Source organism: Vicugna pacos, chromosome 15, assembly GCF_048564905.1.
Source record: "Vicugna pacos chromosome 15, VicPac4, whole genome shotgun sequence".
Classification (NCBI taxonomy): domain Eukaryota; kingdom Metazoa; phylum Chordata; class Mammalia; order Artiodactyla; family Camelidae; genus Vicugna; species Vicugna pacos.
Window position 1 is genome coordinate 43,829,321 of NC_133001.1, and position 248,309 is coordinate 44,077,629.

Below are 248,309 nucleotides of genomic sequence, written 5' to 3' on the forward strand. Positions count from 1 at the left end.
TGTGACTCTTCCCAATTCTTTCTGCTTTCTTTAAGCTTGCCGTTTACTCAACATCCGTGTCATGCCCACAGCAAAATATCTCCCTTGCTCCTTACTAACTTCATTACATTCTTCTCCATCTGGTCTCCACCCGCCCTTTATGTTTTGCTCAGAGCTGATGCTCCAGGGCTGTGAGCAGCTTCTAATGACCATCCTTTATTTCAACCCAGCACCAATGAATGTATATTTACGGGTTCTGAATAAAGTTTGTCTGAAGGAAAGTTTCTATTAAGAAAATTTTAAACAGCATTGCCTGGAGGATCAACTATCTCTCTTTGGATAGAGCTGACCTCACCAGTGCCCTAGAGCACTCTTCTCTAGGGCATTGATGCTCAGTTGTTCTTTTATCCACATCTTCTTACCTACAAACATGCTCAAAGTTGTACACACTAAAAAACACTTTCCCTTGACCCTACCAACCCATTCAGGTTGCTCCCCCCACCTCTCTTCTCCCTACCACCAAACATAATGAAAAAGTTATCCAAGTTTGTCCTCACCCTGTGTCCCTGCTCTCTGTTCCTTCCAGTCTGGCTTTTGCTCCAGCCTCAACTCATTTTGAGACCTCCCGCCCCCTAACCCCCTGCTCCATCTCAGTCGACACTAGTCATCCAAGCCCTCAGGACCGTGTTCCCTCCTTTCCCTCTGGTCTGCCAGTTTTCTCGGTCATTCGCTTCTCCTCCTTCGATGCCTACACATGGTTCCCTAAGTTTCTGCCCCCAGCTCTCTTCTTGGACACGTCTACCTCTCCACAGCTGGTTCTCAAATCTAGCCCTGACTGCTCTAACAAGCTCACACCTAATGTCCACCTGCTTGTTGGACATGGTCACTTGCATTTAAGTCACCGCATCCTGGGCTAGACCCTTTGCTTTCCCTCCCTGCTCCAGCCCATTCCACCTGGTTTCCTGTCTCTGTTGTCAGCATCCCCAGTACTGTCTCCCAGGCTTTAAGCCCTGGAGTTATTCATGACTTCTTCCTCCTGCCAACACAAGTCAGTCACCAAATCCCACCAGTCCTGTTCCTGCAGGTCCCTCACCCCATCTTTTCCCTTTGGTCGAGCTGCTGAAACCCCAGTCCAATCAAGCTCCCACCATCCCTCCCTTGCCTAGCTGCTTGCTTCTTGTCTTCCCTTCTCTGAATCTCCACGCTCCTGTCACTGTGCATTATTCTAAAGCACAGCCAGGCAGACCATGCACGGTAAGGCCCCTCCTGGATGCAACCTCTCTTCCCACTAGATCTCCCACTGTCCTCGCTGTGTGTCCCCTGTCCAGCTTAACCGGACTGCTCACCACTGCCTCAGTGCCCCAGGGCTTTCGCATCTTTGCCTTTTGGCTTCCACTAGCTACTCAGTCTGAAATGCCTTCCCCAGTTATCATCTCCAACAATACCCATCCTTTAAGACCCAGTACATGTGATCCTTCTGGCTGGACATGATCTTTTCCTCTTCCTGACTTTGGTAGCATTGGTTTCCTGACTTTTAAATACTCTGCCTTGCAGCATAATTCTCTCTGTCTGTCTGTCTCTCTCTTCCTCCTACCTAAGAATGGGATTACAAAGTCAAAGGATAAACATTTTTATGACTCCAGATTCTTATTCCCATACTGCTTTCCAAAGAGTTGTGGCGAGTTACAGATAATAGTATTTCAGTGCTACCATAGACCATTTGATTGCTAATACTGTCTCAGATCAACACATATTTAACTGCTTATTATGTGGGAGGCATTTGCATATTTATTTATGCATTAGAATCTCATCCTGGAGCCTTAGACTTTCAGAGCTGGAGGACATCTGCTCATTTTACAAATGAAGACATGAGACCCAGAGGAATTAGGTGCAGCGTTCATGGGTGCAGAGTTTGAAAACACTAGCACGTCACATACAGTAAGCCTGAATCTGAGGGCCTCCGGTCCTCTGCGCTTTCCACCCAGCCCAGCTGGTGCAGTTTGGGTGTTTGTTTATTTCCCGTGACTGCTCAGCAGAGATGTGACAGCATGTCTGTCCTCTGGCCACCACTTCCCTGACAGTCTCTTCCATGGTGTGCATTTGGGCAGTAGAAGTGGGGAGGCTCTGGACCTTTAAGATCCCACGGCTAAGCCAAGACCTGTGTTGACTAGTGAAAGATTTACAGGTGCTGTTTTCTGAAAGGGGCTCCTTCCCTCCCTCTTGGAGTATTTCCTGCAGACTGTGGCATGTTGAGCATGAAGTGGCCTGCCATGCCTTGTCCCCCGCCCTCCATCCATGCCTTGCTTACTCTCCCTCTTTCTCTTGCGGTGCCGGGAGGAACCTTGCCCAGGCTCTCTATGTGCTCACCCTCTCTGAGCTTCAAGTACAAGCTTCTCCAAGAAGGCTTTTTTCAATTTTCCTGTGTACGAGTTATCTATTGCTACCTAACAAAGTCATCCTGAAACTTTTTACTTAAACAGTATAATTTCCCACAATTCTCTGGACTGGCTGAGTGGTCGTCTGCTGGTCTGGCCAGAAAGGCTTCACTCAGCATGGGGTAGGCAGGGCTGATGGTCTGAGACATCCAGCAGCTGTTGGCTAACATCTGGGCACTTTGGTTCTCCCTCGTGTGGCCAGACCGGTCTCCTTCCATGGCAGTCTCAGGGCAATGTTTTAGCATGCAAGTGCTCATCCAGCCTCTAGTTGTCCATGTGAGCCACTGTCCCATTGGCCAGAGCAAACCACAAGGCCGAGCTCAGAGTCCACGGGAGAAGAAGATGCACGTGGGATGTACATGGGGAGGCATGATGCATTGCATTGGGTCATCACTCCAACAACGTAGACAATTCTCCCTCTATCACAAATGCTTCATGTCCCTCCCACAGGCAAAACACCCTCACCCCTCCCAGGGCCCTCGAATCTCATCCATCATGATCCCAGGCTCACAGTGCAGGGCCTCGTGACCTGAATCGGGTTGAGTGGTGCGAGGGGCTCCTCAGGTGTGGTTCCTCAGATGGTTCATCTTGATCCAAGGATTGGTGAAGTGAAACGATAAAGCACCCCCTTCTCTCTCTATACCCAACACACGAGGGTGGCGTGTTGAACAGCTGTGTGGGGCAATGACCTTGGGATTCTTAAAAGCTCCCTTTTCAAGTGGGGTACAGCTCAGTGGTAGAGCGTGTGCTTAGCAGGCACGAGGTCCTGAGTCTAATCCCCTGTACCACCATTAAAAAAATATAATAATTTTTTAAAACCCCTTTTCCTAAGTGAGAGGGTCTACCAGGCACCACCTTAAATTTTCCTAAGGTCTTAACAAAGAGTTACAGCCTTGAGCTTAATTTATCTTCACTCTGAAACCATATCTTATTCTGAGATTCTTTTGTCGGGCAGACAGACTAGAAAAATGAAACATTAATTTTGGAACCTAGCACACACCCGACCTTCCGTGTTCTTCTAAATTCTACTTGCAAACTGCACAGTTCCTCCTTCCCTCACCTTATGGTTAAAGCTGCTAAAAAAGACAATTTACACCTTTAACATTCTGCCTGGAGATTTCCTGAGCCAGAGTCACAAGTTCATTAAGTATGTTTTCCATCTTTCAAGTTCCTGCAGGTGACAGTGCGCAGGACTGCTTTCACTCCTGTCATTGTTTCACGGCTGTGAGACACAGGTGGCTGTCTTTCCAGCCTCCGAAGTGCCCCCCAAACCTCTGGCCTGCGCTGCGGCCTCCTTGCCTCCCTGCCTGCCTCCGTTTGCCACGCAGTCTGGAGCCAGTGCCGCACGCCGTGTGTTTTTGTTCCAGCGCCACTTCCTTCTGGGTATTGTTTTCTGTATACTACCTATTCCTGAGTAAAAATCACCCCAAATCTTTAAAAATATTAATGCATTATTTCTCTCAATTCTGCAGGACAGCTGAGAGGCTCCTCTGCAGGTGTCACCAGGGCCCCCTCATGTGGCTGCACTTTCACTATAAGGTCAACTGGACTAGAATGACCAAGATGGCCTCACTCACATGCCCAGGAAGAGGTGCAGGCCAACAGCTGGGGTGCCTCGGTTTTCCTCCACATGGCCTCTCATCTCCCATCAGGCTACATTTGCTTCCTTCTATGGTGCTCACAGGGCAATGTTCCAAGAGCGCAGCCTTCAAGTGCAAGGATCATCAAGCCTTTGGTTGCGTGATAAGTGCCATTGTCCCACTGGCCAGTGCAAGTCTCACAGCCTAGTTAGTCAGTGTGGGAGGGGAAGACACAAGAGCATGTGTACCGTGAGGCATGATTCACTAGGGACCACTGCTTAAGGTCCACCACACACCATGGGGACCAGCATTTACAGTCTACCACACCGTGGGGGCTTTCACTTCCGGGCCACCAAACCATGCCTTTAGACTGAATGAGTCTCTCCTTTGGGCTCTTTCAGCACTTTGAACCTTTATCAAAATACCCTTAATGTAGTTTCTCTTGAAACATAGTCATTTCCATATAATTCACTTGCCATCTGCAAGCTGCTTGAAGCAGAGAATGCCAGGTCTGTTTTCCATCTCACTTTCCATTTCACAGCCCAGCACAGCAAGGGTTCAGCCAGTACGAGCTGCTAGGGACAGAGTCCCAGCAACACAGCCCAGGGCACGGTGGTTTGTGTAGGGCTGGCAAGGGCTTCCTCCTTGATGTTTCTCACCGAGGACCTAAAGAACTGCACGGGTTCTGAATCCCCTCCAGTCTGTGACTTTTCCAGTTTTCTGTAAAGTCATGAAAGGATGTTGACAGGTGGGAAGGTGTTAGTCTTAATATCAAGAAAAGTCTTTTCTGTCATAATCACACTCAGCACCTGCACCCCAGGCAGGTGCAGACCCTCTGAGGCCCAACCCAAACCCGAGGCCTCCCTCTCATCACTCAAGGCTCTTAATCATCCTGTGTTCTGACCATGAGTCCCAGGTTTGAGGAACTTGAGATCTATTTGAGAAAACAGAATGGGCCCATACGAAACAACCCAAACTACTCACTAAGCAACTTGTCCATATGTGCAAAAATCCGTGCACTACACCTGGGCCTGAACTTGAAGGGGATACAACATAGAAGTGGTCAGAATAGAGTGAAGTTCAGTCTAAGGAAGGAGTCTCCTTAGAGAAGGTGAAGGTTGAGTTGGACCTTGAAACAGGATGCGGACAGACCTTGATGGAGACAGTGAAGGTATGAAATCAAATGAATGAGGTAAGACATTAGCATCTGACGCGTGGAGAGAGTAAGCAGACCGTGGAGGCAGGAAAAGAAGCAGGTTGGGGAATAAATGAGGTGATAGATGTGCCTTTCAAAACCCGAGCAAATCAAATCCAACTGTTTGTTCCCAGTGGGTCGCCTGGGTACCTGAGGGTGCCTCTGTGGATGAAGTTTGATTTTGGATATTCCCTCACCTTACACTGAAGTGGTTTTGCAGTTGAAACAATTGAAGAGCTGGTGCTGCCAATTTAAGAGAGAAGTAAAGGCGGTGTGATGGCTGCCCCGGGGGGCGCAGAGCTCTGTGCAGCAGTGCTGGGGAATTGCCAGCAGGGAGGGTGCTACTGGGTTCCCCCGTGTTCCACATGATTTGCTGCAGCTCTGGTGGCCCCTCCAGTTCCAACTGGGTGATATTTTTCCCTTTTGCCATTTGGGCTCATTGCTCCTGCATTTTCGTAAAAGATGGAAAAATACCAACGTGAGGTAGAGGAGGAATTTTCTAGGCATATGGTGTTTCTGATCTATCCTGGAAGCACCTTTAATACGACATGAGATGGAGCCACAGAGGCCCCTGAGTAGGTCCAAGAAGCACTCAGTGGTGCTGATCCAGGCCCTAAAGGAATTCCTTATGGGGAACAAGAAAAGGCCCTGGACTGCTCCTGAGCGCTGAGATGCTGAGATGAGGAACATAACTGAGCAGAAGACTTAACCCCAGAACAGGGACTTCGGCACGTGTTGAGAAGCACAAAAAGATGGAATAGCTCAGCCTGAGCGACAAGAAAGTGCTTTTCTGTTCCTGGGGGCTGTGGGCCTCCCGCATCCTTCTCTCTGGCTCTGAGGAGGGACACAGAAGTGGGGACCGCATAGCTCTCTTGTCTTTCCTTCCTCACATGAACACACGGAGCCGAGAAACTTCCATTTCCAAAGCCCAAAGCTGCCTGGTACCTTCTGGAATGTAAAGCAGCTCAGCCTCCCTCTCCCCTCAGCACCCGGGCAGATTGGATGGTGTTCAAGCACGTGTGGGCACCAGCGAGCGGGCAGAAGTGCCTTCTTCCTTCCAGCCTAGCTTGTTGGCCAGTGTCCTTTGCACTCTTCCTACAACCAGAACCTCTTTGAATAATTAACTTTAACCAGTGGAGAAGCTCAGTGGTTCTCCACTTCAGCTACGCCTTATATCGCTTGGGGGCACTTTAAAAAAATTCAGTTCATTCAGGGTGGGTCCCAGATGTTGGAATTTTTTTCAAAAGCACACCGGGTGATTGGCCTGCAGCCAGATTGAGAACAGCCGAAATTATTAATCTTGACCCAGTTTAGAAAGTTTAGTCAACACAGAATTTGTTGATCTTTGGGGGTATCTGAAAGTATCACATAAATAATGAACTAGCAAACCCTAGGAGATTTTGGAGACTGTGGCCTCTGGCTTGCCTTCTTGGGGTAATTCTTCTCTTTTTTTTTTTTCACTTTTTAGTATTTTAAAAAATTTTTTTCAATTGAAATATAGTTGATTTATAATGTGTCAGTTTCTGATGTGCAGCACAGTAATTCAGTCATATGTATATATTCTTTTTCATTAAAGGTTATTACAAGCTATTGAATATAGCTCCCTATGCCACACAGTAGGTCCTTGTTGTTTATCTATTCTGTCTATACTAGTTCGTATCTGCTAAACTCTTGGGGTCATTTTTAAAAAAAATTTTTAACTGAGTTATAGTCTTGGGGTTATTCTTGAGGATCTTTTGGGGGATCATTTAGCCTCTGGCCTCCTAAGCTTTCCACACTATGACAGAATAGATCACGCCTGCCATCACAAGCCCACAGAAAATACCATCATGGACTGTCCAGTCCAGTGCAATCTTCATCGTGACACCAAAGCACAGTTTTGTGGAAGAGCAGTACTGCTGTCCACGATACTAATCGTAGAAGGTTTCATTCATAAAGGTTTTCCATACAGGTAGTCACAGACTCTCAGAATCCACAAGATGCTAGGGAGCGTGGGAGAGTCCTGTCCCAGCACTGCCCCTCTTCCTGGTCATCCTATCCCCAGCCAGGGCCTCCCAACTTGTGTTCTGCGTCACCATCATGCCGTGTGGATAAGACTGAGAACCAATGACTCAGCTTCTGGAGGGAAGGATTTACACATTGCTATTCACTGTGCAAAATAGCAATTCCCTATTTATTTCTTCCAAATCTTCCTCTTTCAATCACCACTAGCTGCTTTTAGTGCTGGCATTCTAAGATTTGGTGACTGTATGTGGGTTCCAACTACGCACATCCTAGGCACATCACGTCTAAGCTCTCACCATCCTCTGAAGGCCAGGGTTTGGTTTTTACTCGTCGTTATGTAAAGGACATGTTTTCTGCTTGCCGTTTTAATTATTCTCTCCGGGCCTCTTTCCAGTCCTGTTATATCATCTGTAAGTGCCAGAGAACAGAATGACACACATTATGGTGTCAATTTACTATAATTTGATACAAGGATGGGATTGTGATATTTTGTTCCCAGTATTCTTATCTGCATGTTATTGGGAGTTTTGGCTGGGGGCTGGGGGGCAGGAGAGTAGACCCATGACTTCAGGGAGTGGTTTCAGGTTCATTAAATTATTTTCTTTGAGTCATTATTACCTTCCTGTTGCCCACATGACACTCAGCCGGCAGGTGCCTGCCCTCCTACGCAGCTCTTTACATCCTGCTGCAGCTTTATTTCTGCCACTGTCAGATCGCTACCTGGCCAAACCTGGTGTTGCAAATGACCTTGGAGGTTCTGTGGCGTACCTCTGCCCCAGATCATTTATAATCATGGAAATTAAGACTTGAATGTTTGACTGCAGAATGAAAATGTGACAGGTTCTATTACAGATTTTTTAAAAGTACTTTTTCCAGTTTTCAAAGAGGTACATGTTCATTTCAGGTATTTTGAAAATATAAACAAAGAAAATGAAAATCACTCCTAATCCTACCACTCAGAGATCATCTCTGCTAATATTTTGATTTATAATCTTCCATTCTTTTATTTAGGGAGCGCAACACACACACACACACACACACACACTCACAAACTCTTTCCCATTATCTTTTAAAAATATGATATTTGATATACACAAAAATACATTAACATCACACACATACACACACGCACCAAGAAATAAAACATCACGAATAATTGACAATAACATCACTTACCGAAGTGCTCTCTCAGCCCACTGTTTCCTCCCACAGGGTAACTATTTCCTTGAAGTTGGGATTTATTATTTCCTTGCTTTATAAAAGTAATTTTACAAATTGTTTGGCTTTACTTGATTCTAAGCATAAAAGTGGGGCTCGTACTATACTCCTATGTCTCCTGCTTTTTTTACTTAAAAAATACGTTGGTTCACTTTATCCATGTTGTTGATGGAGATACAGTTTTTTTCCTTTTCGCTGCTGTTTAATATTTCCATTGTGGAGATATACACTATTTACTCCTCCTTTTCTTGCTGGACAGTTGGCTTGTTCTTAGCAGTTTGCCAATATAACTAGTGCTTGTACTTGTCTCTTGATGCAATGTCGAGAGAGTCTTTGGGGTGAAATTGTTGGATATAAAGTATGCAGCGTTCACCTTTATGAGGCATTGCCAAAACAGATGCACCGATTTACATTCCCAACATTGATGCAGAAGAGTTCCCATCTGATCGACCTCCTGTCTGACATTTGGAATTGTCAGGCTTTAAAACTTCTGCCTTTCTAGTAGGTGTATAACACTGAGCATTAATTTGCATTTTCCTGAATACAAATGAAATTGAGGACCTTTTCATATGTTTACTTGCCATGTGTGTTTGCTCTTCTGGAAGATATCTGCTTATATTTTTGCCCCTTTTTCTATTGGGTTGTTTGTCTCTCGTGCATATTTTTAAGCAAAATTTGAATCCTATGATACATACTGTCTTGTACTTTTCCACGACATGAAACATTCTTTCACATCGTGATTTTAATGGCTGTGGCATGTTCTATCTCATGGACATCTCATAGTTTCATTAATCACTGTATTTGTTTTGTACTTTGCTTTTATAACTGAATAACAGACCCTGGCAATTACTTCATGTCAGTTTATAAAGATAGTCTTTTTTTTATCCCCCCCAACTCGTAAAGGTATTCTTGATTGCTCCCCAGTAGCTGATTGTTTATAAGTCCCACAGTTTACTCAACCAGTATTCTGTGTCTGGACATTTAGGTAGTTTCCAATATCCTGCAAATACAATTAATGGTACAATGAAGAAGCTTACATATGTAAGCTACATATTATTTTTGGAGTTATTTTTAGAGTAAATTCCTAGAAATGAAAGTGCTAGGTTGAAAGGTAAGTGTCCCAATTGTTTCATTAGATATTGCCAAGTACTGCTCCATATGAGCTGTACTATTTTTAATTCCCCCTAGTAATACTTGTTTTCTGTAATCTCACCAACAGAGTAAGGCTGTGGATAGCTGTCCAGTTGTCCCAACACCACTCATTAAAAAATCCTTCTTTGCTGCAGCCATTGACTGTTAATCATGTACGGGGTTGATTTCTGTACCTTCCATTCAGTTACACCTGTCTGCCTATTCCTGTGTCAGAACCATGCTGTTTTCACTCAAGAGACTCTGTGTTATGTTTTAATATTTGCTGGGACTAGTCACCTCTCATACATCTTCATTTTTAGTGTTTTACTAGCTATTCTTGAGTGCTTATTTTCCCACATGAAGTTTGGTATCAATTTGTCTAGCTACATAAAAACTTGTTTGTATTTTTGGGGGAAACATGTTAAATCTATAAATTAACATAAGAACTGTCATCTTGATGATATTGAGATATTTTAACCAAAACCAAGGGATTGTCTTTTTCAAGTATATTTTTGTGTCTTTCAAGATGGTTTTATAGCTCTCTTTTTTCGAAGAACCAGATTTACTGAGACATAATCCACTTTCAATCCATCTATTTAAAGTGTACACTTTAGTGGTTTTTAGTACATTCACAGAGTGTGTAACTTTCACCACAATCAACTTCAGAACATTTTCATCAACTCAAAAGTAACCCCATACCCATTAGCAGTTCTTTCCCAATCCCTCAACACCCTAGCCCCTGGCAACCACTATTCTACTGTCTATTTCTATAGACCTACCTATTCTGGACATTTCATGTATAGAATCATGTAATATGTGGTCTTCTGTGACTGGCTACTTTCACTTGCCATAATGTTTTCCAGGTTCATCCATGTTATAACATGTACTCCATTCTTTTTTATTGCTAAATAATATTCCACCATATGGATGGATTTACCACATTTTGTTTATCCATACATTGGCTGATGGAGTTCAGGGTTGTTTTCACTTTTTGCCTATTAGGAATAAGACCTGATGAACATGTGTGTGTAGGTTTTTGTGTGGGTATATACCTAGAAGTAGAATTGTAGGGTTATATGATAACTTCATGTCTAACATTTTGAAGAACTGCCAAGCTGTTTTCTGGAGCAATTGTTCCTACCATTTGCATTCCTACCAGAAAGCATCAAGGTTCCGGTTTCTCCACACCCTCACCAAAACTTGTTACTGCCTGTGACTTTGATTATAGCCATCCTAGTCGGGGTGAAACAGTATCTCATTGTGTCCTTGGTTTACATTCCACTAAGAGTAATCATGTTGAGCATCTTCACATGTGCTTATTGGCCATCTATACATTTTCTTTGAAGAAATGTCTGCTCAAATCCTTTCCCCATTTTTCACTTGAGTTATTTGTTTTATAATTGTTGTGTGGTTTATATATCCTGGGTTATATGTCCCTTATCATATATATTATTTAGAAGTATTTTCTCCCATTCTGTAGATTGTCTTTGCACTGTTTCATGGTGTCCTTTGACACACAAAAGCCTTTTATTTTGAGAAAGTCCAGTTTATCTATTGTACCTTTTGTCATTTGTTCTTGTGGTGGTGTATCTAAGAAGGCTTTGCAAAACCCAAGGTAATACAGATTTACACTTCTGTTTTCTTCTAAGGGCTTTATAGTTTTAGCTTTTACGTTTAGGTTGTTGAAGTCCTAACCATTACCACAGAATGTGACCATATTTGCAGATAAAGTCTTTAAAGAGATAACTAAGTTAAAATGAGGTCCTTAGGGTGGGCCCTACTCTAATATGACTGGTGTCCTTATAAGAGGAGATTAGGACACAGACACAGCACAAAGGGAAGACCATGTGAAGACACAGGGAGAAGGCGACTATCTACAAGCCAAGGAGAGAGGCCTCTGAAGAAATCAACCCTGCTGACTGTGCAAACGCAAGGCTGTTCTTGAACCTCTAGCCTCCAGAATTCTGGGGAGACAAGCTTCTGTTCTCTAGGCCAGTCTGTGGTACTTTGTTATGGTAGTTCTACCAAATTAATACATAAAACCCACTTGGCCACAGTATGATTATATTCTTAAATCATATGGGCCTTGTGCTTTTTTTGAAAGAAATAACTTTCTTTCTTTTCCTCTAGTATAGGAGTGGCAAACTGCAACCCATGGCCAGATCTAGCTTGCTGCCTAGTTTTGTAAATCCAGTTTATTCCGGACATAGCCACACCCACCTATTTGCATATTATTTATGGCTGCTTTTGTGCTGGCTGGCAGGGTTGAATAGTTAAGTCTGCAAACTCAAAATATTTACTCTCTGGTTCTTTAGAAAAAACTTGCTGACCCCTGCTCTAGTAGCTACTTAGTATGGGCTTATGTGCATAGTATTTTTTGAGTTCTTGCATTTAAAAAATATTTTTCTTTCTTTTTTTTATATAGCTTTTGATGCTTAAAAAACAGCATGGATGGATGGATATAAAATCCTTAGCTTGCATCTTCTTTCCTTGAGTTTTTAGAAAATGCTGAAACTGCTGCATCACTGTTGCCTTCCTTTGCTCTTGAGAAGTCTGATGCCAAATACCTGGTTACTAGATTCTGTAACAACTACCTACCCTAAAAGGAACGGCTGAAGTAAGAACCTTTTAGATTGTAATTTTACAATCCTTGGGGTCAGGATTTCAGGTAGGATTTGGCTGGATGATTCTTCTGTTCCACGTGGCTTCAACTGCGGCTCCTCAGTGGTATTCAGCTGGTAACTGGACTGATAGAGAAAATGCATGATGACTTCACTCGTATCAGCTGGAATCAGGTAGGCCCCTCTTACTGTCCATGTAGGCGCAGATGCTCTCCCCAGGGAGTTAGATATTTTATATAGTGGCTCAGGGCTTTAAAGGCAAGTGTTCCCTTGTGGACCCAGGTGGATTCTTCAAGACTCTTCTGACCTAGCTTTGGAAGTTCATAACATTACACATTCTGTTGGTCAGGCAATTCACTTAGGCCAGCCTGGATCAAAAGAAGAGATAAAGAATTTACAGCCAGAAACAGACTCACAGACATGGAAAACAAACTTATGGTTACCAAGGGGGACAGGGGATGGGCAAGGATAAATTGGGAGTTCAAGATTTGCAGATACTAACTACTATATATAAAATAGATAAACAACAAGTTTCTATTGTATAGCACAGGGAACTATATTCAATATCTTGTAGTAACCTACAATGAAAAAGAATATGAAAACAAATATATATATATGTATATATGACTGAAACTATGCTGTACATCAGAAATTGACACATTGAAAACTGACTATACTTACATTTAAAAAAATTAAAAATTAAAAAAAAGAATTTACAGCCATCTTTAATGTACTGCAGCCTAGTTTTCTTACCCTTTTAAATAATTTGAGCTTTTTGCATGGAGGTCTTGAAGATTTATTATTATTATTCCCAATAGTTTTAAGAGGCTAGCTATCAGAATTGGTCATTCTGGGGTCATTTCCCCCAGTACTTGTGAGCCCTTTCATTTTGTAGGTTTATATTTTCTTTTTTCCAGCAAGTTTCTTAGATTAGAGTTTTAACATATGTGAAACTTCAGCTCCATATATGCTGGACATTCTTTGCTTGTATTCAAGTGACATTACAAAGAGAGAAAGAAACCATGACCGAGAGCAGTGCAGGGATGTGATGGGGACAGAAGCTACACAGCCATGGGTTGGGGAGGGAGAAGGTGTTGAGTTGACAGAGATGAGTGTAAACTACCTTCAAGACATTTGTGAAGGAAAAGGCAGGGAGAGAGTAGTAACCAGAACACAATCTAGAGTGACAGAGTGGTTTCTTCCTTTTTCTTTAGAACAGGAAAAGCTTGAATATGAATAGAAAATGAAGGAAAAGGACAAGGAGGTAAAATAAATGGATAACTTTGGGAGTGATGGAGGGGAGGATGATTGAGATATGTTTGAAAGAAGTTTTCTGAGGATGTGAGAGGTGGTGAAATACAGAACCAAGGTGGAGAAATGCTAATAAGAGTTTATTTAAGGTGGTTATTCCCAGAATTGCCAGCCCACACACTGAAATTACTGTGGTTTCAATCAATAGGGCTAACACAGCAAGCAATATTCACAAATTTATTTTACATCATTTACACATCTTTTCTCCAAAGGACAAGATCAATGTTTTATCCTTTCAATGCCTCCCATGTAGCTGGTCCTCAAGTTGTAAGTGAATAAACAAAATGTCTCTAACCTGGGTTCCGAATATCTTAACATATTCAAAACATAGTTACGACTCTGCATCCAAGTGAAAAGTCTTCTGAGCAGGCAAAATGTCACAAAAATCCATGTGTGATAGGCGATGTCAATTTTTTTTTTTGAGGAACCTGTTTACTCTCACTTAACAAAGTAGGTTACCAGCATTTCCTTCACTATAGGAGTTTAAAATTGGAAAATGAGAGGAGGAGGAAGAGGATGTTCTAAAGGGAGGCAGGCGGGCAGACAGCAGGAGATGGCACTATCTGCCTTACCATAAGTCGCCAAAAGGCAATGAAAAACCAGATTCAAAGCATACAGGCCTGGACTCTCTTAGCTTAGGGATTTACATCCTTCGCTAAGATATCAAAAATCCTTAAAGGAAACTGCTGTGTTGAGCCTTAAATAATGTTGAGAAAAATTATCCTTCCAGTCGTTAAAAAAAAGCTTTGCTGTTCCTCATTTGGCATCATCTCCTGTTTCACACAGTTTGGAAAGGATTCTATCAAAAACGGATATTAAGACAAAAAAGCTGATGCTGAGATGGTAAACCTTGGCTACTCTCTATTCCTTTGCCCAAGCTGTTTACCTAACCTTTGATGCCCTCTCTTTTTTTTTCTCCTAGAACTTCTCTCTTTTTCCTCCTTGCTGGCGGAACACAAATGCCACCTTTTCCAGGAACCCCTCCGCATCGTCCAAGCGGAAGTAATCTCTTCCTCTTATGCCCTCCACAGCATCTCACTATGGCTTGGCTTTGCATGGGTCACCAGACCTGGCTGTTTACACGGCTGCTTTTCCACTAAGTTATGTGCTCCTCGAGACCAGAGACCGTGACCGTGACGGTGTACCCACACAGCACCTGGTACAGCGCTACAGCGCTAGGCATGGAGTCGGTGCTCAGCAAACAGCTGCTGAGTTGAATTGATTTGGAAAAAGCACTCAGGGCAGGGTCTTGTGCTCGAGGAGCGCATGAATGATTCACGGGGGTGGTTCTTTGCATTCTTCACCTTGTAGTCACGTCGCGTCGAGCATCCAGCTGGCGGGGCACATACCTGTGGAGTTGAAGCGCACCTCCGCCGGCCGCCGCTGCCTCGCGGGAGGAGCCAGCAGGGGGCAAATTCCACCCCCCCCCTCCTCGCCGGGAAGCCTGAGGGCGAGCTGGGGCGGCGGGTCTCGCCCGGCCGCGGGGGGCGGGGCTCGAGGGGAACTCGGCCCACTGGCCCGCCCCCTCCTCGGCGCGGCGGAAGCCCTGCCCCAAGCCGCGCGCTCGCGCAGGCGGCGCGTGCCCGCCTCCCGCCCTGCGCCCTCGCGCCCTCGCGCCGGGGGCGGGCTCGCTGCGCGTGCCGGGCGGGGAAGCGGCGCGAGCCGGGCGCCTGAGAACGTTCGCCGCGGGGGCGGCTCCGGGGCCTGAGCGGGCGCCGCCGCCGCCTCAGCCGCGGGGGCCGGGCCGGAGGAGGCGGAGGAGGCTGCGGCCGCCGGAGACCTTCTCAACGCCCCCCAGCTCCGGCCGGGAAGTGAGTACGGCAGGGATCTGCGGCGGCGGCCGCCGCAGTCTGCAAGAGAGGAGCGCGGTGCCGGAGCCTCGCGCCCGCTAGGAGCGAGAAGTCCGCACAGCCCCCGCACCTCGGGAGCCTGCGGGGTCGCAGGGCAGGGAGCGGGGAGACGGCGCGCGGGGAGCCGGGGCCGCTGCACCGCCCGCGCTGTGCGCGGAGACGGCGCCGCGCTCCCGGCCTTGGAGGGGCGAGCGGAGGGGATGGAGCGGAGACCCGGGCCGGCGTTGCCGGGCTCTGAGCCCGGGGCTGGGAAGGGGGCTCCGAGGTCCCCGGCGCACTGTGGCCGCCAGGCGGGGAGCCGGGGTGCAGGCGCCGGGCTGATGCTGCTGGAGCCCGGCTCGCTGGGAAGAGGCTCTGCGTTAGGTGTTGAAGGGGGCGAAGGAGGCAGGTCCTGGCAGAGGGCAGGTGAGGCAGGCAGGCCCTGGCAGAGGGAAGGGAATTCATATCATCCCAAAACACTATTTCCCGAGACGCCTAGCATTGAACCTGTGCACTGAGGTCACCCTTTAAAGGAAAGTGTCCTGAGAGGAGGGAGGATGTAGCTAACAAATGCTTGCTGTTAAATTCCTGTGCCAGGCCTTGGGATTAGGAAGACCTTCCAGCATTCTCAGCAGACGTTTATTGATTAGCTCTCGTGGGTAGAAAGCCGTGGTCAGCACTGGGGCCACAAAATTGTGTAAAACGCAACTATCATTTGCTATTTAGGTGCTGACAATTTGGTTATGAAGTTACGCCTATAAAATACAAAGCAGCATTGAATTTTGTCTCATCCCTTAATTACTTTAGGTCTCTTTTTCCGAGTAATGGGAAATTGGAGCCATTAAATTGCTTGGTTTGGGGATTAAAGCAGGAGGGTCAAAGAAGCTCGTGGGAGGAATTTGGAAGAGTTTTGAAAGCACTTCTGTGTAACATTTAAAGGAAGAGAAAGAAAAAAAAAAAAGAAAGAAAAGAGAAAGGAACAGGAGGTTGGAAAGAGGTAAGAAGTTCCCTTCCTTGCCACGTAGAATGAAGCTCCATGACCATTAACTGCTAAATCCTCAATGACACGAACAGTGCCTGACCCACAGCAGGCACTGAATACCTACCTATTGCATGAGTGAATGAACCGAGCATAGAACCATGCTCTATTTACACCTAGCACTGTTGATCAATCTGGTGTTAGGGATGGCTGATGGACTTCCCTTGTTCCTCAGGTTTTGTTTTGTTTGTTTGTTTGTTTGTTTTTGCCATGTAAGGTAACCCAGGTTCTTGGGTCTGGGCATTTAAAGCAGTGGCTAAGGTGATGGAGTGGTGGTATCTGGTGGCCTGGCTGCCGCCTTCACATCTTTATTGCCTGTTGGCGGCCAGGAGCCTACTCCTTGGGCCTTTGCTTCAAATCATCCCATTCTAGCCCTTCTCTTTTGTATCACTTGAGGATGGAGAGTTCTAGAGAACATTCTTTCATTTTCATCCTGATTCTTGGATCTTAGATCTGTAGTGAGAGGATAAATCTCAGCTCTTCTGTAAGGGCGGGGATTCTGCCTTTTCTCTGCCGTGCTTGGATTTCTGGGCTCCCTAGCTCCAGGCTGCTGTTTCAGGTGCCTGGGTTGCAGTGCCTGTTGGGTTACTTTGTCTGCCAAATCAAAACTTGACCTTTTATGAGTTCTGGGAGGATTTTTATCATACATAAGTGGAATTACCTTTGAAGGGGGTTGTGTAGTCAAGGTAGTGCTGGCAGGAGTTTTGAGTGTCCAGTATGCTTGAGAGACAAAATTTCTACTTCATTAGAAGGTTAGACTTAGAACCAATCAAATGCCAAGTTACCATTTATTTTATGTGTTTAATATAAATCTCTCAGGACCTATATTTCCTTGTATAAAAATAAAATGTTAATTCAAATTTGGCATTGTGTAGTAAGCCTTGAAGAACTAAGTTTATTTCTCTTTAGTTTTAGGGCTGTGTACTTGAGAGTGCAGCTAGCAGCTGTCTGCTAGTTCTTCTTTTGGAATGCCTAGGTCCTATAATTTTGTATGCCTTGTTCCAGATTTTCTCTGTGATATTATGTTTTTTTTAATTTATGAATTTAATTTATATTTGTTTCTTTTGAGGGGGAGGGGAGAGGTAATTAGGCATTTGTTTATTTATTTTTTAATGGAGTTACTGGGGATTGAACCCAGGACCCCATGCATGCTAAGCACACACTCTACCACTGAGCTGTACCCTCCCCTCTTATATTTATTTCTAAATCAACTTTATTGGTGTATGGTTTTCACGTCATAAAACGCACAGATGTCCCATGCAGAGTTGGATGAGTTTGAAAAATGTATATACAGAGCTTCCTACTCTTATGGTGGGGTTACATCAGATAAACCCATTGTAAGTTGAAAGTGTAGTACGTTGAAAATGCATCTTAGCCTAGCCTACCTTAAACATGCTCAGAATACTTACATTAGCCTCCAGTTGGGCAGAAGCATCTAACACAATGCCTATTTTATGATAAAGTGTTGAATGTCTCACGTAATTTATTGAATGCTGTACTGTAAGTGAAAAGCAGAATGGTTGTATGAGTACAGAATGGTTGTGAGTATCTCAGTTGTTTACTTGTGATCCAAACCATTGTAAGTTACAGACTGTCTATACTTTGTACCTACCATCCCAATCAAGATACAGAAATTTACATCATCCCAGAAACTCCCTCAAGCTGGTTTGCAGTCAGTACTCTTATCCTCTCTCATTTTATTTATTTCTAATTACATAGGCATAACTGTGGCCTCTAGTGCAGGAGGTGTGCTGCCCAACTTTAGGGGATACCAGTCGCATTGGAGTCCCTGTGAATGGCTGCTCCTGGGGTTGTTGCGGGCACAGCCTGTGGCTGCGTACTGCAGCTCTGCAGATGGCTCATGAATGCACACTCTTAGAAAATACTCAGACAGTAAAGACAGAATGAAAGCCGCTGACCTACTCCCTTCTCCGCCGAAACTGGAGTTATCAGTTTGTTGGGATTCTTCCAGATCTTTCTCTATACATTTTCATCTATATATAGATAATACAGAAAAAACTAGGGTTTTCCTCCACACCCGCAGTAATGACATGAAACTGTACACATTGGTCTGCAACTTTTTTTCTAGCAGGGCATCTGTGATCTTTCCATGATGGCACATAAAGATCTGCCTGATTCTTCTTGACTGCTACACAATCCCTTATGCAGTATGTATTGTACTGTAGTTTATTTACCCTCTCCTCATTAATGGCCCTTAAAGCTGTTTGCCATTTTACACACTGCTGCAGTGAGTGGAAAGTAGAATTGCTGGGTCAAAGGGGTGCACTTTTAAATTAATTGATGGAGACTTAACCACATTGCTACTTGTGGATCTAGTTCATTTGTTTTTAAATGCTGAGTAGTGTTCAGTTGTAGACTTACATCACTGTTTATGTATCCTTCACTCACTGACAGACAGTTAGGTTACTTTGAATATTAATTCATTGATGGATTTATATGTTGCCAAAGCATCCTGCCACTCTGAGGCTTGCCTTTTCCCTTTGTTAACAATGGCTTTGGTCGTATACACATTTAAAAGTTTAATGTTATACTTACGAAAAAAATTTCCATTAAATTAAAAAAAATGGTTTCTGTGTCTCTGGTTTAAGTAAATTTTCTCTGCCCCAGGGTATGAATTATATATATATCTGTATTTTCTTCTAAAAATTTTTAAAAAGTTTTGCTTTCTGTGTAGAACTTCTATATGGTATAATGAAGAGAAACGATTTTTTTTTCATTTTGGATAACCAGTTTTAAAGTACTTTTTCTCAACTCTTTTTTTTTTTAGTGTGCTAAAATACCCATAACATACAGTATACTATTTTAACCATTTTTAATTGTACAGTTCGGTGGCGTTAAGTACACTTACATTGTTGAACAACCATCACTATCCATCTCCAGAACATTTTTATCTTTCTCAGCTGAAACTCTGTACCCATTAAACATTAACTCCCCATTCTTTCTTCCCCACCAGGCCCTGGCAGCCACCATTCTGCTTTCTGTCTCTGTGAGTTTGACTACTCTTAGTTACCTCATATAAGCGGAATCATACAATATTTGTCCTTTTGTGTCTGGCACATTTCACTTAGCGTGTCTTCAGAGTTCGTCTATATTGTAGCATGTGTCAGGATTTCCTTAATTTTTAGGGATGAATATTATACTGTTGCATGTATATATCATATTTGTTTATTCAGTCATCCGTCAGCAGACACTTGGGTTGCCTCTACCTTTTTTGCTACTGTGAATAATGCTGCTATGAACATGGGTGTGCAAATACTGTTCAAGTCCCTGCATTCAACTCTCTTGTATGCATACCCAGAAGTGGAACTGTCCTTGATAATTAAAAAAAATTATATACATAAATGCATATGATCAAAATGAGTGGATAGTACAGAGAGTTCCTATATACCCTCTTTTCCTTATGTGCACTTTCTCATTATTGACGTCTTGCATTAGTTACAACTGATGAATATGTATTGATACGTTATTAACTTAAGTTCATTGTTTACATTAAGCTTCACTGTTTGTGTTGTACAGTTCTGTGGGTTTTGACAAATGCAAAATGTTATCATATGACATTTCATGTAATGTCATTGCAGTATCATACAGAATAATTTCATTGCCCTAGAATCCCTTGTATTCCACCCATTCATTCCTCCCTCCCTCCTACTGAGCTCCTGGTAACCACTGATCATTTTACTACATCTGTAATTTTTCCTTTTCCTGAATGTCACTTAGTTTGGATCATACAGTATTGGAGCCTTTCAGACTGGTTTCTTTCACTTAGCATTATGCCTTTAAGTTTCCTCTGTGTCCTTTCTTGACTTGATAGCTCATTTCTTTTCATTACTGAATAATATTTTATTGTGTAAAAGTACTACAGCTTGTTTATCCATTCATCTGTTGGAAGATACCTTGGTTACTTCTAGTTTTTGGCAGTTATGAATAAAGCTTCTATAAATATTCATGTGCAGGTTTTTGTGTGGACATAAGTTTTCCACTCTCTTGGGTAAATACCTAGGAGCTTGATTGCTGGGTCGTATGGTAAGAGTATGTGTAGCTTTGTAAGAAACTGCTTGTCTTCCAAAGTGGCTGTCAAATTTTACATTCCCAATAATTAAAAATATATATATCCTGCCACTCTAAATGTACTTTAAAAAAGTCTTTGTTAGACTGTTGTGTAAAATTACACATCTGGTATAAATTTATGTTCTAATTGTTGCTTTTGTTGGCTGTCGTTCTTAGCCTTACATTTCTTTATGTGTTTTTTGAAATTTTGATTTACAGACTCATTTGAGGGTGAGTACTTTTGATTTTGTTTCTCTTACTTCTGTGCTCACCTTCTCTGTGTGGTGACATTTCAGGTGCTTCCACTGACTTCCTGAACTCTAGTCAAGAAATCAGATATGATAATGGTGGGTCAGGGTCTCGCTCTTTGAGGAAGTGGGGCTATTTTAGATCCACTGAGAGTATGTGAATGTTTTGGTTCAATTCTTGGTCATGAGGCTGGGTTTTTATCTTCTCACTTTTCTAAGCCCAGAGCACCAGGTAAACTGCAGTTCTAGGCAGAGACTGGCAGCAGTACTTTTTAGCTTCCTTTTAGCTCCAACCTCATCCTTGGCTTTAAGCAGTGGGTCTGGCTCAGATGTCCCGTTTCTCTACCTCCTTCACTTTGTGTCACTGTCGCCCTACAGGAAGTATCCACCTGCTTCTAGACCCAGAGTCCAGCAAGCTTGTAGCTTCCATCCTGCTCAAAGCTTTGTGTATCTGTTCTGTTTCTGATCCAAGTAGACGGTTATGTTGTTTTTGAGCCTTCTTAGTAGCTTAAAAATGTGTTTTAAACTATTTTATCTATTCCTGTGTATTTGGAGCAGAGGGGATGCATCAGAGTGTTTACTTACAGAGCTACCTTGACCAGACTTAATTGACCAGCCTTCTTTCTAAACTTTATCCCACTTATCTTGTTTTCTGTGTTATTGCAACGCTTAGACTCTCCAGTGCAAAAGTTGAATAGCAGTGATGATAAGGGGCATTTAAATCTTTTTCCTGAGTGGGAAGCTTCCAGTGTTCCACTATTAGATATGATACTTACTGAAGGTTTCTGGTAGATGTCTTTGTCAAGTTCAGGAAGTTTTCTTCTGTTCTTGGTTTGTCTTTTTATTGTGTGTTGAATTTTATTGAGACATTTGTTGAGGCTTTTTTGGCATTTGTTGAAATTATCATTGTTTTCCATTTAGTATGTTAAGAGCAGGGCAGACCTTTCTGAGTTGTAGATAACTGAGAGAACAGATATACTGTATATGATTTACTTGTTAATACATTTTTAACAACAAAAAAATAAACTTTTAAAGAGAACACATTTTCGTCTTGAGTTTTTGTATATTAACAACACTATAAACTGTATATTATAACATTATAAGCTATGTATTACAGCATTTCAGCAATAATCCTGTTTGGACTAAATATTCTTGTAACTCAGCTTCATTGTAATCAAATAGGGCTCAGTAAATAAAATTTTTTTTTGGTAAATTTTGGGACTCTATAAGGACTTTTTCAGCCCCTAACGATTCCAGCTTCTTCCTGGCTTCTTTTTCTAGACTCTTTACTGCCTGCCCCCTTTTATCTCTACTTGCTCTGTCTCCTTTTGCCAGAGACTTTCTTTTGCAAGTAACAGTGACTTATTTATTGTGATGCTACTTACTGTGTGTCAGGGAATTTTCATAGATCATGGCTACACTTTAGTCTTTACCAAGTGTGGAGGCGAGGTGTGGTATCACAGTGTATGGGTGAGGAAATTGAGCACAGAGGAGTTAAAAACCTGTTCAGGGCTACACAGCTAATCAGCTGTGGAGGTGGTATTTGAACCCAGGTCCAATCTCACAGCCCATGTTCTTTCCACATGCTGTCTCTAAACAAGACTGTTTCATGTTCCAAGTTCAAATTGGATTTTGCCTTTTGGCTTACCCACATAATTCCTGAGCACGGTGATATGACCACTATGTGTTTCCAATAAGATTTCTGTGAAAGACTTGCTCTTCATAAGATACTTCACTGTTTTTTGCCAGTCTGACGTTTCACATGTTCTTGAACAGTTTCTTATAATGACTAAACCTTTCATAACTGCACAAACAAAAATAGAATGATTTGATTTAGGTTGGAACACATTTAATTGGTCTTATTTTCCTCCCAACTAATTCCAAAGTCATTTGAAAAAGTAATTAATAGTAATTCTTATATATCTTTCTAAAAAAACTTTTTAGGGACAAGCTTAGCTATAAAAATAACTAACAAGGATACCTTTTTTTTCTGAAATATGACTATGACAACTACAGTTTTGTGTGTCATTTCAAGACTGTACCCTTTCTGGTTCTTAACTTTTAATGTTTCCTTATTAGGTAAGTAGTTTAGTATCTTTGCTTAGAACTGAAATTTTCTCCTTATGAACTAAGCAGCCTATGGCAGGTTTTTGGAAAAACTCTGAGGTTTGTCTTTAGCAGACTAGAGGCATCTGTTTCTCCTTTTTGTGTCTTCCTTTCCCCCAGTTTTCTTATATTTTATTCTTTGATTCCTTGGGAACACTGCATTTCTACCTCTTTACCTCCTTTCATTGTATTAAAACCCTTTCTCTATGCCAAATTTAAAATGTTGCAAATGATTGATAACAAAGTATTTACTCTTCTTCCAACTTTATATTTTTATACTTTTAAATCAGAAGAAATGTAAATTAAGAGAAAGGAGCCTTGCCAATAGAATTCCAATCTAGGCTTCATCCAAGAGAGTAGTTACATAATAATGTCAGTAATAGTAGCTAACATTTATTAGGCTCTTATTTTGTGCCAGGCATTGTGCTAAATGCTTTACATCATTTATTTAACAGCTGCCATAACCCTGTGGGGTTATATTTGCTATTCAGAGCACTGGGTAGTTATGGAGTGCAGTCATGAATAAAAAAGTTCCTTTTTATTGGAACTTAGAGACTGTTTTCAAATTTGTTAAAAAAAAAAGTCAATCTCTATGGTTTTACAAAGTTTGCTTTTTCTGTCATTTTTTTTTTAATCTGAAAGAGAAGAGGAAAGAAGTATTAGAGGAAGGATAGTCGAGAATTTTCCTGAAATAAGCAGGGAAGTTAGTTCTCTCGAGGGAAGTTTGATTAGTTACAGCTAAGGACTTATTAGTGACAATCTCAGTCACCTCTGACTCCTTAATGAAGGGAGCATCCAGAGAAAAACTGACAGGAGTTTGCTGGGAGACAGTGAACTTGAACAAGTCGTTTTGATACCTAGATGCTTTGAAGTAACTGAGACCTGGAAGTTAAGACATGAACAGAAAGATTCAAGGGGAGTGATGCATACTTAACACTTAGGTGCAGTGCAGGGACTTTCTGGAACATTTCTAGAACCTGCTCTTCTTTCCTTTAGTCTTGACTGTGGGATTTACTTAACTTCTGCCTGCAGACTGAGTCTAGCTCTGGAATACATTGCTTCCCTGACAGGACGAACGAGGGTCCAGACGTTTTGTTGCACTAGCCTCCGGACCCCATTTAGCTGTGGCCTAGGGTCTGCTCCAGCGCCACGGTTTGGGGACTTGTGTTCTTTCCTCAGTCCTGGAGTCCCCGTGTTTGCCCTGGAGGGGGCGATGTGGTACAGTGGAAAGAGAGTAGGCTTTATTGTCAAATTGGTGGCCTGACTCCACAAATTACTAGCTTTAACTTTGGGCCAAGTTAACTACCAATTAGGCTCTGAATTTCCTCGTCTGATCCTACCCTTCGTATCGCTCATTTGCTCCTCAAGCCTAGCACAGTCTCATCTTTTCATTCTAGTTTTTGTTTTTTTTTTTAAAGAGTAATGGTTTCTAAAGTGGGAGGCATGCAGGTTGATCTTCTATGCCAGGTATAACAGGAAAAAAAAAAGGCAATTAGCTTTACCAATATTTAATCCATAGGTTGACAGTTGACTCCATCTGTATGTCTGATGATATGTACCCGGTGTGGAGAGCTGGGTACCCTGAGAGGGGGACCGTGGGGACACCACAACCTGGAGGCACTGACAGCCTGAGCCTCCTTATTTGTTTGCTTACATCCTATTTGGACATATTACAGTTAACTCTGCCTGGTTTAGTGGTCTTTCAGATTATATTATCTGACTGGCATGAAATGAACCTTGCTGAGTGAATGGACAAAGGGCTTGAAAAGATTCCTGCAAAGAAACTGCAGATTGAAGTTTCAGATTTAACTGATGATTGAAGTGATAACACGAGGACCCATGAACAGCAGGAAACAAGCCGAGCTGATACTTCTACTTATGTTATGAACCTGTTGTCAGTCAGATGCAAAGTACAAAATAGTAATAATCTAAGCAGATTGAAGGGGAATCATTAAAAAAGAAACCTTACATTTTTAAAAATACTATTTGGTATATAAGTTTATATATACCATTGAGTGTATTGTTCTTAAGCTTAATGACAGTACAAGGCTAATATCAGTTGAGACTTTTTTTTTTAAACTTTTTTTATTGAGTAATAGTCATTTTACAATGTTGTGTCAAATTCCAGTGTAGAGCACAATTTTTCAGTTATACGTGAACATACATATATTCATTGTCAAACATTTTTTTTTTGCTGCAAGCTACCACAAGATATTATATATATTTCCCTGTGCTATACAGTATAATCTTGTTTATCTATTCTACATTTTGAAATCTCAGTCTGTCCCTTCCCACCCCCTGCCCCCTTGGCAACCACAAGTTTATATTCTATATCTATGAGTCTCTTTCTGTTTTGCATTTATGTTTTTTTATTTTTTAGATTCCACATAAGAGCGATCTCATATGGTATTTTTCTTTCTCTTTCTGGCTTACTTCACTTAGAATGACATTCTCCAGGAACATCCATGTTGCTGCAAATGGCATTATGTTGTCAGTTTTATGGCTGAATAGTATTCCATTGTATAAATATACCACATCTTCTTTATCCAGTCATCTGTTGGTGGACATTTAGGCTGTTTCCATGTCTTGGCTATTGTAAATGGTGCTGCTGTGAACATTGGGGTGCAGGTGTCATTTTGAAGTAGGATTCCTTCTGGATAGATGCCCAGGAGTGGGATTCCTGGGTCATATGGTAAGTCTATTCCTAGTCTTTTGAGGAATCTCCATACTGTTTTCCACAGTGGCTGCACCAAACTGCATTCCCACCAGCAGTGTAGGAGGGTTCCCTTTTCTCCACAGCCTCTCCAGCATTTGTCATTTGTGGACTTTTGCATAATGGCCATTCTGGCTGGTGTGAGGTGATACTTCATTGTAGTTTTGATTTGCATTTCTCTGATATTTAGTGATACTGAGCATTTTTTCATGTGCCTATTGATCATTTGTATTTCTTCCTTGGAGAATTGCTTGTTTAGGTCTTTTGCCCATTTTTGGATGGGGTTGTTTGTTTTTCTCTTATTAAGTCATATGAGCTGCTTATATATTCTGGAAATCAAGCCGTTGTTGGTTTTAATTGCAAAAATTTTCTCCCATTCCATAGGTTGTCGTTTTGTTTTATTTATGGTTTCCTTTGCTGTGCAGAAGCTTGTAAGTTTAATTAGGTCCCATTTGTTTATTCTTGCTTTTATTTCTATTGCTTGGGTAGACAGTCCTAGGGGAACATTTTTGAGATGTATGTCAGATAATGTTTTGCCTATATTTTCTTCTAGGAGGTTTATTGTATCTTGTTTTATGTTTAAGTCTTTGATCCATTTTGAGTTTATTTTTGTGTATGGTGTAAGGGAGTGTTCTAGCTAGTTGAGATATTTTAAAACTAAGCATTCAGAATATGAAGATAAACTTATTGAGCTTTTTTCAGTGATGGTTATAGTCATGTGTAAATTAATAATCTTAAAATTTTATTTACCTAATGATACATTTTTAGACGTTTATTTGGAGATTTCCTGCTTTAGAGGTAAAAGATTAAAAGCCATAAATCTTTGTTCTTCCTGTTTTAGTAAAACTGGCTGAAATAATATATAGACAAATTAAGAGTTTTAGTTTGGTGACGAACTATAATGTATCCTTCGTTAGCGAATGCTGTTCCGGTACTCATAGAACACATCACTGAGGATTTGACATAAGTATTATATCAAATTATGGAGTGTGTGAGCATTCCTGTACATTTGGATAAAAGTTCAGAGCTTATGGTTTTGGTATAGTCCATTTTAGTAATGAAATGTGTGGAGACCTGCCTCTTTAACCCCCAAACCACTAAAAGGAAAGGTTTACCAGGGAATATACTCAAATGACTTAAAATTTTACTGTGAAATAGGCATATAAAGCATAAAGAATAATACAATGTACCTAGAACCCAGCCTAGTAAACACATCATCACTAATAGAGTTGGTATCCCTCTGCAGTCACATTATTCTGCTTCCATCTCCAGAGGAATTAGCTTTTTTCAGTTTGGTGATGCATGTTTTATGTGCATGTATAAAGAATTTGTATTTTGTCATTATTGGGTGGATTTTTCTAGAAAGGTCAATTAGAGCTAGTCGGCTGATGGTGTTGTTTTGTCCTTCCATATTCATCTTGACTTTCTACTTGTGTTGATCATAGAGGAGTGTTGAAGTCTCCAAGTCTAAGTGTGGATTTAAGGGAGAGGGTATAGCTCAGTGGTAGAGCACATGCTTAGCATACATGAGGTCTTGGATTCAATCCCCAGTAAGTACTTCCTCTAAAAATAAATAAATAGACCCAACCCCCCCAACCCTCCCCCAAAATAAAAAAATTAGAAAAAAAAAGTGTGGATTTGTCTTTCTCCTTTCAGTTCTATCAATTTTTGCTTAGTGTATTTTGAGGCACTGTGATTACGTATGTAGATGTTTAGGATTGTTGTCTTTTTAGGGAATTCTGTATGTTACAGGCCCAACAATGTAATTTATAAATATTATTTTATCTGTATTGTATTAAAAAACAATTGCTCTTTAAATCAATTAAGGGAATAAAGGAAAGAAATATGTAATTGTACTGTCTTAAAAAAACTTTATTTTTCAGAACATTTTTAGATTCACTGAAAAATTGAATAATAATAGAGAGTTCCTATGTGCATCCCATACCCTGTTCCCTCTGTTACTAACATTTTACATCAGTATGGTTCATTTGTTGCCGTTAATGAACTAATGATGATACATTATTATTAACTAAAACCCTCACTTTATTCAGATGTCCTTAGTGTTTACCTAATGGCCTTTTTCTGTTCCAGAATCCCATCCAGAATACCACATCACATTTAGTTGTCATGTTTCCTTAGATTTCTCTCGGGTATGTCAGTTTGTCAGGCTTTTCTGAGAAAGCTTTTGATGAAACTTGACAGTTTTAAGGCATATTGGTCAGGCATTTTGTAGATTTTCCCTCAATTGAGATTTGCCGGATGTTTTCCTCATGATTAGATTGGGTTCATAGGTTTTTGGGAGGAAGCCCACAGAGGTAAAATGCTATTTCATCACATTGTGTCAAGGGTACTGCTGTCAACATGGTTTATTAGGGCTGATGTTGCACTGGATCACCTGGCTGAGGTAGTGTTTATCAGGTTTCTCCACTGTCAAGTTATTTCCCTTTCCCCCTTCACCTCTTTGGAAGAAAGTCCAACTGTGCACAGCTCACGCATAAGGAGTGGGGAATTATGTTCCCGCCTTCTTCAGGGCAGAGTATCTATATAAATTATTTGGAATTTTTCTGTACAGGATATTTATAGATTTTTCATTTATTAATTTATTCAGTCATTGTTATCAGAATCAATTTAAGGATGTTTAATACTATTTTATTTTGTTGCTGAAATTTTTCCCACTTTGGCCATTGGGCGCTCTTTCAGTTGGTCTCTATGTCCCTTTGGTATACACCTATCATATTTTTTTTTCTCCCAGGATGTCTTCACTTTCTATGTTATAAGATGCTCCAGGCTCATCTTGTATACTTCTTGCCTCAGGCATTTCTCAGAGAAGCCCTGGTTCCTTTTATTGGAGAATTATATTATAAACAAAAATTCGGGCACTAGATGTGCTCATTGCTATTGGGATATTGTTGTTTCTAGTCTCTCTTAGTTGGCAGAGCAAGGACGTGTCTATGTGTATGCTAATATGCTCATACGTACTAACGCTTTTATGTGTAACTATCCATGTATCTATACTAAGTTAACCATGAATTATACTGATGTCTCCAGTGGTAATCTATTCCATTACCACCTGGATCATTCTAGCGTCTCACCTTGCTTATCTGTAACCTCACATTCCACCACCTGCCATTTGTTTACTTAATTGTTCAATTATGCATATGTGCGTAGCAATATCAGAATTGTTAACCCATAACCTGTGGAAAACTAGAGTACAGTACTCACGTATATTTTATTTTACCTTTAGACTTACAGCGTCCATTCACTTCCAGAGTTACTTAGGTCTCTATACTTCGCCTCCCTACCCCCACCGTTCAGTGGGGTTGTTTCATATATTTATAATTCAGTTAGATTGTTTTCTCATATTCTGCATTGTATCCTGGGATCCTCTGACTTCCTAAAGGATTTTTTAAAAATTTGCATGCATTAAGGTTCACTCTGTGTTGTAAATTTCTTTTGGTTTTCACAAATGCGTAGTGTCGGTACCCAACATTACAGGATCATATGGAAGTTTTATCACCCTAAAAATTCACCTGTGCTTCCCCTGTTCATTCCTCTTCCCTTCTTCCCAAATCTGGCAGTCACTGATCATTTTACCATTTGTATAATTTTGTTTTTCCTGGAAGGTCATAAAATTGGAATCATACAGTATGTAGCCTTTTCAGACTGGCTTTTCCACTTAGCAATATGCATTTAAGCTTCATGTCTTTTCATGGCTTAATAACTTATTTATTATTGCTGAACAATATTCCATTTATGAAAAGAGCAGTTTGTTTATCCATTCACCTACTGAAGGGCATCTTGGTTGCTTTCAGTATTTGGTAGTTGTGAATAAAGCTGGTGTAAACATTTGGGTCAGCTTTGTGTTAATATACATTTTCCACTCAGCTGGGTAAATACCTAGTGCAGTTGCTGAGTTGCATGGTAAGACTATGATTAGTTTTGTTAGAGACTGCAAAACTGTCTACCAGCAAGGCTGTGTGTTCCTACTAGCAGGATGAGAGTTCCTGTTGCTCCACATTCTTGTCAGAATTTACTATTGACAGTTTATGGATTTTAGCCATTCTGATAGGTGTACAGTGGTATCTCATTGTTGTTTTACTTTGTAATTTCCTAATGACAAAAGATGTTGAACATCTTTTCATATGCTTACCTTCTGTATATCTTCTTTGGTGAGGTGTCTGTTCAGATTTTGATCATTTTTTATATTGGACTGTTTTCTTATTGTTGAGTTGTAAGAGTTCTTTTCATAATTTGGATGCAAGTTCTTCATCAGGTATGTGTTTTGAAAATATTTCTTTCACTCTGGGGCTTTACTTTTCATTCTTTCAACAGTATCTTTTGAAGAGCAGTTAACTTTGGTAAGATCCAACTCATCAATTTTTCCTTTCATGGATTGTGCTTTTGGTATCATTCATTCAGTTTGGCAGTGGGCTTATGTCATTAAATAACCTTTTCTAGGAACCTAACAGTTTCAACTCCTATCAGATGGAAGAAACTTCACTTAAATTCTCAGAGTTAGGACCCTGGTTTCCTTTCATTTTGTACACTGAAGCTATATTCTGGTTCTTTTTTTTTAAATTTTGCTTTAAAGATATTTATTGTTGCATTGTTCATATAGTAATAGATAGTTGGAAATAATTGCCAACAGTCAAGGCTTGGGTGAATGTGATAAAATTCCATTCCATCATTCAAAATTATGGCTTTGATATAGAAAGGTATTCAAATATATTGTTTAAAGTTTTCCCCCAGCTTTGTTGAGGTCTACTGACAAATAAAATGGTATGTATTTAAATTGTACAACATGATGATTTGATAATTGTATACATTGTGAAATGATTACTACAATTAAGTTAATTACCTCACACAGTTACCTTTTTTGTGTGTGCGGTGGTGGTTTAAGATCTACTCTCTTAGCAAATTTCAGGTATACACTGGAGTATTATCAACTACAGGCACCATGCTCCACATTTGATCCTCAGAACTTATTCACCATATAACTGAAAGTTTGTACCTCTGACCAACATCTCCCCATTCCCCCCACTCCCCAGACTCTGGCAACTACTAATCTACTTTGCTTCTATGATGAGTTTGACTTTTTGTTTTTGTATTATTAGATTCCACATATGAGTGAGATTATATAGTATTTGTCTTTCTCTGTCTGGCTTATTTCACTTTGTGCTCTGTGTTTTGTTTTGTTTTTTAATCGAGTGGAATGAAGCTCCTGAGTAGGGTGATTTGAATCCAGTGAAGATCAGACATGTTTGAATGGATGTATCTGGTGGATTTCTCTGAGTATCCACAGGATGAACTCAGGAAGAAGAGGTTGCAGAGCCCTGAGATCACGGTGTCATAGAATTTTATTTGTGCATTTATGCGGACAAAGATTTTGGCATTTGAAATGGGGGAAAAAAGGGTGGATGTGAGAGTGATTATGAGGAAGGAAGTGGCAGTGTTTGAAATCAGGGTTAGTATGTGAAGTGAATGATAAGGAGGTGTTGGTTACCTCTGGATTATGGGACTAAGAAAAGGCAAAGTGCCAGGAATCCAAGTGGAAGGAAAAAGAGAGATGTGTTTACACTCCTGGAAGTGTTTATCTTGAAGGTTATATCAGGAAGAAGGATTTATAATCAGGTGTGGTGATAGGATTAGATCCTTGTCGAGTGTGGACTATTAAAATCATGATTACAAAGATGGAGGTATCCATATAGAGCACGAGGATGGAGTCACACTAAGGCCAAGGGAAATCATTTATAGAAATCTTAGTTAATGTGTACCCCATAAATTTGGATTTTATGAAATCTGAACTTTAAGCGTGGTTGAAATGAAAAGACTTAATATTTAGTTTGAGTTCTACCAGAAGCTGACTCTCAGACAAGAACTTCAGTGCAAATGTTTTGTTTTGGAGGTTATCCCGGCAAATACCAGCAGGGGACAGAGAAGTGAGATAGGGAAGGAAGTCAGCAAATAAAGGGTTTGTTATCAAGCAAGTTACCACCGCGGGTAACTGAGCTTATTCCCACCGGGGAGCTCTAGGAGCCAATGTAAAACGTGTCCTCAGAGTTACAACCCTTGACAGGCCAAGACAGAGTATTTATGTATCACCCACATCAATCATTGGTCGAAACTGTTTCCGGGGAATGGTAAACCTGTAGTATTTCAGGCCTGTCATGCAAGGAGCAAAATGGACTTCAGAGATCAGAGAAAGCTGGATTCTCTGTTTAAAAAACACAAAAAAGCAGATGCTGTCAGTCTAGTATAGAAGGACTCAGTAAAGGTTGGGATACATAGGAAGGGGAGCACCCTATTAACTCTTTATACCCTGCTGTGTGGTTCTAGCATCTCCGATTCATTTTCTATAGGTCACCAACGCCCTCCCCGCAATCGGTTTAAGTGAGCCAATCCAGCAGCACATTTGGACTGGTACCAGGTGTCCTTTTCAGAACATTAAATCCTGGGTCATGGGATGAGTGCCGCCATATCAACAAGCTTTTTCTTACCGACCTTACATCTGCCCCCCAAGTTCAGCATCTCAAGATCCATTCCCAGATATGTTCTCCCAGTTCCTGCCGGTGTGTATTGACAGGTCCAGCAGCCATTTTGATGAATCATCCCTTTTCCATCCAAAGCGAGGACGTTGCCTCCCTATTCTGATGATGCCAAGACTTGACCCTAGTTGTTAGCCTAGAAGCAGTGAGGAGGGCAGGGACAGATCCTGGGGAGGGTCAGCATCTTTTGAGACATGCATCTCAGATGAGGCCTTTGCACAGTCTTTAGGCAGAGGAGACTGCCCTTGTAGCAAGGGCAAGGGAGCCATTTCTTCTAGCCCATAGGGTTCAGGAGAATCTTGGCAGAACTGTGAACTCAATCTTCTTTGTAATTTGCTGACTTACTTTCTTTCTTTCTTTCTTTCTTTCTTTCTTTCTTTCTTTCTTTTTTTTTTTTACTTTTATTTGCATTTATTTTTTGCTGAATTTATTCTTGGACAATAAGTTTTTGTTTCCTCAGTTTATTCTGGGATATCTTTTTCTTCTGTGCAACCTCCTCTTCTGGTTTAGGAACAATCTGCTCTTTTTCAGTAAGGATCGTCTCAGTGTGGCAGGGAGAGCTCTTTCAATGTGGCAGGGAGAGCTCATGTAAGGGTTGATCTGACCATGAGCTCCGTAAGTCCTGCACCGCATCTTGGGAGCTTTGTTCACCTGGATGTGCTCAATGACCAGTGAATCTACATCTAAGCCCTTAAATTCTGCATTACTTTCTGCATTTTTGAGCATGTGCGGTAAAAATTCAGCCCTCTTTTTGGGCCATCGACTCTGTGTCCACCCCACTGTTTTGCCTGGGCACACCTACCAGCTCCACTGTAACGACAGAACGGCACACACTACTTCTGTAAAGTGACAGCCTTCAGGTACTTGGTGGCTTTTCAGATATGCATACCCTTAATGGCCTGGGCAGCTTCACGAGTGTTCTTAAAGTGAACACGAAGATCTGAACCTCTCATTTGCATGATTTTGTGGGCTTTTCTGGGTCAAGTGAATAGCGAACCATTTTTAGAGGTCACCTCAGGCTGCCTACTGGAAAAAGCTGCTGACTTTCATAATCAGAATTTGAGCCTGATTTTTAACACAATCTGCTCTCAAGTTTTGGGAGCTGAGGGTTCCTTAAGATGCTGCCATAGAGGTCTTCTGGCTGTCATGCCATGCTCTGAGTTGGTACTTGGTTGATTTAAGCCTTGACATTTTCTTTCTGTTGTGCATCAATCTTACTTAACAAAAGCTCAAACATTTAATTGTCTTTAAAATTTCTGATGCCCCCCCCCCCAAAATGCTAAAGCTATTGCATAAGCCGTCTTCTCCTACCCATATCCCTTTACTCGCTCCACCACATCAGGAGTCTTAGTAGTATCAGTGCAGCAGCATGCCAGGGGCTCTCACCAAGCCACTTACTACAGGCGCTGGAATCCTTGTCATCTGGTTAGTGAGTGATCCACTTAGAGAGTTCATTTTGAAGGTCTGTTTTACAGGATCAAATCTGTCTTATTTTGCATTACCCTAGAAGCAAATGGGCTACAAGCACTCAAGTGCAAGTTTTAATTTTAATGTTTAATTTTTATTTTTTAAGATGGCCCTAGGAAATACTTCTACTAAGAAGAATGGAGAAGTAAGACAAAGAAGAGAAACTAGCTGATAAAGGGTTTCTTATCAGGCATCATGAGTAAGCGAAGTTAATTCTAATGGGGCGCTCAGAAAGCCAGTGGAAAACATTGCTTCAGAGTTATTCCCTCTGATGGGTAAAGGAGCTGGAGTATTTATGTTAACTTCCATGAGTGGGAGGGCTGCTATCCAGGGATGTTAATTCTCTGGTACTTCTGGACTGCCCTGCAGGTGTCAAAGCAGTCTTCAGGAGCCAGAAAAAGCCCTTAGGTAAAGAAATGCAGATGCTGGCCACTGGCAGCTGATCATTCATGCATCAAAGTGGTAATATGGGTGAGAGAATAAAGGCAGGGCATCAACAGGTTCTGCCACACCTGCTAAGTCAGCAAATAAGGTCAGTGTTGCTACTGTTGAGTAACAAGCTTTTCTTCTATGTTGGTTTGGTTTTGAGTGTTTTAAAAAATAAATACATTTTTCTGGATACTGGTCCTGTGTCAGACATGTGATTTCCAGATACTTTTCTCTCAGTGTGTAGCTTGTCTTTTCATTTCTTATTGCTTTCTTCCATAGAACAAAATTATTTAATTTTGGTGACATTCAATTTATTACTATTATTTTCTTCTATGGCTTGCACTTTTGGTGTGATGTACGAGACCATGAAGATTTTTCTCCCATGTTTTCTTCTAAAGCTTCTATACTTATATATTTTACATTTACACCTATCTTCCATTTTGAATTAAGTTTTGTATATGATGTGAGGCATAAGTGAAAGTTCATCCTTTGACATGAATAACTATGTTTTTCCAACACCAAGGCTATCCTTTCTTCATTGAATTTCTTTTGCACCTTAAAAAATCAAATGGTAATATTTGTGTGGCTCTCTGGTCTCTGTTCTGTTTCATTGATCTGTGTACCTGTGTCTGCCAATATCATGCTGCCTTGATTACTGTAGCTTTTTAGTAATTTTTAAAATTTAGTATGTGGCTTGAACTTTATCCCTCCTTTTCAAAATTATCTTTTCTATTCCTTTAGCCTATGCATATAAAATTCAGAATCTATATTTACAAAAAAACTCTGCTAGGATTTTGATTAGATGATATGCCTTTCTTTTTGTTTAGGTTTTTAAAAAAATTATGTCATCAGTGTTTTATAGTTCTAGTTTATAGATCCTGTACTTATTTTGTTAGTGTATACCTAAGAGTCTTGTTTTTATTACAGATGTTGTAAGTGCTATTTTGAAAATACTGTTTTTATAACTGACTCACTATGCTGTACACCAGAAGTTAACACAACATTGTAAACCAACTATACTTAAATAAAAATTTAAAAAAAATTCAATTTCTAATTGTGTAATGCTATTATATAGAACTGTGGTTAAATTTTGTGTTTTTGCATTGTTTCCTGCAACATTGTTAAACTCACTTTTTAGTTCTAGGATCTTTTTTTTGTATGTTATTTTGGATTTTCTGCAAAAATAGTGTTGTTGTCTGCAAACAGGTATAATTTGATTTTTTCCTTCCCAATCTGTTTTCCTTTTGTTTCTTTTCTTCTTATTTCACTGGCTAAGACAACCCATATAATGTTGAATATAAGTGGTAAGGGTGGGCATCCTTGCCTCGTTGCCAGTCTTAGGGGAAAAGCATTCAGTTTTTTACCACTAAGCGTGACATTAGCTGCAGGCTTTCTTGTGGGTGCTCTTTATCAAGTAGAGGAAGTTTTTATTTTTAGTTTGTTGAGTTTATCATCATGAACAGACATTGTATTTTGTCATGTGTACTTTAGCATCTGCTATGATCACGTGTATCTTTAGACTGTTAATATGTTGGATTATATTGATTAATTTTCAAATATTGAATTGGCCTTTTATTCCTGTGATAAACCCCAGTTGCTTCTGGGGTTTTTATATATTACTGGCTTCAATTTACAGTATTTTGTTGAGGATTTTTTGTGTCTGTGTTCACAAGGGATATTGTTTATTTGCCTTTGTACCGTCTTTGTCTAGTTTTGGTATCAGGAATTACTGGCTGTTTTAAATGAATTGGAATGTATTCTTTTATATTTTCTGGTAGAGACTGTGGAATTGGTGTTATTTCTTCTAACATCTTTTATATTGCTGTTCTTTCATTTGTCATTCAGGTTTCCTTCTGGAATCATTACTTTTCTTTCTGAAGAACTTCATTTAGCAGTTCTTTCAGAGCATGTCTGCTGGTTACAAATTCTATTTTTCTAAATTTCTGGAGTATTTATTCTCTTAGTATAGTATTGTGGGTTGAGTCTTTTCTTTTAGTACTGTAAAAGTATTGTTTCACCATATTTTGTCCTCCATAATTTCTGATGAGAAATCCAAAGAAGACAATATCATTATTCCTCTTTAGCAGGAGTTGGCCAACTATGGCCTGTGGGTTGATCGCCTATTTGTTTTCTAAATAAAGTTTTAACAAGGCCACACCCATTTGTCTACATACATAGCTGCTCTCATGCTGCAGTGGCACTGTTGAGTAATTGTGACAGAGACCATTTGGCCTGCAAACCCAAAATATTTACTGTTTGACTCTGTAAGAAAAGATGTGCTGATCCCTGACCTATGGGGGTAATGTGTTCTTTTATTCTGGCTTCTTTCAGGAGTATTTCTTTGTCTTTAGTTTTCAACAGTTTGATTACGATGTATCCATTATGATGGATTTCTTTGGCTTTTAACTTGTTTGAGGTTTTCTCACTTTCTTGAATTTGTAGGTACATGTCTTTCACCAAATTTGGTGAGTTTTCAGCCATTATGTCTTTATGTATCGGCTTAGCACCACTCACCACACTCTTTTCTCCTGGAATCCTGATGGCATGATGAATGTTAGACCTTTTGTTTTTATCTACCAAATCCCTGAGACATTATTCCTTAAAGAATTTTTTTCTATTGTTCAGATTGGATAATTTCTGTCTGATCTGTCTTATTGTGCAGTTTTCTCTGTCATCTCCATTCTACTATTGAATCCATCCAGTGAATGCCACCCCACCTTGGTTATTGTATATTTCAGTCCTAACATTTGGTTCCTCTTGATATCTTTTGTTTGTCTGCTAACAGTGTTTTGACATTTGTTTCTAGAGTGTTTGTGATTGCTTATTTGAGCATTTTTATAATTGCTGCTTTCAAGTCTCTTTCAGATTACTGAAGTCTGTTACAGATTACAGATCTTTGTCATCTTGTCAGTGGCAAGTGTTGATTTTCTTTTCCATTGTGAGTGAAGATTTTTCTTAGTTCTTTGTTCGCCATATAATTTTGTATCATTTCTTGGACATTTAGAACATTATGGCTGTGGTTCTAATGTCAGTTCAATTTTCAAGTCCTTTTCAGTGCTATTCAGATCTGTACCATGTGTGTGCCACCAGTGGTCAGTCTGGGACCCAGGTGGAGGTCTTCCTGCAAGCTCACTTTTCAGAGTTGTTGGTGTGCTAATTAAGATCAGATTCCCTGAATGTGCGGGTTGGAGAAGATCCTAGTGTTTCACAGACAGATATCTGGGGTTGCTGCCCTGAGCTTCTCCTGCTCAGATACCTCTCTGATACTTTCTGGCTACTCTGGGCTCCCCTTTTCCGTCCTCTGGCCAAAAACTGCCCACTTCTGCAATTGCACCACAGTGGCATAAAGACAGAGAGAGAAAAAAACTGTCACCGGGGCCCTGCTTAGAGCTGCAGCTGACTGAACAGAGGTGAAGTTTCCTTTTCTTTGCATTTTTGATGCTGGTAGCTCCCCAGGCCAGCTGCTTTTGTTGATACTGCCACTGCCTTCACCACAGGATGGCCTCTTGGCTGGAGTGGGAGAAAATGAAGAAAAAAGAGAAAGAGAGAAAAATAGACCTGGAAAGTTTTTCCCACTCTCTCCAGGTGGGTTTTAGTCTTCTTTCATCTCTTCAGGCCAGAACTAGAGTTTCTCCTGGATTTCTCTGTGTGAGTACCACAGTGCTACGTTCAGGGGTTCAGGCCAAGGGATGCAAGAAGGAAAAAATGTAAACTCACTGCCTGTGCAGTGGTCTTTGCGTCCTGTGTTCTTTCCCAAGCCAACCTGCTGATACTTACTTTTCAGACTGCAGCTATCTCCAGCATACATGCTGTGCAGGTTTATAGTTGTATTTGGTGGGAGAGTAAGGTTGGTATGTGCTTACTACTCTTTACTGAGGTCTAGAACATCCCAGGGGTGGGCTTTTATACCTTTTATTAGTCACTGGCTATAGCTGCTTGATGACTCCTATAGGGAGCGAGTTACTTGCTGGGCATTTCTTGGTAAGGGAGTGTTCAATCAGCTGAAGGCCGTTTTCCAAAGAAGAGTACATCTTTGACAAGTTAGCAGCCAGCACTCACAGCAGCTGGGGCATCTGTAAAGCTCAGGTCAGCTAAGGGTATCTGAGCAGGGCACGAACAGCATCTACTGTGTTATAATACTGTTTCCTTACGTGCTTTGACTTACATGCCTTGAGAATCTTTTCCTAAGTTGGACTCACCTGCTTCGTTCTTTTTATCTGTGAACTACACTATTTCATTGTATGGCTGTACCATGTTATTTAAGCAGTTTCATATTGGATTTCTCCTTCTTTTCTTTTCTCTTTCCACCACTCCCCTCTACTTCCTTCCAATTCCCCCCTCTCCAACTCACCCCTGCCCTTCCTTCTTTCCCCTCCCTCTTTCCTTTCTCTTTCCCTTTTTTAACAAATAAATAGTATGCATGTTGCTATTTGACTGAAGTATTGTGCTGTACACTAGAAACTGACATAACATTGTAAAATGACTGTTCAATAAAATATATTTAAAAAATAAATATTTGTAGGAAGTGTGAAAAAAACCCATGTATTTACTGGGCCAAAGGTAGTATACATTTAAACTTTTGGTAAATATTGCCAAATTGCCCTCTAAAATGCTTGTCAGTTGACATTCACTAACAGTCTGTGAGAGTGTCTGCTTCTCCATTACCTCCAAGGAAATACAGTTAAACATTGTACAATTCTTCTAAGTGCGGTTGACACTTGAACGATATGGGGGTTAGGGATGCTGACACTGTGCACAGTTGAAAATCTTCGTATAACTTTTGAATCCCCCAAAACTTTACTACTAAACCCTTCTGTTGACCAGAAGTCTTATCGATAAGTCAACTAACACTTATTTTGTATGTTACAGGTATTATATACTGTATTCTTGCAATAAAGTAAGCTAGAGAGAAGAAAACAGTAGTAGTGATAATAATAATTATAATTATAATAATAGGAATAGCGGCTACCATTTGTCCTGTGCTTACCTAAGGTCAGGCACTGTCTAAATGAATTACTGTTTTTAATCCTCTCATAAGCTACATGAAGGTGGTGACTGTCTCTTTTATTCACTGCAATGTTTCCAGTACATCTAGGAGTGCCTGTCACATAAGAACGCCTCAGTAAGTATTTGTTAAATGAAGGGTAGTGAAGCATATGTGATTCTTATGCCATTTCAGCAATGAGGAATGAATCTTAGAGTGATTAAAGCAAATTGTCCAGGCTAAACTTCCGGTAATGGAACTGAAACTCAAACCCTGGTGGGATGTGGGATAATTGTCATTTTGACAGTGGAGTAACCTAACTGCAGCCAGGCATGGGTAGTAGTGCAATATTGATTACTGTCGCTTTAGGTTGGGTTGACTTATTTTTTCTTAAAAGGACCAGATGTTGACTGTTTTAGACTTTGCATGCCAGATGCTCTCTGTTGCAGCTGCTCAGCTCTGCCGTTGTAGCATGAAAGCATCCATAGACAATATGTAAATGAGTAGGTGTGGCTGTGTTCCAGTAAGTCTGTGTTTGCAAGAACAGGTGGCAGGCCAGATCTGGTCCAGGGAACTCTAGTTTCTCTAGTTTGCTTTAGGTGATCTCTTGCGTCCAATGTCACAGTAATCACACATGCAGATGTGGGCTTTGAAGTGGCTTTGGCATTCCTTGTTGCTTGGTGGTCATCCAGATGATCCACAATATGTTTCTAGTAATTTTTTTCAACATTAATCTGGAAATAAAGACAAAATTTAGAAAACTACCGTGAAGAACTTAGGGATCTCCAGGAATTCTTAGATCTTACTTTCAGAAAAAAAGTGATATAAAGAAATAGCAAAAGTAAGGGGGTAAGGTATAGTTCAAATGGTAGGGCACACGGTTAACATGCACAAGGTCCAGGATTCAATCCCCAGTACCACCTCTAAAAATAAATAAATAAACCAAATACCACCCCCCCCCAAAAAAACTAAGAAAAAAATAATGAAAGTAGAAAAAGGATATAATAAATGATATATATTATAAAGGACATTGTAATTCTCTTGTTGTAATCTGTGTTTTGCATTTAAATTTTGCATTAATCTAGTGAGAGACCAAGACTAGGGGGAGGGAGCAGACTTTTGAATATTTTCTTTTCTTTGTAACTGCAGGTAGCAGCTCTGTTTTTTCTCTAGGACCTAGATTTTTTTCAGTAGATTTGTGCTGTTTCTGGCTGCTTTTTCTTTGTCTTATTTTCTTTCTGTTTAAAACTTTTTCCTCTTGGGGGCAGATTGTTAAAAAAATCATGTGGAGCACAAAGGAGTTTTAGTGCAATGAAATTATTCTGTATGATACTATAGTGGTGGCTACATGTCATTATGCTTTTGTCAAAACTCATAGAATGTACAACATCAAGAGTGGGCCCTAATGTATACTGTGGACTTTGGTTGATAATAATGTGTCCATGTTGGTTCATCGATTGTACCAAATATGCCACACTGATGAGGGATGTTGAGGGTAGGGGAGTATATATGTGTGGGTGGGGAGGGCTATGTGCCTACTCTGTATTTTCTGCTCAATTCTGCTGTGAACCTGAAACTGTTCTAAAAAATTAAGTCTATTAATTAAAAAAAGAAAAAAGAAACCATTATGTATGTTAAAGCCTATTTGATAACATTTTAAAATGATCTAAGGGCCAGTCTTAGTGATAAAAATATTAATTGCAGAATGTTAAGATATATATTTACATTCTTAATTTTCTTTAGGATATATCTATCTATAAACTTCTGGCAGGCAGTTTGCTTTAATGGATATGTAATTTGTGTAGTCATCACTTAATTTGTGATTCTAACATATTTGAGAATATGTTAGATAAATCACTCCATGATTATAGCAGTTTAATCTGCTTAGGGAAATCATTTAGCTTATGCTATTGTCTAGATATTTTTCTTCACAAAGTAAGGCAAAGTTTGGCTGAAATTGCCATGAATTTTGCATCAGTAGGGTCCATGCAATGGACCAGCTTTTTAGGCATAGAGATTTGAAAATATGCATGTAGAAGCAACAGTTATGAAAGAAGTTTAATGAATGGGTTGGGATTCCACTGTATTGCTTCTGAGTTGTATGTCCTTGAGCAAGTTAGTGTTCTTTCCTAGGCATCTGTTTCCCAGTCTGTAAAATGGGAATAATAATAATAATAATAATAATAAAATAATAAATACCAGCACCCAGGGTTGTTGGGACAATTAAATGAGATAATGCATGGAAACAAAATGACTGGCATAGCCTAAATCATGGGACAAAAAAATTATGTTTAGGAGTTGTTTGAGTTTGTGGATGAATACTTTTTTGTTTAATACTGTGTAATATAAAAATAAAAGATTTTATTTATATTTTACATATAAGCTAATTATCCTTATGTGTTTTTGTAGCTCTTCATTATAATTATTTTAAATTTATATTTAGTGACATGTTTATCTATGTAAAACAGTAGGTATATGGGAAACTGTGTCTCAGCTAATCTAGGACTCTGCAGAGAAAATAAAGTTAGCAATAAGACATTATTTTCAGCAAAGGAAGCAAGTGTACGAGCTCATTTAAGTATTGACTCTGATATTTCAAAAGCTATCAGATAGAGGGACCACAGTTTTTATCTTTTTCTATATTGGGCTTCCACTTTATTTTTGCTGCTACCCTCTTAATGTGTGCTTATACAACTTAATTTCTTCTTCACAATAGCATGATAAGCACTTGGTTGAATTGTCAAATTATACAGTGGTTTATTGTATCCTTTTTTGTCTCTAGGATGATTGAGGAAAGTGGGAACAAGCGGAAGACCATGGCAGAGAAGAGGCAGCTGTTCATAGAAATGCGTGAGTCTTGAGTGCTTCTAGAAATCCTTATTTGTATGTGTGGGAATAGCTTTTTTTTCCTCTCCCTTATCAAGTCGTAGCTTTAATCAATTAGAAGTTTTATGTTACAAGCTTCAGAAAGGGAAGAATGGGGGTTAAAGAATCGTGGAGTTGGAGAACCCCCAAGACAGAGCATGTATTTTAACTGAATTGACTTGAACTTCTTTCTTAAGCAAGATCATAAATAATAAAGCAGAAATGTTAACCTAAATTATCTGTGGGTTAAAGGCTTGCCTGTCAATTTAAACCTCTTGCTGTAGCTCCATTGTTACCATGAGCCTGCAGGTGGTGATAAATAATTAACGAATTATATAAATTACCTCCCACTAGATAAAGGTTCTAAGGTAGAGATGACTAAGTGTTAGCACAACACTTACAGCTGTAGGAAAAATTAAAAGCATGAATGTGTACTTTGGTATATTACTTTACTGTATACACTTTAAAATCTGTTAAAACTTCTTATATATTTCTTATCTATTCTTATGTATTCCTATATTCTTACGTAATCTTATATATTTCTTACATAAAATTCAAGCAAAAAAAAAAGATGGCTGGGAGGAATAGGGTAGTTCCCAGTGTTTGGAGGGTTGGTTTGGTCTGCAGTTACTTGTCGATGTGACCGTGACTGCATGGCCTTGACCAATGCACTGACACTTGGTGGACCTCAAATTCCTTAACCATGAAATGGGGTTATTGGTCTGTGCCAGTGATTGTGAAGCCTTTTAAGAGCATTGCGCTTTTTTTTTTTTTCCCAATGAGAGCTTACAAGGACCTTCAAAATGAGTGTTGTAAGATTGGTGCTGCTTGGTGAAGCCAGAGGAGGGAGGTGGGAGTCAGCTTGAGATACCCCTGAGGTAGCTGCAGAATTCTAGAATTCTGCATATCATGGAGTGAAAATCAGCAGGTCAGACCCTTTCAACTATCAAGATTTTCTAAATTGTTAGAGTCTTAGTAATGGGAAGGCAGAGTTTGACTCAACTCAGATCTGTGTTGTCTTGTCAGGCAGGGCCTAGATAATTGTCTGTTAAAGATGGCAGAAAAAGAAATTTTTGGCTTAGGCAGTTAGTCTGGGTGATCTTTACCGACTTTCCTAGTTCTGAGTCTCTCATTGCTAGTCATCTAAGCTGGACACCTTGGAGTCACTTCTCTCCACCTCACCCTCCTCCACCAAAGAAATCACAAAGCGCAGCTGAGTTTTCCCCCGTGAGTCCTTTTTTTTTTTCAATTTTATTTATTTATTTATTATTATTATTATTTTATTGAAGTATAGTCAATTTATGTTGTCAATTTCTGATGTATAGCGTAATAGTTCAGTAATACATGTACATACATATATTTGTTTTCATATCGTTTTCAGTATAGGTTACTACAAGACATTGAATATAGTTCCCTGTGCTATACAATATAAACTTGTTGTTTATTCACTTTATGTATAAATGTTAGTATCTGCAGCTCTCGTGAGTCTTAAATCGGTCTGTTCCTCATACTATAATGGCTTTGAATCCAGGCTCTGTAGTCAGACTGCCTGGGTTTGCATCTTGGCTCCCTCACTGGCTTACAATTTTCTCATCCATAAATAGGACCTACTGCATAGAATTATTGTGAAGATTAAATGAGATAATGGGACTAAAGCACTTCACGCCATGCTTGACCCGGAACCGTAGGTATTTAATGTGGTTTTAGCTGTGTTTATAATTAATATATATATATTTTTAATCATTTTTACTTTTCTAAACGGAAGCAGTCAGTTTCTGATCCCTTCCTTCAGTCTTGACACTCAAGTTGGTGATCTCTGATGCTACCAGACTGAACTATATAAACCTTAGGTTATTTCCTCCTTAAATCCCTTCTGTTGCTCCTCATCACTGTCCTGAGGAAGCCCAAGCTCCTGAGATGCCCAATGAGGCCATTTTGGACTCTTCCTTGGCTCACAAGTTTCTGATTTCCATCACTCACCATCTGTGTTGTTTCCAGCAGTCCTGGCCTGGCTTTCCCCCAGAGAGGTGGTGGTTTTCCTCTCTCTGTGCTGTTGTGTATGGGGTTGCCTCCGCCTTCATCTGGCTTGTTGCTCCTGCCTACCCTTCAGGACTCAGCATAGGGTCATCTTTTCGTTTAGTTTTTAACACATTTACTGAGAATCTGTTATGTTCCAGGCACCATTCTAGGTGCTGGCGTTATAGGGGAGAACAAAACGCAGTCCCTGACTTCTCTCCCACAGCTTACATTTTAAGGGGAAACTGACAAAAACAGAAACCAAATAAACTGTAATTCTTGATACTAAGAATTACAGAGGGTAGGTACACTTACATGGGCATATGAGAGAGCGTGGTAGGGTAGGTATTTGAAGTAGAAATTGGGTATTCTGCAAAGAACTGAGTTTACTCTTTAGTGAATGCTATCACTGATGCATAAACTTTGTATAAGTTACCATTCTCTGTAACAAACTCAAGAATATGATGTTTGGTGGAGGTGGCTTCCTGAGTCTCCTCCATTTCTTCACAGAAAGAATTGCGCTGGTACCAGTGGTACCTGCTGTTGGAAGCCCCACTCTCATTGTCAACATCACCCCAAGTCTCCAGCATAATTACCTTGTAAGAATGCAAAAGTCACCTTTTGCCAGCCTTATTACTTGGCCCTGTCATCTGGGTGTTGGGTTGATTGTAGTATGTCAGTTTTGAATCTAATGGTCTTTCTTCACTCTTTTATTAATCTTAATGGTTAGTTTATAGACTTCTACTTAGGTAGGTAACTACATGTATATCTTTTTTTTTAAGACTTTATTTTTTTTAGAGCAGTTTTAAGTTCATAGCAAAATTAAGAGCTGTCTCTTAATTTTGCCCCCCTGCCCTGACGTACGCATAGCCTCCCTCACTGTCAACCCTCGCCCGCCAGAGTGGAACATCTCTTACAATTGATGGACCTACACTGACACATCATTAGTGATGAAATTGGTTCATTCTTTCTTTGCTTAGTATTTTATCTTCTAGACTCTAAGCATCACAAGAGTAAGAATCACATGTATTTATCATGGTAGCTCCAGCAACTCAATAAATATTTATTAAAGGAAGAGGAGAATAAATTACATAGAAAATTTGATAGTTTATAATTTTTACTTAATATAAAATTACTAAGAAAAATGAAAGGTGATCATTTCTCAACTCTGGTGCTAAAGTAAAAGCTGTCTAGATGAGTCTATAAAATATTTGACACCAGGCCTTTGTGCTCACAGGTTCTGGTTTTATTTTTCCTTCCCCAAAATGTCACTTTTATTGTATTTCTCAAGGAACTTTTGGCTTTATTGGTCCTCTCCATTATATGTTTTTCTAAATATTCCACGAATGCTTGAAAGTAATGTGTATGTTCTTTGCATTATTATCTCAGTCAAGCTTGTTATATGTTTTATTAAAATCTTTTTTGTTCTTACTGATTTGACTGGTTGATCTTAATTATTAAAAGATGTTAAAAATCTCTGCTTTGATGGTGGATTTTAAATTTTCCCCCTATAGTTTTGTCAGTGTTTTGAAGCTTTTGTTCTTAGTGTATATATATTAAAATGTTATGCCTTCCTAGGAAGTTGGATCTGTTGTCATTATATGGGTACCTGTTTTTCTAGTAATGCTTTTTTTTTTTTTGCTGTGAAGTCTAGTTTAAAAAAAATATTGTATGTATGTATTTATTTTAATAAAGATTCTGGGGATTGAACCCAGGACCTCATGCATGCTAAGCATGTGCTCTGCCACTGAGCTGTTACCCTTCCCACTGTGAGTCTGTTTTTGTGTTATATTAATATAACTATACCAGCTTTCTTTTGGTTACATGCTTAGTACAGTATATCTGTTCATTCTTTAAAAAAATTTTCTGTATCCTTATGTTTTATGTATATCTCCTGTAAACAGCATAAGTTAGTTTATTTAGAAAACAAAACAAAACTGACCATTGTGACAGTTTTGGCTTTTTCACTGAAGGATTTATTCTGTTTAACTTTTTTTTATGAATACTGATATATTTTATTTCTTCCGTTTTATTTTGTGCTTCAATTTTGTCCTTTCTCTGTTTTTCCTCCTTCCTTGACTTCTCTCAAATGAGTTGAGCTTCCTTCCATTTGTTCTACTTTTCCTCCTCTACTTAGTTGTGAGTTATATTATGTTCTTTTTCTTTTCTTTTTGTGGTTACCCCAGAAATTTTAATGTCAATTAAAATGAAGTCCAGATCCTATCAATAAATATAACTTTGTTCAAAGTAATACAGGAATATTAGAATATTTTAGAGCACCTCTTTTATGAAATATATGCTGTCTTTTGTATTATGTTTTGAACTCCATGAATTAGACTTTATTTTGTATAATCAATTTTTGTCTTATCCAGCCTATTTGGTTATCACTTTCTTTGCTTGCCATTATTTACAAAAATTTAAATCTAAATTTTGGTGGAGCTAGGCATGTGTCTCTACCATTTCCTTTTGTGGAATTTTTAAACTTTTTTTCCTACTTCATCCACTGATGGAGTCACCCTTCAGTGGTTGTACCTTCCTCTCTGCTGGGACCTCTGGCTTCACCTCTGGTCCCTAGGGTTTTTAATTGTACCACCAAGAAAAAAATGAGGAAGTCATTCATGTTCATTTTTGTTGCTTATTCAGACTAATTTTTTTTTGAAAAAAATTTTTTTCCTCATTAGAAGTGCTTGTAAAAATTTTCAGACAATTCAGAAATGTTACTCTACTTACTTTTATTAGATTTATAATTTTTTCTCCCCTTTCTCCCCTTTCTCCTTCCCTTCTCGCCATTTCCCCAGTTAGATTCCTTTTTCAACAAAGTATATTTTCTTTGTTGTACCTCCCATTGGTCTGCTGAACACCTCCACCAAATCCTGTGGCTTCCTAGAACATGGTTTGGAATGCTCTGCCCTACCTGAAGAAGGCTAAAAGCATCAGCATGTTTACCCAGGAAACAGAGCTGGCTTCCCCATTGTTTTTATCACCTTCCCCTATTAGCTTTTCCTTGCTAGTGTCCACAGTTGTATGGTTTGTCTAACCTTTTGTATTTATTTACTCTTTATATTTTTAGGAAAAAGGAGATCAGAGTCTTTTATACCAGGCAACTGAGAACTTCCTAATTTTCAGTTATTTATTCTAACAAATACTTAGTTGCTAGTTTTATTACATCCTACTTTGTGGCATATATTAATGAATAATACAACAGTAAATGGGTCTTTGCCTTCATGGAGCTTAGTTTCCATGAAATGGAAACAAGGAATGATAGGGCAGTGGGAGCCATGATAGGGGAAGCATGGGAGGTCAAGGCAGGGGTCTGGGAGGAAGTGTCTTGGCTGAGTCAGCCCAATGATGTGGTGAGGGGAGGGCTGGGGCACTATCACAAAGGCCCAGAGGTGGGAAGGCGTGTCATATTTGGGTAATTGTATGCAGTCCAGACTGATTGGAGTTGGGTGTGCGGTAAAATTTGAGAGGTGCATGAACCAAACCTTTAAGTTGTGTTGGGTAGTCTTGTGTTTTCCAAAACTAGCTTGCTTTATATGACTCTCTAGGGACATTTGTTAAGAATGAGGATTGCAGATTCTTCCCCTGGAGATTTTGATACAAGCTTCTGATACAAACAGATAACAATAAAACTCTTACATTTGACTCTTTTTTCTTGGGATTTGGTTATACTATAGAACATTCATATCCTAGTCTCATGAACAAGGAGAGCCATAATGTACAAAGAAGGGTTAATCCTTTCTTCATTTCCCTGTCTTTCTCCTGTATCTCTTGAGTACCCAGTGTCTCCATATTGTCCCCTGTCTGTTCAGGAATTTCACTGGGCTTTCTAACTGGGGCCAGTGTTCTGCTTGGATATTTAGTTAGGACTCTGTACCATTTTTGATGAGCTTGAAACATTGTCTGACATTAGAATTAAAATGACATTTTACTGTATTTCTTATAATGAAATACTCTTGAAATGAATGATAATGAAAAGTAATTATTTTTAAGTCCAGAATTCCCAAAGGGATAATCTGATCATTTCAGTTTTTTTGCTGGGGGCTTTTCTATTTTGTATGTGCCAAACTACCATATTTTCTGATCAGGAAATCAATATGATACTTACCTAGGGGAAGTATTAAAAAATTGAAGGCTACAATTAGGCAATCTATGAGGACTCTCCTTTTGGAAATCAGTAAAGGTGACTGCTCCAGAAGGAGGAGAACCTCTGGGAGGTTTGAGTACCTGATTGGTTGAATGTTGCTACAATAAGATTTTAATAAAGTTCTAAGGTTATTGATTATGTCTTAACTTCTAGGAATTATTTTTGGATTTGGACTGCAACTAGATTTTAAAAAAATGGTATTATGGCCAGGACTTCCTAGAATTTCTGAATCCTATACCATCCCACTGTTATCTCTACCTCTTCCCCATTGGGTTTAGAGTGATACGTTTTTATAAGCATCAGTTGCAGAGGAAAGCAGAGTGATAACTTGATTCTTACTAGTTCCTGATACTTCAGTGTAGAGATTTCTGGCAGACTGGGCTGAAGCATATGGAGTTTCCTGCTTCCCTAAACTAGTTAGCTTTGGACTTGGGTGATATCGGCTCTGTTTCATCTTTTGCAGTACCCAAATCTGACTCTAACTGCACTGGAGAAAAAGTCTGAAGAGAGTGAGTTACAACAGATGCACTGACTTTTTCCTGCACTTTTACTTCTTCACTAGCAAACGTGGCCTAATAAATGCCTTGCAATCTCGTCAATGAGATTAATAGTCTATCTGTTTGGTCAGTTGGGGATGGAATTTTCCTTTCCTAGCTGTTCACATTAGTTTTCTCAGTGTTTCTCATAAAAATATTTCATAAAAATAAATATTTAGACATTAAAATTACCTGCAGTAGTTTAATAACAGGTTACTTATTAAGTGCCCTTGAACATTTGTCAGTATTCTTTTTTAAAACCATTGGTTTGGTTTAATTTTTGAATAATTAATATTTAATGATTCGAATTTAAAATATTTAGGCTGAGACAGTAATATATTAAGAAATAAATGAGTAAAAGAAAATCATACTGAATAAATTTAATAGAAGAAGTATAACACTTATACTCTGAAAACTGTAAAACATTGTTGGAAGAAATTAAGGAAGACCTAAATAAATGGAAAGATATCCTGTAAGATACCAGAAAAATTTATCATTAAGATGGCAGTGTTCCCTAAATTGATCCACAGACTCAACGCAATCCCCATAGAAGATGGCTTCTTTACAGAAATGGATGGGCTGATTCTAAAATTCATATGGAAATTCACAGGACCCAAGATAGCCAAAACAGTCTCAAAAGAGAAGAACAAAGTTGGAAGACTCACATTTCCGAATTTGAGAACTACGGAGCTAGAGTAATCCAGATTAAGTGGTACTGGCATAAGGACAGACATAGAATCAATGGGATAGAATTGAAAGTTCAGAATTAAACCCATACATCTTTGTTCACTTGATTTTTCACAAGGAGGCCAAGACCATTTAATGAAGAAAGCATAGTCTTTTGAAGAAATGGTGCTGAAACAAGTGAATATCCATATGTGAAAGAATGAATTTGAGCCTCTGCCTCACACCACATAATAAATTAACTAAAAAGTATATCATAGACCTAAATGTAAGAGCTAAAACTATAAAACTCTTAGAGGAAAACATAAGTATAAATCTTCATGAACTTATATGAGGCAACCCTTCTTGGGTATGACACCAAAAGCACAAGTGACAAAAGAACAAATAGATATATTGGAACAAAATTAAAAACTTTTGTGCTTTCATGCAAACAACCAAGAAATTGAAATGACTACTCACAGAATGAGTGAAAAAATTTGCAAATCATATATCTCATAAGGGACTGTATCTACAACATATAAAGAACTCTTACAACTCAATAATGAAGAGATAAAAGCCCAATTAAAAAATGGGCAAAGTGACTCATAAAGGGAAGTGGTTTCCTTTTGGGATAATGAAAATGTTCTAAAATCAGTTGTGGTGATGGTTATACAATTCTGTAAAGACCATTAAATTGAATACTTTGAATGGGTGAATTACATGTGAATTAAATTTCAAAAAAGCTTCTTATATTAAAAAAAGTAGGACTATATATATATATATATAAGGATAGAAGCTTTGTGAGAACTGGATGATGGAGGAAATAATTTCAATCGTGACATCAAGGTAAAGGTTGAAGTGAGATTAAGAGAAACCTTTGCTTCACTTTTTGGTCAATAAATATTACTTTCACCAAAAACCTGGAAAAATCCTTCCTTTTAAAAAAAAATTCTGTGAAATAAGCAGAAATAGAGATGACTATAAATATTGATAGAAGATAATTCATGCTAGTTCACTTTCTCTTTATTGAGTCAAAAGTTGCTGCCAGATCTTACAAAGGCAGCATAGATGAAGTGAAAAACATTGGAGGCCAAAGTTCCCTGAAGTGACCTTAAAATTCAAGGAGAATTTTATAGCAAATTTTGACGTGAAAACAACGTTTGATTTGTAGGCTCATGTAATTTAGGCTTTGTTGTAGTTACTGTGGTTATATATCAGTTATCCCCAAAGAGTCATTTTTTTTGTTTATGAATTTTTGGGGTCTAAAATTAGAACAACATCCAGTGCTGATGTCTTTGCTGCATAATATCTGAGGTCTCAGGTGGAAGACTCGAGGTCTCAGGGCTGGATCACTAGAGGCCTTGCTTACTGACAAGTGTGACGGTTGCTGATGACTTTGGCTGATAGACTCAGTTCCTCCGCACGTCAGCATCTCAGTTCCTCCGCACGTCAGCATCTCTGTGTGCTCTCTCCACATCAGCTAGTTTGGACTTCTTCCCAACAGTGGTCCCTGGGCTCCAACGGCAAGCATCCTGAGAGTGAGAGCAGGGGCAGCCTGCCCCACCTTTCATCACCTGTCTTCAGGAGTTGTGCAGGGTTGCGTCTGCCACACTCTGTTCACTGAGACAGTCAGAACAGCCTCAGATGCAAGTGGGGGGCGTATTCTTTAGTTCTTGATGGGGAGGGGCAGTGTACTAGACGCACATAGTGTACTGGTCTGGAAATACCACTGTGGCCATTTTTTTGAAAAATACAGGCTACCACACACCATAAGGGGACCTTAGTGATCAACTACTCCAGTTCCCTCATTTTACAGATGAGGACACTGAAGCTGAGAAGAGATGCATAATGTGGCCACAATCTTGGCAGGTTGGTGGGCAAACTAGGGCTGGAATTTAGCTTTCCTAACTCTAGGCTAGGGTCTTTCCTACTATACCAGTTTGCTTCACTTTGCTGAGTATACAGTTCCTTCACTGAAGTCATGAGCGGTCCTCCCCTCAGAGTTTTCTTAGGCTGGCAGCCAGGATGATGTAGGCAAAACTACTGGCAGAGTGCTTGGCATGGAGAAGGCACACAGAAAGTGTTTCTTAACCCTTCCTCCCCTCTTTGTGTTTCATCCAAAGAAGGCCTTGTTGACATGCTGTCTATTGGCATGACTGTGCTAACACAGTGGAGTAGAAGCACTTTGCCAGCACGTAGAAATTAAATGGTAGATCTAGATGATGATTTTTTACTTGTCCTTTTTCAGGTGCTCAGAATTTTGATGTCATACGATTATCAACGTACAGAACAGCTTGCAAATTACGATTTGTACAAAAACGATGCAACCGTAAGTCATTATTTCTACTCATTTCTGTGATAGCTGAATAAAGCTCTTGATGGTATAAAAGATTTTAATATCTTTTAGTCATCTTATAATGTTAATTGAATTATTTTTGTCTTTAGTATTTATCAGAATATAAGCTTTGAAATGGAGAGAACTTGTTTTATTCTGGGTGTCCCTCAAAATATTTAAGAAACTCAATAATGTAACTAGTTTTGAGTCTGGTATAGTATTCTCTCAATGGGAGAATTGATTTCTCCTTGTCACCGTTTTTAATTAAAAGTTTTATACAAAATTAATACAACTTATCAGCTTCTAGAGGAAAAGAAAAACTAACATTTTGATAAAGGTATAAAAAATTAACTTTATTAAAGTTAATATAACACATCAGCCTTTTCTATAAGCAATTGCTTCCACAGTTGCTACATATAAAATAAGTAAATAAAATATATGTATATATGTGTTTGTATAGACACACGCATATAAAATCTCTCTTAATTTGTGTGCAGATGAACTAACTTAGACTGAATTATTGTGCTTTTTCATATACGGGTATGTGTGTATTTTAATGAAAAACTGTTTTGTGTAATGTCAAAGGACACTTGCCTTGGAATGGGAAAACCTCAGTTTTACCATTTATTATAAACACGTGACCTTGGGCAAGTCACTTCTGATCTAAATACTTCTACACTACATTAAGTCCTACTCAAAAATCCTAGGTTAAAATTCTCCCGAAGAGTTTACTTCAGTTAGGCTGAAGTCGTGTTTCTTCTCTGGTTTGCCAAAGCAGTGTTTTTCAAATTACGGACTGTGACCCATTAATGTTTCCTGAAATCCTTTTGGTAGGCTGTAACCGAATGTACAGCATATAATAGAGAAAATGAAAAAAAAAAAAGAATGTAGCTTAATGTGGTAAGGTATTTTGTGAAACGTGTGTGTGTGTTGATTTAAATATATTTCTGTGGGTTGTGGTAAAAACATTTGAAAACCGCTGTCCTAGAGCAACTACCATTTTTATAATTCTTCCTGTAATTATTCTTGGAACATAGAATAATGGGTTGAGCCAGGCTATAAAGTAAAAGAGGCATTGTTCTCGAAGTTTTATTTTGTTACATGTGTTTCCTCAATTCACCTGAAATTTTTTTATGGGTGTAGAGAGTATGAGTAGGAGTCAAATTTCAATTTTTTCCGTATGTATGTTCAATTGTCCCTATACTGTTTATTGAAAAGATCATTCTTTTTCTTTGTTGCTAAAAACATCTTTTCCTCATATTCATTAGGAGAAATGTACAAGAATGTTCATACTGTGTCCATATGTAAGATCTGCTTTTGGACTCATTGTTCCATTGATCTGTTTGTCTATCCTTATACCAATAATCACTGTTACAGCTTTATAATAAGTTCTTGTTATCAGGTAGATCACATCTTCCTACTTTGTTCTGTTTTTCTTTTTAAGATTATCTGGGACATTCTTGGCTTTTTTACTTTTATTTTCATACAGATTTTAGAATCTGCTTATAATTTGTGCTAAAAACAAACAAAGTAAAACAAAGAACCATGCTATTTTTCCTTCTTCATTTCTTTTTTAAAGTGTAATTTATATGTAGTAAAATTTACCCTTTTAATGTATTCCCCTGCGGGATTTTTTTGGAACTACGCTGAATCTGTGGATCAAGTTGGGAAGAATAAACATATTTCCAATATTGAGATTTCATCCTGTGTACATGGTATATCCCTCTGTTTATTTAGTTCTTTAATTTCTGCTGATTATATTTATAGATTTTTTTGGTAGAGATGTACATCCTTTATTGGATTTATTCCTAAGTCTTTGATGATTTATGATCCTAGTATAAATTGTGTTTTAAAATTTTATTATCTGTTACTGATATAAAGAAATACAGGGACTTTCATATCTTGTCTCGTATCTAGCAGTCATTCTAGACCCAAATGTTAATTTTAGTGATGATATGTGTAGAATCTGTGAATTTTCAATGTGTATAATTTTGTTATTTCTGAATAATGACAGTTACCTTTCTTTATTTCCGGTACTTGTACTAATAATTAATGCATATTTATGTTGATTAGGATCTGATGATCCTATAAAAAGGATTTCATTTTGATAATGCTTTCTGATTTAATTTCATTTTGATCAGAGAGCATGGTTTGTATGATTTCAATCCTTAGAGATTTGTTGAGATTACCTTTATGACTTGGGATAAGGTCAATTTTTATACTTGTTCTTTGTACCCGTCACAGTAAAGCATGTTTTCTAATCATTAGGGGCAAGACTTCATATAGTGTCCATTATGCTTTGTTAGTCACAGAGTTTAATTGTCTATGACTGTACTTATCTTTTTGTATGTTTGCTCTGTCACTTGCTAAGAGAGGTGTGTTACTGTCTCCCACAAAGTTTGAGAATTTGTCTCTTTGAGGTTCTGTTACATTTTGCATTGTGTGTTTTTGACACTGTTCTAGCGGAGGCAAAATTTTACCTCTGCCCTCTCAGGGTCTCCAGCTGGGCCTGGGAATTAAATTGGCATAAGACAGATTAACAGGAGAAAAGCATACAGATTTTACATGTACATGGGAGCTCACATAGGAAAATGAAGACTCAAAGAAATGAACAGGCCCAGGTGCTTGTGTACTAAGCTGAACAAAGAGTAGTGATTATGGAAAAGTAACTAAAATATATCAAGAGACTAAAGATAAGAGTTATTTTAACAAAGTCTGTGCAGATTTCTCTTAGCCTCAATTCATTGTCTCTGGTGATGAGGACGTTTCTTTCCTCCTGGAATAGGGAGGACATTTTTCACAAGGGACATTTATTTCCAGCTTTTGGGAAGAAAAGGGGAGATCAGAGTGCTCTTCTTGGCATGTGCTGTTTTGCAGGTGTCTTTAGCTCAAACTAATCCTTATGCCAGAGTGGCATATTTTAGGGGGACATATTCTGCTATCTTTCACTATTTATTAGATGTAAATAAATGTAAAGTTCTTCTATCTTTCTGCTGGATTAAAACTTTTAGATTGCTGACAGTTTATTTTCTATGTGTTCTAGTCCATCTTGTTGATATCTGGAACATGATTGAAGCCTTCCGAGACAATGGCCTTAATACACTGGACCATACCACTGAGATAAGTGTGTCCCGCCTCGAGACCGTCATCTCATCCATCTACTACCAGCTGAACAAGCGCCTTCCTTCTACTCACCAAATCAGCGTGGAGCAGTCCATCAGCCTCCTCCTCAACTTCATGATTGCTGCATATGACAGGCTAGTACCTCACCTGCTTACTCCATTTTAAGAATGTTTATCTCCGAGTCATCCCTCTTCTGTACTGCCTTGCCAAGGGTTGTCAACTTAGAATCACAGTTAAAAAGGAAATGAATCAGTGTTAAGTCCCTTCTGAAGGCTGGTTAGATGCCAGAATGACTTACTGTCCTGGGGTATGTCACATTTTAACCCGTGTAATATTAGGGAGATTCACAACACTTGAGACACATTGTTTGGTAAAATTGTAGTTACCTTAGTCAAGCTGTTCTCTTCCAGTGAAATATAGCTGAGTTGTACATTTGATTATGAGGGTTTCTGTTTGACTTTTAAAGCTAACTTTTCTTTATTATGTAACAGCAATTGCCCCTGGACTATAGTAACTTGTTTTCTCTTTATTTATGTTTAGGGTTCTATTTTAATTTTTCTCCATGTAGAACATTTTTCTTCTAAACCTTACAATGATAGAAGAAAACTAAACATACTCCTAATTAAAACAGAAATGAGTTGCTATATTTGTATTTAGGAGAATTAAGTTGGGTATGATTAAAAAAACACAAAATAAATGGTAAATGATGGAAGCACAGAGGTTAATGCTTATATTCTGGGAACCGTGGGTTCAGGTTTCTGATCCTTGCTGTACTGTACCGTCTGATTTGGATGGATTAATTCTCGCCGCTTCATTTTTCTCTCTGTGCAAAATGAGTTCATATATTTGTAGAATGCTAATACTTTATAATATTGAGGATTCTGTGAATTAATGGTAAAACCATAGAAGTGCCAAGGCCAAGTAACAACATAGGCACTTACTAAATTCACAACACTTTTATAAGATGTTATCAAATTAGATATTCCATCCATTTACTAAAAATTATTTAAAGAAATCTGAATTTTTAAAACAAGAGTGTACATGAGACATAAGTTCTAGAATTCTAATACCACTTTTTAGCAATTTAAATTAATCCAGGAGGTTAATTTTATACTATCCAAGGAATGACTCTTCTGATCCCAAAAACCTCAGTAAAAACTGTCATTCTGTGGTCAGTAAACAGTACCTTATCCTGACACTGACTCACTTGAGTAAGTCAGTTCAGGGTCAACACAACACAAATTAACTTAAACAATTTAAAAAAAATTTTTATGGGGGGAGGTAATTAGGTGTATTTATTTATTTTTGTAATGGAGGTACTGGGGATTGAACCCAGGACCTCATGCACGCTAGGCATGCAGTATACCACTGAGCTCTCCCCTCTCCCCTAAGAAACAATATTTTTAAAGTCAGAAATAAAAATTGTCTTACAGCCTAAAAATAAGGCAGAGATTATAAATTTTGATTCCATGCTAAATAAGTACTATGGCTAAAGAAGGGAGAAGAAGGGAGAGTGAAGAGATAGCAGAGGGAGAATGGAAAGACCAGATGAAAGAGGAGAGGGTGAGAAGCGTCCTGGGACACATTCAGAGAAAACTAGACACGTTCAAAGACAAAGGAAAGGAAGAAATGGACAGTAAATCAGGTGAAGACAGATCAGTAGAAGGGCACCCTAAAGAGAACTAGGGAAAACAAAAAGAGATGAAAGAGTTAAGAAGAGTGAGGACTACAGTATGGCAGTGGTGAGCTTGGTAATTCTCAAGTCATGTGCTGCCTAAAACCTTGAACATGGGCATCAGAATAAATCATCACATCTTTACTAACCTTGAAATCGTTCTATGGTAAGAGCTTATTTTGGAGGTTTTTTTAGGTTATATTATTTTTTTTTATGGTAAAAGCTTATTTAGTTAGCTCCCCAGAAATTTGAAATTGGCTTTCACGTACTGGGAAAAATAAAGGATCTAGTTATCAGAATTTTATTTTTTGAAAATCAGGGCATTTTGTTGTTAAATACTTCAAAAAGTAGTAATCCCATCGTGGATAGGCCACTTTGTTACTTAGGCTGGCGAGTCCCTTTGATGTGTAGAATTTCTGTTATTTTAATTGATGTTCTCAGGCTTTTGTATTTCATAATTTCTCAAAGTTAAAATTTGGATGCAACAATTACTTAATTATTGAATTCCTTTGCCTCCAAATTCATAGTCGGATTTTTGGCCAGGTTGTTTCTGTTTATTCTAATAGATTATAAGATGTTAAAACAACCACCAGAAACAAATAGGGTCTAAGACTTTCTCCCTGAAGTGTGTATTTTCTTAGGATTTTTGTTTCAGTACTTAGGATTTGAAATATTTCACACTTGACAATTAAAAACATTGAAAAGTACAAAGAATACTATTATAAACATCTGTGTATAGGACTTCAATGAAAGCTATAAGGAATAGCCAAAACATTCTGATGGCCTCATTTTTCCCCTCTATCAGATCCTCACTGCTACAGTATTGGTAGTTACATGGTCTGATCTGAGGGTACAGCAGGTGATACTTTAACCAACATTATATATAATTTTTTTTTTGAATAACAGATACTCAAATTCCCAGCATGAGGGATAGGAAACCTTCCTTATTCTTCCTCAGTTGAGCTGGCTTAGTAATTTAGATTTGTGATTTATAAACCTCCTTTCTGTTTCCATCCTCTGCATTAGTTCGATGTCTTCAGTTGTAAGCAATAGAAAGCCTACTCCGATGGACTTTTACAGTGAGAGGAATGTAGGCTCACATAACGGAGGAGCCAGAGGCAGGCCAGCCCGGGATCTTGGTTCCATCAGCGCCCTGGCTTCATTTCTTTATAGTGGTCTTGGCTTTGCCTTCCTCTTATATCAGTTTCATCTTTAAAGCTGACTTCAGAAAATGCCTGCTGGCAGCTACTGAGTGCTTCCTTTTTCAAGTCTGGGTAGGGGGAAAGAGCCAGTTTTCCTTCAGCACCAAACAGATGTACCTGAACCTCCAGAAATGTGCATTTGGGCCATGTATGTGGGTTACGCTTTTTAGCAGAAACCAAGGATTTGTGCGTCTAGAGCAGAGGATAGTTTAATTCTCACCTTCACTGCATGTTGCCTCATACTGGGGATGATTAAACTCAGTATGAAGGTGATGACTACAGTGTTCACCCCTAAACTCCTTGCAATACGTCATAAACTTGTGGTTCCCTTTCTTGCTAAATGGCCCTACTGTCCATCCAGTTTCTTAAACCTGAAACCTGAGAATCATTTATAAGTCTTCCTTCTCAGTCAGCCCCCACAAGTTGTCAGTTATCAAGTTCTTTCATTTCTACCTCTGAAATAGCCTTCAGATCTGTGTACTTCTCTCCATCCTCACTGCTACCATCCCAGACCACCAGCATCAGCTTTTGCCTGGACTACTGCTGTAGCTTCTAACTGGTCTTCTTAGTATATACTCTTCTTCCCTTGTTCATTCTTAGAAGTTAGTAACATCTACCTACCCAGAAACGTGAATGTTGACAATAATTTACATTTATCTCTTCTAACCTATCCTATTGACCTGCACCTAACTAATTTGAACCCTATTCTGATTTTGGTTATCATTTCCTTGCTTCTTAGAAAAACATTTTTCCACATATACAGACATAAACAAAGTATTATTTGATTTTAATTATTTGTACAATTATAAGAAGAGTGCTGTGCCAAACCTGCTATTATCTGACTTACTTGTTTCACCCAGTAGTATATTTTAAAGATTCATGTTGCCTGTAGCTGTAGTTGAGTTATTTTCACTGCTGTATAACATTCTGTTGTGTTTCTATGCCATTCTGGTTTTTTCCTGATTTTTGCTCTAAGAAACAACACTGCTTGGAATATTCTTACGTGTGTGTCCTAGTACATATATACAAATGTTTCTCTTAGTTCTAAACTGAGGAATAGAATTGCTGAACTGTGAGGTATATGAAAGTTCAGCTTTAGAACTGAACTGAGATTTAGAAAATATCAAATTATTTTTCCATGTAGTACCAGTGCATAAGATCTTTTTGATCCACAGTGTGTAAGCCTTAGAATTGTCAGACTTTGTAGTTTTTGCTAAATGACCTCTCAGTGTCTTGATTTGCATTTTCTTGATTACTGAGTTTCTTCTTGTGTTTGTTGGCCGTATATATTACTTCTGTGAAATGCCTCTTTGTGTCTTTTGCCCATTATTCTAGTGTGATGTTTTTTTCTTTTTGTATTGATTTGTAGTTCTTCATACATATAATCTAGATAATCCTTTCTTGATTGTGTCTTGTATGTATATTCTCCCAATTGATTTTTTAGTTTTCTTAAATATCTTTTTCTTAAAATATTTTTTCCACTCCTCCAACCTCCTTTCTTGAAATATTATTAATGAAAAATTTCAAATATATACAAACATGGGAAGAATATTGTAATAACACTCAATGTGCCTGTAACTCAGCTTCAGTAATTATCAATACAGGGCCAGTGTTACTTCATCTATATCCCCAGGCTCTCTGCCTCCCCTTTCCCCACTTTCTTGGCTTATTTTGAGGCAGATCTCACGTATCATTATTATTTCACATGTCAATATTCCAGTGCATCTGTATCTCTAAAAGATGGGGCTCCTTTAAAAATTTATTATCATAATGCCATTATCTCACCTAAAAATTAATAAATATTTATTAATATCTTAAAATATCCATTTCACTAATTCTTTATAAATTTTTTAATGTTTTGTTTAATTTGAGATTCAAGTAAGGTCCATGCATTGCAGTTGATTGATATTCCCTTAAGATTCTTTTCATCTGTAGCTGTTCCCTTCATTTCTCTCTTTTTGTGCTAGAGATTGCAGTATGCATTCTTGATTTTTCAAAGTCTGATATTAATTGGTACCATTACTCTCTTTCTAGGCAATGCAAAGACTGCTGTGTTTCTATACCATTTTGGTTTCAGGACACTTTAATTTTTACCTCCTCTTTTATGTCATTGAGATTGTGTATTTTTATTTCATATATATTTAAAACCAAGCAGTCCTTATTAATTTTTATATAGTTAAACATTTATTTATAGGTAAGTCTATGGTAAACTAACTGATAATTTGCTGTATAATAAAATAATGTTTGCTTAACTTTAAATACATTAATTTTGTTGTTTTTTCGTCCTCTCCTGCACTTTCAAGATTCCATCAGAAATTATTTTCTTTCTGCCTGAAGAACACCTTTTGTTATTTCCTTTCTGCAAGTCAGACTGTGACACATTCTCTTCATTTTTGTATGGATATTTCACCTTCACACTTCAAGAATATTTTCATTTGGTATATGGTATTTTTGGTTGACAGTGGTTAAACCTTTCAACATTTTAAGAATATTGTTCCAGTATTTTTTTTTTAGCTTCCATTATTACTCAATCAATGGTGGATGTAATTTTAGCTTCTTTGATGGTAATCTGTCAGTTTCCTCTGGCAACTTTTAAGATTTTCTTCTTCTCTTCCTTATCCTCCTCCTTCTTAATTTTCAGCCAAGATGCCAAATATGTCATTTTATGTCATTTTGTCTCTTATTCCTTAAATATAATCAGCATAGTTATAAGATCTGTGCTTATATTCCATTATCTGGATTCTCTGTGATTCTTTTTGTATTATTTGCTGTTCCTGTTTCTCATTCATGTTGTCTTATTTCCCTTTTGCCTTGTTACCTTTTATAATGTGAGAAACATTGCAAAGTTATTTTTAATTTTTATTATGTACCAGACATTATATTGCAGAATTATTTGCAGAAATACTTTGAGGCCTAGGATAATGTTTTCTTACAGAGAGGATTTGTGTTCTTTTGCCAGTTATTTGGAGACCTTAACAGTCCAGAATGCCCTGAGTTCAGTCTGTGATATGGCGCATGTGAGGACCTGTTTTACTTCCTCACACTAGTGCTTTTAGGTGCAGCCTTTGCATTCTCAACCCACAGTAATGGGAGCCAGAGTAGGCAGTTTCATCTGGATTCAGTGTTCCACGTCTCTCTTCTAGCCCCTTAATGCTGTCAAAGAGTTACTGTTCTGTATTTCAGCCTTTCTGGTTCCCCCTCTGAAATCTGAAAATCACTTGCATGGAAAAAGTGGTTTCAGCCATTGCACTCACCTCCTTGGGCATCTAGCTCCCCTGCATTAGGTAATTCAATTGTTAGTCCTCGTTTGCATTCAGGGAGATAAAAATTTTTTTCCCCATCTTTTCTGCTTTTGCTCAGAGGAAGAGATGATCAGAATTAACTGGTCTGCCATTACCTATTATTTCTCCAAAGATTTCCTCTGTTTTTGTTAATTTTTTCTCTTTTTTTGGAAGGTTGTCATATTTACTTCCTCTATCCCCTGATGTTTCTCATAATATGGATCAATTCTTTAACTTTCTCTGCTTTCTTTCAGTAGAGTTTATCAACCTGCATTTCTACTCATTAATTTCTTCTTCATTTAGAGTCGTTCTACTGTTTGTCCCATCTATTATGTTACTTTTTAGGTGTTATATTTTTCACACTTAGTATAGCTAAAATTTTTTTTTCATGATATATGGTTCTTATTTCATAACGCTGTCTCCTTTTTTTTTAGTTTGACTTTTATTTTTTAATATTTTTATTGAAATATAATTGACATATAACATATTAGTTTCAGGTGTACAATATAATGATTCAATATTTGTATATATTGTGGAATGATCACCATAATAAGTCTAGCTAACATCCGTCACTGTACATAGTTACAGCATTTTTTTTCTTGTGATGTAAACATATAAAATTTCTCTTAAGAACTTTTAAATATGCAATACAGTATTTTTAACTATGGTTACCGTGCTGTACATTACATCCCCAGGACTTATTTATTGTATAACTGAAAGTTTGTACATTTTGACCCCCTTAACCCAGTTCACTCACTCTCCACCCCCTACTTCTGGCAGCCACCAATCTGTGTATCTATGAACTAGGGATTTCTTTCTTTCTCTTTCTTTCTTTCTTTTTTTCAAGATTACACATATAAGTGAGATCATATTTGTCTTTTTCTGTCTGACTTATTTCAGTTAGCATACTGCCCTCAAAATCCATGTTTTGTTGCAAATGGCTACATTTCCTTCTTTTTTTGTAGCTGAATGTTTCATTTTACACACACACACACACACACACACACACATTTTCTTTACCTGTTCATACATTGATAGACACTTAGATCGTTTCCATGTCTTGGCTGTTGTAAATAATGGTGCATTGAACGGAGGGTGGAGGGGGTGGAGAATCTTTTTGAGTTAGTGTTTTCATATTCTTTGGATAAATACCTGGAAGTGGAATTTCTCGATCATTTGATAGTTCTATTTCTAACTTTCTGAAGAACTTCCATACTGTTTTCCATGGTGGCTGCACCAGTTTACATTCCTACCAACAGTGTACAAAAGTTCCCTTTTCTCCACATCCTCACCAGCGCTTGTTACTTACTGTGTTTTTTTGATAATAGCCATCATAACAGATGTGAGGTGATAGCCCATTGTGGTTTTGAATTGTATTTCCCTAAAGATGTCTATTTTCATATGTCTCTTTAATGTATTTATCACGTTGATTTTTAAGTTCCCGGTCCATTTGTTCTAATACTTACGCTTTTGAAACTGGTGTAAGTTGTCCTGTTTTTTAACATTCGTGTTTTAAGGTAGTTGTACCCCTGGGTCCGAGGGGTGGTCTTGGCTTGGATGTTTGTAGTGGATGTGGGCAAAATGTGGACGTGGAGTTGGAGTGTCCACTTGCATATGTGATTCTTTGAAGTATGGTTATTGGAAGTGGGAGGAAAAGGGGACTGGGCTCTCCCCACGTGGGAGTGTGTAGTGTCTCAGAGTCCTCAATCTGAATTTGACTTTCCAGGCCATTATGAAGGCATGTTAATCATTGAACAGAGATAGGACAGATTTTAATTAATAACCTTTTAGCTTGATTGGTAAGTTTAATATTTAGATGTATGTATAGAGCCTCCTTTCGTAATCTTGCTGCTGTAGGGGCAGGTCTGGTGCCAGCTGTTGGTTGGGCCATAGTGATTTCTGACAAAAGATGTATTTTCTAGAAGACTTACCTCATTTTGAACTGCTGTTCTAAACTTCTTATATTTTAATCCTTTTTATGTTTTAAGCCATTCTTCTTGGATCATTATTGTATTCTGTTTTCCAGAAAGACAAATGTTCTATAATGAGTTCCTGACTTTATCTGACTATTTTCTCTCCCATTTTTTTCATCAGGATTTGTTTTGAAAAGGAGTCTGTGGCCTTCACCAAAAATGTTGGTTCAGAGGTATAGTGAAATTCCACCTCAAATGGAACAAACCTATAAAAAATCATGTATCTAATGAAACTAGGCTTGGATAAAGTCGTCAAAATATAACATATCAATGAAAGGCCCAGGGGTATTGTTTACCATCGAAAATAACAGTAGAAAACACTCTTGCTAATTTGAATAATCAGAAGATTCCTTTAGGGTAAAGACTTTTATATATCTAACTTATGATGATTTTTATATTGAAAAAATTCCTGTGTAGTTTGGAAGTATGGCTGAGAACTATTTTAAAGTCTTTTTTTAGCAGTTTAATTTGGATATATTTAAAAGTTTCCATAGTTCCCTTTTAATGCTGGATGTGGAAAATGAAGCAATATGAAAAAACAAATCAAAACCAAACTAGTTCACTTTAAATAAAAGCAAATGTATTTCTTAAATTCTGAATGTGCCTGGCTAGCATATTATGGAATGGACATTGCTAAAAAAGCTAATGTTAGGTTACTGTCTTCCTCATTAGTGATTTTTAAACAAAACTATAATTTCCTAGGAGGGACAAACATTTCATGTATTTATGTACAGTATTTACGAATACCCCTGCTTGTTCTTTGATGGATTCAAGATGACAGGAAACGGCCAAATAAAAAGAGAAGAGAACTAGTGCTGAGTGGGAAGTTTTTGATGCCCTGGATAGTAGCACATTTAACTTGTAGAAGGATGTGATCAGAACTCTTCTAGGAAATTTCCAGGGGATGGTGGGTACTGAACTAGGGGTTTTGAATGTTTTAAGGAGGCGAAATCCTAAGGGGAAACCTATTGCAGAATAGAGAAGAAAAGCTACTGTGGTGGAGGAGGATACAGGATGCCGCTGTCGTGTGCACTGATGTCGTGTGGAGGGTGTGATGCCTGATGTGACACCACCAATGCCAGTCTGAGCGCTTGAAGTTCGCTTAGTATTCTTCCCATCACTTACTTACTCTTTGTTTTGTAGCTTTTCTTTTCTCCCAAGAAAACTCATCCATTTGTACTAATTTTCAAAGAGGAATCTGTCTGATTTCAGGATATGCAAACCTGCAAAGAGTTTGACCATTAGCTAATATTTCAGAAAAAAATTTTTTGATTATTATTTTGGTCTTATTTTATTGTTTCCTTTTTATAATTTTTTTTTTAAAGAGCAAGACGAATACTTTTTCTGAGTGTTGATTTCTCCTTGCCTTGATTTTTCTCTGAAAATGAGGAGAGAGGAAGTAACAGAGACTTCTCCAGTCCATTCAGTACTCATCTCCAAAGTAATCTGATTAAGACATTGTTTTCATCATGTAACTTCCCACTCAGAAACCTTCAAAGACTACCTGTGGTTTCTGAATGAAGTTGGTACTCCTCAGGTCCAGATGGTATCAGGCAGTCCTTAAATCCATGTTCACCCCAAACTCTAATTAAACTACTTGAGGCACTTTTTAGTTTTTCCAATGTGGCATGCTCATTTCTTCTCTCCATGCATTTTGGTTTGTCTCCCGTCCCGCACCCCATCCCCACCCCGTCTGCAGTCAAGTTTTTACCTACCCTGTAGGCTTCCTTATTGTCACCAATCCCATTTTCATCCCTATGATGATCTGGAGTACTTGTCTGTATCATTATTTTTACCTTCAATTATATAATACTCCGAACTGCTTCCTAATTATACAAAAATAAGATCCTTATTTCAGTTAAGTCCTTGAGAGCAGAGATTCTACCTTGTATTTCTTTGATACCTCAACAGATACAGTGCTGGGTTCTTAATAAATATTTGTAAGATTGAAATGAAAATTAGGAGGCATTGTGATTGTGATAAATTTGAGTAATATTCTATGTTGATTTTGCTTGAGTAAGTTATTTGACATTTGCCAAGTGGATTCTTGATTTGCTGTTGACTGTTACATAATCTGTTCACTGTGAAGTTTTGTAAATTAAGATTGATTGGAAAAATATGAATTTTTGAAAATCAAGGAGATTTTACTAAATCTAATTACTAAAGAGCATTTAGAAATGCTCTTATTATGTGTGGTATTTGGACTGGTAATAGTGTTTCTGAAGTAGAAGTCTATTTTTATGTGATAAGTACTAATTTATGGTTGGCAGCGTTTACAGTTGTTTGCCAAAGATGTAGAAACAACTTTTTTTTTTTAAGTAAAAAACGCTCCCTGTAGTCTTGTTTTCAGAAATATTAATTTGAATAGCAAGCTCTTATTAGATAGATAGTGGAAAGCTATAAACACCATCCAGATTAGGTTAAATATCCCAAAATAGGCAGAATTTGAGACTTTACTAAATTGAAATGAGCAAATTCCCATCCAGAGGTCACAGGTGAGGATTGCAGAGACGTCTGAAGGTGCCTGCATGTTACAACATAACAGTGTTTTTTACAGGGTGACTCACTGTCTGCTTAGCTTGGCACAGAGCTAATCACGGTATTTTCTCAGTGTTGGATCTTAAGAACTCTTTTTAGAAGTCGTGAGCACGGTTTATTGTCGACTGTGAAATGGTAGGTCTGTGAAGATGAATCACACAGAAAAGTCTGGGAAGGAGAATCGTGTTGCTTGTTGAGGGAGGGTGCTCCCCGGAGAGATTCTGTGGGGATGGGGTTAAAGTAACAAGTTTCCTCTCTCCAGTCATCCTCAACAAATGTTACCTGTTTGTCCATTTATTCATTTTAGTATCTCTCTGCAGGGGTTAACTATCACTGTTAATTGTATTATATTTAAGAATTGACCTACTAATCAGCCCTCCAGCTAGGCCAGATTTTAAGAGAATCACATTTTTTTGTGATGAAACCAGGTTAAATATCCTTCCAAATCTTGTTTGAAGAGAACTGATTCTGCTATGAACTTGGAGTTGACTTTGGAAGTACTGAAGACAGGGATGTTGGTGTGGTTATCTATACCATGGCCAGGGGAAGCTGACTACTCAGTTTTAAATGTAGCTTGACCAGGGTATATGGATTAAATTCAGATGTCTGGTGGGAAGGATCAAGAAGAAATTTCTCTGAGAAGAAGGAATCAATTAGATAAAGGACAGAATCCTAGGGTCTTAGGCTGCAATAGGCTGAGACTGCAGTTTCTCTTCACTGCCTCTAATCTCAGAGGAAGAATGCAGAGCTCTAAGGAAACAGGAGAAAAGTGAAAGGGACACGTTCCCTTCGCTGCGTTTAGGGGACGTTATAGGAAGTTGTAGTTAGGCTTAGAGTAGACTGAGGGATTGCAATGCCAAGAAAAGCATTCAGAGCAAAGGCGTAAATGCTTTGGCCTACAAAGCAAGTTTGGCCTACAAAGCAAGTAGTTGAGAGAAGGAAGCTAAGTTTTTTTCTTTTGGAAGAAAAATAAAAATAACATGACTTAAGGAAGTAAGAATTGTGACAACACCCCTTCACTAATTTTATTATTTCTTTATGCTGTTATACTTGGATTTTTATATCAGTATCTTTATGAAGTATTTATAAATATCTTTAAATATATCATTTGTTAACTTGTTTATATTAATATTTCCTTTTGAAGGGTGAATAAACCTTTTGATAATTGAAACTGTGAACCTAAAGTTATAAGTGATGGTAAGCATTGTATGTAGGGAAGATGAGCTCATAATTATGGCCTGAGCCCACTCCCCTGTTCTCAGAATGCAGTTACATACATATAATTAGGTTCTTAAATATAAAGGCTCACTAAGCACCATTTCCAAATCTCTCCTGCCTGCAAATTCATCCCCCTCATATTTACTGTGATCCTTAATCTCAGATACCTCTCCTTTTCCCCATGCCTAAATTGCCCTCAGCCTGACATGTTTTCCTGTTATCCTGTTGAGTTACACATTTACACTTAGACGCATATCCCCTCACCTTCAATAAAGCAGGCAGAGCTAAGCATACATACATTTGCACACTAAGAAGGGCATGCAGGCAGAGAGGAGAGAAGATCCACGGTTGGTTGGGAGGGAGATTGGGGAGATTGCTGTGTGGCTGTTGTGAATGGGGGAACAGTTGGAAAGTAGGTATGAGAGGTGATGAGTTAATAGTTATCAGTAATGTGTGGAGTTGGGGAGTTAATGCACTATTCTGTTAATGCAGCTACAGACTGCTTGATCTGAGACTAGTAATAATCTTAATAAGTGGAAAAGGATACAGGTGTTTTAGTGCTGATCCAGGCCAATTGAAAAGTACAGTTGCTACTCTGTATTTGAACAGAAGACTTTCTGAATCTAGAACTATGATTTGCAACAGAGTTGAGTTAAAGAATATTTGAATAAGGGATATGAAGTGTTGTAAATATTAGTGTTTCTAAAGCATTTGAAGACAAGGGGAAATTGCTGTTTAAAATTTTCAGGAGTGATAGACCCATTAAGTCATGCTGTATGGCATTTATTGATGAATACTCTCTTCTATAGCAGGGTTGATTCTGACCTGGGCCTCTTGCCAGTGTGCTGGGCTCTGCCACACTCCCCTGTAAGTCTGCACAGATGGCATTAGTTCCTTCTTTGCCGCAAGGAATAGATACTATTTTGTCTCTTTGAAGAAAGAACATTCCATTTGGAGCCAGAAAGAGTTACACACAGTATGATTAATTCTCTTTGATCTTTCATTATGTTCTTTGATTCATCGTTGCCTGCAAAATAAAAGCTGAAGTCTTTGTGTTGCATTCAAAGCTCTGTGTTGGTAGTTCTCAGCTCTGGATGCATATTAAAATAACATGAGGAACTTTTTAAAAGAGCAGGGCGGGAGGGGATGTTTAGCAATATGAATGGTATCTTTAATCTTGTACCTTATTGAGAGTTGTATGGATTTAAAACTTTAAGGAAATTTAAATAATCATCTTGTTGATTTTTACAGAAATATCCTATTGTGAATTGGGGGTTGCATTGAATCACAACAGGATTTTGTTCAGTTTAGGAAGAACTGACATTTTAACAATATTGAGTCTTTGATTTTATGAATATGGTGTGTCTCTACATTTTCTTTTTCTTTCATCAGTATTTTGTAGTTTTCAGTGTGCAAATCTTGAACATGTGTTTTTAAAAATTTTTTTATGTTTTTCATATTTTGGGAGCTACGGTATTTCCAGTTATCTTTTGCTAATTTGTAGAAGTAAGTTGAATTTTGTATAGTGACCATGTATTCTGTAACCTTGCTAAAGTCCCTATTATAGTGTTTTGGTAGGTTCTACAGATTTTTTTAGTAGGTTCTTTGGGATTTTCTACACAGATGATCATATTGTCGGGAGTAGACACAGTTTTATCTTTTAATTTTCAATCTGTATGCATTTATTTCTTTTTCTTGCTTTATTGCACCAGCTGGGTTCTCCAATGTGATACTGAGTTCTAGTGGTGAGAGCAATCATCCTTGACTTGTTCTTGATCTGAGAGGAAAAGCGCTTAGCCTTTCATCATTAAGTATGATGTTAGCTGTTTTTTGTTTTTGTTTTTTTTAAAGATGTTCATTATCAAACTGAGGAAGTTCCTTTCTTTTCCTGGTTTTCTGAGAGTATCAAAAGTAGATGTTGAATTTTGTCATCTGCATCTATTCAGATAATCACGTGGCTTTTTTGGGGGTCTGTTAATATGGTAATTGTATTGATTGGTTTTCAGTGTCAAACTAGTGTTACTGGGATAAAGCCCTCTGGGTTGTGATTTTTTAAAAAATTTTATTGTATTGTTTAATTTTGGTGAGGGGTGGAGGTAATTAGGTGTATTTATTTTCAGAGGAGATACTAGGGATTGAACCCAGGACCTCATGCATGCTAAGCATGTTCTTTACCACTTGAACTATATCCTCCCCTCTAGGTTGTGGTTTTTAAATCATTTTTATATATTGCTACATTTGATTTGCTCACATTTTGTTGAAGGTTTTGTCTCTCTATTCATGACGGACACCGACTTGTTATTTTCTTTTGTTGTAATGTATTTATGTGTTTTTGGTGTCAGAATAATGCTGGCCTCACAAAAGAATTGGGAAGTGTTCCTTCCTTTTTTACTCCCTGAAAGAGAGTAGAAATGCAATTATTTTTTCTTTTAAGTGTGTAGAATTCTCCAGAACAGTTCTCTGAGGAGCTTTCTTTTTTTGGAAGGCTTAAAAATACAGATTCAGTTTCCATCATGGACATGGGCCTCTTCAGGTTGCCTGTTTCCTCTTGAATGAGCTTTCATAGTTTGTGTTTTTCAGGGCTTAGTTTGTTTGTCCATTTCATCCAGGTTGTTGAATTTATGGACATAAGGTTTTTGGAACATTTCCTGATTATTTCTGTAATGTTTAGAGAACTTGTGGTGATACCCTTCTTTCATTCTTGATATTGGTAATTTGTGTCTTTTTTTCTTAGTCAGTCTGGCTAGAGGTTTATCAATATTACTGGTGTATTCAAAGAACCAGCTTTTGGTTTCATTAATTTTCTGTATTGTTTTTCTGTTTTCAATTTCATTGATTTCTGCTCTTACTCATTTTTTTCCCCTTTTGCTTGTTTTGGGTTTAATTTGCTGTCCTTTTTCGAAGTGCCTTCAGTTAGAAGCTTAGATTATTGGCTTGAGAACCTTCCCTTCTTCCCTTCTAGTATAAACGCTTAATATGAATAAAATGGAAAGTGCCCACCCTTCCGTTGCTTTCCTTTGGCTGCCTGCTTTCCACCCTGGATGCAACCAATGTTATTTTGTCAGTATCCTTTCAGACAGTTTATAAAATACAGATATATGAGAATATTATTTTTACTCTCTCCTTTTTAGCATAATTGCTAGATTGCATTCTATTTTACCCCATGCTTTGCTTTTTTTTTTTTTTGAACCTAGTAATCTGTCTTGGATACTTGGATATAATTCTTTATCTTTTATGTTTTTTCATTCTTTATTATGATAGCCAGTCTTCTATTAATAAACATCTAAAGATGGGGCCTTGGTCTTGAGATTTTTAATGTTTTTATTCTTTTTATGCATTTTATTACAGAAATTTTATTGTGGAACATTTTATGCATTGCAGTTTGTTTATCTTAAATGTTTTTTAACATGTATTTTTCCCTGTCATCATTCTCCCCCTTAAACCAGGAGCTTTGTCGAATAACCCTCACTTTCTCAGGATTCATTTTTTTAAAACAGTTTTTATTCAGAAAAAGAAAATACCTACAGAAAAATAGCTAGAACAAAGTACAGTTTAATGAATTATTATCAAGCAAATACCCATGTAAATACACAGAGGCCAAGAAATAGAGTGCTGTCAGCACCCCAGATGCCCCTCGTGTTGTCCTTGCTGTCTTACAACTTCTCTCTCTTCCCCCAGAGGCAATCAGTATCCTGATTTCTATGGAAATCTCTTCTAACATTAATTTTTACTTTCCCCAGTGGAATTTCATTGGCATTCTTGCATCATGAAGTCTGTGTTTGCAAAAAATGTCTTGAGGAAGTTTACCTTAAAAAATGTTGTTAGCTGTGCAGCAAGGCCTAACTCTTCTGTTGGCGGGCACATGTTCTTCGTTCTTGCTCTACTGGTCGTCAGGCTTACTGGCCCTTGCTCAGGGCTTCTGGAATGTTTTTTCCTGTTGCTTCATTTTTCTGGGCCACTTTGCTTCAGGATGGAAGCTGCGTCCATCAGAGTTCTTAGGTGTAAGCAATAGGATCCATCTCTGGCTAATTTATTAAAAGGCAACCCCTTGGCTCTCTGAGAACCTTGGGAAAGTAGGCTTGAAGACCACACCACCAAGAACAGAGCTCAAAATCATACCCCAAAACTGGTCTTGGGGTGCACCTCTTCTACCAAGCTGAGCATAGATTCTGCTGCTTGTGCCCCAGACACCACTGACGCTGGGCGGTGGGCGCTGCTGCAAGAATCCCTGCTCTCAGGACACTGGATGTAACTGCTCCTGTTCCATCCTTGCCAGGTGGATTCTTTGGAGTTCTTGCTTCTACCAGTTAATTGTTTTCTATTTGTAGGCTAGAGTGGGTGCATCTTATTGGTGGAGCTTGTGTTATGTGCCACTGTCATAGTTTCAAAGAAAAATGAGAAAGCAAATATCTTTTTTTTTCCCTTTCTTCCTACTTTGATAGTGGAAAGTGTACTTGTCGCATAAGGTAGGGTGTGCTTAAATGTAGACTCAGCATTTGGGTGGTTGGTGACCGAACAGAAATACCCACTGTAAAAGTTCTCTGTCAGTCTTAGAAACCCATTATTTTGAAGGTAGTTGAGGCTCTTTGTAGCCACTCATGTTGCTCATATAATGCAATGAATATTTAGCGTAGGAATATTCCTTACCATTTCTAGGTGCCATATTGCCAGGTACTACATAAGACATGGAGCAGAATCTGTATTTCTGAAAAACTATATATTTAAAAAAACCCATTCTAATTTGAGCTAGTTTTAGGGATTCCTGTTTCATGAATAAACTTAATGAGATGTGATCGTTAAAAATTAGACTGTTACAGACATTGGTATCTCCTGGCAACATTTTCACTGAGAATTTTCTGGCTTATTGACCATTTGCCTTTTTCACTTGTGATCTTATTATATCCAAAAGGTTTGGAAAATAGGAGACACTTTATTAGGACCATTGGTAAATATAAATAGGATGACATTTGCTTTTCAAAACCAAGATGATATAGTTCTCATTATTGCAAAGATATTTTACTCTAAGTTACTATGAAACTTTTTAAGGACAAGCTTTCTAAAATTAACACAAGCCCATTGTTAATTTACACATATGACTTTAAAAACCAGCCAGTGACGTTTTCATCTTCTCTGAGACCAGGGCGTAGTTGAATGGCTGGAGCAGTGGCCATGGTGCAGAGGATGGGGTGGGGGGGCCTTGCTCGTGTTGCCTTGGCTCTGCAGGTGGTGTACAGCAATAATGTGGGTAGTTCATTTATGTTCTACGTTTCATCTTTCTAGTTCCTGAAGAAGAATTAATATTACTGTCCCTTTCCCTTCACTTTTCTCACAGTTGTGGTATAAGATCTGACACTGATGTCTCAGATGGGACAGACGAGCTTCTTAGAATCAACACATGGTGACATAAAAGTTGTTACAGTAAAAGCAAAGATGAATGTACTATAAAACTTTATAGCAGTATGCATCCTGTCGCTTTAATACATAACAGTAAGCTGTTATGATGCTATCCTGATGGAAGGACACATTTCTGAAATATTATTCAAACCAGATGGTGCCTCAGATTTGAATATATAAACACCTCAGCTGTGGATTTAATGGACCAAGTTGGTAGGAAGTTTATTTCAGGTTTATCCATTTGGACTTTGCCTACAAAGCCAATAGAGGTTGCTTTACAGGGTGTTTCTAAGCTCCTTTCCAAATGAAACAGGTTAGTTTAAACACTGTTCACATAGCATAGGTGAAGCTTTAATTCTATAAAGAAAAAAAAAATCCAAGGTTTCTAAATGTGGTAACATTGTAACATAAGGGTAGGAATCAGTATACTGGTTGCTTGATATTTAGTGATACGTTTAATTGCTTTTGTGGTTCCAGATAGCAATTATTTCTAATATAATTTATTTTGCAGTGAGGGCCGAGGCAAGTTGACGGTATTTTCAGTTAAAGCTATGTTAGCAACCATGTGTGGTGGAAAAATGCTGGACAAATTGAGATGTAAGTATTTTTGTATTATTTGAAAGATTTTATTTTCAAATTAGGACTTGTAAACACTTTAAAATGAATGTTTTCAGAATTTTGGATAATGGTCTATTGAATTAGCTTTTTTATTACCACATCACTCACTTTGCAGCAACTGGCTTAGAGTATGTGAATTATGCCACCTACTGTTCAGAGGGAAATGTTGGTTGAATTGATTTGTTAGTGTTTCTTTTTTTAGTTTAAAGCAAGAAAACTCTGAGAAGATTCAGAATATAATGTTGACAATTAAAAGATCTTCCCACATTATTAAAAATTTTGCTTGAAGATGATTATGTTGAGCACTTTTAGTTGGAAAATAAATGTCATTACTTTCACTGGGCTTGGTCAAGTTTAGCCCTTTTCTTAATCACGCCATGCTTTATCAGGTGGTATTTCTTGTGATTAAACTGTTTTTTTAGTACCTTAAGGTCAAGTGTAATTATTTAGAAATTGACAGCCTATTTATTCAGTTATCTTTCCTTAATTGTTTTTCTTCCTGTTGGCCATTTTGGGATTTTACTGTTCAGTAGATAGTATTAGAGGGTGGTTAGATGAAATCAAAGGAGATAAAATTCATAATTATTTAGGTTTCCTGCTTATCATTTTCATTTATTCAGTCACTAGATAGTCCATCCCTGCCTACGCTATACCAAGCATTGTGCTAGGTGCTTTACATTTATTTTCTCACTGATCCTTAAAATTTCTTTGAGTGGCAGGTGGTATTTTCTCTGTTTTATGGGTGAGTTAACTGAGGGGGGAAAGCTGGAATTTCAACTCAGGTTGTAGCTTCAGAGCCCTGTTCTAAGCTACTGTGTTGTACTCCACTATGCTTGTCCTGTAGTGGGAGGCACAGCTGTGATCAAAGTGCCATACTTTACAAGTAGCCATGGAGCGAGAAACTGTGGCAGATCTCAGGGATGTGAGAGTGAAGCTGTGGGCTTTAATGAGGTATTGAGATACCCTGTGAGTTGATTGTTGAAGAAACTGGGTCATCTGTCCTGTAGTGTTTCTCATGCACTGGATTTCAATGATTGCATCCTCGTGATGTTCCTCTGTGCCCTACATTTTTTGTTTTAATTGAAAGATATAGAGGCTTCATCAGATTCAAGTACAAGTTTTTAGGCAAGATTGCTTCATAGGTGTGTTTGTTTTCTGTACTTTTACTTAAAGTTGGAAAGCTAGATGGCTCACTAGATATGGATTTAGATATCTGAAGAAAGGTCTTAGGTAATATTTGGTCAGTGTCGTCTGGGTATGTCATTTAAAATCAGCTGCAACGTAAAACCAATTTTTGGTAGAAAAAAATTACAGTTTTATGTGAATACTATTCTGAGCTTTTTTCACATGGTATCTCAAAATATTATTCTTTTGGACTGCAATTTCTTAATATTTTCTTAATCCTAGCATGGTATTTTTCTGAGGAAGATAATGTAATACAGATGATTATATTTCATTCAAACACAAAGAAAAAGAAAATTGGGATTGTGTTGTTTTTTTTTTAACAATGATGATCCCAGATAAAGAAATATGCATTGCCATTTTTATTAATACTGGCGAAACTGGTTGAAAATAGAAAATTGATTGTGTAACTGCATATGCTAGATGAGTTCTGTGCTTCATAAGTTTCCATGATTAAATTTGCTAAATTTACATAAAACTGGTATCTGGCACATAGTAAGTGCCAAAATTTTGCCAAATATTAATTATTGATTGAGAACTAAAATTACTGTAATTCTCTGTTGTAACTATTAGTGAAAAAGTTTAAATACTGGTTCTATGTGAAGTATTGAAGGGATCCAAGTGATAGCAGGTGTTTCTTTTTGTTGTTATTTTTTAATGTGGCTTTTGAACTTCTTAGAGGAACACAAGTGACCAGTATTCAGTGGCACAAAAGTACACATGCCTCAGCAAATGTGACACATCATTGTGTTCTCAACACCAGATCATTGCACATCGTGTATGGATTAATGAAATACAAGCCACACTAGGTCGCTAATTACCATGTTTATGTTATTCTGATGGATTTAAAATCTGGTTTCTTTATCTTCTTCATATTGAAAATTATGGTTCCTTTACCATCTGTAGCTCTGTTACAGTATTTTTATTGTACCGTAATTATCTTGGCTGGAGAATGCTTAACGTAAGTAAAAATTTCAGGTATTGAAGCCTGTCTCCACTTTTTAATTTTAATCATCCAGGGTGGAAACCTCTTTAAATGTGGTCTGTGCCTCTGACCATAATTTAAACTTTTTTATCCTTTAGGGATGTTCTCTGATGCATTTAGGGCTGATTGTGAGGCCCTGGTTTTTCCTCCTTCTCATATTTCCAGACTGCTGTGCTGTTTCAGCTGTTGAACTTTTTGTTGATGGTGGTGGTGTGTGTGTCCGTGTCCTTTATTGCTGGTAAATGTGGTGGTATTATCTATGTACTAATCTCTAGAAATCTCCCTTTGCTTCTAATTTATTTTTAATATGCTACTGACAGAGAAAATATAACCAACCTTCTTAGTATTCTACTAAAGTTTGGACAGAAGTAATTACTCATATATTATGAGAGAAGCACTTACTTTCATAGTATGATTGTTAGTTTTGGCTATTGTGAGAATTCTTTTTTCCTTTGCTTTCTAGTTCACAGCTGTGTCCTCTTTAGTTGAGGTGGGTGAATAATTGTGTAGAAGAAGTTAGCTAACACTGTATTGTAACATCAAATGATATTTGACCATTTATTCACTTTTTCTACCTACTTACTCCCTCATCTTTGTTCTTTGTTTCTGCATCCTCCCACTGACCCCACTTCTCTTTACCTCTGTTAGTGTTCCCATTACATTAGGTTTTTCTAATTTATGGAATATGCCTTAGTGTTTCTACTTTTATGTTGATCTTTCTCCTTTTATCTCTTATTTTAGAATTTTTTGCTTTTTCTCCCCTTGCTCCCTTTTACTTGACCTGTTTTTGTTTGTTTGTTTGCCTTTTTTAGTGTCACAGTAGCGTTTAAAATAACTTAACCAATATTTGTGCTTTTAGTTTGAAACATTTCTTAATTAGATTTTCCAGGTCTCACTTAAGAGAGTTTCTGTCCCCAGGTGTTATTGATAGATAAGCGGTTAACTGTTGTGGCTGTTAGGGACTGTATCCTAGATTCAGAGGCAACTGAAACCAGGATTCTAGATATTAATGATTTATAATCAGAATACTGACTTTAATTATCAGTGTGATAAAACCTCAGTAATGTCAGGAACCCAAAAAATAAAGCCCACATTATTTGTTAAATCATACCTAATTATCAACTGATTTAACTATGTGATTTATTTGTCTAATTCTGCTGTTTTCTAAGAAACTTAATCTCTTATTCAAACCCCATCTGTCTGATAGTAAAAGATAGGAGCAGATGATTTGTGCAATTTATCTTTAAATCCTTTAGAAAACTGGTGCCACTATTTTGAAGGGCATTCTAACAGCGTGTGTCAGGGTGGCCTTGAGAATATTTATATCCAGTGACTCAGTCTGCTTCTTGAGGGTGTCCTGAGGAATAATCAGAGGTGTACCAGGTTTTATGTATGTTTGTTACAACATTTTTAATAACATGTGAAAACTTGAAACAGCGTTAGTGTCCAAAAGTGAGAGCTCAGTTAAACTTCGATATATCCACATGACTGAATATACTGCCTTAAAAAATAGGCTTCAGATCAAAATGCATAAATGTAATACAGTTTTATAAAAAATTATTATGCACATATAAAAAGAAAGAAATATATCAAAATGGTAGTGCTGTTAGGTATTTTTTTCTGGATTGTAGCATGAAAATGGTTTTATAATAATAATTTATATTACTTGTGTTTTCATGTGTTTTTGATAGGCTACACTTTGCGTAGTCAGAGGAAAGGTGACCTGAGGTGCTGTTTTTGCTCAGAACTGGCAGTTCTGACATTTCAGTTGTTTGCTTCCTTGGTATTTCATTAACAGACTATAGAGGGCCAACCTTTGAAGTCATAATTAAGCAGTTTCACCTGTTCAAAATTTAGCATCCTCTGTGTTATTTTTTAACTACCTGTCACTGCATATTATCCCGGCCATTTCTGTTAATCATCTTTTTGCTTCATTAGCTGGAAGTTTCTCTTTAATCTGAGTATTTGTCCACATTTACATTTCTCATATAACCAAAATGTTTTAGAACTGGAAGTAAGTAAGAGGTGAGTCCTCCATCTGCATTTTATGAAGAAGGGAGGGAGGCCTGGAGACTAGTGTTGGCTAGCTCCTGGCTGAGTTAACACTAGAAGCCCAAGGCAGGCTGACTCCCATCCTCCAGCCTCACTCTGACTTAATGAATGATGTAGGAATATTCATGAGTTTGAAAATAACATATACACTTGGATTTAGTTACATATAGGTATTTATGAACATGCAGATGTGTGTACACATGTTTTTGTGGGTTAGGCTGCTCAGTTGGTAGAAAGATGACAGGAGGAGATGAGTCATTGGCCAGAAAAGCTGACATATAGAAGAAAATGGCTTTTCATGTGTAGACTTGAGTCTTTATTGTAAACAGCCCTATCATCTTGCAGAAGTGTATGGTTGGTCAGGTGGGGACCAGAGAGGAATGGATAAATGTATAGATGCAATGAGTAAAACCAGGGTTGGGAGAGGGTACAGCTCAAGTGGTAGAGTGCATGCTTAGCATGCATGAAGTCCTGGGTTCAATTCCCAGTACCTCCTCTAAAAAAAATAAATAAAACTAATTAACCCCCCCAAACCCTCACCCCAAATTTTTTAAAATAATAAATAATAATAAAAAAACCCCCCAGGGTCATTATCACCAAGAGAAAAAAATATGTATGTGAAGATGGTAGAATAATAGCATTATTTTGCCATTACACAAAAGCCAGAATATTTTAAGAAGTGTATACACATGTGTCTTTAAGGGTTTGATTATGGATTTTTCACAGGAGAAAAGCCTATACTTTTATCTGGAAGTAACTAATGGGAAATTAGCATACCTTCTTTCAGAGGTATATAAATTGAAAAATTACTGGGGAAGTGAACCAGTCATCTGGGAAGTAATTTATTCCCTTAATGTCAGAAGGGTTTAGGGATTTAATTAGAGGACTAGTTACATTTTTTAGGTATTTTTATTAAATTTTATTGTCTTGTATTTGTTTCTTTGGTAAGATATTTTTTGTATGTATGTAGTGAATCACACTTAGATTCATTGTTACGCTTCATTTATGATAAAAAAGTTAACAATCACTTTTCAGTGTTTTTGTTACAGATAAGAGAAGCCTAATCTTAAAAAAAAATTGTTGTTTTAAATCAGTAACTCAGGAAGTAATGACTTCTAATAACTGTGCCTTCAGTTTTGGGGTCTAGCAGTATTTCTCTTAAAACCAACCAACAAACATGTTTCTGCTTGTTCTTTTACTACTTTAATATGGGCCTATTAATAGTTTAAATAGTAAATATAGTTTCTTTTTTCAAGAATTAAATTTTTTTTTACTACTTTGAATCTATTATATGATAAAGCAGCTAAGTATAGTTGAAACTAATACTCTTAGTCATCTCACTATCCAATCACTCCTTTTATTGCTCTGAAGTTAGATGTAGATTTGTTGGTGTGGATGTATACACTTACATTCATGTGAGTGGAAGCTATACACATGGTATTGATATACTTGGTAGCTGAAGTCTCCAGTCTTGAATATTCCTACCATTAGTGGCTACAAGGTAATAACTTGCTAGTTTATATCAGTTATGAAAACATTGAGTGGCCACAGAAAACTTGACTAGCAATTACTTAAAACCATTGGGATTTATTTTTCTCAAGTAAAAATAAGTCCAAAGGCTGGCAAGTTCAAGATTGGTACCATGACTTAGAGATGTCACCAAAGACTTGGGTTCTTTGTGTCTTCCTGCTTGCCATATGTCTTTCCTCCTTAAGATAATCAGTGACTGCTCTATGCCCATTTTAAGCAGAAAGAAGAAAGAGATGCCTCTATTAGGAAAACAAAAGCTTTACCACAAATTCACTCCAGAATTACAATGTGCAAAAGAGGCTGGGAAGTCATTTTTTAAGGGGAGCACATCAGCGTTCAGTTAGAGAGCGAGAATGGGAAAATAGATACAGAGCAGTGGGCACCTTGCAGTGCCCGCCACATCCCGTATTGACCCTTGGTTTTCACTTAGATTAAAAGGATGATTATTTTCCTTGTTATAAGAAGAACAGCCAGCTATTTGAAAATTAAGTTTTTATGCTCTTCCCTCCTTCAAAAGGCATCATTTATTCACATAATTCGTAATCGGTCTTCAAAGCTGTGTGTCTGCTGTCTTGAACTCTGTTCTAACTGCCTGCAGGATGGTTCCACTTGGAAATTTGCTGAATAGTTCAAATATACTTATGTTCAAAGCTAAGTATCTATCTTCAGTTTGGTTATTTCAGTCAGGGTTGTCAGCATTTTTTTGAGCTATATATTTAGAATAATCTTAATTTTTAAAATTCCTTTATTCCCTAATCTACTTTGCCATCAAGTGCAGTTTTCTTCAAGAAATTGAAGATGTCTTGGAACTGACACCCCACCTCCTCCCAAGTACTGTGACTCTTGTAATTCTGACTCTCACCTCCTTACTTGTGCATTATTTACAGGGTTTTCTAGCCGATGTCTCCAATCCTGTTCTTCCTCTTTTATTCATTTTGCCAGTCGTTAACAGTCTAATTTTCTTGAAACCTAGCTTTCAAAATATTTCTTCCCTACTTGAGCGTTTTTAAACAAAATTCAAAATGTTTCCTCTTTTAGCGTTTTCACTCATAGCATACTTTCTAAATTCAATCTTTATTTATCTTTACTTCTCAGCATAGTCTATCATAGTCAGAATGTTCTCAATGCACTGTTTCCTGCCTCCTACCACTGATAGTTATACCCTATAAATTCCTGCCACAGAGACTTTTTATCCCACTTAAAAAAAATTATAGTTGATTTACAGTATTATGTTGGTTTCAGCTATACGTTTCAGGTATACAACAGAAAATTGAATAATTATAGATTATATTCCACTTAAAGTTATTATAAATTATTGACTGTATTCCCTGTGCTGTACAATATGTCCTTGCAGCTTATTTATTTTATACATAGTAGTTTGTACCTCTTAATCTCCAACCCTCATCTTGCGTACCTCCCTTTCCTCTCTCCACTGGTAACGACTAGTTTGTTCTCTGTATCTGTGAGTCTGTTTCTGTTTTGTTGTATTCATTGTCCTTCTCATCTCTGGTTGTGCTCCCAAAGCCCTACTCTCAGCCTGTTTTGACCTCATCATTCCAGATCCTGTTTTTCAAGGCCAAGCTTCTAAATTTCTTTTTTGACAATTCCTGCCTCTGTGTGTGTGTGTGTGTGTGTGTGTGTGTGTGTGTGTGTGTGTTTTAGATCTATTCTACACTATATTTGAAGAAGTGTGGTGTAACGGAATTTCTTTGGAGTCAGATAAGTGTGGGTTTAAGTCTTGATTTACTCACTTACTAACTTTTTGACCTTAAGAAGGTTAACCTTTCCAAACTAGTTTCCTTATCTAAATTTTAAATGATTATGTACATACACATGTGCGTGCAAACACACACACACCTTTTTGTGACAGTAAAATGAGCTAATGTTTAGTGAAGTATAGTAGTACTTAGTATTGGAGATTACTACATGAAAACAAAACCCCAGGATAACAGTGTTTTAAACAAAGTTGAAGTTTATTTTTCTCTTATATAAAAGAAGTCCAGGAGTATATAGTCCAGGGGCTGGTATGGTAGCTTTATGTTCATCTGGAATCCAGACTTTCTATATCTTTTTTTTCTACCATTCTAGTGTATGATTTCTACATCAAAAATGAGATTGCCATATAGTCCAAGGTGGCTGCGGGAACTCCAGCAATCATAGCTGCATTACAAATAGCAAAAAGAGGAAGGAAAAAAGGGTGTATTCCCAGTGTAGTCAGCTTTCTTTAACCAGCTTTCCTGGAAGTCTCTCACAACCCTTCTGCTTATAGTCTTCCTGGCCAAATATCTAGTTGCCTGACCACAACTTACTAAAAGAAGGCCGCAAAATTTAACCTCTTACTTGGGTGCATTGATGCAGAAAATGAAATTGGTGTTCTACTACTAAGGAAGGAGATAAGAATATTGGGCAGCTGCAGGCAGACTCAGCCATAGTTACCCATTGTGGTGCCTGCTGGCAAATGGTGAGGTTTAACAAATACCTTGTTTCTCTTCTTTCTGTTCTATTTAGAGTCAGCTTAGGACTTACTTCTTCGTTGCTTCATAAGTATCTTATTTTTCCAGCTACACTGAATTTTTCTTGGGGGATAAGAACCATGTATCATACTTCTTTGCTGTATTTCAAAATATTTAGCAGAGTGCTTGGTACTTGGACCACTTAGTAAGAACATCTTACTTTCCACTAGGACTATACTTTTAGCCTCTTGTTAGATTTTTCCCACCTAATAGGTATTTAATATTTTTCCTTCAGCTACAACCTAGCAGCTGTCATGAGAGGAATGTACAGACGGTTTTATTTCTTTGGTAATTTCCTGTTTTCTAATGCTTAAAAGTTATACTATGGAGTTGATAATCTAAATTTTTTCTTTCTTTGATTAATGTATTTTAAATATTGGTTTAAAAAAATTTTTTTCTCTACACCTAGTGCTTTAGGATGAAATACCAGATTGAACCTAGAGAGTAATGCATATATGTACCTTGTATCTATCTATCACATATATATCTAATATACCTGTTCACTGTACATATATAGAATATGATTTTTCAAAATGCCATGTTTGGAAAGGCCTCAGGAAATTATTTTTTGTGCATATTTAACTCACTGATTTGTTTGTAAGAAAGCTGAATAGTTTGAAAAAAAGCTTAGGTTAATAATTGTCAAGTTGTTTTGAGCTCCTAGTTATTTTTCTTTTTCTCCCCAACTGGGTGAGAAGAGAGGAATAACTAACGGGAAACTGGAAACTCTGCAAAAAAATAAATAGTCGTATTTTTGGAAAGGTCTTTCCCATCTATGGGTCAGACTTTATGTAAAAACAGAATCTTATAGTAACAAAGTATCTGGTGATAGAAGAGTTTTTATGAGTTTTTAAAAATTCTTCTCTGGAACTTACTATATGGAATTTTTCTAATTTTAATTTTTAATTTTTTTTTGAGGGAGGCTGTCATTAGGTCTGTTTATTATTAGTTGTTCTTTTTTTTTAATGGAGGTACAGGGGTTTGAACCCAGGGCCTCGTGCATGCTAAGTATGTGCTCTACCACTTGAGCTATACCCTCCCCCCCAAATGGATTATTTTAAATAAACAAGTTATATGCTTCCTTGAGATTTATTTTCCTGTACAGAAATACATTACATCATTAATATATGAACATACAAATATAGTACAGTTTCTTTCATCCCCCATCACCAATGTGTAAATGTATTCATACACTCAAACATGTACATGTCTTATATAAATGCGTATGTAAATGTAAGTGAGAAAGACAGCTGCTACAAATTCTTCTTGGAACAAAGTGAGGTATAAATAAATAAAATAAAAGTTATATATCATTCAGTTAGGTACACTCAGAAAGAGTAGGGAGGTAGTCCTGTGTGGATGTTTATTGGATTTGAAGTTCAGGTAGACTTTTAAGTGGGTGGGGCAGAGGGGCCTCACCAGCAGAGTAACCACACAGCGAATGAAAATACCTGTTAACTAAAAATCGTATTAACTTTATGATGCTTTGTAATGATACTTTTGGACTGGTATACAAATGACATAGAGCTGTTTATTAAAAGTTGATTTTTTGTTTTTACAGTTTGACTTTATTTGGTTTTGTTCTCATAGATGTTTTCTCCCAGATGTCAGATTCCAATGGCTTAATGATATTTAGCAAGTTTGACCAGTTTCTGAAGGAAGTGCTGAAGCTCCCAACAGCTGTCTTTGAAGGGCCATCTTTTGGTTACACAGAGCACTCAGTCCGCACCTGTTTTCCACAGCAGGTAAGGACAGTTTTCTAGAATCTAGGACTTGAGGAGCTCCCATCCCCTCCTCCACCTTCTGTCAGATTTCACCAGATTGCTTCAGTCTAGGGATATAGGTCTAGAGCTGGGGAGGAAAAAGAGCTTTAAGTCAAGGGAGGGGATGTGGAAAAGATTGGGGATAAAAAAATTCACCTGAGGACTCTTTTTTGGGAGTGGGGAGGAGTCTTCTCTGAAAAAAGGATAACATTTGAAATATTTTAAATTACTAAACATTTCAAGAAAAAATATTTAGGATGAAGTGATTATATTACTGCCACTGGACATATATTCCTCTCCCTAATGAGTTTTTCAACTGTGAAATATCGCAATTTTGATATAAACCTCAGTACAATACTGGATCATTGTTTCCTGAGCACTGAAGACAAGGAACACTGTGCAGCTCTCAGCTGCCGGCTCAGAATCCCTCAATGTGCATTTTCTATGGAAGATAGAGTTGGTTTCCTTTTTATTTGTGGGTGTCCTTTTGTGGTCCTGCTCTAGAGGCTGGTGTGAGTGTATTCCTGAGATTAAAACTATACCTCCAAGGACTTAGAGCAGAGTGGATGCTGGCTGTAGCATTTGTTTTTTTTCGGGTAGAGATGAGATAAAGAAGCTTCACACTAGACTTAGAAAGTTTGAGAAAGCAGGGAATTAAGAAAAAAAAAAATCTATGTTAAAACTAATGGGTAGGGGGGCTGAGGGTACAGTTCAGTGCTTGGCGTGTGCAGGGTCCCGGGTTCAATCCTCAGTGCCTCTGTTAGAGGAAAAAGATTTTTAAAAAAATTTAAAACCTAGTGGGTAAAAAAAGATAAGCAGAAATAAATACACAAACATCTCATACAGCTCAATAACAAAAAAAAAGAACACGCACATATCCCTTTTTACATTTAAAATTAAGAACTCGTGTTTGTCTGAATTCAGACTTCCAAATAATATTTTACAGTTTGTCTAGAGATTACTCACCTTTAGCAGTGAAGGCGGAGCCCACAGTACGAGAGAGTTATTTTTAGTAACTTCTGAAGCGATGTTCTTCCCAAATTTGTACACACTTTGGCTGGTTGCTTTTGTGGAAATTTGTCTCTATACATTATTTTTTCTCTCAGCATAAATGGCAATATCAGCTTTTAGCAAATTAAAAGTATCTATGCTTCAATTATTCTAGTAGAGCATAGTTTGCATTTTCCCCCAAATAAACGTGCATTTTCGAAGGATTTGAGGCTGTCCAAACATATACTGGTCCACAAATGTGCTGCAGGTCTTAAAATGCCCTACAGAGATACAAGTGAGGATGAGTAGGATGAAGATACCACAACCATTTTTCATTTAGAACTCATCTCACTGCTGCTGCTTTATTAGTGCCATCACATCGACCGGCTGCCTCCACAGGGCTCTGGGGGAATCTTGTATGTGATGTTCGTGTGGCTTTTCACACAGATGCTTCCTGGAGGTCAGGCTAAAATTTGATCAAGTTCTGGAATGCTACTATTAAGTAAAGCAGTGTCAGGACGGGGAAGGGAACTTATACAAGGAAGTATCAGTGTAGAACATTTCACCAATGGATGATAATTCTGTGGTGCACTAAACCTAAAGTAATCTTTGATTGAATTGTAACGTGAGTACTAAAATGAGAATCTAAATTGGAGTGACAGTTTAAAATGTTAAAGAGGATTTAAAAAATTCCAATTGTTAATTCTATCTTCTAGAAGTTGGAATTCTTCTTCTAAGACTTCTGTCTAGGATTCTACATGTTACCTTTTTTGTGAGGCCTTTGAACTCACCACCTGATTGGTGCTTTTTACCTGCTTCAGATTCTTATTTAAACAATTCAGCCTTGTTTTGATAATATGCCAAATTTGGAAAAGTCGAAAAGCTTATTGCAAAAGAAATACAAGCTACTGATAGAATGACCAAAGAAGAAAAAAGAAAGAGAAAGACAGTTTGGACAAAGTTTCATGCAACAAGTTAAATTCAACAAATTTTGGGTTTTTTTCTTCTGAAAATGAGCTTTTCCCGTGCAGTTTGTTTTCCTGTGTATGTATTCCCTTGGTGTGCGTTAGCCTGTGCACCCTCAGTAGAGAGCGGTGTCGGTGTAAAGAGGGGTTTGCGTTGTTGGTTTATATGTAGTTTCCCCCAGCATGTTCGTGTTCTGGGCTGAAAAAGAAATGACCATAATTAAAGAGAAAGTATGACTATTTTAATAAAGAAGCTGAAAATCCTGCAGAAGGACCTTCCTTTAGTGAAATTGTTATTTCTCTTGGGAAAAACCTAGGAGCAGAATTGCTAGGTCATGGGTAGGTATCTGTTTAGGGTTATAAGAAAACACCAGGGCTTCTCCAAAGTGGCTTATATGAGATTTCTGGTTGCTCCAAATTTGACCAACATTTGGTGTCAGTCACTGAATTTTAACTATTCCGGTCGATGCATTCTGTTGAATTGACTTATAAATGCTTTTAATTTTTGATGTTTTTAAAGCTACTAAATTATAAATTACATAAATCCACATCCTTTATTGTGAAAAGTAGGCAAAAAATTTTTTCACATTAAACATACAAATTTAATAGCCTTGACTAATATTTTACATAATAAAGAAAGGTTCCATAATATAATTTTTGGTAGATGCATGCTATTCTATGGCATAAATATCGCATAGTTTATATAATCAATTTCCCATTTTTGGACTTTTAGGTTGTTTCCAACTTTTTGCTATTATGAACACCAATGCAATACATATTCTTGTAAATAAGCCTGCTGCCTGTCTTTATGAAAGGGAAACCTGAGTGAGTAGAGAGGAGAGTTAGGGAGAGGAAGTGAGAGAGGGAACAGGTGCATTTTTTCAATCAATGTTGCAGGAGATACGGTTGATAGTACTTTATGGGACACTGCGCCGCCATCTCTGTGGTTCACAGAGGGAGAGGGAAGTAGGGTAGAAAGGGATTATGTTATTGCCGATTTTCAAAATAGCAAGAATATTTCTTGCCTGGATATGTCCTTTGATTATACTTGGACTGACATATATTCTTCTGCTGTATGCCAAAGTAACTTTTCTTCCCACTGTATCTTTGAAATGAGACATTTTCTGGATGTTTGGACCTTGATTTCCAGAACATTGAATAAAATTTGGCAAAAATTGCCTGGCACATGAATACGTGTATTTGTGTATTTCATATGTATTCTAATTAAGCAGATTTTACAGCCTCTGTTAGCAGCCGCTCATTAGCATTATAATCTAGTGTGGGTTAGTACCATGTTTCATTGATTGGAAGACATTTTTCACACCTTAACATCTCTCAGGATACCTCGTATGGCCAGTGGCATCTTACCATTGCAGTTGGCTGGGCAGTGGTTATGATGGATTGTCACTTCCAAGTATGAACTTGGTCACAGCTGTTCCAGTTGTCACTTCAGCTGAATTATGTCCACTTTTGGTACTGTGTGTGGTGTCATTTCAAATGTTCTCAGAAAGGATGCACTCTGATTTAGCATTAAATAAAAAGTTATTGTAAACACAGAAAGCCATGGACATAACAGGGGATTAAGTTTAATATTAATGAGATACATATTGATTATTGGAGGAATTCCATATTTTCTTACAAAGCAACACCAAGTGCTTTCAGAACCTTTTTTTTTTTAAAGGAAAATATCCACAAATAGATGCGGCTGTATTATTTTTTTTACTGAGATGTGACCAAAATAATTTCTTGTCACTTGAAGCAGCACAACTGAACCTTGACGAAATTGCTAGATCCTTCTGAATAGATGAAAGGAATTTCAGTTCAAGAGGCTGGTGTGACGGATTCACATGTCACGAAGGATTACAGTTAATTAAGTCATTGAGTTAGTTTAATTGGCTGAGTGTTTTTCTTTCTTAGTGGTAGGAAAAAAATAATGGTGTATCTTATAAGTGGTGGTGTCTTAGGCTGGATGAAATACAGCGTATAAAATGGATTTTGTAATGAACAGGTCTATGGTAATGAAGTGTGTATCACTGGCATTCATTAGCTTGAACAAAATTGTAGAGACCTGGGAGGTCTTGTTTTGTTGAGGTTTTGTTCCTGTCGGGCCTGTGGAGGACAGTGTCTTACTAAATTCCTTAGGTAGGAATGACAAGTGGCTCCAAGATTGTTTTCTCTTTTTTTTAAAAAAAAAAAAGATTTTTGTTAGATAGCAGTGCTTACTGTGTAGATGCTATGGGAAAGGTCCTCCCCTCTGTTGTTACTCATGAGCTGAAAACAGGTTCTGATGAAATCAGCCCTGGTTCCCTGGCCCCGGGGCAGGGCTGAAGGCTGCTGGACGTGCAGTGTTGGGGGCCGCTGGCCCAGCTGCCTCTCTGGGGCTCACTGGTGGCACAGCCTAGCATGCGCTCCCTAGCTGAGAGCCACAGGGTTCACTAGTCTTCCGGGAAAGCAGGAAGCTTTTTTGCCAAAGAAACCCTCAGGACTCTGGTCTCATAGTCACTTTACTTACCAGCCAAATGGCATCTAAAGAAGAGGACGATGCCTGCTCAGAGACTGCTTTTGTTTCATTATTCCTTTTAATCATAAACAAATTTGAATTTAAGTCAACATTTTAAAAAACAGCTCTGTCAATGTCCTTAGTTTGCTTTTTAAAAAAGTTTGCTAACTTCTTGTTGCCTACTGGATGAGATTCTTAACCAGACGAGATGGTGCCTATCAATCCAACCCCCAACCTGTCTTTTCACCTTCATTCCTGATTCCCTCGGCACGCCATGGGTTCTTTTTAGATATTGCCCCAGTGCCACGGGGGCTGTACCATTCACATTCCCACCAGCAGCGTATATATAAAGCTGTCTCTTTCTCCACAGCCTTGCCAACAGCACGTGTTCTTACAGTTAGGAATTTTTGCCAGTCTGATAGATGAGAAACGTTTTGATTTGAAACTTCCCTTGTTTTGAGTAATGTGCATTTTGAGTGAGCGAAAATGCTACACTTCTTGTCTTTGTTTATGCGATTAGTTCTCACTGGAATGTCAGTAACCTTGGACCGTCTCTCTCTCCTCCATCAAAGGCCGCATATTTCAAAGCACAGCTGAAATATCTCCTCGACTTTGATGCTCTGAATCTTTCCATGTGGGATTAATTGCTTCGTCTTCGGCAGTCCCTGGCACGTTGCATCTAGCTCACTTGTGCCCTGAAGGGATGCACCTTGCTTTCCTTCATCTTTATGTCCCCGTAACTCAGCAGTATCTGGAAAATCGACACTTACTTGATATTTGTTGGATTAACTGAGTAATGGTTTTAAATCAAATGTGGCATGAGAAAGTATCTTGGCTTGAATTCTGATCACAAGCTTAAAGCTCACAGATGTACTAACATTTTTGTTTCCATTGATGATACTATACCATGATTTTCTCAAATGAAGCAATCTTTGCAATGAGGAAAATACAGAATTTCAGAATTTTTGAAGGGTTTTTCAATCTTTTAAAAAAAATCTATACTATGTAAAAGTATCTCTGGTAAAAAAGCACAGCAACACTACATTGTTGTGTCATTACAAAGTGCTCTCATCTTCAAAGTCCACAAGAAGTCTGTGATGTGGACAAATTCAGGGTCTAGTAATAATTGAAAGGCTGACCCATAGCGCTGTCCCTATAACCAGTTAATGTATGCCCCAAGTATTTCTGTAACTCTGCATAAAAGTTTATTTAGAAACATTTTAATCTGAAAGATTTTTAAAATGTTCTTTTTAAGTCTGTTAGCTAAATGTCATACACTGTTTAACTGATTATCAAGTAAGTGAGAGGGCAATGGATAAGAAACATTTACCTGTTGCCCATAAGGAAATAGGAATTTTTGGTGGAAATGATGAGATTGGAAACTGCAGCTATGATGATCTAATGCTGAATTATTTTACTTGTTTTCTCGTGTTATTTTAGTGATACTGGAGTTCTCATTTTTAAGACATGGTTCCTCCCCTCTTTTAAAACAGGAAAGTTGTAGCCAAGGTGGAGGGAGGGAAGTGAGAATGGCATCTAGACTAATAATTGTCAGTATTGAGGATGAGAATAACAGAGTGGGGAGGTAGGCGACAAATAGGAACACGATTTCTAAGAAAAATATGAGTGCATACAGAGATAAAAACAGCCTCAGTGTTTTATTGAGGAAGGCATAAATAAATCATGATGTTTTTGCTCAGTGGATCAAGCAGCTGTTAAAATGATTAGAAAAGAAGACCTTATAGCAAAACAATGAAATATTTAATACAGTATTAAGTAAAAAAAACAGGTTATAAATTTTTATCTACCCTATGTGCATAATTATATAGAAACATACGATTTGGAGGGAAATACAGAAAAATAAGAATTGTGGGAATGTGCATTATTTACAATTTTATTACAGTTTTTGTTGTAAATATTGTGTTATAAAAAATACAGAGAAACACAAAGAATGTGTTCAACTCAAGAGCAAAACCAAAAAAAAAAAACCCAAAAAGGTAGGAAAAAGAGCCAGCCTATCTTTCACGTAGTTATTTACTGAATCCTGGAATTTTAGAGCTGGCAGTTCTGTCCCACCAGTTCTCAAGCTGTCTGGTTTCAGGACATTTTTCTACCGCTCCCCCCCCCAAATATTTGAGGATCCCAGAGAGTTTTTGTTTATGTGGATTATATCTAACAATATTTCCATGTTAGAAACTAAAATTGATAAATTTTAAAAATATTTATTAAGTTCTTTAAAAAGAACAATGATAGACCTATTACACATTAAAATAATATATTTTTATGAAAAATGTGTGTTCAAAAGCAAAATAATTTAATAAGAATGCCATTGTTTTCTGTTTTTTGCAAATTTCTTTAATATTTGGCTCAAGGCAGCTCAATTCTCATATCCGCTTATCCATTCAGTCTGTCATGATATGTTGTTTTGGTTGAAGTATGGAAAGAAAATCTGGTCTCCCACAGCTGTGTAGTTGGAAAAGGGAGGAATATTTTAATAGCTTTTCCAGATGATTGTGGATATGCCATGTTGCCCCTGGAATCCCCCACTGTACACTCATGAGAGGATGAGATTTAAAAAGGCAAATAATGTCTTAGTATTATTATGAAAACAGTTTTGGCCTCATGGGCTCCCTGGAAGTGTTGTAGGAACCTGCCAGGGGGCCTCTGACCATACTTTTGAGAACCACTGCTCTGGCCCCACAGGGGTGAGAAAAGGGAAACCAGAATTTTAAATGATTTCCCCCAAATCACGTAGTTACAGGAAAACAGAGCGCTGGGATATGTATGGTTCTGGTTTCCGTTCCTCGTGCTTTTGGAGGACTTCAAATTACAGTGTGATCTTAGGACAACTTTTGGAAACTGATCATGAGTGTACTTATGAGGGAGTTCTGAGATATCAAATGTAAATGTTCCTTTTCATCTGAAAGATGAAAAATCTCCACAAAACTCCATGATAGGTGAATCAGAACTTTTTAGGGAAAGTAGCAATAGGATTGTAAGTGGATTTGTAAAAGTGTAATTTTTAACAAATAGAAGAAGATGCAGAAATATTAATTTAAACATTAAGTTTATAACAAATAGTATGTTTAATGTTTGTTAACCACCTCATACTAGCTAGAAAACTCCCTAGCATCTTCTTTCTCAATAATTTTAAGTAGACACTTTCAGTTTCATTTTGGCTTATTGTGGTTATTTGCATATCCATAACCAGAGGCGTTTTCCGTGTCTGGACCTCCACTCAGATGTTGGGTGACCTTCTGGTATTATTTCTAATGTTGTTCACCCATTTCTCCAAGATTCCAGTGAGATCGCAGAAACATTAATGACTTGGATGTCTGAGATGGAAAGCACTTTGAAAACTTTCTTTAGCCTGTTTGAGTAGGCATTTCTCAAACCACACCATCAATGCACAGCTATGTATTAAGGGCCTTTGGATGATAACTTTATACTGTTGTCACCCTCATTCAGCCCGCTTGCATACATGGCAGAACCTTCCCCTCCCTCCAATCAGTGCTGGCCTGGAGTCTCTGTCCTGGATCTGAGACTTTCCTTCAGATTTCTTCATCTTTTTTGAAGTTAAAATTGTAGAAGCTGCTTTCTTGCTCTCTCATCTCCTTTACCTCCCTTTTCTATTCCCTGCTTACCAGTTTCTTTTAAAGATTATTCTCAGTAAGAATGACTTCCAGTTTACAGACACTGGACTCAAGATTCTAACAGTTGCCAAAAAGATGCACAGAAGTAAGTCTGTGTTGGCCTCTGTTTGCATGATGGGAACCATTGTTGGGAAGATGTCATGGTGGATCAGAGGAGAAGCCTGGAGGCCACTGTCCTCCTGATTAAATACCACAATGCCTTTGCTCCTGACTTCCAATTTTTGTTGAATATTTTAGTGGTAAAAATCAAAGTTATTTTATAATCAACCAGTAATATCTTTGTTAGCTCGAACCAATTCTTAATCTCTTTTACCTTTTTTTCCCCCTGAAATAAAGTAGTTTTAAGTTTTATGGGGAAAGGCTGCATTTTTTTTAATACCCTGTTTTTCACTTCAAGAAAAGTGGTGGGACAGAGAACACAGTTACTTGGGAGAGTGAGATGAAATTCTGTGTGCCTTTTGGCTTTACCTGACTCCCAGCCCTACGCTGCCGTCCCTCCCAACCTTGAATGGTGGTCCCAGTGCCTGGGAAAGGCCTGCTTGCTGGGCTGCGCATCTCCTGTTCTCCTATGTTTCCCCTTTGAGTCCACTCTTGTTTTGGAATAAAGTTTGAAGTGGGGGCCTCAGTGTCCAGGTTTCAGTTACAAAACTGTCATGTCAAGTTGTGTGGCACTGCCTTTTCCTCCTTTTTCTTTTCATTTTAGAGCTGGAAGGTTATTTTGTGGGTTAGAGGAAATAAAAAGAAAATTCATTAGTTTGAAATATTGTTAAGGATTTGTTCTGTCAATATCCTATGACTTTTTCCTAGACTATTTTCTAATTTTCTGTGTTTCCGTGGAACATAATTATATCAGTGTTTCACATACCGTGGAAACTTACTATATGTTTGCTTAAAAAAGAGAAAGATGGAACAGAGAAATGCAGCCTAGCCAGGAGATGGTATACTGAAAGGAGTACTGTGGTGGGCATTTGAATACTTAAGTTATAATCTCATCCTTCTAATAACTATCTTTGTGACTTGGTCAAATTACTACCCTGGGCTTTAGTTTTCTCTTCTATAAAGTGGGAAGGTTGTTAAATGATATCTGAGTGTTTGCTCCTCACTTTAGTATTTATTCAGCAATTACTTCCTAGTGCCTGGGGTGCGCCCGGCAGTGTTAGGAATGCTAGAAATATGGCAGACAACCAGATGGCCAACGTTTTATAATCAATTGTGTGATGTCTGTTTCCCCGGCTGGATAACAAAAATAGTGATTTGAGGGACACCTGAGTTGTAGTCCTAATTCAACTAGGACCTTTACAAGCCATTTAAATGTGTTGTTCCTTCATTATCTCATCTGTAAAAGGAAGATAGTAATACTTAGCCTGTTTATCTTTTGCAGTTGTTTGAAGACTCAAAATAACGTACATGGAATTGCATCTGAATATAGCAGCAGTGTATAGGATAGTGTGTAGCAGTGTCTGTAGTAATGCAAAATATTGTTTGTTTTGCTGTAAAATTTCCCATGTAATTCATTCTCCCTTGGGAAAATTCTAAATTAACTTAATCTTGGAGTTCAGAGTGACTTGAAAAATATGGCGTATATTTGTTTTTTCTTCTCTTCACAGAAAAAGATAATGCTAAACATGTTTCTAGACACCATGATGGCCGATCCTCCTCCCCAGTGCCTTGTCTGGCTGCCTCTGATGCACAGGCTTGCCCATGTCGAGAACGGTAAGCAGAATTTGTATCATTCCTTAAGTTGTAGGAAGCCTATGAACGGACAGTATTTGTGATGTCCTTAGCTATTATCATTGGAAATTATAACTGCACTCCATCACTTGAACTTGTGGTTTTAGCTTTCAAAAGAGGAATATTTATTTCTCAAAAAGAAAAAAAAAAAAACGAGAGGGGACTTACTACTTAGGTAGGGTACCAAGAGGTAGTCATATCAGGTCATAAAACTTGGTGATTCAGACTCTAGGCTCTTCCCCCCGCCAAGATTCTAGATGGTGGTTTTCTGCTTGAACCCACCTTACTTAGCCATGACTTCTTTTTTGTTTGTTTGTTTGTTTGTTTTAATTTATAAAAACATAGCTCCAAAAATTTAGATATATTCAATTATCAACCATTAAAACTATACTTATTTTGAAATAGTTTAAAGGAAAATAGCTAAGATAGAATTGGGTCTTGGTTTTCACCCATATTCAGTTTTTTTCTTGACTGTTGAGTTACTATCAGTATCCTTCCCTGTAGTTTGACTTAAATCTTTGTTTCACTTAGAATTGAAATGGTACTTACCTCTTAGTAAGTTCTTGGGTTTTTCTGCTATTGCCATCAATTTTTCTCCTTGTTTAGGTTGAGTTCATTAAAAGAAAGGCCCTAGTTTTTCTCTGGAACCTCCCTTCTCTTAAGGTTCTTGCCTGTCTCTCCTTCCACGAAAGAGGAAGAGTGACATCTAGGCGACACTAGGAAGCAGAGGCCTCTTTTTTCATTTTGTAAGAATGAGGGAGCACTAACATGCTGTTTTTATTTTCTCCCCTCCTAGTCATGCCTTTTTTTTTAGTTTTTAAACTTCTCAGCCTTTTGCCCAATTATAGCTTTCGTTCACAAGTCCTTAGATTCAGGATTATTTCCTAAAGTTCTGGAATCTCTTAAATAGACTAAAACAAATAAATTTTTTTCCAAACAGGATTTTTAGGTGGAAATTTATGCTGTTATTACAGTGTTATTGGTTCTTTTGGAGGGTAGTACTTTTAAATGTTTTCATAAAGTCATTTTGTATCTGTTGTACCAAGTGGAGAGAATCTTGTTTGCTGAGATGTGTTGTTATCCACATGAACATTCTGTTGTGACTTTATATGTAGTATATTTATTGATTACATCCTTATGTGGTTAATGATATCATTTTTCTCAGAGATAGAAAAATAGGAAGTCATTGAAATATCTAGAAATAAAACATGTTAACTATCACACTAACATTTATTTACATATGTAAATTTTTATGCTGGGAAACAAATTTTGAAATTATGGCATTTCTAGGGGGTTTTTTTGTTTGGGCCTTTACTTCCTATGAAATGCATCGCTTGAATTGTACTGAAGTTATTATGGATAAGGACAAATATTTGTTTGCTTAAGCAAAACTTGCACTTTTTATATTGGTTTACTAATCCAAGTATATCGTAATTACGATAATTACCATGTGATGCATTCTTGCAAAAAGAATACTTTCACCAAAACCTGACCTTAGTCAGCACACTTGTTGATCCTGTCCTCATTCGGGTTCTCTGCTTTTCCACCTGGTCACCCATTATGCTGACTGATGTAAGCACTGGCTCTTGACTGGTGTAGAAGAGAAGAAAAACCACAATAGTCACAGATGTTCAACTAAAATAACCAGAATATATTTGATAATTTAATATTAATGTACATATATTACTTATATTAACCCAAATTATTATGCAGAATCATAAACACTGGCTGCATTGATGTTGGCTGCATCAATGTTAGCTCCAGACTGATTTGGGAGTAGGTCCTCGGGCAGGACTCTGCTAGATTATATAGTTTTAATTTGAAGCACAGACTCTTTCTAGCACTTTCTTTATTCCTTAGCATCATCCTGATGACAAAAAGTTTGAATTTCTTAGAAGTATGTCCTTTGGATTTCTCATTGCAGATTTTAGTTTTCTTTTATTCTTTAGTGATCTTGTTATGTTATTTTCCTCACCTAGCGCTTAGATTTTGTTGTTTGTTTTGAGTCTTGATTCTCTGGTTAATATACATTTTTGGAAGCTGACTAAAAATCCTTATACTTGTGGTAAGATTGCCTTTGTATACATAGTGCCAGCAAGAGTGTTCAAATGAAGATTCAAATACTATATCCCCCTTTCTTGTTGTCTTCTATTTCTTGTGTTCAGCATTGAATTGCCAGGGGGAACAATTACTCTATCAACATTTAAAATAATAAATAACCATCTGTAGTATACAGTTGTGTACTTATTGCCCATTTTTCACTCAATGAACTGAACTTTCAGGCCACAAGAGAATCCCAGTGACCTCTGTAACTCTTGACTGCTGCCTGGCAGCTTTTCATGAGCTGAAATGCTGTATGAGGTAGAAAAAAAGAGCAGCAGGCCACTGAGTTTCCCTTCCTTGGTTAGAATACCTTATTTTATGCTGATACTTGGAGCTCTTACTTAAAACTAGTATTTTAATATGGCTAGCTTGTTTTGTTTTGTTTTTTTACCAGTTACCATTTGTGCCCAGGTATTGTAATAGTATTTAATTTAGCAAACATTTGAAGGCCTTCAGTCCAAGGTTCTGTGTAAAAAAGCGCTTGCAGGTAACAGAGATACACAGCATTTTCATGAATATTGTGTCAGTGGCGGAAACAAATATGAGCACAATGATAGCTCCCTTAAAAAACAATAGGTCTGAGGGGGGCTGGGTAGAGCTCATGCTTAGCATGCATGGGGTCCTGGGTTCAATCCCCAGTATCTCCATTAAAATAAATAAATAAAATAAAATAAAATAGGCAAAAGTTAAAAAAAATTTTTTAAAGGTTTGGAAGAGAAATCCCTTACTTGTATGTTTACCTAAATTTTGAGAAATGAATTTCATTTTAAAGAAGGAAGTTGGCTGTTTTCTAAAGTGGATTATAATCTATTATAAATTGAAAATTTTGTTCTTACTGTCTTTTTATTCTAGTAAATGGCTGATCAGATTAGCTAAATATAAGATAGTTTCGATTCTTCAGTTCTAATTTTGTTTTCACTTTTGCTTTTATGTTAAATTTGGTTTTCTGCTGTATTGACTTTATTCTCCAAATGAAAATGATTTCTTTCTCCCTCTGGTCCCACCCCTTCTCCCTGGCCTCCATCTCTCCCGCCTTCTTTTCCTCCTCCAAGTCTTCCATCCTGTGGAGTGCTCCTATTGCCGGTGTGAGAGTATGATGGGTTTCCGGTACCGATGCCAGCAGTGCCACAACTACCAGCTCTGCCAAAATTGCTTTTGGCGTGGCCACGCCAGTGGCCCTCACAGCAACCAACACCAGATGAAGGAGCATTCCTCCTGGGTAACTGCTTTGTGTCTCAGTCTGTGTCCCTAATGGTCATCTGTTTCATCGGTAACAGCACTCGGGCCACATTCCCGAGAGATGTCTACTAAATAAGGGTGTGGTGTCACAACATGTTAACACTGACATTCATGATGGGGGTTGCAGATATGCTGTGCTTCATCACTTGATTTTAAAAACAGTTAAAAAAAATTTTTTTTAGTTTTATACAGTTTTTAAAGATTACTTTCCACTTACAGGTATTACAAAATATTGGGTCTCTTCCCCGTGTTGTACAATCCATCCTTGAGCTTGTCTTACAGCCAGTAGTTTGTACTTCCCATCCCCCCACCGGTTATTGCCCTGTTACTAGTTCTATCTGTGAGTCTGTAAAAGCAGTCTTTAAAATCCCAGGAGATGGAGATATTGTTACATTTGACATGGTCCCTTTTATTCAGTAAAATGCGATGTTACAGTGCTCCCTTTCCAAGTGAAAAAGTGTCTTTTAAAATTGTACAAGGGGTACCACCCCCTACCCCAAAAGACTTATTACTCTCTGAACTTTAAGGAAGATTTAAAGTTCTTTTTTTTCAAGCAAATTTTATTCATGCTTATAAGCTTTAAATGTTGCAAAGAAAGCTGCTGGAAATGAAGGAATTAAATTTTTGCCTCTCTGAAGTTGGGGAAATACTGTCTTTTACAATTTCCACACTGATGTCCTTACTTTCAAAAGTAACCTTTTAAATAACAATATTTGAGTGAAGGTCAATGTCTGATTTTTCTGTGGTGTTTATAAATCATGTAACAGGTTTAGCATCAATCATTTTTTTCTTCCCTTCTCTCAGTTTATTTCCAGAGTTTTAAATATGCCATACTTTTATTTCCAGTTGCTATGGCCTTGTTTCAAAACCTTTTCCTCTAGCTTTTGTTTGTTTGTTGGTTGGTTTACTATAAGAAATACATAGAGTCATAGGTATAATTCAGAATCTAGGTTCTTAAGCCTGATCATCCCACTGGATTTTAAGTATTAGAAAGCTTCAATAAGCAAGGTGGTTTTTTCTTTTTTTTTTCCCCCCTAGTTAACCTTTTTAAAACTCAACCAAGAAAAAAAGCAATAAATTCATAACAGGAATTAGCTAAAAACAAAAATCAAACTTTGATCAAAGTGTGTACTTCCTACATCTCTGACAATGTGTTAGACATAATTTTTAAAAACTGTTAGATAGGTGTTCAGTTACAGTTAAACCATAAAATTTTGTTAAAGTGAACATCCTATTCTGAGTCTTGTGTTGTAAATTCCAGTATCTTTTTTTTTGGTTGAAGAGTCATTATTTTAACTTTTTTAAACAAGCAAAGGAAAAAAAAAATAAAACCTAGTAGTTTTTCCTCTTTTTCATTGGCTAGAGAGAATTTATGGATATTAAAATTGTTACTTTTTCTTAAAGTACAAGTATCCCACTGTGTTAATTACTTGTTAATGTTTTTTAACTGTTGTTGTTTAGAGCCTAACTCTTTAGATTGAGACAGCTCTTTGCTCTATTACCTTTCACAATTGGATTCTCTGGCATGTGTCTACTGAACATTCTCATTCTAGATGTTGGGAGTAGGAAGATGAGGAACTTCCTTCTCACGTTAGTTTGAATTGGCTCATTTAACTAATATATAACCCTTATAGAAATGGGAATTTTTCATTTATTTAAAGACAAGTGACTGAATATTGCTTTATGATTTGCAAGGCTGTTTTTCATATACTGTGTTGAATTTTTGCATTGATCTGTAACGTACATAAAGGAAAGTATAGAAATCACAAGTGAGTTCTTTTATTTCTATTTGATCCTCACAACACTCTTGGAAAGTAAGTCTTATCTCCATTTATTGTTATTTTAATTTCAGCTTTGTTATTTTTTTCTAGTTTATTAATTTTTGTTATGGTAACTTAAGAGTTCAGGAAAAATCTAGTATTATCAGCATGCATAATTTTGATGCTGGTATTATAGATGTATCAATTCTGAATTTTGATGAGTATGTGCATTATGTATGGTAGATGCATGCTGGTAAGGTCTTTTAGGGGCATACGTGTGTGTGCATGGATTTAACTTGTTTTTAAGATCAGGACTCTGTGCAGTGCCCTTGTTCTTTGAGGAAGATATGAGTGAATTTTGAGGCTGATGGGGGTGAAGAACTTTCCACCTAATGAAAAAAATGTGTAATCCATTTAATAGTAATTTCTTTGAAAATTGCCCACCATATCTGTGCTAATATTTGAATGAATATTTCTCTGTGTTCACAATAGATGCATTTAGTGTGCATTTAACCAGTTGGTATGTGATTTTGCATTGTAGATTTGATATGTGTAGTGTTGGTATTTGGAAATTTATTTTGATTTTTCCAAAAGTTTCTGTTTAATGTTTCATCTAAGTAACCATGACTATAATTCATTATTCTTTTAGTCACCAATCCATTCATTTACCTTTATTATAGAAAAAAATTCCATACCTGTGATTATAGGAAAAAATACCTGTGATTCATTCTGTCCATTCATTATTTATTCAAAAGATATTTTTTGAGCACCTACTATGTCCCAGGCACTGTTAACAGGCATGTGAGGTATATCTATGAACAAATCAGACAAAGATTCCTGCCCTGATGGAGCTTAAATTTTAAGGGGTACTGAAGAGACCACTGGGGCTCACCAACATCTTATTTTCCTGTTCTTACTGGGCACACACCTCAACCTCATCTCTCAGCCCCACTGTATCCAGAAGGACCACGTGCATACCTCTTACCAGCAGAATGTGATCAGAGTGTTATGTGTCTTCCTAGAACCAGACAGGTAATAGCTGGGTGCCTTTTCTATCCTCTCTACCAGCTTAGTGGAGAGAATTTCATTAGGACACAAAGAAGGAGAAACCATAAAATGAAAGAAAACTTGGTCCTTGAGCAAGGGGCAGAGAACATCCTGCCAACCTGTGTGACTCTGAATGGGAACAAGGGAGAGACTCTGTGTTTAAGCTACTTAGGTTTTAGTTTTTGCCACACTGGTTGGTGCTGGGAGTGGTGTTCTCTTAAAACAAAACCTTAAAATTTGTTTCATTGGCTTAATAGTCAGACAGCACCCTGATGAGGGCACTGATACCAGAGATTGGAAAGACAGAAACCCAAGTTCCACAATGGTGACCAGTTTGGTAAATTTGTCATCTGTGGTAACTTGGAAGACCTACTTCATGCCGAGCGAACTCTAGGTCAAATGTTGGAAGAGATCAGAGAATATGTTGATTGTTATTGGTAAGGTATTGTAAGAAAGGGAGGAGCTTGGGAAAGTATTGGCTACTTTTCAAGCAAAAAAAAAAAAAGAAAAAAAAGAAGGTTCTGACAGTTGGGGCAGTGAAAGGAAAAATAGACTGTTTCTAGAAAGCAAGAGGTAAGAGTTGAGAAAGGCTTTGAGCAACAAAGACCTACTAAACTTTCTCAGCTGAAAAGAAGTGGCTCAGTCCTGTGGCAAAGATCAGATGAAGGTATGAGTTCTTGTTGGCTGCTCATCAGAATCACATTGCTCCCACCTACACTGCTTCTAATTTATTGGGTCCAGGGTACAGGAAAGTTTCTGAAAGTTCCCCCAAGTGACTCTGTTTTGCAGCCAAAGTTGGAAACCGCTGACCTATTGTTTCATATGGCCTCCAGGTGGCTTCCGTTAGTTGAAAGCAAAAAGGCATGGAGGCAAACACATAAATCAGGATTGAGAATTATGTTTGGGAAAGAACTTTGTGTGTGGTTACTGGCACATGGAACCGACTGGAAACAAATAGATCAAAGGCCCGTGAAGTTTTTGAGGGATATTGGCAACGAAACCATGAGCATGACTATTTGAGCTGTAAAACCACTTTTTAACTTGTCCTGGAAAGAGGTTGGTCATGAAGGTTTTAGAGCTCCTTCGGAGGGTATGCCAGAACCCTCCATGTGACCAAGAAGATGTTGGATGAGAAAGAACCTTCTGCTGACCCACTGTTGTATATTGGGACTGGGGAGGGTGGGTGCAGATAACTTGCCTTTTTAGTTCATAAGCTGCATCAGAAGGAGCTGTACGTCTTGATGGAGGAGACTGTGCCAGTGCCTGAGATCCTGGACTTGTAGTTAGATGCAATGACTGCGTGGGACTTCAGGTTTTCCATGGGGGAGGGGGAGGGGGTGGGAGAAGTTTGAGTGTGTTCTAGGCATAGGAAGAGGGCGCAAAATATATTTACTGGTTAGAAGTACTTGCCGACATCCATGTTTTCCTTTTCTTCCTGGACATATAACTAGATTAGGTAGCCCATCCTCCTTGCAGCCAGATGGGCCATGTGACGAGGTCTTACCAGTGGAATCTGTTTGGGAGTGATTGTGTTACTTCTGGATCAAGGCAGGTTAAAGCAGTTGTGTCTTCTCTATCCTCTCTCTCTTTGCCCTTCCCGCTCCCTGTGTACTTTGGCCCAAATGAAAGGATCTCCAAAGAGACTGACAGAGGCAGAGTGCATGGATGAACAGAGGCTGGGAACCTGAATTCATGGGTGAGAGCCCCTTTGCTAGTTTACACTGGACTCTCACGTGAGAAAGAAATCAGGAAAAGGAGTCAAGAGGAGGAGTGGGGAGAGTCTTACAGGCCTTGTTGAGAAAGTGAGATTTGAGCAAAGGCTTCGATGTCCTCCTGCAGGCGTTCTTAGTGGAGCAAGAGTGTGTCTGGGAACTCAGGGAACAGCAAAAGAGCCAGAGTAGGCAGACTGGAATGAGCCAGGGGGAGAGTTGGAGGAGAGGGAGTCAAAGAGTTAACAAGGGCCTTGCTGTCCATTGTAAGGACTTTGGCTTTTACTATGAGTTAAATGAGGAGTCTATAGAGTTTTGAGTAGAAAAATAGCTTGAGATGATTTATATTTTAAAGTGGTCATTCTGGATGCCATGTAAGGAGTAAACAGTGGAAAGAAAAGATACAAGGAGACCATTTCAGAGAGATGATTATAGCATTAAAACAAGATAGGATAGGATGTTAGCAGTAGGGGTGGTAAAAAGAGTTGAATTAGGATATATTTTATAGATCTGCCTTATGGGTTGGATGTGGCTTGTGAAAGGAAAAGGAGTCAAGGGAAACCCTAAGACTTTGCCCTAAGAAGCTAGATGGATGGAATTACCGTCAGCTGAGATGGGGAAGGTTAGGGATAAAGATCATTCAGCAGTGAGTTATTTAAATAAAGTATTCTTTTAAAAAGTATAATTTAGTAGAAAATTTGATCGACTCTGTGACTGAATTAACCACTTCAACAGAAATCCTCTGTTCAGGTCATGAGGCTGGAACAGTCGGCGGAAGCCCGCTGTGAGCAGCCTCAGACGTGGCAGGTGTGCTTTAGGAGAGAGCATCCCTAGAGGAAGCACCTGGAGAAAGTGTTCCTGGGGAGCAAGAGGGAAGCTGCAAGGCCTTGTCCGGCCTGGCTGAGAAATTACACAGGCGACATCTGCCGTGTGCTGTCGGTTACAGGCACTAAGGCTGGAGGGAAGGAGAGGGGCTTCCCCTCTTGATGCTGGGACGGCAGGGGCAGGGGGTGATGTCCCATTGCAGTGGAGCATGGGTGATGAGAGAGATCACTGCAGTTTTGTTTGGAAATTAGAGTCTGACACATAGAGCATAAAGCCTTACCATCTGAACGAGGACTTCCATTCAGCAACGGAGACCATCAAGTTTTTCTACTAAATCAGTGCAGTTCAGTGGTGTTACGTATATTCATTGTTGTGCAACCCTCACCACCATCCATCTCTGGGACTTTTTCATCTTCCCAAACTGAAATCTTTAACCCTTTCTTGATACACAAGGAGGGCTGGAAATAAACGATCTTACTCCCATTCCCTGCCCACCCCTTGCCTTATGTTCAGATCTCTGCTTATTCTGGCCTTCACTTTCCCAAGAGAAATTTGACCTATTCCCATGTGGTTACTCCATGGCAGGAAGTGTGTGTGCACGCACACAAAATACGCTTGTACCACAGTACAGTATGTTGGTAGAAGGCCTCCGGAGAGGTAGTTACGTAACTTAGTTGATAAGAAATTTCACCTTTCTTCCCAGCAGAGGGCAGACTCCGCCTCTGAGCAAAGTTACTTATCCTAGTCTTCAGAATCTATAGATGATGGTCTTTGGATTTGTTTAAAAATCTCTATTAATATTATTACTTGCTTTTTTGTTTTTGTTTTATTTTAGTAAATGTTAATGGGCACCTCACATATGTCCTGTGTAGGTGTTTGGGCATTAATGATATTAAACCACTTACTTTAAGGAGTCACACAAAACTATGTTGTTACAGATTTGGAACAGTTAAGACTGTTGACTTTGTCAGAAGCGATGTTGAACTTTCATGTGATCAGCATAACCTCTCCTCACATCTCTGGGGTTCTAAAAGATAATACGTGTTCATTGAGAAAAAGGTATGCTTCTTGGCCATGCTCCTACTCAGTTCTAAATAGTTACATGTCATAAGTAAACAAGTAACTTTGTACCTAGTGCAGAACTAGGCAGGAGGACTGGTTTTTTTAAAGGCATAAGCACCATCCCCACTTGTAGCAAGTTATAGCAGGAGGTAAATAATTCACACGAAGAAAATCCAAACAAAACCTCCCAAATCTAGTCCTTTGAGCCCGTGCCCCACGCTCCTCGTAGAAACTGCCAAGACTCACGCCCTGTGGCTCTTACCTGTTTTTATCGGTCAGTGTCACAGAAGCCATCTGGTCACTCTGTCTCACATGACACCCTCATTCCCTCCGTGATCTGTACTGCTTCCCAGCCTTCTCACAGCCCTGCACATCTCCAGGCCCTCGAGAACTGCTGCTCCTTAATCAACGAGCTGCCCTCACTTTTCCTACCTCTCTAAGCGTTTCTTTCACCCCCTTGTCTCAATAGCAGTTTGGCTTTCCGCTCGGCGCTCTGCTTCTCCCGCAGCTCTTTCGGGTGGTGGCTGCCTCTTCTCCCGCATCCTCATGAGTTTTTAGAGGTTGGGAGGTGAGATGATTGTTAGAGTGACCGTATCACTTATCATATAATCAGGACTCATTTCAGAGTAGAAGGGGACGCTGTTAATTGTGCAGGGACAAAGTGCCTAAACTGGGATTATCCTGGGTAAACTGCTTATGGTCGCTGTTTCAGTTTTCATTGCCTGCATAATAAATAACCACAAACTTAGCAGCTTAAAACAGTGGAAGTGTGTTATCTCGGTTTCTGTAGGTCAGAAGTCTAGCCAGTGGCATGGCCGGATTCTCTGCTCTGAGTCTCGCCAGGCTGGAATCAGGTGTCAGCTGAGGCTGTAGTTATCACCGGGGGCTTGGGGGTCCTCTTGCCATCTCACTGGTTGTTGGCAGAATTCATTTCTTTGCAGCTGTGGTGGTGAGAGCTGCCAGCCAAGGAAGACTCTCAGCTCCCAGGGGCCACCTGCACTTCCTTGCCATGTGGCCTCATAGGAAGTTTACAACATGAACATTTGCTTTCTTCCAGGCCAGCTAGAGTACATCTGACATCTTCTTCTGCAACCAGCCAGAAAATATACTTCTTTTAAAGGGCTTACCTGATTAGACCAGGCCCACCCAGGGTAATCTCCCTTTTACCATGTAACATAATGAGTGATAGCTTATCACATTCACACATTTCTCCTACATTCAAAGAGGAAAGGCTGATACAGGATGAGGATTACTGAGAGCCAGTTTAACATTCTGTGTACTGTATACTGGCCACCCTGGTCGTTTTCCTCCTGTCTTTCCACCTTGACACTTCTAGATCTTTACACCCTGAATCTCCTGGATTTAAAAAAAAAAAAAAAAGAGACAAACAAGATGTTGCTTTGAGGAGTGTGTCATTTTAGTTCCACCACCCTTCTTCTTTTTTGGTGCAGTTATCTCCTGACTTTTTGGTCATACTCCTTCACTCCTGGATGGACTGGTACCAGATTCATGGTCACCTCGTGTGATTTCAGTATCTGTATAGTCAAACTTCTTAAGACCCTGGCCACATGGTTGTTTGACTTCCTCAACTCTGACACTCTCCTCCTGCAGTGAACCTCAGACATCTGCTTCCTCAGTTATACCCTGGACCTTTTCACCACCTCCAACCACTCTACTCCCAAAATCACTGATTTAGACATCCTGTTCTCTGTTGATATCCCACTGTCACTCCAGCTAACTTTTCAACTACTCTAAGGTCATCCTTTAATCTCTTTCCAACCCTTAATCCATTGACCTGTGTCCTCTCTCTCTATCCATCAGTCCTCTCTTTTCTTCTCTGCTTACGATTTTAGATGTCGCCTTTTGTTCCTGTACCATGAACTCCATTGTCCTGTGACTTTTTTATTCCTGTCTCTGTCAACTAAATTTGTGGATGAACTAATTTACCTGCTTTCTGTAGTACTTCTGGAGAAATCCATACAATAGGACAGAGTAGTATTACCTTAAGATTCATGATCACCAACTTCATACTGACCCTCAGCACTGCAGTCCTGTTACATTTCTCAGAACACCTTGCTTTTCCATTCTTTGCAGTGGTCAGTTAAAGTCACATAGAAATAAAATCTCCATTCTTTTTAAAGAATCTATCCCCACTCTTCCCTCTCATTTAGCAGATGAACCCTTTTCTTACTACACAGAGAAAATAAAAGCCGTAACTTCCTGCTGCCCGCTTCACTAACTCATTTCTATGTTTATCCACCAAATTCTACTCAAGTACCTGCCACATAGCAGACACCGTTCTAGGTGTGGGGATAACTTAGAAAAGCCTAAGACAAAGTCTGTGCCTTCATGGAGCTTACATTCTAAAGAGGAGAGATGGATAAAAACATTTGAAAAACAAAAGCCCCAAAATAAATAAACAAAGAAGATATCAAATGACAATAAGTTCTGTATAGAAAAGTAAAATGTCACGATATGATAAAAAGATGACCGAATAGCTACTTAAAATACAGTGGTCAGCAAACTGCTGGCTTCACTCATGAAACCTACTAAACATTTAAAGAATTAATACAAGGCCTTTACACGTTTGCCAAAATAGCAGAGGATGGAACACTTCCTAATTCATTCTGTCAGGGCAGTGTTACCTTGATACCAAAACCAAACCAAAACAAAAAAAGGTTACCAAAAGAAAAGAAACTACAGACCAGTATTCCTTAGGAATATACACTCAAAAATCCTCAGTAAATTATTAGCAAACCAAATTCAACAACATATAAAAAGAATTATTTACACCAAGTATATGACCAAGTATATATTACCCCAAAATGCAAGGTTGGTTCAACATGTAAAAATCAATCAACATAATACCATATTATTGGAATAAAGACAAAAATACGTGGTCTTCACAATAAATGTGAAAAAGGAATTGGACAAAACCCAACATCCTTTTGTGATAAAAACCATGCAACAAACTAGGAATAGAAGGGAATTTCCTCAATCTGATAAACTTCTTCAACGTTTATGAAAAACCCACAGCTAACATTACACTTACTGGTGGAAGACTGAGAGCTTCCCCCCTGTAACATCAGGAGCAAGACAAGTGTGTCTCCTCTTGCAACTTCTACTTAACGTTGTACTGACTCGTTGTCAGCAAGAAATCAGGCGAGAAAAAGAAGTAAAATGCATCTATGTTGGAAATAAATAAAACCCTCTATTTGCAGACCACAAGATCTTGTATATAGAAAACCCTAAGGAATACACACACACACACAGACAACTATTAGAGGTAATAAACAAGTTTAGCAGGGTTGCAGGATGTAAGATCAATATACAAAAATTATTTTTATTTTTATTCTAGTAATAAAATGTAGGTAAGAAAATAATTTCATTTACAGTAGCACCCACAAGAACAGTATAGGAATATATTTAACCAAAGAGGTATAAGACTTACACATTGAAAACTGTAAAACATCTTTGAGAGAACTTTAAAAAGACCTAAGTAAGTAGAAAAACATATGGATTCATGGATTGAAAAACTTAATATTGTTAAGATGACAGTACTCCCCAGACTTATGTACAGATTCAATGCAATTCCTGTGAAAATGTCAGCTGCTTTTTGTATAACCCTATAAGCTGATCTTAAAATTCCTATGAAAATGCAAGGGACCCCAAGTAGCTAAAGCAGCCTCGAACAAGAACATTTTGAAGGACTCACACTTCCTGATTTCAAAACTTATGTCAAAGCAGCAGTAATAAAGTCTATGTAATATTTGCATGAGGATAGACATATAGGTTAACGGAGTAGAATTAAGAGTCTAAAATCAAGCTCTTACATTTATTGTCAGTAGAATTTCAGCAAGGGTTATGAGACCATTCGGTAGGTAAAGAATAGTCTTTTTTAAATACGGTGCTGGGAAAATTGGATATCCAGAGGCAAAAGAATGCAGCCAGACCCCAAATTTATACCATATAAAAAAATTAACTCAAAATGGATCAAAAACCTAAATATAAGAGGTAAAACTAAGAAACTTTAAAACAAAACATAGGTATAAATCTTCATGACCTCAGCCTATATATGACACCTTCTTAGATATGATACTGAAAATATAAGCTGCAGAAGAAAATGAATAACTTTTGGGCTTCATTGAAATTAAAAACTTTGGTGCTTCAAAGGATACCATCAAGAAAGTAAAAAGAACCCACGGAAAAAGAGAAAATACTTGAAAATCATGTATCTGACAAAACCTGGCTTCAGAATTTTAGAGAACTCTCACAGCTCAGCAGCAACAACAAGAGCAAAAACACCAAATAATCCGGCTTAAACATGAGCAGAGAGAAAGAGAATGGTGGTTACCAGGAACTGGGATAAGGGGGGAAGGAAAGTTGTTTAATCAGTACTGTAGAGTTTCAGATTTGCAAGATGCAAGAGTTCAGGAGATCTGTTTCACAACCATGTGAATATGCTTACCACTACTGAATTGTAGACTTGAAAATGATTAAGATGGTGAATTTTATGTCATTTTTTTTTACCACAATTAAAAAAAAAGTTTAGGGGGAAATGGGGGGAAATCCAAATAGAGATTTCTCCAAAGAGGATATACAAATGGCCAAAAATCATGTGAAAAGTTGCTCAGTATCAATTAATCATTAGCGAAATGGCTAATCAAAACCACGAGATGCCACTTCCCACCCACTAGTGCAGCTAAAATAAAGACTGACAAACGTTGAGAAAGTGAAGAAGCAGGAACCTAGGACACTGCTGATGGGAAAGTAGCTGCCACTTGAATGGCTGCCGGGGAAGCCAAGCCTCCAGGGAAAGCCAGGTTTCCTCACAGGGCAAGAAGGTGAAAGTAACCCTTAGAGAAGAGGATTCTGCCCCAGAGAAGGGGTTTTGTTGATAGCAGACTATGAAGACAAGGGGAGGGATTTGAGAGTGGAGGATTAGGGGGAGGAAGGGTCATGTGAGGCTGTGTGCAGAGCTGTCTGGGAATGAGAATCCAAGTGGAAGCCTTGGGTTTCTTATGAAATAGGCATAACCTGTGATAAAGGTTGTGCTGGAATTAGCCCCAGATAGTTTCCCAGATGGATCGTGGTGCTGCTGCCACTGTGAATGTTATTGGCAGAGGGTCTTACCAGGAGCTTGCGTAGTTCCGCATTCTCATCTTTTCGTCCTGTGAATGGTGGTATGAAGTCCTGGGGAAAAGTGCCCTGAAGTTCTGACAGTGGCTAAATTGGCTGCCTCATTGACCAAGCCCTCCCTCTGAAAGTATGAATTTCTTGGCCATCCAAGAGATAAATAAGCCAGAGGTATTCTGACAGCATTTATCAGCACTTTCAGTAGGTTGAGTGGGATGTTTTAAATATTGTTCTTTTCAGCATGTGAACATTACCCCCATTCTGCTGTGGTGTTTGGATGCACTATTTATTCTTAAACCCATTTACAGCTGCAGAAGTGCTGAGTTTGAAAGCAGAACATTTGAAATGGACCCAGCTGTTTAAAAAGATGGATGCTTATCAAAGAGAGTATTGGTATACAGTTTGTGAAACAATAAGGCATTTTTTTCAGCTAGCCTGATTATTTTTAGAGCAAAGAGATGACAGATTTTTTCCATTGCAGAAAAATGTGTGACTTAACCAAAACCAAGCAATTCTTCAAATGAGCGGTTTCCTCTAGCAGTCATCACTTACCCACAGCCCTTTCTCCAGCGTTGGATCTCTTTTGATTCTTACAGGTGGCCACCAGAGCTGCACTGGAGAATGCATAGCCTGCTTCCATGTGTAGAAAGAGTTAGAGGGATCTACATGACCCAGCAGTGTGACTTACTTGCCTGTTTCTACAAAAATTCAGATATATCAGTGATTATTGCCTGTATATATAGTACATTCTGAGATCTACAGATATAGGTTTATGGTAGAACTAAATACATGTAATAGACATGTATATTCATTACCTTTAAAAAAAACATTGTATTTATTGTTGTATTTAATTATTTTATTTTGATGGGAGGGAGGTAATTAGGTTTGTTTATTTTTAGTGGAGGTACTGGGGTTTGAACCCAGGACCTCGTGCATGCGAAGCACATGCTCTACCACTTGAGCTATACCCTCCCCCCATATTCATTACCTTTTATTTCTATTTAGCGACTACAGAATGTCCAGTTATGAAACTTCTGATTACTACCTACAATAAACCGGATGTTGGTTCCCTGGCATTCTCTCCTGAGCTGCTTTCTTATTCTTCTTTTTTTTTTTCTCAGTTGAAGTCTAGTTGATTTACAATATTATGTTAGTTTTAGGTGTACAACACTGTGATTCAGTGAGCTGTCTTTTCTTCTCTTGCAACACCCTCTCTGGGTGTTTCCACACAGTTCCAGGTTTTAGGTGACCTGCCCTGCAGTCCTTAATTGCAGCCCAGACTTCTGGTCCAGGTTAATACTCCTGTATTCAGTGGCCCTGTGGACATTTCCATCTTGAAGTCTCACTAGCTTTTCTGTCAATACATGGTTCTAATAATTTTTCAGTCAGTCTTCTTAGACTTCTAAGTAGATAACCAGATGAGGAGCTTTCTGCCCTGGTGGTTGCTCAATAAACATTTCCAGTTCCTGTTACGCTCCACGTCTGGAGAGTACTACTCTACGAAGTATCACGTGGTGGGCCTTGGTTTTCTGACCTTCCTGCTCTCTCTAACCTCCAGCCTCCCTTTCCTGGGACTCTGGCCGCCTGTGAATCTATTTCCACAGTACTCATGTGTTCTGCTCCTTTTTGTTTTAGCTTACTATACCCTTTGTTTGCCAAAACCTGAAGTGTCCGTCACACTTCTTCCTTATTCTTTCCTGCCATGCAGTCTGTTACTGCATTTGAGCCAGAGAACTATCTGTTCAGTGTATGTGAGAAGCACTTCTAAACCAGAGATGATTTATAACGCATTGGTTTCCTCTTATGGAGTAATGTTTTGAAAGCGTCTCCAGTTATGTCTTTGGTCAGGAACTTTTATTTATATCTTTCACTCACAGACAGCACTCGGACAGTATTGAACTATTTCCAGTTGCTTGTTCACCCATATTTTCTTACTTTTATGTCTTTTGAATGTGTTAGTCTAGCTGCCTCTGTTGCCTCCCCTCCCCATCCTCCCAAATTTCCCTTGCCAACTTCTGTATACCCTCTGAGAGTCAGCTCAGCTATTGCCTCTCCTCCTGATCCCCAAGCTGACTTACATCTCTTCATGCTGTTCTGTGGCACTCAGGTTACCTCTTTGAAGGCACTTACCATGCTACTGTTAATTATCTGTTCATTAGTATATTCTATTAGATCATAAGTCTTTAGTGTGTTACTAGGCCATTTACCCCCATGTTTGTTAAAGAACTTGTAAAGTTGGCATCTTGCACTTGTTCCAGTTTTTAAACTACTTTTGATCGTGGAAATGTTCATTTTATGTCTACTCAACTTGCAAAAAATATGACAGATTGATAATATTCAGTTTTGGCAAGAGTGTGGAGTAGATGACTCTAGAAGATTCTTGATAGAAGTGTGAATTGACAAAGTTGAAAAATTAAATTTTAAATGCATGTAATCTTTGACCCAGCAATTCTCTATTTCAATATAGGAAAGACCCTTGTACCAAGTATAGGTTTTTTAGTTAGGATTTTTGTATGAGGAGATGGCCAGAATCGCCAACAGTAGCAAAATGGTTAACTATGGTATATATGTAACTATAACTATGGAATTTATGGTGTGTGTGTGTGTGTATGTGTATGTGTATATGTATATGTGTGTATATATATATATGTGTATATATGTGTATATATATGTATCTGTAGCTGTGGAATTCTGTGTAACAGTCAAAAAAAGTGAAATAGATCTGTATGTACATATGTGGAAAGAGGTGCATAGTATATACCCATTTTCCTCCCTCCTAAGAGATAACCTCTGTTTTGAATTTAGTGCCTAGTATTTCCATTCATGTTTCTGTATTTTTATTACACATATGCATGTGACCATTAAAATATATAGCATTATTTCTCATGTTTTTAACTTCATCAGAAGAGCATCAGAGTACATGTATCCTCTTGCATCTTCTTTTATTCTCTTACACTTTGTAAAATGATCTCCATGTCTATATGGTTATTTTCAGTGCCATATAAAATTCAATTCTATTAATATACCACATTATTATTGGTATTGACATTCAACTTGTTCCTAATTTTCTATTTTCCTAACAAAGCTTTAGTGGACTTTCTGGCACAGGTCATCTTGTGCAGTCTGGTTTTTCTAGGGTATATTTTAATTTTAATTAAAAATTTTTTAATGGAGGTACTGGAAATTGAACCTAGGACCTCATGCATGCTAAACATGCTCTCTACTGCTGAGCTAGACCTGTGGAATTCCTGAGTCCAGAGGTTGTGCATTTCTTAGAGTTTGCTAAGTTGCTCTCCAAGGGGGCTTTACTACTTCATACTCCCACCAAAAGTGTGTGAGCCTTACTGTGTATTCACATCTTCATTTATACGGAATAGTTTACTTTTGATTCTCTTATCGAGCAACAGAACTCTTAACAAGTTGTGAAGATGGGAATATACACTGCCAGCTAAGGCTACTGAGAAAGGGAATTCTGTCCATGTCATCAAACTGATATTTCTTAGGGCAAACCAATACTCAGTGCAGCATTTTCCCCTGTCGTATATACTGTGAAGAGTGCCAACCCCCCCACAAAATGGGACGCTTTCCACCCAGGGTAGATTGATATCATAGCTCAATTAGCAGCCAAGTTTGGCCTTGAGCTCTGTTTTTGCTTACACACATTCGCAACTCTTTCAGTTATAACTTATTTATGCTTAATGTTGCAGTTGTTTGTATTTTAAAGGTACCTCTCCACCGCCAGGGTTGGTATGTGTGCAACCATAAATACTCTATTGGCTGTTGTGGCGTAGCTAGGAATGGCTGTCTACTGATGTTGAATTCCAACAAATCTGTATTCTTTTTTCTCCCCCCCGGAAAGGAAGCTAAAACTATTTGGTGCTCAATGGAACACACCGCTGTTCTTTAAACAGCTCCTACCTTAGATGTTGTTGAATCAGTTGAGATAGCAGTGGTTTGTATTTTGTGGCTTAAGAGGTTGTAATTTATAAGTATGTTTCAGAAGCTGTATGTGAACTAGTTACATATTACTCTACCTAGCTGCATTTTCTTAACTGTCAGAGAGCTCATACTCTCACATCTTGGAAGAGTAACAAAAATTATATGGATTCCTTTTCTCTCATGTATTAATCAGTCAAAATTATAGCTTTACAAATTAAGTTAAACTGGAGCTTAGCAATTATATATATATTTTTTTACTTTCTAAAGCAGTTATTCGGAAGCCTTTTAAAATAATATTTTATAAGATATATTATAGCATTTTCAAAATAAATTTTTAATAAACTTTAATAAACAAAATAAGAACTAGGAATTCCATTTCAGGGTGGGAGACTGAGGACATGCTGTCACCTTTCCATCCTGCCCCAGATGCTTAGAAATGATAGATCAGAATTTTAAAACTGATCTGAAAGAAAACTAGAGGGGAAGAAAAGAAGGGAAGCCCACAGCAGGTCCCAGATGTGAAGAACCCCTACAAAAAGTAGATGGAGTCAGTTTGCAAAAGAAAGTCTTGGTTGTAAACAAGGGCAGGAAAGCATTGTTGCTTAGGATAGGAATAACATCTAGAGTGTTCCTGCTCGGAAATAGTTGATGTGGGCAATTGAATGGGGCTCAGGGCAAATGGCAGAGTGACTCTGGTACTGTAGCATGGTGTTGGCGGTGTCTTGGGCAGATGTAGTGTATATAGGACCTTGGGCTGGAGAGAGAGAGCTGGGGTCCAGGTTCTTGGTGAATTCCTGGGGAATAGGGATCCCGTATTCATAAGACTAGCTACAAAGCTTTTCCATGAGGTGGTACCTTCTGTCCCTCCTTCACTCTCACTGAAAACACGTCCCACTTCTCCCCTTGAAGTAGGCAGTGCACACACAGTAGATGTCTTAACAGGGAGCCTTGACTAGGAAGATGAGCACTTCACTAAAAATCACCAGAAACAACCGTGCAGAGGAGATAGCAGAAGAGTTTATTTTGGATGTAGGATTAATAGATGAGCAGAACTAGATTGTAAAATATGAGTAGTTGAACTCTTGGAGAGATATGAGCAGTTATTTTATCTACCAAAGATAACTGTTGATCTGGAAATTAACATTTTGATTGTCAAAATAAGAAATTTATTAGATGGGCTGATGAATAGTGTCTGCAGCTTAAGAGCAGGTCTGTGCACTGGATACTAGAGCAGAGAAGTATTCCTAAGCCATCACAGAAGAATAGAGTAATGGAGAAAAAAAACTAAGGCCTGGAAGACAGACTGTGGAGTGCCATCTGATAACAGTTCTAGAAAGAGGCTAAAGAAAATGCAGGGAAATGATATTTAAAGAAGTAATAGATCCAGTTTCAAGATGATTGAACAAACACTCTCTCTTCCTCTTGCACCAAACCCATAGAGATGATAGAACATTAAGTTTGATTAATAAATTCCCTTTCAAGGTTGAAAGAAAAAGAATATTCTAGACCTGAAGCCATAAGATATCTTTAAGCAAAGGAGAAGTTACAGAAAGGAGCTGCTTACACTGCACATTTGAGGCCATCACTACTGCCGGGGCCCTGAAGCTACTCTGCTGATTTTGTCAGAACAGATTCAGCATGAGGCCCCCAGCCAAGAGGCCACTATTGGCTAAGATGGCATGTGAACAGTCCTGTGGGAGATGGTTGCATGACCATGAAAACCTAGAGGAAGCATAACACAATGAAATTCAAACAGCAAGACTACACTCTAGGGAACAGAACAGTCAGAAAGAAACTTTAAAAATAGGTCAATTTAATTTCCTTAGAGGACCAAGGATAGACTTTCATGCTTAATATAAGAGGTGGAGGTTATGAAACTATAAACAGTAATGAAAATGAAAAACGTATTTGTTGAACAAACCCATTTGGATGGGCTGCATAGCAGAGTGGGTACAGCTAAAGAACAGATTATTGAACTGAAAGATCAGGGCGAGAAATTCTGAAACTCAGCATCAAGAGATAAGAGTATGAAACAAAGGTCAAAGCATTAAGATTCATGTGGAAGTTCCAGTATTTCTCTAATAGGAGTTACAAGTAAAGAAAATTGACAAGAGACAATGTTTGAAGAAATCATGTATTAAAAATTTCCAAAACTGAAAAGGTATGAGCTGTTAGGTAGAAAGTCTCCTAACTGAAGAGGAATACATTTTAGTACGTATAACTGAATCACTGTGCTGCACACCAGAAACTACAACATTGTAACTCAGCTGTACTTCAATTAAAAAAACAGTTTAAAAAAAAGAATACATTTTAAAAAGAACACAAGTCAACACCTACGTAAGTCCTAGTGATAATGATGAAGCGGAATTCCTAGGAGACACAAGAGAGAAAAGAAGGATGATCTACCAAAGAATAAGAATCCAAATGACATTAGACAATCAGTGGTTTTAAGAAACAACAGCAGAATGTCTTCAAGGTGCTGAGAGAAAATAAATCTGAACTTAGAATTCTGTTCTCACCAAAGCTGCCTTTCAACATCATGGACACTACAATAACATTTTCAGAATTTAAAAACTTTGAAAGCCCTTTGCTGAAAGAACTATTTAAAGATACATGCAGTAAGAAAAAAAAAATGAAGCAAGAGGTAGTAATGGGATTTAAGACAAAAAAGGAAGCAGAGAAACCAGAAAAACAATGTTAAATCTAAATAAATACTGATTGTAAAATATATGACGATTTTTAGTAAGATGTAACCTGAATCAGCAAAAATAGCAACATGGAATTTGTGGCTAGATGGAGTGAAAAGGGGAATTAAAAACACACTAAAGATTTCAGGAGGAGGATAATATAATGTAATTAACTCTAACTTGTAAGAAAATATAATTTTAATTTTAAACATGCATTAAAAGTTTGAGTAACAACTGGAAGGATTAGATATAAAACTTCAAAACCATTAGAAAAAAAATGTAGCAAAAACAACTTTGACCAATCCAATAGAAGATGGGAAAATAGAAAATCATGGTAAAATAGAAAACATAAAATAAGTTGCTAGGAATACATTTAAACATACACAGCAGTAATTAAAGTAAATGAAAATGAATTAAACTTACCTACTAAAAATGTGAAAAACTCAAATTTAACAAAGTAACAAAAACCACATGCTATTTTAGAGATGGATACGAACAGTTGATGATTAAGGGATGAAAAAGGTAGTATAAAATATTAATATGAGACAAAACAAGGCAAACAACATTGGAAGGGGCAAAGATGGAGAATTTAAAATGCTAAAAATAGTTTATAAGAGTTGATATCAGTTGTGAGCCTGTTTGTCCTGCTCATGATAACACTGAGTGTATATATATGTGTGTGTGTATGTATATGTGTGTATGTATGTGTATGTGTGTGTGTGTGTATATATATATGTATACACAAACATATATATATATATCTGCCTGCAAAGCTTATTCCCCAAATGTCTACATGCCTCACTCCCTCACCTCCTTCTTCCTTTCCTCAGAATGGAGCCTTGCCTGAGCACATACAGTAAGATTAGAAATCAACAACATAAAGAAAAAAATATCCTTGTATACGTGTCTGAAGTTTAAAGAGAAAATAAACCTCTAAAATTATGGGATAAAGGTAATTGATAATCAAAATGATCAATATTAAATGACTATTAAAATAATGAGGACAATCTAGGAGGATCTCTCTGTGACCTCAGGGAGGGGAATATATCTTAAGATACAAAAGGCACAAAATATGAAAGAAAAGATTACTAAATTGGGACTACTGTATATTTAAAGATGACTATTCATCAAAAGCAATACAGTGAAAAATAAACCTTAAAATGATAAGTTGTTCATAAGATTTAACTTTTGTAGGGTTAAAATACAAAAAATTTCAAGTACTCTTACTAAATCAGTAAGAGTAAACAAGCCCAGTGAAACACTATGCCAAAGCCAGGAAGAGGCACTTCACAGACGAGGAAACACAAATGGCCCGTGAACATTGGAAAAGGTGCTCAGTCTTTCTAGTAATAAGGGAATTACAAATTCAAACCACAATAACATTTATCACCCACCAGATTGGCAAATGTTAGATGTCTGACCGTAACCAGGGTTGGCCAGAACACAGTCAGGAAGTCCCTCGCACAGCTGATGGGAGTGGAAATTAGTGTAACCACTTTGTAAAAACAAGTTGGCAGTGCCTGGTAAAACTGAACGTGTATAACTTATGAGCCAATAATTCCACTCTTAGGAAATTCTTTCACATAGCCACCAGGAGACATGGACAAGAAAGTTTTATAGCCTTATTGTGACTGAGTCGGAAAAAATGGAAACAACCCAAATGTTCATCAGCACTGGAATGGCTGTATAAATTATGATGTAGTTAAGCAATGAAGTACAGTCAAGCAGGGAAAAAATGAGTTACAGTTATATGTATCAACATGGATTAACTGTAACATAATTTTGAGTATAAGAAGCAAGTTGCAGAAAAAATATTTGTCTATATAGGTTTTACACATATATTAAATAAATCATGTATTATTTATAGTACATAATTGCTAAAATAATAAAGTTGGGGAAATGATTAATACAAAATACCAGGAGAGGAGCAGGTGTGGAAGGGGTGGGGTGTGTTAGATAAGGGCCCACAGTGAGGCTTCAAAGTGACGGTAATGGTCTATTTCTCAGCCATAGTAGTGGGTAATGGGTATTTGTTCTGTCACTTTTTAGACTGTACACACACATTTTATCCACTTTTTGATGTATTTTTTAAAAATGTAACTTGCAATATTTATAAGAGATTTTGAAATTAGGTAAAGTGGATTAAAGTACTGAAAATGCGCTAAGATTGAAAATCATCGCCTGAGTGGAGGAGATCTGATTTTCTAGGTGCACGTCTCCCCTTATACGTGTTAGGGTTCAAGTAAGGGGAGACGTAGGTGCCAAGACCTAAGGGAACATCTCTGGCCTAGTAGCTTAAATGCAGTGAAGTGTGGGAGCCCCCAGTCCCTACACCTGGATTATTTTTCTTTCTCCCCCACTCCCTTCACTTCCGTAAATATTTAGTGACCGACTACCAAGTCCTGGGCGTTGTCTTAGGGCCCGAGTAGCCAGAAGAGGTAATGTCCCTTCCTTGGTACATATTTATAGTAGTTTTGAACTCTTGCTTACAGGCTTTACTAATCTCAGTTTCCTGACCTGGCTCCACAATGAAATTCACTTCAGACCCGTCTCCTAATTCACTCGTTGAGACCTTTTTAAGGAAATCATTTGTCTATTTAGACAACCTAATTGAATGCATTATCTGTAAAATCTTCAGGGTATCCTTTTTGGTTTGATCCTAACCCTTAGTTAATTCCTGTATATATTTATTTTCAGTCTTTTTCCGCTTCCTCCTTCCCATACATATCAAGCATCTCATGATGTTTGGAATTAGCTTTGATGTGTTGATTTTATTTTCCTGTCTATATTTTTGAGACTTGAAATGGGATCTAATCTTAAACCTTGACTTAGAGCAGTATTTTCGAAGGCACGACAAGCATGCTGCTGGAGAATATTAGGTGGTATGAGGGGAAACATTTTTTATTTTAACAGTCTTAATGTTTATTGTAAAATACACATTTTCGTGGCCTGTGATTTCATGGCTGGTGTTACTCAGGATGCAGCTAAACTAGTCTGTGTGATAATCTATCTCACATAGACTGCATGAATTAGTGGCCCAGGTGGTTCTCAGATATAGCAAAAAATCAGGAACTGAATACATGGGTTACAGATGTAGTGTTTAGTTGTAAAGGTGAATTAGGATATTCATTGGTGTCCTCTGATTGTCTCCTACTCATATCATAACCCTCAAAAAATTAAGCTTATGTGGTTTAGTCAGGAAAAAGCAATCTAGAAAATTCATCTCTGTAAATAATTTGTTCAAATAACATATTCTTGTTGGAGATGAGGTTCTGGAAATACACAGATGAATAAAGTATAGCTCCTACCCTTCAAGAGCACAGATCTAACAGAGATAGGCACATAAATTTAAAAGTTCAGTATTGTATTGGAACCGGGCAACAGGGAAAATTTGTACTTGGCAAGTGGGTAGCGTGGAAAGGTGGGTACCAACTTACGAAACAGTGAGGAAAGTCTTCAGAGAGGCAGGGAGACAAGTAGTCTTCAGAGGTGAGCAAAAAACTTACAAAGAGGTAGATTGGGAAAGGGAGACCTCGGAAAGGCACGTGCCAAGGTACAGTGATCGAAGAGAGCATGGTGCATTGGGTTAACTGAGCAGCTTGTTTATGCTGATGTGCGGAGAAGGGTGTGGAGGGAGGCAGGAGCCTGGTAGAGAAGCTCTTGAATATGATAGAATTTGATAGTATGTGTTTAGATCTTAGTCTATAAATGGTAATCAGCCTCTGAAGGATTTTAAGTAGAAGACTGACACGATGTCTGGGGTCTTGTAGAAGATGGAATAAAGGAGGAAGAATCAGGGTCACGTTACAGTTGGTTGCTGAGCAAAGGGACCATGGAGAACAGTTGTGGGGAAGTTCAGAATTTCTGTTTTGTTTAGCTTCATATGATTTTCAGGAAATTAGATTACTTACAGATTTTTCCCAGAATTTAATGTGTTGAAGGGGATAGTGGTAGGTGATTAGGAGCCAATATATGAAGTTTCTGAAAAAGTTGGTATTATTCAGTCTGTTAGAAGCAAGGTATTAATTAACTTTCCCTATATAGTCTTAAAGGTAAACAGACTTTTACTTACTTTGTGTTAAAATACACAGGTAAGCAGCATATAAAACTGGAGATGTGCTATTGATGAGACACACAGCTGCAAACAAGTTCCATTTTCCAGTAAGAGTGGTACATATGGTAACGCACTACTGAGGCAGAAAACTGAAATATTTATACTTTTTTGCAATTAGTATCCTGCCAAGGAAATCTCAGACAACAGCGTTATTTAAAGGGAAGTGGGTGGTCAATAAAATAAGTATATAAAGAACTTCCTTTAAATATGGGTTTCGTATTCTGCATAACTTAGTGGTGGCGTATTGTTTACTTTTGTGCATATTTATTGTTAAACCTGAGGCCTGATAGTCTTGGATTTGGTGTGTACTGTTCTCCCTTCCCGAGTAATGTATTAGTATGCCAACTTATTTTTGTACCTTCAGCATATCATAATTTAGAGTCACAGATCTGATGCTTACTGCTTGCGTGTGTGAGGACACACATTTGTATCTGGATACATAGCCAGACCCTTAACACAAAATGTTCTGTTTCACATTTATTTGAGGAATACTCTCTTAGTATCTTAGTCAGCTAATTGGCTAACATTCAAGAGCCATGAGCTTTCAGCATTATCTTAACCTTTTAGTATTTCAGTCCAGCAAAAATTTTTGACTCTGATCAAAATTAACTATAACTTTTAACCAAGAATGATCCAGAAGCATAAAAAGAGGGGGTTCCTGCAAAAAGCACAAAGAAATGCTCAAAAGGAAAGTTAACACTAACTGGATAGTGTGACTGCAGAGTAGAAATGAGGAAGCTGAGCACAGAAATGAAGGGCTACAAATGACCTCAGAACAACTGCAGGTTCCTTTCTGCAAGGCTCAATTAAGTTGACTGTAGTGCCACTTAGTTTGTATCTGAAAAGATGTTTTCTACAGCTCTTGTCACTAAGTAAAAATTCTTTTTCGTTCTTTTGAAAATTCCGTTCCTGATTTCCTTATTTTCTGCCTTGACACAGAAATCCCCTGCAAAGAAGCTGAGCCATGCAATTAGTAAATCCTTGGGGTGTGTACCCACCAGAGAACCCCCGCATCCTGTTTTTCCTGAGCAACCAGAGAAACCACTTGACCTTGCAAATATAGTGTAAGTATATACCTGGAGATGGATATGAATTATACTGAAATGGAAACCTTGCTCTGAATTCTTTTGGATCAAAACCAAATATCACCTAACATGAGCATTTAACCTTCTGGTTTTTACTTTACTTTTGGGGAACTTAAGACTTCCAGCTTTCAGCTCTTTAAATCACCATAAATATCTGTGTGGAAACCTAGCTCCTGAGCCCTGAAGCCTGAGTACTGTAGCAGTCTCCACCAGGAAATGAATACATTGAAGAGTAATTAATTGTGCTGGGTCTAACAAGGTTCCCTTTTGTTGTATGTGTGTTCTTCCTTAAGTCAGCCAGTAGAGATCTTTTCTTCTCTACAACAATAATGCCCATAGAGGTTTTAAAAGCTAGTTTAAATAACAAGGAAATGAAAATCAACCTAATTCGGTATTTTTGTATTGAGAGAAAATTAGGAAACACAAGACTATACTCTATAAATAAAACTAGTGTTTTATTTTTAGTTGAATATTCATGCTAAAGAAAAGAAAGCTAGAGAGGGACAAAAAAGCTGGAGAAATAGAGAAAGAAGGAAAATAAGGAGGAGGAACAACAAAAACTAATAATCAGCCTCTAAACCTATTAAATAAGCATATTCAGTGGACTCTGCTGGATAAAGTCAGTGGGTTTTTGACCATTAGTCTTTTTCAGGCGTTTGGAAGTTTTTCTGTTGGAATAGACATCCCTTTTCTTCTACCTACTCAAGCTACGTAGTTTGACTAAACGAGCTCTTAGGGTTCTTGATCTTTTCTTTCATTCAATAATTTTTAAAATGTTCATATTTATTGAAGTAATACATAGATTAAAAATTCATTAATACAGAAAAAATACAATAATACATACAATGAAACGCAGCACATCCTCCCACCCTTCGTTGTGCTTTGTCTGGGTTTTAGATCTGCTAATGGATACTTTCGTATCTAAATAATGTATTTAGAGCACCGTTTCTTGATTTATCTGTTTTGGACATTACTCAGCTCCTGTGGTGTAAAGGACCAACCTCATATATAGCTCTACATGTCAACCCACCTCAGCTTTTCATAATTTTATCACCATTTTTAAAATTAGTTACCTTTGTAGTTTTAAATGTAATTCTTAAACCTCAAGTTTCTGTAACTTCTTTTGACTTCCACTATGTAAACTGAGGAACTGATTGCCTTCTGTCTACTTTTCCCTTCTCCTTTGGCCTCCTAATTTCTGCCATCTATGCCATTACTTTTGTATTGTCAGAGCTGATAATATTTCTTTTCTCTCCTGTGATCATAACTGAGTCTTCTGAGATTTATTGAGGGCTAAATCTGAAAGTTGAAAACCAAACAACAGCTTTTGCAGTTAGTACCTTTCATTACGAAGCTGAATAGCGTGCCGTGGTTCTGTGTATCCTTTTGTTTAGTTCCTGTGTTGTGATCTCTGTGCGGTTCTCATCAGAATTCAGTGACATCTTCTTTCTTACACACCACGGATTGTAAACTGACTATACTTCAATTAAACAAAAAAGTAAAAGAATTTTTAAGAAGCATGCCTGTTGACTTTCTAAGTGGATTGGCTTTCTTGTACTATTTTTGTGGTGGTTTTTCCTTTGATTTCCCATTGATTTCTTCTTGCTGGGAAAAGAAATATGCTTTTCCCCCCGCTGTGTTCCATAGTGGATTTTACCTACTGTGTGTAATCCATTTTTTTTGAGGGGGGGGGGTGAAATTTGTTAACCTTTCCCCTTTTTTGATAGTGTTTTTTATTTGCAGTTTTTATTTAAAAAAAAAACAAAACCTTGCCTGCTCCAACATTGTAGTGGTTTTCTCTTTAAGTCTTGAGGATGCCCCTTTCCCATGTGTCTTTAAGTTATCTGAAATGGATTTTTGTGTATGGTGTAATGTAGAATATCTAATTCTCTTTTTCTCTCTCTCTTTGCATTTGAATAATAACTTGTCTCGGGGCCATTGATTGAATAATCCACCATTTCCCCACTTAACTACAATGCTACCATTGTCATAAATGAAGTTCCCAAGTACCCATGGCCTGGTTTCTGGGCCCATTATTCTGTTCCTTTGGTCAAAATGTCTACCGCTATACCAATATCATACTATCTTAATTACTGTAAGGGATTAAGTAATCTTCTTCTTTAGGAACGTCTTGTCTATTCTTTGCCCTTTGCTCTTTCATATAAATTTTAGAATCAGCTTACTGAGTCCCTCATAAAATTTTGTTGGACTTTGATCAGAGATTCATTGAATCTAAAGATCAAACTGGGGAGAAAAAGACATCTTTATAGTATTAAGTCTTCCATTTCCATAAATGTGTTATATCTTTCTGTTTATTTAAATACCCTTTTGTGCTATTTAGTAAAGCTTTATAATTTTCCTCAGAAAGGTCTTATGTATGTTAAATGAAATCTTTTGTACTTTACATTTGTTGTTGCTGTTGGAAACAGTACCTTTTCTCCTACAGTTACTTTGAGATATAATTTACATGCAGTAAAGGCTTCTACTTTAAGTGTACAAATCAGTGAGTTTTGGCAAATGTACACAGTCATGCAGACGGTACCTTTTTTGAATTACGTTGCTTAACAGTTTGTTGCTGGTGTAGGGAATGCACGTTGCTTTTGTATTTTAATTTACTGTGTAGTCATCGTGCATAAATTGCTCATAAATCTAGCTGTTTGTACTCAGATTCTTTTGGATTTTCTATAAATAATTATATCACCTGTAAATAATGATTGCCTTCTTTCTTCCCTCCAATTTTTTATACTTTTAAATATTAATCATACTTTTTTTCTTTTGGTTTTATTATGCCAGCTAGAACCTCCAGTGCAATAGTGCATAGAAATGGTTAAATAGACATTCTTGCATATTACTAAATCCCAAGGAGAACGTTTTCAGCATTCATTTTAGTATGTTATTTGATGTAAGTTTTTTGTAGAAACTGTTTATCAGGTAGAAGAGGTTCCCTTTTATTCCTGGTTTGCTCAGAGTGCTTTCTTTTTGCCATGAATAGATGTCAAATTTTATCAAAGACTTTCTGCGTTGAGATGATAGTGTGATTTCTTTGTTCTATTAATGTAGTGAATTACATTAATTGTTTTTTTAAACAACCCTACATTCCTGGAATAAACATAAGTTGACCCTCCTTTTGATACACTGCTAGATTTCATTTGCTAATATTATGTTTGGATTGTTTTCTATGTTAATAAGTTAGAGTGTCTTGTAATTTCCCTTGATTTGTTTTGTTTTGTTTTGTTTTAATGGCAAAGTTTGCCCAGTTTGCTATCTTCAAGAAGTTGAAGAGCATTCTGTCTTTTATATGGAAGAGCTTGCTTAAGACTGGAATTATTTGCTCCTTATATTTTTGGGAAAATTTACCAATGAAGCTATCTGTGCCTAATGCCTTCTTAGTGAGAAGATTTTTAACTGTTAATTTCATTCAAAAAAACAACCATAAGACTATTTTTATTTTTTATTTATTTTTGAGTCACTTTGGAACATTTTATAGATGTAGGAATTTGTCAATTCCATCTAAACTTTCAAAGTTATTGGCACAAAATTTATAATATTTTACCTGCAGTATGTGTGTTAAATAATATCTCTTTTTTGTCCCTACTCTCATGTATTTATAGTTTGTTTTTTTTTTTCCTCAAAAAGTTTTACCATAGGTTTGCTCCATCTTTTAGGCTTTCAGAGGACCAACTTTTGGTTTTGATGATTCTCTTATTGGATGTATATTTTTTTTAATTTCACGTATTTCTACCCTTTATTATTTCTTTTATTATAGATTCTTTGGGTTTATTTTGCTATTCTTTTTCTAACTTATTGAAAGATATGCTTCGCTTACTCATTTCAGGTTTTTTTCCCCCTCATATAAGCATTTAAGGCTATAAATTTCTCTAAGCACTACCTAAGTCCAAGTTTTGTTATGTAATATTTAAAAATTGTTTAGTTCTAAATATCTTCCAAGTTCTGTTATGGTTTCTTCTTTGGGAAGTATGCTTTCTTAATTTCCAAACATATGGGGGTTTTTCTAGTTGCCTTTTCATTATTAATTTCTAGTTTGTTGAGACATGCTTATTATCTACTATATGATCAAGTTTTTGTTACGTTCCAAGTAAAGTTGAAAATGTTTATTCTGTGCTTGTTGGGTGCAGAGTTGATAGTGAATGAATGTATGTCAGGTCAAATTTGTTAACCATGTTACTCAGATAGCCTTACTGACTTATTCAAAATTATACATATTTCTCTAAGAAATTGAAATTTTTTTCTTATGTAGTGACTCTCTTTATTTTTAATTATTCTATTTGTTCTCAAGTCTGTTTTATCTGCTGGTAACATCTTTTAATATCTTATGCTAGTTATGTGCCTAGTATAACTTTTCCCATGCTTTTTCTTTCGATTTTCTCAGTTGTCCTTAGGTTTTCAGTATGTTTCTTATAAATTGTAAGCTGGATTTTAAAAATGTAACGTAACAACCTGTCTTAACTGGTGAGTTTAGTCCATTTAAATATATTACATCATAATTATTATAATTAGTCATTTATTATAATCAAACTTGATTTATATAGTTACAAAATTATAGTTATAAAATTATTTTATATATTTTTATATTTATTTTAAATAAAAATGTATTTTAAATAAAATATATTTTATATTATAGTTATACATTTATATTAAAATTATATAAATTATATAAAATTATATTTGGACCTTTTTCTATTCTCTTTTGTGCTATTTATAATATTTTTTATTCCCCTTTATTCACATATCCCACTCTAGTTACCCTTTCCCCCATGGGTAACCATTCTCATGTACTTATTGTCTATCCTTTTATTAGTATCTGTTCTTGAAAACTATGAATTGTTTTGTATCTTCTTTTTTAAAATTTTACATAAGTGGTATGCTGAACAATATTTTACCTACCCATTCCCTGTGATGGACACCAGGGTTGCCTTCAGATCTCTGCCTCCGCATAGAATGCTGTAGTAAATACCTCAGATGTTTCCCCAGTGGAACTGGGTAAGAATTTATACCTTGGATACAAGTCGTTGGGTCAAGGGTTATGTATGTCATCACCAGACATATGTTGGGGAATCCAGTGGTTTAGTGTAGACTTTCAGTTAATCTCCATTTTAATTCAGACCTTGTACCCTCACCTCTACCTGGTGTGCCTGAGTTTGGAGACATTCTGGTCAATTTCACTAGAGAATAAGCTGCAGTTTCCCACCGGCCTAGAAAGAAGTAGTCATCTCACTGAGTGGTGATGGGCAGTCAGGTGAAAGAGGCGGGGAGGCTCAGCTTCTCAGGCAGACTTTCAACTAATCTTCTTTTTTAAAAAAAATTGTGTGTGTGTGTGTATGGGGGGGTCATTAGGTCTATGTTTTTAAATTTATTATTAGTTTTTTGTTTTGTTTTTTTTAGTGGCGGTACTGGGAATTGAACTCCGGACCTCATGCATGCTAAGCACATACTCTACCACTGAGCTATACCCATGTCCCTCCTCAGACCTTTTTTAAAAAAATAAAAATAAAACATTGAAAAGTTGTAGTTTCCTATGTCCTTCCTAATCCTATTATTGTTTCTCTCTCCCAAAGAGTAGCCACTAACATTTATTTTGTATCTGTCACTCTGTATGTTTTTATACTTTAACTGAATCTTTATGCATCTTAAAAATCACATATTTTAAAACTGTATATAAATGGTTATGCTCTGCATATCCTTCTGTAAGTTTATTACTTTATCAAAGACTATACTTCTGAGATTTATCCAAAATCTGGAATGATATTCCACTGAGTGACTATCCCACAAGTAATCCATTCTCCTGTTGGCAGACACAGAGGTCGCTTCCAGTTTTTCACTACAGCCTGCAGTGGTGCTGTGGCATTCTTGTACAGAGAGTTTCTCTAAGGTGGAAATGTAACTCCTGGATCCTAAGATCTGAATGGTTCTCATGGTTCAACTCATGAATGTTTGTCACTCATGCAAAGTCCATTGTGGATTGGAAGGACTCCGGAGCAGCTGAATTGTGAGCAGTGGCTCGGTGGCTTAGGCTGCTTCAGTTTCTGGCTCCGTCATCTCAGTCAAGGCCTGGGGAAGAGAGCATGTGGGGGCCACATACAGTTTTTTTTTTTCTCTTTTTGCATTCGATTTTTTGGGGGGAGGGTATTTGCATGGGCTTTTTTTTTTTTTAATTGAAGTATAGTTAGTTACAATGTGTCAATTTCTAGTGTATAGCCTAATGTCCCAGTCATGTATATATATTCATTTTCATATTCTTTTCATTAATAGTTATTACAAGATATCAAATATAGTTCCCTATCTTATACAGAAGAATCATATCAGTTCTTCTTTGCTTTGGTTCAGAAGTGACATGTGTCATTTCCCTCCCTACTGTACCTAACTTCAAGTATTTATCATACTCCGTGTACCTAAGAAAGAGAGGAGAACCAGATACTGATCAGCTCTAGTACTGTATGCCATAAGTGTATGCAACTTTGTAGATATTACCTAGAACTCAAATTTTATAGTTCAGGTATTTATGAATCTGAATTATGCCCAAACCAAGTATATAGTCAGCAGGCCACTCAGAAAACTCAGTGATAGCTTCCCTTTTAGATTCTGATGAAATTTTGAGTAATTAATCCCATTTGGATTAACTAGACAATTTTTAAAGTCCCATTCAACTTTGAGGTTCTGTGTTTTGTAGATTTTTTTTTCTTTTTTAATATTCGCCACATGTCAATGATTCCCAAACCTGCCTGATACCAGGGTCAGTAAACTTTTAAAAGTATAGCTTACTAGGTTACTTCCATTCTGGGTCAACTGAATCATTATTCTGGGGGTGGCCTGAAATCTACATTTAAAAAAAGTTTCCTAGTGAATCTGCTCAGATTATGGAACCACCTCATTAGAACTAAAGTGGTTTTAGCAATGTTAACAATAAGCTAAGAATTCTATGCTAAGCATTCAAAAGTGGAGATAGAGTACCACTGAAATATAATTCTGTGAATCTCGGTTCTTAATGCTTGCTGAGATTTAAGTTTTCTATTCATTCAGCAAATATTTATTGAGGACTTTCCAGGATCTATCCAAAGTACAAACAGTATTCACACAGTACTTCACTTATATGCGAATAGGTTTGAGTGAGAGTGAGGAAGCCAATTTTATGAAGTGCGGTGTTTTGGGCTGGCTTCCTTAGGAAAGAGTTACAAGTATAGCTCAAACGAGGAGAAAATTGGAAGGCGTGGGCCACTGTGTGCATCTCTCATCATGATCAGGAAAAAAATGTTTGCTGTTCTGCACTTAGAGATGAAGGAGTTGAAGATAGCTCCTATATTTGAATGCTTAAAGTCAGCAAAATATTCCATTCAGATAGGATCATGATTATTTTAATCATTGTCTTCCTATATTAATTTAAAAGGGTCTTTCTTTAGACAAAGAATAGGTAATTTTCTTGCACTTCAGGGTCTTACAACACTGTAGGTATTATTTTCAAACACTTAAGTTGTTTATGTTTGTTTTACTAAAAATCAGATTGGGATGAACACCGTCTACCAAGGAGGTTGAGAGTTAGGGATGGGACCCAAGGGAATGGACAGCCAGCATTCTTGGACCTTTCCTTGGGCCACTAGTTAAACACTTTTTACCCTTTACAGTTATTTCTTACATACCATGCTTATTTGTTTACAACTTTTAAAAAAAGAGAGGACATGCTGGAAGGTATGTATCTTTGACCATTTCAAACTAGATCTTCCTCAGTAGAAAATAAAGCTTCTTGCTAAAGTTTTAGTTTGATGGTCAAATTTGTTCAGTTTTTCTTTATGTTTCTGGCTTTCATGTCATATTCAAAACTTATGTTCTCACTTCAAGATGATAAAAGTACCTCTGACAGTAAATTTCTTATTTCTGTATTTTTTGTTGTTGTTATCAGGTATGAAATAGGAATTTTTTTTTCATAATGGATAGCCGTTAGTCCCAACTCCATTATTTTCCTGCTAACTGTGTTGCAGTTTTAATTTTGCCTTCCTTTTGGCAATGTTGATAATTCCCTTTGAAAGCTCTGAGAAATAATATAAACCACTTCTCTAACAAGATGTCTTTACCTTATGGTCTGCCTTTATCTTATTAGTAGGTTAAGAAAGGGTTTTGTGAAGTATCACATTTATAGTGAAGATAAATAGGAATTAGGCACGTGGAGGGTAGGGAGGAGCGTTCCCAGCAGAGCGGAGCAGGAGGAAGGCTGCAGAAGCAGGCATTGATTTTGGACATTATCCCAAATTGAAGGGTTTTGGGTAGGAGAGGGACATGCTGAATTTTGCACTTGAAGGAATCACTGTCTATTGTGTGTAAATAGGAAGTGGGATAAGGGTGAAAAAAGAAGAAGCCAGTTAGGGGTCTTTTTCAGGGGCTAGGTGAGAGATAATGGTGGGTTGGACTATTATGGTGGTAGTGGAGATGGGGAAAAGTTTGTAAACACATTTTTAAAATCTTAGATTTTGCTGAATGCCCAGAGATAAAATTAAAACTCCAGTGGAAATTTGAGACAGGAATTGAAACTAAGTATGATGATAAAACATTTTAATGTTAATTGTTTACATTTCACTGTTAGCATAGGTTAGAGATCGACTCAGATCCTCACAAACTTGAGATTCAAGTGTTTGTTGGGCACCCAGCGTTCCAAGCCCTTTGATCACCTCTTCCGTGTATGTTATTTCATTTAACCCTCACAGCAAACTTTGCAGTATAGGTAGCCTTAACCTGTAACAGATCAGGAGGCAGTATCAGGGACGTTGAATGACCTGCCCAAGATCACACAGCTACCAAGTGACGGAGTTGGAGCTAGAGCCTGGGCTCCTAGCTCCATGCCAAGCGTTCTTTCCCAGTTTCCTAACAGGCTGACCCAGTCAGAAATTGTTGTAGAAACATCTGCTAATTGAACCATTGTTTGAACCCTGTGGTCAGGTTGAGAATCAAGGGACGACGCGGAATAGCTATACCTTTGTTGGTTGAAAAACAGAAGGGAGGCAGTGTGATATGACAGAAGAAAAACTAGGTTAAAAATCAGGAGACATCAGTTTGTGTTTCTGTGAAATGGTGTTATTTAAACTCATCTTAATTATCTCAAGATGGTGTTTAAGGATAATGTATCTGAAAGTGCTTCTGAGAGCTTAGGATGCTATAAATACTGTATTCTAAACTCTTAAAGTCTTTTCCTCGAAATAGAGTAAATCATGCCACAAAAATGGACCCTCTGCAAAGGCTGGGACTCTATCTTGCTCTACACTGAGTCCCCAGTGCCTCAAATAGTGCCTGAGCATGGTAGGCATGTAAAATATATTGCATGAATGAGTGATGCGAAACGTGATTTATATAAACAGACTCCATCCTCTGTTTGTTTTTCCTGCAGTAAATAAGTCATGTGCCTACAGTACCTGAAGCCTCCACTAGATGTCAGGCATATTTTCTCAATTGGTTCATTGTTTCTTTTCTGATGAGTTGAGAATATTAAGTAAACAGGGTTTTTCAAGTGCATCTCAAACAAAACCAATTTACTTATCATCAACACTGTAGCAAGTTTTCTTCTGTCTTTGAGAGAAGTAGTTGTTTCTTTTGCTTAAGGCATTTTTGTAAAACTTCTAGCCTTTGGAGCCTCAGATAAGCGTTCCGCTAGCCTAATTCAAGCAATTTGTTGGTGCTTACGATCTAATTATCTAACCACATAGTCCTTATATCTGATTTCTTTAATTAGCAATTCATCACCATTACATTTCGGTTTGTGGTTATTTATTTCTGAGAGAAAGCAGAACTTCCCGATGTCGGCTTAGTATGTTTGTTCCTCTGAATTCCAGCATGACCAGTGTCTCCCTCGATACACCTGTGATTGATCTAGTCTCTTCAGCAGGAGTTGGCAAACTATAACCATAGGCTGAATCCAGTCTGTCGCCCATTTTTGTATGGCCCATGACCTAGGAATTTTTTTTAACTATTTTTGAGTGGCTGAAGAGGAAAAGAAGAATGTTTTGTGAAAAATGATATGAAATTCAGATTTCAGTGTCCATAAATAAGGTTTTATTAGGACACAGCCACACTAATTCATTTACGTATTTTCTGTGGCTGCTTTTGGGCTACAGTGGCAAAATTGAGTCTTGCAACTGAAATCATAAGACCCTCAAGGCCTAAAATGTTTATTATCTGGCTCTTTACAGAAAAGCTTGCCAACCCCTACTCTTAAGGAAGTGTTGCTAGAAACTGCAAATTTAGGGCACTTTGTGCTTCTTGGTAGTCTTTTCTCTGAATGCTCATCATCTCCTTTGGTTTGATGGTCCAGGTTGTTTTTTCCACCCAAGGGTGAAGGTTAATTTGGTAGCTTCTTCTGTTAAAGCATTTGGATAAAGTTTGTTACCTAGAAACCAGACTAGCTTTTTACCGTTTCTCTCTGCCTGTTCATATATAAATATGTACATGTTTGAACAGCTAACCAACCAGTTTTCTCCACATCTTGTATCAAAACAGAATTCACCTAGACAATTAAAAAAAGCTGTTAAATTATGCTATAATTATAGAATTATAATTACAACAATACTTTAATATGGTTCTTATTTGTCCTATTGTAGCTACTTTTCTGTTTAATACTGATTTAGTTGCTCTACACACAAACACACACACACACACGCACACACACAATTTAATCAAGCCAATCTGTCCTCTTTGTTGTTTTTTCTTTTACAAAATCATAGATTTTTTTCCTCAGTTCAAGTTTTTATTTGATGAAACTTATTACAAACTCATTCTTTTGTTGTTGAAATTTCAGATGCCATTTCTGTGGGTGATAATTTCAACTGGAGGTTTTTTTAATAATTAAAAAAGTATTTAATGATGGTAAAAAGAAAAACACATAGCATAAAATTTACCATCTTAACCATTTTTAAGTGTATGTTTTAGTAGTGGTAAGTGTATTTTCCATCTTGCAAAGCTGAACCTCTGTGCCCATTGAACCACTCTCCATTTCGTTCTCCCCCCAGACCCCGGTAACCGCAGTTGACTTTCTGTTTTTATGAGTTTTTCAAGTCATAGGTTTATTTTTTTGAACTTTAGGCCACTGTGCCTAAATATCTGATGCTTTCAGTGTTTTGAACTTTTCATTATAATGCAAAAATTCTGCCTGTTTTATCCTTAAATCATAGTGACTTTAAATCAGTAGAAATTCACCAGACCTAGAATAATTTAAGACCATTTGTAACCCTACAAAAAACAGGTCTGAATTCTTGTTTATGTTGTTTAGCTATTAAAGCACATATTTCTGATGATACTTTGAAAATGAGTGAATCTGGAATTCTAAATGGCTTTTTTGACGAGGGTGTTTCTAGCTAATTGTCCTGTGCAAAACCAAATGCCTCATTGTTTGCAGCTTTTTTTATTAGTCAAATTTGGTTTTTTTCAAAGTTATGGATTAGCTTTGAATTCTCCCAAAAATTATTATAGAATTTATGATATTGGTAAGTTGATGTGGGTTGAAATCACTATCTTCCACAGGTATTTACTGAATGTGAATTGTGAATAGAGCTCTGTGCTTGGTGCTGAGGGGAGTCTTATTTGAGAAAACTGACAAGGTGATATTTTCCTCTTAGATTTCTGGGTGAGTCTGATGTTCTAGTCACTTGAAAGGGGTATCAGATCCATTCTGGGTATCTTGGTCTCCGGAGACTGAACCTATTTGGAAGATTTTAATTTTGAACTGTTTCCAACAGGCAATTCTTATACTTTGGCTCTTAGATCATAGGTCATCTGATATTAATTATGTTTTGCATTTTGCGGGGGTGATTTTTGAGGACCTAGCGGCTGAGGAACACAAGATCCTCTTAGAGCCTTGAGCTTCACTCAGTTCTGGCTTGGGTGTTGTCTGTTTGGCTCCATTGCAGGCTGAAGGTCCCAGATAATCATTCTTTTCTAGGTTTTGGGTAGCTGACCCTGAAAGTGTATCTGTCCAAAAAAGAAAGAGGGAGCACAGAAAGCGCTGGTACCAAGGATCATGAATCATCTTAGAAATAGGATAAGATTTTTGCCTGAACTCTGTGTGTGTGTGTGTGTGTTGGGGAAATAGGAGGACTTGCATACACTCACAAACCCACACATGTGAGTATATGTGAGTGGTACCTGTGTGTGTGTGATGGAGAGGGATGGTCACATGGACAGCAAATGTGATGATTGATTATGATGCAGTGGGGAGAAACAGCATTATTTAATACAATAAAACTCAAGGTTTCATCCTAGGAGGATAATTATTTATGAGTGGTTAGGCTTTAGTCTACTCAGTGTTACCCTCCCCTTGGGATTTTCCTCACTCTGTTTGCCACTCTACTACCATAAGACACTCTGCTTTTGAACTCTAACTCTAGGGTGGCCAAAACACCATCCTTACTTTTCTTTCCTTTTTTTTTTATTGTGGTAAAACATAAAATTCACCATTTTAACTGTTTTCAGGTGTGCAGTTCAGTAGAGTTAAGTATATTTTACATTGCTGTGAAGCAGATCTCCAGAACTTTTTCAACTTGCAAATCTGAAACATCAACTCCTCTTTTACCATGAGACCCTGGTAACCACCATTCTACTTCCTGTTTCTATGAATTTGAGTACTATAGATACCTCATATAAATAGAATCATGTCCTATTTGTCTTTACATGACCTTTTTATTTCATTTAGCATAGTGTCCTCAAGGTTCGTCTATGTTGTAACATGTGTCAGGCTTTCTTTCCTTTGCAAGGCTGAATAATATTCCATTGTGTGTATACACCACATTTTGTTTTCCATCCTTTGCCAATAGACATTTGGGTTGCTTCCACCTTTTGGCTGTTCTGAATACTACTACTGTGAAGATGGGTGTACAGATATCTTTTTGAGACCCTGGTTTCAGTTCTTTGGGTTATATACCCCGAGGCAGGATTACTAGGTGATATGGTAGTTCTGTTTTCAGTTTTTTGAGGAACCTCCGTACTGTTCTCCATAAGGGTTGCACCATTTTACAATCTCATGAACAATGTATAAGGGTTCTAATTTTTCCACATTATCACCAACACTCATTATTTTCTGTTTGTTTGTTTGTTTTTAAGTTACCCTAATGGGTTTGAGGTAGTAGAACATTGGGGTTTTGATTTGTCTTTTCTTAAGAGTTCTATTAAGGTATAATTTATATGTCATCAAATTCATCCACTGTGACAATTAAATGATTTTTAGTAAAATTATCTAGTTTTGCAACTGTCACCACCATCCAGTTTTAGAACATTTTCATCATCTGAAAAAGTTCCCTCGCACCCACTTAATCCCAGGCAGTCCCAGCTCCTACGTGCAGCCCCAAGGTCACCACTGATATCCTTCCCGTTTCTGTAGTTTCGCCTTTTCTAAAAATTTTATGTGAGCAGAATTAGATGTGGTTTTTTTGCTTCTGGCTTTTTTCACTTAGCATAATATTTTTGAGGCTTATCCACATTGTAGCAAATATCAGTGGTTTTGCCTGTTCAGTGCTGGCAATATCCCATTATTTGAATATACTACGTCTTGTTTGTTCCTTCACCAGTTGATGGACGCTTGGCTCATTTACAGTTTTTGACTATTATGAATAATGCTGCTATGACCATTTGTGTCTTTGTGTGAACATATGTTTTCGTTTCTTTTGGGTGGATACGTAGGAGGAGAATTGCTGGGTCATGCAGGATAAGGGTATATTTAACATTTTAAAAAACTGCCAAACTATTTTTGAAAGTGACTGTACCTGTTACATCCCGACCAGAAATACTTGAGAACTCCAGTTTCTCCACATTCTTACCAGTGCACTGGTTATATTGTCAATCTTCTGTATTTATAGCCATCCTAGTTAGTGAGGTGGTACCTTATTGTGGTTTTAATTTGCATTTCCCCAGTGACTAATGATGTTGAGCACCTTTTTCATGTACTAATAAGTTGTTCATGTATCTTCTTTCTGTAATTGTCTATTTAGATCCTTGGCCATTTAAAAAATATTTGAATAATCTTTTTATTTTAGGGTAGTTTTAGATTTACAGCTGAGATAGGACAGAGTTCCCATATACCCTGTACTCAGTTCCCCTATTGTTAACATTTTATAAATGAACCAGTATTGATATTATTATTAACTGAACTCCATGCTTTATTGAGACTTCATTAGTTTTTCCCCTAATGTCCTTTTTTTGTTCCAGGTTATTCATCCTACCTCCTTAAGCACCTCTGGGCTGTGACAGTTTGTCTCACCCATTTTATAATTGGTTGGTTTGTCTTCTTCTTACTGAGTTTTAAGAGTTCTTTATATATTCTGGACATAAGTTCCCTGTTGGATATATGATCTACAGATCATTTTTTCCCCCAGTTTATGTCTTATCTTTTCATTTTCTTAATGATCTTTTTTGGGGGGAGGGAGGAGTAATTAGGTTTATTTATTTATTTTTGGAAGAGATACTGGGGATTGAACCTAGGACCTCATGCCTGCTAAGCATGTGCTCTACTACTTGAGCTACACCCGCCTCCGCCCCTCCCCCCTGCCCATTTTCTTAATGATCTTTTGAAGAGCAAAAGTTTGTTATTGAGAAAGGCAACTTTATCAGTTTTTTTCCTTTAATGGGTTGTACTTTTGATGTCATATCTAAAAAAACCTTTGCCTGACCCAGGGACACAACAGTTTTCTCCTATGTTTTCATCTAGAAATTTTAACCCTTAACACTTCAGTCGATAATCCACTTTTGTGTTGATTTTGAACTGATTTTTGTGTATGGTTTAAGGTGAGAGTCTAAGTCCCTTTTTTGCATGTGGCTATTCAATTGCATGAGCACCATTTGCTGAAAAGATTGTCCTGTGCCCCTTGAATTGCCTTGGCATTTTTGTCAAAATCAATTCACCTTAAGGATTTATTTCTGGACTCTCCATTCTGTTCCCTTGATCTGTATGGCTGTCTGTTCTTTTGTCACTACCTGATCTTGATTCCTGTAAATTTGATTTTGGGTAGTGTAAGTTGTCTTCTTTTTCAAAATTATTTTGGCAATTCTAGGTCCTTTGCAGTCCCATTTAAATTTTAGGGTACACCTGTCAATTTTAACAACAACAACAAAAGACATGTGAGGAGTTGGTTAGGGATTCCATTAAATCTATAGGTCAGTTTTCTACTTTTCTCTTTCTTCCCCCTCTGCTACCCTTCTCCCTGTTCTTTTGTGTTTGTTGGCTGCTTGGGTTTTTGTTTTGTTCTCTTCTGTGTTTGCATTTGAGTAGCTCATCTTGCCTGGAACACACTCATTTTTTATGTTTAACAAATCCTTAACTGCCCGCAGCCATAGGTATATTCCTTTTGGTTCAATTCACTTTTACATCCTAATTTAATAATAATGTTAATGAAAAATCCTTTTGAGATTTTTTTCAAAGATTCTCATTTTTGTGTGAATGTATAATGCAAATCACCTTTTTCTGAAAGGGTGTCAGATGTATTTGGAGAAATTCAGAACTGTAAGTATCTAGTGAATTGATTTCTTATTGTATCTGTTCCAGTGTGCAATCCAGTTCATACCTTATTTGCTTATTTTTTTTTTTTTATCCCTTCAGTGACTTCCCATCACACTTAAAAGCTGAAGTCTGTACAGTGGTCCCCAGGGCCCCATAAGATCTGGCTCCTAGCAACTTCTCTGCCTTTTTTTGTTTTTTTTTGTTTGTTTGTTTGTTTTCTGACTTTGTTTCTTACACTTTCCCATTGGTCTCTATGCTCTGTTCTTACACTGGTTTTGTTGTTCCTTGAAAACACCAAGTATGCTCCTACCTCAGGACTTTGAACCTGCTGTTTTATTTGCCTGACAGGCTCCTCATCCTGATACGTGACTCCTTCCCTTACTTCACTCGGATCTCTCCTTCAAAGGTATCTCCTCAGAGACTGGTCTTAACTGTCTTATCTAAAACAGCAGCATCGCTCACTCGGTGCCATTACCTTGTTTCAGTTTTTTCACAGCACTTTACCTTATGTGACGTTATTTGATACATTTTTGTATCTGTTTACAATTTATACCCCACTAGATTGTAAGCCCTTTGAAGACAGAGACTTTGTTTCCTGCTATATCCCCGGGAAATAGCATGGGCCTGGCAAATAGCAGACCTTAAATAAGTGTTTGTGGAATGAATAAATGTGTGTGTATGTTCTCACAATTTACAACAGTAATGATCTTCACGAAGCTTTCAGGCTATTGCAAGAAATTATATCAGTATGTCAGGATGAGGGAGGATAAGGTAGGGTTTTTTCTTGTTTTTACAGAGCTAGAGCTAATAATAACAACATTTTGGGATTTAAAGTCATGATCCTCCAGTTCTATGATTACTAAAAAATCCTTGAAAAGTAATCATCCTTATTAATATTGGAGAAGTCTGCTTTTCTTTGAGCTTTATTTCTTTCCTAGCTAAACCTAGGGTATACCTGTAATTTCATGCAGATACCGAGCCTCAGAATTATATTTCATTGAGTTGAATTTCTTAATGAAATGTATATACTGATCTGGTTACAATTTAAAACAATCTGAATATTTCTTAGCACCTTCACAGGTCTTGCCTACTTTTGACTAGTGCCTGCGTTTAGCACCTACTAAATTAGCCCTTTTTCATTCTTCTTAAACCTTGATTCTGTGTACATATTTCTAACAAATCAATCTTCTTGAATCACTGCTTTTGTCATATTACTTTCCTATTTAAAAATCCACATAACTCCACTGCCTGTAGACTAAAGGAGGCACTCCTCGAGCTGGAATTCAAGGCCCTGTGTAATCGGGACCCACCTTACTTTTTTAATCTTATCTTCTGCTGCTAAGTTATACAGGACAAACCTCGGCTTTGACCAGACCTGCCTCCTTCCTACCCTTTAAAGCTTTTCTCTTCCCACACCTCTGAGCTGGCTCGTGATGCCCTCACCCAGCTGCCCCCTTTCCTGAATGCCCCAGACTGCCTGCGCTTTGTACATCCATGAGCCAAGCTTCAATTCTGCTCCATTCATGAAACCTTCTTTGAACCCTAGAAGCAGCTAACTCATGAATCTCTTCTTTCCTTACCTGGATTCCTTGAATCCTTGTTGTATCTGTCATTTGGGCACCCAATAACATGCTCTCTCCTTCTTTAAGGATTTCTTGAGTATGTATCAGACCTGGATTTCTTGAAGACTGCAAGCACCTCCTTTTACCATCAACTTCTTCAGATCTGGCACCTTAGTACCTGGCACAATCCAGGTGTTGCTGCTGACTTGTTGTGCATTTGAAGTATGGGGCACAATTGTAAATTCTTGTTAAATTAGTTTAAATTTGACAAGTTTTTTGTCTCTCTCTTCAAGGTCACATTATAGGTCCTTAACTTGTTTATTTGATAATGACTTTGATAAGATCTTACTGAAGCTTTGGAAGGCAATTAAAGAAAGGTTACTCATACCGTTAAAATCTGTTTTTTTGTTTTTTTTTAGTGAGCTTTTGGAGTGAGGTTCTTATTTTACTACTTGAAATAATCTTAGAGGTCAAAAGAAGATGGCATCTCCTTTGGTAAAAGAACCTTTCTTTTTTGTCTTACTTATTTTTTCCCTTTTGGATAGTTTAATGGGATCATTTTAAGGGTAAAGTTGGATACATTGCCTCCAAGCATGAATTTAAGAAAATATTATGTTAATAATATTGAATAATCCTCCTCATTGGTTTTTTGCTTTTTCAGTAGAATTCTTTTTGGAGTTTAAGTGACTTCTTTATTCTCTTTAGTCATTTCTTCCAAGCTGTCATGACTTCATGTTTAACTCTATGTAAGTCCAGCTGTTTTTTTCCCCTCACTTCCTGTGTCCAGTTTATTACAAGAAAAACGTTCTTGTTAAGAGCTTCTCTGTAGAGTTTCTTGAGATGAATATTTAACATCTTCATTTTGAGAAAGTGATTAAACTGCCATTGATGTTGTCTGTGTGAGCTCAGTCCTTTGAAAGCTTAAAAATCTGGAACTGGTACAATATGGAGGGATAGAAATGTAGCTGACAGGTCGGATGTGGAGTATGAGAGGAAGAGAGAAGTCGGTTTGGCCTGAACCATTGGAGACAGAGAGAGAGAAAGACAGTGGAACCTATAGGTGAATAAGTTTGGGTAGAATGAGAGCTCTGTTTTAGGCACATTGTGGGTTTTTTTGACACCTAAATAGAGATGTCAAATAGGCAATTTATATAAGTCTTGAGGACACTCATGGGACATGTATGGTTTGGAAATATAAATTTCAGAATTGGCAACTTAGAGATGATGTTTAGACAGAGAGGAGAAGACATGTAAGGATCAAGCCCTGTAGCTAGTTTCTTACTTCTTTAGATGATTAGTCAGTTAATTGATTCCTAAAAATTCTTTTTTTCTAATATGCACAGTCGAGATTAATTTAAAATCTCCAAACACGTGAGACTTTTGTGGGTATTTTTTGATGCTTTCTGATATTATTAAATTTTGGTCAGAGGTGGTATTCTGTATGACATTGATTCTTTGATAGAATTGAGATTTCTTTTAGGAGCAAGTATCTGAACAATCTTTCTAAACATCCTCTGTATGCTTAAAAAAAGACTCTCAGATTAGTATTGAGTGCTGTGTTCCTCATATTCCCAGTAGATTGCTTATTAATTATGTGTGTAGAAAAGATTAAATTTAATTTTAAAAATAAAAATGCATTAAGTGATTATAGATGAAAATGCCAGCTGGCTTACTATTATGGGAGAAGCTTGTGGTACATTTTCCACTGAGAGCATTAGATACAGAGGAATTACTTCTAAACAGTTTGGACAGAAATGACCGTGATATACTCTGGAGAACAGTGTGATGACTCAGAGAGCCTTTAGTGATGACGAAGACACTGATGTCAAAGATGCATTTAGAGAGTTTGGATGAAATTGAGTCATGAAACTGAAACAAAGTTATATTTCTAATTTATTGTGATCTTAAATGTTTTAAGTAGCAGTGGGAGGAAGAAGAGAAATAGGATAAGTAGGAGAAGTGTAAGGGACGGCAGGCTTTTGGTATTTTTTTTCTTTTTTAAAAAACAGGGGAAGCAATCCTACTATATAAGGTGATCTTTCCCAAGAAAGGATCTCCAAAACTGACTTGAACACGTAAACCTTTAAATGAATCAAATCAAACGTCTTGTTACTGTGGTTACACTGGAGTAAGTTACAAGTGAAGAAGTATTGGTGGAGCCAAAAGCTTAACATCTTTGAAATGAGAAATACTCTAGACCCCTTCTGACACATTGTCAGCGTCACTTTCAACTCCCTGTCTGCAGCAGCATTCTTCATCTTCCTGTGACTGTGTCCCTTTGTCATTTCCCCCAACCTTTATGTGGGGACAGAGGAGAAATAATGAAGACTTTGAGTGGAAAAGCTGTAAGAGTACCATAATCAGCTGTTCTTCTACTCCGGGCATTCCAACAAACAGTGAAAACAGAGGGTGTGGGGTGTGAGGTGGAGCTCATGGCACTGACGGGGGCACCAGTTATAACGGTAGCTACCAAGAAAGCCTTCATGATCTGCGGTTTAACACCTACACAGGGTTTAGACTTAGAAACTTTTTCAAAGCCAGTAATTTCAGATACTAATTATGGATTTCTGTCTAACTGGAGAGAGTAATGGATAATTTATGAATATCTCTGAACCTCCAAACATAAAGCAAACTAGTCTACTTTGAAATAGGTTTGTAGTAAGTTTGAAGTCAGAAAGTATGTATCCTGCAGCTTTTGTTCTTTTGGAAGATGATTTTTGGCTATTCTATCTTTCTTGTATTTCTGTATGAACTTAGGATCATCTTGTCCAGTTCTACAAAAAAGGCAGCTATGATTTTGATAGGGATTGCATTGAATCTGTAGATCAGTTCAGGGAATATTGCTGTCTTAACATATTAAGTCTTCCAGTCCATGAATATGGAATGTCTTTCCATTTATTTAGATCTTAATTTCTTTTAACGACGCGTTGTAGTTTTCAGTGTTCAAGTGTTGCATTTCTTTAACTTTATTCTAAAGTGTTTTATTCTTTTTGATGCTATTATAAATGAAATTGTTTTCTTAATTTCATTTTCAGATTGTTCATTGCTAATATATAGAAATTTTTTTTGTATTGACCTTGTACCCAGCTTTGTTGAACTTGTTTATTAACTCTAGTAGGTTTTTGGGGGGAGGTGGGGTGTTGGATTCTTTAAGGTTTTCTATATTTGCATCACATCATCTGCAAATAGAGATAGTTTTACTTCTTCTTTTACAGTTTCGATATCTTTTATTTCTTTTTCTTGCCTAGTTGTTGTGGTATACCCTCATTATTGAATGATAATTTGGCTGGATTTAAAATCTAGCCAAAAGGTGTTTTCCCTTCATTCTTTGAAGATATCATTCCTCTGTTATAACCAGTTTTAATAACAATCTGATTCTCCTTCCTTTCTGTTGAATCTCTCATATTTTGCTAGTAACTTTTAGGGTTTTCTTTATAACATTGGTAATTGAAGTTTCACTATAATTTGTCTGGATATGAACTTTTTTTAAGTTTATTTCTATTTAATTTAATTTTTATACTCAGAGGAGTCTTACTCTGTAAAGCTTCATGTCTTTCAACAGCTCTGAAAAATTCTCAGCCATTCTCTGTGTTAAATACCAGTGTCTCTCCTCCATCCCCTCTGGTCTCTCTGGAACTCTGAGTTACAGGCTTTAAAACTGGATTTAGCTCTCGTGTTTCTTAACGTAGAGGGGAAAAGTAGCATCAATCTTCAGCTGTATTCAGTCTATCTGAGGAGGTTTTTTTGAAAAAAATCTCAATAATTATGATTTTCATTTACAAAATCTCTAATTGGTTATTTTTCAGAATGTCTTATAGATGCTCTTCTATCCTCTAGGTGCCTGAGGATATTAAGTAGGCTCATTTTAAAGGCCGTCTTAGATGCACTGTTCTCTGTGGGGGGTTTTTGTGTGTGTAGAGGTGGTGTTTTGGAGGTGTGGGGTGGATTTGGTTAAGTTCTTCCAGCCTCCTCAGGGGTGGCCCTGTGTGTGGCTGATGGCAGCTCAATGCAGCCGCTGCTCACCACAATGGCTTCTTATTTATTTTCTTCCTTTGGTGATACTTCTCATTTTTTTTAAGGCTTAAAGAGAGCTTCCCTTTTTAAAAATTTGGTTCTAGCTATGCATGCATCAATTGATTTTTATATCTTTAAGTCATTTTTCTTTGGTACAGGAGTGTGAGCTCTCAGCATGTGCTCAGTTTGCCAACTTGACCCAGAAGTCCCTAGACTACACCTTCAGCTGATTTATAATTCACTGTCTTAGCACTGTCTCCAAAGGTCTGTGTATGGCCTTTTCAGCAGAGACTTCGATACACATTTAATGAATGACATGTCATTCTTTATTCCCCTGGCAAACTCCCTAATGTATTAGGACAGTTAAAATTACTTTTAGATTCTTTTAGCCGAGAAATTAAATACCAAGACTGATTTAACAGGCGTAGTTGGCAGATGCATTTAGTACCTGTGAGAAGTACTGATGTTTTTCTGTGTCCAGGTAAGCTCCTGAGAACATTATTTAGTCAGCAGGACTCCTCCCACTCAAGAATTGTTGCCATCCCAAATGGCCTGTCTGTTAGCTATCCATCTTTGACTTCCTTGTCTGAACACGTTTTCCATTTAAATTCAGTTCAGGTGAGCCTTCACCAATTTTGCATTTTTGGGTTTAGCTAATACATTGTTTCAAGTAGATTGGAATGAAAAGTAGAATCATAAAAGCTTATCATTGAAAAATACTGTTGCACACGCACTCTGTGCCTGTCACGGTTCTAGGTCCGCAGCATGAACATGGTGGTGGAATGAGCCCGGTGGGCCCTGCCCTCATGAAGCCTGCAGCCTCTCAAGTGAGACCGGTCAAAAAGTAAACGCTGATTTTATGTAATTGTGAATTGTGATAAGGATTATAAAAGAAAAGAGCGGGTTACTGGGAGTGAGTATAGCAGAGACTTCTATTTTAAATTTTGTAGTAAGGAAAGGAGTTTTCAAACTTTAAAACAGCAGTGGGACACTTTGTTTCTATGAACCCTTATGTGGAATAGAAACGGGGCTACTCTTACTGAAATCAGGCTGGGGCCTGATCCCTTTGCTCTCCTCAATGATTACTGAAGCACCTCGTGGAATCCTTTGATGCCCAGGGAACATGTGTGAAAACTGCTGTTCTAGAGCCAGCCCCCTTCATTTCACAGACCAATGAGCTGAGGCACAAAGGGCTTCATTGTCCTGAGTCACGTGGGTCACTCCGTCTGCTTAGAACCAGAATCAGGAGCTGAACCCGGTTCTGCCACACTTGTGTTTTTCCCCGTCTCCACTGCCTCTTCTTCCCCTCTGATGCATTTTTATTATGAAATCATGGCATTTTAATCTCTGTAGTTCTTTTTTACCCCCGAAATTAGTTTTACCTGTTGTTGTTCACACTTATCCTTCACATTCTGTGCTCTGCTCCCTCCTGTGTATCCTTAGCTTGTAGCCTTGAAGGATATTACCCACTGCTATTTTGCTATTTTGTTTTTATTATTTTTTTGCTGTGTCATACTCTCATTTTCTGCCAAACATTTGAACACATGAATCTTTTTTTATTCTTTAGACTGTTATTATTGATATCAAAATGTTTATATTAACTGGTTAGCAAGCTGATTTGTTGGGTTGTCTTTTCACACCTCTTCATCTATCTCGGCAGATGATAGAATTCTTTCCCCAGCACTTAGGTTGTTAGTGTGGCTTTCATCCATTTTTATTAGTGTAAATACTTGTGTATCTTTTTACCATTTTGTCTTATTTTTGCTTTACTGTGGCAGAAAAATTCAGAGCCTATGTTTGAATAGAGTAGCATATTTGCCCTTCAGAAGTGTAAGGAAGTCATGAAAATTAAGGTGGCCTGGGAGGCTCGAGCTGTAGCATCTGGGTAGTGACATTAGAGAGGAAGGTATTTGTCTTCATTTGGGAGACTAGTAGAGAACTGATGATTTGGGGAAGAATGGTAGCATGAGCGCTGTGCTTAGGAAAGTAATTTTAACCATGAGAAATCAGATAAGCCACAGTTGAAAGGTTCTCTGTGGACACTGGTGGACTTATAGAAAACCTTTACAATATTTAAGTCGCACTAATGAAATGCGTGCTGAAATGTGATGATGCCAGTGAGGTGGAGACCAAGAGCAGGTCAATTTAAGAGCTATCGAGTAGATGAAATAGAAAAGAGGCCACAGGGTGACTCTTGAGTGTCAGGGACATCCTCGTCTTCTGAACACCCTGCTTGGGGTGTCCCTGAAAGCCCACTCTCTCACCATACGGCCCTGTTTCAGCCGCCCTCTGATGCTCTGCCTTTATGAAGTAAGGAACTCTTTGCATCTAAGGGGTAGTTAGACACCACTGTTCTGGTTTTTTTCACTCTGCTGGTGTTCCCCTTAACTCCTCTTCAACAAAACAAAAAAAAATCAAGCTTTGCTAGTTCTCCCTACCTCCTAATTGCTACCTACAGACTGCTTGGCAGACACAGTACTGCAGGCTGCTTCTGTGTCAAGCATTTAGCAATTAGGAGAGGCCCTAGGAGAGGGGAGGTGGGGGATGCTCCTTGATGTCCCCATCGGAGTGGAGTTGTAGACAGGGTTAATTAGGTCGCTAACTTGCAGCGGAACTTGGATTCTGTTGCAGGAGGGGGCGTTTCATGTTTAAGCTTCTAAGGAGTGGTACCTACTCTGTGTGCTGCGTCTGCCTTCCTGTCATTGGCTGCATTCGACTGCTTGATGGACTTGCTGGCGAAGTGCAGACGTGTGCTTCCTTCTAATGAATTGTTCTCTCGTACCTGCTCGTTCCCAAAATGCTCTGTGGGATAAACTACCTTGGAGAGAAGATTCTTCGTCATGTGGCTGTTCTGTTTCCTTAGAGACAACAGCAGGGTAATGCATTAGATGCCAGATCCGTAGAAAAAGAAGAAGCATTTGCTACAGAACGTAAAGGTTTGAGAGCGCTTCCTTGCCTTTATGTCTTTGCTGCTTGAGCTGCTGGGCTGATGACGATTGTGTTTATTTTTGGCAGGATGCTAGAGCCTGTGGAACTTCCCAGACAGTTATAATAAAAAGGGGAAGCCCGCTATATCTTTTCCTGTCTGGTTAACTGTAAAAAATACATGCGGGTCAGCCTGGCTTCTATAAAAATGTATGTTTCCACTTTAGAAAACAAGTTTCAGTAATGACCATATGGACAGGTCAGGAAGTGACATTGTGTCATGCATTTCTTTGACCTCTCTGTGAACAGTAACTTGTGGAAGTTTAAGTTGTCCTCTTATCTTTCTAGAAATACAGGAGTTGACATCTATATAAAGTATTGACAACTTCCTTTCTAAGTTTAATGAACAAAGAGAACAAAGAAGGAAGGATTCAGGGATTGTGGAAAGGTTTTTACAATAAAATAGTACATTTCTGTTGATTTAGTTAACTCATTTGTAAGACCTTTTGTCTCCTTTTTTTCAATACAATAATATTAAAATGAGTAGCACTATTCAATAATTTGCTAATTATTGCCTCATTTTACAGTTCTGTCCTTTCCCAGAGCTAGCTCAAGATACCTGGGTTCCTCTGGGTATCTCCAGGTGCTGCCTAGTGAACATTCTGTATAAGAATATATTTGTGTATTTTTTAAAAAAAACAATTTAAAGAGAAATAAATAGGAAAGTCAATTCTAAAAAACAGAGAGAGAGAGAATGTATTTGTGGTAAGCTTCTCCTTCCTGAGAAATTGTTCATTCTAAGTCTTATACCACAAATGGCTGTGTTGAACTGCTAGAAATAGGAATTGAGGCATGTGTGTCTGTTGATAGGTCTTTTTTACATTAATAAATTAGTTGCAACATGTTTGGATTAGTGGTTGGTTTTGGAAATTATAAATCTTTTCTTTTGGTTAATGAATTGTCAGTGACCAGTAAAGTAAATGTACTTCCCTAACAGTCAGAGAAGCCTCACTGTAAATGTGTAACATGATGTTTACATTACAGTTACAGTACCAGATGGTTATTTTTTTAATGATTTTCTGAGGCAGTTTTGGCAAGTAAAGGCAGTTTTGTTGGTTTGTTTAACCTCATTGCTTTGGTGGATAACCACAGAACCAGTGGAGTAACAGGAGATGGTTGGTCTGGTACACAGACAGAAATAAGGAGCAAAACTTCACACTACTCAAGGAGGAGGAAAAGGATCCTCACTTGTCATAACCGTTGGCTAGAGGCAGGATGCTTTTTGAGAGGGTAATGGAAATAATAGGGAGTAAGGTGGTCGTAGAATCTGCCCTCCTTCGTATTTCACCAGAGCTGCAGTGTGCCCTTGTTACATGTCAGTATAAGTCCCAATTTCCTCTTCATCATAATGGAATAATTAGATAAACAGGCTTTCTCATTAGATCATATATTGTTTTAGTGTGGAGGTCTGTGAATAGATTTACAGGCTACTAAATTTTGGAGGGTAGCAACTAAAGAGAGAAACAGATGCCACCTTCATCCTAAAGCAGTGTCATCTGGGCTGATCACCCCAAGCAGAGACTCAGAAATGCCTGGATCCTGGACACGGCCATTTGGCACTTGTCTTTCGGTAAAAGTTTGTCCTTAAGTAAAAGTGAATATTTTTCACTGATTTGCTCTTCAGCTGTTTTTCTGGGAGTAAAAGCCACTTCTTTGGAGAAGTGGTTCTCTCTCAACCCTAACTGTGTTGTTCTAAGAGGATGACCAATCAAAGTATTAGGCTCTTTGTCTACCCGAGTGGGCAGATGACTCAAGGTGGGTCACCTTGAGTCTTTTCTGGGAATTTCAAATTGGAACGAGGAAAGAGGTTTTGTCCTCAAAGGGTGAAGCTACCGTAAGTTAGGCGGAAGTTGCTTCTTGTTAAGCATATAAAGCTGTGCGATCCTTACAGACTGATTCAAGATGAGATCCTAGAAAAGGTAACAGCAGGTGTCCTAATGACTTTCCAGGGCCCTGGAAGCTCCCCTCACCAACCTTCATGAAGTTTAGTTACGAATTTAGTTGTCATTCAGTTATGATAATTAGTAATTCATCTCTTTTTTTCTAAAATACTTCAGGTTAGATTTGAAGCCAGTGGTCCTGAAGCAGGGCAGTGTTTCTCAAAGATGATAATTTATTCTTCCCTGAGAACTCTACTCTGAAAAATTCACTTGGGTGATACAGAGATGCCTGTATTAGGTGGTGAATCTTGGGTTTGATCTATTCAGTGGTATTAGAACCAGGTAAAAGTGGATCCCAGTGCTGGTCCTGCCACTTGCTAGTTTCATGACCTTGAGCATGTTCATTATCCTCTTTAACCTTTCTTTATTTGTAAGATAGGAATACCATCATGAGTAGTAGCAAGAATCCCAGTAAGATATCTGAGGACCTAGCTCAGTGCTAATGCAGTGTTCATACTCAATAGATGTTAGTAAGTGCAGTATCCCTTCCCTCCCAACCCTCTCAGTGTTCCAGAAGTAAATTTATGCAAAATACACGGCAAATCTTGTAACTGTTAACGTCATAGGATTTTTCATATTCTTTTGTTGTAGTGGTCTGTGGTTAATTATTTGAAATAAGTTGTAGTCTTTGTTATTAATGATTTTACGTATGTTTTATTGTGAATGATAATTATCAAATTAGATTTGACCTAAAGATTGTAATATGTTAAGCTAAAGCATAAATGCCTATTGCTGTGATAACCAGTAAGGGTTAGACTAATGCAAATTATAAACCTCTTGTAGGCAGGGACGGCTTTCGGCTTGTTTTTGTTTTTTGTTTTCGCTCAAAGCCCTTGAGTGTGGGGAATGAATAGACTATGGGTTTTTGTTTGTTTGAATACTGATAAGGCCCTTGTTTATTCAAATGGAGTTTGTAGTCAATGAATGGCGTTATGGGGATACTAAAATTTCAGGAGCCAATTCTCTGGTAAGAGAAGCCAGAAAGAGTGGAACCTTGGCAAGTCTATGAAGAAAGACATTCCAGGCTGGGTTCCTAGGAGAAGATTTAAAAGTAGAGGCTTAGAAAAAGCAAAAAAAAAAACTTGCTTGGGAAATGTGGAAGGCCTGAGTAGTTTGATAGATAAAAGAATGAAGTAGTCTAGAGTCCGGGTTTTGAATTTGTCTTAAAGTATGGTGAAATCTGCTGCATAATCTTAAAGATGAGGAAAGTATTATCAAAAGGAGTAGGGAAAGATAATTTCAGAAGCAACGTAGGTGTCTATGATTGAAGGCCACATAGCTGGCTACAAAAATCATAATAAATGATTAAATGTACTTAACTAAAATGTTCAATTACCTCACGTGTAAAGCATTATTGTAGGAACTGCAAAAAAGTAATCAACTAAATGAAAGCATATAGCATAATGAAACCTGGTAAAAAGTCCCCAAACGTGCATGAGTGACATATAGCTGTCAAGGGAAAAGAAAATTGCAGGACTGTAACCTTAACCTTTACCACTGAAAAAACATTCTGGGAGGAAGAACAAGATAATGACGCAATGTTTTTAAAAGTATAGGGTAGGGGTAAGTATCTGTCTCCCTGGATGACTTCCCCCAGAAAAGGTTCATCAAAGGGCCTACGGAAAAGTGACAGGTGCCCAAGGTCTCACCCATCCTCTCAGGCTTCAGACTTGGCTTTGTTCATGTACCTCTTTATTCATTCACTATTTTTAAGTGGAGATTTTGCTTAAGCAACATTATTATACTTTTACATCCTTGGTAAGAGAATCCTATCCAGAAATTGTTTACCCCTGGATCTAAGTCAACTTTGAAAATCAGGACAAGTAATTACACCCAATGTTGGTCCTGAGCCCAGTGTTAAACTTTTTTTTTAACCAATAGTCTGACTGATACAATAATTTCCTCATTAAATGTGTGTATTTTGTCAGGCTTAGATGACAAATCTAAAAGAGCTTTGAAATTAAGATTAGATTTTAAAGTCATTCTAACAGAGATATGTTTTTGAAGGACACAGTTCATGCTAGCTTACTTAGTTTTCCTTGGGACAGCCTAGAGGCGGTTAAGAATGAGAGCCTGCAACCAAATGGCTTGAGTTGAAAGAGGCATTTATAACTCAGAGTTCTAACGATGTGATAGAGGAAACAATAAATCACCCCACACCATACCCTGGGGTTATTATTGTTTTTCCTTCCTATAGAAACAACTCTACAAGAGCTATGATTTAGCATCATGCTGTTGGTTTTAATTTATAGGCCAAACAGGCTTGATTACATTAAGTGCAGCAATCAAAGGTAGTAGAGACACTACACCATAAGGATTAGGAACACAGATCCAAGAGCCAGACTGCCTCGGTTCAAATCCTGCTTCTGCCACACAAGTTGGCTGTGACCATGGGTACATTACTTCTCTCCGTGATTTGCGTCTCCATCTGTAAAATAAAGGTGGTAGTAGCATCTACCTCCTTGGTGGCTGTGAGGTTTAAATGAGTGAATCCATGAGGGATGTTAGAACTGGGTCTGGCACACGTTCAGCACTCGGTAAGTTGTTGTGAAAGACACTCTCCACTTTGATTCCATTACTAAGTCACAGATGAAAACTTGCTAGGCTGCAAGCATGACAAACATACCTACCAAATACAACAACTAGTAATATCATTATTCCATTCTCAGAGGATAGCCTCACCAAAGCTAAATATAACAGAAAGGTTACTTTTTACACACACTACACTCATATGTGTTCCACAGCATGGTGCTGACTCATGGTCAAATATTTCCTGAGAGCCTGATCCATGTCTCATCCTATGCCAGATACTCGAAATACAATGATGAAAAATTACACACATTTCCTACAGTCTAATAGAGGAGATAATGTACATGGAGCTAAAGTGTTTTCTTTTCTTTCCTTTTGGGGGGTGTGGTGGTAGGGATGTTGGGGGGTTGTGGAACTTTGGATCCACTCACACCGTTTAACAGGGCTTTCTTCTACTGACGGTCTCGAAGTTCCCTCTCGTTCTCCCTTAACTTCTCAGTTTGCTTTCTTAATGATACCAGAAGCAGCATAGGCTCACTGTATAAAATTTGACTCAGTGCTATTAAAAATTTTCATTTCTGTTTTTTTTCTTCTTTATATATATATATATATATATATATATATATATATATATATATAAACATTAAGCATGTTTTCTTTGAAAATCAGGAAAAATTGGAAGAGTACAGGAGAGTATAAATAGGTAAGAAAAATAATTCCCAGAATTCCACTTTTCTTACATTTTGATATTTTTTCTCCAGATATTTTGTTTTACGCTTATTACATTATTTAACTGAGACCACACTGTACATATAAACAGTTTTGTCTTATTTTATAGGGTTATTGTGAAGATAAAATAATGTATTTAAAGCCCCAGACCCTATGTCTGATAGATATATATTGAACATTTAGTAATTGCTAGCTAGTATGATAGTTACCTTGCCCTTCTTTTTTACCTCTTACATGCTAAGCTGTTTCTCATGTAATTAGAAAACTCTGCATAAGCATTATTTTTTAGTGGCGGCATAATAGGCTACATTCACAGATGTACCATGGTTTACTTTTTCCTTTCTCTCATATTTGAACATTTAAGTTTCTTCCAAAATTACTCTATTGTGAATAATATTTCCCTAAATATTTTAAAATATAAAATTATCTTTGCATTTCTGATTAATTCCTTGGAATATATTCCTAGGAAGGAAATTAGTCAAAATGTTTGAACTTTTTTAAAGATCTTTGATGGACATATTGACAAATTACTTCCTAGAAATTTTGCTTAGCTTGTACTTTCAGTCCTGGCTAGTAGTCAGTGAAAGGCCTGTGTCAAAATCCTCTCCAGCCTTGAGGATTACCTTAAATTTAAAAGAAAAAAATCATTATTATTTTCATAAGGGAAAATGAGTCTGTAATTTTAGCAGATTTCTTCGCTTTTTCATAATTAACGCATTTTTATAATTGAGTTATTTGTATTCTTTCTTTCTAAAGGTGTATTTTCACTTTGCCATTTATCTAATTGATATCTAGTAGTTATAAATTTATATGAATCTCTTGTATATTAAAGCTATTAATTTTTGTTCTGTCACATTTGTTGAAATAGTTCCCCAAATTTCTATTTTTCTTTCTTTTCTGATTATTTAAATCATTCAAGTTAATTGATCTTTTCCTTCCTAATTTTTCCATTGCTTTTGAGCTTAGAAAGTCCTCTCTATCCATAGACCCATATGTTTTCTTTTGATCTATATAATTAAACATTTATATTTAGTTCCTTAACACACTGGAAATATATTTTTCTTTGTAGGGTGAGGTGATCTCAATATTTCCGCATAGCACATAGCAGTTTTTCTTACTTCTATTAAATACTTATTGCATTATATTGTAATTACTTTTTCTGAATTTTTCTTCTTCATAAGACTTAAGCCTTCATCCTTTTTTGTTTGTTTGTTTCACTTTTTGGTTGTTTTTTAATGGGGGTACTGGGGATTAAACCCAGGACCTTGTGCATGCTAAGCGTGCACTCTACCACTGAGTTATACCCTCCCCTTCTAAGTTTTCATCCTTTGAAGTTTTATCCCCAGCAGCTAGCACAGTACCTTCCACTCTGTAGAGGCTCAACAAATATTTGATAAATGAAATAAAGAAATATAGAGTTATATATAATTTGTCCTGGGAGATTTAAATGGCATCATCTATTCCTAGCTTTAAAAACCTTGAGAGAGATTCTGTAGTAATGCTAATTTCAAGTTAGTCTACATTCCAGAGCATCCACCAGAATGAATTGGAGTGGTCTGGACATAAGAGAAGTAAAGTGAAAATGACTTGTACAGTGAGTTACATTTTTACTACCTAATAGGAAAATTGTCTAACCAGTAACCAGAGGCTCTGTACCTATTATCTAAGCCACCCTATTACTGTGTATTTCCCCAAACTTACCCTGCTCCACCTAAAAAAATAAATAAAAATGCACCTTTATAATGATCAGAATACTCAAATGAATGGCTGCGATTTAATGATGATACTCAAATATTTTCAAACTTGACATTTCACCTGGGTTCCATTCTCCTGTTTCCAACTGCTTTCTAGATATTGCTTACCTATGCTTATCAGTGCCTCTTCAATTCAGCAAATTCCGTCTGAAATCTCGTTCACCCTAACCCTCCTGCTTATAGTCTCTACCCCCACCCGTCCAACACCAAATCCTGGTTCCTACTCTTGTGTTCCCTAGGCTGGACATGATATCACATCCCACCCAGTAGTCACAGTAAAAATCTCCATTATTCTTTATTCACTAACCCTGTGGATTTAACCTTTCACCACATCTTCTCTGTGTTACCTCCCCACTGTTTTTCCTTTTGTCTCTTCCCCATCTTAACTGTCACTGTCCTCCCTCATAATCACTGATCTGACAACTGCCATAACCTTTTCATTCATGTCCCAGCTTCCATCTCCTCCTCCTTCCAAACCTATTCCACATAAATTTTTAAATAGGGGTGTACATTAGAAAAAATCCTCTTGCCCCTGAAGGTTCAGATTCACTAGACTGAAGATAGAGCTTGGGTACCTCATCACACAAAAGCTTCCCAGATGATTCTTATGCACATCTGGATTACAGCCAATATTTTACAAGCTTCTGGAGCTATTGTTTGAAAACCCAGCTATAGTCACATCACATTTTGGCTTAAAACCTTTTAATGCTTCCCCCACTGCCTGCAGCATAAAGTCCTAGTTCTTAGCTTGTGATGGAACAGGCGTCATTCACATCCGGGCCCTAATCTCCCTTTCCAGATGCATTTTCAACTACTTCCCTTCAAGGACCCTGAGTCTAGCCAAATAAGTTAGATCCTAATACACCACGTCCTTTTGGATTTCTGTGCCTTTTTCCGTACAGTTTCTTCTGTCTAGGTTGCCCTTAACTTTTTTCTACATCTGGGAAACTCCTCAATGTTACTTCACTCTGACTACTCTTTCCCTCATTCTTCCAGGCAGGAGTAACTGCTCTTCATCTGTGACTCCTCAACACTTTGTGTATACTTGTATTGCTACTCTCATTACTTTGCATTGCGATGATTTGTTTATATATATATATATACACACAGATATATATATATATATCTATATATATGTATGTATAGATATATATATATATAAGGTCATTGTGATAAAGATAGTCTTCCTTATCTTGTATGAGTAGGCACCCAAGAACGCCTCTTTCCTTTTGATGAAGAATTAACAAATTATGTCTTTTTTTTACCCCCACCTCTTCTGACTGGAAAATTATCTTTCACCTATATCATTCATCTGTTTTAATCTCATTTTAAAAAAAAATTGATCTGTCTCATTAACAAAAAGGAACTTCCCAAATCTCTGTACCAAGTTATGTTTGGTGATCATTTGGGTATCATGGAACTTATCAGTGTCTAAAGATAAAGATACCTTGCTGAGATCTTGTCAAAGAAGATATAGAACATCTGGTTACATGTTCAGGGTATTCGATATGTTTTGAATGTTGAAGATCAACAAAACTGATCTGATGAGTTGTGTAAGTTTCTATACCAGAATGTTTCTGATGCCTGCAAGTATGAAAAGCTATGATACTGGATTTGTTTCTTTCATAGGAATTATCTCCCTATTCTCTTTGGACAATGGATTAAAAAAAATCAGAGACAAAAATATAAATTTAGAACTTAAAATTAAGCTAATATCTGTATTCACTTCCATTATTGGTCAACCTAAAACAGTTGATTAATTGATTATAACTCAGCTCAGCACTACCATTAATAGGCTGGAAAGTTTGGGGGCAAAACTGGGAAGGTGGGTAGTGAGATAAATAATATGGAATTAAATTCTAGCCTAGAAAGGCATATTTCAATTCTGAATGTCTGGTTACTTTGTCACATAAAAGGAGGAATGTGTAACAAGAAACATAGTGCTGTGGCTTAAGAATCAAGAGACCTAAATCCATTCCCTGCAAATTATTTTCCATCTTTGATCTTCTCCATTAAATGAGAAATCATTAAAGATATTTCGCTACCCAGAATTGAAATTGATTTTTTTTTAAAAAGGAATGTAGAGAGAGAGAGATGCAGAGATAGAGCCATCCATCCATCCATCCCTCTTAACTTTTTCTCTAGGTAAGTTGGCTCTACCTGAAAATTATCCCTTGAGCCCATGTCTGAATGTTCTATGAAACCTGCAGAAACAATGAAGATTCTGGTCCCTAAATATTCATCAAGACTGGCTAAGTATAACCTCTGAAAAACAGTTTCATAAGTAACTCAGCTCTTAAAGATAAGGAGGAACCAAGAGGTAGTTCCCAAACACCTAAATATGAGAGGACTTTTCTGCTCTCGATGGACAAATTTCTCTGAAAAGTACTTCTTTCAGTTTAGGAGAGGAAGTGAAAAATTTCCCAGGAGGAATATTTAGCAATAGTCATGTGGCTCCAAGTGCAAGACAGAAGCCCTTTGTAGCTAAACCTGGTTGGGAGGGAGAAGGGCTGAAGAATGGCTGAAAGGCAGACTCATAGATTCCTTTTGATACATTTGGAATCATTCATTCAAGACTCTCACAAGAGGGAGAAAGAGATCTTGAGTCCAGAAAACCAGCAGCTTAAGACAAGTTATCAAAATTGCTAACCTTCCAATTTAAGTCTGGATTAGGTTATGAAGGACAGCCTTCTGATTAGAGTACAGGTATAAAATGTGGACTCATTGTTAAGATTCTGGTAAAGGGTTAATAAAAAATTTAGTTTTAACAATTTGTTTTTGGTAAAAAAGTATACAAACTTAATCAGAGAGAAGACAGTGAGCTCTAACCAAATCTTAGGAAAAACACGCATGTTGCTGCTGTGACCTTTGTAACATACCACAGACGCCACACACCTAGTGATCCTGTAAACACCGAAAACGCAGAACTCAGCCTCTCGTGTGCTGAAAGTATAAAACAACGGCCACCGGAGCGACATCCCTGTGGCCGTGTGGGTACAGTTAGTGCTCCTCCTGTCCTGCGAGGGCACTGCTCGGGGTCCTTCGGCTTTGTGCGAGAGAACCCTTCTTGTTGAGTTTACTTAGGCTGGAAGTAGGGATTTCCACCCCTGGGGCCTCACTGTGCTTATCAGGAATGATAGTTGGTCCTTTTGCCTTTGTCACTTTTTCTTTTGTTTCCCCTGGTCTCACTGGTGATTATTAATGTAATGTAAATGTCTTTTCTTTCAGTCCTCCTCGCCCTCTGACTAATATGAATGACACCATGGTGAGCCACCTGTCCTCCGGAGCGCCCACTCCCAGCAAGAGGTAGGTGGGTCTTGCTCAGAGTTGGGTCCCAGCCTCTGGCCTGGGAAGCAGGCCATTCCACAGGGCAGAAGGGACTGGCTTGCTTTCTTCTCTTTTGACTGTCTTTTAATATTATTTTCTACTTTTTAATCTTCTTTCTTTTTTTTTTCCCTCTGATAACTTACAAATATAGCAACTGAAAGAGCCTGCTTTTGAGTGGTGCCTGAGGTGGAAACTCTCCATTTGTGACAAGCAGTGAACATAGTGTCAAAGCAGATTAGACATGTTTAGATCTTTTTATTTTTAACATTAAACAATATTTTGATGAGCACAAATTTCAACAGTTTTGCGTTAGAGTTCTTTGAGCGTCAAAGATTGTTTCTGCTTCCTGATTAGACTATGTGAACTGAACGAATCCCTATTTCTCCTAAATCATCCTGTATAGGATTCATAAACATTTAAGTTGAAAAGCCCGAGTCCCCCTCTTAGTTATATGAAGAGTTTCCTTAGGGTCCTTTAAGGAACAAGAACTGTGTACTCCTCTCTCCTCTTTATTTAGTTTACTCTTCTCCAAAATTCTCTTAGGCAGGACTTAAAAGAACTGTATGAAATGGTTTACTTTCTATCTGATTTAAGCTGTTCCGTCACCAGAGCAATGCAGAAACTTGCTCAAGGGCACAACCATTAAAGAATTTTTTCTAACAGTCATCACTCAAAAAGAAAAAAAAACCCAAAAAACAAAAAACCAAACAAACAAAAAAAAGAAGACATTCCAACCCAAATCCTTCCTGAAGAAAAGCACTTCGTACTGCAAACCTGAAGAAAACCGTATGTACTGATTGCTTTGGATTATTTTGGCTATAGAAATGTCATCTACTTAATAACACTTTGACTTAATATTTATAATATATAATACTTAACATCAGCTATGTTCCCATTGGCTAAAACCACGAGACCAGTGTTTCTTGAACTTGAGTGATAAGAAGAATCACTTGGTTCATTCGTTAAAAATACACATTTCTGGGACCACATCGGACCCAGTGGATCCTGAGATCCTGTGAAGCTACACATTTAACAAGTATTGCAGACGATTCTTAGCATCCAGCAAATTTGGGAAATTGCCTTAGAAAGAAGCAAAGGAGTCAATGTAGGAATCCTCTGCCCTGGAACAGAGGATTTAAGGACTGACTAAATCAGAGTGACTTGGTAGTACAGTGTTATCCACACGGAGACTCAAGCCCCTGATCAGGTAAGAGTGCTTGTCCGCAGCCTTACTGGGACACTCGTAGCAGAAGGATAGCCAAGCCGCTTCTTTTGGGCAGAACTAAGTGGAATCATGTACTGGAGCACAGACTTCCAAGCCAGACTGTCTGCATTCGAATCCTGATTCTCATCAGACCTTGAGCAAGATTCTTATCTTCGCTGCTTTATTTCTAAAATGAGGACAGCAATAGTATATATGTTGTGGGGCTTCTGTGAGAATGTAAGATATTGTTGTCATTCTTGACAAAGTAAGCTGTAATGAGAGAACAGGTAGGGAAGAGATGGAAGAGTTTACGAGTAATGCCCTCTCCCTCCAGGAGGAACAGAGGCTTATGGAAGAACACAAAGCAATTAAACTTCTCCCACCTGCCTGGATATTACAGCCACCATTGCTGGCCTTAACTTTTTATGTTTAACACCCATAGCATTCAGACCCAGACCCAGAATCTAAATATTAACTCAAAAATATTTCTGTTTCAAAACTAGGAGGACAAGGTAGATTATTGAAAGAAGCTTGTAGGTTTTATGTTAGTTGTAACAACACCATCTCTTAGGGTTTCACTTCACCTGAGTTCTTCATTTACGAGTTTTGTCACTATGAGTCACCTAAGTCCCTGCGGGCCCTGAGGGCATGGTGGCTGAGGACACTGTGCATTCAGTGACCACAGCTGAATGCGGCTGCTAGCGGCTGTTAGAGGGAGTGCATCTTTCTGGATGATGTTTTATGCTCAAGAGGACTGAAAGAAGACTGCCCGGGAGCAATAATCATCGCAGCCGCCTGCGCAGAGGGACTACAGTGGCTTGATGTTGCTGTATGAAGCCCCAGCTCGGCAGTCAGTGACCAGCTGCAATCGTCAGTCACAGAGTATTTACTATTTCTGAAAGTTGTTACAGATAATGTAGTGTAGCTTGGGTTAAGATTTTACTTTAAAGTCAGCATTTCAGCTAGCATCTCTTTTGAGGTGGACTTAACTGACGCTAGAGGTGGTTATTGCAGACGCTCTGGGGGCTGAGCAGCAGACCGACCAAGTGCAGCCAAAGCCCTTAGGAGACTGAAAGGAAGGCGGGGCTCTGTAACTTACCAAGAAGAGTGGTTGCTGGAGTAGCGGCAGCATGGCAACAAGATGCTCCATCCTAACAATGTTGTCCTTAGAACTTTAGATTTCACTTCTATTCAGGATGAGATTATGACATAGCATGTGGACATTAATTGCATAATTTATAGATTTGGCTCTTCATGGCCTCAGTTACCAAACAGTATAAATTTCCAGATAGTATCCTATTTGCTTCCTCGAGGACTCATCAGTTTTTATTTTCTCCTCTGAATGGCGTCAGACCTGTGTCTCCAGAGTCTGATGAAAGCCAGGAACCCAGCACGTCATCCCAGTCATAGTTCCTTCCTCTGCTGGGGCAGAGAATCCTCAGGGGGCATAAAGCTACTCTCCAGAAATGTAGAACTCAGCATAGGATGTAAGTCACTGACTCAGACAAGAACATGCACAGTAACAAAAATGCAGGAAAAAATTAAGGGCTCCAGTTTCTACCTTTTCAACAGGCAGTGCATATAAAAATGGTGATAAGCCCCAGTGGTCAAACACAATACTTGATTAGTCCAAATGAAGGACGACCTCAAATGTAATGGTTACTTTTTACAGAAGAAAACCTTATAAATGGCAAAGATGCTGGCTATCATGTGAGAAATTGTAAATTATGTTCCTGAAAGGTTCCACTCTAGAGATTTGCCCTCTATAGTATTTTTCTAATATTCCCATATTGACATTTCTGTATTTGAAAGGAAATTTCATCTTTGCCTTAGATTAAACGGTTTCTGGGAATTTGATGTCTGTCAAAAAATCAGAACAGTACAGTTAAAAACAAACTTTCCAAACTTTAAAACAGAGACTTAAAGTGCCCCTCTGCCCTCTGACTTCCTCCAAGGCTTGCTCCTGCCCCTTTAACTCCCCAGGATTCTCAGAGTGATTATGCAATTATCTGTACCGTTGTAGTGTTTTAGATCACACCTTTTATTCAGACCAACGTGGAAAATGATGCTAATATTTTTAATATGTTCTAAAACTTTAGCTTTAATTATTTATACATACAGAAACATATACAATTCTGTGGAAATCTCATATGACTGCCAGTAACAAAAACCTCCAATATGAAACTTGCTGGTTCTGTGCGTTTGGTTGGTATAATAGTTTCAACTCTTTTAGCTTCAGGAATTAAAATCGAACTCTAAAAAGCACAAATTCAGTTAAGCAAGATGAAAAAGCTCTAAAGATCTGGTGTACAACCTTGTGCTTATACTTAACAATACTGCACTGTACACTTAAAAATTACGCTCTAGTAGATCTTCTGTCTTCTTACCACAGTTTAAAAAAAAAAAAAGGAAGAGGAAGAAGAAAACAAAAGGCGCCGAACTACAAGACAAAGGCAAAAGGAGAGGGGGAAGGGCAGAGGTCCCCACAGACAACAAAACCAACTGAACTGCCACCAGGATGTCCACCTGTGGCTTCTCTGTCTCTTGGCTTCTCTCAGTGTGCTGTCCTCACGCCCTCCTCCTGCAGAGCAGCCACCTCTCAAGGTGCTGATGGCCTCAGACTCACATCCACAGCCTGTCCCTCAGGAGGTTGTGCCTCTCCTCCCTTGGGCTGGGAAACTCCAGGAAAGGATTCTGGTTCTCTTGGATAGCGCTACTGTCATCAGAACAGAGGAAGGAGCGTTTCCCTGAAAGAAGGTGGCACCGTCAAGAACAGGAGAGATCCCTGGGAAGAAAAACAACAGCGGTCATTGACAGAATGCTGTTTTGCCACCCAGCACACAGACGTGTGCAGAAGTGTGTACACTCACACACACACACCTTCCCATGCACATTTCCACTTCCAGCACTTGCCTTCCTCACACAGTGCAGCTCTCCATATACAACTGCAGGGGCACACCTGCCTTTCCCAGGCATCTTAGCCACCGCCTGCAGACAGCACTGGGTCCCAGACATCTAGGTCACGTTCATTCGTCAGGATCAGGTGTAGTTTTTTTTTATAGTTCATTACCCCATTCTACCGTGGACCGAATGAGTTTTAAGAACTCACAATGAATATATATATGTTCATGTATAACTGAAAAATTGTGCTCTACACTGGAATTTGATACAACATTGTAAAATGTCTATTACTCAATAAAAAATACTAAAATTAAAAAAACCCCACACACCTCTAAAACTCACAACTCACAACTACATCTCAAACTACAAAGGTCGAGATCTGAAAATAAGATGATTGCAATTTAGAGAAGGGGGAAAGGGAAGTAACAAAACACATATTTAGCCACATTTGCCTATTTCCTCCTGAAACACCACGAAAATGACAGTCAAGACTTTTTTTTTTTAGTAGAAACAACAACAGAGAAAAATGAACGAGGAGACAATGGCAGCAACATTTTGGAAGCAGCGAAGCGGATGGACGAATGGTAACTGAACACACTGGACAGAACTGAAACCTAAGCTGACAAGAAACCCAGAAGAAAGCCCACGCAGGAATGAGAAGGCTTCGGGTGGGAGGATCTAGGCTGACCGGCTGATCTGAGGAGCACTGAGAGCCTCAGACTGTCTGCATAACTGGGCACCTGCCCCTACTCCACCCCGCCAAAGAGTTGAGATTTATATTTGGGGTTTCTGGAGTCATACAACAACCATAAAAACCCTAGTTGTCTTCAGTGTCTCACCTGGGCGAGCTGAGGCAACTGGCTTGCAGACAACCCGTCTCCTTCCCTTGCGAAGTCACACTAAAGACTTCAGGAAGTGCTGCATCCTGTTATTCCTCTCAAGGTGCCTGGAACTCCAGCGTAAAGGACACAAGATCTAAGTCCCAGGATCCCTGAGGTTACAGTTAACCAGTGGCTCTGTGCTGTAGCCATATAGCGAAGGCTGCTGTAGTCCCTCCCTGGGATGGAGGGCTCTGCTCCCATCTACATCTCAGCCTGACTCAGCTCATCTCAATGAGTGTCACACCCCACTTCTAGTATTAGTTTCTGTTTACGTCAGAACTCTGCGCTGCTTCTGTAAATAACAGAAGCTCAGTTTGAATGAGCTTAGGGAAAACAAACAGATTTTTGTTTTTGTAACCAGACTGTGGGCAGAGCAGGGTGGCATATAGCCTCAGCGATGACAGAGCAAGGGGAACTCTAGTTCATGTAGGTATTTCCCTGCTTGCCCCCTCTCCCCACCCTCTCACTGCTCGTCCACTCCTCCATCGCTAGTATAACTGCCTTCCCCACAGCAGGGAACGTAGCCAAGAGACCCACATGTTCACATTTTGTAACCTCATTACCCTACGGGGATCTGGTTTGAAAACTCTGCGTGAAAGTTCCATTTGATCCATCTTGGATCATGTTGCCCACCCCAGGGTTTTTTGTTCAGTGGCCCCACCTAGAATAACATGGTTGAATGGGTGGGAGGGTCAGTGCTTAACAGAAGGGGGTCTTCTGTCCCTAGAGAAGGTAGAGGTGTTGAAGAGACATGTAGCTTTAAGCTTCTTTTTCAGGTGGTTTCTGAAAAAAAAAAAATTGCATGTATAAGTATGTTCCATTGCACCTCTATTTGCATAGATCTGTTTCAGGAGACCTTTTTTTCCCCTACCACCTCATTTTAATTTTTCTCAAGGGCTAAGTCTTTCTATTCTGTTCTGTTTATGAATATCATTGTGTTGGGACGTAACAGCATCTTTGGTGGTGACAGGTAAACGTGAGAGCCACTGATTCTGAGTAAGTCGCCAATTTCGAGGAATCTTAAGTAAATCAGGCAAGATTTTATCAGAGCTTTTTTACTCTAATACATACTTCATAAGAAGGCAAAGCAGTTGTTAAAGGCCAGAAGGTGCCACAGTCTAAATATTATTTCTGAGCTATAGAAACATGACCAAGTTAAGAAAAGAGTTTCCCTACAAGGATTTTAAACTGGCTTTTTGACGGGTGCTAAGGTAAAGAGCTCGTCTTGTTATCTACAGAAAACAGTAGAATGACAAAAACCACAATATGCTATTTTTTCAGACTGAAAACAATAGAGATGTTGGGGAAACTGAGAAAGGAAGCAAAATGAAATTGGTCAAGTCAGAAACTAATCATGAGTGGACTCAAGCCACTGACTCTCTTTCTGTGAAATGAGAAAAATAGAGTTCGAGTGAAAAGCAAGAATTAATGAGTTTTTCAGCATGGCCATGAAATAACTACCTTGTATGAATTCTTTGTGAGAACCTCTCCAAGGCAACACAGAAATTATTTTTTCCTCCAGTCTTTTTTTGAAAGACAGAAAAGCAGAGTAATTGAAAATTAACACATAATCTTATGGAACTGCAGGGTCTCGGTGTTGGCAGATTTCCCAAGTCCACCTGATGGCCTGGGCAGCCTGCCAACTTTCTGCTTCTGAGTTGGGATTAAATTTCATTTCCATTCAAGCATTTAAGGTAAACCCTTCAGCAGTCCTAACTCAGGTTTGTACAAACAAAAAGCTTGAGTACTTCTAAGTCCATACTTAAAAACCTTGATCTGAATAGTTTCCTCATCTCATTGGACTGAGGCTTGAGGTCCTGAACGTGAGCAAGAATCACATCCATTATGGATTGTCTGCCGAGCAGAGGGGAAGGAGGAACAGGTTTGGGGAGAAAGACTATGAGTACAGAGTTGTCATGTTCAGACTGAGATGCCTGAGGGAGCCAGGCTCTGTAGACTTTGGAGATGAGGGGCTGAGGAAATGGGTGGCTGGTTCTCTTTCTGACTTGAGTTAGGTACCTTTGATCAAAACACAGGAGGAAGACTTCGTCAGGAAAAGAACAAGGTTATATTGGTGAGAGGTGCCTGTGGGACACCGGGGAATCAGACCATAGCATGAGTTCTGGTCATCCAGATTCTTCCAGCTACCTTGGATTCATACCATCAAAGGGCAGACCAGTACTGAGATCCAACAAATGACCAGTAGAACCTATATACACACGCGCACGCACACATACACACACACACGCACGCTCGCTCGCTCACTCGCTCTCTTGCTCACCTTCTGTCTTTTACATTTTTACGTATGCTTTGGAGGCTATTAGCTTAGGTACCTCTTGACCGCCCCGTGTCCTAAGAAGCTGACTGAGTGCAGTGCACTGCATTCTAAGGATGGGGGGCACTGCAGGTCTGCACTCATGATGGAAATTCCTATAGCAAAGCTCAAATTCCTGTGCTGATCCTCCTTAGACCCATGTTTAACTATAGTTTTCATTCCTTTTAACATCAACTTTTAAAATATTTCAGCTTCCTTTAGTAAAGCAGACATTTGAAACAAATCAGTGCTGTTGTACTCGTGCTTAACCTTTTTCCTGGATCTTTTTATTAGAAAACCTCAGTCCACTCCCCAGCATCCTGTCTTGTCTTTGCAACCAGAGGGATTTTTCTGAAATGCATATCTGAGTATGTTACTCCCCTGGACAAAACCCTCCAGTGGCTCGTCCTCTCTGCAGTGCTGTCCGAGAGCATGGGATTGTCTCGTGCTAAGTGCTCTGGTAGCCATTAGCACGTGTGTGTACTGAGCACTTGAAATGTGACTGGTGTGAGAGAGGAAGTGAATTTTTAATTTTATTTAATTTAAATTAGTTTGAATTTAAACAGCCACATGTGGCTAGTGTGTCGCAGCACAGTTCTGCAAGGTAAGGCCCACATTTTCAGTGTGGTTTACAGGGCCTCTTCTGAGCTGACCCTTGCTGGCCTCTCCACCCGTACCGGTTCCACCCTTGCTACTGGGCATCTGTGCTCAGAATTGCTTTAATCACTCACAGCTCTCCAAGCAGGTTTCTGCATATGCTGCTTCAGCCTTGGTGCCTCCCATCCTTTTCCTGCTATTCCCTGCTTTTGTCATCTAATCTGCCTTCTCAGTTTAGCTTCAGCTCCTCCAGGAAGCCTTCCCTAATACCCTAAATGCAGTATTCGTCTGTGGCATCTTGTACATATCATTGTATTGAAATTACCTGTTTGTTCGATGCCTTTCTAGACTCTAAGCTGCCTGAGGGTGAGGACTCACCAGGCTTTATCCAGAAACGTATTCCTTTTCTTCAAATCTTGCTGCTGCTTGCCTCCTAATCAGCACTTCTTACAGGAAAGCAATTTTCTTCTTCAGTTATTTCAAGAACATAACATCTTATAACATTGCCTGCTTGTTTCACTGAGCGCTGAGAAATGCAGGATGTGCATTACACTGGAGCACTGGATTCTAACACATCATGCCAGCTGGTCCACTCCAGCGGTCCCCTCTTGGTGCCCTGTAACTCCCCTCCCCAACAGGGAGAAACTGGCTCCTGTTATGCCATCCATTTACTTATTCAGTCAGTCCGAATAGCGTGTATCACAGGTTCAGAAGTGTCAATTTATTGTCTAAACAGATTATTGGGGGTTGTATATGTAACACATATTATGCATATATATAGTCAAAAAAAGAAAGAGTTAAAATTCAAAAAGTAAATCTGGGAAAACAGACTTTTGAATGTGAGTTGAACAACACAACACCCATGCCCCAAACAAAACTGTCAGAAAATTCATGGGCATTTAAATTTCTTATTTACCATAGGTGGCTAGTGTTAGTGCTTTTCATTTTGGTTTAGATCCATAATTATCTGGCAAACAGCACTTGCTCTAAATAACAGTCTTCGTATAACACTAAAGTGGAGTTTAATGGGCTGTTGCTTCCATGGTGAATGTCTCCAATTTCTGTTCTGCCATTTCCTTTGGAACATACCCTGGTCAGATTTTCACTTCCCGTTACTCTGCCAGAACCACTTCTGTCAAGGAGACCAGTGACTTCCACGGTGCTAAATCCAGTGGTGAATTCTCAGGCTCTGTCTGACTCGACCTCTCAGTGGCATTCAACGTAGATGATCGCTCCCTTCTACTTGAACACTTTCTGCACTTGCCTCCAGATACTGTGCTCTTCTGGTTTTCCTCCTGGTTCTTCTCGGCCCCTTTTGCTGGGTTTTCCATACCTCTTTGAACTCTAAATGTTAGTATATAAGAGGGACCACTTCTCTTTTCTGTCTGTACTGCCTGTAAGTGATCCCACCCAGACTCATAGCTTTCGGTGATAGCCACATACTGGTGACATCCAAACTTATTTTTCTGGCCCAGACCTTCCCCCTGAGCCTTTCCCTTTTCCCTCACTTATCTTGCTCCTAATCAGTACCTTCACTTGGATATTTACTACATATTTCACAATTAGCAGGTTTTAAAGTGACTTCTGTATCTTCTCCCATCAAATCTACTTCTCCCTTAGTCTTCCCCATCTCTGTGAATGGCAGTCCCATTCTCCTAGCTGCTTAGTCAGACCCTTGATTCTTCTCCCATCTAAACTGTCAGATTATGAGGTCATCTCTATCCAAAAACACTGTCAAAGTCTATCCAAGATCGTGCTATTTCTTACCACTTCTACTGCTACTTCTGTTTCCTGACCACTCTTGTCTCTCATCTGGAATGCTCAGTAGCCTCCTAATTGGCTGCTGCTTCCCCTGCTCCCTGGCGCTTAATCTTTCATAGAGCAAATGACCCTATTAAAGTATACGCTACATCATCCCTCACTTCTGCTCAAGACCTTCCAGTAACTTCTAATATCAGAGTAACAGCTAAAGCCTTTTTAATGGTGTGCAAGGTTTTATAGCACTACTTCTCAGTCCATCTGTCATAATGAAGCAGTTTGACTTGTTTAATTTCTCATTTGAAGTGGAATGATACTTTACAAAAGCATGATAAAATGAGTTACATAGGAGCTTCCACTCTGGTTATGGTGAACTAACTGGTATCAGATTAGCTTTCCCACTATAAACAGCTAGAAAACTGGTCTGAACCAGTAAGTAGCACAGAACTGATTCCTGAGGGAAGGGAAGCAAATGAGAGAGGCCTCTGATTGCCCAGGCTTTCTGCTGGGAGGCATTTGCCAAACTCCAGGACGGGATACAAGCGGAGCAAGACAATCTTGCTGAGAATGAGAAGGAAGAGTTTGGAGTTTGGGGAGGCTGGAATTTGCACAGCGGAACACCAGAGAGGATGAAGTGTGCAGAGAAAGAACTCCGAAGAGAGCTCCCTTGAGTCTTTAGCTGAAAACTAAGCTGTATTTGCATAGAATGAGATTTCACGAGACCAGCAAAGAACAACTACCAGGGAAAAAACAACTCCTGGGGATTTGAAAATGGAACAGCTCCCTGAGCTCACACACGTTGTTTGAGTTTCAGCCAGCCAGAGTAGAGAGACATCATTGAACACTTGAGGCATTCAGTAAAGACCCCAGAAAAACCACATGTTAGGGGCTGAGTGAAAATAGCCCTAAATAAAAGTTATTCTCAATCCACACAAATGAAGCTTAAAGAGAAGCCTCAAAAGGATCACGCTGTCCACAGGTAAATTAACTGATTGCCACATTCTTTAGAGGAAGACAACAAAATCCAGACATTCAATGACATGATACTCAGAATTTGTACCATCTGGTAAAAAAAATTAGAAGACATAGGAAGAAGCACAAAAGTATGACCTGTAACCAGGAGAAAACTAGTTTATATAAACAGAGCCAGAAATAACAGACATGATATAATTAGCAGACACGGACTTTAAAGCAGCCATGATAAATAGCAAAAATATAAAGGAAAAAAATTAAAATAAAAAATATAAAGGAAAATATGAACAAAATCAGGAGGAAACGTGAGAAAAAAGAACCAAGTGTAAGTGTAATTAGAACTTTCTGCATATAGTCTACTTCCATAAAAAAATGTTTAAGTAAAAAAATGGAACTTCTAAAGTTTAAAGGGATAATACCTGAAATGAAAAATTAAATGGTTGGACCTAACAGTAGATCACAAGTTGCAGAAAAAGAGTTCATTGAACTTAAAGACATAGCAATACAAAACTATGCACAGTGAAGCACAGACAGAAGAATGGCTGAAAAATGTACTGAGCCTCAGTGACCTGTGGGACAATGTCACAGTATAACAGAGGGGGAAGAGAAGAATTATTCAAGAAAATAATTTTTTCCAAATTTCCAAATAAATTTTTACATATTCAATGAAAACTACAAACCCACAGATACAAGGAGCTCAGCATACTATAAGCAGGATAAACACAGAGAAAGCCATACCAAGGCACATCAGAATCAACTTGCTGAAAACCAGTAATAAGAGAAAATACTGAAAACAGCTAGAGAAAAAAATACATGTTACACGCAGGGAAACAAGGGTACGATTTTCCAATGACTTCTCTTTAAAAAGCAATGCAAGCTGGAAGATGGAATGATGTCTGAAAGTGCTGAGAGAATTTTGTTTTATTCTCCCTAAAATACAAAAATTTCCTACCTTTGTCCACTGAAAAGGTCTGGAAGCAGTGACAACCCGGGAACAGTGAGCACCCTAGTACCGTGATTGTGGCCTCTGAATACTCTTTCTCAGTAAAGGAAACCTGAGATCCTTGGAAGAATGGCTGATTGCAAATATGAAGCAGAATGTATACAAGATGAGACTGGGACATCTCATTGTGCAGACAAGGAAGCTCTAATGGATATGTCAGAAGAACACAGGAGCCTGCTTCCAGGGGCTCCCACTGGCCAAAGGTTAGGACAATTTGAATCCCAAAAAGATGAATGCAATGGATTGAAGCACATCAGATACATAAAAATCTATGACTTCATAATGATACTGAAAAACAAACTGCTAGGGCAGTAACTCGTTTTTCTGTTTTTGTTGTTGTTAAATAATAAGAAATATTAACCATTTGTTTTACCTTTCCTGAATGAGCAGTGTTTCACAATAAGCAAAGAGGTGAAATTAATAAGCAGAAAAGATGATAAAATTGGAAAATCAACATTTTGCAACACCTCATGAAATAGTGAATCTAGGCAAGAATCATCAGTACATGCTAAAACTATTAGGTGAAAAGTTGATCGGGGAATAATGGAGAGATGAAACCAAGAACATCTGAATCTACTAATCAGTATTTACCTTCCATTCCATTATGTGCCTCCTACTCCATTTATAAGCACACCATATTACATATGATGGATTCTAGACCCTTCCCAAAACAAAACCAAAGCAAAAACTTTAGTCAGACTTCAAGCTCTGACCCCACGGGAACTAGAGAAATGAATTAAATGACAACACAGGAAACAATCAATCAGATCCAAAATGTAGGATATGCTACAAGATAACCTGTTTTCTTCACAAATTAATGACATGAAAGAAACAGGAAAAAGGAAGAACTGTTATAGATTAAAAACAGAAGCATAATATCATATACAAACATATCAACCAAATGCAAAGTGCAGACCTGTTTGGATCTTTAACTATATAAAAGGATATTTTTTAAGATTTGAGGAAATTATTCAGATGGACTAAGACATTAAAGAATTTCTGTTTATTTTTTAGGTGTAATAGTGGTGTTGAGCTTGTATAAATTTCTTCTCTGATAGACATACAGGCTCAAGTATTCCCAGGTGTAATAGTAAATTATCTGGGATTGCTCTGGCCACCTCCTCCTGCACAAAAGTTGGAAGAAGGAAGAATAAATTAAACAAGTTGACAGAATGTTGATTTTCGTTGAACTCTGGTGATAAGTACATGAAGGGTAGTCTTTAGATTATTCTTTTTCTGTTTTGTGCAATATTTTAACATTTCTGTGGTAAAAAGTTAAAAAAAAAAAAAGATCATGTGCTTAAGGGCCTTCCGTGTATCTGTAAGAGAGTCTCACTCAGATTGTGTGCAACATTGTCTTACAATTACATACAATTTTAACAGTTTTAATTTTAATTTAATTTTGGTTTAAATGCCAATTTTATGAGAGAAAATAGAAAGATGCTAAAGACAATGTCCTTATAGAATAAAAAGGTTTAACCGGTGTCATGAGGTAACTCTGAAAACTCTTGCATGTAGACAAAAGCTATAGAAACACTAGGGGGCCATTTAGTGCTTAAATAGACCCACTCAATTTTCCTGCCAGGAGGCGTTCCCTAAAAGATGCATTCATCACAGAGCCCAGAACCTGGACAAAGTTCGGCAAGGCTCCTTGGCGACCCTTCCTTGGTTTCTCCTTCTTAAGGGCTGTAGTGTAGTCGGCCAGAGCCATCTCCTAGGGGACTGCTTTTGTTTAAAGGATTTGTGAGTGTATTCCCTGTGGTCTAACACCATATTCCATTCTGCATTGTGGTTTTTATTGTTTTCTGTATCATAATTTATTATTTTTTTTTCTATTTTTCTTTGAAGTTTGCCCATTTTAATCCATGTTCATTTCTCGCCCTGTGTGTGTCTATGTCACGCTTGCTGTCTTTGCCTCCGTTGTTCCTAGGTTACAGTATAGCCAGGAGATACCCAGTCACTTGGCTGATGAGCATGCGCTGATAGCCTCCTATGTGGCCCGTCTGCAGCACTGCACACGGTCAGTGGTAGAGCAGCAGCAGCAGGCGGGTGGCCAAGGGCTGATCAAAGGGCGGGAGAGCTCTGTTACCCGGGGTTGCCAGCTGGAAAAAGCTGTGCATGTGGGGTTTTTCTTGAGAAGCTACCAGCTGTGTTTGGCAGAGTTTAAATAATTGCTAAAGCATTAGCTTCTAAAAGAGAAGGAGCCTTGCCAAGCTTGGGCACTTACCTAAACATATAGTCAGAAATTCTTTAAAGTGGAGTTCCCTTCCTTCAGATGACAATTAAAGAGTGTATGACCCTCAGAGAGGTGTGTGGTCCCAAAGATGTGCATTCGCAGAGGTATTTGATGCAGCCTCTTACTGTTCATTCTTGCCTAAATAATGAAATCTTTCAATCAACATTCAAGGTTTAGGGTTGATCAACATATTGTCTAATCTGGGGGGTTTGACACCATCACCTTGTTACATCTTTGTATGTTGCATCGTCATCTGTTCCCCAAAATCAATCATTATTAATTATTTAAACCAATGATTTTCAAAAGTCGTAGTGGGTCATTGTCACCTGAGGGACTTTTTCCAAACTATATATACCCTCTCATATTATAATAATTATATGTATTGTAATAGCTCCTCATACCTCTTTCCCTGGAAACTACTGTAGTGGTGTCTCACTGTTAATATGGGAATATGACTGATCCCTCATTGGATTAGGATGGAAAAACATTTGATAACCACTAACTATAGCGAAGTTGATCTTTTAAAAGAGTTAATACTAAGCAAAGTGCCATTCAGGCAGACCCAAAGCCACCTGCCCAGTCCATGCCCACACCCACTACCATTTTGCAAGGAGAGTGGCAGGTCAAGTTTAAATAACCTAAAGACATCTGACCCCTCTACATAGCAACAAAGAAGAGTCTCTATGCCCAAGAACCTGATATTATTGAAAACAATTAGTTATAAACAAAAAACAAGAGAGAATGGAACCTTAAATTTTGATCTTAGTTTTGCCCTTAACATACCATGACCCCACAGGAAACCCTTATTCCTAATGATAACAGAAAAATGAATTAACAATCTATCCATATATGTGTGTATATGAAAAGGACTGTTTTAAGTATTATACATCATAGCGTGCCCCATACTTTTCCCAGTATGACCAAACAGCATTATTATTTTTAGGCATTTACCTATCTCTAAAGCCTTAGAGAGACTGTAGGGTTCTCCTGCCTCCCAGCTGTATTCTATGGGAGGGGAGGCCTGATAATTGTGAGTTGTATCACGCAGAGTGTCTCCTCATCCAGCAGACAATTTCCAAGCACTCTCTCCGAGACCCTCAGTCTCTAGGAAGAGTGTTGTCTCACTCCTGGCAGAACAGCTTATTTTTTATTGGTAAGGGCGATTGTCCAAGGGATTAAAAGTTTCCACGGTGAATATCGCAGCAGAATGTTGGTCAGAATACTACCTGATATTTCAGCCCAGGAAGATTTATGCTGGGAGGGTTTAGCTGAGATCTCAGGTCTCATGGCTTAGGGATTAGGCTCACTGAGCAAGAATTGGTGGCCAGGAGCCCTGGAAGAACATGAAGATTGGGTGAGTACTGCATCTCTTCTTGATTTAAGATCTAAGGAACTGAGCTGCATACTTCCTCAAAGTCAGACATTTCCTGGCTAACTAATTCTGAAAATGAAAATCAGCTCAAGCAGAAGAATAAGGAACCTTTCTAATTTCCCTCATAGTTTTCACTGACATTAAAACCTCTCATCAACGTCAAGTTCTAGTTTCTGGCTGGAAAGTACAACCAGTTAAAGCAACTATGTCATCCGCACCCAGGTCTAAATGACAAACAGGGCTGACCCTCCCAGGGAGATGCACTGTGGTGCAGAAAGGAGAGCTCTTTTGCACACAGGAACCTATTGTATTCTTTGCCAAAAAACAGAGGACAGCCACTTTCAGTCCCACTTCTTAGGCTGCCACTCCCTCCATAATAGTGTCCACTTGTATTGTGAAATGTTCATTTTGTTGTCCATGCCCACACCCACCACCCATTTAAAAGATAAAGATAGTCCTCTTATTTCAGAGAAACATCTTTAAGGCACAAATATTACAGTTCAGCCCTGACCTTGGAGCCGTGACCCTAAAGTATTAAAGCCAACTTATGGTAGCATGTTCTTATTACGAGGTTATCTTTTGAGAAGATGATAACACATGCTAGAGACTGACATTTGCATACCTAAAATTATGTAGTGTTGAGAAGTGTCATTGGCAGGAGACTTACAGCACATTTTTTTTTAAAAATCCATTTTAGAGGAAAGACCAAGTTAAGCTAAACACAGAGACAGAAATACAGGAAGGTTTAAAAAAAAAAACTAAGGAAAATATAGTTAATTTCATACAGGAAAAGTCCAAACAGATCTCTGTTAATTTAGCTTCATCCTTCCGAGATTCCCCTTAGTAATTATAATAAGATTTAACGAATATTGAACTCATGTCTTTAATTTTTTTTCACATTTTTGTCATATTTCATATCTTGTCTTTCTGCTAAATCCCAATCAAGGGTTTTTGGAACTCCAAGAACCTAGAGCCAAAGTAGATGCAAGCCACGGCAGCCATCTCTGGTCAGTGAGTCATCATCACTCATGTCTTAAAGCATCTGCCAGACTTCAACACAGAGAATTATATAGCCACAGTCCCAGTTAGTTTAGGTGTGCCCTGATGGGGATAAACATAACATGCTAAATTAAAGGAGTAAATCATAATCAGCCAAGAGCTCCCTGTTAGCAGCACAGGTACACAACACTAGCCTACCACTCAAAAACCCTTCTTTCATCCAGGTGTGGCACCATCTGATATCCCACCTTAGTGGATCTTCACATTTTTAGAGTGCCAGAACTCTTGTTTAGAGTAAAGGACTAGGGGAGTGGTGGTGGAGCTCAGTGGCAGAGCACGTGCTCAGCATGCATGAGGTCCAGGGTTCAATCTCCAGTACCTCCATTAAAAAAAAAGAAATGAAAGTAACAGACTAAATAATTTCAATCTAAGACGGGGCTCCTGTTATGGAGCAAGCATAGTAAAAGAAGAGAAAGGCACTGAAAGGGAATGTTGGATACCAAGGAATCTTCTCCAACTCCACCCTCTATTGAACCTGCCCCAGCTTGTGTTCCTCAGTTCTGCTCAACCAGTGTTAAGTGTACTTTTCCTCAGCCCTCTGTTTTTCATGGTGCTTTAGTTTTCTCTTGGTCTTTTTGAATTCAAGACCTGTATCTAAAAGTCATGAGGATTTTTTAAACGATTGGAAATCGTTCTCTCAGAATTTATAGATGCCCTGTCTTTTCTCAGCCCTTGCATTCAAAAAGAAGTGCCCCTCTGATGGTGTGGGAGCAACAGGGATATCTTTCTAAAGAGAAGTGATACACATGGCCTCATCATTTCTCTAAATCCCTTGTGTCTCAGAAGACCAGTAGTATCTATGACCCAGGTCTCCATTTCTTTCGTCATCCTTCTTTTTCAGAAGCATTTCTCCCATCTGTGCTTTCTGAGAGAGAAGCAAGAGTAAGGGATGTTTAATAGACACCTGTTGAATTTTTATCTCCTTGGCAGTGTCCTGGACAGTCCGAGCCGACTGGACGAGGAACATCGGCTTATAGCTCGCTATGCTGCCCGGCTAGCTGCAGAGGCAGGAAACATGGTGAGTAAATAGAGGACTCCAGTGGACTAGCAGAAATTTGCATTACTTTAATATACAATTGGTAAGGGAATGGTAAACATGAAACTCAGAAGAGTAGATACCTCAGAGACAGGAGGAAGAGAATGGGTTTAGGGAAAGGACTGTAGTCGCCTTTAATTCTATCTTCAATATTGCCTTTCTTTAAAAAATGAATCAATAAAAGAAAATCAAATAACCAGAATTTGGTTCTTTGAAAAAGGTCAATAAAATTAATAAGCCCCTAGAAATCCTGATCAAGAAAAAAGGAGAGAAGATGTGGAGAAAAGGGAACCTGCATACACTGTTGGTGGGAATCTAAATTAATACAGCCAGTATGGAAAACAGAATGAAGCTTCCTTAAAAAAACTAAAAATAGAACTACTGTATGATCCAGTAATTCCACTCCTGGGTATGTATCTGGAAAAAACGAAAACACTAATTTGAAAAGATGCATGCACCTCAGTGTTCATGTTAGCACTGTTTACAATAGCCAAGACATGAAAGCAACCCAAGTGCCCATCAGCAGACGATTGGATTAAGATGTGGCATATATATATATATATATATATATATATATATATATATATATATATATATATACACACACACACACATACACATACATACACAATGGAATATTATTAAGATATTAAAAAAAGAATGAAATATTGCCACTTGCAGAAACATGGATGGACCTAGAAGCTATTACACTTAGTGAAATAAGTCAGAAAGACAAATACTATATGGTATCACTTATATGTGGAATCTTAAAAAGCAATACAAATAAGTGTATAAACAAAACAGAAATAAACTCCCAGACATAGAAAACAAACTTGTGGTTATCAAAGGAGAGAGGGAAGTGGGGAGGGACGAATTAGAGATATGGGATTAACGGATAGAAACTACTATACATAATAAAGTAGATAAGCAGTAAGAGTTTACTGTATAGCACAGAACATTATACTCATTATCTTGTAATAACATATAATGGAATATAATCTGCAAAAACTCTGAACCACTATATTATATACCTGAAACTAACACAGTATTGTAAATCAAGTATACTTCAATTAAAAAAAGAAAGAAAGGAAAGAAAGAAAACACAAATTACCAGCATCAAGAATGAAAGAAGGGACATTGCTACAGATCCTGTAGACCTTATAAGGATGATGAAATACTATGAACAGCTTTTTGCCAATAAATTTGACAACCTAGATGAAATAGACAATATGAAAGACACAAATTAACGAAAACTGACATCAGAATAAATAGAAAATCTCAATAGTTTTAAAATCCTTTAAATAAGTTGAATTCATAATTAACTTCAAAAACTCCAGGCTCAGATGGCTTAACTATTGAATACTATCATATACTTAAAGAGGAAATAACAGTCTGGCACAAACTTCTAGAAAATAGTGAGAGAAGGAACACTTTCCAAATCATCAAGCCACTAAAACCCAATACCAAAACAATACAAGGACACTGCAAGAAGAGAAAGTTGATGACCAAGTTCTACCATGAACATAGTTGTAAAAATCTTACCAAAATATCAGCAAATTGAATCCAGCAATATGTAAAAAGGATAATACTCCATGACCAAGTGAGATTTATCCTAGGAATGCAAATTTATTTAACACAGGAAAATCAGTCAGCGTAATTCACCACGTTAGCAATTTAATTAAGAAAATTGTAGTATTGCAGTAGATGCAGAAAAGGCATTTGACAAAATATAATACCCATTTTTGATAAAACTTCTCAATACTATAGAAGAAACTTCCTTAGCTTGATAAAGAACACCTGCAAAAGACCTACAGCTAATAAAGACACTTAAAGACTAAATTTTGGAATATTTCCCTGTAATATTGAGAACAGGTCAGAGATGTTTAGTTCCACCACCTCTATTCAAAATTGTACACAAGGTCCCAGGCAGTGCAATGTGACAAGAAAAAAATGGCTTAAATATTGGAAAGGAAGACGTAAAACTCATTATTTGCAGATGACATGATTGTATATAGGAAGTCCTAAGGAAAGTCCTGTAAGAACACTACTAGAAGTTATATGACTTCATAACAGTGTGGCAGCATACAAAATCAATATGTAAAAAAATTTTTTAACATTTTTTATTGAGTTATAGTCATTTTACAATGTTGTGTCAAATTCCAGTGTAGAGCACAATTTTTCAGCTATACTTGAACATACATATATTGTCACATTTTTCTTTTGCTGTGAGATACCACAAGATCCTGCATATATTTCCCTGTGCTATACAGTATAATCTTGTTTATCTACTCTGCATTTTAAAATCCCAGTCTATCCCTTCCCACCCCTTCCCCCTCGGCAACCCCAAGCTTGTACTCTGTGTCTATGAGTCTGTTTCTGTTTTGTATTTATGTTTTGTGTTTTTTTTAGATTCCTCATATGAGTGATCTCACATGGTATTTTTCTCTCTCTCTCTGGCTCACTTCACTCAGAATGACATTCTCCAGGAACATCCATGTTGCTGCAAATGGCGTTATGTTATTGGTTTTTGTGGCTGAATAGTAATCCATCATATAAATATACCACATCTTCTTTATTCAGTCATCTGTTGATGGACATTTAGGCTGTTTCCATGTCTTGGCTATTGTAAATAGTTCTGCTATGAACATTGGGGTGCAGGTGTCATTTTGAAGTAGGGTTCCTTCTGGATAGATGCCCAGGAGCGGGATTCCTGGGTCCTATGGTAAGTCTATTCCTAGTCTTTTGACTAATCTCCATACTGTTTTGCATAGAGGCTTTCCTTGCTTCCCTCTCCCACTCTTAATGATTTAGATGTCTTCTTTTATAATTTTGTGTTTATTCTTTTTGTAATTCATGGCAGTTATCTCCTTTCCAGTTATGAGTTTCTCATTTTTGTAGCATCCTGCTTCTTTTCTATTTAGAGTAGACCTGTTAATATTTCTTTTAGCATGGGTTTAGTGTTGCTAAACTGTTTTAAGTTTTGCTTGTCTGTGAAGTTCTTTGTCTCTCCTTCTATTCTAAAGGATAGCCTTGCTGGATAGAGTATCTTAGGCTGCATCTTTTTTTCATTCAGGACTTTGATATCTTGCCACTCCCTTCTGGCCTGTAGTGTTTGTGTAGAGAAATCAGCTGAGAGCCTTATGGGGGTTCCCTTGTAACTCACTCTTTGTTTTTCTCTTGCTGCCTTTAGGATTATTTCTTTATCCTTGACTCTGGTCATCTTGATTATGATATGTCTTGTTGTGGGTCTGTTTGGGTTCTTCCTGTTTGGGACCCTCTGAGCCTCCTGTACTTGGATATCTGATTCCTTTAGGTTCGGGAAGTTTTCAGTCATGATTTCTTCAAATACCTTTTCAATCCCCTTTGTTCTTTCTTCCCCTTCTGGAACCCCTATTATACGTAGATTGGCATGCTTTGTATTATCCCATAGGTCCCTTATATTGTTTTCATTGTTTTTTATTTGTTTTTCTCAGCTGTTCTGATTGGGTGCTTTCTGTTGTCCTGTCTTCTAGGTCACTTATTTGTTCCTCTGCATTATCTAGCCTGCTTTGTACAGCCCTTAGGTCAGGTCTCATCTCAGCAAGTGAGTTTACTAATTCTACTTGGTTCTTCTTTATAGCTTCTATTTCATTTTTGACATATTTTATATCTCTAAACACTATGTCTTTTAGTTCCTTCAGTACTTTGATCAGTCCTTTATTGAAATCTTGATCTAGTAGGCCATCAATGTCTATTTCCTTGATCGTGCTTTCAGGGGATTTCTCTTGATTTAATTGGGAGTGGTTCCTCTACTTCATGTTGCTCATATCTCTCTGGCACTGTGTCTTCAGGCGTATCAATTATCTAGTTCTCCGGAGACGGTGTGCTCTTAATGATTTTATCGAGAGGTCTTTGTGTCTTCACCCTGTTTTGCAAACTCAGCTTGCTGTTTCCAGGGGCCCTCTGTTGGCGCCCTCATCTGTGCTGCTCCCATTGGCTGTCAGCTAGCAGATCGCGCCCCCTCCCAACACTGGGTCAGATGCTGAGCTCTTACCTGGTGGGCAGGCAGGTCACTCCCCATCCTGATGCTGCAGTCAGATGCTGCGCTTGGTGAGGCAGGTGGACGGATCGTGCCCCCTCCCAGCACCCCCCTCAGGTGCTGCATTCCTGCCAGGAAGGTGGGTGGCCGCCTGCCCTCTCTGGGTGCCGGTTGCTCTGCTGCTCTGTGCAGCTGCCCGCTCCACCTCGGGTCAGCACCCCTAGCAGGCTCAGGGAAGACCACGGAATGGCTCCGCCCCTGCTCCATGCCAAATCTCAGCTCCTTATTTGTTTTGACAGCGCAAGTTCTCTGCGGTGCCAGGGCAGAAAGATCCTATCTGCCTCGGGCTGTAAACAAGTCTCAGTCCTGCCTAGGAAGTTGCGGAGCCCCTGGGTGCAGATTCAGGTCTCGGCCCCGGCCCCGCCTGGGTGTTGCGCACATGAGGAGATGGCGGCTGTGGCTGTGCCCACCTGTCTTCTTGCGAGAAGCACCAGTAATGGCAGCACAGGTCTGAGGAGACAAAGGCTACGGCGCCCCTCCCCCCAGGGCACACCAGCCGTGTTGCTTTATTTTTTTTGCAATTTATAGGGGACCGAGGTTGTTCTGCTCTGTATCCCTTTCCAACCATGGTGCACAGCACCCTGCAGTTCCCCGGGGCTGCCTCAGTGCAGCCACCCCAGTCCTCCACCTGGCTTGGGCAGCCTGGCCCAGCCCCAGCTGCCGGCTCGCGTCTCGGGCTGGGTGTTGCGGGGACCCTTTGTGCCCATTTAACTCAGTTCTGTCAGTTAAGGGGTGCTTGGGGCAGATCTGAGCCTCGGAGGCTCCCCCTCTGTCCCGCTGGCCTCTCTGTTGGAGAAGGGAGACCTAGCGAATGAACATCAGTCCTCCTTTGCCACTCCCTCCCCTCAGGATCGGTCCCGCACTGTTTTGCTTTTTCTTCTTTCTGTTTTCCTTTTCTCCTACCAGATTTTTGGCATCTTTGTCTTTCAAAGAGGGCAATGTTCTGTTGGAGTTTGGCAGGTGCTCTGGTTGGCTAAGTAGGTCCATAGATGTGAGTTTTGGTGTATTTGTGGGAGAGGGTGAGCTACAAGCGTCCTTCTATTCCGCCGTCTTGCTTCTCTCCCAATGTGTAAAATTTGATTGTGTTTCTATCTACAAGCAGTGAACAATTAGAAAATTAAATTTAGGAAAAATACTATTTACTATAACATTAAAAACTATCAAATACTTATGGATAAATTTAATGAAAGGTGTTCAAAACTGAGAACTATAAAGTATTGCTAAGAGAAATGAAAGAAAACCTAATAAATGGAGAGGTGTGCCATATTCATGGATTGAAAGATTCAGTAATATTAAGATGGCAGATTTCCCCAAATTGATCTATAGATTCAATATCAATCAAAATCTCTACTTTATTTGCAGAAATGAGCCAGCTGATTTTCAAATATATCTTAAAAAAACCAAAAAACTTAGAATAAACAAAACAGTCTTGGAAAAGAGCTTATTTGGAGAATTCGACCCTACTTGATATCAAGACCTACTCTAAAGTCACAGTAATCAGGAAAGAGTGGTGTTGGCAAAAGTATGCAAATCATCCACAAAACAGAGTCATAAGTTCAAATGACTTTTGACAAGGCACAAAAGTAATTAATTGGGAAAGGAAAAATTTTTTTAACAACTGTTGTTGGAGCAACTGTTCATTTGTATGAAAAGAAAGAACCTCTACCCCTACCTCACACCATGTATAAAAATCAATTTGAAGTATATCATAAACTTAAACATAAAAGCTAAAACCATAAAGCTACTAAATGAAAATAGAAAAATATCTTGATGACCATGGGGCTGGCAAAGATTTCTTAGAGAAATTACAGGAATCACAAACTGTTAGGTCCAGTATTGTTCTCTGTGCCCCAGAGAACAATACTAGGGTGAAATTAGACTGGACATACAGACCAGGTCTTGAAGGACCATATTCTACAAACACAACATATTAATTTTAGAAATATGTGCCAATTTAAATTTACTTTTTCATAGGGAAGTAGAGTTATAAAAGCTGCCTGTAGAGTCTTGCTTTGTTTTGCCCTCCAAGAATAATTTATTCCTTTGGGTTTGTCTAGACTTCAAAATCTTTTCCTTGAGAATCTAATATTGTCATATGTCTGACTCTATCAATGCTAAAGATTAGTGATATGGAACAGAATAGAGAAAAAAATCTGGGAAAAAGACAAGTTCTATTTAATTAGTTAAACCTTATACATGCCCTCAATCAGTCACAAATGTTCAAGTTATTCTAGAAATTAAAATTTATAAATAAAATTAATTAAATTTGTTGAAATGGGACAGCATTGTGGTTGGATTTTTAAAATTAAGTGTACTTAATGCCATTATATAGTCTTGTTGATTTTACATAGTACTTTCAAAATTTTGTAAATAAAAGCTCCAAAGCCATTTTACCCTGAAAAGGAGATCCTAGTACTGCTTTACTGCAAACAAGATAAGTCTGTTTACACCTGATAGTTTCTGATGCCAATTCTCTAATTCATGTGAAAATGATAATTGTTAGAATGGTCTTGAGACTAAATACTGATATGGTGTCTTTCATCTTCAGTCTATTTTCTTAAGTGTCATTATCTTATAAATATTGGGTCTCTCAGGAAGATTTCTTCTTAACTAGATTTCTGTTAAACAGAGAATTTCTAATCTGCTAATCTCCAACTGATATAAGTGCTTTGCATAAAGTGGGTGTAGTGCTCAAAAGAATTTATTTATAGCCTGTCAGATAGGCTTTGTATTGATTTTTTTTTCAAAAACCTTCCACAGAGAAAGATCATTAAATCATTTTAGCAGCTGGCATTACACCCTATAGCGTGGTCCAGCATCAGACCCTCATGTCTCCCCAGGTAGTAGACATGGCCACTGAAACCTCTTCAAGCTGACCTTCAAATCAAGAAATTGTAGGTTGTTTAGATAAGCCAGGAGTGCTAATTTGTTTCCCTGAAGTGCCTAAATTACTTTTTAGAAAACTACAGTGTGTGACAAATCATAGTAATAACAGCAGATCTTAAAATTTTGCCACAAGCATCACTAGCATTTGATGTGATCAAGTGGTTTTTTGGGTTTTTTTGTTTGTTTGTTTTTTCCTCTATGAAAAAATTGAAAACTCATTATGGACAACTTGAAAGGAAGGTGAAAGGAAAGGGAAACTGCTGTCCATTGTCATACTACCTAACATTTACACATTTTTGAAAAGAGATTGTTTTTCACATAGCCCTGTCCCAGACTTCAGCCTCATTGTCGAGTCAGCTGCTCCACCCCTGCACCAAGCCAGAAATAGCCTTATGGCTTCTTAGAATTGAAGATCAGCAGTATTTTCATGAGACATTTTGCACACATTTAATGACTTAAAACCCCTCTAAAGTAGTCATTGTCAAACCTGGCTACATATTATAATCATGTATGCAGCATTTTTAAAATATATAGATTCTTGGCTTTGCCTCAGACCTCCTGAATCAGAATCTCTGGCTTTAGCAGGGTCCATTGATTTTAATTTAAAAAAGAAAAAGAAAATTTCCAGGCTTTTGACTTACAGCTAGCTTGGGAACCACCATTCTAAATAACACTATTGGATTTTTGAGAGAGAAATTAATAACCCATAGCCCTTCAGTTAGTCTAAGTGGGGTTGGGATGATGGGACAGCTGCCCCTGGGACACAACAAAAGTCTAGTTGATATTGGGCACATCTCTTTAGAACTCATCCTGCCAAGTTCATACAGATGGGAAGCTTCCAATCTCTTTTTAGGAGGCTCCACAGATGCATACTATCAGATTATAGTTTGCTGACCTTGTCAGCTTTCCTTGGTTTCATAACATGTGCCCAGCTTTACTCAGTGGGGTCTTGTTTCTTACCTTGTATTTTTCAGATGTGTCTCCATCTCATTAAAGATGATGGAGCTCTGTGAGATTACCTAAACTTAAGGGAATACTCATGTACCAGAGGAAGGGATCCTCTTCACATTTCTTTCCAAAAATATTCCTGTTTTACAGACCAAAAAATAAAGGTGTATGGTAAAATAAAATAACTCAAGGTTTACATGGCAAGTAAGCAAAACTTAGGATTCCTAACTGGTCTACCTGCTTCCATCCTTATCCCACTACAGTAAATCCTCTACTTAGTAGCAGAAGCAGCGATTGTTTTTAATAAACTTTTAAATTATAGAACAGTTTTAGATTTATAGAAAAATTATGAAGCTAGAGCAGTTTCCATATAACCATGTTCAGTTTCCCCTATTATTAACATCCTACCTTAGCATGTTTATGCAGTTAATAAGCCAAAACCAATACATTATTATTAACTAAAGTCTGTGCTTTATTCAGATTTTGTCAGTGTTTACCTAATATTTTTCTATCTTTTTTCTGTTCTGGGGTTCCAGCCAAGAAACCACATTACATTTAGTTGTCATGATTCCATAGGCTCCTCAGGGCTGTGACAGCTTCTCTGACTTTCCTTGTTTGTTTTAATTTATTGAAATACAGTTGATTTTCAATACTGTGTTAGTTTCAAGTGTACAGACATTTAAAACTAAAGAGATTCTTTAGAAATTTCCAGTGAAGTGCTACGGGGTTTCTGTTTGCTTGTCATCATATGAAGCAAAATCCTTTCAGAGCTCACTTCCTCACCCATAATTTCCCCTGGTCCCACTCTTATAAGGAGCTATTAGTTTTAACTCCAGTTTTCAGGAATAGTAAATCTGTTATCTGTAGCAGGTTCAGTCTCAGATAAGCCGTTTTTCTGAGATTTAACTCAGACCCTCACAAGACTCTAAATGGAATATAGAGAATTTGCTCAATTGGCTGCTGGTCCACTCTTCTCTGGAGGAAGAAAGATCACCTTTTTTTTTTTTCTTTGAAATAAGAAAAATATTTGGTAATTTGATTAAAAAAAAACAAACCCTGTCACTGAGATTTGCTATGCTCTTTTACTCTTGTTTATTTAGGAAATTCCACATGAAAAGAATTACTTATTGCATCTTTAAGCTCTGGACAGGAAACAAGGTTTCTGCTTCATCGTAGATCATATTTGGGGCAGAACTGAGAATACAGAGTGAAGCATAGCCATCCCAGAGCCTTCACTGAGAGCTTCCATTCTGGTTAATCAGTAAAAGGGAAATGTCACCTAGTCATCCATTTTCTATTTTGTGTTGAGTGGCTTCCATATTCTTAAAAGAGGTAACAAGGGTCAGAAACATCGGTGGATATGCAAATCAAAACCATCATGATTTCTCCAAAGAAGATGTACAGATGGCCAACAAGCACATGAAAGTATGAGCAATATATTAATCACTGGGGAAATGCAAACTGAATTTACAAAGGGTACCATTTCATACTGACTAGGATGACTGATCAGAAACATGGACAATAACAAGCAATGTGGCAAGCATGTGGGAAAAATGGACCCCTCATATCTTGCTGGTGTGAATGTAAAATGGTACAGCTACATAGAGAAACAGTTTGGCAGTTCCTCAAAAGACAGTTACTGTATATGACCTAGCAATTCCACTGTTAGATGTATACCCAAGAAAAATGAAATCACGTCTCCATGCAGAAACTTGTTCACAAACGCATTATTCAAAATAGCCCCCCAAAATGGGAACAACCCAGATGTCCGTCAGTTATTGAATGGATAAACAAGGTATGATATATTGTATGATGGAGTATTATTCATCCATAAGGAGAAATGAAGTACCGACACTACAGCATGGATAAACCTTGAAAATGTTTGCTAAGGGAAAGAAATCATGCATAAAAGATCACATATTGCATGATTCCGTTTATATGAACTGTCCAGAATAGGCAAATCCATAGATGCGGAAAGTAGATTAGCAGTTGTCAGGGGGTGGGGTAGGGGAATGGAGAGTGACTGTGGGTTTCTTTTTGGGATGATGAAAGTGCCCTGGAATTAGATACTGATGATGGGCTCACAACCTCATAAATATAAGTTTAAACCACTGAATTGTATACTTTAAAAGGGTAGATTTTATGACATGTAAATTATATCTCAATTTTAAAACAAACAAAAAAACCACAGGTAGGTACTTCACACCCGCTGGAATGGTTAAAATCAAAAAGACGATGACAAATATTGGCAAAGATATGGAGAAATTGGAACACTCATTCTTTGTTGGTCAGATCGTAAAATGGTTCAGCCACTCTGGAAAACAGTTTGACACTCTCAAAATGCTAAATACAGAATTATCATATAACTCAAGATTTCCTCTCAGGTATTTATCCAAGAGACGAAAACACATATCAACACAGAGATTTGTAAATGAGGGTTCAGAGCAGCTTCGCTTGTAATAGCCAAAAGCTGGAAACAATGGAGTACTATTCAGCAGTAAAAAGAAAGGAACTCCTGTTTCATGGAGCAACATGAATGAACCTCAGAAACGTCATGCTAAGTGGAAGCCAGAAACCAAGACTGCATGTTGCATGATTCCCTTTATATGAAGTTTCTAGAAAAGGCAAAACTATGGACAGAAAGCAGATGAGTGGTTGCCTGTGGTTGGCAGTGGAAGCAGTAGTTGACTGCAGACTGGCATGAGGGAGCTTTCTGTGGTGATGAAAAATGTTCTAAAACTGGACTGTGGTGGTTGGTTTGCTCAACTGCTTAAATTTACTAAGACTTGTTGAATTGTGCACTTAAAATGGGTAGATTTTATGGTATGTAAATTATACCTCAGAAATCTGTTTTTAAAAAATCAACAGTCCCTTTAGGACTCGATATATTTAAATCAGAAAAAAAAACTTTTTAAAAAAATGTTTTTATTGAAGTACAGTCAGTTTACAATGTTGTGTCAATTTCTGGTGTAAAACCTTTCTTCTTCCTCACTCTAGACTCATCCTCCCACTGACTTGAGCTTTAACTTTGATGCCAACAAACAACAAAGACAACTTATTGCAGAACTGGAAAACAAAAACAGGTAAGAATGCAGAGGTCAAGCCAGTTTCTGAAGCTTGAGACTATCACGTGAGTATCTGATTCTCTCTCTCTTTTTTTTTTTTTTTTTTTTTTTTGCAGACTAGGTGGGTTTTGACCAGAAAGGGAGATCCCACTTCAATGATGATAGGCCAGCCCAAGTCCAGTGCATGCCCTGGACACTAATTTGTATACCTCTGCATGCAGTCCACTCTGGGAGTGCAAAACCCTGCTCACGTGCCCTCCCATAGACTCTTTTTCCCTCCCCTAGTGTGTTCCCCTCTCAGGATTCCTTTCCCTACTCTACTCTCAGGAGCCTCTGCTCTATCTTGTCATCCTGTCCCGGCCCATGATGCTGCATGCAGCTGTCTGTTCTCCCACTGAAAAGCCATTTACAGGTGGCAGCCATCAGCACTTGGTGGGGATGGGCGGGGTGGGGTCAGGAGACGAAAGGAGACAGAGGAGGACTTGAGGAATGTCAGCACAGGACCTGCATTAGGGGGTTGCAGGGAGTTTTTTCCTAACCCCCAGGAGGAATGGAGTATTCTAGATGTCATTTTTCTTCTGTGAAGATTTTCAAGTTCTCGAGAAGAGGAATTGTATGACTTTCTACCACAAAGGATTGTTTATTGAGGAAATCCCAAGTGAAGTAGTTTCGAGAAGGTGTCCGTTTCACATCTTGGTCATTCAGAAGCAATCAGAACAAGATTGGCAGAGGCAGCACTACTGGAATAAAGACTTCTAACAGGAAAAAGAAGAGAGGGAGGGAGCTGTGAGGCACCACGTAGCCATCTCCTTTTCACCCGTCCTCTCTAGAGAGATCCTGCAGGAGATTCAGCGTCTCCGTCTGGAGCACGAGCAGGCGTCCCAGCCCACCCCGGAGAAGGCCCAGCAGAACCCCACGTTGCTGGCAGAGCTGCGGCTGCTGAGGTATGTGGGGGCTCCTGCACCTGTCCCTCAGTTCTCATCTGCTACGGGAGGAACTTACAGCTCAGGAAACCAAACTAGTGGGCTAGGATCTGTTTAGCAGTGTAACTAGTCATGTTAGAACAAACAGCTAAAGCATTCCACTCATTCTGTTACTGCGTCGGATGTTTGGGTTCCTTTATTAATCACTTTGAGGTCTCCTGCCTTTGTTCCAGAACTAGGCAAACACTGTCTGCAGCCCCATGGACGAGCGGAGCAGTGGTTAGGCTGTTGTGATTGCTTTAAGAAGACGGTGCGTTGCACTTAATCTTATCTTGCAAATGAGTCTAACTGTAGAGACTCTTGGCAGGAATTCTGCTCTGCCTGTGCTATGAGTACAGTCTCTTGGCACGGCACAGTCAGAGTAGGAGTCCGTTGCAGGAAAAGCATGCGTTTCTACACATGTCCTCTGAGATGTGAAACCAAGTGGGAATCCCTTGCACTAGGGCTGTGGTACCTTCCCCCTTCAACATAAATGTAAAGTGTCTCAAGGCTCGAGAGACTAAGAACAAAGGATCTGGATTGGGGTAGAAAGCAACTTCAGCTCCTGCCTGATGTTGTCTGGGAGGAAGTGAGGAATCTTCAGGAAGACTATAACATGCACATGACCCGAGCAGAGTTGTCAGGATCTTATTACCTATCAATCTTAGAAAGACGTGTGTATCCTCTTCCATAAGTGAAGACATTATGGAAACTAAGTGAATGATTTGATTTTCACCAGACCTTGAGATTTCCAAACAGTGGGTTCTTTCTGATTAGGTTGGAACATTTGACAGTCCACAGTTGATTTTAAATATGCTGTCATCTGGGATTCTGCACAGCTGAATGTCCTTTTTTTTATGGCTTTTTTATTGGATTTTTTTTTGAGGGGGGAGGTAATTAGGTTTATTCATTTATTTATTTTTAGAGGAGGTACTTGGGATTTGAACCCAAGACCTCGTGCATGGTTAGCATGCACTCTACCACTTGAGCTATACCCTCCCCCCTGAATATTCTTTCTTAGTTCTTCCTTTGGCTTAGGTCATTTAGCATCCCAACCATGATTTCTTTTCTTAGAGAATAGAGATCATTGTTTTTCTATAACTATCCTGATATTTAGATTTACATCATTAATAAAGAAATCATAAAGAATTTAAACTATGTAGATGAAAATCATTAGAGATACAGAAATGCCCATTCTCCTAAAAGTTCATTTTAGTTTCTAACTTTGGTTGGGCTGAGATTTTGGTTGCTCTGGGTCCACTGTCACACAGTTGGGGTATCAGCACAGTTGGTGTCACACTAGGAAGGATGAGAAAGCAAAAGCTGCTGACTCAGGTAAAGTGGAACTCTAAGCTAGTGGCATAAGATACACTGTTTTCTTTCCTTGTGCTCAGGCACAAGTGACTGTTTTATATCTAGAAAAGCAAAAAGCTGTCATACTTTAGTCTAACTATTGCTGAAACTGGGATGCTTGAAGTGCTTCCATATGCTGGAGGGATCTGAAAAAAATCCTAGATTTACATAGCCAAAGGGCTGAATCCAGCAGTGTCACATGAGGCAGTAAAAAGCAGGAATTTAATCGTAAGTCCAAGGAAGGTCTAAATCCTGAGAAATCAGAATGTATTTAATCTCAAAAGCAGCTTCTATATCACTGAAAAAAAAAAGGGACTATTTAATAAGTGTGCTGGATCAATTAATTGGTCATGCATAAGGACAAAACAGATTGGCTCTCTTCCTCAGGCTATATGCAGAAAACACCAGCAGATGGATTAAACATGGAGACAAAAATGTTAAAACTCCTAGAAGAAAACACAGGAGAATTTCTTTAGGATTTTGGAATAGAAAATAATTTCTCAGAATTACTAGCCATGAAAGAAATTGTTGAATTCACTTATATTAATAGTACAAACCTTTGTTTATCATAAGACATGTAAAGGGCAAGATTCATTTGTAGGTTCTGACATCCTTCTGGTTTTGATCAGTATATATGAATCCTGAAACTGCCAATACCCAGCTAGTGTAATAAAGCAAAAAAGAGAGTTTCATCCTTAGGGCTAGTGGTTATGAATCCTGGCCACCAAGATTATCTTTTCTCCTTTATTATGATTTTTAATGATATGTTTGTTATAATAATGATGTAAGGGACAAATGAGTCAGATCTGAAGCATAATGATGAAGTGAACACCCAGGAACCCACATCCTACTTGAGACCTCATATATTGCTTAAACCATGTCATCTGCATATCTGCCCCCCTTATCCCACTTCTTTGCTTCCGACTTCTCCCCAAAGCTAACCTCCATCCAGAATTTGGTTTATCATTCCCTTGCTTTTTAAACAAGATTGTCAAATGTAGGTGTATGCCCACATAATACAGTGTCTAGTTTTGCTTTTTGTTTTTTGAGCTTTATAAAAATGGTATTGTATGCCATCTTCTGGGACTTTTTCCCCCTTAATATTACTCTTTAGGGTCCTTCCGTGTTGTTGCATGTAGCTGTAGTTCATTCATTTTTGGCCACATATTATAATTATTTGACCACTCACAGCATGGAGAAAGAGTACTGCATTCAGTCTTGGAAGTTCAGAAAGGCTTTTTAGAAAATTGAATGAGTCAACTTCTCCTTATTGAGTTTATGCCTATGCTGGAAATTTAGGGAGCATGAAGACCAGAAGACAATGATTCTACCTTAAAAATGTATAATCTAGCTTTAGAAACAAAATGTAAAATAATTTGATAATCAGTTAAGTAATATTTTGCAGTGTTAATAAATAGTATGGATATTAAAAGAAATTTGAGTAGGGAAAGATATATGTATATAAACACATACATAGGCCAGAAGCAGTTAAACCCATGGAGGTAGTAGAATTTGGGCTAGACCATGAAAAGGTAGGTATGGTTTGAATGGAATGTGGGACAGACCATTTCAGATTAGAAGTGGAGCTGGAGTTTGGCAATATCCCCCAAATAAGTAAGATATTTCAGAGAGGGGAACAAGTCTTGATGCTAAGAAATTGTTTCAATCATCCAGTGAATTAATCTTTACAGTGCCAATGACAGGAGATTAAATTAGTTAGATAATTGAAACCAGATTCTGGAGAGCCTTAAGTGATACATCATTGGAAATCCTTGGAGGGCTTCAAATAATGGTTTTGTTAAGTTCACTAGATGTTAATTGAGTCCACACTGGATGCATGATATTCTCTTAATCATTTAATAACTGCAAAGATGAGTAAGGCTCATCCCCTCACCTCAAGGATTTTGTGTCATGGTAGGAATGACAGCAGTACAAGGTAAAATAAATTAAGTGCCAAAGAGAAGCACCAATTTCTGTAATTAAGCAGGATCTGATACCTGCTGAAGGAGTCAGGAGTAGCTTCCTGGAAAGAGTGACGTTTGGGATGGACACTAAGAAGTGAATAACCTTTGGAAGAGAGTCCGGGAGTAGCTTTGAGTCGTAAAACGGGGTCTACTTAGGGGAAAATGAACCACGGCCAGAGGTCCAGACATGGAATGGAATAGGAAGTGAGGAACTAAGGATTAGAATGTAGGGGGGTCTGGAGCGGCACTCTCTGGTAGAAATGTCATGTGAGCCATATGTATACTAAAAATTTTCTAACAACCATGTTGAAAAACTAAAAGGAGATAGGTGTCATTAATATTAACACTATCTTTTATATAACCTGTCATATCCAAAATATTATCATTTCAACGTTTAATCATTAAAAACATTGAACAATTATCGAGCTGTTTTACTTTCTTTTTATTCACACTAAGTTTTTAAGATCCAGTGTGTATGTTACACTCACAACACATCTCAGTTCAGACATGTGCCCAGTAGTCATTTGTGGCTAGTGGCTACACAGTGGACAACAGAGTCTAGATTGTGCAGGACGAGCCGGTGTTGCTAGAAATTCTGCTATTGAGATTATTGCATGGGATGATGAAATGAACACAGCTTTCCTTTGAGCAGCATTGTAAAGTTCACAGAACACTTTCATATCCATTCTCTTATTTGATCCTCAAAATATTGCTTTTACTTGTTATTAGTCTTATTTTAGAGAAGAAAAAATTGATGCTCAGACAGATGGAGTGACTTGTCCAAGGTTGCATATTGAGTAAAATGGTGGGCCTCAATCTCTTGATTTATAGTCTCCTGCTTCTTTCTGCCCATAAGAGATGAAATCGGGATTAATGAAGCTAGGAGGCCATTGCTTGTGTGAGGTAAGGAACACTTGAATCAAGCCCAAGAAGCAGAAATAGAAAGATATGTGAATGTCCAAGAATTGCCTGAACTGGGTGATTGGTTGAATATAGGAAATAAACAGGGAAGTATCAGAGGACTGAGTTTTCCAGCCATGACAACTATAAGAAAAAGTAGGAGAGACAGGGAAACTGAGAAAGAGAACCAGGTGGAAAGGAATGTCTTAAGTTTGGTTTTGGACAGATTGAATTAGAATTGATGACATGAAATCTGTCCTCAGAGAAACTGAATTCTCTCAGACACAGTCATCCAGATGTCTGTCACACTTTTTGATCCTGATGTATGGTTCTGGAAGCACAGACTCCTGAACCCTGTTTCCCCTGAGCTGTTTTTATACATTTCTTCCACTATTAATTTAAATTGGGGCTAGTTTTATGTATAAATGAACTATTTGACTTTCTAAAGAATTTTTTAAGTCACTTTAGTAGTATTAACAGTACTTTTTCCAGGACCATCCATGTTGCTGCAAATGGCGTTATGTTGTTTTTATGGCTGAGTAGTATTCCATTGTATAAATATACCACATCTTCTTTATCCAGTCATCTGTTGATGGACATTTAGGCTGTCTCCATGCCTTGGCTATTGTAAATAGTGCTGCTATGTCATTCTAAGTGAAGTAAGCCAGAAAGGGAAAAAAAAAAAAGATCGCTCATATGTGGAATCTAAAAAAAAACAAAAACAAAAACAAACAAACAAAGCATAAATACAAAACAGAAACAGACTCATAGACATAGAATACAAACTTGTGGTTGCCAAGGGGGCAGAGGGTGGGAAGGGATAGACGGGATTTCAGAATTGTAGAATAGATAAACAAGATTATACTGTATAGCACAGGGAAATATACACAAGATCTTATGGTAGGTCACAGAAAAAAATGTGACAATGAATATATATATTTTCATGTATAACTGAAAAATTGTGCTCTACACTGGAATTTGACACAACATTGTAAAATGATTATATATCAATAAAAAAAGTTAAAAAAAAAACAATACTTTTTCTCTGTATGGCAGTGTATGCTTTCCAAAGCATTTTTACATACTAGTCTCACAAAGTAAAGGAAAGTGAGCAAAAATCACCCTTTTATGCACCCTGTATCGGAGCTTAAATGACTTGCTCAGCATCTCCTACACTGGTCCATAGCAGAATCAGATGTGAAACCCATTTCCCTCGGCCTTCAACTGCTCTTCTTTGAGGATCCCTTTGTCTTCATTTCTTTCTTCTTTTGTAATATTCAATAGGCACATTGCAAACAGCTTTTTAATGTTTTTAATTTACAGTATCTTTCTGTGGTCTAACTATTCTTCCATTTCTTCATTTCTTTCTTTCTTTCTTTTTTTTTTAATGGATACTGGGCATTGAACCCAGGACCTCATGCATGCAAAGCATGCGCTCTGCCACTGAGCTCTACCCCCACTCCCCGACCATCTCTTCGTTTCTGATGGGCTTCTCCTCTCTGATAGGCAGAGGAAAGATGAACTGGAGCAGAGGATGTCGGCGCTGCAGGAGAGCAGGCGGGAGCTGATGGTCCAGCTGGAAGGGCTGATGAAGCTGCTGAAGGTAAGAACAGCGGCTACTCAGGTCTCATCCTCCCACCACTCAGCTCCTCTTGTCCATCTTCACCCCTAGCTCAGTGTCTGCCTCCCCTGTGATGTCAGAACAAGATGAGGCTAAAGGGTTAAATAAATATTGTTGCCGAGACTCAACTTTCAGGTAAACCTCCATGAAGTTAGCCTAATTTACTATAAAGTTCATCTAAATTAGTGTAAAGCCTGATTACAAAAAAAAAAAAATTAGTAACTGGTACTAGAGTAATGTCCTTGAATAGTTGCTTTTATGAGCAAATAAGAATGTTTATAAATAGGATATGAGCTAAGTATAAATGAATATTTCTCAACTGTGTAAAGCTTCTTTTAAGGCAAGCTTTCAAATATTCTACCTAAATACTTAAATACTGTGTCCTATTTTAATAAGTATTACAGAGGCATACCAACCTAATCTAACCAACTCTGATCAATAATTTTACTCTATTCGGAGGAATAAGATAGCATATAACTCTAGGTTTGGTGTATTGGGGCTTGAATAAATCTGGAATAATTCAGGTCTCACTATTTTTATTGAAAAATATATTACAACCCTTATACCCTAGAGCAGAGAAAGGCATGTTTGACATTTAAATGTCCTCACCTGGACAATTTGACTGGCACTGAACAGAAATATTTACCCAACTCGGAAGCAGGAATACCAGGACACATGTGTTCATGCTGTTCATCCCTAAGGTCTGTCTGTACTGTGAACTCACTGTATTTCATGGTATGACCCAGAGTTAGAAGCCAGAGTGGAAATCACACAGTGCGGACTATGGGCTGAGGGAGTGGATTTAATCCTGTGATGAAGTAGAGTCATTAAAGGTTTTGAAGGCAGTAGTTTAGGAAGATATGCACAAAGGTTAGGAAGAGGAGAAACTAAAGAATAGTAGGAGCAATGAGCTCATCCAGGCCCACAGTGACAAGGATCTAGACGAGGAGGGGTAGGCCTGGCGCATGTCAGCTTGAAGACTTTCCTTCAACTCCTCCATTCTAAACCGGTCCGTTAATAATGAAGCCAGTGGGTATTAGCAACTTTGGGTAAATGGAGTGTTTGTGTTTTAAGCTGACTTTTGACTCGCTCAAAACAATCACTTCTTTTAGTCTTGAGCTGAGTTTTTTCTAGCTTTGGTCCTGGGTATTTGAGTTGTTTTGCATGGACCTGTTTCTGCATTAAGCCTGTTAGCAGGATTTCTCCTGAGAAATATTTTATGTCTAAATGAGTCTTGTTTAAAGAAAACCTTATGCCTAAAACCTGACCCAAATCCCTCTAATAGCTGTCAAGTATTCAGCTAAGCAACCCAATCACCCACTCGAGAGAACAGAAATATGCTTAAGTACATTTGGCCTGTGTAACATCTGGAGCCTCGTACGGTTTTGAAAGCCCTGCCATTGTGGGGTTAAGTCCACTTGTAGGACAGAAGGTCATAGGGGATTCACCTCCTTTTCAGAAAGATGCTCTCAAATGTTACTTAAACAGAGATGGGAAGGTACCCCAGGGTGATTTTTGTAAAGGCAAAGGTTTATGCAAACTGAAGGGAAGTCAGAATGCATTTCCCCGAAGTATTACAGTAAGCTTTCCCGTCAGCTGGCTGCCCTCAGTGTTCCTTGGAGTTCCTGGCTCAGCCCCGTGTGCATTACCATGACCTTGTCGTGTACCTCTGATACTCATATTCAAGGGCTAAGCCGAGTGAGCTGATGCCTGGAACTCTAATCCCCACCCTGAGTGTCTTTATATTTCCAGCTGTTGTCTTACAGTTACAATTTCAGTAAAATAAGCAAGACCCCTCTGCTCTTATTTTGTAAGATCCCCAACCAAGTTGTTAAATGCATTATCATTCACCTACGCAACAGGCTGAGGTTATTCAGAAAGGGAAGACAGTTTTGCAAACAAACCAGGAATGCTGTCTTGTTATCCATTGATTAAAATTCACAGTTGAAAATCACAGACCTTTAGTGTCCTAAAAGGATTATAGCATAATCTTAATTTGTGTATTATATGCACTCTGCGAAGGTCATCATAGGAATCACTGACTTCTATTAAAATCTCAGAGTTGTTTTCCTACTATTAAAAGATACATTCCCCAGTCCATAATAAAAGTACCCTTTAGAATCCTAATTTTAATTTCAAAGGACTGTCCTGCTTTCATTGATGTTCAGTCTGCTAGCATTTAATTCTCTCATAAAACAGCTGTAAGCAGTTAGTCAAATGGACAGTCGAGCCACATGGTCTTGGGTACTCGTGAATTAAAATACACCACGCAGTAAATTTCCATTTCACAGGGAGTCCTTTCATTTTACTGCTTCATTGAAATACTGTGTAGTTTGTCTATTTATCTGAAAATCGATAATGTAGAGAACTGTACGTATGGAGTGTCACCATTGTTTATTAATTCATTCAACAAAAATCTTAGATCTTTTTTGGGGAACAAGGCAAGGTAAAAATTAACCATACGTTTATTTAACCAGAAAAGTATTGAGTTCCTGAGAGTCATGTTTAGGTACAATGGTGACTAAGACTTAATCCCTGTCACCAAGAAGTATCAGGGACCTTCTTATTGTTGGTTTTTTTCCCTAATGACATATTACCTGACACTCAGGTATCCATGTTTCAGAACGTATCTTTTCTTTACATTTTTTCCTTTGATTAATGAGTATTTGGATAATGTCTACCTCAGACTTCTTATTTAGTCTAGAAATAGTTATGTGTTGGTGTTTTAGTGTCTAAATCCTGTTCCCAATATTTTTCTGCCTCATTTTCTGTTTGTCCATTATTGCTTTTGAGATGCATTTACCAGATGAATTCTGTAGTTTTGAATTTTAACCTCATTTGCAAATGAGATTTTGAACATAACATGTCTTTATATAGATGACGACAGTGGCTGTGGCATTTCTTCAGCCACCTAGCCGAATATTCCCCCTGTGGGTGGGGCTCACATGTTTTTAGGTGACTTGAGCAGTCCTAGGTTTGCCCTTCATAATTAAGGTATTATTACCCCCTTTAAATCAAGTGGGCTCCTATGCCTTGTCATCAGTCAATGTTTACTGACCCCAGCTGACTAATTGATAATGCAAAGGTTCTAAGGCCTTTATATCTGACCTGTTTACTGTGTTGACAGAGCCTTCAAAGCTTTATCTGATTAACTTTTGTGAGTTTGGATTATACAACACCATCCTAAGTAACACTTTGCCAAAGTCCACCCTCTCCTAATCCCGGTGCACATGGGGGACCTCTACATCCTGAAAACACTGCCCTGTCCGCTCTCCCCATCCTAACCAGACACGTGTTTACTGCACATTATAACGATTTCATGTCCTCAGATAAACTGTATACAGTAGAGTTCAAATGTTCAAACATGAAACATTGCTTTCTGAGTTTCCCTCTTCTGTTGAACCAAAGCGGTGTTGTCTCTAATACCAAACCTGGAGAAAACAGTGAAAGCAGGGAGATGTCTTAGAAACAGTTCTAAGAAATTACATCCTGCTCTTTGGATCGCAGATGCAATTCCAGCTGGTCAGGATTGCCCTGTCCCTCCCCCACCATCTCAATTTCCATTTCAACATTTAGCGCCAGCAATAAAAACACATTTTCAATTGTTTAATAACTCTTCTATGGCTGTTTGCCTAGTGAATGGAAGAAAAGTGTTCTACCCCACAGGGAAGCCTGGCCAGGGAGGACGATCGCTTCCCACCTGTGAAACTCTCACCCCTTCTGACTGGAGCCGTGCGTACCAGACGCAGAAGCTACAAGATGCTAACTTCTTAAGCTAACTCAGCTAGTGCTCGGGGCCCTCTTTGCCTGGGTGCCTGTGATTTTAGGCTTGGGCAAGCGTCTAGCAGCTGGCTTTGATTATGAAAAACATCTTCTGGTGCTGAGTTGGAGTCTCCTCAAGAGATTTCTTGGTGCCCATTTAATTTCTAGTGCATGTCTCCCTTGCAGGGATAAAATTACTTTCTCCAAATTTTGACTTCCCTGCTCCCTTTTGTAATTCCTTGGCTTTACTGAAGTCATTCTCGCCATTGCACCCAGATCTGCAGACTGAGAAGCACTTACCCAATCCTAAGACTTCCTACACACATGTTCAGTAGAGATGGTCTGCACGGATGGATCCAATTTAAATAGAATCATTGCAACAGCTTTTAGATTTATGTATTCAGGGCAAAGAGCAGAGGCTTCTGGCCACAGTTACTCATGATGAGGCACAGAAAAAGGAAGCGAAGAGACCCATTAAAAGACAGAGTAGCTGAGGAGAACAGGACTGAGGAGAGAAGAACTCGGAAGTGTTTGTTTCATCTTCATTGTGCTTCATGCTTCAGTCTAGAGGTGCCTTCTGAGAACTGAGAGTTAGCAAGGACCTGCTCTGAGCACCGTCACTGTGAGACTCTAAAAGACAGAGACCATATCTTACCTTCGTGTAAGAAGCACTAAACAAACCTGTGTGGAAGTAACGAGGCACTGAAGTCGAGAATTCTCTTTGAAAAGCCATTTAGAGTCTTGGAGCAGTTTGCAGTTTACTGGGGGAAGGGGATGCATGTGCATCCTTGCAAAGAACCACAAAGCAGCCCAAAAGCTCCAAAAGTAGAAGACAGGGAACTAAATAAGAGAGTCTATGTTCAGGTGGAGTTGTCGGTTTCTAGCAAGTTCTTAAAAGCAGTGGTTCTCAAATGAGCAGGATTCAGAATAAGCTGAAAGGCTCAGGAAACAGTGCTACCCACACCCGGAGGGTTTTGATTTCGTAGGTGGCGAGAGGTGGGGGGTGGGCAGAATTTGCATCTTAGGCAGTATTCCAGGTACTGCTGCTGCTGCTGGTCTGTGTTCCCCACTTTGAGAACCACTGGCCTAGAGAGCTGTACCTAAACACACGTGGATATGTGAATGGTCAGACAGAACCATCGGTGGGCCTTTGAGTCATGGTTGAGCTGCTGCTTTCAGTTTACCCTAAATAGGGATGTGACCTGGGGCGAGTCAGGGCTGCCTAGGCCTTTTTCATGTATAAAAGGGGAAGTTGGACAAGATGGTTTATAACATTCTTTCCTTCTGACTCTAGAAGTTCGCGTTTAATGAACTGGATGGGGCAGAGGCCTGCCGTTTGCTCGATCCAGTTGATGGTGCTCAGATGATGGTCGGAGTCTTGGATCTCTGAACCCCTGGGCCTGGCCTGGTTTGCCCCATTCTATCATTTTTTTCCAAATGTTTGTGGTGATGGGCATTAATCTCTTTCCTTTTTCCCTCTGCCTTTTTTCGTCTTCAACACCTGTAGGAGGAAGAGCAAAAGCAGGCAGTAAGTGAACGTCACAATTCTCCTCCTGACTCTGCTCCCTTTGCATGCTCTTCTTTTCCTCATGTAACTGTCACATACTTCCTCCTCCCCTCGCCGCACCAAGACGCTCTCTGCGGAATCGGTTGTGTGTAAAACCCTCAGCAGTTCTCTCCATGGTGTTGTAAAATGTCCTACAAGGCCATGTCATGTTTACCTAGTCGAGCATGTTCTTATTTGAAACCAGAGCTTGTTGAATTTGTTTTCAGAGAACACATCCCTTGTGTTTATTTAAATATGCATGATTAGCCGGGCGACAATTGCATTTTCCTGCGCTTACCTTCTCTGCTGCTTTGTGTTTAGAGTGACTTTCATTGCTTGAAACAATTTTCAGGGTGGTGGGGGTGACCTCAGGGCTGAATACTATGTCGCAAATGACTATGCATGAAGATGAGTAGTTCTTTTGACAACTTTAATATCCTTTAGTCTCCAACAGGCTTCTGGGTGCTCCAGCTCCAGTAGCCTTCTTACCAAAGTTACCAATGAAAACTGAGTGACTGATTATGCTGTAAGTGACTTCCTGTTCAGAGCCAACTCCAAAGGGAGCTCTGGTTTTTCCAAGCTGCATGGTGTTTAGGGAAGGTTTATGTTTGTTTGTGTTTTCCCTGATAGCCACTAACCCACACAGGAAAATCAGTTGAGGGCCTATCCACACTAGTAACACCATATGTTTATATAACATAGTAAGATTTTCAAAGCATACCCTTTTTACACAAACTAAAGCTGATTTTTAAGTTACCTCAGGGCTTTTTTGTAAAAGAGAGAAATATGAAATGTGTAATCCAAAAAATGTACTCATTTCTTATTCAAAAAGCAAATGTATGCATGTTTTAGATTAAGAAGAGGAATAGAAAACATTCTTCTTACTATTATTTCCAGTTAGGAGAGCAATGGAATCAAAGGGTAAAGGAGGGAGGAAAGGAAGGAGAAGGATAGGTAATGAGAGGAAGAGGCAGGAAAAGAGTGAGGGAGAGAGACTGTCAGAAAGAGGGAGAGAAGACAGAGTATGGTGTCAGGAAAGGCCACCAACCCATCAATCTCGATGGCTTTAATGCAACAAAAATGTGTGTTTTTGTCTTTGCTTTATTTGGCTTTGCTTCCTCATTCACACATAATTTATTACTTTGATCTTATGGCATTTTTGTATCAATAGGTACATTCACATGGGCAGAGCAGGGGAAGACCAGGATGGAAAGTCAAGCCCAGCCATTAAATGCTTCTACCAGGAAGTGACACACATCACTTCTGCTCCATTTCGTTGGCCAAAGCAGGTCACATGACCCCACTTAACTTCAAGGGGGAGGGGAAGTATAATCCTCCAGTTTGCTTGGAAGAAGTAGAGAAGCAGATGCTGGTAGTGCCCACCACAGTGGGAGGCTGAGTGAGGTTGTGTTGGAGGGAAGGAGAGAAAACTTCTGTTCTTCCTGCTCCCTTCTCCCACTTCTTTCCTGACGGTCTCGTCCACTTGCCATTGTTCATACCCCTCCTGCAGATCAGGGCATCCTCACCTGTCATTGCTGGCACCGATGTCCTCCTCTTTTTCTTCACCCCTCTACATCCCAGAGATGTGCTTTACAGCTAAAACCACTTTCTGGGAACTTCCTCTAGCAGTCCACCCAGACTCGCATCTCCTGATCCCTCTCTGAATGTGCCAGCTCAGAGCAAGGAATGTAATCGGGAACAGCCCACTCCTTCCCCAAGAACTCCTTTCAGAACAGGGCAGACATTACGGATATTTATTTTAATGCCAGCAGTAGCATTCCCAATAGACACTTCATTTTTTTTAATTTTGTGGGTTCCTGTGTAATCCAAGAACCAGAAATGATCACTGCTGGCATATTATTTCTCATGTCAGTTTAAAGCTGATCTTGAGCAGACAGGAAATTAAATAACAAGGTTCCCGCCAGTGACCTTTGATTGTGTGTGAGACCATCCTTACAAAATGAGAAGCTGGACTCAGGGCTCTGAAGCCGGCCACTGTCAAGCCACTCATGTGCGTGTATTAGGAGTTCTCTGGCTGAGGATCTAAGCTGATGTTCTAGTCCTCACTGTCCCAGGGGACTGTCTGTAGCATGAATCAGTACAGTTTTTTCCTCATCTTTCCTCACTATGGTGTGAGGTTAGACATTCTGCTCTGTGGATATAGGTAGAAATTTCCTCTCTCCACGTCACAGGTTGAAACTGGAGCCGCCTATGGCTCAGCAGTGAGGCTCAGATTTAAACCTAATGGCTTTCCATAGCTCAACAGCATTTTTAGCACGTACTTCTAGGACTATAAAGCTTTAGAACTGGAACTTCTGTTTTAATCTATATCATTACTGAGTGAGGCACCAAAAGGTATTTAACACAGAGCTAAGTTGTAACCCTTTCTTCTCCCCGACAGCTTCTGGCTGGTATAGTTTAATTTCTTCCCTATCAAAATGTATTACCCTATATGGGTCATAAAATAATCGTTAAAGAGTTTTTTGTTGTTGTTGTTGTTTATCTCTATTGGCTTTTTTTTTTTTTGAGTTACAGACCGTTTACAATGTTGTGTCAATTTCTGGTGTACAACACAATTTTTCAGTCATAATGAAGAATTTACCAGCATGCTTCCCCAAACTGACTCTGTAAATCCATTATAGAGAACTTTTTATGCAATCTGTCTTCTTCATTCCCTTTTAGGGGTTAATTTTGGCTGTGGTGGAATTTGAAGAGAGAATTGGGTAACTGTGACTTTAACTGTGACTTCGGGGCTACGGCTCTACCTTCAGCCTCGGCCACTTTTCCAGTGTTTTGAGTGACATTAGTACCTCAACTGATCATTCTTCTGTCTTTCGTCTCTTCCTCCCTCCTGCCCCTTCTCCTTTCTCAGATCCAAGGGTTATAATTAAGGGTGGAACTGCCTGGCTATTTCAGATAAGACTTCACTGAGTGACTGTTCAACCCACGATATACCCTACAGTTTAACACGCTCAGGAATTAGATTGTATTGGTTGAGTCAGGGTTAATCAGGCCCCTGATAATCATCAGACTGTAATTAAAGGGCCTCCTCTGCCTTTGTCACTACTACATCCCATCCCCGCTAGCCCAGTGCCTGCCACGTGATAGTCAATGAATAGCTGCTGAATGAAAACTGTTACTAACCAAATTCACAAGATTTTGACTTAAAAAACAGTGTGAATTCATAAGTTTATTACTTGTAAGGGACATAACTGGTTCAAGTACCTATACCAGTGATTTTGCTCAAGGTACCCCTGTGTTAATAGTTAGATCCAGTCAAGAGACTAAGTGATGGTTTAGAAATGTCCTTTATAGTAAGGAATCAGAAAAACAAGAGAACAGGAAGAGCAAGCACATACACTAGTGTTATTATTAACTCTGTTACTATTTTTGTCTAGAGAACAGATACTGATTATGAAGAGTAAAATCATCCTCCCTTTTATTTTTTTGGCTCAGACACTCTATAAAATGCAGGATATCTGTAGTTATCTGTATCATTTGGAAATATTTTGAACATTGCTCAGTAAGAAGCCAATGCCTACAACCAGGAACGTGGCTGCAGGACTTGCCAGCATGTTACAGAGGGGCGCACTAGGGCAACAACAGACTGAGGACCCGCTAGCCGTGGTGTTACCGTTGAGCTGCAGCAGAGGGCTGCTGCATCAGGTCAGACAATATCCCAATCCTAGTGTGGAGGGATCTCAGTGTACAGATTTATTCTAGGGACACCTTAGGGTTCCATTATACCGCAAGACTCAACATACCATAAAATTGCACTGCTGGATTGCTAACCCCAAATAAAATGAGCTATCCAAGGCAAGGGGTGCAATTTATTCATGAAGGGTGTATTTCTTTAAACACTTCTCTGGTTCCTACTCTTAGACAATCATTACTTTTTATGTACAGATCAATGTCAGACTTAGATTGTAACTGTACACAGCGCTGTATAAGGATAGGGTGGCCTTGACTCAGGTTAGTAAGGTAGTGGTCCAGAGGGTAATATAGGTGTTACTCTGAAAATTATGTAATTAGAGGAATCTTGGGGATTCCACTAAGACAACATGGCCGCTCTTGGGATTTCTCGTTTTACTTTAGTCAGTTGGGATGTCAAGTGGCATCTTGCTCCAATGCCCTTTCTGATTTCCAGAACCAAACAAATACCCCACCACGACTACACCAAAGAAAGCACGATGAGGGCTGGCTCTCAAGAGCCCCCATCTCTGACCACGGCTTCACCAAATATGCCTTAACGGAAGGGTACTCAATATTTAGTTAACCACGCTTGACCCATGAGGACTCCAAGAAACCACATGAATATTTACTTTGTAAGTTTACGAGAAAGTACTTAAAAAAAAAACAACCCTACACAACAACAAATGAAAACCTCCACTTTGTCCACTAAAGAGATTATTGGGGAACCCCTTGATGTGCTCATGGGTCATTGTGCCTCTTGGTTGACTTAACCTTTGGATGCATTCTCATCGGGAAGTGATTCCCTGTCTCTCTAAAATCTTCCGGACTCCCTATCCCTGCCGTACTCTGAATAGAAGCCTGAGTCTACTTCCTGAAAGGCGAAGGATTGCTGTTTATTTATATCTTCAGCAGTGTCTTACTACGTATGTTCAAGGCAGTGAGCTTGGCCTTTTGGAGGATAAAAAGAGAAATCCTACACAAATTCCACCCTCAGATAGTATGGAAGTTATTTCATGGTTGGCGTGACGCCCTAAATACAGAAACACAAGCCTGATCAGACACATCCGGAGCCTTAGGCACCACTGCTCCCCTCCCAAGTTTGCAAGCTGCACTGATGTTTTTCGTAAACAAAGATCAGTGTGCTGTACTCTGTGACTATGCCCCAAACCTTCAGCCTGGGCCCGGTCCTAGTCTCTGTACATAGACTCTCAGCCCGTGCTGGCTGCCCACAGATGGCCCCGTGAAAGTCTGCAAAGGATGCTCATTCATCAATCTTGGCTCCTGTACTCACTGCAGGGACCTGGCATCTTGTTGGGGGTTTTTGGTTGGTTGGTTTGTTTGTTTTCCCAAAAAGAGGAAATATCATTATAACATTGAAAATATTTCAATGTTACATTTCACTGCCCCAAAACTCCTTGAGTACCTACAGGGAATTTATAGTCTAAGGAAATGGGGGGAAATAGCGTTTGCATCTTTTTTCCACACCTCCAATATTTTTCATCTCTCTCATCAATCACAAGCTGAGAGATTTCCTTACCTGCTTGTTTATTTCCCTCCTATACTGTATTTCTGCCTTTGCCTCTCCTGACCAGAGTGCATACAACATATGAAAACTATGTGCCAGGGTCTCTGGGGAAAATCTCTACACACCAAGCTGGAGAATTTCACCTTGCACTGGAGGAATATTGGGATCCTAGGACACAATGTCTTCCCCCAGAATACTCCAGTCCGGGTCTCAGCAACACGTCAACAGAAAAGAAGATGACTTCTCAGCCTTGAGCCTGGAACATGGGAAATGACTGAAAAAGTGAAACTGGGGAGATGATGTGGGACACAGGAAGGAGACTTTGATCTGATTTGAATAAATGGAGTTACAAAGAATACGCAGGCAGTCAAGCTTTTTTCTGGTCTATTAGATATTTGAGGGTATGCAACTGGAATTTTAGTGGGGAAACAGGGCTAGCAGTGTAGATTTGGAAGTCTTCAACGTAAAATTAAGGTTGAAACCATGAATATGAGCCTTAGGGAAACGCTGTAGTAGACTAAAAGAAGAAAGAGGAGGGATAGGATTGTGGGTTCTCAGAAAAAAAAAAAAAGCTAGAAAGTTTCAAGAGAAAAGTTAGTAAGACAGACAAGGATTTGACAATAAGGAAGTTATCAGCAACCTTGGAAAGGAAATTCTCAGTATGGTGGTATGTAGACAGCTCTGAAAAACAGTTTTTATCTTGTTCAACCTCCTCACCCCCATTGGTTTCACTGCAACAAAGGAAGGAGTTAAATCTTCAGTCTGCCTTATTGAGTTATGTGTGAATGGATTGCTCTTCCGACTCATAGACCCTTGTTGACAAAACCTCATTTCTTCTGTCTCAACATGTATATAACCTTTACAAACCTCAGTTTTCTCACTTATAAACTTCCAATCCACAATTCTTTGATCCTTTCATCTCTGTTACCCATCAGAACATTGGGGAAAAGCTATAAACCAAGAAGGGTCTACAGAAAGCCATCTGGGTTCATTTGACTGGTGTCTCCATTTGTGACTTTGACACCCTCTGGCCCTCCCTTTATTGTCTGGACTTTCTAACCAACTTCTTCCCCAGGGGTTATTCATGCTAACCTTCTACCTCCCACTTTTCTAGACAAAAGAAAGCATCCTAAGGAAACACTATCAGCTGCTCCATGGTACCCTCTCCTTTGGCTTATCTCTGGAATTCTCGGCGACACCTCCCACAGGAAGAGGATTCCCTACCCTCTCTTTCTGTTAGACCTCAGTCAGCATCTTCACTTGGCATTGCCGGTGGATCTGTGACCTTCCACTTGGAGAGCATTCATGGCATTTCCTTGAATCCTGAAGCTATACCAATCTCTAGGGTTTTATAGCTGCCCTCAGGCTGGTTCCAATGTTCCACATCAACAGCGATGCCGAGGTAGGGAGCTTCCTGGCCTGGAGTCCTTAAGCAAAATGAGCATCTGCTTAGTTTCAGCCAAAGAAGCATATTTTAAAGGTATGGTAGACTCCCTTATGCTCTTCTCCATTTGCTGCTGATCATAATTTGGCAAGTAAAATTACTCTCATTTGGATCTGCAATATAGATGCCCAATGCTTCAAAAAGAAAGAAAGAAAGAAAAGAAAAAGAAAGAGAAAGAAAGAAAGAAAGGAAGGAAGGAAGGAAGGAAGGAAGGAAGGAAGGAGAAGAATAATATAGATGCATGTTTTATAAAATTGGAGGCAATGCAGAAAGATAGGTAACTGCAGCTAAAGTGGTTCCTTTAATAAGAATCCATGCCAACTCACTACTGCTCTGTAAAGTTGGCTAAGCATAAACCCTTCCATGCTTTCAGTATTATGTATTCTTATTAACTTAAATATATGTAACATTCACTGTGTATTCACTGCTTTCACATTTCAAATTTCAACTCCAGTATTTAACCAGTTCGGGCCTCAGAAAACCAAGAGAGAATCTAGGAGACTCTCAGGCCTGTAGCTGCCCCCGGGATATCTCCCAAATGTGCAGAAGATTATCAGAGTTTATTCTTGGCCCCTTGAAGTTTCTAACCTGATGTCAGACTACTGGTGGCCTGCCCTTCCTTCTACAGCAGCTCCCCATCTGGAAAAAGAAGCCCTGGACAGGCCACCCTCTCTAGGACCTTGTAACTGTCACCCTTAGCCAGGTTTCTCATCCTCAGCACTACGGACATTTGAGGCCAGATAACTTTGTGTGTGTGTGTGTGTGGTTGGGTAAAGGACTTGTAGTATGTTTAGCAGCGTCCTTGATCTCTGCCTACTGAATTGCAGTGGTAGCCCCCTCCCCACCCCAACCAAGTCCCTAGCAGGTGAAATTATCCCTGGTTAAGAAGCTCTGCCCTGAGCCCAGAGAACCTGTCTCTGTGATACCATTCTCAGCATCCCTTATTCTGAGGTTTAGCTATGGGATGGATGGTAAAGAATCCCCAGTCACCTTCCCCCACAAATCACCCCCTTGTCCCTATTTCCTGCTTCTGTTAATGTCATTGCCAGCACTCCCTACCCGCATGCTCCCTTCCAATCCTCTGCTCTTCCCACTCAGTTGTCAAAGCCTGGTCTCTTTTTCCTCCAAAACCTTGCTTGTATCTCTTTCCTCTAATTCTCGCCATTCTTCATTCCAGCCTCCGTCGTCTGTCACCTGGTCTGTTGGAAGAGCCTGCACATAGGTCTCCTTGTCTCCTGTCTCTTGCTTCTCTGCCCCTCCCTCACGTTGCCCCAGAGCCAGATTCTGATCAGACCAGATACGTTCCCTCCTCGGAAGCCTTCACTGGCTCCCTCTGCCATTGCCTATAGCAGGGGTCAGCAAGCTTTTTCTTGGAGGGTTAGATAGTAAATATGTTAGGCTTTGTGAACAGAATCAAAGATATTATGTAAGGACTTACATAACCATTTAAAATAAGACCACTAAAAAACGTAAAAACCATTCTTAGCTCACAGACTGGAAAAAAGCAGGTGGCGAGCAGGATTCGGCCGTGGGCTGTAGTCTGCCTGTCTAGGGCCTAGTAATAGACTTGACCATTTATTCCAGGCTCTGGGTGACTGGCCCACACTCTTCTGTGCCACCACTTGTCTTCCGTGCTCCCTGCGTAGTAGCATTGCCACACGCTCCTTGTCCCCCACAGCCTCCTCTCGTGGTGCCTCTGCTCCTGCCCCTTCCTCACCTGGATTGCCCTCCCCAGGTCTCTTCTGCCTGTTGAAATTATACCCCTAAAGACACTCTCAGATGCCACCTCTTCTGTGAAACCTTACCCCGTTCCAGAAGGTCAGAGTGAAACCCTCTGGGATCCATGCCCCTTTCCCTTTGTCCCTCCGCTGCGACACGGACTTCATCCTCCTTTGGATGCTGCTGGCACACCTGCCAAACTGACTGGGAGGCTGTGAGCTGGCTGAGCGTGGAGACCTGGCCCCTTCTCAGCCCTGCTGTACCCCATTCATAGTGAAGCGTGGCAGGTAGCACTGCATTGAGCCCGTATGAGCAGTTTATGTGCATCCTGACCAACCTGTGAAGTTATTATTGTCTCCCCTTCAGCTATGAAAAATCTGAGATACAGAGAGGTTTAAATAAGTTGCCCATGATCACACAGTAGTAAATGGCAGAGCTGGAATCCAAACAAGGTCTACCTGATTGCAGAGCTTGACCCCTAAGCAGCATATTACACAGAACAGGGACCCGACATGGAGTGGTGGTGCTGGGTCAACGCCACATCTCACTGTGCAAGTTTCTCCTACTTAGTAGCATTTCAGTTTGGCTCATTGCACTTTAAAATGTCATTGATAGGTTCTGGCTGCCAGCCTGATCAATGATTTAGCGATCTGAGTGAAGACCATGCTCTCCTGGAATCCTGTCCTCCTTTGGTTTCTAATATGCAGTCTGAGTGTTGGGTCTTCGTTTTACAGGGATCTTTCCCTTGAGGAGGTCCCTGGTCGTTTTGCTGAGAACTGGCTTTGAAATCCTCCAGTGAGAACTAATGGCATACCATTTTCAAATGGAGCTGGGCAAACTAGGAGGAACAAACAGAAAGAGGGTAATTCTGGTCTCGGAATTTATGAGCTTCCCTATCTAAAAGTTTAAATTTCAACTTTCTTTTGATCTTTGGGTTTATGGTGAGTTTTAATAGATTGTTCTTTTGAGACAGTCTCAGGAACTTAATATGCTTCCCTCCTTCCACTAAGAAAGATAACTGGACGCCTTGCCCCGCCCCACCCCACCCCCTGTCAGCCTTGGGTGAGTTTGTCTTCTACATAATTCAGTATAACTTGAATGGGGGCAGAATCATGAAGACTGAGAACTGTAAGCTTCTACCCATTGCCAACAATGTGATCACCCAACACCCAGCAGTCCTGCCATCACTCTTTCCCATCTGTAGCAGCCAACGCCACAAGCCACTGCAGGGAGTGATAGGTCAGGGGAAAGCCCTGAGTTTCCTGAAGTGATGTGGGAGCAGATGTCAGCCCTCTGCGGAGGGACCTCATGGTAGACTTTTTGGTGGCCCCCTTCCTCCCAGGAGACACACGTGTTAGATGAATGTGTATTAATGGTGGTGAGAGAAGTGAGACATCATACCACTCTTTGGCGTTTCTCTCTGGTGTTTAGAAGCCAAGTCCATCCTTAAAAGCTACACGGCACTGAAGCTTGCAAGTGGACACCTCGGCAAGGGAGGCAGGTCTCCAGGCGTGTTCTTTACCTGTTTCTCATTCACCCTGGAGGGAACCAGGCTGCTGCTTCACTCACTGCCACATGGCTGCCTTTCTCGTCCCTTCCCTCTTGTGTGTTCGCTTCCATCCCTGGGCCTGACTCCCAGCAGTCTTAACTCTTGTCACGTTAGGCAATTATTTTCAAATCTTGCAGCAGGACAGACAGTGCAGCGTCAGATAACCTTCTCTCCCTCTTTTTCCTTGCACATTTGATGAGGCAGCTGCAATTTCCTAGCAGAGTCACCATCAGCACCAGTTGAAAGTAATCTCAATTTGGTGGGGTTTTTTTTTTTTTTTACCTTTTCTTGAAGAAAATAATGTACGAAGTCCATTCCGTATATATCCCAGTCCTCTACACACTCACGGTGGCTTCAGACTTGCACTTCCCCTTTCTCCCAATGTTGTTTTCTTGGTTTTGTTGTTGTTGTTTTTCTGAGTGGGCCTATGAAAATTGGCAGCAAAGAGGCCAGTTTGTTTAATTTAAATACACTGCAGCAAAAGGAAGGTAGTTGTCCACACAGGCCATCTGCTACCTGGCAGGTATCCACGAGTCAGAGAGAGAAATGGAGACTAAAGTGTCTCCTTCTGTTACCATGATAACCACTTAGCTCAGAGTTTCCTCTGGGGGGGGTGTGTGTGGGGAGGGGGTGCAGTTAACAGTGCCCTGGAGAGGGCATTAACTCCCCAAATCACGCTTTTTGTCATAAGCCTCTCTGGGCTTGATTACCTGGCGATAACATGTATCAAGGAGATTTTTTAAAAATCTCATACCTGTTCCATAAGGAAAAAGAAGAGAAGGAAATAGTCTTTATGGAGCCCCTACCGTGTGCCAGGCACCCAGCTGGGGAGGCCTGAGCAGCGCACGTTTCCCTGCTGCAGACAGCGCCTTTCTCCCTGTGCGGCTGTGCCCTTGGCCACAGTGTGTGAGTCCCTGTCCCTGCTCAGTGTCCTCAAGTCACCTCCTCTGGCATTCACTGTACCTGTCTTGGCTCCAGTATTAGATTTGCGCTCTAGACAAAAGACTAAGTCGTGATCACCGTATTCGCCTTTCTCACATTTCTGACTCGTGTTGGAAATTAATCTGCGTTGCTATCAAAAATCATGTTTGGCCTCAGCAGTGAGAAGTCTCGACTGATCCACGTTCCTTCTGACCTCAGAAGGATGGTGCCAGGGTCCCAGTGTGCTTCGGTTTCTCCCAGCAGTTTAAGGCAATTAGAAGACCCAGGTACCAGTCTTAGCCTTGCTCCTAATTTCTTTGTGACCTTGTGTCCTCTCTCGACCTCAGTCTTCTCAGGTATACTTATGAATGTTGGACCAGAACAGAGGCTGTTTTCCTGGGGTAACAAACCCTCTGAAATTATAAGTATAATTTCTGAGCTGTTTTCTTGAAACACGATACATAGCTTTCTCAGGTTCGCAGAGTCTCTCAGAGTCTCGCTGAGTTAGAAGTGAAGGGCCAGCAGACGAGAGAGCTTCTCAGATTAATAACATTCTCTAGCTCTGTCTTTCCAACAGAATTGTTTCCAACTACAAGGGACCTCTGTACTCACAGAACCTGAGTTACAGGGCATTTATTGTGTCCAGTTGTTGGTTAGACACATGATTGGCCTGTGCTTTATCCAAGCCTTTGTTACAGGCTGTGCTACAGCAAGGTCCCACTGTCCTCGCATCGGGAAACCTCAAAACCTCAAAAGCTTCCCCAGCTTCTCCAGGCTAACCACCCCTCTCCTGGCAGCTGTTTGAAACCCGAGGCACGCGATTGCTTTTTACCCTCATTGTCCCCATCCCCCAGAGCCACTTAACTGGTCCCTCCACCTTTGCTGATTTCTGTGTGATTCTAAGGTTCCCCGTAATCTCTAGGTTCCAACGATGATGCTCCCCGACTCCCCCGACCCCCAGCCTCCTACAGGGTCGCTTACTCTAGATTGGTTTGCTTCCAGTGGCGTGTTCGGCAGTGTCCCCGGGGAGGGCCTGCCTCTCTGAACATACTTTTGTATGTTTTGTGGCTTTGAGACAAGATGCAGTTGCTCAGCACAGGGCTCCTGTCTGCACTGCCTTCAGCATGTCCATCTGGCACAGACCTGTCAAGAGGGCAGAGGACAAGCGGCCCCGGCTGGGCTCGGAGGTGACTGTCGCCAAGCCAGCAGTGATGCTGTGTGCTCTGCCTCCAGCTGTGTGTGCTCTGGATGCTCCAGTCTGTGCTTATGTAATAGAAGGACCTGATTTCAAACTCTGTCTCTTTTGAGACAGCCCTGTCTGCACCCCCTCAGCGGCTCCGTGTGCGTGAGGCGTAAGTGGGTGGCATCTCTGGCGTTGACTCCACTTGTGAGAAAGGTGAAGTAGGAGTAAACATGCCTCGTGTGACCCGAGGTGGCTGCCAAAAGCCCTCAGAGGAGAATCCTTCGCTGACAGTGCGGTTACGACCGAAGCGATGCTTTGATGACTCAGCATGTCTGTGATTAAGTGACTTAGCAAAGGCCATAGGGTCAGAGTTTGGTATGTGAAAAATACTTCACAGGTCATCTGGCTGATGCCGCTCAGTTTGTAAATGAGATGACTGAACCCCAGAAAGATTCAAATGCACGTGCCACACAGTCTGAAGAAAAACCCAGGTCTCCTGACTTCCAAGCCGCGCCTGCCCCACCGAACCCCACTGCCTCCTTTGAGTCTTGGCCCAAGGTGGTGGTGAGAGTGAGAGTCCCATCTCAGCGCCTACAGCAACCCCTCCTCTCCCAAGTCACTGGTTTCCCAGTGGAGAATTGTCTCCAGGTCCTGTAATTATTGACAAAGGAAAGAGGTTGAAGCTTTTCAGCATCAGGACAGGCTGTGCACCTAGGCACATTCTCAGATCAGGAAAAATGTTTCTCGATTCTATATCTTTGTGTCCTTTCTCATGCACAGTCCTCTTTCCTAAGGTCTTTGGCATCTCCTGAGGGCCATTAGGCCTGGTCTGTCATAGCCCGGAGTTCTCCCTCCTACTCCCTCTCAGTCAGATGTTCTTCAGGTGGGACTGATCTAATAATGTATAAAGAAAAAAGTCAAGCCCAGCACGTGAGCTGCCTACGGCTACGTAACAACTTACTCCAAAACTTAACGGCTTACAACAAATTTTACCTCACGGTGTCTGTGGGTCAGGAATCCAGGCGCTATTTATTTAGCTGGATCCCCACAGCTGAGGATCAGGGTCTCTCACAAGGTAACAGTCACCCCAAGGCTCAGTGACTTACTTCATTGCTGGCAGGATTCTTCATGGGTTATTGGATTGAGGGCCACAGTTCAATGCCAGATGATGGCTAGAAGCCACCCCCAATTCCTTGCCACATGGGCCTCTCCACAGGGCAGCTCACATAATGGCATCCAGCTTCATTAACGTGAGCAGGGGAGAGAGAGTGTGTGTGGACAAGACAGAAGTCAAGGTTTTTTATATACTAATCTCAGAAGTGACATCCCATTGGCCTGATTCCTTAGGAGCAGTCACTATGCCCAGCCCACCTTCAAGGGGTGGGGATAATGAGGTATCACCTCACACCAGACAGAATGGCCACCATTCAAAAGTCCACAAATGATAAATACTGGAGAAAAGGGAACCCTCCTACACTGTTGTGGGAATGTAGTCTGGTGCAGCCATTATGGAAAACAGTATGGAGAGTCCTCAAAAGACTAAAAATAGACTTACCATATGATCCAGCAGTCCCACTCCTGGGCATATACCCAGAGGGAACTTAATTCAAAAAGATACATGCACCCCAATGTTTATAGCAGCACTATTTACAATAGCCAAGACATGGAAGCAACCTAAATGTCCATCAACAGATGACTGGATAAGAAAGTTTTGGTATGTTTATACAATGGAATACTACTCAGCCATAAAAAGTAATAAAATAATGCTATTTGCAGCAACATGGATGGACCTGGAAATTGTCATTCTAAGTGAAGTAAGCCAGAAAGAGAAAGAAAAATCACTTATATATGGAATCTAAAAAGAAAGACCAATGAATTTATTTACAGAACAGAAACAGACTCACAGACATAGAAAATTAACTTATGATAACCAGGGAGGGGGAAAGGGGTGGGAAGAGATAAATTGGGAGTGCGAGATGTGCAGATACTAACTAATATATGTAAAATAAAATAGATAAACAACAAGTTCATACTGTATAGCTCAGGGAACTATATTCAATAGCTTGTAGTAACCTATGGTGAAAAGGAATATAAAAACCAATACATGTATGTATATGTATGACTGAAGCATTGTGCTGTGCACCAGAAATTGACACATTGTAAACTGACTACACTTCAATAAAATATATATATGAGGTGGGGATTACACAAAAGTATGACTACAGAGAGGGAGGGTGTCACTGGAGGCTTCCTCAGGGTTCTGCCCACCACACTTAGTTATCTAGTTAAAGTATTTCACATAAAGCTTTATTGATGACTGACAGATTTAGTCCTCCCAGGAGATCACTGCCCACTCTGGCTACGTTCCCACTTTCCATTACAGAAGAAAAAGGGTCAGAAACTTGATACACCTCATTGTCATTTAACAAATACTCATTAAGCCTCTACATGTGGTCGGCACAATGGTGAGGAAGATAAATGTGAGAGGTGAGATTAATGCTGTACAGGGTTCTGTGGGAGCATCCCAGGAAGACCTAATCTGATCCTAGCAGAGGTGACAATGGGCAGACAGCTGGGAGACCAGGAGGAGCTGGTCAGAGGACACGGAGCGGGCAGTGCTCCTGGCACAGAGAACAGCAAGCAGAGGCCTGAAGGCAGGAAAGAGCGCAGTCCTTTCCACAGATTGAAGGAGCTCTTGCTGGTACTTTTTGTTGTTGTCTACACCACCCAAGAGCAGAGTCAGTTGACCTCCCTCGTACTAACATTTACCTCATCCCAGGGCAGCCCCCATCTCTAGGCCCCCCTTAAACCTCAGCCTCAGGCCTGGCTGAGGAAGTCACGCACATCGATTGCCTCTGACATGTGTCTCTCCCAGGGCCTTTGGGATTTACTGACCCACCAGGATGCCAAACCGACATTGCTCTGCTGGACCCAGAATTCCCACAGGGCTCCTGACAGCTCCATCCTAGCACTGTTTTAGTCCAACATGATCATCCTAAAGCCAAGGGCTGGAGCTTGAGATCCATGGGGAAAATTACGTCTTCCCAGTGGTCTGGGCTTTTCTCTTTCTCCTGCTCTGAACACAGACAACATCGGAGTCTGGTTTCCATCTTCCTCAGAAGGCATGTCCTGGGCTGTGATCCCGGGGAAGGGGCCTGATTATTTTCAAGCTGATGGTGGGCAGTAGGTTTCATTTTCTGACCCTGGAGTTTTAGCCACATGTGCCTATCCACCCCCCGTCCCTCCCTCTTGCTTCATCCCTCATCATCATTTTCCTATTAAAATATTTGCAAAGGTTCAGTCTCATGTTTCATGTTAAAGCAACCTATTTCTTCATCTCTGGTCTTACGACCCTGACCTTCGGTCCTCAGGCAGTGATGCCTGACCCAAATCTCACTGAGCGAGATTATTGAGTACTTGCCATGTGCTTAATGCTGGGTTGGCCCTCTGAAGGGATGACAGGTAACTGTCATACATTGAAGTGAGTGTGAATTTCACAGGCCATACTCAGGCCAAAAAAAAAAAAATCTGTAAGTGGCCTTAATTTCCCTCTTAAGCACTAACTGTCTGAGCCGGACACTTAGTCTGGGCATTTCCAGGAAAACTCTGAAGCCAGTCACTTCAGAGATGATTATTCCCCTTCCTGCACCAAAAATGAGTGCTATGCCTGGAGGACTCGGGCTAGATGCCGTGACATCAGCAGAGGGGTGTCCACAGCTCCAGGTTGATCTGTGCTGAAGCCATCATGCCCTCTGCTTGTGGCCAGGCCTCGTTCTTGCAGGCAGCACCCTGTTCCATGGCTGAGGCTCCCCCAGCATCCAGGGTCCACACCTGACCTCACTGAGGCTCCAGTTCCTCTGTGATTGAGAGGCAGCTTTAGGCGTATCACCTCTAACGGTATCAGCCTATGGGAAGCGTTCAGCTGCATTGGGTTCTTCCTTGAGGCTGCCCAGGCAACCCAAGAAATGACCTTTGTTCTGGTCCCCTCGGCCCAGGAAAGGCCACTTCTGTGATGTTCTGCATCCCAAACTGTGCTGGCTCAGGATTCTCCTGCCAAACCAAGCATTGGACTTCCTTGCCTTTTCTCTGGGATCTCTCACCTCTCTCCCAGCTTCCTTATCTAGTTTGCACTGTGGCTGAAACTGCTTGTTCTGGCTGGTCATCATAAGCACTTTCCAAACTAGAATAAATTGTATGCTTTGTTATTTGCCCCCACTCCCATAAAAAATGACCAGAAAGCACAGGCTGATGGTAATTATAAGGTAAAAGGGAGAGGTGGTTTCCCAAAATACAGTGATTAATATGTGATAATGTTATCTAGCCAAAACAGGACTCCTGAAATGGTTATAAACTAGTTGGGAAGAAAAGATACATACCCTGATAAAGTAAGTAATAATAAGTGTTTTATAGTCACTGACAAAAATAGAAGAGAGTATTTCACAAGATAGAACATGTCGAATTTTCAATGGAAGATTATTATAAAGGTTAAACAGTAGTAAAAATAGCAAAAAGATTTTGTAGTAATGGATAAGCCACATCTTGTTGGTTCATGCAGCAGTCAGTGGGCTTTGGGGTTGTTTCCACTTCGGGCCTATTCAGCAATTGCTGATGGACATTTGTGTACGAGTTTGGGGTGGGCATAGGTTTTTATTTCTCCTCGGTATATACTCAGGAGTGAAGTTGTTAGATCGTATGGTAAGTTTATATTTAATATTTTAAGAAACTGCCAAACTGCCTTCCAAAGTGGTGGTTCCATTTTACAGTCTGTCAGCAGTGTACAACGGTTCTCGTTTCCTCACAGCCTAGTCAGTCGCTTTGATTGTAGCTACTCTAGTGGGTAAGTGGTATCTTTCGTGATTTCAATTTTCATTTCCCTAGTGGGTACCCATGTTGAGCATTTTTCATGTGATTTTCAGACCATTTGTACATATTATTTCATGAAATGTCTATTCAAGTCTTTGCCTGTCTTGTAATTGGGTTGTCTTGCCTTCTTATTCAGTTATAAGAGTCTTTATATGTTCTGGACACAAGTTTTTTTTTTTATAGTTTATTCTGTTTTTATTTCAGCTTTATTGAAGTATAATTGCTATATAAAATTGGAAGATATTTAAAGTACACATTGTAGTGACTTAATACACATGTACATGGTGAAAGGGTTTCCCCATCTAGTTAATTAACACATCCATTACCTCACATATTTATCTTTTTATGTGTGTGTGAGAACATTTAAGTTGTTCTCTCTCAGCAAATTTCAGCTATACAATAGTGTGTCACCAACTATAGTCCATGTTACATTAGCTCCTCAGACCTCATAGCTGAAAGTTTACACACTTTTACCAACCTCTCTCTACTTCCCCCACCCTTCAGCCCCTGACAACCACTCCACTCTTGGTTTCTGGGTTTGACTTTTTTTTTAGATTTCACATACAGATACCATGCAGTATTTGTCTTTCTCTGTCTGGTTTACTTCACATAGCATAAATAAAACAGCAGGATTTCCTTCTTTTTCGTGGCTGAATAATATTCCATTGTACACATATGCCACATCTTCTTTATCCAGTCATCTGTTGATGGACACTTAGGTTGTTTCCACGTCTGAGCTATTGTGAATAATGCTGCAGTACACAAGTAAACATAGGGGTACAGCTATCTCTTTAAGATCTTGTTTTCATCATTGGATATATACCCAGAAGTGGGGTTGCTGGATCATATAGTAGTTCTATTTTTCATTTTTTGAGAAACCTCCGTACTGTTTTTGCCTAGTGGCTGCACCCGTTTACATTCTCACCAATACTGCACAAGTATTCACTTTTCTCCACATCTTTGCCAACACTTATCTCTTCTTGATAATAACCATCCTAATAGATATGAGGTGATATCTCATGGTGATTTTGATTTGCATTTCCCTGATGATTGGTGATGTTGAGTACCTTTTCTTGTATGCTTTTTGGCCATTTTATGTCTTCTTTGGGAAAATGTCTGTTCAGTTCGTCTGCCCATTTTTTAATCAGATTGTTTGCTTTTTCGCTATTGAGTTGCATGAGTTCTTCATATATTTTAGATATTAACTCCTTATCACACATATGACTTACACATATTTTCTTCCATTCAGTAGATTGCCTTTTCATTTTGTTGATGGTTTCTTTGCTTTACAGAAGCTTTTTAGTTTAATGTAGCTCTGCTTGTTATTTTGCCTTTCTTGGCTTTGTTTTTGGTGTCAAATCCAAAAAATCATGAAGATCCACAATTTCTTCATTAGAAACAACTTTCAATTATTTTTTCCAGCCTATGGCTTATCTTTTTATTTTTCTTTGTGGCATTTTTTTAAATAATAGTTTTTTTAAGATATAAGTCATCTACCACACAATTCACCCTTTTAAAGTGTACAATTCACTAGTTTTTAATATCATCACAGAGTTGTGCAAGCATCAGCATGATCAATTTTAGAACATTTAATCACCCCCAAAATGACTTCATACCTGTTAGCACTCACTTCTCATTCCTCCCTAGCCTCCAAGCCCCAGACAACCACTAATTTACTTTCTGTCTCTGTGGATTTGCTTATTCTGGACATTTCATATAAATGGAATCAAACATGTAGTCTTTTGTAACTGGCTTCTTTTACTTGGCATAATATTGTCAAGGTTCATCTGTGTTGTAGCGTGTGTCAGTACTTCATTCCTTGTTATTACCTAATCGTATTCCATTGTAAGAATGTACCACATTGTATTGAAATCATTCAACAGTCAATGGACATTTGAATTTGTTTTCCCTTTTGGCCATTATGTATAATGCTGCTGTGAACATTTGCGTACAATTTCTTATGTATACGTATGTTTTCATTTCTCTCCGGTCTATACATGTAGGAGGGGAATGGCTGGGTCATATGGTATTCAATGTTTAACCTTTTGAGGAACTGCCAGACTGTTTTCTAAAGCAGCTGCACCATTTTACATTCCTTCCAGCAGTTTATGAGGGTCTCAGTTTCTCTACATCCTTGTCAACGTGTGTTATTACCTGTCTTTTTTTTTTTTTTGTAGCCATCTTAGTGGATGTCAAGTTGGATCTCATAGTGGTTTTAATTTGCATTTCCCTAATGGCTAATAATATTGAGCATTTTTTCATGTGTTTATTGGACATTTGTATATCTTCTTTGAATGTCTATTCAGATCCTTTGCCCATTTTAAAATTAGGTTATCTGTCCTTTAATTGTTCAGTGTCACAGTTCTTTATATATTCTAGATATAAGTCCCCTATCAGATATATGATTTGCAAAAATTTTTCCCATTCTGTGAGTTCTTTTTTCACTTTCTTAAAGGTGTCCTTTGAAAAAGGTTTTTAATTATAAGTCCCTCGTATCTGTTTTTCTTTTCTAGTGTTTGCTTTTTGTGTCATTGCTAAAAAGTCATTGTCTAATCATTCCTTCTAAGAGTTTCATAGTTTTAGTTCTTACATTTGGCATGATCCATTTTGAGCTAGTTTTTGTATATGTTAGGTAAGGTCTAAGTTCATATTTATTTGTATCATGGGAAGATCTCAAAACGTATGCTAGGCGATAAAAGCAAATTGGAAAATGTTACGTACAGTATGATACCCATTCGTGCAAAACTTAAAAGCATGAAATGTCATCTATTATTCATAATTACATATGTACACATAGGGAAGAAGTTTCACACCAGAATCTTTGACAATGGTTGCCTCTGAAAGGAAGAGAGGAGGGGATTCAAAGAATTGGTAGACAAAGGGGTCTTCAGATTTATCTGCTGTGTTTTTAGGTTGAAATAAATTTGACACAATATTAACAATTATCAATTTGGGTGGTCTGTAATGTTCTACTTCTAAGCTTTTCATATTTTTTGAATTTCTCAAATTAAAAATGCACACACGAATCAAAGTGAACGATGGACAACAGACCATTTCCATGTAGCCCAGCGCTCACACTGGTTGAAGCACTGAGGTGATGCTTTGCGCACAGCCTGTCAGCCTGTTTGGGGCAGATGCTGTTTGTATGTGGGGTTTCTGAGCTAGATCCCAAAAGAGACTGATCTTCCTTTGAACTCATTTGCACACTTTGGTTTATATTTTCCCCGTTTTGCTTCCACAGAAAAGCCCAGCCTACGTGCCACACTCAGTTGCCCTTCCTCTGAAGAGCAGCAGAGCCCAGATCTCAGCGAGCTCCCTTTAACAGAAGTTTCAAAATTTTATCCCATTGCTCCAAGCTTTCTCCAAAACTATACCAGAGCCTTCACAAGGAAAGTTTGGTTCCCACTAAACATGTGTTCATCCTCACCCAGTCCCCACTGGATGGCCTGCGAAAGACCTCACTGTGTGCGTGGCGAGTGCAGTGTGACAGCTGGATGAGCCGGCTCCAGGGAACAGCCTGCAGCTGGGCTCCCGACACGCAGACGCGGGTGTGGGTGGCGTGTGTCCCTGTGGCCTGGCAGCTGCAGAGGTGCTGGGCCGCTGTCATTGCCCTCGGAGTGGAACGGCTCGTTCCACTCCCTCCCACTGCCGGGCTGCGCGGCCTGACACAGAGCTCTTACTCTCTTCATCCTGGGTTTTCTCCAATAAAATGGATACAAAAATGTATGTCCTTTCTACTCACAAGTTGTTGTGAGGATCAAATGAGATAGTGCCCATGAATGTGTTTGCAAACAAAAATGAAAGCTGTTGGTGTACTATTTCCAGCTGTGTGACCCCCAACCCCTGATCCTCTGCCCAGCCACTCTGCTCAGTCTGGCCACCTGCAGGGCCTCCGCCTCCCTCTGCAGTGCTTTCCCTCCCTCTTTCTGTCCATTCTTGCAGTGTTCTCGCGCTCTCTTTTCTCTCCTCCCCTTTTGTTCTCTCCTCATCTCCCCTTTTTTTTTTCTTTTCTTCCTCTCTCCAGCCCTGGAGGCAGCCTGACTCCTTCCTTTCACATGGGAGTGCAGTGAGTGCATGGCACCACTGAACTGAAGCCCTGGGCTGGCTCAGACTGAGAAAAAAGACTTTTCCCCCTCCTCAAAGAGGTAAGACATCCGAGATAATATCCTTTATCTCTTTGATTCTCCCAGGCTCAGGCCACAGGATCGCCACATACATCGCCCACTCATGGAGGTGGCCGCCCAATGCCCATGCCCGTGCGCTCCACGTCGGCCGGCTCCACCCCCACCCACTGCCCGCAGGACCCGCTGGGCAGCGGGGACATGCAGGAGGCCTTCGCCCAAGGTGAGTGTGAGAGCAGAGATAATGGAGAGCAGAAAGGGATTGGAAGCACAAGCAAGATTCCTACTGAGACTTTTCCAGTTTCTTTGTGCGCTTAGCTTTAAATGATCCAATTTTCATATACAGTAAAAGTAAGTCAAATGCTGACCCCTTCTCATTAGATGGGCTGGTGTCCAGTGGAGGTCTGCAGGCTTTGTATGTGTGCTGAGTACAAACCTCCTGGGCTTCTGTGCTCTTTTTCCCCGGGTTGTGGGAAGTGCCTTGTCCTTTGGGCTTTGCTTCCTCTGGAGGAATTTGATGGATTCATTCCGAAGTCATGTGTCGGCCTGCAAAATCTTTAGAGCAAGCAAGAGAAGGAAGAGTGGAACTCTAAGTAAGACTTTGCCGAAGGCTCCTTGTCCGCGGAGCTGACAGCCAGCAGTGTTACGTGGTTGGGGGAAGACGAGGAAGGCTCCGATGGAGACTTCACTCCACAGGGAGGCGGAGGTGGAGCTGGAGAGTAAGACCTGCCTTAGGCTAGGAGCACCTGGGAGCAACCCAACTCTTGATTGTGGCTGAGAAGCATGGAGTTGACAGGGCCCTGCTCTGCAGGTGTAGAAGAGGGAGGACCATGGACTTGGGTACCCGATGCTCCTGATGTGCCTGGGAGCGGGCGGAGCTGCGTGGCCCCTCTCCCCTTAGTGCGCACCATGTCCACCCGAGGGCCCGACCCACCGAGGCATTTGCTCAGCCCTCTCTTCCCCACCCACCCACCTGGCATCGCCATCTGCTCTGACTCCCCTCAGGTACGAGGAGGAACCTCCACAATGACCTGCTGGTGGCTGCCGACTCTATCACCAACACCATGTCGTCCCTGGTGAAGGAGCTCCACTCAGGTGACGCCCAGAGCTCCCGCCCAGCCTCGCGTCTCCCCCTCTGCACCCAGGCCCTCCTCACCGCCTGGCCACGTGGTAAAACGTCGCCCCGGAGCGCAGGCCGCCGCCCGTCACCCTGCGGTCTTTTTGCCTTCTAGGACACGCTGGCTCCCCACCCAGAGCTGCTCCCACGCGGGACCACGTAGCGGCAGTCCTGCGTTTAGGCTTCTCTTAAGAACACGCCTGGTGCAGCACAGTGCAGACTTGAGAGAAATTCCCACCTCTCGGTGCAGTCAGGCCCCTTCCTCACCTAATTTGTCTTCCATCTGTGCTTCGTCCGCAGCTGCTCTCTCCTCAGGCCTGCTCGGCTGTCTCATTCCGGAGCTTTCCTGGATGACTGGAACCGAATCAGCCACAAAAGCTTCTGGACTTTCTCTCACTGCCTCTCTGCTCTCTCCTATTTGACTTGGTTTTGAAACCCTATTCTCTCCTTTTGTCCACGAAGAGGCTCTGATTTCACTGGAAGTTCATGACCCGCATCTGTTGCTTCCTTCACTCCTCATGTTCAGTCTTATCTGTGACTCCCTTCTGTCTGTCACCTGGCTATTTCAGTGATTTTCCAGAGACCCTTACCTCATGGAATATTTGCCCTTACATAAATCCAAGGAAGGAGAGAAAAAATAGAAGGCTGTTCCCATACCATCATATCTTAAGAATCCCCATGATTCCATCAGTTTTGTAGCTGCCAGATATTTTACTATTTTTTGTTACAGTGGTCATATTCCCATGTTATATATTAAACAAACAGACTCCTTTCCTAAGTGCTGTAGGTCACTCGTACAGATGGCCCTCTTCTGTTTCTTTTCACCTAATGTAGTGCTTTTAAATACCTTGAGCTAGCTTAACAAGATTATTAAATAAAAATACAAAGCAGTTTTTCTGTGGGCTGTTCAGACACAAATACTTATTCGAACACATACACTGAAATCATCAGTCCATGCTCTTAGGGAAGGCAAGCCTTGGGTGTTTCTTCAGACCTTCATAGGAGAACGCACACACCTGTGGTGTTACTGCTCTCAAATCTGCTGTTTCTGTTTAGAAGAGAATAAGTGTGTGGCCTGGGTTGGTTTTTCCAGTGCAGTTAAGACAGGTTGCCAGTTCTCCTGTGCTGGGAGTTATGGTGACGCTGTCTCCAGTCTGGTACCGTTTCTCAGCCCCCGTTAGAAGCACTGCCCCCTCCACACACACAAACCGAAGAGCTGACGTCATGGGTGATTAGAAAGTCCCTTCCCTAATATAGCTCCCCACAGATGCCAGAAATCCCACTCTTGGAGGGAATTTCCTAGGGGATTTCAGGCCATGGAAATTAACCACACTTGTGCCTTGTGGCCACTTCTTGGGGTTTGTGCAAAATAAGTGGTTCGTGAGCTCATCACACTGATTTGAGAGGTAACTGGGTATCATTAAACACAAAGCCCATAGAGACAAAAAAGCTTCCTAAAAAAGTAAGTTTATGGGGACACCCAGCAATCTCTCATAGGAGGAAAGGATGGTTTTTAACAAAACTATGCAGTGTGTTTAGAAGGTACCTTAGAGATTACACTGTCTACTCCTCTTACTTTAGAAATGCAGCGAGTGGTGATCAGAAAAGTGATTTGCCTGAAATTGTGCAGCTTGAAGGGGCAAAGCTGGTCTTAGAGCTTATGTCTGAACATTAAGCTGATGCTGTTACCACCACACTGCCTTTATCCCCACGCAGGACAAGGTGTCAAATCTCCAGTCCCACGAGGGCCCCTTTCACTGATGCTCCATTCTCCCAAGCCCTGAAGTCCACAGGGAGACGTGGACTAGGCCCACACGTGGCACAGTGTCTCTATAAAACACAGAAGTAAACGCCCTTTACGTGCAAGGCTGCAGTCTCTCGATGAGTGGAAGAGCCTTGCCCGACACCAGCACCATTTTACCATCACTGTCAAGGTCTCTGTGAGGATGAGATTAGATGTTCACATTGTGTTTACATGTATTCTGCACAGCACGGACGTACTGTGTGGACCATAGCTTGCCCACCTCGTCTTTTTTGAAATGCTTTCAAAAATAACGGACTCTTAGAGTTGGAGAGGATCTTAGAAGTCATTTAATCCAACTTGCTGCTCAGTGTAAGTCCTCTGTTTGAATATTTCCAGTGAGCTCATTCATGACCAGTTCTCCCCACTGGGAAGTTCTTCCTTATCAGGGAGCCAAAACCTGCCCGTCTGTAATGCCTGCATTCTCGTTCCACTCTCTGAAGTGACCCAGACTGAGCTCAGTCCCTCCTCTTCACGTCAGCCTTTCAAGTATTTGATGGCAGATGGCAGGGTTCTCCCTCCGCCTTCCCCACTTTGGGCAACTGGTCACCGTTCCTTCAGCTGTAACTCATGTGGGTTTCACTGGACCATCTTGCCTGCCCACACCAGGATGTGGCCAAGTGTTTCAAGGCCCTAGTTCAGAGCCAGTTCCCAGGGCCGACACCCTTCTGCACGTCGCAGGGGTCTTCCCCCTGCAGAGCACAGCCAGCTGCCACCTCCCTGGGTGAGCCCCCCAGGAAAGCAGTCTTAGACAGCACTCCCCTTCCCCGCATAGCCACTTTACACTGTTCAGGCATTTTAAGTTTGTTGTCAGCTAAAATCTCTAGATTTGTTTTTTTAACAGAAGCCAGTGTTCATCTAGGTGTTCCCTGCCAGGCACGTTTACAGTTATTTTCTTGAACCTGAAGGCAAGGTATTGGCTGTATCCCTGGTGGATGTCATCACCTCAGGGAAGCCAGCAACAGAGCCAGCAGCCACGTGGGTGACATCAGACTGCACGTTTCTCTGGGCTTAGGGCTTATGGGGACACAATACTGGGGTGTGGGTGCTATAGGCTAGGTGATTTAAGCACCCTTGGAGGCCTGCAGCCGTGAGCCTTTAGCTAGGGTTTCATCCCACGCCTCCCAAGTTACTCCCTTCTCCCTCCTGCCATGCTTATACCGTGCTGAAGGGTCACTGGCCTCCTTGGACTTGTTTTCACAGCAGAGGAAGGTGCAGAGGAAGAAGAAGAGAAGATGCAGAATGGGAAGGACAGAGGTAAAGGCAGCTCCACAGGACCCCCTAGTCTGAACGGAAGCCAGAGCTCCAGTCCCTGAACGAAACCCACCTTGCCCTTTTGTTTCTGCCTTTCCTCCGGCTGCCACCTTTCCCCAAAGCTTTCAGACCCCTACCGTTCTTTCTCCCTGCTGTTCCCAGCTGACCGTCAAGTTTTTCTCTAGAGATGGTCATGTCAGTGGATCAACAAAAGCTTCCTGATTTCCTGACGCTCTGAGAGATGGGTGGCGGGGATACAGGAGGTGGATCCAAGTCAAAACCAAATATAACCTCTTGCCTCCGGGAGTTTATAGGAAAGCAAAATTAAAATATGGAAAATAAATAAGAGATAAAATGAAGTGGCAGGAAAAGTTAGTCGTCAGACGTTGAGTGTAGGATTATAAATGCAAGAAGTGTTTGTGAAAAGGAAGTGATTGCTGTGGACAGAACAGCCAAATGGTTTTGTGGCTTCTCAGAGGAATTAAAAGCAATAGAGAAAGGTATCAGCAAAGGACAGTAATGCCTTCCTCATTTTATTGTCTCCAAAACCTCCTTAATAACTTGTTATGTTCAAAGAGCTGTGCTAAATGGTTTCCATGTTTAATCTTACTCAGTCCTCAACAACCCAGTGAGGTGTGTAATATAATAATATCTCCATTTTACCGATGAGGAAATAGGCTCAGAGAAATTGAGATCGTGTAGCTATTAAGTGGTAAAGATTGGATCTGAACTGGGTCTTTCTGACTCCAGACTTCATGCTCTTAATCTTCATGTTTCTACGTTACCTTGAACAGATAACAATGCTCTTTGGACATTTGAGAGTTAGCTCTTATTTCTGTGACATATTAATACATCTGTTACTGGATTCCTTCAAAATGTAAGCTCCACAAGGCAGAGATTTTGGTCTGTTTTGTTCAGGTTGTATCCCCAGTGCCTAGAACAGTGCCTAGCACGTAGTGGGATGTAAGTAAATCCACAAATCTAAGGAATTAAACAGGGTGGTGTGCTGGAGAGCCGGTTGTCAGGGAGAGAGGTGGGTGGCCGCCCTGGGGAGGCTGAGGGGTGGAGCTTGAGAAGGAGCCAGCCCAGCTCGCCCAGGTCCCTGCTGGATGCTCTGCACGTAACACACCCTTCCTGTTTGATTCTTTAGCCCCTGGAGGAAAGGATTCCAGACAGGGCTCAGGGCGGTTAAACAACTTGCCCAAGTAGTGAGTGACAGAGCCTGGACTCAGCCCAGGTACCTCTAACGCCAGCGCCCAGGCTTTAGTCTGAGCAGACTGGGAGACCGAGGGAAGTGAAAGAAGTCTTAAGGAAGGTAGGAAGCCGTGGATGCAGGAAGGGAGACTGTGATGGGGAGGGGGGCACACCTTGAGGGGCGGGGTCTGGAGTGTTTGCCCGTAGGGTCTGGTGCGGACAAGAGAGGGTGGGTTTGGAGTTTGTCAGCAAGGACACTGGAATTGCCAAGGAAGAAATGGGGAGAAAAAGAAAAACATACTCCAGGTGCTGAAATCATCGAGTGAGTCAGAGCGAGGCCTGGGAGAAAGTGGACAATAGTATGATGAATTGATGAGAATGACGTATTTGGCATGGCCGTCCAAAGGTCAGAAGGAGAGGGCAGCAGTATTTGAAACATCTAGAAATGCTGCAAAGAAATGGAGAGAAGACTGACTTCTCTGGGCCGACAGGGCACTAGGAGAAGGCAGAAGGGTTGTGATGCAGGAGGTGACGAGAAGAGGAGACACAGAGATAGATTGACACTTCTGTAAACACAAGCTGCAAACAAACGCATGCACACACACACCATCCAGCCAGACCCCGGCATTCGTGTGGAATGTTCTTGGCTGAAGACATAACAGCTGCTGTTCTGGCCTCTCTTCCCTTATACCCTCCCTTCCCCCATAGCTGTTCCCATGGCCTCTCTTCAGTCTCCCCCACTCCCCCGAAGCACACAGAGGACTCTGCCCCGACCGCTTGGGCCTTGCCCTGACCATAGACTCCAGCCCGCAGTCCTGAGTCTGGAAGTAGGCTGTGTCTCACGTAGGGACTGGGTACGGTTTCCCTTGTCTGGTACCTGCTGGCCCCAGGGGCCCTCTGTCTTTGCTCCTGTGTTGCCCTGTCAACATCTCTTTCTGTCCCTCCTGCTTTGTATGTCTATGGGAAGCCTTTCTGTAAGGATGCCTGAATTTTCATTTCTGTGGCTTTTAGGTATCGCCCCCAAGGGGAAGAGTGTTATGAGTTGGGATGAGAGATGGGTAGGGTTTAAAAACAAAGCTTGACTCTCAACATTGTATAGGTCCTCAGATATGCCCCTGTAGCTAACTTGTAGCTGTTACGTGGGTATAATTGTAAAACCAAGTGTTTTTATGATGGACCTTCTGATTCTCCACTGTAAACTTGGCGTGAGATTTTACCGTAGACTGAGGTAGCAGTAACTACTGTCACCTAGGCATTCGAGAGCAACGTAACTGCCAACCACAAAGAGACAAAAAGATTTGCTTCTTTGGGGGTTGAATCATGCTGACATAACATGAAAACAACTTGGTCGGCACCCTGTCATATGCAGTCTGCTCAGTGCAGAAACTGTGAGAGCCAAATGGACATTTCTGAGGACTTGATGACCAAGCCAGGCTTCCCAGCCACATTCACCCCTGCCCCGGGCCTCGCCCTGCCCCACCCCGGCGCTCGGTCTTGCTGCATCCTGGGGAATGCTTCTGCTCCAGCCGGGGTACCTTCCTGCTTGCAGCCCCTCACCTTGAGTGGTACTTATCACCAGGGCTACATAGATGAAGCACAGGTGAACATAACTTCCCCCATATGACATCAGAGCCCTAAATTCATCTCAGCTCCTCCCAGGCCACATGTTACGCTCCTGTGTCCTTCAGAATCACCTCTCCCAGAACCTGCCACCACGGTGTTGGGAGCTGTAAATCCAGGTTGCACACTTAAGGCTGGTGCACGTCTGGCAGACTGCGAGCAGCGGTCCTTGGTGAGAACAGGTACAGGCTTTTGAGGTTCCAGGCGGTGGTTCAAGATTCCAGGGTGAGCAAGAGTATGACTGAGAATTCCCAAGCAGATACGTCTGCAGGAAGGAAATACGGTTCTTATCAAAGTTTGAACATTTTCACCTTGTTCACTTTCAGAAGCAGGTGGGCTGTACCCACTAATGTAGCGGCTCCCTAGATTTCGGGTGCATTCGTTTCCATTTTAGTGTTACCATTTTCTTCCTCCTGCGAGGCTCTTGTCTCCAAGGCTGTTTTATGTCAGTTGCAGTTGCTGGTTATAGGTAGTGTGACCCCCCGTTTTCATACCTGGTCGGGGAAAGTCAACCTACAAGGAGCAAAGGGGAGAGGCGAGCCCGGGAGCCCATGGGCACGTGGGTCAGGGAGGCCCGGAGGAGACCCCAGGTGTGACCGTGGTCTGTTGTTTGTGTCCCCGCTGCACAGGTTAGCAGAGGAGCCAGGACAGAGAGGAAGCGCGGGTGAGTACGGGTTTCTCCGCCTTCCCCCACCGCCCCTTTCCGTCCTCCCTTTCCTCAGTCACACGTCCCAAGCCAGAGCCACCCACCACGTGAGAGCCAAGTTAGGGTTTCCCTTCTGTGCTCAGCTGCACGTGTTCTCTGTGTGTAGCCCGCCGGCATACCTGCTTGGCCCCATTTCCATGCCCGGACCCAGGACGTCTTGCACTGCCCCAGGCCTGGGCCTCAGGCAGGCCTTGGTGTCACCTGTGTCGGGAAGCAGGGGGCAGAGCAGACACTGCTGGCTGAAACAGGCTCTGGGGGCAGGGGTCAGAGGTCACTTCCCAGGGTTGCCTATGCCTCCTTGTTCCTGATTTCCCACAGCTACTGTCATTTCTCTCTAGGGGTCCAAACCACAGTCCGTGCATCCCTGGGGTTCTGTCACCCAGAGCTGTAACCTGCCACATGTTTCTGTCGTGTAAGACCAACGGACCCCAGAAAGCCGACCAAACCGTTTCCCACAGTGCCTGGCCAAGCTGTACCTTCTCACTTCCTTAAAGTATTCATAAAAAGTACAGACTTCCCCACAAGCAAATGGCCATCACTTTAGGAGTTACTCTTTCACATTTTTCCATCTCAGGACCTTAACTCTTATCTAGTCCCAGTTTCAAGGCAGTGCAGCTTCTGGGCATGCATGCTGAAAGCAGGGATGAAAATAATTGGACAGCCAGTCTGTTCAGAGAGTTCTTCCAAGGATAGATGCCTTTGGTGCAGCCGTGAGTTTTCTCTTTATTTTTCAGTCTTTTCTTCCGTCCCCTCCCCCACCTCTTGTGTTTAAAAGTTAGGCCATCTTCCTCAGTTGCAGATCTTCCAAGCAGAAAAACCAGGGCTGCAGCTCATAATCCAGAAAAGGAACTTTCCCAGGCCCTTCTGAGTAGTCTCGTTCTGGAGCAGCCTCCGGGCCTTTTCCTGACACCCCGCCTTCCCCCATCTGCACCAGGCCCTTGGTTCTGTCCTTGCACCCCGGGACCACCTGTCTCTGAGCCTCCACTGACTCAGGGATCCTGCAGGCTGAAGACGGGCGGCACTCGAGCTGCAGACATTCTCTCGCTGCTCTGGAAATCACAGAGCCGCCCATGCCGGGGCAGGCTTTTCCCTGCGCTCACTGCACACGCAGGCTAGGCCCTTCCTGACAGCAGGCCTTGGCTGCCGCTGCCATGGAGGAAGTCAGGAGCTGACTTGCCCTTGGGGAGCCTGCCAGAGCCCCTCTCTCCGGGGTGCAGAGGAACTGGGGGACAAGGAAAGCGTGGCAGCCATCTGGCCCACTCCCTTTCCGTGCACACGAGGAAACTAAGGCCCACTGCCCAGGAGCTTGGTGCCGGACCTGGAATCAGAGCTGGGTCTTCTGCTGCTAATGCTGTCCTCTGACCCATCAGGAGTTAGGAGAAACTTGCCAGTAGTGGACAAGCAAAAGTATAAAAACTCAGGTGGCTCAGTTTCATGAACCCTTACATTGTGCTGTCCTCGGGCATGAAGCTAAGGCTTCCTCCCCTTCTACTCAGTGTTTCACGGCACATCTCCGACCTCTTTGCCATTCTCCTCAGTCACAATTCTCTTTCCCATAAAACCACCACATTCCAAACCTTGCACTGCAAACACAGTTCTTTCCTTCCTGGAAACATTTCCTGACCCTGTGACCTAAGCGAAGACTTCAAAGACTCAAGGTACTCCTAGAAAAGAGAACACCCTTTTCCCTAAAAGGGGGCATGAGTACTGTCAGCTCTTTGCACATCCCAGGTTGAAAGATAAGCGTCCCAACCACGTCATCGTCATCCCTGTACATTTTGTCCCCAGCAGACATTGGCAGCATTTGCTCAGAGACCCTTGGCAGTGCCCGTGAGTCACAGTGTGTCTGTCCCACACAGGCACAGGGGACGTGAAGTCAGCTGGCACCGACACGAGAAGGCGAGGTCCTCCCACAGAGGCGCGTTCCTGTCCATTTTCCCACTGCACACCTGGACCAGGCTTGCAGGCTGCCAGACGTCACCACCTGCGGGGGAGAGGGACGTGCAAGCCGCTGGGAAGTGGGAGGGAGCCCTGGTGCCGCCGCGGGCGTGCCCCCGCCTCCACAGTCCTGCATGAACTAGCATCTTCATCACTCCCCTCCGGGCACAGTCTCATCGCTGCACCAGGAATTTACTGGAGGTTGAAAAGAGAAAAGAAACAGCACGAATCTCCTGTGTGTGTGACCTGATGGAGTTCTTGCTGGCTTCTGACCAGCTCGCGGGGTGCTCCCCAGGGAGTGGGGCACAAGTTTCCTCCCGACCTTTGACCTTTAGAAACCCAACAGGTTTTCTCCCCTCTGTCGTGCAAAGACAGCTTCGGGCCTTACTCAGTTCTACAAACATTCACACCCTGGCCACAGTGCTAAAAATAGCCTTCCTTTCTCTCACTGCTTAGTCTTCCGCCGGGTTCGGTGCTGCTGCCCTGCAGCCCAGGCGGGAGGCGGGAGCAGAGAGAGCTCTGCACTGTAGCCCCGGACGAGTCCTCCTCCAGCAGCGGCGGCGGCGGCAGCTGCGGTAGCGGTGCGGGAGGCTCCCGTGCAGCGGAGCCCCGGAGCCCCGGACTGGCCCCGCGGGGCGCGCTGACCGTGACCGCCAGGGGGAGCGCCGCCCGGATGCCGCTCGCCCAGCCTCTCCCTCTCGGGGTCCATTCTGCTCCGGCACTCAGGATAATCAATCCCAATTCTCGGTGATTTTCATTTATTTTTTCCTCCTCCCTGGGCTCCAGGATGTTATTTTTAGTAGAAGAACTGCTATAAATATTTATAAAGGGCAGTGACTGGAATGAAGCGAGAGGCCCCACAGCTGGCTCTCGGCGCCCCCCCCCTCCCCAGGCACACGGTTCTGCAGACCCCTGTCCGCTGCCTGCGGGACCCCGTGGCTCCACCCATGGCTGCGCGGGGAGAGCCCACCCAGGGGAGCAGTCAGGCTGAAACCACAGGGCTAGGCGAGTTCGCCACCCTCCCCTCCCCACGGTCCCCTCTCCCTCCCATTCCTAAAGGAGGGCCAGGCTCCTGCAGGGGGACAGTGACCAGCTCCTCCGTGTAATGAGACAGCTCGGAAGACTCCGGCTGTGTGACAGCGGGAAGGAGCGTGGGAGCTGGGGAGCTGGTTATCCCTCAGGTGTTAAACACACCCACTCTGGGCTTCAGGAGAAGCCCCCGGGCCAGGTGCCTCCCACGGCAGCTCCTGGGCCCTACCGAGGCCCACGCTGTGACCAGCAGTGAGCTGAGGCTGCGGCGACACTCGAAAAAGACAAACATGGGTGTAAAGGTGTGCCCACGCACTCAGGAAACGGGGGTCCCAGCTTGCCTGGAGGACCAGGAGGAGTAAGGGTGACAGTAGCCAAATGGAAAGGTAGGGGGACACTCAATGCAAACCAGTCTCACCAATGGTGAAATCAGGCGTCTAAGGGCTAAACCAGGGCCTACCAGGTGACACTATTCGGTGACCATGTGCTTCCCCCACAATCCTGACTTCTCACACTTCCTACCCCATTCCTGAGGACAGGGCAGAAACCCAGCTCCCGGTTCCTCACGTGAACTTCTTGCTTCTTCCAGAGCAAAATGATTCAAAGGGACAGTCAGATTAAGAGCGCCAGTGGCTTCAAAACAGCCCAAGTGCTCGGCCCAGGTGCAGTGCGCATGCGGGTAGCCCTGTCTCCTGGGTTACTCCGCGCCTGGGCCGCAGGACCACCCTCCATCCCGCGGGCGCTCTCCGCCTGCCTTTGACAGGAAGTAGCGCCAACATCTTCGAATATAGGAGAGGCTCCCAACTCCCGCTACTTACCAGCACCTAGGGGGTGGTAAGGGGGCTGGAGAGCGCCTCAGATGAGTGAGTGGTCCATTTCTATGTAAAAATCTCAACAGTTGATTTCTTTTCAAGCTAGAGTATCTACCATGATCTAAGGCCCCTTAGGTGCCTCCCGATGGCTTGGCACCTGCTTTCGAATGCAAACCCACATCAGAATCGTGAAGCTGGGTCCCCTTCCTCAGTTCTGACCCGGAACACAGGTGGTCACACTGCAGTGGGCATTTCCTTCTTAATTGCTCTGTGACCATTTAGGAGCCTCATTTAACCTAGGTAGATGATCTCTTGAGAGAACTGACATATGCTGTTAGCATCGTGGGCCTCCTGGCCTGGTGCTGGTTTGTAGCTGTGAAGACCCCTGGAGAGGTGCCAGATGCATCCTAGGTCTTGAAGAAGTCAAGGCCCCACCAAGCTCAGGTTCATCAATCCGAGCCATGCTGCAATTCTGTTTATTTTCATAACCTCCTCCTCCGCTGGGCATGCTTTTTCCACCAGCAGACTCCCCCTCTTCTGCATTGCTTACACTCTGCTCCTGTAGTCCATCACAGCTTCGGAAAGGTACCGTTGCTATGGCAATGCCTAGAGCCATCTGAATTCCTGCTGCACCTTCTGGAAGAAAAGGGCGTGTGAGGAGCCCTGCAGTAGATTCCAAACCTAGCCTTCGCTGGCCTCCCCTATTGGGGGGGGTCAGATGACTGCTACAGGTGGAGCGTGGGAGCCCATCTTCCTCGGGCACAAACTCCAGCATCACAAACCGCGTGCACCTGGACAGGTTCCCCATGTATGGACCAGAAAATCAAGTGAGGTTTCCTGCCAGGGGCTCTCAGGTGTAGAGACAATGCCAGTGTTCTCAAACTTAGAATTCCCTGGGGGGCTTGTTAAAAATCTGGATAACTGGATTTCGCCCCCAGAGTATCTGATGCAGTATCTCTGGGGTGGAGCTGGAGGATCTGTAGTTCTAACAAGCTCCCGTGTGGTGGTGCTGCTGTAGGTTCAAGGACCACATTGTGAGGACCGCTATACCACAGATTTATAAGGAGAAAAGCATCCACATCAGTGCAAGAAGCCATTGCCCGTCAGGTGGAGAAAGGCTAGTATCAGCTGTCTATTCTAGCGGAAGAAAGGGGAGGGTTGCGGGGAGCAGTGATCTGTGGTCACATTTCTTGGCCAGAATCCCTGGGGGACTGGTGATCCTAGACTGTGTTTCTTTTTGGTCCTCACCAATCAATAAACAGAGGGTGGGAGCAGCGTCATAGGTAAGGCCTTGAACTCGGGGAAGATCAACTTCACAGGTGCCCAGTGGCTGAGTGGGTCCTGCAGAGTCTAGAGTCTTAGCAGCCGGGGAAACCAATGACCTGCCTGGCTCAGGAGGGAGAGGAAGCGAAGTGGGGTTGGTATCACTTGGCCCCTGCAGTTGGAGCTTTTATACCAAGAGGCTTTCTGCACATTGCAAATACCATATTCTACACTAAACAATATTCAGACCCCAGCTGGGCTGCTTACCTTCCGCCTGCCTGAAGCTCCAACTCCCAAGGGTATTATTCTAAAAGGAAATGATGACTAGAGAACCTGATAGATGTAGCAGGCCCTCCCAGTTACAAACAGCAGATGTCAAGGATTCTGGCGCCTTTTCTGTAGACTTAACCCTGCCTGGAAAACCAGTTCTTTCGGTGGCGGGCTTGGTGTCTCCCACTGCGGTGTGCCTGCAAGCAGGTAGAGTGTGCTCACTGGCGCCATCTCCCCCGTCTCCTGCCTCAAGCCGGGGACAGCTGGGTTAGGACCAGGCATTAAAGAAGTGGGCATCAAGTCGATTTACCAATTCCAGAAAGCACTATTCGTTTCCCAGCTCTGTGAAGATTTGGATGGGTGTGACTGTTTCCTTTTGAAAATGTAAGATCTCCAAGGGAGACCATGAGGAGAGCTGGGACTTGCTGGGAAGGGGGGTCCTTTGAAGAGGCAGACAGCAGATAGACATGCTTGATTTTCTGAAGTAAGTGGAGCCTAGCACTGCCAAAGGTAGAGATTAAGAAGGAACATGTAGCCTAGCATAGGACTGTCATTCATTTGAGAAGATATTTGATGAGAACTATGTACGGGGCACCAGGCCCGTCAGGTCTTCAGGCCTCACTGAATGCAGGACCTTAGAGGTTAAGGTTGAAGCCTGGTCTGAGGTCACAACTAGGGAGCGAGGGGGGCTGGCAGGAGCTGCACTGCCCTCTGAAGCCCATCAGCCTCAGGATGGTGGTGCCAGCTGAGGCCACTGCAGGGAGGGAGGGAAATGGCCACTTAGAAGTTTTGGTCTTTGGGCCTGTGAATGGGAGAAGAGACTGGGAAGAGGGTGTCCCCATGAATTTAAGGGTCATGACTAATACATACTTGATAGCCCCCTGGGGCCCAGGAACACTGCCAACTAATAAGGAGTTAATTATAATTCATAATGAGTTATAGCCTGAGTCCTCTGCAGGCCCAGCAAGTGCCCTCACACACATGCGCGTGCACACCTGTGGGGCCCTCTGGCTTGCAAGGTTTAGGTCACAGGTGCTACGGTTTTCCCTGAGGAGAGCAGAGCCTTAGACCCGGCACCTGACTTGGGGCTGCAGGCCTCAAAATCACCTGTGCACGTTGAGTTTTTCATTCAGGTCCCACTCACGGATCTTGCCTTCACCTCCATGCCTGGTCCCAAGGCCTTCGTCACTTAGTCTTCCCCTCCCCACAGAGGTAGCATCCTTGCCCACCAGGCACTCACTCAACCCCTAATGAGGAAGAATCCAGTCTGGGTCCTGATTTCAAGACCTCTAGAAATCCTCCCCGCAGCGCCTCAAAACCCCAGGCCCCCTCCACCCTCCCTCAGCAAGCAGGCCCTGCGGCTCCTCCCTCCTCTACAAAGCTGGTGGCCACTGGGTGGCGATAGGTGTTGTGTCTTTTGTTCACCTCATCGGCCACCTGAGGAACTCTGCCCTCTTTGGGGCTCCCCTGATGGGACTGGTCTTTTAGAGGAAGAAGCATGCCTGAGGGCTGCTGAGAAGGCAGTGGGGCTGGGGAGGCTGGGTGTGGACCAGGCAGCCTGAGTTCCCTCTGGACCAGCTCCCCAGGATGGGAGTCAGGCTGGACTGCAGGTGAGGGTGAGGAACGCGGAATCCAGGCTTGGGATCTTCTGTGGGTCACCCTCTTCCCTGGACTGCTGGTCAGTGTTTGTCCTACCTTCCACATCACCTCAGCAACGATCGTGCGTTCACCCTTCACCACCAGCCTGTCCTGGGAGCCCGGAGCCTGGCTCTCCCTGTCAGAGGAGGGGAACAGGGGACAGAGGACCAGTTGGTGACATGCGGGCCAGAGGACTGGGGAGAGGAGAGTGGGAGAGGAGGAACGGGATGGGGGGAGAGGCAGAGCCCAAGGTGAGGCAGGGACATTTCAGGGGATACAGGGGATACAGGGGACTGGACTGCAGGTAGAGACTGTGGGTAGAGAGGAAGGAGGAAGTGAGGAGAGGCTGAGGCAAGCAGAGTGGGGTGGATTCTCCTGCCCTGTAGCCCTAGGCTGAGGGCATCTCATCCTGGCCACAGCTTACTAGCCCCACATTTGACCCTAATTATCCCCACTGGCTTTCTACCCCATCCCCATGAGCTAGGGCTGGGGACAGGGCTGCACGTGCCTTCCCCTGGGACTTCCCCCCCACCCCCAGCACGGCCCCTGCCTCAGGCACAGGCCTCTCCTGGAAGGCAAAGGCCTTATCTCCCCCTCCCTCCCTCCTCACCACCTCCCACCCTGACCCCAGCCCGTTTATGGAGCCCCTGCAGCCTCGGAGGGGGTTGATGGAATTTCCCTGGGGGTTGTCTGGTTCAAGGAGTCACTTATCTTCCAGCCTTCAGCCATCACTGAAGAGTAGAGGGGAGTTAGACTGGGGTCACTGGGAGGCCTCTGGAGCCAAACTTTGCAAACCATGGGGTTTAACGCTAGGGTGGAGCTGGGAGAGGCCCTTGTTTAATATTTCTGTTTACCGAGGCCGACCCTGACCTGCCCACGGCCCACCTCACCTAGCTGGTCCTTTCCTGCCCCTGTTTTATGACGGAGATTGGGTCTTTCTTCCCTCTGCATATTCTTTCCAGGGAGACAGCCCCCTGGACAAGGTCACTCTCTAGATGTGTCACACACGCAGAGCTGCCCTCACAATGGCCTTCTGACTCAGGCACACCCAGGCACACCCAGCACAGGAACTCAGAGACCCAGAGACCCGGAGGAGCCCCGAGCCCCGCCAGCCCCGGGTCTGGAGAGCACTGTGAGGAGGTACAAATGAAGGAAATGGAACTCTGCCTTGCGAAACCAGCCAACAGAGCAGCTTGAAGACATCCAGGGGGGAGTGAGTGAGGGAAAATACTTGAACGGAGAAAACAACCAGATACTGACACACATCATCAGCTGTGCAAGACTATGAACGTCCAGCTCACCGACGTTGCTCGGTGAGGAGAACCCACTGGGCTTGTTTAAGAGGGCTTTGCTCTAAAGGGAAGGGAACAAACAGATTAGGCACCTACCGTGTGTCAGGTGTGTTCAAATACGTGCTCTTTAGTGTCATCGCCCAACAAAGCTGCGATGTAAGTTCATCTATTCTGAGGAACAAGGCTCTGAGAGGTCAAGTAACTTGCCCAAGATCACACAGCTGGGAAGTGACAGGCCCATCTGTCTGCTATACTGTAATGCAACTCCACTCCCCACTATGTCAGACCACTGAAATGGCAGAATTTCAGCAAAATTTCAAGGAAGAGGAAAAATATCCCAAGTTTGGGGGAAAAGGAGCAGGGGCATGGCTCAGGGAAGAGGAGTGGAGTGTTGAGTCAACTGACTTAACCAGAGCCTGGTTTGCCTACTTGGAAAAAACCACAATGGAGAAATAATTGCCCAAATTTGCTGATTTTTTTAAAAAATTGTGACCAAGATAGTGTCTAATTCCTGCTGCCACCTCCACCTCTGGGTACCTTTCTCCTGTGCTCCCCAGTGCAAACCAACCTGTACCTGCCACAGATAGTTTCATTTGTTTCCCCCCAGATATAGACTCTGAGACAAATCCAGCAGGAAGAGAAGGCAGGGGCGACAGCACGAGCCAGCAGGTGTTTCACGCACACATGCCGCTCTGAGCACATTACCTAATTGACGACTTGCCCTGAAAGCTGCGGCTGGCACCATTATTCCCTGCCCACAGCTGGAACAAGAGAAGCATTTTGCCAGGGACACAGGGGTGACAAGTGGCAGGGACTAGAATCCAGGCAAGCTGTCTCCAGAAGCCTCTCCTAACCTCCATGCTCTGCCTCCACGACTAACAGACATTGTCTGAGCAAGACTTGGCCTGGCACTCTGCTGGGCCTTCCGCACATTATCTCACTCCAGCAGGGAAGGAAGAGGTGGAGTCTCAGCTCCGGTGCAGCCAGGGGGCCTTTCACTAGGCCCACTCTGCGATTTGGACGCCTCACTCGTGTGGACCAATATTGCCGTCTGGGGCCCCTCCGTTTTCACCCTGACTTTGCAGGACAGCATCAGAAGGTCCCTATCCACCTGCCACATTCGGCCCGAACTGACCAGGCCTCACACTAAAGGGACTTGCTGGGGGCTCCAGCAAAATGGCAAAATTTCCCCCATCCCTCTAGACACGATGGGGAGGAGGAGACATCTACAGAAATGTAATCGTTAGCCCTACTGAGACACTGGCATTGCCACTGCTATTCGAAGTTTAGAGCAAGCTGGAGAGCTAAAGGGTGTGAACAAACCATCTTGATGACCCAGGAAACTGACGCCAAGGAAATCAAATGGTCTAGGGCCACAGAGGGAGGTGATGGAGGAGCTCTTGGAAAGATGTGCTGGTCCTCCCAGGATCCCTGCTATTAACATGCATCAAGGGGACTGGTCTCTCTGTTTAGGGTCATCCTGAACATTAGGACACAGTGTTTAAGGGCGCTCCTCCAGGAGAACATAGCAATGACTCCATACGTCACTTTATAACCTGGTCTTAGGCTGCTGGGTGAGCACTGACCCTACCCAACCCCCGCCTAAGCCACGTCACACAGCATCCCCATTATCTGACAACGTTGCTTCTGTCTGATCACCAGTCTTTCCCAGAACACAATATTCACCCTCCCAGGGGAAAGTCTGCCTGGAATGTCATCCAGTGACTGGCCTGAACTAACCTGGCCACACAGAGGGGATTCCCCCTCCTTTCTGTTTCTTTTAAGAATCTTGCAAGATTAAGGGATAAATAGGTGCATGCTGCATTAAAATAGAGTTCCTAATTTGCCATCCTTACTTGGTCATGTGTGTAAAATGCTGTCTGTGCCCTCAAGAGGTTACAGCCCAGAGTGGGAGGTTGAACGTGGAAAAAAGGCAATAATACAAAGTGTTGCTTATTAATTACCGAACACAGGCTACAGGAAAGTGCTAAGGGAATTAGAGAAGGAAGAAGAGTTCAATGACAGGAAAATAATATGATACCCAAAAATGTAATAACAGAAATAACGTGTTCCCCTCATTACAGTAACTCACTCCTTTACTGACCCACACACAGCCTGTCCAAGGCTGCTTTTAGACAGCGTTCCAGTGAGTTCTTTTACTGTTTTTTACACTTGTAAGGCCTGGTCCGCTCCGTTACCATCTTCATGTTTTTTTTTAAAAAAAAAAAAAACAACACCATTTTTGAAGCAAAACCTTCTTCCTGGGATACAACTTTCCTTCACTGGCTCTTGCTTTTGAAGCCTCAGGTACCCTTCTCCGAGCCAGCCCCCTTCTCAGGTCTCTCACAGGCTGGAGGCCTGTGGGGGGGTCAGGGTGCCTTGCCAGTTTTCAGTTAAACCCCTCCAGCTGAAGCGGAGTAAATGGCTTCAGCAAGTTTATCTTCCAAAGAGTCAATCTTATTTTGAACGAAAACAGAAAGCAACTCAACTGACAACACACACAAAGTAAATAAACACATCTGTTTGTGGATTTACCTGAAAAATTACAAGGGCAAAGCAAGACGCAGAGGGCCCACAGGGCTTCCGGGGAGGCGAAGGGGATGTCTTTCAGTTTCCCCCCAGCGATGGGCAGGTGGATGTGGCGAAGAAATGGCAGCACAAACCCGTGTCCTGGCCTCAGGGTGGTCAAGACTGGACTCAGGCCCGGGAAGGTTCTGCCTCTTCCGCTTCCGGGCCCAGGATTAGGGCGGGCTGATGAGAAAGCACCCATTTCACCTGCTGTCTCCTGCCTCCTCCTCCTCGCCTGCTACCCACATGGGGCCTGGAAGGGTGTCTGGCCCAAATGCACGTGGCATCGGAGACTGGGAAGGGCGACGCTCACTCCTCAGGCCCTCGCAGGCTGACACCTCCTGGGTGGGGGTCAGCAGGTGACCCACCTGGACACTGGCACTGGCGCCTGTCCCAGCCTCATTTGCCAGCTTCACCCTCTGGGGAAGGAGCGCTCTTGAGAAGCACATCACCCCAGGGGCCAAGTCCTTATCACTGGGACTAAAGGGGCTGACACTCTGCTTGCTGTCTGGGGACTAAATTGGAGGGTATAACAGAGGGTGGCTTAAAGCCATTTTCTTTGGCCCAGGAGGTATTTTTAAAACAATTTTGTGGGTTGCAAATGGTGAAATATCAGAAGATTTCACAGAAAAATCCAGATTTACAGCTTCTCCGGGAGAGTTGGGATATCTGGTGGTACTTAGTGGCCCTGCCCGTAATTCTTATCCCATGGAACAAGCCTGCTACAGACCCTCTGAAGGCTCTCGGACACCCTCCTCTCTCCTCGTCATGCCTGTGTGTCCTGGGGCGCCGCTCTGGGGGCTGCCGAGGGCATGGAACTGTCCATGGGCTCGCTCTTGCTCGTGGGGGTGTCCCTGCAGCCTCTGAAGCCCCAGCCAGACAACGCCCTGCCCTGGCCAGTCCCAAGCAGTGGCCCAGAGGGGCCTCTCTCTGACTCCGAGGGGAAGAACAAACCATTTTAATAAGAGCCAAGACAACTGAAGTTCTGGGAAGTGCAGACTTTTGGGAAAGCATGCACACTCACAATTAGCCCACCCCTTTACCGTGCTTCTGTGCAGAGCCAGAGTTCTGGGGCAGAAAGGCCAGAGAGGGGCCTCGCTGCTGAGTTGAAGACAGTGCCCTTGGCCCCGCTCAGCTGCTCCTAGCGCCTGCTGTCACTGTGCCTTCAGCCGCCATCACTCAGTGCAGGGGGAACTCCAGCGGCAAAACCCATGCACCCCCACCTATATGTAGATCACACTGTTTTGCTCATCAGTGGTCAGTGCAAACTTTGCATAGGCAAATGCCACACGGTGGTGTTCCTGGCAGACGTGACCTTGGGCCGCCCCATGGTGATGGCTCACTTGCTCGTGACTGTCCAGGATGGCCCTGGGCTATGAGCAGGAAAGGAGAGGTAGTTTTAGAGGAATAAGCAACTGAGCAGGACTCTGAGGAGAGACTCTTTGATGATGTCACATTCGTGAAGTTGGTACCCACCCAGCTCAGATGATCGTCTTCCTGGAAACATTTATGCTTCAGGTCTCCAGTCCTTAACACATTCATTCAACATGGACACTCTGAACCTTGGTACTATTAAACATGTGCTCTTCTTGTCTTCGTGAATGGACTGTGAGCTCCCTGAGGACAGAGATGGTGACATATTTCTTCAGGTCTCCCTACAGCCTGTAAATCTATGCTTTCCAACATCCCTGGTGACCAAAATGACTGCTTATGGACAAATGCCAAAAGTGCAAATGGTTTAATACATATAGACAGAGATAATGTAGATAATTAAATTTCTGCAATCAACACTCATGAAATTCTAGGGTGTGTCTGAACTAAGTTTTTTTCTAAAGAAGTATTTTTTTCTTATTTTTTACTGAAGGGTAGTCAATTTACAATTTAGTTTCAGGTGTACAGTAAAGTGATTCAGTTATACATATACATTTACAAGAAATTACATTACAAGAAATTGAATATAGTTTCCTGTGCTATACATATATTGTTGTTTACCTATTTTATATCTAGTAATGTATATCTGTTAATTGAACAAAGTTTACAAATAGTATTACTGTTTTATTTCTTTGAAAAAAAAGAAAAGAAAAATCCACTTGCCATCACCTGTCTTCCTGAATGCCCCTCCCCTCCCTCCCCCGACTCCCATCCAAAGTCAGAGCATCGCAGCTACACACTCTCCTCCAAAGGAGCCCATCACCTCCTCAGGATTCTATAAGTACAAGCTCCTGCCTAGAGGCACCTACTGGGTAGGTGACAGACAGTCCAATCACTCTGGCCTACGTAAGCCATTTTGCACTCTGTAGCAGTGACCACTGAGGACAGTCCCACTTGGGAACACCCAGAAGTGGTATAAACCATCCCTGACACTACTAGCACCTTGAAGCACAGGAGAAGGTGCACAGAAGACAGTGCTGGGCGCGTGATGGGTGCCGATTCTGAGTGTACAGGAGGCTGGTGTATGGGGACCCAGAGGCTGCACCAGCCAGGGAAGACCACTTAGATTAGAACCTAATTCTTGTGTAGACTCTTCTAACTGATGTGGATAAAAGACTGCTTTTTGGTGCAGCTAATGAATATGTGGTTTAAGATGTTGCAGGAAGGTGTCCATCTCCAGGAAAAAAAAAAAAACTCAGAGAGGCTAAAGGGGGTCTTTACATTTCAAGTAAGAGAGGAGTCAACTCTTGAACCCAGGTCCGGCCACCCATCTGGCGTTCTCTCAGCTGCCTGGAGAAGATAGGCTGTCTGTGGTCCCAGGCCTTGCGCCAGTTGTATGGGGCTCCCCAACTCTTGCTCTAGGTCTCTGAGTTCTAGCATCCTGCATGCCTCCATTTTTCCTTTCTGTTCACTGCCCTCCAGCTCACCTGCCCATGGACGTGAGCAGCCCAGCTCCCTGAGGATTCACAAGGGTGACTGTTCGCTCTGCTCCAACTTTGTCCCAAGTCATCCAGCCCTGCTGCGGTGCCTCGGGCTGCCCTGGGCTTCCCCAGGCTTCCCCCACATCCTCCACACACCTAGCCTAGACCTGCCACCTCATACCTTGTTTTCCCTTCTGGATCTTCTCTCTTCCCTCTCCCTGGGAGCCTGCACCCTGCCCATCCCTCACTAAGCACCCCCCCACCTCTGTCTCTGCTCCCAAGTGCCCTCACCAGCAAGGGCCCTGCCCTCTGCAATTGGCCCATCCTCTCTCTCTCAGAGGCCTGGCTGGGTTCCTACCCCTCGGGGCGGCCTTCCTTGGGCTCCCCACCTCCAACCCTGTCTTTTGGGGCAGTTGTGGGGTACAGTGGAACTAGTGTGGGCTCTCGGGGGCAGATACGCCTGCATCTGGATCCTGATGCTGCTCCGCAGGCAGGTCACGCCTTACTCTCTGCATCTACAAAATGAGAAGGTAAGTCCAGCCCGCATGGTTGTTACAAGAGTTATATTGGAACACATGACACCTGGAACAGCGCTCGGTACACAGTAAATGCTCAGTAGCCGTTCTCCTTCCTTCCTCTGATGTGGCAGGTGCTGCCCTTTCAAGCCCCTCAGCCTCGTAGAAGGGCTCCTGAGCCACCTGGGCCAGGCCCATCCTGGGCTCACAGGCGAGAGGCTGTGCCGATGGAGATGTAGGAACCTGGTGCTGCCAGGGTCGGAGCCCCACATCCAGTGCCAGGGGGCTCAGTCACCCAACAGAGTCTCACCAGGGCTGGTGAGGGCTGCTCAGGCTGGGGCCCTGATTCACCACCTGCCCCCCACAGACATATGAAGGGCCACCTTCTGAGGACAGAGGGTGGGGTTGGAGTGCAGAGCCAAACCTCTGCCTCCACTGCAGCCTTCACATCACAGAAAAAAAACACTTTAGGGGGTAAGGGCTGATCCAGAAGTACCAGGAAGGACCAGGACAGGCTGAGGAGGGCCACCTCACAGCCTCACTTACCTCCACAAAATACGTGCACACCCCTCCCTGGGGAATAACTGCCTCTCAGTGGGTGAGGCAGTTTTTTTTCAAGCCTCTGAAACACCAAGGTCTTGCCCAGCTTTTGCTCCCAGGGAGCAGAGCCTTCCCAGGACAACATATCGTTCACTGGAGATCCCGGCTCTGCACACATCACATTTAGACTGAGAGAGGGTTCTCTGAGGAATGAGAAGAATCTGCCTCATTCATTCACTTAACAAATATTTATTGAGCACCTGCTAGTGCCAGACCTACTCCAAGCCCTGGGGATGCAGTAAAGAAGGAGATAGGGTGCCCGCCTCACCTGCTCCCAAGTGCCATCACCAGCAAGGGCCCTGCCCTCTGCGTTGGGCCCATCCTCTCTCCCCTAGAGGCCTGTCTCCTTCTAGTGCAGGAGACAATGAATGACTGTGTGATGTAAGGAGGTGGTAAATGCTCGGGGGAAATGCGTGGTGGAAGTTTAGAGAGTGAGTCATGGGGGGAGGGCAGTGTGTGAGCTCTTCAGGGCGCTGGGTCTCTGCCTCTGCTTTTTAGGTGAAGAAAGAGCAAACACACAATGATACTTGGCAGGAAATTCCCCTGGTAGGTCTCCAGGTGAGAACAAACTCTCTTGCCTTCGCCGTTTATGACGCTCTGGGTCATGTCCCACCGTTACCAGCTACCTGGGCCAGACTCTCCCAGCAACTAATCCAGCCTGGGACTAACACCTTCCTTCCTCCTTTTTCTCTCCTCCTTCCCTCTGCAGTTTACACCTGGGGCCTGGACTCCAGGTGTTTGTTTCACATGCCAGGTGGTTATTTATTTGTTTTGCCAGTCCTTCTTTGGCCACCTTCTCTAGTGACAAAGTTTACTGTCCCTTCATCATATCCAGTCCCAGAAGATGGCTTTCTACCTACAGCAAGAAGAGAATATTATGGAAGTTACACACTTTCCAGTGCTTTCTCCACACTGACCAGACAGGAGGCCAGGTAGCCCACCTCAGCTGGCCCAGCCCTCAGACCACCTCCAAACACTTTCTACTCCTCCTTGGCTTCCCCACCTTCATAAAGGAGCCTACCAGGTCTGAAATGAGATCAATTTAACTTCAGTAAGTGCTCTTTGGGGGAGTGGCTCTGCTGAGCCTGCACTCAATACACTTCCTCAGAACTCCATGCTCCTCTCCCAAAGCACTGGCCACTTCTCATTTACTGCCACAAAGGAGTTTTTAAAATTTGCCGTGAGTGTTTGATTGCTGATTCGTGTCTGTGAGCTACTTGAGGGGAGGGCCCAGGTCTCTTTTGTTCATGGTAACTGTTTTGACACAGTGCAAAACCCTGCCCATCGCCTGGCAGAAAGTGGAAACTTAACAGGTGTCAGATGTGCAAATAAAATACACCCACAAGTACAATTATATTGGTATACACACAACAGTCAAAGACTAAGGAAACATGAAAAAAAGACGTAGTTAAGACTGAGTGGTAGACCCTAAACTTTAGTTCCCTTACAAACGATATCTAAGAATTTTTCCTGGTGTTCATTTATTAGGTATCTCATAAAGGTATGAAAAATGGAAACTCAGTTCATTGTAAAGAATAAAATAACATCACATATACACCTTCAGTAATTGTAAAACCTAACAATCACACACACACACACTCTTCCCAACAAACATCTCAAACCCGCACACGCACACGCACACTCTCTTCCTCCCGCGTAGCTCAGGCGAATTTAACTGGGTGCTCTCCGTAAGACCTGCTCTGCGCACGGAAAGAAAGCAAAACCGAACCCAACCAATCAGAAGTCAGCATCTCCAAGGCCCCGCCCCTTCCACATGGCTGACAGACAGCATGCTCCGCCCTAGGCCAGCGCCACCTGGAGGTCAAGGCGAGCAAATGCAACGCCTGCCGAGAGACTTCTCCGGCAGGCGGAGCGCGCTGAGCTGGCTGGGGTCTCAGTGGGTGGTAGAGATGCGACCCCCGCCGCCGCACCATTCAGGGGGCTCCTGTGGGGTCATTGATGGAGAAGAGGCTGAGGAGTTGTCAACAGGCCTTTAACCTGTTCAGTCAAGAGATTTCCCCCACTTTCCACTACGTTCTGTTGTAACTTATCCCTTCTTGACCAGAAGAATGGGTTTGATGAGGAAAAGTGGCTCAGAAAAGTGACACAATAGTGGTTGTAAATGCTTCAATAGCATCTCTTTTGGGCTTAACCTCCATTAAGCAGAGTGGACCCAGAGAGGGAGTGGCACCTTCTCCCTGGTCCCTAGTCATTGGGGTGCAGAGGCTGCCCTTCTCCAGCTGGTGGCCTGGACATCCCAGGGGGAACCCAGACTGCGGCACTGCACCCAGACCTCAAGGTCTGACAGCCAGCATGTCTTCAGCTCCCCTCCCCAACCACGGGCTGACTGGGTGGTGGTCAGCCCTGCCCTCCCTCACCTGATCAGGGCACAGAACTAAAATAATTATTATTCATCTCATGTTCCTTGTTCCTGATTTGAAAGGAGGGCTGAGTTCACAGTCAAGTAGCCTGTGCTGGGGGTAAACTGAGACAGGGACTGCTGGTGCCCCTGAGAAATATTCTTTCCCTCTCTGGTGTAGCCTAACACCTAACTGCCTCTATTTCCCCTCCTAGTTCCAATTTCCTCCTAGTTCCCTTGTCCCTGGGAACATGCAAAACCCCAGTTTTGGTCTGAAAAATTGGCTCCTATGGCCCAGGTTCTCCCCCACTCCAAGCCTCTTTTTCCTTCTCCATGGCTCTCCCACTCCATTCATAGCCCCCAGCATCCCCAGGGCCATAGGTCACGTTCAGCTCCTGGGAATTTATTAATTGTAGAATATAAGGCTTGGTCTCCTATAAAGAGATTTCAAGATTTCTGGGGGCAAGTGGGTTTTCTAAATGCTCTTTGAATGCTGGGAACCTGGGTTGCTGCTGGGGGAGGATACTGAGAGGGATGGACTAGGGTTAGGCCAGCAGGGGACAGAGTTGTGAGCCCGAAGTCTCACACTCAGCAGATGAGGAGCCTGAGTCCACTGCCTCAACCATCCTCATGTGCTCGGAGGAGCCCTGGCCCCCTGGGAATCTCCACGTGGGCACAGAGTGGGGCTGGGAGCCGAGATCTGACCCTGCTAGGTCACTGAGCTGCCAAGAGACCTTGGGGCCTCACTGGCCTCATCCTTAAAACTGGCATAACAATCGCTGGCCTGAGTGCCCTTGGGATTGTAATTAGGATCTAACAAGAACTTGATGTGAAAGCCCATCTCAACCATTATGTCCTATTAAGGGTGTTGTCGTCATTCTTCTCTCGCCTTAGGAGGCAAGGGATAGAGAGAAGTGGGGAGGCAACTGGTAAAAGTAGTTAGCTGGCTTTGCTTGCTCACTCTGACGAAGCCAGCTGCCATCTTGTGAGCTGCCATCTTGGAGAGGCCCATGAGGCAAGGAACTGGGGACAGCCTCTGGCCAACAGCCGGCATTGACTTGAAGCCCTCAGACCAATAACATATGAGAAATTGAATCCTGTCAGTGACCACATGAGTAAGCATGGAAGCGGACCCTTCCCCATCAAACCTCGGGATGACTGCAGCCGGACACCTTGATTGCAGCCTATGAGAGACCCTGAGCCCGAGGACCCCACCAAGCCACCCACAGATTCCTGACACGCAGAAACTGTGAGGTAATACATGTTGTTTAAGCCAGTAAGATTTGGGTTAGTTTGTTCAGCAGTGTAGATAGCAAATATACTCCTTTCTCCTCAACCCTGTTGCCTGGTCAGTGCTGTCTCTTTGTTCTTGGCCTTCATTCACTCCTCTGGTTCTCTCCTTGCCTCCTTGAGGCTCCTCTTCCCTTTGCCATTTTTTTCTCCCACTCCCTAACTGTGGTCTCCCCCAGCATCTCTGTCTCCACTCTCTCCAGAGAGCCCCTCACTCGTGGCTTCAATAATGAGTAAGTATTGTGTCTTTAGCGATATCCTTCCAGTCGTTTCCCCAACCCTCCTGCTCGTCTGCATTCAGTTCCATTTCCCCTCTGGCCCCTGAATATATATTTTATCTGGATGTTACTATAACAACCCAGATCGGTTAATATGTCCCTCCTCATCATCTCTGTTTTCAGTCAGCAATAGATGTTCCCTTGGGAAGGTGGCTCAGCACTTCCCTGTATCCTCTGCCAAGTGCAAATCTCACTTCTGGGCTGCCTTTCTCTAATTGAGATTCACCTTCTTTACACATGACTTTCAAGACATCAGGTCATCAATCACTCTCAAGTCTCCATGCTTCCCACTGAACCTGCCTGGTGTTTCCCACCAATAGCCTTATGTGGCTCATGCAAATGGCCCAGGGCTCACACCACACACCAGTTCTCCCATATTCTGCCTGTGTGCCCCATGCAAGTTGGTTCACCTCCCTGGCCTCAGTTTTCTAGCTTGTAGCTAAAAACTAGAAATACCCGAGACGTACTTCAATAGGTACCTGGTTTAACTTGTACAGCTGTGCCATGGACTACTACTCAATGATAAAAAATGAAGGCACTATTGATACACACAACAGCTGGGATGAATTGCCAGAGAATTGTGTTGAGTGGGAAAAAGCCAATCCCCAGAGGTTACAATAATGTATGTCTCCATTTATAGAACACTGTTGAAATGAGAAAACTATAGAAATGAAGAACAGATGAGTAGTTGCCCAGATGAGTAGTTGGAGTGGGAAGAGGCAGAGAAGTGGGTGTGACCATGCAAAGGCATCAGGAGGAACCCTGGGCTGATGGAGATGCTCTGTACCTTGACCATGTCAGTGTCAATAACCTGGTTGTGATATTACAGTTAGGTTTTGAGAGATTGGGGGAAAGTAGTAAAGGGTGCAGGGGGTTTCTCTGTAGTAGTTCTCACAATGGCATGTGAATCTAAACTGATCTTGAAAGAAAATGTTTAATTAAGAAAAGACACCCCATTTAATGAACTGCATGGAACTTAACTCATAACCTAGAAGGTACACGGCCTAAAAAAAGAGTATGAATGAAAAAAAATCATTGCTTTTTACCCACTAAAATGTTGGTATTTGAAAAGTAGTAACAGAACCCCAGGTTTCTAGTCTTGTACTTTGACCTCGAGTGACATCCCTACAGAAAGCTTGGTGGACTGCAGGGTGGCCCTCCATGCTGCTCTGAGACCCCGAGATCTGGTTCAGTAGGTGGCAGCTCCGTTCCTCTTCTCTCTGGGAGAGCCGTGAAAGGCAGGAAGAACTCAGGAAAGGGAGGCTGCTGCAGAGTCAGAAAAGTTCTCTAAGGCAGGGTAACTGGGTCTCAGGGTGTGGACTAGTGACAGAGGGAGAGAGATTAGGGGAAGTCACCACGGGAAGGTCAAGTTCTCACCCTCACTGTGCCTTCCCTCTCAGCCCGGGATGCCCTCGATGACCAAAACCAAACTCCAGCCCCGGCTCAGCTCCCATTTCCTCAGGGACTCCTGCGCTCCAGCCCAGAATCCTTGTTTGAGCCTCACGATTATCTGGCTAACATTGGTCTGGATTGTGCCGTGTTTAAACTTCTCACAGGCAGAGACCATCTCTCCAGGCTCCTCCACATAATGCTAGGCACAGAATACACTATACAAAAATAACTTGGCTTGTAACACAGTCAAAGGGGCAACCTCCATAATTCGTGAAAAGGTCATCAAAATCAGGAGGAAAGAGACCCACGACCTGATAGAAAAGTCATCAAAAGATAAACTGAGAGTTCTCTTTATAAATGCAAATGGCCCTTAAATATACAAAAAGAAGATTCAACTTCTCATAAGAAGAGAAATGCAAAACAAAAAGTATTAGAGAGATCACTGCTCACCCAACAGAAGGGGTAAAAATCCAAGAGTTTCACAACATACTCAGTTGACAACATTCTTTTTCATATGTATTCCTGGTGAGAAGACAACATGTTACAAACCCCTGGGGGTAATTTTTAAAACTTTTAATTTTAAAACAATTTCAAACTAACAGAAAAGACGCAAGTGTGGTAAAATGAATGTGTTTTTTTCCAAGCCATTTGTAAATGTGTCAGCACAGTGCCCAATTACCCCCCAGAAACTTTAGTATAGGATGTATTTCTTTCTCCTATACTAGAAATATATTCTTACAAATAAGGGCAGTCTCTTTTGTAACTGTGTTTCAGACATCAAAACCAGGAATGTAACATTGATCCATTACTACCATCTAATCCTCAGAGCCCACTTTCATTTCTCTAGTTGTTCCAATAATGTCCTTTATAGCAAAAATATCCAGAATCACACATTTACTTGTCATGTCTCTAGTTTCTTTCCTTCAATCTGAAACAGTTCCTCAACTTTCCCTGACTTTCATGACATTGACACTCTTGGAAAATACAAGTCAGCTGTTTCGTAGAATAGCCCTCATTTTGGGTTTGCCGTAGTTGTGTCCTCTCAAAATTCATAGGTTTAAAGCTATCCCCCAAGATGATGGTATTAGGAGGTGGAGCCTTTGGGGATGATTAGGTCATTCAGGCAGAGCCCTCATGGCTGAGATTAGTGCACTAATAAAAGAGACACCAGAAAGCTGGCTTGTCCCTTCCATCATGTGAAGACACATAGAAAAGATGGTTGGCTGTGAACCAGGAAGTGTCACCAATTATTGAGTCTGCTGGCATCTTCATCTTGAACTTCCCAGCCTCCAGAACTGTGAGAAGTAAGTATCTGTTGTTTATAAACCACTCAGTCTATGGTACTTTGTTATTGTGGCCAAATGAATTAAGACAGGGTTTGTCTGATGTCTTCTCTAGATCAGACCCAGGTGGTACATTTTTGGCTGGAATACATATCACAGAAATGATGCCCTGCCATTCTCACTGCATCCAGTTAGGTGTTTCACCATTTCAGTTTGGTCTATCACTGACATGTTAACTTTGATCACTTGATTAGAGGGCTTTTCTGTAGTAAAGTTACTCTTGTTTTTTTTCTTTTTCCATCTTAACCATTTTTAAGTATACAGTTCAGTAGTGTTAAATATATTTACACTGTTATGAAACAGATCTCCAGAGATTTTCATCTTGCAAACTGAAACCCGATACCCATTAAACAACCACACCCCTTCTCCCCTTCCCCCACCTCCCAGCCCCTGGTATCCACCATTCTACTTTTTGTTTCTGTGATTCTGACTATTCTAGGTATCTCATATAAGTGAAATCTAAAGTTACTCCTTTCCCTCTTTGTAATTAGTAAGTATTTTGCTGGGAAGTACTTTGAGACTATATAAATATCTCATTCTTTATTTTTTCTCATTCCTTACAAAACTTACAATTTATTCATTTCTTTGTTTCTAGCACTGTGGCTCATGGATTCCTATTTTATGCAGCGGGATTATAATCTGTTGCTATCAGTATTTATTTTGGTTCTCAAATTTTCCCATATTTCACCAGCAGGAGCCCCTTCTGTGTCCCATCATTCTTTGAGCACTTCCTTAATTTTTAAATGTGACATGTTCTGGGCTCATCTTGTTCCTTGCTTGACCCAGCTCTGGAATCCGACATTTTTCCAAGAAGGTCCAGTTCCTTTTCGTAAAGAATGGTATTTAGAAACCAAGATCTGGGCATGAGGTGTACTCATTGCTCTTGAGGTTCCATTGCTTGCACGTGCTCTCAGTGGACAGGAAAATATATAAACGTAAGACACTCAAATATACACACATACGTTTTACATCTATATTTATTTCTGTATCTGTCACTATACAGGGTGAGGCTCATGCTGGAGTGAGAGGCAGAGGCTGAGGTGTCTCCTGGAGGAGGGGGCTGAATCAGCATCTAGAAATAGGGACGATTTGGCAGTTGCTGTGGGAAATCCAATAAGAGGGTAAAAAGAATTGAACAAAAGGACTGTGTACTGGCACATGTAAAAGCATACAGAATGAATTTGTGTCTTTATGAATTTCTCCATGAGTGAGGATAATGGCATTTTATGGGTTACAAAGCACTTTTATTTCCACTCTTTGTTTTAACACTCAAAACTTGTATGGTGGGCATGCAGAGCAGTCTACTCAGCAGCTCTGGGTCTTTACAGGGGCCAGTTGCTAGTCCCTAGAGTTCCTAGGAAATGAGCTGACTGGCAGCTGGCTGAGGTTTTAAGGAAGTGATATTGCAATCCACAGACCCATGGGTTGCCCAACCTCTGAAGGAATCCCCAGGAAGCCATGACCATGCCAATGGGGAGTTGGCCTTCCCAAAAGGGGACTTCTGCCCTGTAGGCTCTAAGGCACAGCCATGGAGGACAGTGAACCAGGGAGATTCTCCCAGGAAGTCACACCAGGACTTGGCTCCATCTTGGAGAAGTGACTCCTGGCTGCCCTGCCAGCAGGGTGGACGAGCTACCCCCTGTACCCTTTCCCTTCTCCTCTCCTCCAAAGTGAATCCTCATTGTGGATAATCTAGTGTATCTCCACTATCATTAATTTGGTGTCTTTATGGTGGTTAAATTATAACTTAGCCACTGTTCCAGGTAATAAGAAGCCACATATAGACCGTGGAGAGGAATGCACATTACCTGGATCCTGATTATCTTCCTTTGGAAAGAGGAATAAGTGGAATTTGAGTTGTAGATGGTGAGGGTTCTTAATTTTAGTAGAAACATTTTTTAAAGTATCTCTTTATTGAGGTGAAATTCATAGAACATCAAATTAACTGTTTGAAAATATACAATTCAGTAGCATTTAGTACATTCACAATTTTGTGCCACCACCACCTCTATCAAGTAGCAAGAGCATTTTTGAAAGTGCACTGATGGGGAAAAGAAGGTGTACATGGATGCTGGGCGGCCACTTGGTGGAGTGCGGTGCGTTTGCCCCACACCCCTTGCTTTGGGGAACAACCCTACCCCTTCTCCATGGGCTGCTGGCTGGATCAGTCAGTCCTAATAACCACCTCCTGCACCCACTTTTGGGCATATAATTCACGCTATCCCACAGGCTGTAGAACCTGGTCAAAGTGGGCTTGTGACCATAGTCAGAACAACTGAAGTAACCCTCGGGACTTTTCTGCTAGGGATTGCACTGTGAGTGAGGGTAACACTGAAAAACAAAGCAGGACAATTGTGTCTCAGACCTTGAGGCTCAGGGGTTGGGGAGGGAGTGTTGTTAAAGCACATGGAGCCTCATGTCCTAGAAGCATACGGGGGCTTCTTGAAAGAAAGGAATTTACGTTCTTCCACTGGGATTCTAAGTTGGGAGAGTGTGAACCTGAGACTGCTGCCCACCATCTTGGAGTTGTTTAAAGTAGGGGAAAGTGCCAATGCAGTGGGAAGCAGACAAGAGTCACGGAGAGAGAGCTAGCTCTGGAGCTGGCATTTGAGTCCCTGGATCTACCTATTCCTGAATCCCCAGCCCTGGTCTTCTCAATTGTCTCAACCCTAAACTAATTAATCCTTTTGTTTGTTTAAGGTGGTCTAGGTAGGATTCTGTCACTTGGTTGTTACTGCAGGATAACCTAGCGTATCCTGACTGATACTTTTCCTCACCCCAGATGATCTAGGGTCAACCAGGATACCGATCGGGTCACAATGGGGCAGACACAAATGAGAGGGCTGTAGGATCCCAAAAGCTAAATCAATCTGAGCTGGACCCAGTGTAATGTGTAGTGAGCAGGGCCCAGTAGGGTTAGCTAGCACTGACAAGTCTCTTCTCAGGACAATCTGGAGGGTCGTTCTCAGGCCAAAGACGTCAGGAACAGGCACTGGAACCAACCATGGTTGCTTCTTACTGGACATAAACAAACCCCCTAACATAGTCATCTTGGGCCTCTTGACACCAACAACACAGACATCCAAGGTCACACACATCATGGGCTCCCAGTGATTTAATCATAAATAGTTCTACTGAATAGAAACTTAGAGTTTCCCATCTTGATTCTCAGAATTTCATCTTGTTAAGAGTAACTATAATGTTTTAAAGGAACTCTAATGATTTCCCAGTCAGATGAACCACACTTTGAATCCTAGCTCTGCCACTTCCCAACTGTGTGGCTTTGACTGAGCCTCAATTTTCTCATCTGTAGAGTGAGAATAATACAAACTACCACAGAGGGTTGGTAAGGACTGAGGGAAAAGTGCCAACCTGGTGCCTGGTGCACAAGAGACATTCAGTGAGCTGTCAATGCTATTTGGGGGCAGTATTGTATAAGCCCTTAAGGAATAGAGCCGTATGGCAGCCATCTTTCTAAACACAATCTTTCCTTTAGCCAAGCTTTAGCGTGCCTGTAGATGCCCAGCGTGATGTCAAAAGCGAAGTGGCAAGAAGCCTACAATGCACAGATTTATTCAATCAAAGTTTATTGAGAACCTACTATGTGCCAAGTGCTGGGCTACAGAGATGACAGAGGTGGTCTCTGTCTTCATGGAAGGATCATCATCTCTGAAACTGGCCAGGTGGAGACCATGGATAGCAGGGCCTATCATCAGTGGCATGGGGTGACCACCTGACTGAGGGTGACACAGAAAAAGACCAAGACAACTATGTAGAGAGTGACCTCTGACCTTGAGGTATGGGGAGTGGGCAGATTGAAGGACCTGAAAGCATTAGACCGCTTCCAGAAGGAAAATCTCTTGGATGAAAGATCAGCTCCGTGTCCCAGAGTTAGCTATCTCTGTTCCTGTGACCCTTGAAGGGGTGAAGTTGGACGAGGGGTACAGAAATGTAGGACTGGTCTCAGTGGTGAGGGATTGGGTGTCCACAGAGGGATGACAGGTGCCTGGGGAAGGGAGCATACCATGTCCTGGCACAGGGAAGGTGAAGTAAGAGACGACTGGTGGAGGTACAGGCAGAATAGGGGAGCCAGGCTGGGGAGTAGGGAGCCCAGCACCAAGCCCTAGGTGTGGCAGCTGAGAGAGTGATAAGCAGAGGGTGGCTGTGCTGACGAAAGTAGATGCCCCAAGTCAGAAATCTGGAGCCCTGGGAACTCTATAGGAAATGAGAACAACCCCCACAGCAAAGGGGTGAGTAAGCATGAGGGTGGAATGTAGGTGTGCACAGAATCTTCGAGTTGGAAGGGATCTTCAGTGTCATTTAGTTCCACCTCCCACCCATGAAATCTTCCAGTCTTCCACTGACCAA

The 248,309-nt window shown here is 40.4% G+C and overlaps 1 protein-coding gene, 2 long non-coding RNA genes and 1 other non-coding gene across 16 annotated transcripts; 2 read left to right on the plus strand and 2 right to left on the minus strand.

Annotated features, from left to right (window-relative positions):
- The first annotated feature begins 15,041 nt into the window (after positions 1-15,041).
- DTNB (dystrobrevin beta) lies at positions 15,042-224,669 on the plus strand. Of its 13 annotated transcripts, none has more exons than XM_072938085.1 (20): positions 15,046-15,285; positions 41,685-41,752; positions 51,378-51,458; positions 54,508-54,721; positions 72,380-72,465; positions 82,339-82,493; positions 92,227-92,332; positions 95,506-95,672; positions 118,911-119,035; positions 153,276-153,353; positions 166,935-167,024; positions 170,602-170,689; positions 181,617-181,702; positions 182,515-182,628; positions 188,370-188,466; positions 214,880-215,033; positions 215,816-215,905; positions 218,932-218,985; positions 222,426-222,460; positions 224,362-224,669. In XM_072938085.1, the coding sequence occupies exons 2-19, from the start codon at positions 41,686-41,688 to the stop codon at positions 222,428-222,430; spliced, it is 1,857 nt and encodes a 618-aa protein (XP_072794186.1). In that variant the 5' UTR covers positions 15,046-15,285; position 41,685; the 3' UTR covers positions 222,431-222,460; positions 224,362-224,669. The 13 variants fall into 13 exon arrangements, with proteins under 13 accessions (XP_072794195.1, XP_072794186.1, XP_072794187.1 ...); XM_072938086.1 differs by having other exon boundaries at positions 224,294-224,425; XM_072938088.1 differs by lacking the exon at positions 218,932-218,985 and having other exon boundaries at positions 15,047-15,285.
- On the minus strand, positions 108,131-108,204 carry TRNAA-CGC (transfer RNA alanine (anticodon CGC)). The gene has a single exon. It is a non-coding gene; the product is annotated as a tRNA-Ala (tRNA).
- A 2,072-nt stretch (positions 224,670-226,741) lies between the features above and the next one.
- LOC140685762 (uncharacterized) lies at positions 226,742-230,430 on the minus strand. The gene is made up of 4 exons (XR_012059161.1): positions 230,343-230,430; positions 229,510-229,588; positions 228,922-229,061; positions 226,742-226,917 (listed from the first exon to the last, which is right to left on the minus strand). It is a non-coding gene; the product is annotated as an uncharacterized lncRNA (long non-coding RNA).
- Positions 230,431-230,557: 127 nt separating this feature from the next.
- Positions 230,558-232,593, plus strand: LOC140685899 (uncharacterized). Its single transcript, XR_012059356.1, has 2 exons — positions 230,558-230,765; positions 231,352-232,593. It is a non-coding gene; the product is annotated as an uncharacterized lncRNA (long non-coding RNA).
- Positions 232,594-248,309: the final 15,716 nt, after the last annotated feature.

Excerpts from the sequence above, each read along its gene's own strand:
- DTNB (XM_072938083.1), top strand. The coding sequence starts at position 41,686 with ATGATTGAGGAAAGTGGGAACAAGCGGAAGACCATGGCAGAGAAGAGG. Across the intron at positions 95,673-118,910 it reads TGAAGGAGCATTCCTCCTGG|AAATCCCCTGCAAAGAAGCT; the intron begins GTAACTGCTTTG and ends GCCTTGACACAG. Across the intron at positions 153,354-166,934 it reads GCGCCCACTCCCAGCAAGAG|GTTACAGTATAGCCAGGAGA; the intron begins GTAGGTGGGTCT and ends CGTTGTTCCTAG.